The sequence below is a fragment of the Pseudorca crassidens genome, chromosome 15 (genome assembly GCF_039906515.1).
Source record: "Pseudorca crassidens isolate mPseCra1 chromosome 15, mPseCra1.hap1, whole genome shotgun sequence".
Lineage (NCBI taxonomy): Eukaryota > Metazoa > Chordata > Mammalia > Artiodactyla > Delphinidae > Pseudorca > Pseudorca crassidens.
The window spans coordinates 43,949,865-44,232,652 of NC_090310.1; the positions used below are offsets into that span (position 1 = coordinate 43,949,865).

A 282,788-nucleotide genomic window follows, 5' to 3' on the forward strand; every position below is an offset into this window, starting at 1 on the left:
TCACAAAACTGGCTTACTTGTGTGACACATGCAACCTGCTCAACGAACTCAATCTGTCACTTCAGGGGAGAACGACAGCTGTGTTCAAGTCGGCAGATACAGTGGCTGCATTCAAAGACAAACTGGAATTATGGGGGCAACAAGTGAACATTGGGATTTTTGACCTGTTTCAAACATTAGCGGAGATTTGTTTTTGTTTTTTTTCGCGGTACGCGGCCTCTCACTGCTGTGGCCTCTCCCATTGCAGAGCACAGGCTCCGGATGTGCAGGCCCAGCGGCCATGGCTCATGGGTCCAGCCACTCCGTGGCATGTGGGATCTTCCCGGGCCGGGGCATGAACCTGTGTCCCCTGCATCGGCAGGCGGACTCCCAACCACTGCACCACCAGGGAAGCCCTTAGCGGAGATTTTGAAAGAGACTGAGGCAGGGCCTTCTTTCTCCCAGCCAGTGCAGGATCACCTATCTCAGCTTTCAAAAGAGTTTGAGCATTACTTCCCAACCACAAAAGGCCCCCAAACTGGGAAAGAATGGATCCACAACCCATTTGTGAATAAGCCAGGTAAATCGACTTTGTCTGCGCTAGAAGAGGATCAAGTGCTTGAGATCGCAAATGATGGTGCCCTTAAAAGTGTGTTTGAGACAACTCAAATCACCAAATGTTCTGGATTAAAGTCAAGCCGGAATATCCTGAGATGGCCACAAAAGCACTGAAAAGCCTGCTTCCATTTCCAGCATCCTATCTTTGTGAAGCAGGGTTTTCTGCAGTGACAGCAACCAAAACAAGATCACGGAGTAGACTGGACATAAGCAACACACTTTGGGTGTCACTGTCTCCCATCACCCCCAGATGGGACCGTCTAGTTGCAGGAAAACAAGCTCTGGGCTCCCACTGATTCTGCATTATGGTGAGTTGTATAATTATTTCATTATATATTACAATGCAATAATAATAGAAATAAAGTACACAATAAATGTAATGCACTTGAATCATCCCGAAACCGTCACCCACCCCCCCGGTCCGTGGAAAAACTGTCTTCCACGAAACGGGTCCCTGGTGCCAAAAAGGCTGGGGACCACTGCAATAAAGAACGTCTGCCCTCATGGGGCTTTGATTCCACTTGGGGCAAAGGAGGTGAGGAGAAACAGATAACAAACAGAGCAGAATGTATTGAAGGTCCTGTGGAGATAATTGCCATGAAGAAAAATCAGTGTGAGGCTGAGTAAGAGATGAAGCTCTAAGCCATCCTTCTTCCTCCCTCCCCTCCCCCTCCTCCGTCCTCTCTGCAGATTATGACGCAAAGCTTGTGTCCTCACTTCTCCTTTGCTGCCTTTGCTTCCTCTGGAGATAATGAGCCTACGCACATGTCTTTCCATACCTGGTAGAACATTGAGCTCAGCTACTCAGGGGAGCACTGTTGTCTCCCGTTAATTTCCCAAAAATCACTTTCTCTATAAATAACTCGGGCAATTAAATTGTTTAGAAAACCTAAGGGTTTGCTGAGAACAAACATCACATTGTCCACATGTTAACTGGAAGGTTACCAAATGATTCCTGTTTTCCAATCTGATTGTTAAAACCTGATAAGTCAGCTTATTTTTGTTAACAAAATCGCTGGATTCCTCCTGCTACATGATGTTCAAGTGACTTAACAGAGATTGGAAGCAAAAATTGGACATGAGGAGTAGCCAGGTTCACGGTGAGTTTCTATTCACAGACTAATTAGAATGAGCTGTGATGATGTTAGGAAGCGTGGGCTCATCTAGGTGTGCAAACAAGGCCTCCTGGCTCATGGAAGAACTAAGAATAGCGTGGCAGCCCTTCTCATCACACTGAGCTACTGAGACCTTGTATTGTTCTGCCCTCAGGAGAATATTTTTGTTTTGAAGATTTCTAACCTGCTTTTTCTCTGGGGGGTAATCTTAATAGAAACAGATCCCTACATCGGGATCTGTTTTGATTCAACCCCGTTCTGACCCTGTGAAGAGGAAGGACCGAGCCTGAGGCTCCCTCACAGCCTATTGTCCTACCCTACCTGCCTCTCCTCAGGACCCAGATCTAGGGCCGCCCGCTGTCCACACTGCTGGCCATGTGCCTTTCCCCCCTTAACACTTCAAAGTTTCCCCAAATAGTCCTTGTGGAAAATACAATGGCACCAAAGAAGAAAATAAGATTATCACCTCCCTGCCATCTGTGGGCATAAAAAGATTTGTCCCCAAACCTCTGTTCTCTGTGTTGAAAAGCTTGCCTGGAACAAGGTCATGGTGTGGACATGCTTTGGACGGGTCAGCTCCTGAGCAGGCCCTCTATAAATTCTTGGAGATATTAGGAAAAGTATTTAAAATGTGTTAAAAGGGCCAAAAAGTGGGTGGCATGACCTTCTATGACCACACTGGGTGATGTTTAACAAGACTACCCAAGGATTCTTCAATTATCTGGGGGAACGGGGCCGTACTTGACCTGCCGTTTCCTATGATTTGAGGTTAGACACTGTGAAATTACACAGTACCTTAGAGACCAAGTCTAGAACAGATGCATGTAATTTCTGCCCTGTAGGAAAATAATCCCAAATATCACAGTTTTATTGCCCTGTAGGGCATTAACCAGCCATTGTTGGTCCTGAGGCAGTAAGCTTATGTCAGGATGCTGTTTGGGAGGCAGGAGGCTGGAACCCTGATCCCCTACTCCGTTCTGAATTAGCTCCTCCCCCTTACTGACTCCCTCACTGATGAGCTAAATGCAATACTGGGCTTGTATTCCTTCTGCATTGGGGTGAGTCTCATTTTTAACTCTTTTAAGACTGGGCCTTGATGGGAAGGACAAATTACCAAGGTGATGCTATCCTGGGTGTTGACTATGTCGAGCTCCCCTGAGCCTGGCCCTTCTTTTAAGAACTTGCCCTCCCTCTGTTCCTGGCAGGGGCTCGCTGCAAAGAACCACCCCCCAAGGAACTTTGATGAGACGCACAGATGACCTCCCTGCTCACCTCTGACAGGACCGCATACACCACCCACATGCCCAGGTGTGGCCTCGTAAATGATTAGCTGAGTTGCCTGTCGCCTCTGGACCAACTTAGACAAACACCCGCTCACCTGGCTCACCTGAGCTACCCAAACTTTAGTGAAGCTTCTCCTTATCCCCCACCAGGCCCCTGGACTTTGGCCCAATGCAGCCTGAGCTCATCGGAATGCGGACACCCTTCCCAACACCCCTCTTTAAGCCCCCTCCCGAGAACTGTGCTGTCAGGATACCTCCCTGTCAGCCCCCCGCCCTTCCCCACCCATAGGTCCTTGCTGGCCTCGCTGACCCACCCTTTCAAAGAAGATGCCCGCCCCCCCGCCGCCTGCCCTCAGGGCCCCTTGCAGACCTCATGGTCTGACCATCTCCCTGCTGCAATGGCCCCTCCCTTACTGAGCAGAAGGCCCTCCTCGCCTACATCGGGATCTGTTTTGATTCAACCCCGTTCTGACCCTGTGAAGAGGAAGGACCGAGCCTGAGGCTCCCTCACAGCCTATTGTCCTACCCTACCTGCCTCTCCTCAGGACCCAGATCTAGGGCCGCCCGCTGTCCACACTGCTGGCCATGTGCCTGACCCTGAAGGGGACAAGGCACTTCTAACATTCAGTGGTTTTCTCCAGAATCTCGTTACCCAACATGTGTGCACATCTCCAAGGCATTCAAGCAGCTTGAATTGGTGGACACAAGGGTCAGGGGTCAGGGAGCAGAGGCTGCCCTGGGTCGGGGGGACTTCCTTCCACCCCCACCACTGTTGGGGCCTCTCCTCACTGTGTGGGTGTCCTCACAGTAGCTCTCTGTTCAGGTAGAATCTGGGCCACACCTTTGTGTGGTGCTGTCAGTAACGTACAGACTCACTTATGTTCACTACAGGTGAGCAGGGGTCTCTAACGCTCTCTCTTTCCATCATCCCTTTTAGCCCCAGGAAAAGGGGAGAACAGATGCCACTTGGAAGAAGCAGAGTGCATAACTCAGAGCTCCGGAACATCATCGAGAGGGTGTGATGTCACCCCCATGCCGGGCGCCGGGGGTGGAGGGAGCCAGGTCAGCGGCTGCCTCCGTCTCCAGGCCACCGTCCAGCCTGAGGGTGACGCCTGGAGAAGGAAGGCAACTGTGTTGCTCCTTCCAAGCCCTGGGGGCAGCAGACCACCCCAGCCTCAGGGCAGCGCCTGACCACGAAGACCCTGGGGCCAGCCTCAGGCCAGGGCCACAAGGCTGGTCAGATACACCCCATAAATTCCCACATTTCTGGAGAGGAATGCAAGCGGTGCCTGAGGACCAACTCTGGAAGGCGGACCATCTCAGAACAGCCTGGTCAGTCTGCAGAGGCCCCTGGCAGCATCGCAGGGGCTTCCAGGGCGGGTGACGGCCACACGCTTGGCCCACTGTCCTGCTGACTCAGAACAAAGCAGCATGTCTTCATGAACCCAGGGGCCTGGCACGCAAAGAATAGATCGTAGAGACTTACTTCAGCTGTCTCAGAATCCTCTGTGGAACAAAGAGAGAGACGAGGAGGGAAGGAGGGCGAGAGGGGCAGAGAAGATGGGGGGGGGATGGAGGGAGGAAGGAAAGGGAAGGGAGGGGAGGGGAGGGGAGGGGAGGAAAAGACAAGGAGGGAAGAGGTTAGTCCCCTCCACCCCCACCACTCCCTCTCAAGTTCAGGAAACATGATGGAAGGATGCAGGGATGCAGGGTTAGGGTGGCCCGTGCATGTCCCCTTTCCCTGCGCCCACCTGCCGGCCGCTCTGCTCTTCGTGTTCTTGTCCCTGGTTCCGGCAGGAAGGTGAAATGACCCACTTGCCTGAAGTGACTGTTGAGCTAACCCGTCATCAGGGCCACCGTGAGACGGATTTCCTGACAGCACATTCTTGTGCAAGCAGGTCCCTGCTCGACACTTCTCAACAAGGCAAAGACCCTACCGTAGGTGGGAGGTTACATTCCAGCCATACGCTGAGCTTCCCCGGAAAAAGGGCGTGGTAGGGAGGGGGGCTCAGGACTTGCTGGAAGGGGTCATGTGTCCTGATCGTGAGGCTGCTGAACGTAACAGCTTGTTCTGAACCTACTCAGTCTCACCAAACCCTGCTTTCCCTCCCAGGCCAGGCCCTGCAGGGAGCAGGCCGCCCCAGGCTCTGTGCTGGGTGTGTGGGGTGCAAGCCAGACGCCCCGTGACCATGGCCCTGGGGAGGTGCAGCTGAAGTGATGCGCCAGGTCCCCTCCTGGCTGGAACGCTTTGTGAGTTAGTTTCCTATTGCAGTGCTGATGACAACAGAACACAATAGCAGGACCTCTGAGAGTTTGTGCAAGTTAAATGAGATAATGCACAGTGAGTCTTTTGACCAGTGCCGCGGTTGAAATCAATGATGAGTTGTTGCTGGATTAACTGCTTTTTTTTTGAAATACATATTTCTCCAAAGAAAGAAGGGTCGGGGAGGGGTGTACTTCAGAGGCGTATATATAAAGCTGGGGACACCAAACCATCATGAGAGTCTGGTGAGGGGTGTTTGGGGCCATGGCACCTGCCAAGGGGGCAGCGAGAGGAGTGTGGAGGTCGCCCTGGTGTGGGGGAAGGGCACCGCACCGGGCCCGGAAGGTGACTCGGCCTTGAGAGCGGAGCCCTGTCAGTGATGGTTCGCAGAGGTGAGGCCCCAGACCTGCTCACTCCACGCTGCCTGGAGAAACCCCAGCCTCTTCCCAGGAAATCCCCTTTCCATTTCAACTGACTCAAGCCGGTGTCCTCTGCCTGCAGAAGAGAAAGGGGCCTGAGGCAAGCTGCCAGCTGCTCTTGTGTGTTTAGGTGCTGTCCTCTCTGTGCCCAATGGCTGACGTGCAGCAGAGACCCTGGTGGTGGTTCCAGCAGAAGCTTCTACACCCCGAACAAGCTTGGAGACCATCTCCGGGCAACCAGTCTTCACTTGGGAAATCAGGAGGTGGCCCTGCCCTCCCACCAGCTCTAGCGGGCCTGGGTTCTGGGGCTGATGCCAAGTTCTGCCAGCAGTGGACAGAGACCCTATGGGGGATGGAGGACAGGAGCCGGGGCAGGGGGGCCAGAGATGGGGGATGATGGGGCAGAGATCTTGCAGCGTGGACCTCCCTCTAATACCAGCCCCAGAAATTGTATTTAGCTGCTATAATTAAGCAATTAACCACTGGAAAAAAAATATTTGTAATTTTTCCAGATCTTCTTCCTCTCAGCAGAAATCTAGGATGTGTTTTTCTAGTTCCCTTTCCTTGAAACGTGTGTGTTTTGAAGGAAACATAGCCCATATGTTGCTTATTCATGTTTCACACAAAATGCTCTTAGGGAATATTTACTCAAGGTCCAAAACATCTTCCATTTGTTTATGTTTTTAAAGAAATCTTCTGAACTTAAAAACAGGAAGTCCTTGCTGGCGGAGTACATGAACGTAAACTCTGTGGGTTTTGTTGGTCTGGGATTAGGGTCCACGATGGGTCAGAAGAGCTCTCAAACCAGAAGAGCTGTGTTGGCCCCGGGGCCTGGTGCAGAAGCCCAGAGCTGACGAGCAGAGACCAGCTCCACGAACCAGCGGCCAGGCTTGTGGATGGCAGTTCCCAGGGGAGGGCGAGGAAGGGCCAGGCCTTGTGAAAAATCAGCTCTGACCCACAGCCCCAAAAGGCTTTGGCCCCAAATGCCCGTCATCCTCCCCCGGCCTTGAGAGGGAAGGGACAGGGCATCTTGGAAGCAGCTCTGGCAAGTAGGGCAATGTTTCGTTGCAGAAAGAGTTAGAAAACTCTGCCTTGGTGGAGGTGCCCCTCCCCCTGCCAAAGGGAAGAGGAGCCAGGCAGCTGACGGAAGGAGGTGAGATGGAAGCCGGGGACTAGTGCACAGGGCATGGGGCGGGGCCGCCCTGCCGTTCTCCACCCTGTGGTCTCAGTCCTACCACCTCTAAGACGGGAATAAATGCACCCACCTAACAAACTCACACGCATCGGAAACACACATCTACGGTTCCCAGCACGTACCTGGTGACCCATCAGCAGACAGCACAGCAGAGTCTGGTGGGAGGATCTGCCCTGTCGGTGTGACAGTGCTGGTCACACCTGCCCTGACCAGTGTGCCAGGAAGGTTTGGGGCCAGTTTCCAGAGGACACCTGTGCAGGCGCTGGCTCAGGCAATAGAAGCTGAAGCTCCTTCCCATCAGCACTAAGCCTAGACCTGGGGTCCCCAGTGTGGACCGCGTGACCCTAAGAGTGTGCGAGGCAGTCCAGCGAGACCTGGAAGGGACACCAGCGCTTTCTTTACATTAATGTCACCAGAGTGTGAGAAAGAGCACCTCCCAGTACTTAGCGTAAGGACTGATGCTGTGGACAAGTACCGTCACAAACGTCCCCATCCACTGGGAAGCCTGGGCAGCCTCAGTGGGGAGAGGCTGGCCTGCGGCCTCTGCCCGATGTGGTGGTTTTCATGTGCCTGGTGTGCGGATACAGACACGGGAGGATCTCGGCAGTACGTCGACATGAGACGAGGGTGACCTTGTAAAGCTTTACGCCCCTCGGCTGGCGTGGATCTGTGCGCTCGGACAAGCAATTCTAGAGACCAGGTGGGCAATTCTCTTTTACAAAAAGGTGGACACTTCTTTAGCTGCACTGTCCTCTGTGGACAAAGGCTAGTCACTGAGAGCAGCCTGGCAAAGTTTCTGAAAACATAAACCCACTGAAGCTGTCTTTTCAAGGAAAACGTGGTGTTTTCACAGAGGAGGAAAAAGGGACTGCTTTCCACAGAAACTCATCCCACGGAGAGATTGAAAAATGTACCATGTTTTCCATCCTCATGCCATTTTGTTACCAGAAACGTCTACACACGTTGCTTATAAAAACCGCCCTATCTGTACACCGAGAAAACTTGCAAACATAATTTGGCGTCTGTGTCTTCAGCCAGAACAGCCAGGGCAGGGTTCTGTAGAACCAGGTCCCAAAATGCCCTAAACCCAGAAGCTTGAATCACTGCTTCAGAAAGTGTGGTCAGGATTTATACAACTAATAGTGCATGTTCAGTCATTCAATCCTATTAATGTTTCCAATACCATTTAGTTAAAAAAAAGAGAGAGAGAGAGATTGTGTCCACAATAAAAAATAATACCCATTATTTTAAATGTTGTTTATTTCGTCTTTGTTCTATTATCTTTTTATTTTGACGGATATTCTATTACCCAGATAATATACTACTTCAGTGTCATGGGTATAGAACATGTGTGTGTACATATACACACGTAATGTGTTAGTATTTGGGGGGATGAGTTTTTAGATTTGGGGGGATCGCCCTGGTCCAGATGGTCCCACTGAGTAGAGACCCCACAGAGGCGGGTGATACCAGCCCCAGCCCCAAACCCGACGAAGCCCACCTCTGCCCACCAGCCTTCACCTCGCCTGAGAGCTGGCCTTTCTGTTCCTTGTCTGCGCCTGCCTGGCCCCAAAACACTCGGAGCCTGTTTTTAGGCCAATGTAGAAACAGCACCCAAGTGAGATCCTCAGATATGAGCCAAAGCAAACTAGTGCTCGTCCCCAGAAACGTGGCCTGGGAGCGCGACTGCTCTGCATGTCTGCGGAGAAAGCACGCCCTGCTGTCGCCTCCCCTCTGTCTCCCCCACATGCTCTCCTGGCTGGGATAGACATTCCGTGTGCGTGCACACAGGTGCACACGCACACCCGTGCACACACGCACACGCATGCAACGCTTAACAAGTCTGTTGGCCTCTGATGAGCAGATACTCTTCATAATAGTTTTAATTGCCCAGAGAATTGGCAATGGGATGACCGAGTCATAGAAGAAAGGAAGAAAAAAAACTTGAAACCTGAAAGTTTAGACTCCAAATGGAGGGAAGAACGCTTTTAGACATCAGGGGCAGCGAGAAGAGGATAAATACTTCTTGGATGAATAAAATAAAATCAAACGGAAACACAGGTGTACCCCCAGAGCCAGGCCCCAGCAGGCATGTGGTTCAGGCCAGGAAATGACGATCCAGGGAACAGGTGACGGGGAGCAGACGCCTGGCTTCCCGCCCTGCTGGGCACTGCTCTGCCAGCCCCACCAGCCCCAGAGGGCCCGGCCCATGAACACCCCCTCCTCCAGCCCCTCTCACTTCCCCACTTCCTGCTTCCTGGGACCCCCAGGTACACCCTCGGCCCCCATGTCCTGCCATGGCTCTGCTTTCAGGGACCAGATTAGACACAGGACATCCGTCCAGCGGGCACGGCCTCCCGCCAGTGGCACCTGCCGTGTGGTCTGAACGACAAGTGCATTTCTCATTGTTCAGAAAATCAAAAATCATGCTACCTGTGGCTTCACGGTCACTGGCTCTGCATCTCCTGGGAGCGTGTGTGCCAACACTGGGGGACCAGGGTTGCCTCCATGCCACCAGCTCCAGAATGTGCCGGGCGGAAGACCGGTCTGGCCTCGGCAGGAAACGGCCCACCTTGTCCGACAGACGAGCTTCCTGAGCCGGCCCCACAGCCCCCGGGCACCCGCCATGTTTTCCATCCAGGCCAGCTGCTGGCACAGAGCCACTCTCCAATCCTGTGAACTACCTCTGACCAGTCCACCCCAGAGGGGGGAGGCCAGGTGGACGTGCTCTAAGATTCCCGAGCCCCGGGAATCAGCGTGTTTGGAGCCTGGACCCCCTGGGTTTGTTCGGTCCACAGCCCAGACACCCTTCACGGCCCTCCCTCCCCACTGGTCACCTTCGCCCTTGTGCTGAATCGAAAGGAGGCCTCAGCTGTCATCCCGCGGACTCCATCCTCGTCCCCCCTCTGCTGTCCTTTCCCACCTCTCTCTCCGTGACTTGCGACAAGGCCATGAGTCGGCGTCTGTGTCTGCAGATTCTAACTGCAGAATCTCCACCAGAGCTTCCCCGGAGCCCCCCACTCCACGCCCTCCCTCACACTCCATGCCAAGGCCTCTCCCTGGTCCCCCCAGCCCCCTCTGTGCCAGCGCCCAATCCGCCCATTCCTCCTAAAACAGTGACCCGACAGGCTGTTGGCAGGGCCCACACCCTTGTTCTCATAGCACTTTGCTCCTGATGCAAGTAGAGAATTCCCCAGATAGCATGAAGGGATTCTGGGTCCAAGCCTAACATAGACTCCCAAGCCTTCCCTGAGGGAGCAAGGGCAGCCTGGGGGTCCTGGAAGCCTTTGAGAGGGTCGCTTTCCCAGCAGTTATCCACAAGTATGCCTAGCCAAAGGGGAAAGATGGAGGCCCAGCTGGGAGGAAGACGTGGCTATAAACTTGAGACCGGCTTGTTTGTCAGAAGTAAATGAGAGAGAAGTTCGCCAGCCAGGTGGCCAGGGAGGTCTGTGGGGTGGGCACCTGGAATTGTGCAGAGGGGTGCCAGGTCCCTCGGGAAACTTGGCCGAAGCCCTTACGTGGAAAGCCCTGCACATGGTCAAGCCGGGCAGCTCTTGCAGGAGTTGCCCTGGCCGGGGCAACAGCGATTTCCATGAGGGCACAGAGAATGTCTCACTTCCCACCCCAGGACATGGTGTGTAAGTGCTTGTTAATTAATCAATTCACAAGTAAATGAATGACTTCAAGATGGTCATTTAGGTAATTAAAAAAAAAGTGTCTTGTAAAACGCTTTCATCAGAATGTCTGGGAAACATTACTTTTTGGTGCCTCTCGGTGCACCCCCTTCCCACCCAGGTCAGTACCATCCCTCTCCTCTCTTTCTCATTGTAAAGCATCTACAAGAGTATGAGAATGTACATGTATCCGTTAGCTTTTGCCGCATAACAAACTGCCCCAAAGTTTGGAGGCTGTATAAGCTCCCTATTGCTGCCGTAACAAATGACCAGAGATTTAATGGTTAAAATAGCACAAATTTATTCTCTTTCAATTCTGGAAGTCAGAAGTCCAAGATGAGTTGTTATGGGGTTAACATCCAGGCATCACCTGGGGCTGGTTCCTTCTGGGGGCTCCGGGCACAATGCATTCCTCACCTCTTCCAGATTCTACAAGTGCCTGACGTTCCTCGCTGTGGCTGCATCCCTCCAGTTTCCATGTCTGTTGTCATTGTTATCACATCTCCTCCTCTCTGTCTGACCTTCCTCTATCCCTCTTAAAACGGCCCTTCTGATTACATCATGTTCACCTCGATGATCCAGCATGATCTCCCATCTCAAGATCCTTCTCCTTTTGTGGAAGGTAATGTATTCGCAGGTTCCAGGGATTAGGAGGTGGACATCTTTTTTTTGGCCTGGGGTTGGTGGGGGTGGTGGTGAGGTACATGATTCAGAGCCCACAGTGGCTCAGAACAACAGGGTGTGCTCTTCTCACCATCTGGCCAAGTTCACCGGGGCAGTTATCTGATCCCAGCTGAGCCCCCTCCTGTCTGGGTGAGCCGCTGGCTCAGCTAGGGGCTGGCTGGCCCAGAGGGCCTGAGCCTGGACAGCTCATCTCTGCCATAATAGCCTCTCACCCTCCAGAAGGCCAGGGTGGACCTGTTTACATGGCTGGTCAGCATTCAGACAGGGAGTGCGGGAACATGGGAGGCCTCTGGGGGCCTCATCTCAGAACCGGTCCAGCATCACTTCTGCCTGTTCTATCGGCCAAAGCAAGTCAGTTCAGCTTCAAGAGGAAACAAGTGAACTGCAAAGTCAAAGTGCAGAGCTCTAGATACAGGACGGATGCAGGGCTTCAACCCTTTCTGCAGCAGTAGATGTCTAACCGCTGCGGAATCTGTAATTCCCTGCGTACTCATCAAGCACCTACCCTGGGCTCTGCTCACACACAGGCAGGCAGCACCACCCTGGTACCAAACTACCAAACACTCCGTGAGAACTCTCCACTTCTAACTATTACGTGCTCTGAGCGCATTGCACACCCACGCCCCTGCCCACCCAGGCGCGCCCACCTGCCTGCCCTCCCCAGTCCTTCCTCCCAACCAAACCCAGCCCCCATCGAGGCCAGAGCTATGCCAACATCAAGAAGTCCTGTCACGTCCCCGGGGACATCAGCCACCCCCACGGCACCTCATAGCCACAGGTCAGCCTTCCCTCCAAGTCCAAGGAGCCCAGCAGGTGTCAGGCAGCTCGGGGCCCCACTCCGCACAACTGCAGGTGGACGTGCTGCCTGCAACAGCACCACCGTGTGGCAGGAGGGGAAGGGCAGCGCGGTACAGGCCGGTGCCGGCCTTGGCCCCCGGGGGAGGAAGGAACTCTGTCACTCCCCCACTTGTCTCTAAGGCCTTCCCGCCTTTAAGACATTAAGGCAAATAGGACAAGACGGAGGTCGTGATTGAAAGATAAGTGGCAGGACCCTACTTGCTCCCCGTGTGCTGCAGCAGGTCCTCTGGCTGTAGTCTTCTCCACAGCACACTTCTTTTTTGTAATTTTTACTTTGAAATAATTTCAAACTTAAAAAAAAGTTTCAAGAGTAGTACAAGGAACTCCTCTTCACCTTTCACCCAGATTCACCGGTTAATTATATATTGCCCCATTTCCTTAATCATTCTCTCTCTGATACATATAGGGATATATATATATATGAATTTATATTTTTTCTGAGTTTGAGAGTTATTAGGAGAAACTGTCCTCTAATTTACTGCTAATTTCAGTGTGTAGTTCCTAAAAACAAGGACAATTTCTTACGTACCTATAAAGTTACTATCAAAAGCAGAAAAGTTTTCATTGATGCAATTCTATTACCTAAAGCATAATCAATATTTAATTTCCATCAATTGTCCCTATAATACCCTCGAGAGCAATATTTTTTCCAGTCAACTTTTTAAAATCCTTAATGACTAAATACGTAAATTCAGTTAAGAGAATGTGAAATGCAGTTGACTAACAAGTCAAACTCATCCGCAGCTTTCACCCAGCAGCTCAGGTAGCAGAGACCTTGCCGTGTGATATGGTCAGGGATAATGCCAGGTGATTGACCTGCAGGTAAGTCCCACGGAGAAAGACTGTGAACCATTATTTCGGTGTTAAACCTTTCTGCAAGCCTGAAATACCCACCCCCCAAGGGTCTCCCAGGCAGAGGAGGATTCCAGGTAAACTTATGAGAGACACTGTTCCAGATAAACTATACCAGGTAGTGGGGACTACGGGGCCTGAACAAATAGAACTGAGGATGCAGGACAATGGAGAGAAAGCAGAGACGGGGGTGACAGTTGCCGGGCTGTGTTTCCAGGACACCTCGGGGGCTGGACAGCCGGCTTCCCACTCAGTCCAAATCTTACCATTTGCCTTACGATATGAAGTCATTGTTCAGAACAAAAAAGGGGATGAGAGGGTAGGGTCGTGTTTGGCCAGGATGGTGCTGGTACCTAGTCGTGACATTCCATCAATTATCCCGCTGATCATGGAAGAATTCAGAAGGCATCTTAGGTGAGTTCTTCCAGAAGCTGATTCTGGATTAAGGAGTTTATTTGGAAGGTGAGCCCAGGAACTCAGGTAGGGGACTGAGAAATTGATCCAAAGAAGGGAAGGCAGCAAATAAAAGTGGCCCATCAAGCAAGATACCATGTGGGCAACTGCAGTGCAGCCTTTGTGGGGAGACAGTGTAGAGCACGCCCTGCAACGGCCCTGAGACGAGAGAGCTGGGGTATTAACACACCCACCCCTTCCTCCAGCCCTGGGTCGAAAGCCCTCCCGGGCTTTTAATTCCCTGGCACTTCCAGCCTGCCATGGGCAACAAAGCTGCATCAGGTGACCAGAGAAAGTCCTCAGACAAAGAAATGTCCAGACAGGCAGCTGGAGACGATGTGCCCTGACAAGTTAATGGTGAGGAGATTTGGCCAGCAGCAACAGACTCTGTCACAGTGACATTACCACAGGTGACCCGATGCACCATTAAGTCACGAAGTGTAATTAAGTCCCAGCACAGACACTAAGTTGCTAATAATGTGTCAAGTAGAAAAGTACATGAAAAGTTAGGGAAATGAAAAGACAGCACCACCAACATTTATCAGAGAGAGTTCCCTGCAGGAGGTGGGTTCAAAACTGGTATTTTAGGGGGAGTTGGAACTGTCCACCCTGCTCATCAGCGGGTCTCCCGTGTTCTCTGTTAGCCTGGTCAGTCCAGGGTCCCTGAGCCAGTTAGAGAGCTCCGTGGGTTGGAATGCCAGGGGAGCCAGACTTTGCCAACGGGGTCAGTGCGGACACAGAGCAGGATGTGGTGCTTCTGAGCTTGTGGGGCAGTGCTGCCTCCCCCAGCGTCCTCTACACGTGCCCATAAGGCTGACGTCAGAAGGTTTCTTCAAGACGTTGAGCGAAAGATGGCCACCTTGTAAAGTTGTAAAGCCCTGCCAGCCGGATCCCTGGGGAGCAGCCCACAGACAACGTCCAAGGGGTGGCTGCCAGTCTGTGGCCCACCGAGAGAATGCCTGCCCTCCCCGAGGAAGAAAGAGCGTGGCCGAGACCGAAGATTCCCATCCACACGCTGGGAAGGAAGTGACGAGCTCTCCACCATCTTCGCTGTTACTAGTCTTACTATTATTATGATGACCATGACTATGTATGTGGCATGTGTTCCACGCTGCCTGTTGGTTCCTTTTCTTCTCAAAATGTCATCTCATTTATTCCTTAAGACAAATTCTTTGGGTGGGTCCTATTGATACCAACTCAACCAATGCAGAAACTACAGCTTCGGGAACATGGGTTCCCCACTTACAGACACACAGCTGTGACGATTCCAGAATTCCAACCCATCGCCAATCACCCATGGCTGTCTGCCTATGAAATCATCCTCTCATTATGCCATCCTGCCTCCCCCATACCTTATGTGCTCCCCCCCAGGAACGTACATGCTCCCCACCTGAAACACTGCCTGGAATCAGGAAGAAAATTCACCCCCTTCATTTTTCCAGATAAATGTGGGTCAGTTAAGTGATCCTCAGGATAAATTCTGCCAGGAGCCAATAACTAGTCCTGGGAGTGTTTCCTTCAGATCTCTGCTCCCCTCTGGGGAAGCCATTGTCCAAGGTGACTCAGAGGACATTAGCACAACTTGTGAGGAACCACTTTCTTGCCTCAGGTCGCTTTGGGCAAAAGCCAAGTCCCACTTCAATTCATTTTCTTCTAACAACAAACCTTATTTATCCCCTAAACCAGGGACGTTTATTGTGTAGAAAGAGTCCATGTGGGTGAAACCAGGAGCTATGGTGCTGCCGCATCAAGCCTTAATGCACCTGCTTCTGTGGTCAGCCTTGGCCAGGGGGCCAGCAACCTGCGCCAGCGCAGCCCACGCTCAGAGCTGCTGGAAGGATGCCGTCTTATATTTAAGCCCGCTGTGACTGACCTACCTTCCCGTCCTTACCCTCCCTCTCGTTGTTTCCCTATTTTAATGTCTCACCTAGGATCTCCAAGCATCTGTACAGATGATAATGTGATCATTCCTGTATTTTTTTTTTTTTTTTTCCGGTACGCGGGCCTCTCACTGCTGTGGCCTCTCCCGCTGCGGAGCACAGGCTCCAGATGCACAGGCTCAGCGGCCATGGCTCACGGGCCCAGCCGCTCCGCGGCATGTGGGATCTTCCCGGACCGGGGCACGAACCCGTGTCCCCTGCATCGGCAGGCGGACTCTCAACCACTGCACCACCAGGGAAGCCCCATTCCTGTATTTTTAAAAACACTGTTTGCAGCAAGTAAAAACTAAAATGACCTAAACATCCACCAGTTTCAAAATAGATCAACTGCGATATATTCATACAGTGGCCCCCTAGACAGTGGTTAAAGTCAACGTGTTAGCTGGGTATTTTCAACGAGGTTAAATCTTTAAAACCAAATGGTGCTGAGGAGAGAATGTGGAGTTATTGTTTGATGGGGACAGAGTTTTGGGGAAGATGAAAAAGGTCTGGGGATGGACGGTGGAGATGGTCGCACAGCAACGTGAATGTGCTTACTGCCAGAGAACTGCACTCTTAGAAACGCAAAAATGCCTAAATGGTACATTCTGTATATTTTACCACAGCGAAAAAGCACAAATCGTCATCTGTAAATAGTTTGAGGTACTTTTCTGTATGTTTGAAATACTTCATAGCAAATAAGTACATAAATAAACAAATAGAAGTGAGCATAAAAACAGCACTGCTGGGCTTCCCTGGTGGCGCAGTGGTTGAGAGTCCGCCTGCCAATGCAGGGGACGCAGGTTCGTGCCCCGGTCTGGGAAGATCCCACATGCCGCGGAGCGGCTGGGCCCGTGAGCCATGGCCGCTGAGCCTGCGCGTCCGGAGCCTGTGCTCCGCAACGGGAGAGGCCGCAACAGTGAGAGGCCCGCGTACCGAAAACAACAACAACAAAAAACAGCACTGCTGACCCCACTTCACCTTGAAAAGATCCTTTAGGTCAACAAGCATCTTCTAAAGCACATGGGGATGTTTCAGCATTCACGTTCATGTGCATTAGCGCCCCACCCCCGGCTCTTTCCACCAACCTGGTAGGAAGTGGATCCCATGAGTTGGGTCCGTGGGTCACGGCTCAGAGGCAGAAGGTCGGGTTGACCTGGTGTCCGAAGGGAGCATGAGGGTGGATTGGCGGAACTGGAGCCCCCATGCCTGACGCTCCTGGGCCTGGCCAATCCTAGGGGGTGTCCTCATCAGAGCTGGAGGACTCCGGACACCCATCCACGGCCCAGGCTCTTGCCATTCAGGGCCACTCGGTCACCCATTCAGCTCACTGACCACCGTAGGACCGCATGATTTTTCTTGACTCTGAGGTTTTTGTGAAAGTAATGAGAAAAATGCCTAAAATTGGACCCATGATGAACTCAAGATGCACATGGCCAACCTGCTTGTTGGAAAGACCTCCCTGAGTTAAGCTTTTCCCAAATGGTCCCGGGAGCTGTGGGTGAACATTCCCAGAGGCTGGGACAGCAGGGAGGCATTGTCACTGCTGTTGGGCCACCAGACCTGGGATCTCTGACCACAAGCTGCCCACGTCACTCCAGGTGCCTTGTCCCCGCATCCCCAAGCTTCTCTTGGGCGCCGTCCACCCTTGGCTTCCAGACCGGCTATCACGGCAGTAAAAAGGAACAACCAATTAGGTCAGGAGGTCCCTGCTGGTGAAGCAGGCACAGAAGGTGGCCGCGCCCTTGCTGACCCTCGGGCTGACCTGACTTCCTTGCCGGGCAGTCCTGTCGGCCACGGTCGCCTTCTGCAAGGAGCAGCCTTAAGTGGTCAGCCTTCGAGAGCCATTCAGTCTCTGTCACGCTGGTCACCAGCAGTCGAGGCGTGAACACAGACACAGGCAAACACGAGCAGGTGGGCATCTGTGTGCCAAGCGAACGGGGTTTCTGGGCACCGGACTCTGAATTTTCCCATGTCATGCAATGCTGATATCCTCTTGGTTTTTTTCCCAACCACCTAAAAATGTAAAAACTGGGAATTCCCTGGCAGTCCAGTAGTTAGGACTCCGCGCTTCCACTGCCGGGGGTCAAGTACAATCTCTGGCCAGGGAACTAAGATTCCACAAGCTGCATGACATGGCCAAAAAAAAAAAAACAACTAAAAATGTAAAAACTGTAATTAAGCAGGACCCTGTGGGACCTTCCCCGGGACAGCTCCCGCCCCCATGTCTTCTGCCTGCCTCTCATTTGTAGGAAAACTGAAGTCTCCCAGGCCTCCCCTGAGTCATAGAAGAGCAGGCCCAAGCAGTTCATAATCAGGACGATAGAATCACAGGACTCCCAGTTCCTCCCTGAAGGACACAGATAACAGTATCGAGACACATTCCTAAACTGTTTTGCAGATACTATAACCGCCACCAGAGGAAAAAGCTAACTTCATGATGACCAGACTGCAGCCATGACACCAGCTGCCCCATCCTGTGCAGCCCTGAGTTTGTGACCGGCATAATTCTGAGAAGTGGTCTCAAGGAAACGAGAAAAAACCGACCCTGGAACTGAAGATTAACTGGGCTGAAAACAATCAAGATGACACTGACCAGACCACCACACGACCAAGGTGATGATCAAGATGATTGCAGAGCTTGGCGTGCTGTTTTGCACGTAGCCCCCGCCATATACCCCTGAAATGTCCCGGTTTTTCCCTATAAAACCCCTTTCCCTCTAACTGACGAAGGGGAGACAGTTTGGGGGATGCTAGTCCGCCATCTCCCCAGGTTTCCGGCTTCCTGGATAAAACATCCTCCTTTTTCTACCAGCCCTTGTCTCTAGAGCATTGACTTTTGAGCGACAGGCAGCCTGAGTTCGGTTTCGGGTCTGGCCAGTAACAAAACCCCTGGCTGTGCACAGCCAGGTGGAACCACATTTGTGCCAAGGGTCATAGGCTGCTGACCCCTGTTCTAAACGCCCAGAACGGTTCTTGGAGCTGACATCACGATATGCCTCCACGAGGGCTGTGAGTATGAGAGGACCATCCCTGTAGGAGGAAGGGAAGGAAGAGAGGGAAAAGGTGCAGGCTCTCCCCATAGACACCACCCACCCCTCTGTGGTCAGGCTGGTCGTTCGCTGTCCACTCGGCTACAGCGGCTGAAGCTGAAGCATCAGTTCCAACAGCGAGGCCTCTCCTGGCTCCTGTGTGGGGCGCCTCACTGGTCCCCACAAAGGCTGAGGCCGCTGCTGTCATCCCATCGTTTGGAGGAGAAAACTGGGACATGGACGTCAGAAGGAAGCTGCCCAGGACCACACAGACAGCGGGGTGGGCTCAATGTCTGGCCTGGCCATCTGGTCTCAGCCTTGGTGCCCATTGGTCCCACATCCGGGGTTCTTGTTCAGAATGTGTTGGTGCCCCCTCCTTCACCCAGGGTCCCGAGGTCTGTCCTGTTTCTGCTCTTCTAAGTTCCGTACTCCTCCACCCCCTTCTCCACATCCACAGACCCAGTGAAGCCCTTGGAATCCATGCCCAGGCTGTACGGGACTGGAAACCACTGCTGTGGCCTGCTGTCCGAGCAACCACGTGCGCCTACATCCCTGTCCCCTGGTCCCCTTCAGGCTGGGTTGAGCTCCATCTGGGAGACGAGTAGGATGGATGGATGGGGGGCTTGGGGGGCTTAGGGGCCTGGCTGGGGCAGCCATGGGATAGAGGGCTGGGCCGTGGTGCGGGCCCTGGAACGCCCCATTCACCACCTCGGCAGCTGTAGCCCCAGTTCTCACCTGCGATCGCCCCTGCCTTCCAGCCGGGCCCGTTTCTATTCCCATCAATGGAGTCTGAGAATTCCCAGTTCCCCACCTGGTCCCCAAGACTTGGATTCTTGGACCTTTAACTTTTGTCGCTTTGCCAGGAGTGAACTTGTATCTCGTTGTTTTAATTTGCATTGTGCCTCTACCCCCAGCCCAGTGACCTCATCAGCTGTTCTCCCTGCCCCAGGGCCTTTGCACCTGCCATTCCCCCAAGCCTAAGTGCTCGCCCCAGGTGTCCACATGGCGCCTCCCTCTCATCCCCACCCTCCCCTCACACTTCACTTCTGCCCTTGTCCTTATGATAACTGACATGGGAACACAGGGTTTCCCTCCCTGTGGCACCAAGGAAGCCCTCCGGGGCACAGCTTGGCCTCACTTCCCCCTGTAGCGCTGCAATGCTTCTGTGAAAACAAAGCACAGTGCTCTCAGCCGCAGAGCTACAGGTGGAAGACGAGCCTCATGACCAAGAGACCATTACGTTAAATTTATGTAGAATCAGGCCAGTCTGTACCAACAGTGACGATAAACACAGGACATGGGCTCTCACTTGAGGATCAAAGAGAACGCCCAGAATGCATCTTTCTCTTAGAATGCACCTCCATGGAAGCTGGAATTCTGATGTTTTTGAGTCTTTATTATGTTGAACTTGGCATTGACCATTTAGACTGTGTCATTGTTTACAACTTTCAAAAAATAAGATTTTTATGCTCCATGGAATTGTTCGGGGTGAAGCAATAGCCAAGTTACCCGGAGGCATAAACCACCCACGTCTGGGGGGCCAGGAAGGGAGGGGGGCTGAGCCGTCTCTTCACAAAGACAGTCACCCACTTCCCCATCGCTGCCACCTCCCCCCCCCCAATCAGCCCCAAGGCCTCAATTCTCAGCCTAAATATGCCCCGACCCGCTCACATTCCCTGTCCCTCAGTCCCAGCCCGAGCCACTGTCTTGCCAGACTTCTGCAGAATCTCCCACTGGGCTCCCAGGCAGCGCGCCCCTCATCGAGACCAGACCCCACACCTGCCCGTGGTGTCCGGCTCAGGGACGGGCACCGAGATGGCCCCGTGGGAGGGAGGGCGGCAACTGATTTCTCTGAATGCCTGTGGTCACTGCTGGTGTGAGTTGGTGGGGCATCCCCCTTGCCCTCTGGCCCCTCAGTGGTCAGCCTTAGGTCCTGGGGAGACGCCCACAGTCCCCATTCTCCATCCTGCCCTCGATGTGTGCCCACTGCCCCCTGTCCAGCCCCCGCCCAGGTCACAGGTGGCAGAACCAGACTGCAGCAGACCACCAGTCGGCCACGCCGCCTTGTCTTTATGGAGACCCAGCGTCCTCCCCAAATCCTAACAGGCTTTGAATTAATCCAATGAAAGACAGTGGAATTTGTCCAACAATGTATATAAGGAGAACTTCTAAAATAAGTGACATTAACAGTAGCACGTCTGAGACATGGGCCGCGACCCCTACTTTACAGTCCAGAGACAGAGGCCCTTGCCCGTGACCCCGGCACCATGCTGTTATGCCATTGGTTTGGGGGGTCACTGCTCACGAAGAATTGGAGGAAAGGAATCTTTTCGAAAAGATGAATATGAGAATGAGGAATGTTCCCACACTCCGAGGAGAGTGGACGGTGGCGGAGGACCCGCGCAGGGGCTCCCGCGAGAATTACCGGTTATCCAGGGCCCGGGGGGAGGGGGCGGGGCTTGGTACGTGGCCCAGTGGCTGGGGCGGGAGCAGCGGGGGCACTCTTGTGGCTGCCTCGTGGCTTGAGGGGCCAGACGACTTTCCCCGAGGCGTCTAGGCAGGGCGGGTCCTTTCAACCATCACTCGCGCTGGAGCTCCGCCAGGACCCTTCAACCCTGCTCCCCTGCCTGCTGCCCCGCGTTCACCCTGAGTCAGTTTAGCTGTTGTTTGCAAAATCAGTCCCAGGGTCAGGACCTTCAGCTCGGTCTGGAATTTGGGCTCCACCTTTTGGAAGAGGACTACGGAGGTGGCTTTTGGTCCACCCGCAGGACGTTCTGCCTCCATGTTTTGAGAAGGATCTGCTGACTCTGCGATGTCCCTCTCCCGCTGACAGCTGCCGCTGCACGAGCGACACTTGGTGCAATCCGCCACGTTCACCGCGACCCATGTACACCCTTTTCCCCAATTTGCTCCAATGCTCATGAGAAACATTTTCTCTCTACAGTTTGCGTTGCAAAGGGTTTTGTTTCCTCAGTCACCGGAACCACTGGATTCTCAGTGACGGTCAGCGCTTCTCGTGATGCAGAAGGATGCACAGTGACACGAGCCTCGTGTCCCGACCAGACACCTGGAGCGAGGTTCTGGTTTTCAGGAAATCTCCTTGAGCCTGGAAACAAAAGCAGAAATCTTGTCCTACCACCAATATTTCTAACACAGCCCGCCTGCATGGGGACCCTACGGGACTTGGGGGTCTCAAGTCATAATACCTATAATTTAGTCAAGACCCCAAAGCAACGTGTCCTTTTATCAGGGCTTTCGTGGTGGATTTGATCCCTGGGAAATCTGGAGCCCGGTGACCTGTGTTTCCTCCAGTCCCGGCCAGTGAAGCAAGAGCAGATTCCTGGGCCAGTTCCTCCTCAGGGGGCGTGACTGTGACCCCGGCCTGGCGGGCTACGGATGCCCAGGGAAGGTTCAGGTTTCGAGAAAGTGGATGCCACTTGGAACCGCAGCCGAGTCCAGGGCCGTCACTCTGGACTCGGGCCCCAGGTCCCCCTGGAGTAGCCAAAGGTCCTCATACAGCTTTGTCCAGACTCCCAGCAAGGGACCCACTGGTCGTGGAAACTGCTCCTTCTCACTGCAGCCTGTGGGTCACTCAGTGCCTTTTAAACACGGCCGTCCAGCTCTGCTTTGTCCCAGCCCCGTCTGAGAGGCTTCCACACACAGAACCTCCAGGCCCCCCGCAATGACCGCAGGAGGCAGGGGAATGAGTGAGGGGGCGGTGACCTCCTGGCTCAAACTGTCCACAGGGGGCAGCAGGGGTGGTCGTGGTACCCTGTGCACTGCCATGTCCGCCTGGGTCCTGTCAATCTCAGGACGGTCCACCCTGGAGTAATGCGTCTGGCTTGCTCTATTTAAGACCTGCTCAAACCACATGGACAGTCCAAGCAAATGGCAGAATCTGCAGGGGGTCTGGGTAACGCACAGGCACGTGGTCGCCACCCAGCCCCCAGGCTCATGGCAAGGGGGTGAGAGGGGTGCCCTGACCTCAGGGGAGACAGGGCACCTCCAGTCAGGGATGTGGGGTCTGGACATCCCACAGGTCCCCGTAGCCCATGACACTCCCCCTCTTGCCTGGCCCCAGCCCCTCCCAATGGGCCAGCTTGACATCTGCCTAGAAGGCGGCCACTCCCAAGGCTCACGGTGCTCGGAGATCAGCACAGGGTGCTGGTGGTTCGCAGGCAGCGGCCTCTTTTAAAAATATATTACAGAGGAAATCTATGCTTTTGTAGAAAAATCAGGAAATGAAGAGAAGTGAAACCAAAAAGTGTCTCAAATTATCTACGATCCCACTGTGCACCACTAATGTTTTGATGTTTTCTTTCCCATATGTATTATACATATGTCCACGCATAATTTTTGCTCAAAAACAAGTTTATTCTGTAATCTATTTTTCTCACCTAGCAATTTATTGTTTTAAATCAGTACCTGAATACATTACAGAAGACTCAAGCAATGTGAAAATACAGAGAGTCCCTCCCCGTGAGTCCCCTCCCCACGAACCAGCCCCCCCATTCAGCCCCTGCGACCTGAGCTCCTGTCTGGTGACAACACCGCCCTGAACATCTTCCTCCACCTCCAATGTGCACTTATTTCTCTAGAGTGGCACGGAGCAGCGGAATCGCTGAGTCAAAATCCGTGCTTATTCTTTATTTTAATAAATACATCAAATTGTTCTCAAAATAGATGCACGGATTTGCGGATTCACTCTCCCCAAATCAGAACAGCTGTTTTCCCACCTCTGCTAACATTTGAAATCATCACACACATCTTAATGTTTGCCAGCCTGATAGGTGAAAAGTATTATCTCATGGTTGTTTTAGTTTGGATTTCCCTGAATAGTGGTGATGTTTACATTGGCCGGTGAGCTTCCTCTGAATAACCTGGTCATATCCTGGCCTCCACGCTGTTACCCTTTTAAAATGGTTTTAGAACTTCTTTCTATGGTCTGGTATTAAATCTTTATATGATATATATGATACATATATAATATGTATGATGTTTTTCTCCCAGGTTTTTCCTGTGCCTTAAAACTTTGCTTATGATGCCTTTTATCATAGAGAAGATTTTGAAAATTATTTTTATGTAATCCAAACTTTCAACTTTTTATAATAATTTTGTAGATTTTGCCTTATTACTCACCAACTACAGATTGGTTTTTATATTTACTTCTTTCTCAAAAATACATTCTACAAATACTAATGATATTAAAAAGGAATCTAATTATATCCAATTAGTTATATCCAAGTATCATAATTGAATCCAAGTATCATTATTGAATATACCAAAACTCCCCCCTTAATTGGAAAGCTGCTTCCTCATACGGGGTTATCACTGGTACCACTTCGTACCTGTGCTGAAATCACATTCTGTGTGCTGTGTCTTCTCGAGTGTCATTTCCATTTGTTGAGTCCAATGCCTGTCTTCTGTGGCTCTGACTTGTCATCTGTGTATTTGAGAATCCTTCCCAGCTGCTTTGAGGAGGTATGAAGCTTCTGAGGGTCACAGTGGGCCAGACAAGGGAGCACTAAACTCGGATGGTTCCTTCTGTCTTCTTGGGCCTAGAGGGCTTATTTTTGTCACCTGGGACATCCTTCTAGCCCGCTCAAAACTTTCAAAAGGGCCTAGGGTGCCGTGTCTGGCTTGCCCTGGTCACTCCTCGGTCACTAGGTCAATGAATGACCCCGCCTTGGGGGCATCGTGACTGTCCACACAGGGCACCTGACTCGTCTTCACGGTGTGTGCAGGGTGTTAGGACGTTGCAGAGCCATCAGTTTCTCATCACCAATGTTGTATTTGAATTTCTGACAACTTCTATATTTGCTAGTAGAGCGTGCCCAGGGGAATAGCTACTGATCAAAGGGAAGGGACGTGTTATTCACTGGGCAACAGCTATGCGATCGAGGTGCAACTCTGTGAGGATGTGTAGAGAATGGATCCAGTAATGTGATGTGTTTCGAGGACTGAAAGTGAGAGAAACATAATCTGAGATAATAAAAATCCTCACTGAGGCATTGCTCTTTCCTATTCCATCCTGAATTGGTAGTCAGGGGGGATAGTTTTTAGCTGATCTATTTGTTTCTTGCTAAATTCCATTCTCTGCAAAAACAGACACTGTGTCGGCAAAGGAGCCTTGCTTTTTACCATGAATAGATGTCTAACATTTTGCTAAATAAATTCTATTCTGAATGTCCCAAGAAAGGTTGCTCTTTGAAGGTCTCATCCCATAAAACATGTATATGGTGTTTGGATGAGGTGGTTGACCTACTGTAACTGGGAATAAAAGGTAACAGGTCTGGGAACAGAATCAGTACCACGTGAGTCTCAACAGACTAAAAAGATGGGCCAAACCAACTGGACAGTATTTAACAGGAACTTAGCAGTGGATGGGGGAGGGCTTGAAGCAGCAGGAAGCGTACCTTGGAGAAGAGAAAATGCAAGCGGGGGGGGGGGGGGGGGGTTGAGGGCAGCCCTTTCTCTGCATGGTCTCTGAGAGTTTTAGAATCTGTCCCCAGGGGCGACAAGGCCTCATGAAGGGAGGGTCTGAAAATAACCTTATGCCAAGAAGGTAACGTTAATTTCATGTGGGCGACGAGAGAAAGCTGAAAGGAAGGCTGGGATCTGAGAGCAGGTGGCAGGACAAAGGTGCAGGAGGGCTGGGGCTCCGATCTGCACGCTGCCCAGACCCTGCGCGGAGAACAGTGGGCTGGCAGGGAGCGTGGACTGGATGGAAGAGAGAGACATCGGGGAGGGAGGGAGGGAGGGAGAGAGGGAGGGAAGGAAATACCTCCTTTGAGGGGAATCAGTATATTATGAGACATAAGACTAAATCAGCTTTGCCCTAAAGAAAAAGAACCTTTGAAGAAGTGCTCCAACACCCACTGGTTCGAAACCCGTTCCTTACTTTCTCATTCATCCTTCACAAGCCACTAAAATCACAGTCTTATCACCCCAGTTTTTCAACGTGACCCCAGAAACACTTCACAGGCTGCCCAGGTCACACACCCAGCTCCCCCTCCCAGCCCCACCCCCGGAGCTGATTCCAGTGGGGAGACACAGGGAACCTCAACTCAGCAGCCTTCTGTGAATGCTAAGCCCTTGGGGTAAAATAAGCAAACAGGAAAGGGGAGGGGAGAAGGGTGGTGCATTTAAAGTAGGAGGACAGGATAATACTTGCAGATATTTCCCTGGGGGGTGGGGGGCGGTGATGGCCCCCTTCTCCCTGTTGAGGCTGAACTGGACTCTGTGTGGAAAGGGAAGCCTGGTCACTTGACACACCAACACAGTCAGGGGGTGTCACGTGACCCCAAGTTCTCTGATGAGAAGGCACTAAACCTCTGTGGAGTTCTCCCCAGCAAGTAGTCAGGAGGAAACATCAGAGAAGCCAGATTGGGGCGTTCTACGGAGTTCAGAATGGACTCGGGGCCTGGAGCTGGCACGGGTTGCCCTCAGATATTAAATCATGCTGGTGACCTGGCTCCCACCGGGCCTGGGATGGGTTGAGTGGGATCCAGGGACCTGGAGTCCCTCAGGGAACAGGCTCACAGACCTCCCCCTGCCGCCTGTCTGAAGAAGGTGGCGCCCTCGGGAGCAGCGGCTGCGAGGCTGGTCCCAGCTGTGCTCCTCTAAGGCCGCACGCGGGCCCCCCGGGGTGATGCGCAGAGCCTCTGACACCGGGTCCAGGAAGCTCCCTCCCTTCCGAGGAAGGGACGGAAGGCCTCACCCTCCCAGCCTCGCAGGAAAGGCAGCCAGGCAGCAACCACGGCCAAAGGCAGGTGTCGCTGGAAGGAAAGAGTCCATCCGACGTGACCCCACAGGCCTGCGGTCTGCCAGGTCATCTCCAGAGAGTGCTGAGTGTGTGGCTTCGTGTCCCAGGGCTGCCGTGAGAAACCACCACGAATGTATTGATAGATAGGGCCTAAAACAACAGAAATCATTCTCTCAGAGTCCTGAGGCCACACGTCCAAGCCAAGGCCACGCTCCCTCCCACGGCCCCTCCGAGGCTCCAGGGAGGGTCCTTCCTGTCTCTTCCAGCTTCTGCCCCGGTGGTCTTGGGCTGGTGGCATCATCTCTCCAACCTCTGCCCCATCATCCCACAGCCTCCTTCTCTCTGCACGTCTGTCTCTGTGTCTCTTCTTATGAGGACACCAGCCATACTGGATTCAGGGTCAGCCCTACCCCGGGATGACACCCTCATAACTAATTACAGGGCAGTGACTCTGAGATGTGACCTTCTCTTTTAGTCACAGTCACAGAGGTTCCGAGGTTCCAGGGGCGGTGGGGGGTGGGGACATGAATCTGGAGGGATGCTGTCAGCCCAGGAGAGCCTGAAAGCCACATCGGACTGATCCGATGTGAAAGCAGTACACAAGGTCGCACAAGGTCACAAAAGGAGCCACGGCTCTCAGTGGGAGGTGACCGAGGCGTCTCTGCTCAAACTGAAACAGTGAGGACCCTGGGTCCGACCCCCAGCTTCCAACCTCGGTCCGGCCACTTGGCAACTACCGTCTGACTTTGTCAGCTCCCCTTCAATCCCTCTAAACCTTGGTTTCCTCACCTTGAAATGAAGACGCCGTTCGTCATGCTTAGAAAGAGGTGAGCACAGTAAGTGCTCCATCCCTGGTGATGGACTGTCCTCTCCAGGCCCAGCACGGGGAAGGGTTTTGCAGAAAATTCCCAGGAACCTGTACCTTATGCAGGTCATTCTGCATTTGCCATTAGTAACAACAACTTGGGAAAACGAATTTGAGAGTTTAGGCCTGGAAGGCTTATTCCAGACATTTCCAGCCTGCTCCTTCAAACCACTCTCTGTCCATGCGCCCCCCGCCGGTCCCCCATTGTCACTCATCGCTGATGGTACTTGGAAGGCATTGCTGACCCTGGGGGCACAGATTTCGTGGATACAGAAACAGAGGTCTCTTCCACCAGTGAAACATGGCAGCGATGGAGAGGACATGGGCCCAGCCCCTCCTGTTTCCTCCAGACCCGGCCCTCCCTCCTGCCCAGAGCACAATGCCCACCACACCCGCTCCCAGGGGAAGAAGCTTGTTTCCACACTGGGATCCAAGACATGCCTTGCTCCCTTCCCCACGAGGCAAGGTTCCCAGGGTCAGTCCCAGGAAATGCTGGTCACTCCTTCCCAACAAAAAAAGTGAAAAGTCCTGTCACTTACATGGGCAGAAAACGCACCCGGCTACCTAAGTGAACAGCCTTCCCATGGGGACAGCCATCCTTGTGTCCACGTGGCCACCAGCAAGCGCTGCTTCACAGTTTCTAAAATGCTTAGCAGACACCATACTCCCCCCCTTGGTTCTCACAGAGCTCCGTGACCCTAACTAGGCCACATTTTCACCCCTGACCTACAGATGGAAAATCTGAGGCTCGGAGCAGCTGACCAGGGAGGCCCCACTAAGTGTCGGAGCCTGGACTCAGATCCAGCCCTTCATCCGGGCTCGGCACACCTTCAAGTGGCCCATGACACCTAAGGAGCAGTTTCTATGCTGCGGGGTTTGGTCGGACGTGGACATGGCCCTTCCTCCCTGCAGAAATGTCCCCCCAGCACGCTACACTCCCAAGGATCACCTCGCAGGTTCCCATAGCTTTTCTCATTATGTCAGCACATATATTTGCATCTGAGGATCGGGGACAGTGTGGCCCAGTGGTGAGAGATGGGGGATTGGATCGAAAAAGACCCGGACGTGAGTCTGATCTCTGCTGGGTTGCAGTGATGTGGCTCCGGTGGAGGGGCCGGTAGTGACACCTGTCCAGCATCGTGGTGGATGCTGGACACAGAACTGCTGCGGCCCAACGCCATTCCTCTCGGCAAGCAGCAGCCTTGTTACCCATCAAACACCAAATGCCTTTCTTCAGAGGAGAAAAGACCACATCCCTGATGAGACAAAGGTTGGCCTGAATTCAAGGCAACTCTCCATCTGTGAGAAGCCTCGGTGTCTGATGACTGATGAATCCACAATGCCAGCTGACAGAATCCCACCCAGCCAGCCTGTTCCTGACTCCACTGCTCAGTCCAGAGCCCTCGCTGAGGCTGCAGGGATGGAGCTGGGCCAGCCTGGAGTGGATCCCCACCAGCCTGCCCGTCTTTCAGCAGCTCCTCCGTCAGCATAATTGAGTGTCATCAGAGCCTGGGTGTTGTCTTGGCTCCCGTGAAGCCATTATTACTTTAAATACGTGGAAAGTTCAATTGCAAGCACAGCATTTTTGACCGTTTGTGATTTGCACCAGGAAGTGACTCAACTTCCTCAAGGACCCAGGCGGTCACAGCGCAAATGTGCCAACTCATTCAGCCAGGAGTGGGGCAGCGGCCAGCTGCATCACAGCCACATACTCGTGGAACAAGCGCTGCTGATCTGGCTCAGACACGGCCACAGGACAGGGACTTCCAGACCCAGGGATCGCTCGCTCCATCCGAGAGACTGACATGGAGGATGGATGTGGACCCACGCCAAAGGTCCCTACACATCCTGGGGAGAAACCGTAAAGGTTTACACCACGACCAGGGTCACGTGGCATCCCCTGCTCCACCACCATTCCAGAAGCTGGAGCAGAAATCAACACCTCCTCAATTCTGAAAGTAAACAGTTTCCAACCGAGAATTCTATACCTAGCCAATCGATTGAGGATGAGGGTAGAATACAGACATTTTCAAATGTGCACAGCCTCAGTAATTTCCTTCCCTTTTCTCTTTCCCAAAAGCTATTGAAGTTTGTGCTTCACAGCATGGAATCAAAGAAATGGAGCCTGGAATCCAAGAAGCAGAAAGTCCAACACTGGGTGGGTGTCCCAGGAGAAATGTCAGATGAAGGTGCTGGGTGGAGCTTTGCACCAGATCCAGACCTCAGTCTGGGTTGGGGAGCTGGGGGGAAAGGAATTAAAGAGCGTCTAAAATGGATAGGTAATCTGGGATGCATTTAGACAATGGAACATTATTCAGTGGTCAAAAGAAATGAGCTCTCAAGCCACGAAATTCATGGAGGAACCATAAATGCAGATTTCCAACTGAAAGAAGCCAGTCTGAAAAGGCTACTGTGATTGCGACGCTATGGCACTCTGAATGAGGCGGACTCATGGAGACAGAAAAGAGATTGGTGGTTGCCAGGGATTAAGAGGGAGGGAGGGATGAGCAGCAGAGAACAGAGGATTTTTAAGGCAGGTGGTAGGTAGAACAAGCAGTTAAGACAGGTAGCAGGTAGGGCACGTAGTAAACAGAGGGTGATAGATATGGCAGGTGGTAGGTAGGACAAGTAGCAGGTAGAGCAGACAATAGGACAGGTAGCTGATACGGCAGGTAGCAGGTAAGACACGTAATAGACAAAGCAGGTGGCTGGTAGGGCAAGAAGCCCCGCCTACATTTTAAGGCGCTAAGTGACTCGCCAGTCACCCAACCTGGGAGTGATGAGGCCAAGAGGTAAACTCTGCCCTTCTGACCTTTGATCCTGTAGCATCGCGCTCACACGTGTCAAAGGTTTCCCTGCCCACCGCACCCTTACCCCCCACCATTTCTTCCTGTTGGTGAAATCAGAGACACCCTACTTTCTAAAACCCGACGCATTCCTTTGGACTCTGTTTATAGGAAGGAAATTCTACTTTTTCGTTTCCTGTGAGTTTCCTGGGCTGCAGTGGGCTTGGACTGAGCTTTGTTCTATTCCTGTCTGTGTTTCCAGGGTTTATCTCTTCACACAACACGCGTGCCTGCTCATGGGTTAACCACCGCCCAGCTCCAGGCTGCTGACGCGGCTCTGTTCTGGAAAGCTCTCCTCCCCGGCAGCCCCCCAAACCTCAGAGGTTAGGGTGTGTGAGCGAGACAGGCCTGACTCAGCCACCATGGCAGGCGCTCCCTGCAGACGGGGGCTTGGTGGCCGCACCCGACGGCAGGACCGATGGCAGGAACACCCCCAGGGGTATAGTGAGCGTAGCTGCTGCGTCTGCCCTGAATGTGCAGGAACTCACCCACGGCCACTGCCAGACGAGGGGCTCCAATCAGGCCCGCTTCCTCTCCCCCAGTTCCCCTCCTACCTCAAGTGGCCCGTTGCCCACGTTTGGGGAAGAGTTCCTACCCACAGGCTCCGGCCGCCCGAACCCTTTCAAGGCCACTGACTCCGGGACAGAAGGGAGATGTCCTGCCTGTGTAGACGGCATCTGGATGTCCAGGGGTCCTGGAGCCAGGCCTGCCCCCACCCAGAGAGGAGTCTCCCCTTCTGGGCTCACCTCCTGCTTTCCTGGGCAGCAACCACGGCCAGGGGACCGAGTAGTCCTCCGAGATTTGCAGTCACTTTGGAGCCGGGACCCAGACCGGCACAAGTGACGTGTGGAGGAGGCTGGTGTCTTCAGTACTCAACAGCAGGACTGCCCAGCAGCAGCAGCTGTGCACCGGTCGCGGCCTGTTGGTTCCACCCAGGTGTCAATGAGTGTCCAGCCTCACGTCGTCCACGGTCTCGGCTCTGACCTCGCTGACCTTTGGCGGAGGGGACAAGTCACACCAGCAGGCCTCTTGCAGAGCAGCCCTGAGCTGTCCCTGAGCAGGACTGTGGCTTCTCGAAAAGCTGGCCCTGAGACGTGCCTGAGCTGAGGTCGTGCCGTCCAGGGCAAGGGACGACCCAGCACAGAGTGGACACTGGGAAGCCGAAGGGAAAAGCGCAAGGTCCTTGCCTCCCCAGAACTTATATTTCTGGAGGTGGGGGGACCATCTACAAGCAGACAGACAATAAACCACGAAAGCATCAGGGAGAGATGAGTAAGACACTGAACATGTACGTGGGGTTGGTGATGGGGCAGTGCCATTCGGGAGTAGGAGGTGTCTTCCCCACCGGAAGGTCCTTCTGAATCATAACAACTGCACGGCCCCAGAACAGCCCCATCTCAGAGAGAGAACAGTGCTGCCCCGAGGGCCCGCCCCGCCTCACTCACACCCGTCACAGAGCCTGCCTGTGACTGCTCCCCCCAGGCCTGCTATAAAGGTACAAGACACAAAGAGGCCAGACGTGATGGCCTGGAGGGCAGGGTACCCTGCTCAGGGGGACGGGTGAGGTGACGGGTGCTCACTATCTAAGCACTGCTAACCCTGAGCGCTCTGGAAGCGCTCAGGCGCTCCCGGCCCAGCCCCCTGTAGCATACGTGCAGGCACTGGGGCGGGGGGACTCCTGATCGGGCCCCCACGGGGTCCCCAAGCACCGGTCAGCAGCCCGCATGCCTGACACCATGAACAAGGGTCAGAACACCCATGAAGGGGCCACAGTGCGGTTACATTCCAAATCCATTTTACTTAAAATCTGTTCTTAAATGTTTGTAAGAGAAAGAGGCCTGCTAAGAAAATGGCGTGTGTGAAAATAAAGTCAGGGGAAAGTGATTAGGAAAGTAATCCTCCGAGAGGGGCTGGGACGGAGCCCAGGGTCAGGGGCAGAGGTGCCTGAAGCTCTGGGGATGGGGGAGGGGTCGAGGGACCAGCGGGGAGGAGACCAGGTGATGGGCCTTGGGCAGGGGGAGGGCAGGCCTTGTGTGGCGCTAACTGGCCTGCCTTGGGGCCCCTCAGAGGCCGTGTTTGGAGTAAGAAAGCCATGTGTGTTTTCCGCCCTTGCTTTTCTCTTCCTCCTGAGGCAGATTGAGACAACATGTCCCCACTCTCCAGCTGAGGGGTAACTGTGGGGTTGAGAGAGGGTGGGAAGGAGGGCCACCGTGTATTCTGTGCCATTTCCAGGCTGCAGACCTTCTGCCAATACTGTCAAGAGATTTAGGAAAACAAAACACACCAACCGGGAAGCCTGGGATACAGAGCAGGGGTCCCGGGGCTCTGTCCTGAAGCCTGGCCCTGTTCCCGGATGTGTCCCACGCAGTGTGACACCGCTAGGAGAAGGGGCCCCGGAGAGAGTGGGCACCCAGGGGTTCATTCTCGGGTTTGCTTTGATATGACATGCTTCCCTGATATCAGGACTGAGCACCTTTATCAGCAGGAAAACATTTCTGCAACAACAGCAGGGTCGGGTGACATCATGTCTTCATTCCAGAGGCGTGAGGTGCTGGGCGACCCTCCGCCCCCGCCCCCGGTGCCCTGGGACGTTCTTCCAGGCAGAGCAGCCAATCGAAGTCACTGATGGTGGTGCCCAGCTGTCAGCTCTGCCCGGACGTGGCGTCATCACCATGGGAGCATCAGGAAGGGTGTGGAGCAGGCCACCAAGATGAGACACAACTGTCTCACTGGACCAACCTATCCCGGACGGAGAGATGGATTCAACAAGATACGGGGCTACACACTGGGATTCAGGCTTTCTGCTTCTTCTGACCTGTTTCCTCCCTTCACAGATGTCTCATCTCTTAATCCCTAACACGAATCTCTCTCCCCAGCTACCAACTCAGTTTTTAATATATGAAGTGTCAGCAGTAAACCTAATGCGGCAGAGCTTTTCTTTGTGGAAGATTTGATTACAGACTCAATCATCTTACTATTTATACGTCTATTCAAATGTTCTGTGTCTTGGGTTCATGCCTGGTAGGTTTGTGTTTCCAGAGTTTGTCCATCTCATCTAGATTATCCAATTTGTTGATGTACAAATGTTCATAAAACTCTCTTATAATCCTTTCCATGCCTGTAGAATCAGTAGTAATGTCCCCACATTAACTTCGATTTTAGTAATTTGAGTCTTGTCTTTTTCTTAATCAATCCAGGTAAATGTTTGTCAATTTTGCTGACCTTTTCAAAGAACCATCTCTTGGTTTTGTTGATTTTCTCCATTGTTTTTCTTTTCTTTGCTTCATTTCTCTCTACTCTAATTTTTATCAGAACTGAGAGACAATACCTTTCTGTTGTTTGAGTCCCAGTCTGCGGTCTTTTGTTTCCACAGCCTCAGCAGACACACACTGATACATTTACTTCCAAGGAGAGTTACCCGGGCAGGGTAATGGGGAGTCGGGGTGTCGGCAAGGGCAGGGAGCAGCTGGACCCAACAGCGGGGTGTGGATAATGAGCCTCCCGGACCCCACATGAGGGACCCAAGGCTTACAGAGGTTGGAAAGTCCCCAAGGTCACAGATGGTCCAAGGTCACAGGGTGATGAGCAGAGTAATGTCTCAAACCTGCAGGGCAATTGCAGGGCTCGTGCTGAGCTGTGATAGGAACTTCTAAACATCCTCATCCCATCCAAACGTGCTTGCACGTTTCCAGCCGAAATGAAGAAAAAAAAAAAGATGAGACGTTTCATTGAAGCTGGAGGAGGATCTGGAAATCTCCACTGCCCGTCCTCACCACTAGCAGAGATCCGGCGCTCACACATGCGGTCCCTTCTGAGGGCCTGTTGGGATTTTCGACGGACTCTTCTGGCATGACTGATCCAGGGTCCAAGGCCTTAGGGAGTCTGAGTAAGATGCCCAAACTCCTATGGAGGTGAGCCCTCCAGAGGGGAGTAGTATGAGCACCTTAGGGAGGGCGGACAGGACAGAATGGGGAGGAGCCCCGCACACTGGGCGTGGTCCCGCTTCAGCTGACCCGCAGGGACTGCTCTCAGAGTTCCGAGCACTCAGCAACGGCACCGGCAACGGCACCGGATGCAGGGCAGGGCTGGGAACCAGGGAACAAAGTGAACCTGCAGACGGAGGTTCTGAGCAACAGGGCAGTGGGAGCCCAGGTTGAGGGAGGGGAGGGGGAGCCCTGGCTGGGGGAGGGGAGGGGGAACCCGGGCTGGGGGAGGGGAGGCCTCCAGGGGTCCCAGTGCTGCTCAGTCTCTTAGTTTGCACCCTTGTTCCAAAGGAGGAGTTTCTACTCCATCAAAAGACGGTGAATGGGGCCGGCTCCCCACCACTGCACCCAAGCCCCAGGTCAATAGGAGACAGCGACCCCCCAGCCAGGCTCAGCCCCAAAGCCCCAGCCAGAGAAGCCAGGACCGACAAGAGTCCCACCTGGTGTCCCAGAGCTGAGACCCCTGGCGGGACACCTCCGACTCACCCACGAACCCATCTTGCTGCCGACATGCCTCCACCCCGCCCAGTCTGGGGGTCCGTCCCTGGAAAGGCAGCTTGGCATGGAAGAAAGGGACCCACATTAATTATTCACCCCGCCAAGCGGCCTTTCTCTTATGAGCAAAATAGATAATTTCCCTACTTCACAGGGATGTGTGACTAAAGGAGATGGCACAGGTAAAGCACCTAGCCCACGGGAAACATCATGAATTCTAGGCCTTACCATCAATCCCCTGTCCTGGGAGAGAAAGCCCGGCAGGCCAGGCCTGGTACCAGTCACTGATGGACGGAGCCCCACCTGCCTTCCTCCATTCTTCTCCGGATCCCAGCACAACCTGCTGCAAACTGGTCCCCAGGCCCAGACCCCCTGCCGCTGCCTCCCTGCCAGACCCAGACCTCTGCCCTCTCCCCGCTCCCAGGCCCTCTGGCCTCTTCACACCCGACCCTCCTCAGCGAGAACTGATTCGGGTTATCCACCAGGCCTTGACAGCCCTCTGCTTTCTTGGTTCTGCTGCCTCTGATCAGGACCATTTTGTTGCCTTCACAGCCCTGGGCTGTCTCTCAACTTGCAACCAAAGAACAACCATGCTATCTGTGGAAAAGGAAGCTGAATGTCAGGGGCCTGTGGAACTGGGAGGGACGCTGGCCCCAGTAGGGTGGTTTCCATCAGTGTTAGGGGAGGACTAGGTTAAGGCACGAGGCAGAGACAAATGCCCCAGACCCCAGGGCCTCACACAGAGGACACTTACCTCCTGCTTCTCCTCCCACAGCCTTTCGGGTGGCGGTCCAGTGGTTAAGACTCCATGCTTCCACTGCAGGGGGTGCGGGTTCGATCCCTGGTCAGGGAACTAAGATCCTACATGCCACGTGGCACTGTCAACAAATAAAAATAAAATTAAAAAAAAAAGATGGGAGGGTGGAGCAGGCTTCAACAACCTGGGATGACTTGCCTCTACATCCACATGCTGTTACCAGAAGAAAAGGAGAATTGGCTGTCACACGATGAAACATTTGCTTTCCCCCAAATTAACCTTTACATAGAACCCCAAACTGGGTGCTTCTCTGTTTTAAGGGGGAAGGGGGAGAGGCCTCTTGAAAGCCCACCCCTCCACGAAGGACCAGCCTCAGCCTTCTGTCCATGGAGCAGAGGGGGCAACCCGGTGACAGGGTCTACGTCCCACCCCCATTTGGCACATTCAGAAAAGACCAGCAAAGCCAGGGGTTCCTGGCCAACACACAGCTTGCCACTGGCGGGGAACCATCCCAGAGACTTCTTGCTCTCGGACTGACCAGACTGACCGACAGCACTTCTTAAAGGACAACACAGTGGATGAAGTCGCCCCCAGCATGGACTTCAGACAAAATCCTACCCAGTGTAATTGCACAATCCTATTAAACCGTGATGCAGGCGAGGAAAGGGAATATTGCAACACACCCACGTCCGGAGAAGACTTTGCAGTATCTGAGAAAGTTCAGAAATTCATCTGACCTTAGAAAATGTCAGAGGAAGGTGCCTGATAACAAAGGCCAGGGTGTTAAGTAAAGAGACAGGAATTAATCTCCATTCATTAATAGGAATCTAACGTGACCTTTAAATTAAATCGAAGTCGCATCATTGAGGAGCAGAAGTTCAGGCGAAGTTCCCTCCCACCCACGGCGCCAGCCCTCTTCTTTGCCGATGGAGCCTAACTGGCGTCTTCCCTCTGCCTCCGTCCCTCCTCCAGCTAAGGACATGGTGCGTGTCCAGAGGAAGCCACGCATCTGTGCCAACTGGGTCACCCTCCACGGAGCCAGATCGAGACCCGCCCCCATCCTCTCAATGGTCTGCTTCCAGGAAAAGCACCGCGGCCCCCGTGCACCTGTCTCTCCAACCCTGCCCTGCCCCTCCCGGCCCACCTGCTCTGCGCCTGCCCCTTGATCACACCTGTCCTGCCCCCTCCTCCCCGAGGTCTCGAGACCTGGGCTGGCTGGGTTGCCCAGGAGCCTCCAACGTGGTCTCCCAGCCCCGGCCTCAACTTGCACACACAGCTGCTGCCGGGTCCGGTGCCCCCTCTCACTTCTGCAGCCCCGCGGCCCTGCCCACCCTTCCCGTTAGGCACCGCGCCTCAGGTTGTATTTTATGAGCATTCCTTCCACCCCGCTTTGTATCCTGGTAACTCCCTGGGCTCAGGGATTTGTCCTCATAATCCTGCCTCCTACGGAGACGGTTCCTAAATACACACTCACACACATGCGCGTATTATATATACGTGCACGCACATACACACACAGGTGCGTGCACACACCCGCATACACAGGCATGTACCCACATATACGCGCACGCACATACACACACACAGAACCCCACCCCAGCACACCCCCTTGGCCCTCCATGTGGAGAAGCCCCTAGCAATGTGTTTCCAACCAGGAAAGAAGCTGAAAGCTGATGGGAGACTCGGCCAGCAGAGATGAGCCTCACGTCATTGTGAAGTGTCCTCTCCAAGGCTGGGCTGTGCTGTCCAGCATGGTCCCCTGGACACACATTCTACCCGTAGTCGCTACTCCAGCATGAGATGTGCCTTCCTGTAGAGCACACGCCAGGTTTTGGGGACTGTGCTGGAGAAGGGTGTGAAATATCTCATTTTCAGTGACTACGTGTTGAAATGATAATACTCGAGATGTACTGGGTTAAGTAAACTACACTATTAGAATTAATTCCACTTCTTTCTTTTTGCTTTTAAAGTGCCTACTGAAAAGGGTACCATTACATGGGTGGCTCCTATTATCTTCCTACTGAATAGCACCTCCCTGGGAGCTGGAGACAGCAATACAGCCACGACCGGAAGCCCCTTGCTGGACCACAGCCCTGGCCTCGCACTTGCTGCAGGTCTGAAGATGCATCACCCAGAGCGGAGCTGAGTCCTTGTGATGATACCAGCAGCCTGCAAAGCCGAAAATACTGACTTCCAGCTTTGATTGACCAGTTGAGGCTGGTCCTTCGTGGAGGGGGTGGGCTTTCAAGAGGCCTCTCCCCCTTCCCCCTTAAAACAGAGAAGCAAGAAACAGCTGACCTGCTCTACCGTTAGACAGTGGATGAGTGGGCTGTGCTGCTTGAGGGAACATAGCAAAACTTCATCTATCCGCCATCCACGAGGCTGCGACAAATTCAATCTAGTTAACCGAAAACTCTAGAAAATCTGGGTAAAATTTGTTAGAATTGCCCCAGTAATTCAAAAGTACATTTCTCAGAATTTGAAAAATAACGTGCGTGTGTGTACAACTGAATCACTGTGCTCTACACCAGAAACTAACACAACACTGTAAATCAACTATACTTCAATAAAAAACATACATAAAATAAAATAACTTTTTAAAGTACATTTCCCTGAGAAGTCAATTATCAAATACGATAATAATTCAATTATGGACTATCGTTGTTAGAAAGTGTGAGATCCCGGGTGGACTCCGCTTCTAACTTCGGGAGAATTTTATTTCTGGCAGCGTTTTGGTGACTGACAAAGAGCGGGCACTGGCATTTGGTGGCACCTGCTGCAGGCTGGACCCTGAGCCAGGGGCTGGACAGATATTCTTTCTCTTCTTCGAATTCCTGGTTTTTGAAATCAAGTGGCTTCCACTTAGTCTCGGTTTCTACTAATAGGGAGCGTAACTCCTTTGGGTCCTGTTATAGGCTCAGTGAGACCCCAGGACGGGCTGCACCTTGCGTAAGGAAGGCAGCGTGGGTCCTCCTCTCAGGAGAGACCCTGAAACCAGCCACAGGGTCCCCCCATCAAGGAGACCTAGTCACCCCCCGGCCAGAAGGTTCTTTGCTGAGTAGCTCCACGGACTGAGACCTGTCAGGTCTGTGCCCCCTCAGGCTCCTCCCGGGCCGAAGGAGCACTGCAGGAACTTAGAGAAGGTGGGGACGGACCATGGCGAGAGGGAGTGCCACCTGGCCGGCAGGGAGACCAGGGACCCTTGGCCTTACAGGTCACTCGCTTCCAGAAAGTCCTGGGCGAGAGACGGTGCCGCGTGCTAAACACTGCTGCAGGCTAGTGTTGAGCTGAGGAAACTCTCGTTCCTGACTCTGGCCAATAAGTGCTGACATGAAAGTGAGACACGGCCGCCCCCAGTGTCAGGATGGCTGCAAACACCCACCTACCCAACCCCAGGTCCAGCCACCCACTCGACCTCCTGTCTCCCAACTGTGGGAGGGAAAGCCTTGTCATGAAGCCACATCGCGTCTTCTGCACGTTTCTCCCCACCCTGCTCCCTGCCCCACAGAACACTTCCCAACCCACAGGGTTAGCTGTGACCCGCAAAAAAAATAAAAGAAAAGAAAAAAGGAGAAGAAGAAGTCTGTTCTTTGGCAAATGTCTAGGGAGCGTGGGGTGGGAGGGACACTCGTGTGTCCCAGAGGGACGCAGCCTGGGCAGTGTGCCCAAGCGTCCCCTCCGCCCCGTGGACACCTAATGCTGTGTTGGAAGCAAACAAGCTCCTTCTGCCCTGGCCTTCCCGGCCTCATCCCAGCCGCCACCACCGTCCCCGTTCCCCTTCAAAGCTGCTCCCACCCGGAGATGGCATCCTTGCTCCCATGAGATTTCTAATGTCCGATGGTCTCCAGGACCTCAGCCAGAAGGCTGGGGCCTCCAGGGCTGAGCGGATGGAAGGCAGCAGGATGTTCTCCAAACCACCAACAAATGACTTGACTTTCCCAAGAAGAGGAAGCTGACAAGTCCTGGAAAGGCCTCATCCTGGGCAGAATCCCAGCCTTTCCTAGGAAATGGTGAGGAGGGGCCATTCTGGCCGCAGCCAGACAGCTCACGTGGCCCAGCAGCCCTCGTGGAGTTGTTCTACTTCCCTTCAGTTCTGAACAGCCCAAGGGTGGACAAGCTGAGCGGGCACGCGGGCCTCCTCCTGCAGCCCATGGCCATCCTGCCCCTCCCAGAGCCCTTGCCGTGGCTGTGTGCCCACCGCCCTCTCACCCTCCTTGCATCACGGCCCAGGCTCAGGCTCCAGGCCTCTGTGTCCGCCCTCCCACCCCGGACAGCTCCCCCAGCCCCCTCTGCCCGGTGAGCTCTGCACGGCTTCTACCTGCCCTTCGGCGTCTGTGTCCCTGAGTGGCTCACACACGCCTCGCCTACGTCCGTCTTTGTTGTCTGTCCCTCCTCCCTGCCTGCACTCAGATGTTAGCACCCAGCTCCACACCGGCAGACGGGGGCTGGGGACCAGTGTGGAGAGTCATTCCACAAGGCGTTTCCTCCCGGGTTCCTGCAGGAACCCCCCTGCTAAGGGGTTCTGCCCCCGAGGAGCTGAGAGACACTAGGATTTTATGTACACCCCATAACTATGATTGAATGCCGCCCATTTTGTGTGTAAGGCACAGTGTCATGGTCATGTGCTGCAAACACAAAAAAGGAAAGGAAAGGACTTCCTAAACGTGCTCTGGTAGCCGCTTCCAGCAGGCATTTGAAAGGCCCAGTCTTCGTGTGGTTGGTTCACATCTTACGCCCAGAAAGGTGCATGTGAAAAAAAGTCATGTTTCTTTATTTTCGTTTTAACTTTAATTGCATTGATCTTTTCATAGGTGATGCATTTATATGGCAGAACATTCAAAAAGCTACACACAAAAAAAAAAAATTAAAAAAAAAAAAAAAAAAGCTACACAGTGAAAATTCCCCCTGCAGCTCCCCAACACCCAGTTCCCTTCCTTGGAGACCACCTGCTTCCTGTCTGTCCTCCGAGGTATTTCTACTCATCTACAAACTAATACAGAGGCTTTATTTTCTCAAATATTTATAAGTCTGACTTCAGCCCCCACCTCACTTAGCCAGGCACAAAGTCCACTTCGATGGTACTAGGCTCACCGGCCACTCCAGAGTCACAGGAAAACCAGGTGGCTCGGGCTTCCCTGCTGGCGCAGTGGTTAAGAATCTGCCTGCCAATGCAGGGGACACGGGTTCGAGCCCCTGTCCGGGAAGATCCCACATGCCACGGAGCAACTAAGCCCGTGCGCCACAACTACTGAGCCTGCGCTCTACAGCCTGGAAGCCACAACTACTAAGCCCATTAGCCACAACAAGAGAAGCCACCGCAATGAGAAGCCTGATCACCACAACAAAGAGTAGCCCCCGTTCGCCACAACTAAAGAAAACCCCTGCAGCAAGGAAGACCCAACACAGCCAAAAATAAATAAATAAATAAAAATAAAGTTCCCTTTAGAAAAACAAAACAAAACAGGTGGCTCATGCTAGGCCCAGAACACGAACCCGGGGGACCCTCATCGGCACCATAGCCACGTCTCCCGGTCCTGGGACACCACGGCCACCGTTCTTCTCTGAGGCGCTCTTCCCAGCTGGGGAAGTGTGGAGAGTGGGGTGCTACTGATCAGTGCTGTCAGAGTCAGGCTGGGCCGAGGGTGCAAAGTGGGAGGAGGCCCCTCTGCGGCGGTGCCGTTGCCCGGCCTGTGAGCTGTAGCTGTCCCAGCGGGCATGTGGAGGAACTTCATTGCGATTTAACTGCATTTCCCCAATGTCTGAGGAAAGCGAGTACCCATTCACGTGATTGTGGACCCTTCCTGTAGTCTTTGGACAAAATTTTAAAGGACTCTGAAAAGGTTTGGGGCCTAAGCGCTCGTACCCAGGGGTTGTCTCCCAGGCCCTTCTACCTGGCCCTCCCTTTCCCCCCTCATCCCACCCTCCCAGACTCCTTTCCCTTGCTGAGAAGTCTTAGAACCAGCAGACCCCCGGGCCTTGGGGAAGGGGACTAATATCTTGCACCCAATTCCAACGTGCGGGTTTCTTCCCAACGCATCCCAGTGATTCTCTGATGTCAGCTGGGTGCCCTACAATTCAACTCCATTCTGACGCCATCTACCTGGAGACGGCATCAGATCCCACAGAGTAGGTCAGTCCCTCAAGACGCTGCCCACTCCCCACCGTCCGCCCCTGCTTCTACTTCAGGTCCTCACCTGTGCTTCTCACCAACCAGCTATAGATCAGAGGTTCCCACAACCGCCTCCTGTGTTTGATTAATTTGTTAGAGTGGCTCACAGAAGTCAGGGAAGCATTTCACCTACCAGGTGACCAGTTTATTATAAGAGGGTGTAACTCAGGAACAGCCGGTGGACAAGATGCACAGGGCCAGGTGTTGGGAGGGGGTGCCGGGCCTCCGTACCCCCTCCAGGCTCACCACCCTCCCCAAATCTCCACGTGTTCACCAACCCGGAAACTCTCTGAGCCCGTCCTTCTGGGTTTTTTATGGAGGATTCAGTATGTAGTCATGATTGGTTAAGTCATTGGGCATCGGCGATGGATTCAACCTCCAGCCTGTCTTCCCTCCCTGAGGTCAGAGGTCAGGACCCAATCACGTGGTCGGGTCCCCATCCTTAGGTGTTTCCAAAAGTCACCTCATTAACATGGCGAGACGCCTGTATCTTTCTCATCTCTTAGGAAATTCCAGGAGTTTAGGAGCTCTGGGCCAGGAGGAGGATGAAGAGCAAACGTGTATTTCTTATGATAAATCACAGTATCACAGGGACAGAGGTGGTTTCAGCCTTGATTCAAGCATTTCCTCAACAAAGAACATTCTCCCCTACAGGGACTCTGCTGCCAACCACGAGGACCCATTATGGCCACCGTGTCACGTGTGTCACATGAGAACTGCCTATGGCCTTCAGCAGGTACCTTCACTCCTCAGAGGAACCTGGTGAAACAGGATCTGAGAGCCCAAGTGCCCTTCCCAGGGGACCCCGGAGGACAAGGCAAGGTTCCCTGTTTCCAGGACAGGTTAGGGCTGGGCCTGCTCTCAGCCAGCTTCCCTTCCTGATTGTACATCCATCCAGCCCCGAATCCCACCAGCCCCCTGCTCCTTCCTGGGTGCTGCCTTCCGCCTTGGACCCTAACCCAGCCTGGCCCAGCCCTAGCAGCGAGAGCAGTAGAACAGCTTCCCCACTGGGCTCTGCACCCAGGACAGCACCCAGAAGCCACTCTACAAAACAAGAACTCTGTCACTTTCAATCCTTCTCCCAGAGCCTCCCTGCCAGCAAACTGGCAGACTTGGGGCATTGCCTCCATCGCTGGAGCTGGACCTTTGGGCAACGATTCACCCACACAATGAAAGCTGGACCAGATGAGGAGAGGCCAGGCCTGGTCTCCGTGTGCCGCTAAGGGGCCACCCTGGGCAGGAAGGGCCCCACCGGGACGGGGAGGCCCCCTCGATCAAGGCCCAACTGGAGGAGTCAGGGCAGCCACAGGGGTTGTCAGAGCCCCAGAGGAGGAACAGCAAGGAGGGGCCTGGAGGGGTCCGGTTTCCGGCCCCTGCACATCTTTTCGGATGGGTCATGCAGCCAGGAGACGGGCCCCAACCTGGGTGCCCATCCCTGAGGCTGTCCTGGGACGCTTGGCTTGAATCCTCCAGCAGCTATGCCCCTGAGTCTGATTGCCTCCATGCGGGGTCACCAAGGTTCTACCCGCTCCCTTCCCACCACCCCTCAGAGAAACTCCCCAGCAAGGAATCAGAGGGGGCAAGCCTGGGGCAGCTGTTGGCCTGGTGGACGAGGAAGCTAGGAGTGATGGCAGCTAGAGGAAAGGCTCTTTGTTCTGGGAGAGCTGGAGCTGGGCTGCGCCTGGGCGGGTGCCCACACACAGGCCTCAGCCCGGCCCTTCCACCCTGGGCTGCAGGGCACTGGAGACAGAAGGAAGGGGGGCCCCTGAGCCGTGCAGAGAGGATCCAAGTGTTGGGGCACCAGTGCAGAGGGAGCTCTCTTGGGGGAGAGGGACATGGTGGTGACGGGGCTCAGAGGCCAGCCAGGCTCCGAGGAAATAATGATTTCTTCCTTCAGAAGCAGGTAGCTTTTGGAAGCATATACTGGAAAAAAAAAAAAAATCTGTGATGAAACCCACTTTTTAAGTCCCTGAGAGGTGAGGTGTGTTTGTTTGTTTGCTTTTTGCGGTACGCGGGCCTCTCACTGCTGTGGCCTCTCCCGTTGCGGAGCACAGGCTCCGGACGCGCAGGCTCAGCGGCCATGGCTTACGGGCCCAGCCGCTCCGCGGCATGTGGGATCTTACCGGACCGGGGCACGAACCCGTGTCCCCTGCCTCGGCAGGCGGACTCTCAACCACTGCACCACCAGGGAAGCCCAAAGATGAGGTGTGTTTAAGCTAACAGAGACCTGCAATGAGCCCCCAGTCAGATGTGGAGGGCGTGACCTCTGGACCACCTGTGCCCCGGGAGTCATGGAGTGCTGGGGATCGGAGCTTCCCCTGGCAGGTAGCATCTGAACAGGAACTTTCCAGAGTTCCACTCTCTTCCGTGGAAAAGACCCCAGTGTCTGTCCAATGCGCCCCTCCAAATGACGCCTGAGTCCCTGGGGACCACTGGGAGGGTGGGGGAAGGAGCCCTCCATTGTGCTTTACTCTGAGGGAAGCTGTGTAAACCTTATTTCTCTGAATCAAAAATACCTGTCCGATTATGATTTCAAGTGGTTTCTGTCACTTTCTCTGACACATTTCCATAGCAAGAAGCCTGTCTTGGATGCCAGCTGCCTCTCATTCTAATCTTGCAAAATGTGCATAGCGTACCTAAAGCATGCCTAAAACGTACTGAAATACATTGCTGCCGTCTGTAGGTCCAGCAGCCCAGAGTCCGGGGAGGGGAACCAGACCCCACCTCTCAGCGGAAAGAGCAGCAGAGCGTCCAGCCGTCTCTAATCAGCCACACGAGCTTTGCATGTTCTGTGCGTCTGTGCTGTGTCGTAAGTGTTGCTGTTGGCAGAAAACTACAGAAAGACAGCGAGGTCAGAGGAGACGGGAGGAATCCACTCCCACCACGAGGACAGGCTCTCCACACTTGGGACCTAAAAGGGGCCGGCCCCCAGGGGCACAGAGGGACAGTTATTTTAAGGGAAAGGTCCAGGGACATGAACTATGCTTGAAGAAACTTGATGAGCTAAGATGTAGCCTCATGGAAACACTGCTAAACAGGAATGGGCCACGGAAGTGGTGGAAGAGCCAGAAACCCCTACAGTCTGGCCGCGTCCAGGGACCCTCACTAACAAGAGCTGCACCACCTCCAGGCGTGTCCAGGGATTCCGGTGTCTTGCTCAGTCCGTGTGTTTTGCACACTCTTCCCTTCATGAAAGACAACAGCGAGGTGGGCGCTCACCCACCTGCTCTGCCTGAACCGGCCCACCCTCGTGGGGGCAGGGCTGCCACACTGGATCCTGCCTGTCTCAGAGCCAAGGTGCTGGTGTGACAATCAGCTGGCCAGAGCCTTCCCGGTGAGCTAAGACCACCATGACCCTGGGGCTCATCTTCCAACAGATGTTAAGGCCCTTCCTCCCAAGATTAGGGCTGGGGAGTCAGCACGCTCCAGGGAGCTGACCCACCTGGGCAGCAGAACCATGTTTGGACAAAACGCCTGAAGGGCCTCTGATTCCTCACCCTACAGATGCTACCTTAAAAGAGCAAAATAGCACAAAGCATGTGGTGGATGATGGAGAGCTTGAAGGGAGAGGGAAGGGTGAGAGTTTTCCCCACAGGAAGTGGCAGCTAAGACCTCAGGGTCCCTGCAGAGACCATCTCCCAGGGGCCACGTCTGCAGTCCGACAGGGTGAGGAGAAGCCGTGTTTACGGCTCTGCTGAGAAGCAGGTTTGCAGAACTGCGGGGAGCTCAAGGCGAGGCAGGGAAAGGGGTCCATGTCCCCAGGCCTCCCGCCTTTCATGGGTGTCAGAGCCACGTTGCACAGGTCCCCTCAGTCCCATCTCCTCTGCAGACAAGTTGCTCCCCAATCTTGGCATCTGCTTCCTGAGCTGACGCACGACCCATGTTCACCTTGAGCATCTCTAACTGCGGAAGCTCACAAGGAAGCCTGCTCTGCTTTGACGTGATGAAAAGAGCTCGCTTATCATCTGATTGCCGTGCTGGCAGAAAGCGGACTTCCTCATGGACGGTTCAGATGGAACCTTTAGTGGAGGGAGACGCATGTAGGGATAGGAAACAAACTAGGGCTGATGAGGCACCTGAGGCTCCCCCAACAAACCTGAAGCTCTTTACACCCTAAGCCTGAAGGGGGGGCTGTGTTCCTGCAGCCCCATGGGACTGGAGCCACAAGGGTGCAGCCACTATGCAGCGTGGTACCAGGCAGGGAGGGGGCATGGGCTGCAGTCTGCTGGGCACTGGGCAGGACGGGGATGGACAGGAGGGGCGGGCACCAAACTGCCGCGTCCCTTCCTTAGTGCCCACTTGTGGGTTCCCGGGCGTCTCCCTTGCTGCTGTTCTCATTCTGTATCCGACCCATGATTCCCCCAGTAGCTCCTCTCACGTTTCAGCCTAATACTCACTTTCACACTTTCCCCGCCGGCTCTGGGTTCACGCTCCAGGCCTCGTGATGACGCACAGGGGTCTCCACCTAACACACCCCACTCCTCGCCGGGGCCCCTCGTGCCATCAGCTGAAGCCAGACGGAGGGCGTGGCACCGACGGGGACCCTGAACTCATCTCCCTACACACACACTGTATCTTGAGTGGAAACCCTGGGCCGCCTGAAAACGTTTACCAAACCACAGAACCCTGTGGACTCTTGTTGACAGCCACTGATTTCAGAAGTCAGGGACCACCCGAGCCCGCCTCCTTCTACCGACTGTTTGTGGTTAAAACTAGTTTTCCAGCTGACCGTGGCCCTCCCCACGCCAAGCCTGCAGATCCCTGGTGACCACTGCACATCCACTCAATGCCTTGAAACCAGAGCCAGAGTCCAAGGAACTTTCACCATCACTGCGAAATATATTAAAAATATGAAAAATATCTGAAACATACAAAAGTCCCAATTTACTCAACAAATCCCGAGGGAGTCGGTTGCCTCGCTATTGTATTTTATGCGGGGCAGCCATGTGACCCCTCAGGCCTGGGTTTTTATCGTCAGTAGCAGCTTCACTGATGCACTGATCCAAACGCGGTGCCCTATTTCTGTCACATAAAAGCCAAGGAGCCGTGATACAGGATAGAAAAAGGGACCTCCTTTATCAGCACGATGTCCCAGACTGTGTGACTTCCACGGGAGAAGCTGGACTTAAAAGTACGGCAAGCTTTTTATTCTGAAAACTGTACAACCACTGCATTACAGAAAGTGTTGCAAAAGGACAAAAGGCTTTGCTTTTTAGTGGCATCCTCCGACAGGGCTTCTCCAGACATGCATTTGCTACAGAAGGAAAGAACACCCCAAATCAGCCATCTAACCCCACCCTGAGAGTGACATGGGTTTTCCAGGAGCCGAGGACCAGTGAGTGAAAACCCAAGTGTCCCCACCCCAGGCAACACATACCCCAACCTCCCATGGACCCTGCAGAGCTGCATGCCCGCTCTCTCTCTCTCTCTCTCTCTCTCTCTCTCTCTCGTTCTCACTCTCACTCTTTCTGTGTCTCTGTCTCTCTACCTCTTTCTGTCTCTCTTTCTCTCCTTCTCAATCTCTCTCCCCACCCCCAGGCTCACCCGTGGGAACGGCTGGCCATGCGGTGAGGCAGCCCAGGCCACACGGGGGCACCATGGGGCCCCTGCTGAGACCCAACAGCCCCTGGGGGCTTGTGGGTGGGAGACTTCAGGTGACTCCAGTCTCTGGCCCTCACATCTCCCAGCTGAGGTCTCGTCCTGTAGCAAATATAAGCCGTCCTGCTGTGTCGAGTCTGAATTCCTGACTCGGGGATACCGTGGCAGACGGTAAAGGGTCGTTGCTGTTTCAAAGCCCAGGTTTGGGGTGATGTGTTATATGGTAATGGACAACTTCCTGGGCAGAGGGCAGTCGGTCAGCAAGCATCTCAGAGCTCCAGCCCCACCCACCGCCCCTCCAGCCTCCTCCCCATGTCCCCTCACTGCCCCGCCCTACCCTGCCCCCTCTGCCAGAAGGCCCCGCTTCCCAGGCCCAGCGCTGTCCCCCTCAGTCTGCAGGTCCGTGTGCAGCTGGTTATGTCGTTTCCAGACTCGGTGTCCCTGCAGCCGTGGTCCCACAGCCGGATGTGGTCCAGCATCCCAATTAGAGACAACATCTCGGATGGGAGGCCTGAGGGGGCCTCTGCCTCTGCACCCATCTCCCCGGGGGTAATTATGATGACAAGGAAGTGACTTCTAGAAAGAAGTCTCCCCCTGGGATGCTTTCCATGCCACAACTTCAGCTGCATCTGAGTCCAGTTCGGGGGCCCCAGCCTGGACGGCCACCCCCTCCTCCAGCTTAGTTGCTCCATCAGTTGGAGCTTCAGCCAGACGCCAGGTGCCCTTCAGCCTCCTCGCCTGGAACACTCTTTCTTACCCCTTGAAATTCCCACTACGGCCAATCTAGTCTACTTCTGTGAATGGGAATAACCCTGTTAACCATGAGAACTCAGGGCCGATTTCTCCCCCGACCTCCAGTTTTCACTGTCTGACTGCCTCGGGACCACCCACGTGGGTGCCCCGTGGACCTCACGCCCCAACCGGGCTCAGATGGGGCTCCCGCTTCCTCCAAAGCAGAGACTCTGAGACCTCCTTATCCTGGCCCATCAGGAAGTCCTGTCCGTATGATCCCCAAATGCACCTCACCCATGGCCCCTTGTCCCCGTGTTCACTGCCACGGCCTCCCCCAGACACTGTGACCTCTTTCCTCAGCTACTTCAAACGTCTCCACGTCGGGTCACCTGCCTTGGGTCAAGCTCTGAGCTCCAGCCTGAGAAACAGGAGTGACCAAGACACCCCCCTGCTCTCCAGGAACTTTCCTGTACATGGAGTTGGCATTGCCCGCAGGGTTGGCGAGGGCAACGAGGGTGGAGGCGGAGGGGAGGGCTTCAGAAAACTCCATCTGGGGTGGAGGTTCATGACGTCAGGGTTGGGCGGATGGGGAATAGGGTTAAGTGGACCACCCGAGTCCTCTCGGCTCCAGGACTGGCATCTGCAGGAACCCTCGCCTCTGTCAGGGTCTCTCACCTTCTCTCTGCAGAGCACTCAGCGGAGACTCAGTCTTATTTGTTATGTCCCCTCTTCACAAGAACTTGGGGGGCACTTTCCTTCAGCACGGTCCCCCAAGCATCTGTGAGGAGGAACCCAGCCAGGACCCAGGGCAGGTGTGAGGGCACGAAGGTGAGGATGCCGTCACCTCGCGGGTCCAAGAACCGAGCAGCCCTGGAGGCTAGGGCCTCCTTCACGCAGAGTTTAGCGGGAACGCCAGGTGGTTGTTGGGTGAGTTTCTTTTCCACCTTTGTCCTTCCTCCTAAACTCCAGCCTATGGTACCTTCACAGGGAACACACTCCCAGGAGATGGAGAGGACATTCGGGGAGCGTGGCCCCCAAATCACAATAACCTTCGCATCATCATCACGTTTAGCAGATGTTCCTAACCTCTTGAAAAACGATTCTAATGATTGTGATAACTGTAGAATACGCAGTGGAGTCTTTTCTTAAATAATTACTAAATATACAAAGCAGCGCCCAGATGTCATGATAGGTCACCCTTAAATACTTGGCATGAAGACATGTCAACAACTGATTCCGGTAAGAAATAAATTCTTCGTTGTCATCCTTGATTCAGAAAGAACATGTGAAAGGAACTGGATTTTTAGTCCAAAACTTTTAAGTTTAAAAGTTTTGCGTACCGCAAAAAGAAAAAAAAAAAAAAATAACAGTGCTTTGCTATTTCTCCCAACGCGTGGGCTTACCTGCGAGGCTCCATCCAGCTGACACTGGACTGGTCGGCACGTGGTGCTGGCCGTCGGCCGGGGCAACTCAGCCTCCTCGACATGACCTCTCTGGACCAGGCGTCCTCCCACCCTGGAGGCCTCAGGGCTCCAGGAGAGCAACAGCCAGAGCTGTCAGGGTCCTTGAGGCTCCAGAACTTACCCAGTGTCCCGTCCTCCACGTTCTACTGGTCCAAGCAGATCACAGCGACCCAGATTGAGGGGACAGAGAAACAGGCCCCTACCTTGGGGCAGGGGGAGCAGGGCCACATCCCAAAGGCGCGTGGACGCAAGGCGGCAACTCACCGAGATTCACTGGGCCCTCATTGTAACCACCTCTCTCGTGTCAAGCAGAGCACAGAGCACGTGTGGCGCTCTGCTGGAGGTTTATAGGAAGGCAGATGTGCCCAGAGAGGGTTCCAGTGCCCAGGGGATGGACCGCTACACCTTGGAGGAGAGCCTGGCCCAATGTCAAAGCCACCCCTTTGCCCCGCGTCTCACAGGCGTGTTAGCGGCTCCTTCAAACTCCTGAGCAAAGGGCCAGAGGGGCACCTCCTGTGGCTTCGCCCAAGACTCCATAGCTCAGAAGTGCGCTTGCAAACGCATTGGTCCAGGAGACTCGGCGCAGCCAGGGGGTGTCAGCCCCCTGCCCAGTGAACGGGTCTATGAGAAAGCGTGCTTTCCTGGCCTGGCTCTGGGGTGAAGGTCAGATCATTCCCTGCTATTCGGGGGGAGAATGGGGCCGCCCCAGGCGCCTGCGGACCCAGGCTGATCCGCTCAAACACGCTGTTCTTGGCGCACCAAAAACTCCTACCTCTGCAGATCGTTCTCTGGAGTGAGCGTTTTCACGCCCTGGTTCCAGGCTCGGTCCACGGGGGAAATTACTCAAGACTCTTGAGCAAACTTGCAGAAGAGCCAGAGGTCTGACCAGCACAGACTCGCCCCTCCTGACAGCTCGTGCCACCTGGCGAGGACGTGAGACGCAGCACCCATAGCCGCCTCTGAGCCCCAACCAGACAGTTCTACAGGATCGGGGACCTCGCCCCGCGTCCCAGGCAGGCTCGCCAAAGCCCACAGCACCCTGCGAGTCACAGACGGACTCCTCATTCACCACGGTTCCCCGGCCGCACCTCCGCGCCGCCAGCCCCAGGTCCCACGCCAGCCGAGCCCGCTGCTGCGTGTCCGCACATCCAACCCCGCGCACCCCCGCCCCCTCCAGGGCCCTCCCTGCCACTGGAAACAGTCAGGGGTCTGGTTTGCAAGCAACAGAATCTGAAGCCGGACAAATTAGGCAAAAGGGGAAATTTTGTGGAAGGCTACCAGAGCTCAAGGAACAGATGGGAAGCGGAGAACGGTGGCCTCACGTGCTACTCTCAGGACCACCGGGTGGCTGAGAGGCTCAGGGAAGCTTCCCAGTTAACGATCCCAGAACCGAGAACTGGAGATGAACCCGAGTGGCCTGCCCACTAGCCCTGCCCACTAGCGCCCGCAAACTGGACTTTGTAACAAGAGAAAACCGGCCTGCAGGCCTAAAAGTGACTTCGGTGGCCTAGTTTGCTCTCATTGGGGGGTAGGGTGGACGGGGGTGCAGGGAAGAGCTCTCTTTGGGGTCAAGAGGTGGGGATTTTTGTCCGGATGCCCGGGAATGACACTGGGCCCCAGTTCCCTCCATGTAAGGGAGCAGCTCTTCCTGACGACTCTGAAGGTCCTGTCTTACGTCCTATTTGGCTGCAGAGAATCCAGGCTCTCCGAGCTCTGATGCCACCTTTGTAGGATCACGGCCAGGTTTTGCAGAGCAGTCGTCATGGCAGCTCCTTTTTCCTGAGCATTTACAAAGCCCGACTCCTGCCTAATGATCTCGACACTGAGGCTCTGAGTCCCCCAGCGATCACGAGCCAGCAGGCCCAGACTCCCTTAACCTGTCCCCAAAGTCTCTGGGCTTCAAAGCTCTCAGGGTACCAAAGTACCAATGTGCCAGCAGACAGCCCCACATGGCCCACAGGCCGTGGGGCACAGGATCTGCCCACTATGCCCCTCGTCCCCTCTGGGGCTATTCCTGGTCTCCTTCTGCTGTTCACAAACCACGTGCCACTCGGGAAGAGCCCTGGCCAGCACCCGCAGTCCACCCCAGGCCTCCCACACTATTTGGATGCCAGAGCAGCCCTGGGCGCCCGTGCTGTCAGGGGCCCCTCTCTCCAACCATATCCCACATGTGGTCACTTGGCCCCCGAAGCAGCTGGGCCTTTGCCCACAGTCCGTACAGTTTCCTCCCTTGAGGAGCATCCCTGACCTCTGGCTTTGCTCAAGCCCATCCACGGCGCTGAGTTCAGATGCCATGCCCTTCTCTCTCAGGGCCCCAGGCCCAATCCAATCCCCTCTTCCTCCACTGGTAGAAAAACCAAAGCCCCAGGCAGAATGGTTACGTGATCTGCTGGGTCCAGTGCAGGCTGAAAACCCGGGGTCCCCTGCTCAGAAGTTGTTAAGATTCCAAGACACAACCGCAAAGCATGGAACCAAGCTCGGGGCCCTTCTGAGCACAGGGCCCTATGTGACGGCCCAGGTCACACACCAGGAAGCTGACCGTAGCCCCAGCACCTGGATGGGCGTCCACTGGCGGCGAAAAGGCCACCCAGGCAGCATCAGGTGCCACCCAGATGGGGAAACCAAGGCCCTACCTGTCTGTGCACCTGCCTGCTTTCTTCCACTCACCCCTCAAAAGTGCTCAGGAAGTAGACTTGACAGTTGAAGGAGGGAGGAGTCAACAGACAAAGAATTAGAACTGGGGCTGGGCTTCTCCAGCTCCTTCTGCATTTCCACTCTTCCCAAGGCAAAGCCGCAGTGCGGGCGTTGTTTTCCCCAAGGAAAATGTTCCATGCTTATCATATAACGAGGTTGGAGGCACGCTCCTCTCCTAGCCTTACCAGGAGCTCGGGCCCCACCCTCTCGACTGACCTTCCCCAAATACTTTGCGAGTGTCCTCGGGTCCCCAGACCTCGCTGTGCTCGCTGGATGCCGGACAGGCCTGGGGCAGGTCTGGAGCAGAGCAGGCTGTCGGGGGCCAGGCCCTGCCTGCAAATGATGACCTAGAGCAAACCTGCATGTCTGTCCCTGCACCCCACCTGAACGGGGTCTCTGGACGGCCCGTGACGTCCCTACAGTGTTTCTGCTTGTGTTCCGAGCCCAGCGTGAAAACCCGCTCACATCACCTGCCCGAGCCTCCCTGGGAAGCCGCGAAAGCCCATCGCACGGGCTCCTGGCAGGGGCCACTCACAGTGGGCTTGTTCTGCAAACTGCTTGTATCTGAACTCACTCCACTCCCATCCTCTCCTCTCCTTCGACTGCCCCATTCCTCTAAACGCACGACTCGTAAGCTAACAACGAGGGGGAGGATGGAACCAAAGGAGGTGCTTTATATTTTATATAAATTATAAATTTATTTAAATGTAAATAATATTCATATATTATTCAACCATAAAAAAAGAAGGATATCCTGCCGTTTTCCACAACATGGCTGAACCCTGAGAGCATTACGCTGTCGGGCAAAGACCAATACCATATAATTCCACTTATATATGGGATTTCAAAAAGCCAAACTCACCTCTGTGGGAATAGAATCTAAAAAAGAGTGGATGTGTGTATATGGATAACTGATTCACTTTGCTGTACAGCAGAAACTAACACAACATTGTAAAGCAACTCTACTCCAATAAACATTAATTAAAAAATAAAGAAAATAAAAGAATTCAAAGACTTTTTAAAGAAAAATAAATAAATAAAAAGCCAAACTCACTGAAACAGAGTGAATGATGATGAACCAGAGGTTGGAGGTGGGGCAGGGATGGGGAGATGCTGGTCTAGGGCACCAGTTTCCAGTTATAAGTTGGATAAGTTCTGGGGATCTAATGTACAGCGTGGCGACTGTGGTTAATACTGTGCTGTGCCCTTGAAAGTTGCTAAGAGAGTAGCTCTTAAGTGGTGTCAGCCATCCCTCCACAGTGGGAGAAATAGATTTCTGTTGTTTAAGTCCATCCAGTCCACGGTACTTTGTTACAGCGGCCAAGCTGACTGGTACCTCACCCTCCCAGCCTGCGTTTCCTCCTCTATGACATGGAAATAATCGTGAAACCTCCCTCATAGAATTGTTGTGGAGCTTTCTGGATAAAGCCGTACACAGATGGAAGTAGTTATTCTTTGGGACAGTAAAAACAGCTTCTCACTCAGAACCTTGAAAAACAGTTTTCGGTAAGGAGCATCGGTTTGCCTCCCCGCTCTACCCCTCCCACCTCCCCCACACAAAATCTCTGCAATTTGGGAGCTGCTGCCAGTCATGACCCTGACAGTGAGTGATGGTAAGTTTGCAATCCTTCTGCACAGCTCTTTAAAGTAAAGCATCATCTGATCTGACTTCCAAATTGCAAGGTTCGTTCCTAAGCAACGAGCACAGGTTTCAAGAAAAACTGACGAGAACAGAGAGAATCCCGGGCTGTGGGAAGATCTCTGGCACAGGGCTTGTGCCGGTGACAGTAAGCTGTGGCCCAGTGTGCCGGCCACTGTCTACCATCAGGCCCTCTCCCTTGGGGACACCTTTTCCTCCTTCTCCCGGAGGCAGCGGACCCCAGCCCTGGTGGACCATTTGCTTGATCTCACCTCATGGGACCGGCTCTGCAGCTCCAGGAGCGCACAGGGCATCCGCTTTTCCAAAGGCTCCCAACACTTCTTCCCCGTAAAGAAAAACCCAAAGCCCCTCAGCACACCCACTGCCAAGCCACAAGAGATAGTCTTGGGCTTTGCCACATTTTCCCGGGTTTGATCTGGGAAAAACAGAGCTGCTTTGTCCTCGCAGCCCTGGAGCAGCTGAGCTGAGCAGACGTGCGTGCAGAAGCTCTTTCCAAAGTCTGGACCACACTCTCGTGGCCATTGCTTGAATAGCAGCTCAGAATCCAAGGGCAGGAAAGTTCAGACAGCGTCAAAGGTGGGGAAACCACGCACGTAGTCAGGTCTGAGCTAACTGCCAGAGGAATGGAAAGTAATGCCCGATTTAAGATGCTAAAATCACGAGGACCCCAGGGCTGGGCTGCGGGGTTACTTCCATCAGCAGAATCTAGGAAGCCTCTGCTTCAAGGGGCTTTTCTCCCAGCCTTCACCCTGCAGCACCTCGGAGCTCCATCCCTGGGCACTGTCCTCTGGTTCTCCCTGTGGTCCTGGACCAGCACTGGCGGCTCCAGCGAGCCCTGGGACTTAGTTAGAAATGCAACCCCAGGCCTCACTCGTCCTCCTGGGCAGAAACCGAGGCAAAGGCTCCAGCCTCTGTGAGTTAACAAGCCCTCCAGAGGGTCCTGATGCTTGTGGTCTGTTAGGTATGTTTGGGTTTATTTCTGTTTATTGCCGTTGCTGCAACATACCTGGTAGCCAAGGTACTGACCCGGCAAGGTGCCCGGAGGACCCCCTGGAGACTCCCCAGGACATCTTACGTTGAGACAGTCTTGTCTTCTCTCTCACTGCTGAGCCTGGGTTCCCCCAGCAGTGACCCCAACAATCATTCCCGTGTGAGTGGGGCAATGGGGAGGTGGCCACAGGACGCACGTGCTGGGCGTGGGAATGCTGAGGGCAGCCTGGCTCCAAGGGCAACTGGGGACGGTGTGGGCATCCTCAGAGATGTCCCTGCTGGGGCTCAGGAGCTGGGCTATCTATCCTCCAGCCTCCATCTGTCACTGTTGAGGGCAGCTCTGGGGTGTTGACCCCCGGGGTGTCCTGCTCCGCCCTGGGTGAGGCCGGAGTCTGTGGCCAGAGGACCCTCATCCAGGAAGGAGAGCATGGAGACCCCTACTGTCGGCCCTACGCAGCTTCCCCAGGCTGCCGGGGGGAGGAAAGTTCTAAGACTCTGGTTCCTTATTCATTTCCTCGGCATTGGTCCCGTCTTCCCTGGACACCTCGGCCTCTCCAGGTGGAGCGCTGCCTCTCTAGACACACGTCTCCACGGACTCTGGGCCATGCTGTGGGTGTGGGTGTGAAGTGGGGCCCCAGGGGACAGGCAGTTTTATGAGGCCACCTCTCCCTGAGGACCTCACGCTGACGGTCAGCTCACTGAATGCAGGCACCAGGAAACACTCTGCTCTTCCCAGGGTGGTCAGCTCGGAGCAGCCATGGCTTAAGGAGGGACACAGCGCACTCGGCTGGGTGTCTGGGGGCGGTAACACTGGCACCAGTCACCTCACAGGTCCACCCCGTGCCCACAAGGGGTGGCCTGTGAAGGACACTGGGCATGGGGTCCCCACCCCTTACAACGCCTGCCTTAGGCCATGGTACCAGGAAATGACGCCCTCCCCTCAGCCCTTGACCCTCAGGAGTTGGGTGCAGACACCTCAGCTCTATCCCCCTCTCTGGCCTCCAGGTGGGATTGTTACCTGAAAAACTGGGTCCACCTCTTGGTGGGTATCAGGCCAAAAGACACAACCAAGCCAAAGAGCGGGAGATAGGGGGATGTATTACTTGCAGGAAGTAAAGAGAACATGGAAGATCTTTCCCAAAGGAGTGTCTTCCCAGCAGCAAGACTGGGGAAGTGTTAAGCTAAGGGTATATGCATGTTCATGAAGGGGCTTGGGCAGGAGACCTTAGCATAGAATTAGGGCAAAGGTGGAAAGACTCCAAGCTTTAGTTGATTGAGGTCACAAGGGTCAGAAAAGGTCAACATTATCATCCCTGAGGTTCACTGAAGTGGGGGTCTTCACAACTGGCGTCCGACAGTTCAACACAATTCTAACTACCTGGAGATGGTGTCGGATCCCCCAGGCTGAGGGCTCAGTCCCACAAGATCCCCCCACTTCAGATGCCAGGTCCAGGTCACAAGTCCAGGTCGTCACCTGGGCTTCTAGCCAACTGGCTGGAGATCAGATGTTCCCATGACCCCCTCCTCAGGTTAGATTCACTGGAGCGGCTCACAGAATTCAGGGAAGCACTTTACTTACTAGATCACGAGTTTGTTATAAAAGGTTGTAACTCAGGAACAGTGAGATGGAAGAGATGCACAGGGCAGGGTGTGGAGAAAGGGCGTGGAGCTTCTATGCCCCCTCCAGGCTCATCACCCTCCCAGCCTCCTCCTTCTGGGTGTTCTGCAACCCAGAAGGTCTCAGAACCCCGTCCTTTTGGGTTGTTTTTCTTTTTAAAAATTAATTTATTTTTACACAGTAGCTTCTTGTTAGTTATCTATTTTATACATATTAGTGTATATATGTCAATCCCAATCTCCCAATTCATCCCACCACCACCACCCCGCCTTTCCCCCCTTGGTGTCCATACGTTTGTTCTCTACATCTGTGTCTCTATTTCTGCCTTGCAAACCGGTTCATCTGTACCATTTTTCTAGGTTCCACGTACATGCGTTACCTTTTGGGTTTTTATGGAGGCTTCATTACACAGGTACAATTGGTTAATCTTTGGTCATTGGTGATTGAACTCAACCTCCAAGCCCCTCACCTCCTCAGAGATCCAGGCATGGGTCTGAAAGTTCTACCCTTTAATCCTCTCATCACCAGGTGGGTTCTTCTGCAAACCAGCCCCACCCTTAGGTGTGGTCCCCAAAGTCACCTCATTAACACAACAAAAGACAACTTTATTGCTCTTATCACTGAGGAAATTCCAAGGGTTTTCGGAGTTCTATGCCAGGAAGGGGATGAAGACCAAATCTGTACCTTTTATTGTAAATCACAGTATCACACCCGCCCTGTCTCAATGGCCCGCTTCCCCAGCGGTGCTCCCACACCTCCCAAATCTACAATTCGCACTGGATCCCTGCTCTGGATCTGCGCCACACCAGCAATTCATACGCAACATTCAGGGATGCTGCCGAGAAGCAGAGAAATCAGATGGCCCTGAGAGTTCCGTCAGCGAGGCACCGACTGGAGCAGACAGGGGCCACGTCACCCTTAAGAGAAACGAGGCTCGGGCCAGCCCGGCTATGATCTATCAGCCAAGTGGGAAACACTGAAGCAGGGTGGGAAAGCTCACAGGGCAAATGTGGGTGGTGCTGCTGGAAGGAGCTGTGCTCACGGGACTCTGTCTGGTCCCCCTGGTGACACTTTCCCTGCTGGGAACGCAGACCCTTGGGATCATATCGTCCACTGCCTCTCCTTGTTCTGGTCACTGCTCCAGAGCCGGCGCACCCCACCCACACCGTCCACATTGCTGTGGCTCCCACCTCCCCTGCTCCCACGAGAACGTGCTAGTCTCAAAGCGGGGAGGGGTGTTCCAGCCCCCGGGACCCTGGCTCTGGCTGCAGATGAACAAACCTCCCTCTCAGGGCTTGATTTTAGAGATGAGGAGGGAGCCGTGCGAGCAGTTCCTCGAGGCCGTGTCCCAGTGGAAGACCTGGTGGGGTCTTCAGGGTCCCTTTAACAGCAAGTGGCCCACCCAGGTCATACAGGTGTAAGTTAAAAAGGGAGATCCTGGGCTGGAGGCTCTCCTGGGGCCTCAGGACAGGGCCTCAGAGGGGCTCCGAGGGTGCTGCACAACTGACCACGGGAGCCTCGGTGCATAACCAGGCGACGCCCAGTTATTTGCTCTGGAATCTGAGATCCATCGGGGCAGGGCTTGGCAGGGAGGCCCATTTCTGCCCTGAGCCACACCAGCACTGGCAGCCCGACCAGGACTGGAGGGTCTATTTCCAAGGGAGCCCCCTGCCCCGCTGCTGGCTACTGGGGAAGCTCAGCTGCTTCCTCTCTGGGGTGTGTGTACGTGCGTGTGTGAGTGTGTGTGTGTGTGTGAGTGTGTAGGTGTGTGCACACGTACCTCACTCCAGCTGCCCTTCTCCGTCCCTCCCTCTCTCTTGCTCACATCTCTCCTCTGGGCTCCGGCCACAGCTCAGCTTCTAAGCTAACGAGCCTCCATTCTCCCTGCCTTCCCAGAATCTCCCTAAAAGTCTCGTCCCAAGTGACCTTCCAGACATGCAGCCCCAGCTCACCCTGGTCCAGCAGCAGCTCAGATGATTCCTTTAGGGCAGGGGAAAAAACAACACATGATTGTTTTGGAGGCAACGTGTTGGAGGGACAACTGCCCAGCCATCACCGTAGACCCCCGGAGATCAGCTCCAAGTCACACAGCCTCTCGCAGCAAACAAACGTCATCAGATGCTGCACCAGAGAACTACGCTGACAACTCGGAAAGCTCGGCCCTGTGTTTACAGACCCAAAGATCCCAGCCTGTCTTCAGAGCTGCCAGCAGCTCAGCGTGTCTGACCAGCGGTGTCCTTCCTCCCTGGAGAGACTCCACGAGGCAAATGGGCCATTGGTTCCACAGCTGCTCAAACCAGGCTCATCTTCCAGAAGGCGCCCATGTGGTTTGGTGACAAATCCTACCAATTTGTCAGTACACTTGTCCCAAGTTTAAAAGCCAGGTGTTGGAAGGATTGTTGGCAAATAAGGAAGCTGCTGTCGATGCAAAATGTCAAAATACACCACCGTTTCCTGGATGCTTGCTTTGTGCTCGGCCCTGGGCTAAGGGCTGACCACAGCCTCCTCCATTAGCTCCTCACATCAACCGGAGGAAATGATGGCATTACTATCCCTCTTCTACAGGTGAGGCACTGAGCCTCAGGTAGGTTAACTCACTTGCACAATCACTCTGCTAGTACACTAATTAACTTACAAATACGTTTGTTTATGCCCAATTTTTAATAGTATTAAAAAATAAAGGGAATTTACTGGCTCTTAAAATTAGAAAGTCTAAACTTCAGAGTTGATTTGGTTCCCAACAGTCATCAAACTCTTGATTTCTCCCCATCTCTCCGGTCTGCCTCATGGTACAAGGGCGCCCCCCTCAGCGTGGCAAGATGGCTGCAGCAGCACACATCACATGTCCAGGAGAAAGACAAACATCATCTTTTCCAAAATCCCCTGGCAAACTCCTCTAGGCTCAGTGGCCCTAACCAGGCATCCCACCACTCCAGAATTGTGCCCTTGGAGCCAGCGGTGTCTCTAACCTCCCAAACTCCAGAACCATAGGGGGAGTAAAAAACAGGTTTGCTTCCAAGAGCAATGGATTAAATGTTAGAGAGGAGTCATCACAACTAGAATGTTGTGGAGCAATGAATTGAACCCAGCCCTGTCTGTTCATTCAAACAGTACTTATCGCGCCCTTGCTGTGGGTCAGGCACAATTTAGATGCTGGAGACACAAATCTGAAAGCTTCCTGCCCTCCCATCCTCCCGCTGCTGGCTCTGCTGCCTCTCAGGCTTAAAGCCTTGTGTTTTCACCAGAACTTAGCGCTGGATTAATGTCCTCCTAACCAGCTTTTCTAGGACTGAAGTGGCTCTGTGACTCCAGGCTGTCATCTAATTTCTGTCTCTCGGCCTCCTCGTCTATAAAATCAGGAATAATGATACATCCCCCGAAGCTATGAGAACGAAATGACAAGGGCTGACATGGGAAACATAAGGAAACTTAAAAGCAGTGCGACATCCAACCCAGTGGACATGCAGGTCAACTCTCATTTTCATTCTACAGATTCGGAGTTTTGTACATTAAACTCCAATTTCACTGGCTCGGGCTTTGTAAAGTGTGAATACGTCTCCAAAGATGCGAGTTCAATTCACCTTTCTACTTAGCCTGCAACTTATTTGTTTATAATCCACACTTTTCATTGGGGGCGGAGGGGTCGCCTATATGGAAGAGCCCACCCAGTTTCTAAACTTGTCCTGAACACTGAGAGCAAGCTTTCCCTTAGGAAAGCAGACAAAGATACGCCCTAGCGTAGCCTAGTTGGGGTGAACGCACACACCCTGAAAACGCGGCGGCATCAATAAACTTCTCATGCCCGGCAGCTTTCGCGCAGCCGCGAGACAGCCCCGCCCCGAGAGTCGGGGACGGGACTTGCGAAGCTTCGTCCAATCAGAGGCCCCACCTAACGTCGGGCCGGAGTCTGTGATCCAGGTTGACCAATGAAGACTCGAGCGTGGATTTGCCGTGGTCTTCTGGGAAAGCGTCTCTCCTGGAAGCCGCCTCGCCTCTGCCACACATGGGCGGGGCTAGCCTGCGGTCCGCCGTCCCACTGGCTGGCACAGCTGCCCGTCACGGGGCGGGGGCGGAGGCCGGGCATTCGCGTCTGCGCGGGCTGAGGGGCCGCGCGCGGGAACCTGCGGAGGCGCCGACCGGACCAGGCGGTTGCTGGGAGGAAGGGGTTCGTTGGAGGCGGCTCTTCCTGGGCCGCTTCGGGCGAGCAGCCGAGGAGCGCGGAGCCTCGGCGGGCCCGACCCAAAAGTCCGTTGTGCCGCGGTCCGCGTGACCGGAGCCGCCCACGCCGACCCGGGTCGTTTCGCCCACGCCTACTCGGCTGACTGAGGCCCACGCTGTCCGGTGCTGACTAGGGCCGCCGCCCCGCTGTCACTCCCGCGCAGGTAGGTGCCCCACGCAGGTCGGTGCCCCCCACTCAGGTAGGTGACCCCCACCCAGCGCAGGTAGGTGCCCTTCGGGCAGGTAGGTAACCCCGTGCAGGTGAGTGACCCCTGCTCAAGTAGGTGACCCCCGCGCATATGGCTGACCCCCGCTTAGGTAGGTGACCCCCGCAGGTAGGTGCCCCCGACTCGGTTAAGTGATCCCCTCCCAGCGCAGGTAGGTGATCTCTGCTCAGGTAGGTGACCCCGTGCAGGTAAGTGCCCCCTGCTTAAGTAGGTGACCCCCGCGTAGGTCGGTACCCCCCAGCGCAGGTAGGTGGCCCCCGCGTGGTGGGGATGCCGGCTGGTCCCGCAGTGGGTCTTGGGCCGGTCGCAACCCCGCAGGAACGACCTCCCTCCCTGCGGACGCCCGGGCGGGCAGCCGGTTGAGCTGCGTTCGGGAGGCGGAGGCCCGAGGTGCTGGGGAATCGCGTGGACGCCGGTTGATGGGGAGTCCAGCGAGGGAGACGGGCCCACAGCGGGAAATGACAAACTGGCTATCCCGGAACCTTGAGCCCCAGACTGGACCCCAGAAGGGCAGGAGCCAGTGAGAGGACCGCGTCGTACCGGCAACAAGTTCTTGTAGTGACAAATCAGGGGTGTGACCTCCATCCACACGTAAGTTTTCTTTTCTCATTAGCGAAGTTGTTATAGTAACACCCTCATCCGTTCTCAGTGACCATTAAAGGACGTGGCGTACGAATGTAAAACACTAGGAAATAGGAGCTTGGCGTGAGTGTTTGGGAGGCTGGACTTGAGGTCCCCGAGGGGGTGACAGGACCCCGCATCAGCGCTCGGCACCCAACGCTGCTTTCTAGGTGGGAGCTCCCGCCCAGCCTGGCTAGTTCTCTCCTGGAGGCTCAGGCCTACACCTTCCTCCTCCCTTAAGAGTGCCTGACTCCTTCCCAACCCTGCCTGGGATCTTTTATCTCTTTCATAAGATGATTTTTTTTTTAAGGTTGTTGAAATTTAAAAAAATATTCAGTATTTAAGTTTGTAAATCTAAACCCATCCACTATTTTAGTAATGTTGTCCTCTGTTGGATTTTTGTTTAGTGAAATATTTTAATCGTGCAAAAAAGAATACAGCTATAATAGTTGTACCATACCCTGAAAAAAGGTAATAATAATTTTTCTTTGTGCTTTTGGACCTTTCTTTAAGGAAATGTGACATTTCGCCTACAGTTGAAATTCTAACTTGCTGCCACCACCCCGCACCCCGTAGAATTTCTTCCACCTGGCCTGTCTTTCCTCGGCTCACGGGGCTCCCCTGTGCTCCCAGGAGCTTGGCACCAGCTTAGCTTCTCAGAGCCCGTCATGAGGACTGTGGCCACCATGTTGGTCCCGTCCTGTCCTCATGGCATTTGCTCTCTTACCCTCTTAGGAAACCTGCCTCCTCCTTCACAGACCCTGTGGGTGAGCTGAGGGCCACTGTTCCCTTCCCCAGGGTGCAGCGTCTTTACCCGCTTCTCTAATTTTTTTTTGGCTGCACCACGCGGCATGTGGGATTTTAGTTCCCCGACCAGGGATTGAACCCGTGCCCCCTGCATTGGAAGCTTGGAACCCTTACCACTGGACCGCCAGGAAAGTCCCTTTACCCGCTTCTCTAGGGCAGTCACAGCTGTTCCATGCTTCCAGAAAAAAGCGGCCTTCCACTATCAGTTGTACTACAGCTTATAAAACGAAACCGTTAAAATTCATAGTAATAGCTACCACTGCGGACCATGTGGGTCTCAGGCTTTTTAACTAAGCACGTGGTGTACACGGCTTCTTTTCATCCAACACTGCAGTTATGCACAGCTGGGGATGGTCCCGTTTAAAGTGAGTGAACTGAGGCCTAGTCAGACCAGCTGTCAGCACCAGTGTGCGCCTAGAATCATCTCTCCACCATGTGTAGCTGTTCTGCCACCACCAGAGGAGGAGGATATTCATTTGTCCGGCAGGATGGGCAATGGCATTCACACAGGGTCTCTTTCACCTTCCTGCCCCACAGCCCGGCTCCCCCAGGTACAGGAAGCACCTGGGTGGAGGCCTTCCTCAGCGGGGCCAGAGATGGCGTCCGTGGACTTCAAGACCTATGTGGACCAGGCCTGCCGTGCCGCTGAGGAGTTCGTGAACGTGTACTACACCACCATGGACAAGAGGCGGCGGCTGCTGTCCCGCCTGTACATGGGCACGGCCACCTTGGTGTGGAACGGCAACGCCGTTTCGGGACAAGAGTCCTTGAGTGAGTTTTTTGAGATGCTGCCTTCCAGTGAGTTCCAAATCAACGTGGTAGACTGCCAGCCCGTTCACGATGAAGCCACCCCGAGCCAGACCACGGTCCTCGTGGTGATCTGTGGGACAGTGAAGTTTGAGGGCAACAAACAGCGGGACTTCAACCAGAACTTCATCCTGACAGCCCAGGCCTCGCCCAGCAACACGGTGTGGAAGATTGCCAGTGACTGCTTCCGGTTCCAGGACTGGGCCTGCTAGTGGCGTGGGGAGACACCCCCAGACTGAACCCTGCGCTCCCTCGAGTCCCAGGGGCGCTTTTCTCGGCGTACACTTGTTTGTCATAGCTGCCTTTTCAAAGTAGTAAAATTCTCTATTTTTCTACTTGCCCGGTAGAGACCCGGTCTCTGGAAATTCTGACGAATAAAATGATGATATGAACGTTGCTTCTTTTCCCCTCGCCTGATGTGTTTGGTAGGTTTTGGGGGAGGGGGAGCAAGAGAAGGAGGGTTAAAGGCAACAAGCTCAGCAGAAGGCACTGCAGAGGCTGAGGCCCAGGGCCGAGCACCTGCCCCAGGCACAGGTGTGCACACAGGTGTACGGGAGCCGGGCTCACAGCCTGCGCACACAGGAATCCGTTGGGACACTTTGAAAAATCACCAGGCTGCGCATCCCGGACCAAATACTTGTGAATATCTGAGGGTGGGGCTGGCGTTGGCATTTTACAAAAACAACCTAGCTGTCCATTAAGACACTTTAGAGCACATTAGAATCCCCTAAAGAGGTGCTGGGCCCTCCCTTAGCACCTGCGCTGGGAGTCACATGGATGAGAACAGGTGAGATACCTGGAGTTAGCTAATAATTGCTTGTAAGTGAAGCAGCTACACTGACTACTCCCTTACAAAGAGGAGGAGGAGAACTGCTTTTAAGAGGAAGAAGTACTGAGGTGGGGCTGGGGGGCATCAGAATTGGATGCTGGTTTTATTGACCCTGAGGACCAACCCTAACTGCATTTCTCCAAAGTAAAGAAAGAGAAGAAAACTAGAAGTTTCCATCATCCTTTGATTAATAGATGAGATCTTGTGGACACATGGCTTCCCTGGGTAAATCTGTGACAAAAGGTTGGGCTAGGGGTGTGGGTTAGGATTAGGAATGGGGGAATTTGATGTGTAGGCTGCACAGATAGCAGGGACCTCTACCCTGGGGCTGTGGCGTCCGCTGGGGATGGCTGGGCAAGGTGGACATTGCTGCTGTGTCGAGAAGGATCTCACTCCCCTCTGATAGAGCAAAGGGCCCTGACCCTGGGGATTGGACGGAGAGCTGGTGGGACAGGAACAGGGCAGGAGGCAGGACAGAGGCTGCTGTACGGGGGGCAGCTTGTACTTAAGGGCAAGCCCTGGTCAGTTTCCCTGGCTGAGATGCAGGCCTGAGCCCGGAGCCCTGCCTGGGGATTGTCTCAGGCGCTGGGTGATTGGGCCCCTGGGAGAGGCTAAGAGGAAGGTGGACATGGTCCTCAGGGTTCATAGAGTTGCTAGGGGAGCAAGAACCCCCCCAGAGCAGGAGGTCCATCCTCCAAGGCCAGATCTCAGCAGTGTTGGGGGCCTCAGAAAACCCACTCAAGTGCCCCAGGAGAGAAAAGATCCCAGGTTCAGTGACAGCCAACTCCTCTTACAGAATGCTCCCTTCCAAAGGCTAATGACTGAGAAACTCAGGGGTGATGGAGGTGGGCATGGGGCCAGAGGGGCTCCAGCCCGGCTGAGGGGGTCCAGGCGCAGAGCCTTCTAACAATTGAGGCTTCGGGGTATTTAGGTTAATGCAGGACTGTCTTATCTACAAGTGAGCACGTGTCATCAGGGTGTCCCCACCGAAGGGCATGAACTGCCCTCTGACCCCATCCCACTGAGAGCTCGGTCAGACATCACTTACTCTGTGGGTGGACCGAGCACCCTGGTTTGCCCAGGACTGGCGCTTCCCAGATGAGGCCGTCAATGCTATGATCAAGAAAGTCCCAGGAAAACCGGAACTAGCTGGTTACCCTACCCTCAGCCCAATTTCTGCCACAGACTAGTAAACTCTAAACAGTATGGTGGCTTCTAGAAATAGGCGAGGAGCGGAGTGGGGTGGGCCCATTAGTGCTGGGAGCAGGAGGGCATCAGGCTGTCCCACTGGGCCTGGTGAGCGGACATGTCCCCCAGCCACTTGAAGTGTGGCTCGTGTGACTGGGGCACTGGGTTTATACTTTATTCTAGTTAATTTCAACTTGAATAGCCATGGTGCTTGGTCCCTACTGTACTGGTGCAGGGATAAAGAGGAATGCTGGTCCGGAGACAGGTGGCTGGGAACTGGAAATGAGTGTGGCCGGGGCCTAGGCATAGGCCCAGGCGACAGAGGGGACACATGCCCCTTCTTAGCCGGAATGGGCCTCAGAACTGACCAGGTTGACATGAAGCACAGATCCCCGCTGCCATCTCCTAAGGAGAGAATTTTGTCCTGCCCATCAGGAGGCGAGGCCAGAAAGACCTTGTTCCTCGATTTCCCAAGCACATCAGTGTTACTGAACTCAGCTCCAGATGCTCAATGCTTGAAAATCAATACTCGAGAGGGAAGTGTTGGTAGAAATGGAAATTTTTTTTTTTTTGCAGTACGCGGGCCTCTCACTGTTGTGGCCTCGCCTGTTGCGGAGCACAGGCTCCGGACGCACAGGCTCAGCAGCCATGGCTCACGGGCCCAGCCGCTCCGTGGCATGTGGGATCCTCCCGGACCGGGGCACGAACCCGTGTACCCTGCATCGGCAGGCGGACTCTCAACCACTGCACCACCAGGGAAGCCCCGGAAAATGTTGTTTTGATCAGAAAGATGGCAATCTGGAGAGAAGGCAGACTCGTGTCCTGGAAATCCACCTCTAAAGATGCTGCTCCGCCATGAAAGGTTGTTTTTTTTTTAAATTCTTCTTTTTAAATTAATTTATTTTTTATTTATTTTTTTGGCTGTGTTGGGTCTTCGTTGCTGTGCGTGGGCTTTCTCTAGTTGCAGCGAGCGGGGGCTACTCTTCGATGCGGTGCACAGGCTTCTCATCACAGTGGCTTCTCTTTTTGTGGAGCACGGGCTCTAGGTGCATGGGCTTCAGTAGTTGTGGCACGTGGGCTCAGTAGTTGTATCACGCCAGCTCTAGAGCGCAGGCTCAGTAGTTGTGGCACATGGGCTTAGTTGCTCTGCGGCATGTGGGATCTTCCTGGACCAGGGATCAAACCCGTGTCCCTTGTATTGGCAGGCGGATTCTTAACCACTGCACCACCAGGGAAGTCCCTGCCATGAAAGTTTTAAAGAGAAAAGGGGACGTAATGTCAGTTAATCATGGAGCCAGGGTATCAGACTCGTAGCCATCTCCCACAGTGTGCAGGCTTGTCAACTCCTCATGATCTTTATTTTTTATTTTAAAAAATTTTTTGGCCGCACCATGCAGCTGGCAGGATCTTAGCTCCTCGACCAGGGATGTAACCCAGGCCCCGGCAGTGAAAGTGCCAAGTCCTAACCACTGGAGCACCAGGGGATTCCCAGCGTGATCTTTTCTTTAGATGCTGTCTTGTTCACAGTTTATTTATGCCATTACTGAGGGGAAGTTAGGGAATAGATCTGTACACCTGTTAATTCTTCTTCATTTTTATTTCTTTGATCTACGGAAAGAACCAACAGGTTAGGCAAGGTACTGTGTGATCAGAATTCGATAGGTGTGCTAGGGCAGGAGATGAGTAGAACATAGGGGCGCCTAGTTTAAGGTTAGTGACAATATAGCTTTGCTAAAGTGACAAGACAAAAGGGTGCCCCTTCGGAGAGCTCTTTCCTGCCAAAAGCTGCTTACATCAGCATCTCACCTGCTTCCTCCTTGAAATGAGGCACAAGATGGGCTTGAAACTTCTCCGGGAAAACCACCCTAAAGTAAATATAGATGCAACTTGGATCCAGACATGAAGACACTCCCTGCCTGTCCTCTGCCACCGTCCTGCTTGCGGCCTTGCAATTACTGTTGAGTTGTGGCCTCCCGGTTCGGAGAGGTAGGTGTGACAGGGGATGGGTCAGTCGGCTTATTTACCGTGACTTGTATGAAGTGTGAACATTGCCTTCTAACTAAGGCCAGGTGGGAGGGGAAAGGACAAGGCTTTAACCTGAATCTCCTGCTTTAGCCTGAAGATGAGCTATTTCACGGTCTCTCTAAGGAATGGTGTGCACGTATGTGTGTGTGCACGCCTGCTGCAGCTCTTCTTGCACTCCTCTCCTGCAGACCCAGCCAAGGCAACTAGGCCCTCCCCTCCCCCCAGGTGTCCCCTCCCTCAAACACTCCCCCAGCCAACCCCAAACACACAAGCCTGTTGTGGTTTTATTCAGAATTTCAGAACCAGGGCCTTCTATAGCAAAGATCGTTAAAAGCTAGCATTCAGGCCTGCACTTCAGCACAGCAGGGGCTCGCAGTCCCTCAGAAGGGGGCTTGAAAAGAAGAGGCAGACCTGTCCGTGATACGAATATGAAACAATCTGAGTTTCTTTGGTAGTCAGAAAACGAAGTTCAAACACTTTGTGGAATATTGACAACAGTTGTCACAGGCAGCGAGAACAACATCCCAAGAACTGCTCAAGGTACTTCGCACCATTTTCAACCTCATTTTACAGATGAGGAAACTGCTTTGTGTTTTTTTTGTTTTGTTTTGTTTTTTTAAAGATTCCATATAGGCTTGCTCTGTTTGCACGGACCTTCTGGAAGGATTGGCAAAAACGTAAGGACAGCTGCCCTTAGGGATTGGGTTCTAGGGTTTTAACGTGGAGACAAGGCATTTGCTGCCGCATGTCCTTGGACTTCATTTTTTATACAGTGCGCCCATCTTGTTTTTTAAATTAAAAGCTCACTTAAGAATCAGGACTCTGTTTTCGCTGCCAGAAGTAAGGGGTATTCAAGTTGTGGGCTCCTCGAGGAGTGGCCTTTTCCCCCACAGAGTGGCCAACCTGTGCCTGACCTGACCAGTGAAGTCTCCAAGTAGATGCTGCTTTGAAACATCCTGAGTTCTCGCAAAAATGGATGTTTTAAAACATTTAAAAATCACCACCTAGGCTTGTGAGAAGTTAGTGTAAAGTCCGGATATTTTGCCCAAATTGAAGGCAGGTGAAGACGTGCCCAAACTCAGACTCTTGATGGAGCCCCAGCTGCCCTAATACGCTTGGCCTGACCCACCGGAACCCGACCTCGCAGTGCACCGCACAGCCGAGACCGCGCAAGAAAACCTCGCCCGCCCTGCCGCCGCGACGCCGCCCAGAGGGTTGGAGGGAAGGCCGGGCTGACCCACCCAAATCGTGCGACCACCAGCCCGAGGCCTGGACGTAAGAGCCGCCTCCGTGCATCCGCCGGCCACTAAGGCGCGCTTCCGCGCGCACGCAAGGCGGCTGACATCATCATCAAGCGACGGCCCAGGACCAATCGGAAGATTGACTGTGACAATCTGAGATTATGACAGCCAGTGGGCGGTGAGTGCCTCGGAATCTGAGGCCCCAGCCCCGCCCCTCCAAAGCGTCGGGTGGGCGGGGCACAGCTTCTCCGCCCCTCCCTGGGCAGTTTAGAATTTGATGTGGCGAGTTCCTTCCGGTCTGGTTCTATAGATTTGCTTTTAAATCAGATCATTTCCTGGGTAAAATAGCGTACCTTCTTTATTCATTATAATATAGTGAGCATTGCATCAAACAATTCAACATTTTTCCAGCTTTAAGTATAATTGACAAATTGTCCATCTTTAAAGTGTACATGATGATTTGATAAACATATACATTGTGGAATGATTACAAGTTCCATTAAACATTTTTTAAAATGTGCATGGATATATTATAAATTATTCAGTTGTCTCCTTTTGGGCGAGTAGATGGTTTCCAAATTTTCACTAACATAATTACCTGAAAGTTGTTCACTCCACTTCCTCAGGATGGCTACAGGGCATTACTTGGAGATAAACATCTATTCCAACTGCTCCTGAGACTGCATTTCCCATGCAAACTTCTGCAACATCACAGGTTATGTTTAACTTCGGGTCAATTTGTTGTATTCATTGGTTTATCATTGCTTTTTATAGTATTCTCTTGTCTCTGCCATGTGTACACGTATGTGAGTTGTCTTTGTTCTTTGTTAGTTTTGCATTGGGCTGTTGGTGTTTTTTTCCTTGTTTTCCAAAGCTTCTTTGAATAGCCTGATGTACTTCCTACTTCGGAACCTGATCAGGTAGCATTTCTAAAGGGAACTGAAGATAAAACTTAAAATAATCATATCCAGTTTCTTCACTTGGTCAATCACTAAAGCTATTATGACCCTAAATAAAGAAGTCCTTTCAGCACTGAACGCTAACTAACTTGGGCAGAACACAGAATCCTGGCTGCTCTTTTCCACATATGCTGCTTCTACGTCTACTTGGACTTCTAGCACATTCTAAATACTTCGTGTGCTCTTTTAAACACTTAGGATCCTTGTTAGTGACAAAGTAAGACTGCAGTGGTGTTACGTTTTATATGAAATTGTCCTATAAAAAGCGGCGCATCACCTATTTTGACATTCTGTGTTGAAGCAAAGTTGATTTCAAAGCATTTGTGGCCAGATTAAGTTTATCCAAATGTGATGCTCATGATAAGAGGATATATGTTTTTTTTGTTTTGTTTTTGCGGTACACGGGCCTCTCACCGTTGTGGCTTCTCCCGTTGAGGAGCACAGGCTCTGGACGCGCAGGCTCAGTGGCCATGGCTCACGGGCCCAGCCGCTCCGCGGCATGTGGGATCTTCCCAGACTGGGGCATGAACCCGTGTCCCCTGCATCAGCAGGCGGACTCTCAACCACTGCGCCACCAGGGAAGCCCATAGATCCCTGGGCTTTTGTGAGAAGTCCTCCCATGTCCCCCCAGCATCTTAGAAACCACAACTTCTCGGTGTTCACTTTTGCACTCATGCAAACCAGACATGGAATTTCTAGGATGCTATTTAATCACACCCTCTCTAGTTCCCTTTTGACGTTTACCTGATCTGACAGGAGACAGCTCTATTTTGCTGTAGCTGGGGAGGCACGTGGTCTGCGCAGAGCTGAGCTGTGGAGGTTGTACCCTGGCTCTGTCTTGCTCTCTGTGTGATCTTGGGTAAGTTGGCTAACCTCCCTGTGCCTCAGTCTCCTCATCTGTATAATGGGGGTAATAATACTACCCCCCACACACACACACAGAGTTTTGTGAGAAGTGACTAATACTAGTAACTGGGGGTGGGTAGTAGTGACCCACCTTCTGTAACCATCAAGCACATTCTGTTCTTATTATCCTGAGACTTGGGACCAGTTTGGGGGAAGTTGCAGGGAGGAGATCCTTTTGCAGGAGGAAGTCGGGGCCCCACGTGCGGGAGGGCAGGAGAGTCGTAGGCTGGAGAAAGACTAAATTCAGTGTGTGCACCTGGGGCTGAGCCCAGCCTCCAGGAACTGAGATGGCTTCTGGAAATCCTCCTGAGATGGGGAGTGACAGCAGGATCCACTTCTGGGTGCACCTGGAGGTAGGAAGAGCCCATAGGTGTGTGAGGAGGGCAGGGCTGTTCTGGAACCAGCAGAGTCCTGCCGTGTTTTTTAGCTGCAGCAGAAAGTAGAGATTGTATGCGTTTGTACAAACCAGAAGCTAGAAAGTAGGGCGGGAAAGATGGCAGAACTGCTTTGTCCTGTTTGGGCTCCACTGTGAATAGCGGCCGACCCACTTCCCCAAGGTCTGGCTTGTGTGCTGACTACACCCAGGGAGGTCAAGTGGGCACAGTGCCAGGTATCACCATAGGTGGCAGGGAGGGCGGGTGGCATGTGCCCTGCATCGAGGAGGAGCCAGGCCCAGGCAAGCTGAGCACCATCTTCTGCCACGCGGCCTCCAGGCTTCCTGGCCCCGGGCTCCTTCTACCAGTGACACTGGGTCCATCAGGGCAAGGCCTCCCACTCTGTGGAAGCGCTTATAGCCCTAAACACAGACGCTGAAGGATGGTAAGTACAGTTATTTTCAAATGCTCCCTTTCCTTCCCCCCTGACAGCATTGAAAAGAGGCTGCTGTCCGAGACCTTCTTGCCTGGACCCTCTCACCCCGGCCCTGCTCCCCGTGTCCACACTGTATTCCAGCCGCTTCAGGCAGATGCTTTACAGGCTATGACTGAGACAGTAAGAGAGGAGTTGTTCTAGATCAGGGATCCCTAACCCCTGGGCCGTGGACCACTACCGGTCCACGGCCTGTTAGGAACCTGGCCGCACAGCAAGAGGTGAGCGGCGGGCAAAGCTTCATATGCAGCTCCCCATCGCTCACGTTACTGCCTGAACCGTCACCCCACCACCACCAAAAAAACCTGTCTTCCACGAAACCGGTCCCTGGTGCCAAAAGGGTTGGGGACCGCTGTTCCAGATGACTGCGCAGAGGATCTGTCTCATTTCTGGACGTTGTCTACACTGCATAACCTGAACCAGAAGACACCGGATGAGAGATCGGCCCAGGGTCCGCTGGGCGTTTGGGAGAAATGAGGACAAACGGAGGCTCGGAGTAGCGACGTGAAGCCTCTGGGACGCGAGGGCCCGTACCCTGGGGTCGCCGGCGAACGGCCGACGGCTTACACACACCCGGGAGCGGCGGCCGGAGCCCGAGGCTCGGAGGCTCTCGGAGCACAGACGGCCTCCGGTTCCGCTCCTGACTGCCTGCCCGCCTGCCGCGTGCCCAGAACGAACACAGCCGCCGACTCTGCAAGGCGCCGCTGGGTATCCAACAACCGCTTCTTGCGGCACGTGGAGGCGCCGAGCCCTCTCCCCGAGCCGCGCCCTCTCCTGCAACCTCCTCCCGCAACCTCCTCCGCCGCCCCGCCCCTCCACCTCCCTGCCCTCTCTCTCCGCCCCGCTCCTCCAGGGGCTCCACCCAATCCGGCGACCCGCCCACCTGCTGTACTGCCCATGGGCTGGAGCCGGGGCGGGACCCACGAGAGACGGTGTGCGTGCCCCGCAGATCACGTGACTTTCGGGGTGGGCCGGCCCTGCCCCCTCCGCGTAACGAGAAGCGCAGAGCCGCCGGCACAGTGCTCTGCGCAGGCGCAGACCGTGGTTCGCGGTGGGTGACGCAATCCTGCGCAGCCGGCCAGGCGTACGACGGCAGCGTGTGTCGGATCACGTAACTTCCCCGAATGGCCTCCGCAGTGGGACGTGCATGCGCAGGTCCTCCCCTACCCGCGAGGGACGGGGCCAGGCCCACCGCGGCCAATCGGCGTCGCCTTCGCCGGCGCCGCGCCCCGCCTCCCCATCCGTCGGGCAGACTGTCCGTTCCGGGGCCTAGTCCTCGGAAGCTCGGCGGCGGCGGCGGCGGCCGGGCGGTGTGTGCGCGGCCCGCGAGGAAGGGGGCGCTAGGCCTGGGTTCCGAGTCGGGCTCAGGGGCCACGCGCGGGCCGGGAGGCCGCCGGGGAGTCGGGGCTGGCCTAGCTGTCGGCGGGCGAGGGCAGAAGCAGCCACCTGCGGCCATTGCCCCGCCGACCGGCGGGCGCTGAGGAGCTGGACCGGGCAGGTGAGGCCGGCCTCAGGGACCCGGCCGAGCCTGGAGGCGGGCGGCAGATGCGGGAGCTAAAGGCGGGTGCGCCGGGGGGAGCGTCCGCGCCGGGTCCGGGAGGACGGATCCCCGGGCGGTCCGGGCTTGGCGGCGGGAAGGTGGTGCGCGGGGAGGCCCGAGTCCGGCCCGGCCGCCCTGTGACCTTGTCAGGGCCTCCCCCGTGACGCCTGCTCGAGGGTCGCCGGGACGGCCGGCGCGGCTGCAGCCCTCATGACGGCCTGTCAGCCTCCAGCACGGGAGCCACTGCGGCTCGGAGGTGTTGAGGGCCCTGCTCAGCGTAGCGCAGCTGTGCCCCCGGCGCAGTGCCCCGCATCGCTTCGCTGCAGTGACGGTGACTCCAGTAGGAGGGACTTAACGAGGTTGGAGAATGACTGTGAATTGTGGGCTACTTTCCATGAAATTTTCTTCATATAAAGTAGTTTAGTTGGTTGTTTTCAAAGGTAGACAAGGTTTGCTCTCATCCGTGGCCGCCATGTATTATATTTTGTTTTATTTGGTTTCCTGATCAAAGTAGTAGACGTTATTTATTGTTGCTATAAATTCTGTTAGTTTGGGGGTCTGGGTCTGTATGTAAATTACAAAATGACCTAGAGAAGCCAATTACTGCTTTAATGTATTTCATTAGTCATCACTTTATCTTTAGGGCAGTCTTAGTCTGTTTTCATGCAAATATTTCATGAAGGTGCATCAGGGCTTCAGAAAAATGCTAAGAAGTGATGCGTGACTTGAATCTGTACATGAGAAAAGTTAGGTTTAGATCGTTAATCAGCTTATATCCTCTAAAGAACTGATATAATCCTCATAATTTTTAATCCTTCTACTTCAGAGGTTGCTCATGCATGAATAATTCTTGGTTTGTTTTCAGAGCTGTTCCTGGGAAGAAGAAACATGGAGAGTGGTGCAGTTCTGCTGGAATCCAAGTCCTCCCCGCTTAACCTTCTGCATGAAATGCACCAGCTCCGGCTGCTGGGTCACCTGTGCGACGTGACTGTCAGCGTGGAGTACCAGGGCGTCCGGGAGGAATTCATGGCCCACAAGGCGGTGCTGGCAGCCACCAGCAAGTTTTTTAAGGAGGTGTTTCTTAACGAGAAGACTGCGGACGGCTCGAGGACTAACGTCTACTTAGACGAAGTGCAGGTGGCTGACTTCGCTTCTTTTCTTGAGTTTGTCTACACTGCAAAGGTCCAGGTGGAGGAAGATCGGGTGCAGCGAATGCTGGAAATGGCAGAAAAGCTGAAATGTTTGGACTTATCTGAAACTTGTTTCCAGTTGAAGAAACAGATGTTAGAGTCGGTACTTTTGGAGTTGCAGAATTTCTCGGAGTCTCAGGAGGCAGAAGGGAGCAGTGGCTCCCAGGTCTCTGCTGCTGTCTCCCCTGATGCTCGGGCAGGTGTGGCTGCGGACAGCCCTCTGGCCAACGGCGTCGCGGGTTCCTTGGATCCCCCAGCAGCAAGAATCGGCAACAGCCTGTTGCCAGATCTGCCCTCGAGAAAGTCCAGGGAGAAGCCAGACAAGAGAAAAGAGATCGCTAAGTCCCCCTACCCCAAGCTCAGAAGGGCTAGCGGGAGGCTGGCTGGGAGGAAGGTGTTCGTGGAAATCCCTAAAAAGAAGTACACTCGACGACTCCGAGAGCAGCAGAAGAGTGCCGAGCAGGACGCTGGGGACCGTGGGGGCCCCCGTGAGCCCAGCCCAGACGCCGGGGGAACGGTGAAGGAGCTGGTCACAGTCACGAAAGACGAGGAGGACGGCGGGGCTGGGGCCGAGGCGGAAGCAGTGCTGCCGAAGGCGGGGCAGGGGCAGGGGGAGGAGGACGAGGACGAGGATGAGGACGAGGAGGGGGAGGAGGGCGCGGGGAGGCGGAGGAGCAGCTTCCGGTGCACGCGCTGCGAGAAGGCCTTTCTGTACGAGAAGAGCTTCCTGAAGCACGTGCGGCACCACCACGGCGTGGCCACCGAGGTGGTACACCGCTGCGACACCTGCGGCCAGACCTTTGCCAACCGCTGCAACCTGAAGGGCCACCAGCGCCACGTGCACAGCAGCGAGCGCCACTTCCCGTGCGAGTTGTGCGGCAAGAAGTTCAAGAGGAAGAAGGACGTGAAGCGGCACGTGGTGCAGGTGCACGAGGGCGGCGGCGAGCGGCACCAGTGCCAGCAGTGCGGCAAGGGCCTGAGCTCCAAAACGGCGCTGCGGCTGCACGAGCGCACGCACACGGGCCACAAGCCCTACGGCTGCACCGAGTGCCCGGCCACCTTCTCGCAGCCCTCGGCCCTCAAGACCCACCTGAGGTAGGCACGGGCCGCCTCGAACCCCAGAACGCACGTGGAGACGTGGGGGGCGTGCAGGAGGCAGCCGGTGTGGCTGCCTCGCGGGATGGGTCACTTTTCAGTTCGCTCCCTCTCAAAGTCGGGGGCTGTGTTGAGCCTCTGGGTTCTCTCTCGAGGCAGAGATGCGGGCATGGCGCTCCCTGGGCACGGGCCCGGCTGATGGGGACCCGCGCTTCCCGCTCAGGCGCGGGGGCCTCTCCCGCTCCTGGTGCTGAGGCCTCCTGCCACCCTTGCCAAGTGGGGCCAACGACCCCGTCCCCCTTCCTGACCCTTCATTTGGGACTCAGTCCTGTGACCAGCTGGGTGGCTAGTCCCACTGAAGACCTCAGGAGGGCGACACTTCTTTGGGCTTGGAGAGAGCCTGTCGCCAATCTAAGCTCCAGGATTAGGACGGACAGGGACTCCAGTTACTGATTTTTGAAGTGTAGGTGGGTGACATTCAGTTTTTAAATAAATTCCCTTGCAGTGCTCAGTACTTATGCTTGAAATCCAGACAAAGCAGTTTTCTACTCTCCCCTAGATCTGCCATCATCCTGGGCCAGTCCAGGGGTGGGAGCTGGGTGTTTCTTGTCCTTTTATTGTCATTTATAGCCCGGCTCAGGAAAGGCTCAGTAAACATGGTGACAGCCACTCCATCCTCGCCCTGAAGTGCAGTGCTTACGCATGCACCCCAGGGACCGGCTGGCTTCGTGTGTTGATAACAGTTCTTTCTAGACTGTTACGTCAAACTAGGAAAGGATGGTAAACATTTTGATCACGGGGTACTTTTGTCAGCCATGGTTCCTAAGGTGTCTGTGGGTGACTGTTCTCAATGAGGGAGCTTTATAAATACCACACGGTGCTGTTTGGTGTTGCAAACAGCCTGCAGAGGCACAGCCTGTGCCTGCACCTGGGGGCAGCACGCGGGGGGACTCGGCGTCTGGCGGGGATGTGGCGGTCTTGACTCGGGCAGAGACTGATTTGGGGGTGAGAGTCCTGGGCCTCGCCGCCTTTCAGTCCTTCGCATTCGGGCTCCTGGAGCAAAGCGTCTCCCCAGGTGAGGGAGGAGATGGTAATGCAGAGTGAGCTTTGACACATCCTGAGTTACCCTCTGAATGTTGTGCTTTCAGAATTCACACAGGGGAAAAACCTTTTGTCTGTGATGAATGTGGTGCAAGATTCACTCAGAACCACATGCTGATTTATCATAAAAGGTGTCACACAGGTAAATACTCCATCGTGATTGAATGTCCTTCCTGGCTGTAGGAGGAAAACTGCAGTTTTCTTCATTTAGAAGTTGGCATCTGCCAAGTGGTTTAGGTTAAAGCCCTGACACGCTCTTCCGTCTGGTGAGTGAGCATAAGTAAATGAGTAAAATCCGCCCGCTGCCTCCAGGGCTGTGTGCTTGTGGCCATGACCTGAAAGAAATTGCTCAGAGTATGGGAAAAGCTGTATGCTGTTATCCCGCTTCTTGCCATCTCTAGGAACAGAGCATTAGAAGAAACCTGACTGTCCAACCCCAGGGAAGTGGTTCAGTAAATGGGTAAATCCACCCTGTCCCGTCCCAGGCCTTTCTGACTAAGGTCTCTGAATATTACGAAAAACACCTGTGTTTGGCTGTTGACTTGAAAAATGCACAACTGAGCATACAGTGAATCCCAGCTTTATTGAAAACCTGCAGAAATAAAAGTAGTTACATGCTGTGTTAAGGTGGGGGAATCATGAGGTTTTCAGAACTTCTGTGGTACGATTTCATCAGGTGAGGGAGAACATTTAAGCTCTTTATTCTGATTTTGTGCAGTGCTCCTGGGGTTCAGAGCCCTGGGGCGTGTGGAGTCTAGCTGTCGGGTACTGGGCTTATCACGCTAACCCAGTTCTGCTCCCATTTAAAAATGTTTACTTCTTTGACTGTCCTATGAGCCTCAAGTTCAAATGGTGAGATAGATGAGCCACTTAATGACATGAATTAATAGACTAAAATGAGCAGAATTGGTGTCTGATGGAAGACTGGGGTCGGGGGAGGTCAGGCCACCCCGAAGGATTAAGTTAGAATCGGTCATTTGATGAACATGCTAACATATTTGGATTTTATTAAAGCCAGTAGTTTTGTTTTGATGTTTGAGAAATTGGGGCACGCCTGACAGAGAAGTCTGGTTTGTGGGCCCTCAGGGCCCCAACTGCACAGCGTGAAGGGTGGACGCCCTCCTTGCCCTGACCCCACCCCCGGCGGCTGGGAGCTGCTCCAGGACAGCCCCGTGTGTCCACCGCACACTCCTCTCCCTTCAAGAGGGGCTTCTGTTCTGATAGAGACCCACAGAAGCCCTGTGAAAAAGTCCAGCTGTTCCACCAGACCAGTTGGCGAACTGTTTTCTTGTTTGGGATGACTGAATTTCCAAAACGTGAGCTGGCTGAATGCGCTCTTTAATTCTCATCTACTGGGATCTTTCCTGAGATTTCCAGGGACATTTTACACCAGCTCTCAGCAGGTAGCAAGCACTGGACACAAAGAGGTATTTTATGACAGTTTTAACTAGAAAAGAACGCGCTGCCTGCCAGGGCACTTGGGAGGGTGGACCCCATACTCCGCGTGTTCTAGCGCCCGTGTCTCTTCTAACTTCGTGTCTCATGTCTTCGTGTAGGTGAGAGGCCTTTCATGTGTGAAACGTGTGGCAAGAGTTTCGCTTCCAAGGAGTATTTAAAACATCACAACAGGATCCACACTGGGTCCAAACCCTTTAAATGTGAAGTTTGTTTCAGGACTTTTGCTCAGCGGAATTCGCTTTACCAGCATATCAAAGTCCACACAGGTATGGCCGGAATGTTGCCAGAGAAGGGAGGTCAGTGTGGCAAGAAAATATCCCGAAGGTTTTAGATTTTCTGGAAAATTATTTGGAATTTGGCTTTAAGTCGTGCGTCCTAATAGCATTTAAACATTTTTTGAGTGTCTAGTTTCTGGCTCTGACAAACTGGAAAGGTGTGAATGTGTGAACATGGATGTGGACGTGTGAACCCTTGAACACCTTGAGATTAGAATTAGGGGTGATGATCTGCACGTGCTGGTGAACACTCACACCCGCGCAGGGTCACTTACGACTGGAAAGCTGTGGGTGAGGCCACGGACCCCTGGGGCTCCTGCACGGTCGGCTGCTCGTGCCCGTGTCGCCCTCCCCCTGGCAGCTCGGGATGCCGGGCGGCCCAGAGCAGCCGGTAGCTCTCGTGTCCTCCGTCCCTTCCCTCCCAGGGGAGCGGCCCTACTGTTGTGACCAGTGTGGCAAGCAGTTCACGCAGCTCAACGCGCTCCAGCGCCACCATCGGATCCACACGGGGGAGAAGCCATTCATGTGCAATGCGTGCGGGCGGACGTTCACCGACAAGTCCACGCTCCGGCGGCACACCTCGGTGAGCGGCGGGCTGGCCCCCAGGCAGCTGCGGACAGCAGGGCCACCCGCCCCCTTCCCTGAGGCCCTCAGTCTGTAAGGGCGTCCCAGGGGAAGGCGGGGCAGCCAAGGCGGGGGTGAAGCAGGGCCCGGGGCATGCTGAGTTCTTTCTGGCAGGGACCACGGTGGCAGACACGTGTCTGACGGTTGGAGAAGGCTGTTGTACTTGGTAACGAGTGGCTGTGAATTGGGGGCTCTGCAGATCCTGGTTAGGGACACAGTGGGTGACCTTTCTGTTCTGCGTTTGGTCCGCAGATCCATGATAAGACAACTCCATGGAAGTCTTTCCTCGTCATCGTGGACAGCTCTCCCAAGGATGGCGATGGGCATAAGACTGAGCAGCCCGATGAAGAGTACACGCCATCCAAACTCTCTGATAAATTGCTGTCTTTCGCAGAAAATGGCCATTTTCACAACCTGGCCACTGTGCAGGGCAGCATGCCTGCCGTGCACGATGACAGTCCTGCGGACCCGGCCTGTAAGTCGGACGGCCCTGTGGGGTCCCAGGACACGCTGCTGGCCACCACCATCAACGAGCTTAGCGAGCTGACGCCGCAAACGGACGCGGGCCCACACAGCTCCACTCTCTGACTCACACGGACTAGAGCACGGGGTCACCTGCCCCGCGGTCCCAGCCTTGCACCTGCACGCATAAGGGCTGGACGCGAGCGTTCGTCAGGGGTCAAGAAGAACTGTGGGCAAAGAAGTGGGCAAGGATGGCTTCCGCAGTTTCTTGAATTTCTGCTAACTTGCACGTCTCTATCAAACCGTTTCTCATGCTTTCCCTTAGAAATCCTGATCTGCATGGTCTCAGCCACACTTTATCAGCAAACAAGGCAGTTAACATAACCTCACCTAATTCTGGTGGAATTATCCTAATGCTTGATGACCTTGACATTCCTGAGGCTGGGGTTACTGCTCAGCTTCTTCGTGGAAGTTTATTTCTGATACTTTAAAGCTATTTTTCTACCAACCTGAAGTAAAACTGGGACCATATATTTATTTTCAGCTGTTTCTTTCCTGTTGAAGCCAGTCAGGTGCTCTGGGACACTGGAATGGGGCTAAAGAGACAGATGACTGCACTTGTCCCCCTCTGCCCCGTTTGTAGGCACTGAACACTTGTGAAGTAGCTGCTCACGGCACACGTGCAACTAGGAAGTCTGTCATAAAATGGCCTGAGATGTGGCTACAGGTTTCATTTCTAAAAATCCAATTTTAAAAAGCTGTCCTACCAAAGACTAGCCGAAAACAGCATAGTAGTTTTTGCAAAGAGGTGTGAAAAATTAAGCCAGGGGCTTGAGAACACTTGAAACATAGTGTAGTTATTTTATCCACGAGTAGCACTGAGGTGGTGGTAGCCAATCTAAGAACACAGAATACTAGTAGTTTTGCTAGGTTCTTTTGACAATTTCTGTTATTTTCAGAAACCCAGCATTTCTCATTAACATGTCAAGACGCTGACACAGGCAAGTCACTGGCGCACATGTTCCCCCGGGAGCATGAGTGAATTTGGCAAAAGGGACCAAAAGCCTCCGTACACTCCTCTTTGATTAGCCTTAAGAGTGGACCATGGAACCGCCAACCTTGTTTTAAATGCACCTCTGTCTCATGCTGGCCTTTGGTAATTCCGCTGGCCTTACCCAGGCTGGTTCTTGATCCAGTGGTGAGGGCGGGTCGCCGTGCGCACAGTGCTTTGACTCACACGTGACCCAGGTAAAAAGAGAAGGGGAATTGTCACTAGTTGCTCTTTTTCTTACATTTAATTTATTACACTGCTGTTTCCTCGTTTTCTAAGAGGAAGGGTACTTTATGCAAGTCCGGGAAGAAGACACAGCTGCACGAAATGCCAGAAAAAGACCGAGGACACTTTCTTCCCCATGAGACGGTGACGTCAACACCGAAGGTGTCGAAGGCGTCCCAGGTGCTGACACGGGCTGCAGGTGGCAGTACTGATTCCACCTCCAGCTGTGACAGCGTGACCCACTTGTGTTCACAGAACAAAACAGTGACTCTCACACACAATTTACTCGAAAGGAGAATGAACCTGCCCGGCTAAGGAACTGTTTCTTGGGGTAAAGTCATCTTAATGAGAAGAAATTTAAATAATAGATTATTTTGTTACCTATCGGAATAATTTTTGTCTTGAATTTGTTTCTTTAGAAATTCTACAGAAAACTTTAATGTGTTAATAAATGTTTTGTAAAAATAGTTTCACAAGTCTAAGTTTATTTCCATTATTAGAATTTAGGTTCTACAGAAATAAGATTCCTGATTCATACAGGTAGCTTAATTCCCTGGTTCTTGGAGTCTCTCCACCTCCGTGCACTGCACGTGTGTTCCTGACACAGGACAGGCCTGGCCCCGCATGCGCTCGGCCTCGGTAGCTGGTGCCAGGCGGCGGGGAGGGGCCCAGCCTCATTGCAGCCACGGTGACTCTGTGCCTCAGAGGCTCCTCCATCTACGGTCACTTCTCTGCTTCCCGAGAGGGGACAAGAGGGCTGCCGCCCCAAACCCTGCCGAAGATGCATCTCACCTCGGGGATTTGTGGGGTGTCTTCGTTTCTCCCCATCCAGGTGCTCTGTTGCCACGTGACTGTCAGCCCCAGACGATTAGGTCAGGCCACACCAAGGCGGCGATTTCACGCCTTCCAACCATCGTGTGGGAGACGCTCTCAGCCCAGACTCCAAAGCTCCCCTGCCTCTGCTTTTAACCAAAATTTGTTGTACAGTTTGAAAACAAAATTGGCCAAGTGGTGGGGTAAAACCTTTATTAAAGGTGATCTTCACAGAAATGTGGTTTTGCCAAAGGTGATCATCTAAACTGACCAATTTGAGTGCAAGTTATCATTTAATTCTTACCTGTTGTGTATCTTGCCAGAGCAGGGACATTTTTTGAGACCAAGCAAGTGCCTGTCCCCTTAACTGAACTTGATGGTGTTCCTGTCACTCTAAGTAACATTATTTCAGGCGAAAGTCCATTTGTCCACAGGCACCAAGACGGGCAGATGGATGCGGGCACAGGGCCGCCTGGCACATCCGTCACCCCCCAGCTGAGCCCCGGGAACTGCCCACTTCCCTCCACCAGTTTGCACGGGCCTCTGGGACCCTCACCGAGGCTGGCAAAACCCACCACGGGAGCTTCTGTTAGGAAACAGAAGAGACATTTGAATGAGAAAGTAACCCTGAATATCAACAACCTGGCAGAATTCCTAGATGGGACGGCCTGTTCGACCATTCATTTTGAATTTGCCTCAAATGATCTTTGAGGGACCTGAACAAGGCCCGCTGACAGCACCAAGTCAACGTAGCTCCACCAAGGGAGATGGGGCTTCGGGCCCCTGGCCTCCCGCTCTGAGGTCTCCTAGGGGCCACTCCTCCTTCAAGCCTGCCAGTGAGATCCCTGACCAGGCAGCAGGAGGGATGGGAACGGGGAGCCTGCAGAGCCCGGACGGCTGCTGCCCACTGCCCTGAACCCCGGGGGACACCTTCCAGGACAGGAAGCCACTCCCGACCTGTGCAAACCAACCAGGAAACTCACCATACCGTTCACAACTTCGACTTTATTTACTGTACAGGTTCACATGAAACACACAGGCTCTTTGCGAAGGTGGATTTATCATCACAGGATGAGTTCTCATAATACAACCTCCCCGACAGCGCAGGGGAGGAGAGGCCGCGCCAGGCTGGGGCCCCGGGAGGCAGGCTGCGTGCCACAGGCCCTGAGAAAGCCACGGGGGTTGCCTCTGGGCATCTTAACTGCACAGTATCAGAGGAAACAATAAAGGTTTACAGGGACATCATCACACATGGTCACGACTGCAAGAATACTGTTTTCAAATCATTAAATAAAAAAGGAATTCACATAAGCTATAAAAACGTTGCCACAAAAAGCAAAGCTTTCCTGTAAGAAATTTTAACTCATTCTGACAATGCACTAAACACGATCTGCTAAAACACAAGGCCTGTAACATAAATAGTCATTATACTTTGTTCACAAATAACGATCTGTAAGTCCTGGAAACCTGACCCGGGCTCTGAGTCACAGCACTGCCCACTTTGACGGAACACTTCAAGGGAGAAAGTCTGGATACTGTTAATGGGACTTTTTTCTGCTCATTTTCCTGTTACGTTCTGGCAGGTCTGCTCTAGCCATTACAATTATATTTTACTCTTTTTCACGTGAAATATTAAAAACAAAAACATCTTAACCCAGGCACTGATCCCAGTGTTCATTTCAACACAAGCAACTCTAACTGATGTGACAAAACGCTGCCAATACTATTTCTCAAAACCACAGGTCTTCTGTCAGGGGTGCAGGATGAAAAGCTAATAAATTGCCTTAAAAGACATCATTTGCTTTTTACTTTACATGGTCAGACCAGGTTCCTTTAACAAGTGGGAACAAAGCTTCCAGACTAACGACAGAGCGCACACGCTGGCGGCGAGGGTTACAGCCGCTCAGGTGGCACAGATCTGCAGCCGGAGGACACAGGCCCCACACTCTTCTCACCCAAGTGCTTCTGGCCGGTTGGCACTGGATTAGGTAGAGCAACAAAACCCCACTTTTCTCTCCAAGCGTTTTTCCATAGTTCCAACAGGAAGCGGAGAAGCACCAAGCGGCTCCATCCCAAATGTACCGTAGCTGACAGCCAGCTTTCTTTTAAGAGTCCCAGACCTCTGAAGGAAGGAAGGAATCCTCATCGGATGCCAGGGCCCAAGGTCAGAGCGCCTGCGTCTCCTGGTCTGTTCCTGCTGCCCTCAGCCAACACTGTGACATGACTGCCCTGCCTCTCCACCAGCCAGCCCAGCCTGCACAAGTGACCCCGCAACTACGGCCACCGAATCCTCACGGCTGCCCACAGGGCTTGCTCCATGACCGGGTCCCAGCTGGCCCTTCTTAGCCTCCTTTCCTGCCACTTTCTGCTTCATCCCAGACGGACCTGTTACCCATCCCCAAGCCTTCCTCCCCGCTCAGCCCTCAGCCTAGGCACACCCTCTATTTCTGCCCAACAGCAGCTACCAATCCCAGTCGAGGACCGTCCAAAAATGCAAACACCATTCAAATACCAGCTAACGTTGACAGGGCACAGGAAATTCCACTTATCTGTCAACACTGTCATTACCTGGCAATTAACACACATCAAACATAAATCATTTATGCCTAAAAATATGGACACAGGAGATTCAGGAAACAAGACCACGTCTAAAGTACGATGTCAGCACATAACAATGTGCAGGGATCAAGTTCACAGGAAAACAGAGCACATATATAAGCCAAAATAATAGGACAGAACTCAAACACACAAGCTAGAACAACTCCATCAGCTAAGCGCAGGTCCCCTCAGAAGCTAGTTGGGGATCTTTTCCTGACTCAGCACAGCAAACCTCTGTACCGTACTCAGCCTACCAAGCCCATCACATCCAATTAATGGATAAAATGAACATGACACACAATTAAAAATTAAAATTAATGACACACAAGCTCCGACTGAGGTAACCTCCCAGCCCTGGTGAGCACGTATGTGAGAGGGCACACGAGGCGCCCTCTCAGCGTGGAGAAGTGTGTGAACACAGAAGTAAAGGGATGTGCCCGTTCAAACACCTTCCTGTGAAGATGAAGCAAGGGTCCCGCCCCAACTAAAAGTGGACGCCATCTGCAGGAAAGGAAAATGCCCAAGTCTTCTAGATCTTATATGTGTGTGCACTTGTATGTAAGATCAGGCCCACCTCCACACGCGTCCACACACATAACCAGGCAGTGCCAGGAAGCTCCCTCTTTTCCCACTGTAAGCAGCTGGCAGGCCCGGCTGATCTGAATTCTCACACGCACATTACCTACGGAACGATATAGAAAGCAAAGAAACTGGTCACTAGCACCATCAAAAGAATCACAAGACAACAAAAAGGATAAATAATTTCTCACGAGGAAAGTCATAAACGCGCTCCTAACAACGATCCTACACTAAACACACACGTTTAGAGAATCCATCCAGGTGCAAGTTCACGGAGAACATGCAAAGCGTCTATTAGAACTGGGCTGGGTACTCAAATCCAGGAAAAAGGACATAAAAATATGTGGCAAAATTAAACAGGAGCTCTGCATGTATCAAAATAACAGGAGTAAGTTTCGGAAGCAGTTCTCGGAAAACTCTGGGGACTGACGAGCGGGAAACAGCCTGTCACACTCGCAATACACACAGGAGCCGCCCATCCATCCACTGCACGGTGACACACATGGCGGCTTAAACACACACACATCATCAGGCTCATGTGCAACAAAATGAAGCCACTGAATGGGCATCCCATAAGGATCACTGGCCCTAACACGAAACTAAAGAGGACTCGGCGGCATGCCACAGAGACACAGCGCTTCACTTGAGGTCTCCATCTCCTTCCCCGTCCCCCTGGATGGACTTCTTGATGCGCAGCAGCATGGTGGTGAGCCACTGGTCCAGGCGGGATATCGAGTCAAATTCCTTCACCTGGTTTAAGGGAAGAGGAACAGGAATCATTCCATGGAAATACAATCAAACACAGAACTACACTGCCCCACACTGCTTAAACATTAACTTTCTTCATTTAAAATCATTCGTTCAAGCTTGCAACTTTCTTCATTAAAAACTTTTTTTATATTGCTCTTATGCTAACATGCAATGGCAAAACTCCATAACCGCCTACTGGACGAAGAGCACATTTAGCGTGACAAAGGACATGAGACCCTGCCTAAGAACAAGGGGACATGGAAAAGTAATGTGGCTCCAGTATCCACTGAACACAAACAAACGCATTTGCAGCAAGGGAACATGTGGAAGCAGAATTCCTTTAACTCATTTCCACAAGTTATCGAAGAATGGACTTTCATAGGATGAAGAGGGTTTGGCAGCAAAAGTTAAAGGGGAAACCTCGCCTTCCCACTATTGCTTCAAAGCCAGGATGGATGACTTAATGAAGGACACTAAGAAATTCACTTGATTATGAACGTAAGATGGAAAAAGATGGGAAAACAGGAAATTGATGAATGTAAAAATAATTTTCCCATTTACTTCAGGCCAAGGATATAGCAAACTCTCATTGCTTTGTTTTCATGTTTTAAATTTAAGTGATTCGATTTCACTGATTTTACTTGACACTTATTTATATATCAGATTATTTTCCATAGAAAACATCCAAACAAGTCATAACATTATGTGATGTATATTTGCCTCACAGCTAAATTCAGCACAGCTCATAGAACTGTCTGATTGTGAAGGCTGGTGGGATCGAAAAACATGCCTTTTGGAAAACACAATGTAGGTATAGTGCAATAATGTCCAAATAAATGTTCAGCATTTATACGATGAAAAGGAGTTGTTTCTGTAACGTAAACTTTCAGAGAACATGCTAAATCCCAAAAGTGAACGTACTGCTTCCGTGTAAGCTTCACTGTTCTGCTCTTCATGAGCTTCTAGAAGTTTCTGGAAACATAAATACAGAAAAATTAGTTTGGTAGGCTAAAAAGTTCCGTCTATGAATGGATACTATAAATACAAAATAGCCTGCATATCACACTAACTGATGTTGCCAAATGGCTTACAAAACTGGGGAAAATTCCAAATACAAGTCAAGAGTTACCCCGAGCCAGGGATCCAGCCTTGCGCTAACGTGCCTGACCCGCCAGGTTAAGAGCAGTGTGCGCCTGACCCTAACGGCACCTGAGGCCTAGTGTGCAAGAGCAGGAAGGCACGGGGCTGCTCAGTGAGCGGATTCACAGGATGAAAACGCCACTGTATCCCAGCCCCACCTACTTACTTTCAATAACTTGCATTCTCTCGAATCAGTGAACGCCGGAAACATTTCCTCGTATTTCTCCAGAGCAAGCTGGGAAAGAAAACCACTCGTTAACACCTGAGTCACTGAACCAGGAAACGAAGCTTTGACATTCTACTAACTTCAGTACGATTTATTTACATCCTACTTAATTATCAGACTCAACATCAAAATCAACCTGTGTTGATCAAACCTGTTGATTGTGAATTTCAATTTCAGTTAAGAATAAACTTCTAAACCAGTTTTTCCGAATGAGGTCGCTGTGGGGAAGACCACGTGAGCCAGATCCAATGTTCGGACCTCCCAGAGCAGGCGTCTATTTTCACGCACTGGAGGAGGCTCTGCCCGGAGTCCGGGGCCCTAACCCCGACCCCGAGGACACCAAGGCGGCCCTGTCCCTGCCTCCACCTCCAGCTCTCTCTTGGCTTTTCTCCCAACCCTCACCCCAACTCCATTTCTGAGTTTAAAAAAACGACACGATTCTGCTTTTACTGTCTCCCCTCAGCCCCTAATTTCTTTAAACCAAAACTACTGAAGGAAGTGTGGCCCCCAGGGGGCGTTCACTTAAGAGAAGAGCCTCAGCAGCTGTCACTCCAGCTGCGGTAGTACAGCCAGGACAGGGTCAGAGTATCACCCTCCATGTTGCTTTTCATGTACGCAGCACAGTCTTCCTCTGAGCTGGTATCACGGACAACGGCTGAGCACCTGTGCTTAGGGGTGAAGCGCATCAGAACCCACACCACAGGGCCCCTCACCTTGGCATTCAGCTCATCCACTATGAAGTGACAGAGGGCAGCTTTAAAGAAGTAATCCTTTGCACTGTACTTCAACAAAGGGTTATCCATGGTGTTGGCCCCAATCTAGGCAGAGAAAGTGGGGTCAGAGTGAAAAGGTTTGCCCTCCTACACTAGGCATGCTGACCCTCATCTACCCTTTAGCAAGTACTCTGCATCTTACGTTAGTTAAGCTATGAAATCCATTCTTTTAACCCAAAGCCATGTACCAGAAATGTTACTAGACAAAAAGACAATATTTAAGACATAAAGTGATGACCTGTTAAAAACGACTCAGCAGAATTCCACATCCAGGAGGATGGAACAGACATGCTGTCCTCTGTCCCTCCTGCTAAGTACAACTAAAAGCCCTGGATCTTTTATATGAAACTAACATAGGGAGACTGAAAGGTGGAGAGAAGAGCAGACAAGCCAGGGACACAGGGCAAACACGGCAGGGAGTTCCCTGGTTTTTCTTTTTCTTGCATAAATCCCTGACTTGGAACAGAAAAAGCCAGCAACCCATAAATGCCGGTGGGTGCAGCGAAAGAAAGAGAGAGAATAGATGAAAGCCTGCTTTCTCCAGCCAGAGGACCAGGAGAGGGGCAGCTAGCAAGACAGAAAATGTTTAGATGACACCTGCTTTGATCCACGCCACTCACAGCAGCAAAAGCCAAAGAGGAAGACAAGACGCCCATCCTCCTGGGAGAGCCCCACTCTCCTGCCAAGGAGGCCAGAGCAGGAGCCAGCCTGCGCCCCCATCACAAAGGCACTGGAGACCACGTGGGGACTGCGTCACCTCCTCCCAGTGAGAAAGAGGCCCCGTCATCTCCCAGCGGGCATGGATTCACCTTTACCTGATGGTAACCAGGCGGTCAGGTGGGGAGCTTGAACCCTACCTCCACCTGGCAGGAGCGAGGCCACACCCCTTCAGCGCCAAAGAAAACCAGCTGAGAGTGGAGGTTTAAACAAGACCCTGTCTTATAACACAATGTACAAATATCCAGTTTTTAATTAAAACTCACTTGCAATACCAAGAAAAGGGAACATCTCAAGTTGAATGAAAAAAAGACAACTAATCAGAGTGAAGTAAGTTAGAAAGAGAAAAACAAATATCGTATATTAACGCATATATGTGGAACCTAGAAAAATGGTACAGATGAACCGGTTTTCAGGGCAGAAATTGAGACACAGATGTAGAGAACAAACGTATGGACACCAAGGGGGGAATGCGGCGGGGTGGTGGTGGTGGTGTGATGAATTGGGAGATTGGGATTGACAGGTATACACTGACGTGGATAAAATGGATGACTAATAAGAACCTGCTGTATAAAAAAATAAAATTAAATTAAAAAAAAGACAACTAATAAACAACAGCTCTCACATAGCAGAGATGTGAGACTTATCTAACAGATTTTAAAGGGGCCTTTCTAAAATGCTTCCACAAGCCATTAGAAAATTGCTTGAGACCAGAGGAAAACCAAAGCATCAATGAAGAAAAATTCTCAGTAAGAAACCCCAGAAGAGGGCTTCCCTGGTGGCGCAGTGGTTGAGAGTCCGCCTGCCGATGCAGGGGACACGGGTTCGTGCCCCGGTCCGGGAAGATTCCGCATGCCGCGGAGCGGCTGGGCCCGTGAGCCATGGCCGCTGAGCCTGCACTTCCGAAGCCTGTGCTCCGCAACGGGAGAGGCCACAACAGTGAGAGGCCCGCGTACCGCAAAAAAAAAAAAAAAAAAAAAAAGAAACCCCAGAAGATACAAAGAAGAAATGAGTGGAAACTTCAGAACTGAAATACACAATAACTGACATAAAAAGTGGATGGGTTCAACAGCAGATCCCATGGAACACAGGAAGGACTCAGTGAACTGATGGTAGAACATTAGAAATTACTCAGTCTGAACATCAGAGAGCAGACAGACCCAGAAAAGAGGAGCAGAGCATCGGGACATATAGGATGATAAAACAAGGCATAACATCTGGGCTGTCTGAGCCACAGAAGGGGAGAGAAAGAGGGAGTGGCTAAAAAAGCACTTGAAGAAATAACGGCTGAAAAGTTCCTAAATTTGGCAAGAAACAAACATAAACCTACAGATTCCAGAAGTTTACTGAAATCCAAACAGCATAAAAGCAAAGATACCCATGCTAAGCCACATAAACTTCTGAAAACTGAAGACAAAGGAAAAACTTTTTGAAAGTAGCAGAAAGAAACACCACCTCACCTACAGGGAAAACAGCTTGAATGAGAGCAAACTTCTCATTAGAAACCACGCTGGTTGTAAGGGCACATTTTTCAAGCACTGAAAAGAAAAGAGCTGTCAACCCAGAATTGTATACCCAGGGAAGATATGCTTTAGGAATGAAGGGGAAATCAAAACATTCCGAGATGAAGGAACACCAAGAGAATGTTTAGCCAGCAGACCTACCCTAAAAGAATAGCAAAAGGTTGTTCTCTAAGTAGAACAAAATACAGGAAGGAATCCTGGAACATCAGGAAGAAAGAACACATTAAGCAAAATATGGGAAAATACAATGGGCTTTTCTCCTCCTCCTGAGTTTTCTAAATTAAGTTGGATGATTGAAGTAAAAATTGTAACAGTGACTGATGTGTTTCTAAAAGTGTGTAGAGGAAATATTAAAGACAGTTATATATTGAATGGGGGAGGATAAAGGAACAGAAAGTAAGGTAAGATTTCTGTATTTCACTGGAACTGAAAAAATGATGACATCATTAGCCTGTGATACTTTATGTAAATATAATACCTATAGCAATCACTACAAAAGCTATTTAAAGAGATACACCCAAAAACACTACAGGTAATCAAAAACCCCCTGGAAGGTAGGAAAAAGGAAACAGAAAAACAGAAAACAGAGGATAAACAGAAAACAAAACAATAAAATGGCAGACTTCAGTTCTAATACGTCAATAATTACATTAAATGTGAATGGTCTAAACATACCAATTAAAAGACAGAAACTGGCAGAGTAGATTAAAAATATGACCTAACTCTGTGCTGTTTACAACAAACACACTTCAATTATAACAATATAGGCAGGCTGAAAGAAAAAGGATGCATAAAGATATATCATGTAAACATTAATCAAAAGAAAGCAGGAGAGGCTATATTAGTATCAGATAGACTTCAGAGCAAAGAAAATTACCAGAGACAGAGGGGGACACTATATAATGATAAAAGGGTCAGCCCAACAAGAAGACACAGCAATCCTAAATATGTATGCACCAAAGAGAGCTGCAAAATATTGTGAAGCAAAGACTGACAGTAATGAGAGATAATCAAATCCACAGTGATAGTTAGAGACTGTAACACTCCACTCTCAACAACAGAAGTAGAAAATCAGCAAGTATACAGAAGAACTCAACAACGCCATTAACCAAGAGGAGCTAATCAACATTTATAGAACATACCACCCAGCAACAGCAGAACCACAGAATATATGCCAAGACCATATTCTGGGCCATAAAACAAACTTCTAAGAATTGAAATCACACAGAGTGTATTTTCCAGCCGCAACAGAATCAAACTAGAAATCAACAACAGAAAGATAACAGGAACACCTCCAAACACTTGGGAATTAAACAAAACACTGATAAATAATCCATGAAAATCAATAAATAAAATAAATAAAACAATGTAACAGAACTGTGAGACACAGTCAAAGCAGCACTTAGAGGGAAATTGAGAGCACTAAACATGCCCACACGATAAAGAGGAAAATCAATTAGCTAAGCTTCTACCCTCAGTACCCTAAAAAAGAAGAGCAAAATAAATCTGAAGAAAATAGGATAGAAATCAGGATAACAATAGGAATCAATGAAACTGAAAACAGAACACAGAGCAAAATCACTGAATTCTACCAAATGTCTAAAGAATTAACACCAATCCTTTACAAACTCTTCCAGAAAAAGAAGAGGAGGGAACACTTTCTAACTCATTCTGAGGCCAGTATTACCTGGCTACCAAAGCCAGACAGAGACATTACAAGAGAAAATTAAAGGTCAATATCCCTTATGAATACAGATGCAAAATCCTGAACAAAACACTAGCAAACTAATTCTAGCAACTTACAAAAAGGATTACACTCCATAACTATGTAGTAAAGGATTAATTCTGTCCAAAGTGCCTTTGCCCATGATTCCTGGTAGATAATCTCTAAGCCCCTGGAATGTCCTGCCTGAAAGAGTGTTTTTGTTTACCCAGGGGTCTTAGACCATGTAGTTTAGCTCAACCTGTGGAGGGACTGCAGAATAAGGCCAACCATGTTCAGGTGAGTTTCCTCCCCGGTGGCAATACCCTACACATGCTTTCACACATCACTGTTGGGAGAAGTCAGTGCTGTCTGCACAGTTCCACAGTCCCAGTCTGGGCAGGACAACAGGAAGCTCACACTCAGGGCTCTCCTGACCTCCTCTCTGTGCCTCTTCCTCTGGCTGATCTGGGTCAGCATCCTTCTGCTATAATAAACCATCACTGTGATACAGCAGCTTCCATTGAGTTTTGTGAGTCCTTCCAGAGAATTATCAAACCTGAAGGTGCTCTTGGAGACCCTGAAACTTTTCAACAACCAAGCAGGTTCTATCCCAAGGATGGAAGGTTGGGCCAACAGATAAAAATCAACCAATGAAAGACACCATGTTAACAGAACAAAGGACAAAAACCACATGATCATCTCAAAAGATGCAGAAAAAGCACCTGACAAAAACAAATACGCTTTGATGATAAAAACAACCAACTGGGAGGAGAAGAGAACTTCCTCAAACTGATAAAAGGCATCTGCAAAAACCCACAGCTGACATACACTCAATGGTGGAAGACTGAATGTGTTCCTTCTAAGACAGAAACAAAACAAGGACGTCTGCTCTTACTACTTCTACTGATCATCGTTCTGGAGGATCAAGCCAGAGCAAATGACAGGAAAATGAAGTAAAAGGCACACAGATCAGAGAAGTAAAACTATCGCTACTTGCAGAGGACATGATTTTGTATAAAGAAAATCTTAAGGAATCCATAAAAACTCATTAGAGCTAGTAAACAAGTTCAGCAAAGTTGCAGTATATAAAATTAGCAATTAAAATCAGAAAAGAAAATTGAGAAAACAATTTCATTTACATAGCATCAAAAAGAATAAAATACTTAGAGTACATTTAACCAAAGAAATGCCAGTCTTGCACACTACAAAACTCTAAAACATTGTTGAACAAAATTAAAGATGATCTAAATAAATGCAAAAGCACCCTGAGTTCACAGATTGTAAGACTTAATGTCAAAATGACAATACTTTCATCAAAATCTCAGCTGACTTTTTAGCAGAGATTGACAAGCTGATCCTAAAATTCATGTGGAAATGCAAGGGACCCCAAATAGCCAAAACAATCTTGAAAAAGAAGGACCAAGTTGAGGACTCACATTTCCTGATTTTAAAACTTACCACACAAAGCCACAGTAATCAAAACAGTGTGGTACTGGCATAAAGACAGAAAACCAGTAGAATAGAATAGAGAGCACAGAAATAAACCCTCACTTATATGGCCACATGACTTTCAACAAGGGTGCCAAGACCCTTCAATGGCAAAAGGAGAGTGTATTCAACAAACAGTCCTGGGAAAACTGGACATGCAAATGCAAAAGAATGAAGTTGGACCTTTTACCTTCACCACATACAAAAATTAACTCAAAATGGATGAAAAACATAAACCTAAGAACTAAAACTATAAAACTCTTAAAAAGAAACATGGGGAAATGCTTCAGGACATTGGGTTTGGTAATGATTTCTTGGATCTGACATGAAAAACACAGGCAACAAAAGAAAAAGACAAATTGGACTTCATCAGGACTTAAAACTTTATGCATCAAGCGTCACTAATAACAGAGTAAAAAGACAACCCACAGAATGGGAGAAAGTATTTGCAAATCACATATCTAATAAGAAATTAATATCCAGAATATATGAAGAACTTCTAAAACTCAACAGAAAAAAACAACCCAATTCAAAAAGGGACAAAGAGGGACTTCCCTGGTGGCACAGTAGTTAAGAATCCGTCTGCCGATGCAGGGGACACGGGTTCGAGCCCTGGTCCAGAAGATCCCACATGCCGTGGAGCAGCTGAGCCCGTGCGCCACAACTACTGAAGCCTGCGTGCCTAGAGCCCGTGCTCCGCTACAAGAGAAGCCACCGCAATGAGAAGCCCGTGCACCACAACGAAGAGCAGCCCCTGCTCGCTGCAACTAGAGAAAGCCTGAGTGCAGCAATGAAGACCCAATGCAGCCAAAAATAAATAAATAAAAAAAATTATATATAAAAAAAAGGACAAAGAAACTCAATAAATATTTCTACAATGAAGGTATACAAATGACCAATAAGCACATGAAAAGATTCCCAACATCACTAATCACTAGGGAAATGGATATCGAAAACACAATGGGATATCACTTCACACATTAGGGTAGCTATTGTTACAACAGAAAACAAGTGAAGCATGGAGAGCTGGACCATGTGCACTGACAGAGGGAATGTAAGATGGGGCAATTTGGCAGTTCCCTCAGATAGTTAGAAAGGGACTTGACGCGTGACCCAACAATCCCAATTCTCGATATATAAACTAGAGAACCGCAAACATGCCCCCCAAACCTGAACACAAATATTCTTAGCTGCATTATTCATGATACCCCCAAATGCAAACAGCCCAGATGTCCATTAATTGATAAACGGTTAAACAAACTGTGGAGTATTACAGTCACCCCTCGGTATCCAGTTTGGAGTCACCCCTCCAAGCTGTGGAGTATTACAGTCACCCCGTGGTATCCAAGGGGAACTGGTTCCAGGACCACTGAGATACCAGTGTCCATGGATGCTCAACTCCCACAGTCGGCCCCCCATATCCGAGGTTCCACGTCCACGGACTCACACACCACGGGACTGGGAGGAGGGGAGGATGGGATTTCTTTGTGCGATGATGGAAATATTCTAGAACTAGGCAGTGGTGCTGATCACACAACTTTGTGCATATACGCAAACTCACCGATGCGCACTCTTTAAGAGGCTGAATTACATGATACGTGAATTAGATCTCAATAAAAATCATTACTAAATCAAAAGTTGAATTTAAAAAGAAGATTCAGAATGCCTTCTGCCGGAAGCTGCGCAGACAGCAGCCTCACCTGCTCGAAGATCTCGATGGCCTTCTGGTACTGCTCCAGCTGGGCGGCGTACGCGGCCACTTTCAGCAGACATTTGTTAGCCGAGCTGAAACCGAGAACCAGAGCAGAGAGAAAACACTCCCAAAGAGAAATGACAAGACAGCTCAGTGCACCTTCACGTGGTATGATGCAAGGGGCTCCCAGAGCAGAGTGAAGGTCTGTCTTTTATTACATGTAACAAAACCCATTGAATTATATCAAGAAAAATAATACTTGCCTGTTGGATTCTTCCCCTTTGTAATAATCAGCTGACTGTTCGTAATGGGCGATAGCCTGCAAACACACACACATTTTATTCAAACTATTTGTTTGAAGAGTTGCATTCAAAAACTACATTTGCACAGATATTTTTCCTATAAATAAACCTTTTCCAGCAGCAAATCTTTCACAACCCGGCCTGCTTTATTTTGGGAACAGAAGAAAGCACGCGCTTCCAGCAGATGGCTTGCTGTCCATCAAAATCTCTTCTTCCCTACCTCCCACCCAACAAACGCCCTGCCACCCCGTCTCCCCAGGCCTGCTGCAGTTAGGGGCAGCCAGGTGACCTGTCCTTCCCAATGGGATGTAAGCAGACACGCTGTGGGCCACCTCCAGATGTGACCCACACATCTGACTCTGCAGCCTTCTCCAGGCCTGTCCCCTTCCCGTGAGCTGGAAGGCAAGGGCCACGTCTAGTGATGCTGGAAGCCGCAAACTGAAGATGGCAGCCCTTCTGTCGGCCTGGTTCCCAAGTGACGTCCCCACGACCGCCAAACCCCAAGCAGTGACAGTGGACTGTTATTTCAGAGACGTGTGACGCCCTATTCCATTCAGATCTGTGGCCTGCTGCAGCAGCACAGACGTCCCTCACGGATGCCTAAGGGTCATCCAGAGTAAAGGTGTTGCCTTCCACCTAAGACGGGGGGAGCCGCGAACAATCAAGTGGAGAGGTGCTGGAGAACACTGGGCCCTGAAGGCAGAGACCGGACTCTAGGACTGCGCTCACCAGCAGAGTCTTAAGGCAAACGCAACAGCTGAGAGTCAAGCTCAAGAGTCCACTTTGTAGGTGAAACAGCCTTAAACAGCCTTCAGATGGGATCATCCTTTCAGAACCTACGCCCTGAGAACCTGCCATAGACACTTACCCTACACTGTAACAGACAACACGAAATCAGGTTCTCAGTTCTCCAGGGGCTGAGACGGACACGAGCCAGAGCTCCTCTGGGTCACCGAATATTACTGATTATTATTATATTAATGTTTTACTTGGAAGTCAAAGGAGTATCGTGAGTTTATGGAACTTCACGTTTCCTTGTTCACCAGCTAAAATCTGAGTGAACCAGGGAACACATCGCGGCCACGTTAACAGGGAAGAAACATAATGAATCAGACATAAGATGCCTCAGTGTAACTGATTTTTCAAAGCAACATCACGCGCCACCAACACAACCTGGAGAGTCCCGCCAGGGAGGCGAGGGTGAGGACGCTTCTAGACACAGGAGCCCAACGTGAGGCAGCAAGACGAGCTGAGCCCCACGCGTGTGCTGAGTGATGTGGTTCTTACGACGCACCGTGACACGCCCCACGTAAGCGCCAGGAGGTGCTGCCCACGGGCACCCTGCAGAACGGCAGGAACACCGCGGGCGACAGGCTGCAGAAGCTCCTGTGCGTGACAAACTGTCAACTTCGTTCAAGAAGAAGGAAAACAAGAGTTCGCCACAGGTCGTTTATCCACCCTGAATCTTCTGGAGACGCATGTCGTAAAGAGGCTGCCCAAGACCACCCCGGAAGACAGAGGACTGACCACCGAGGACAGGAGCGGACGCAGCGGCCTCGGCGGGAGAAACGCTCTGCCCAGCGGCGCTCATCCCCGCAAGGTGGTTCAGCTCAGTACAGATGTGGAGCCACCCCAGCCACCGGACTCGTCTCCTCCTGCTCTGCCACCGACTCTGCGCCTGGGGCTCATCACCTCCTCCTGGGTCTGCAGAAAAGCTCCCCACAGAGACGGGGAGTACGGCCCTGATGTAGTCAAGGTCTAAGGGCAGCCTCAGAAAAGCATGGCACAGTATGACAAAAACGGCTCAAAGCCAAGTCCATGAAACGAGCCAGAGAGTTCTGAGCTGTGTGACCACAAGGGGCGTCAGCATGAAGTCAAAGGGCGACGTTAACAAGGCCTGTCTGACTGCAGTACCGAGAGGGCCTTCCCGCCCGAGACTCCGTCTGCTCTGGCGGGTGCAGTGTGACAGTGAGGGCATCCTCTGCTCACTCATCAGAGCCTGGGCTCTCGGACACACCAGTAAACCACAGGAAGGTTCGGGCTGACGTGGGGCACCCACTCCAGTGGAGGGAGCCGGCAACACAGGGACGGTGAGCAGGCCATCAGAGTGCCTGTAAGGGGGCCACTGAGGTGGGAGGGCGTCTGGGTGTGTCCCCGCGAGGGCTGAGGTCCCAGTTTTAACTAGGTGGCTGTGATACTTCTCATCACAGTTACAAATGAGCAAAGCTCTGAAGGACAACTGACGTGTGGGAGAAGAGCTCAGGGCAAAGGGACAAGCAGCGCAAAGACCCTGAGGCAGAGAACACCTGTGCGAGGGTCAGCAGAGGTCAGGGTGGCTGCTGCAGGGGGAGCAGGAGAGCAAGGGGGGACGAGGAAGAGGGGAGCCTGAAAGGTGCTGGGTGAGGGGCCAATCCGTGGGGCGCAGGAGGCCACCTGCAAGGTTGGAAACAGTGGAGAAACAACCTGATCTCCTGCGAACGAGGATGGCGAGTTGCCAGCATACACGGGACACTTCAAGCTGCGACGCTGCGTGAGCACAGACAGGAGCACGGGAACGGGCACAGTGAGAGCGGACGAGGACCCAGCCCCAAAGGGAGAGAGGAGGAACCTGCCAAGGGTGGGGGGCAGAGAACCAAGCGGGAGCCGTGCTCCAGAAGCCAAGGGAAGAGGTGAAACAGGAGAGGAAGAGAGACAAGAGTGACAACGGTCCAGCGCGAGCAGCAGGCACGGGGTGAAGGGTGACCTCTGAGAGCTCAGCGTCCGCCCCAGACAGTGCAAGCCGTCGCTCCCTGACTCGCGCCTGCTTCCCATGGCGCTCGGTTTTACATCAACGCCGTCCCCAGTTGGAGGGAGGCAGCCTGGGGAGCTGGCAGGGCTCTCCCTCCTGCCCCAGCCCGAGGTCTCCACATGACCCTGTCTGCGCGCGCATCCCTCTGCCCTCATGAGCCCACTGCAGGGGTGCCTGGGGTCTCTGCCCGCCGCCTCCCCCGTCCACACACCTTCTCGATGTCCACCAGCTCCGTCTCGTAGATCTCCGCGATGGTGATGTGGTGCTTGGCCGCGATCGTGAACCTTCCCTGGGGAGGAAACAAAGCAGTCACATCCCGGTTAACTGTGAGCTATCTCGAGGGTTCCACCCCACGGCCGCTCAAGCAAGGCATGTCTTACCATGTCTGTGTAAATGTCGATGGCTGCATTTAAGCAGTTGATAGCCTCTGAAGCGAAGGCATTCAAGAAAGACAATGAAAAATCCATTCAGTCAGAGGGTTCGCTGAGCCTGTCTTCCTGGCTGCTTCTACACGGCTAAGGGGCCCCGCTGGGGCGGGGCGGGGGCAGGGTGGTTGGCAAAAAGCAAACACACGTCCAGCCCCTTGCGGAACCTGTCCACGGAAGTGTCATCAACACCTGCCAATCTATCCACTAAAACCTTAAGTGCAGTGCACTCCTCACTGGTATCACGTGTATGTATTAATTTTGAAAGACAGTACTTTTTGTACAGTGTTAAAAGACGCTAACTTTCGGTGTACTAACAAATACCAACAGGAAGAAAAAATCTAATAAACGAGAGTGCTAATGACGCTCATTTTCTGAAACAGTGAGCCAACAGCTTCCCACCACACGGTGGCGTTTACAACGCTGGCAAGCGGTTGGCGGCTCCAAGTTTACTGCTTTTGCTCTAAAGAGGCAGCAGAGCAAAAAGGCCTGACCGAAGGATCAGAAAGATAAGTAGATTAGTGAAAATAAAAGCAATTTCCCCCTAAGCTGCATAAGAAATGTGGATTGTTATGCCGTTAAAAATACAGAAAAATAGAAAAGCTACCCACAAAACCCGCTCAAACCCCCGGCTAGGAATTTGATGCCCTTTTCCTCCCTGTGTTTTCTGGATGCATTTCTATGAGCACTGACGTATTGTGAATTTCAGATTTCGGCTCTCCACGGTTCCTCAGCTGCCGTGAGAACATTTCCCAGGTCAGTGAGACACCCTGACGCCAGGGGTTCAGTGCCTGCAACACACTCTGAAATACTGATGTGAGGTGATTCTACTGTGCACTTAGGCTGTGCCCAGTTTCTCCCCTTTGGAAACTAAACTGTGGCTAATCCTTATACCACAGCCCTTGAAATAGCTTGTTTCAGTGTGATACATTCACAAGAGCTGGGATTTCTGTGTTAAAACGGGCTGCTGAAACAAGGAGGGAGGTTCCACAGCCACCAGTGCACGTGTGGAGGGAGGAGATGAGGCCTTCAATCGCTAAGTGTGCGCTCCTCTAACTCAAAAATAAAGAACGTCTGCAAAACTTCACCTCTTCAAATACCCAAGATCATTCTTTCCTCAAAACCTAAAGTGTTTGAAAAACACTTTTTAAAGAAGTCACATGAATGCTGTGTGAATAAGCTGTTTTCAACTATAGGATTTTACGACCTCCCATTAACTGGATCTCCACACACACTATTCGGGAGCGAGGGAACACTCGTTTCCTTTAGTGAGTGATGTACACACTCACACAATTAAGGTAAGACTTAGATAAAATTAACGCTAATTTCCAAAAAACTGTCCATAACGCACCTCCACAATGGAGTTCAAGAAAATGGTGTTGAGCACTAAGCTGGATAAATTTAATAGATTTCGCCTCATAAAAGCTTCAGCTGATTGCAGTTAAAAATCCCCAAATCTCCACCGTCCTGAAGCATGAGCATCTCGCTCTAGCAGCACAACCTGCGTGAGGTCCAGGGGGCACGGGACAGAGCGCGGCTCACCTTGGGGGTCTGCCTTCTTGTAGGCGTTCCCAGCATCCACAAAGCTGGTGGCGGAGTCGTGTTTGCTCTGCAGCTGCATATGGAGCTTGGCTGCCTGACAAAACGCATTTCCTGCAGCTGAAGAAGATAAATGACTCAGTTAGCACAGAGGAGCAAGCACCCTGCAGAGCGGCCCTGCTCCAGGAGCCCGGCCCACGCCCACCTGGGGAAGGCCCCATCCCTGACAGCAGCACACGTGCCTGTGACCCAGTGCACCTTGGGTGGTCACGAAGACGCCCAGGACCCAGGGGGACAGCAACAAGGGCTCCTCTCAGCCCCAGGCCTCCTTCCACACTGACCGCCTGGCGGCGGGTGTTCAGCTCTGTCCCCGGCACAGGCCCCGCACCAACAGGGTGTCTCCGCGGAGGCATGAGGCCAGGAGGGCCCGCAGGCGAGGATAAGCACCGCCCATCTCTCTGCGTCCACTGGCTCACCTGGCATCACCGGAGAAACAGCGACAAAGGCTCCCAGAGCAGGCTCTCAAGGAATGAAGATGAGGCCCACAATTTCTAAAGTCAAAGCTCTTTCCTAAGTTTATGACAAAGTCTGACAGAGACCCATGGGGTTGAACTGTGCATGTCCCACTTGGTGTGGAACTGGCACACTTCCCTGTAGTCACACGGGTGCTGTCCGGGGGCACAGCGTGAGAGGTTCATGCACTCAGCTCTTCCAGAAAAGGTTCTGGATCAGGAAATGTGGCTTCTGGTGGGGCTGAAACGGAGGAATGAAGGAGGAAGGACCGGGCTGGGGCGGAAGAGGTCAGGCCCGCCCAGGAGGCTGTGAAGGTCAGCATGGGACCTGGACGAGGATGAACCCACTTCACCACTAGGTCCTCAAGCGCAGGGGAGAACCAGGACTGGGGGCGGCTGATGCGGGTCTGGAGTCGGAAGTCAGGACCAGCAGGGATGGAGGAAGAGCTCGCCCCATTAGGAAAGGCACGACCAAGAGTATCACAAAACCTCCTGGTACTTAAAAAAAATTTTCAGTCATAAACGTTTCAAAGACATTCAGAAAAGTATAAAAAACAGTGACAGACGCCTAAGAACCCTGATGGTATTAAACATTTACTTTAAATTTCTTTTCAGAAACAGAACAGTCAATTCCACTGAAGCTTCAGTGGCTCTCCGTGTCCCAACCACACTCCCAGAGGAAACTACGTAATTCCCACTGTGGTTTCTGGACCTCCACCCAAGGGAGAAGAGGCAGCACAAACCCCTGAGCCAGCCTGCCCAGATTCAAGTCTTGCTCTGTGCAAGACAAAAGAGCACCCAGGCACTTCTGAAAATATTTACCCACCAGCATGGCCTGGGCCCTGCCAGTCCAAGCAGACACTGGCCTGCGGCTGCAGCTGGGACTGCAGAAGCCTGCCCGCCAGGCCTTGACCCCTACCTTGGTGGACCGTGAACCCAGAGGCCCAGAGGAGGGGCCAAGCCACTGCCAGGGTGGTGGGCAGGCACCCAGGTCCTACGGGCAGCTGTGAACTTCCCGGTGGCAGTTCAGGAACGTAGCGGCCGAAGAGTGGTTCTGATGGGCTCAGCCTCAGAAGCGTGTAGCCATCACTTGGACCTTCCAGGCAAAACGCTCACAACAGCCTGGCCCCAGGCACTTGCACGCATGTTGGCCATTGTCATTATCACACGTAAATGTCCTTAGAGAACACCTGTGCTTTGCTGTGTTTAAGTGTCATCGTTTCTTTTACAACCGAATCCTCCCCCTCTCACCAATAATTTAGTTTTTGACAGTTTGTGCTGGCCGTCCCAGAACCAATCGTGGTCCATCCTTCCCTGGCTGAGGATAACAGCACGGCATCCAGGCTCTGCCGTGTTGGCTCCACTTCCCCGGATGATCTTTTTTCTTTTAATAAATTGATTGATTGATTGATTTTTTTGGCTGCGTTGGGTCTTTGCTGCTGCGTGCGGGCTTTTCTCTAGTTGCGGTGAGCAGGGGCTACTCTTCGTTGAGGTGCGCGGGCTTCTCATTGTGGTGGCTTCTCTTTGTTGTGGAGCACGGGCTCTAGGCATGTAAGCTTCAGTAGCTGTGGCACGCAGGCTCAGGAGTTGTGGCGCACGGGCTTAGCTGCTCCGTGGCATGTGGGATCTTCCTGGACCAGGGCTCGAATCTGTGTCCCCTGCACTGGCAGGAGCATTCTTAACCACTGCGCCACCAGGGAAGTCCTCCCCAGACAATATTAAGAGCTTTGATTGTACAATTTCACACTCCCACCTTCCAAAACTAGGTGCTGGCTCACTTTTTCAGTCTGAGCACTCACTCCAAACACCGCTAAAAATGCCAGCTCCATCTCTCCAAACTTGGAAGTGGTTTAATACATGCTCCTTCAAAGACAAAGTTACACACTTTCTCAGGCCCAATTTCCTCAACTGTAAACATCTAATACCTGCCAGGATGACCTCTCAAAATTGGAGTAGCAGATGAATTACTTTATAAAAGAACTTCTAAAACTATAAACAAATGCAGTGGTGCCATGATCACCAACCACTAGGACATGGAAGTCATTTCAAAGAACCTGATTTTTTTTCAGTTTCTTATTTCATTTTTTAACCATTTTTTAAATTGAAGTAGAGCTGATTTACAATGCTGTGTTAGTTTCAGGTGTACAGCAAAGTGTTTCAGTTATATATATATATCTATTCATTTCCAGATTCTTTTCCATTATACGTTATTACGAAAGATTGAGTATAGTTTCCTGTGCTATACAATAGGTCCTTGTTGTTTATCTATTTTATGTATAGTGGTGTGTATCTGTTAATCCCAAATTCAAAGAATCTAATACTTATTAATTCACTACACAAATATGCTGAGTATCTATTGTGTTGCACATACTGGTCCAGGGCCTGTAGGTAGAGCAGAGATAAAGGCCAGAAACACCTTGGCTTTCTAAGGTTTATGTTCTAGCGAGGAACAGCACATAATAAAAGCACAGACAATACAAATGAACAAATGTACTTCATTTATTTTTGCTAGATGGTGGTAAGGGCATCGGAGAAAAGGGAACGGGGTTTCCCAGAAGAGAGGACTGCTATCTTTAAAAGCGACGGCCAGGAAAGACCTAAGACGACGATGACATTTGTAGAAGGACCTGGAAAAAACAGGGACTGGCCACGCCCTACTGTAGGGAAGAGAGTGCCAGAGGGACGGCACAGCACAGGCAGAGCCTCAGAGGAAAGAGCCAGGGAAGGAGTGGGTGGGCAGGAGAAGTGTCCAGAGTCGGGAGGGGATGGGAGATTGAGTAGATCCTGAAGGGCACCGTGAAGGACTGTAGTTCTGATTTGAAATAACATGACCTGACTTAAGATTTAATGGGATTACTTTGTTTTCTTCATTAAAACACACTAGGAAAGTAAAGAAGCAGGGAGGTAACAGTCCAGGCAAGAGATCACTGGGGTCAGGGTGGGGAGAGCACACACGTCCCCCTCGGTTACATAACCGGTAATGTCCTGCTGAAAGGCATTTCCAAAGTTTAGAACATCTGGTCACCAAATAAAGGGTCTTTTTAGATAAGATCACTTTTTACGTATGATTACAGGACCTGAACCAAACAAAAGATGTGAATGCTAATACTCTTTTCTCCTCCATTTTAAAATACATTATAATTCAGGTATAAATGCACTTCGGAAATAGAACATACCTTTTTAACCTACAACTAAACCTATAAAAATAATTTTACAGCCAGAAAAGACCTTTTAGGGTCATCCAGTTCAACAGCATTTTCTTCACTGAAATGATTTTAAAGTGTCAGCCTTAGAAGCAAGGGGGGAAATCGTCACACTGCACACCTCACGCTTACATGATGCGATGTGTCACTGACATCTCGATCAAGCTGGGAAAGCACACGGGGAGACACACTTAGAGAGGGCAAGACCCTGCCTCAGGTCATCCGCAGGTGCGAGGGGCCTGGAGACCCACATCCTGCCCTGTCAAAGGCTGTCTCCACCTGCACTACAGAAAAGCCCCAGCACAGAACTTCTTTCTCCAGGGGTAGAGGATAAATTTGTTTCTCAAATCAGTGTTAGAAAAAGCCATCCCCTCTCAGAACAACGAAAAGAATTCTGATTTTATTTTGTGTAATTTCCCCCAGTAGAAAACATTATGTTAGAAACTGACGAGTCTGTCAGGGTTTATAGAAATAACACCTCCCACTGCTGCATTCTCAGTGGATTACAACCAGTTATCAGAGTAAGGAATGGTTAGAAATTCTCCACCAAGGTTTAGGTAAACAAACACAGACTCTCCTGTTTATCCTACTTGTTTTCAATAAGTTTTACTACAACTTTCATTCCTTGCGGTACTGAATTTATTTAAGCACATTAATAAGAAGCAAAGATTACTATTCTTAAATCCAAGTAACTTTAAGTCTTTTTAATCACCACATGCCCACTGTATGAAATGGTTTACAGACACTAAAACAGACACGGCCTCTATGCTTAAACTTCAGCCAGGATTTCAAGCTTTGTTCCCTTGGATCAAGGCCCCCCCTCTCCCGGTCCACAGCCGGCAGTTTTTCTAAGGGGAAGGCAGACAGTCATTTCCTCCTTCAAAGTGATTTTAAAGTTATTTGCCTAAAAAGCAAACAAACAAAAACTTTATACATACCACTCCAATTCTTAGCCATCTTGAACATATTTGCAGCTCTGGTATACATTTCACAAGCTTCTTCTATTCTTGTGTTTCCTCTGAGAAAAATTAAAAAATGAGGTTAAGTTTTACTATAACAACCATCCACATCCCTAATCCTCCCCTCCTCCCTCAAACAATAAACATTTAATGAGCACTTACTATATGCCAGACCAGCTTTAGAGAACCTTAACAGCTGTTCAAAGGAGTTACTCTAATTATCCCTGCTGTCCAGATGAGGAAACTGAAGCATAAGAAAGTAGCCACACAGCAAGGATGCCACAGAACTGAGACTCAAATACAGATGTGGCAGGACTCAGGGCTTACACCCTCAACCAGAGTCTTTTCCATGCTTGAAAACTGAAGTTTTACTCATTCTGAGAAATGAGAAGTATATTTTTCAAAGGAAATTAGGATAAAGACATCTTGACACTTTTAACATCCAAGAGTTCAGCACTATGTTTATTCAGACTTAAAAGTAAAAACAAAACCCAGGGCTTCCCTGGTGGCCCAGTGGTTAAGAATCCGCCTGCCGATGCAGGGGACACAGGCTCGAGCCCTGGTCCGGGAAGATCCCACATGCCGCAGAACAACTAAGCCCGTGCGCCACAACTACTGAGCCTGCGCTCTAGAGCCCATGCTCCACAACAAGAGAAGCCACCGCAATGAGAAGCCTGTGCACCACAACAAAGAGTAGCCCCCGCTCGCCGCAACTAGAGAAAGCCAGCACATGGCAACGAAGACTCAACGCAGCCAAAAATATGAATGAATGAATGAATGATACTCAACATCATTAGCCATGAGAGAAATGCAAATCAAACCACAAACGAGCTATCGCTTCACTCCCACTAGGCTGGCTAGAATCAAAAGACAGATCTAACAAATGTCAGGGAGGATGTACGGAAACTGGAACCCTCACATACTCCGGTGCAGGCGGCAAATTGTATAAAAAGCCACTTTGGATAACAGTTTGGCAGCTGCTCAAAGGGTTAAACATAGTTACTATGTGACCTAGAAATCCTACTCCCAGGTACATACCCAAGGGAAATGAAAACATCAGTCCACACAAAAACCTGTACACAAATGTTCACAGCAGCGTTACTCATGACAGACAAAAATGGACACAACCCAAACGTCCATCAAATGATAAAGGAGGTACACACACAATGGAGGAGATCAGACAATAAAAAGGAATGAAGTACTGATCATACTACAACGTAGACGAGCCTTCAAAAAACATAATGTGCAGTGAAGAGCCAGTCCCAGAGGAGCACACCATTCACATGAAAGGTCTACAACAGGCCGGTCTACAAAGACAGAAAGCAGACTGGTGGTTGCCTAGAGCTGGAAGTGCTAGAGAAAAATGAGGGGGGAGGGTACAGAGTTTCTTTCTGGGGTGATGAAAATGTTCTAAAACTGCTTGTTGTGATAGTTGCAAAACTTGGTGAATATGCTTAAAACTACTCAACTGGACACTTTAAACAGGTGAATTGTATGGTATGTGAATTATATCTCAATAAAGCTGCTCCTCTCCCCTCTTAAAAAAACCCCTTTGGAAGCTATGTCACACAACCAATGATAGGATGGCAACAAACCACACCAAAAATGAAGCGTCAGAATAGGCAAAGCCTTCTCTCACTCACACCTTCATGTTTCTTTTTCTCTACTTCAGAGCTACATTTAAAAGAAAAAAAGAGAAAAAAAAAAAAGCTAATTATCCCAATGGAAAATTCCCAACTTGAGAAAGCTTTCAAACTTAGCCACAGCTCCTTGGAGCTAACAAAGGCTTGCCACTTTCTGTGTCTTATTTTTCTAACATGTACCAGGAATCTTGAATTGTAATTATAGTGCAATCATTCTTTTTTTTTTTAATTTATTTTTGGCTGCGTTGGGTCTTCATTGCTACTCGCAGGCTTTCTCTAGTTGTGGCGAGCAGGGGCTACTCTTCGTTGTGGTGCGCGGGCTTCTCATTGCGGTGGCTTCTCTTGTTGCAGAGCACGGGCTCTAGGCGCGTGGGCTGCAGTAGTTGTGGCACATGGGATCAGTAGTTGTGGCTCACGGGCTCACGGGCACAGGCTCAGTAGTTGTGGTGCACGGGCTTAGTTGCTCCGCAGCACGCGGGATCTTCCCGGAACAGGGCTCGAACCCGTGTGCCCTGCACTGGCAGGCGGATTCTTAACCACTATGCCACCAGGGAAGTCCAGTGCAATTGTTCTTATTAAAGGTTTCCAAATAAAACTAGCTTAATTAAAATATACTTTATCCTATTATTTTCAGAAGCAGGTTCAGCTAGGAATAATAGACCACCCACATTATGCTAGGTTTTATGCTGCATATTTCCACATGCCTTACGTCATCTTCATTATTACAACGACCACAAAAGATCTCCATGTTACAGAAGAGAAAACTGTACCTGGAGGTCAATGGCTTGCCCAAGGTCATCCAGCCAACGTCAGTGGTGGAGCTGACACCTGATAACAGGTTCAGTGATGTTTATAAAAATAATGAATGAACCCTGCCTCACCTCTCCTAAAACAGAATCACCAGAAAATTTCTCATGTTAAAAGCACCAGAGAACTCATGTGTCATAAACAGACATAACTTAAAGAATTCATGAAAAAAATATACTTTTAAGTCACTCCAAATGCCTACCATGTTCTACACCCATGAACGCTGATTTTTATAAGTTTTAAGGACAAACATTCAGAATTCACATTCAAATAATTCAACTGATCATTACCCAGAGCCCCCATAAGTGAGGTAGATCCTCAAAAACAGAAACAAGTTGCATTGAGGGAGTCTACATTATAAAGTGATATAGCACAGTACATGGCACCGACCTGCCAGAAATCACTAAGAAAACAAAGTCCTTACCCAGCAGGAGGTCAGAATGCCAAGAAGAGTATTCAACTTCAGTGCTGGAGAAGTCTGAGAGTGTCTAACATCCCCACCCCAGGTTCCAAGGAGATGGGGTGAGAGTCACACGCCTCCCCCAGCCCCCAGGAGCAGCAGGGCTGGGCCCGAGCCTGCCTGCAAGCCCCTGCCTCTCGTAACTACCTTCCCTGGCCCCCACCTGGTCTCATTTTAATGTTTAGGGGGAAAAAAAATCAGCCTGGGAAAAATCACAGCCCATTATTCCAAAGAGCTCCGATGACATCTACACGCAGACCAGCCTATTAATCCTCCACTCATCCGAAGTCTTGCATTTTCCTCATGGTGAGTGACAGCTATCTGGGAGCAGCGGGAAACTGCAACTGAGCACGTGCGCAGGTGGGGGCCAGAGACACCAAATCAAGAGCCGTGGGGACCAATGACACACACCAAGAGATATGCCCCAGAGAAGTGGGGCAACTGCTGAGGCGGAAAGAACGCTGCTCTTAACCCTCGAGACCTGGCGCAGAAGTGTCCTACCGCATGACAATCACAGAGCTGTGATGATGCCAAAGCAGGACTAGAGACAGAATTCAGCTTCATCATCAGAACACCCCGAAGGGCTGTCAAACCGTGTGGAGGACTGAACACAGGGATCACTCTGAGTTTCCCAGTGCTGGGAGGGGCTCCTCCTGCTCGTTCACCAGTGACACCACTCCAGCCACCAGGCCGACGCCGGGACAGGGTCCAGCACAGCGCCTGGCTCACAGGCCTCAATCACGAGGCTGAAGACCCAGCGTCTGCATGGAAGAAACAGCCCACATCACAGATTTGCAAGTTCTCCCACGTGTCCCTCAAAACAAGCAGATACAGAAAGCATCCTGAAAAGAAGTGAAAAATTCAAAGTCTGTTTAAAATACCTCTATCATTAAAGGAAACAGTTTCTCTATTCACAACACTTCTGACACCAAACGTGGGTTTTCTATGCTAAGCAACTCTCCAATTCCCTGCTGCCACCAGCGGGATGTCCTGAAGTGCGGGTTGAGCACCCGCACTTCAGGTGCCCGTTGCAAGTGCTGGGTCCCCCGTTCTTCTGACTGACCGGCTACAAATCAGTAGTTCCCACAACCTCCGCCTCAAATTCGATAATTTGCTGGAAGGATTCACAGAACTCAGAGAAACACGTTCCTATCACTGGTTTCTTATCAAGGACACAGCTGAGAAACAGCAAAACGGGAGAGAGGCACAAGGCAGGCGTGTCAGGAGGGCACCCGGAGCCCCCTCTCTCCGGGAGCCCCCCCTCCCGGGGAGCCCCCTTCCTGGGAGCATCCTCTCCCTGGGAGCAGCACTTCCATGTGTCTCCAACCCGGAAGCTCTCTGAGCCCCACCGTGTAGGGTTTTCACAAGGCTCATGGCAGAGGGACTGACTACCCTGGTGACTGACTCAATCCCCTCGGGGGTGGGACTGAAAGTTCCAGCCCTCTAATCACTGGCTGCTTCCTCTGACAACCAGCCCCTATCCTGAAGCCATCAGGACCCACCTTGAGTCACCTCATTAGCATAACCCAGGTAGGGTTGAAAGGGGCTTATTATGAATAACAAGACGCCCCTCCACCCTCACCACTCAGGGTCTTACAAGCCTTTACCAGCTCCGTGCCAGGAACGCAGGGTGGAGAACAAATATATATATTTCATATATCACAACATCACAGCCATATACAACTATTTATTCTACTTTTTACCCTCCAACAAGCAATTTACTTTCATCTGATACTTTATATCTGTAATCTCCATAGATTCTAAAACTTGGGAGTTTTCCTAGATAAACTTAACCCTTTCAGGGTTATTTTAGTTCTGGGTTTAATATGTCTGTAAACAGTCCAGCTTCCTCCACCTGATGACGAAGCAGAGCGCCTGCCGCAGGTGGAATGCAGAGGCCCCAGGGAGATACTTTTCTTAGTGCTCATCTGAATTCCTACACCAAATGCCTGTAACTGCCTGACTGAAGTCCTCTGCTTTTTCACAAACCTGTAACAGGAGGAGTAGTGCAAGCACGCAGGCTTTGGAGTCGGACTGCCTACCAACAAATGCAGGCATCTATCTGCTCCCCTCCCTCCCCACCCCCCAAGAGCAGACACAGCTCCACGCCCCAGAGCACCGCCCCCAGAGCAGCTGGCAGGAGACAAGCAGGGGCCTCATACTTGACAGGTGGCCTCAGTGCTTTGCCCTGGACCCTGGGATTCCATCTTCTGAGAACATCTCACTTTATTTCCATTTATGTAAGAAAAAATAATCACAGATTCTCAGACACAGGAAACAATCTGAGACATTTAAAGACTGTCTGACAAAAGTATCTGCATTTAAGCATAACTTGCTGAAATAAAGTTACAAGAACAGGTGCAGCAAAGAAAGCTACTTGGACTTTATTTGTAATAGTCCCAATGCCTTGACTTGACATGGGGAGTCACCTCTCTTGAAGAGGAGAGATATGTATAGATTGGACCTTTTAGTAAAACAAACCAAGATTCTTAAATATTACAAGGAAGCCAAAAATAGGAATTACTGGATAAACTCAGAAATGACACACACAACATGACTTGCCAAGAGAAGTTTTTATATTTAATTTCAATCTTTATAAAAATTCAAGTTTTAAACTGAACTCAATCTTTCAGACTTGCGATTCCCATAGGACAACGATGGCTGCCTAAATACAAGCGCGTCCTCACATCCTCGAGAACCACACAGATCAACAAGGAGCAGATACAACCACCCGTAATACACTCACGGCAAAACCAGCAGACAGAATTCAACAAGACTTCATTAAATAAAGACCCTGAACTAGCAGAGACAGGGACACAGCCCCTGCTAGAAATCAGGAGGGGACGCCTGGACACAAGATGGGGTGCGGCAGGGTCCCAGCAACAGCAGCTCACAGACAAGACCCCAGCAAGGAGGGGCCGCAGAGTGGGGTCAAGGAGGCAGGTATGAGACCTGGAGCACCTGGGGGGCTGGAAGGGTGGCCTGGCTAGAGGCGGCAGACTCCAGAAGACGTGCTTCTGCGGGAGGGAGGGGGAGAGGAGGCTTGGCAGTGAAGGGAAAGAAAGCGGAGGTGGAAATAAACTCAGGGTCTTAGGAAACGGGAGGAGGCAGAACTGGAGTGGCAGCAAGCCCCAGCCCACCCCCATGACCCTAGTCATCAAAGAAGCCGCACTAACTACTGCTAGAAGGCGGAGCGCTCAAGAGGAACCAGGCTTCCCATTTTGATCCTTCCCCAAGTTAGGGATACGCAGCAGACCCTCTCTTGTGATGGGTCTGGCAGGGACACCAGCTGCGCTCGCAGTCAGCCATGTGATCACCGACACACTCACAACCATTCTGGACCCAGATGCCCGCTCTGCTTTTCACTTGCAGTACCTATTCAATGAATAGCAAGAGACATTCAACACTATTATAAAATAGGCTTTGTGCTAAATTGTTCTGCCCAACTGTAGGCTAATGGAAGTGTTCTGAGCATGTTTAAGGAAGGCCAGGCCAAGCTATCATGTTCGGTAGGTTAGGGGTATGAAATACATTTTCAACTTACGAGGGGTTTATCAGGACATAACCCCACTGTAAGCGGAGCAAGAATAACTGAACCTCTCCGATACACACACACCCTGGATAAAGGGGTAAGCAGAACACCCTCTCTGAGTGGCACATAGGTAGGTAATGGATTTTTTCCAGGGCAGACAAAATACTAGATGCCTAAGTAAGAAAACCGAGCGAAGGGTATTAAAAAAGATTCATGGCATAAAGGTAGCCAGTAAAATAAAATTACGAAATTTCCTAAATAAAAAGCAAAGAAAAGAGATCACATGAAGAAAAACTGCAAATAAAACACAATACGGTTGACCCTTGAACAGTGCGGGGTGTTGGTGCGCTGACCCTGGCGCAGCCAGCCCTGCAAACACGCAGTCCCCCGCCCGCACCCTCGCGTTCCACAGATCGGGCAGCACCGCAGTACCTACTACTGAAAAAAACCTGCGCCTAAGTGGACCCACGCAGTTCCAACCCATGTTGTTCAAGGGTTAGCTGTACATAACAAATATAACAAAATGACAGAATTAAAAATCAACCATATGCTAGTCATACCAATAATGTAAATGTGCTGAAGATGTTTAGATTTGCTCACAAATCTAAACAAACAAAGCCCAACTCTGTGCTCAATGTGACAGACACAACTAAAATAAAGCTATTCTGAAAGCCTCAAGGTAAAGAGCTGGTCGGGAGTTTGCCAAATATGTCAACCTGCGTTTGCTAGATTTGTTGCAACAAGAAATATCCCCAAGTCTTCCCAAAGCTTCTCTCTCTCTCTCTCACTCTACCTTGTGCTGGTTGTGACTCTGCTGGCTCTTTCTCCATGGGTCTTCTCTCTGATCTGGAATGCGGCCCCCATCGGGTGTACTCCTCTCATGACGGAAGCACAGATGACCCCTGCAGCTTCTGCTCTCACTTCCTACCTCAAAGTCAGTCCCAGCCACCTTGCCTCGCACTGCGCCTGGAATCAACGGGGAGGGGAGGTGCCCTCTCCCTGCGGCGAGGCAGCACAGGCCACATGGCAACAGGCATCAGGTATAATCCTCTTACCTAACACAGCTCTAAAACAGGCAAATGCAAGTAACAAGAAAGCAGGGATTGCTGGCATCAGACAAGGTAGAATTTGGGCTCAAAAGTATCAAATGAAATAAAGAAATTCACTTCATAATGCTGAAGATACAATTCAAATGAAATTATATTAATTGTGAATATCTATGTACCAAAACCCGGCAGCCACCTTTCTACAGCAGAAATTACAGGAATCCTAAATGCCAAAATAATCTTGAGAAGGAAGAACAAAACTGGAGGGCTCATACTTCCTGATTTCAAAACTTACTACAAAGCTACAGTAATCAAAACAATGTGATACAGGCATACAAAAAGACATACAGACCAACGAACTAGAATAGAGAACGCATGAATAAATCTTTGCATATATGGGCAAATGATTTTTGACAAGGGTGCCAAAATATTCAACAGGGAAAAGACAGTCTTTACAACAAACGGTGCTGGGAAAACCGGATACTGACTTGCAAAAGAATAAAGTTGGGCCCTTACCTATCACCTTATACAAAAATTAACTCAAAATGGATCAAGGACCTAAATGTGATACTTAAAAAAAAAAATCTTAGAAGAAAACAGCAAAAGCTTCATGACACTGGATTTGTCAATGATATCTTGGATATGACACTAAAGGCACAGGTTAGAAAAGAAAAATAGACAAATTGCATTTCATGAAAATTAAAAAAAATTTATGCATCACAGACACTATTCACGGAGTAAAAAGGCACCATACAGAATGGGAGAAAATACCTGCAAATCACATACCTGATAAGGGATTAATATCCAGAATATAAAGAGAACTCCTAAAACTCAACAATAACAGAAAAAACAAACCAATTCAAAAATGTGCAAAGGACTTGAATAGACATTTCTCCAAAGAAGATATATGAATGGCCAATAGGCATATGAAAAGATGCTCAACATCACTAATCATTAGGGAAATGCAAATCAAAGCCACAATGAGATATCATCTCACACCTGTTAGAATGGCCATTATTTAAAAAAAAACAAACAAACAGAAAATAACAAATGCTGGCAAGCATGTTCAGAAATTAGAACCTGTGTGCACTGTTGGTGGGAATGTAAAATGGTACAGATACTGTGGAAAAACAGTATAGCAGTTCCTCAAAAAATTAAAAGTAGAATTACCATATAATCCAGCAATTTCATTTGGGGGTATATACCCAAGAGAACGAAAAGCAGGGTCTTGAAGAGATATTTGTACAATCATGTTCATAGCAGCATTATTCACAATAGCTAAAATGTGGAGGCAAACCTAGTGTCCATTAATGAATGAATGGATTAGCAAAATGTGGTATATACATACGATAGATTATTCAGCCTTATAAAGGAAAGAAATTCTGAAATATGCTACAATATGGATGAATCTTGAGGACATTATGCTAGGTGAAATAAGCCAATCACAAAAACACAAATACTGTATGATTCCACTTATATGAAGTACTCAGCATAGCTGAAATCATGAAGAAAGTATACGGTGGTTTCCAGGGGCTGGGGGAGCAGAGAATGGGTAGTTATTAATGGGTATAGAGTTTCAGTTTTACAAGATGACAAGAGTTATGGGATGGTGGTGGTGGCTGCACAACAATATGAATGTACTTTAATACTACTGAACTCTACACTTAAAAATGGTTAAGATGGTGAATGTTATGTGTATTTTACAATAAAGAAAAGAATTTAAAAAATTACAATAGATCCAAGAAGACAGAAATACACTCATAAAAGGAGATATTAATATAACCTTTTAGTCCAAAACAGGTCAAGTGGACAAAAAATATAGACATGAAAGACCTAGACAACATAATCAGTAACCAGATCTCAGGGATCTCTAGCAAGTCACACACTCTGAAAAGAGAAAACCCACTTCTTCTTAAGGGCACATGGACCACTAATGAACACCAATCACATATTAGGTGGCAAAGAAAACCTCAGTATGTTCTCTGATCATAATGAAATAAAGCTAGAAATTAATAAGATATAAAAAAGGCCCTTCTACCTGGTACAAAACCCTCAAAGAACTCCTGGGTCAAAGATGAAACAAATTAAAATAAAAACACTATATATCAGTATCTATGGGATGCAATTAAAACAGTAATACAGTTATAAAGGAAAATTCATCCATGAATATTTGGATCCATATAAATAAAATAGAAATAATGAATTAAATACCACCCCTCACCCCCCAAAAAAGCCAAGGGAAAAAAACAAAAGAAAGTAATAAAGGCGAAAGAGAAATTAATAAGGTAGAAAACAGGAAACTAGTAAAACTCATAAGTCAAAATATCAGTTGTTTAAAGAAAAAGAATCAAGACAAAACGGGGACAAGCCCTAACACATAAGTAAGAAGTAAAAAGAGGGAAATAACTGCTGCAATAACATTTTAAAAGTCATAAAAGACTACTTTGCACAACTCTGCAAATAAATTTTAAAACTTAGATGAAATGAATAATTTCCTTGTAAAATACAATTTACCAAAACTGACCTCAGCAGAGATAGAAAGTTTAAACATTATAAATTCCAGAGGGAAAAAAGAGAAAGTTATCAAAGAAATACCCACCAAAAAGCCCAAGATGATTTCACTGTAAGAGGATTCTGTTTAAAAATCCAAAGACCAGAGCATGGGAAAAAAGAAAAACTTACAAATTCTTTTTATGAGAGTACCTGTGACATGCGTGCCTGTGACATCAATACTTCAATCTGAGAAAGACTATACACAAAAGAATTGTAAATAAAAGAATTTGAAGTAAAATCTTTAAAAACAGAATCCCATAGTAAAAATAATACATTGCAATCCAGAGGGGTTATTCAAGGGATGCAAGCAGAGTTCAATATGAGGCTATCCATTAGTTAATATACGAATAACTAAGAAAAAAAGTCACGCTTACCTGACAGCTATTGAAAAGGCCCTCATTCAATCCCTAATGAAAACACCCATTAAAACCGAATTGGGGGGCTTCCCTGGTGGCACAGAGGTTGAGAATCTGCCTGCTAATGCAGGGGACACGGGTTTGAGCCCTGGTCTGGGAGGATCCCACATGCCGCGGAGCAGCTAGGCCCGTGAGCCACAACTACTGAGCCTGCGCGTCTGGAGCCTGTGCTCGGCAACAAGAAAGGCCGCGATAGTGAGAGGCCCGCGCACCGCGATGAAGAGTGGCCCCCGCTTGCCACAACTAGGGAAAGCCCTCACACAGAAACGAAGACCCAACACAGCAAAAAAATAAATAAATAAAAAGGCTGTGCTGAACTGTATGGAGGAGTTCGGGCTTTCTGAGCGTTGGCTGTCCTGGACTCCTTGTATGGCGCCTCACAATAAACGCTGCCCTTTCGGTCCTAAGCTAATGAAAAAAGAAAAAAAAACGAATTGGAAGATACTTCCTTACGGTGAAAAACATATTTTAACCCAAGAAAGAACTGATCTATTACTTTGTTAGATTTTAATTAAATTACCATTACTTACGATAAGCTCTATTCAAATACAGACGTGATTAACACTCTGAGATTCTATTTTCAAAGTCTCCTTACTGTGCACTCACAAGCATCACTAACTGAAAATTCTTAAGGTACGGAAGTTTTACCCATTTTATCATCTAATCAAATGAATGTAAAGTGAAAGCATAAAAACAGATTATAGAATCGCCTTTAACTAGGATGATCCTCCGTCCTGGTTGTGGGGACACTCCTAGGTTATACCCGTTTTCTTGGCAACTCAAAAATATCCCAGTTTGGACATGATACTCACGGCCACTCTATAACTCACAGAAATAGGGAAATATCTGAAAAATTTTTAAAGCAGAATTATAAATTTAAATGTTACTTACATATAAAAGATAATATTTGGAGATTGAGAATTAACTAAAATCAAGAGGTGAAGGAGAAAATGCACTGCCACATAAGCTATGTGGCAGGGTCGACAAGTATTATCTAAAATTAATCAATCTGGTAGTAGAAGTATTCTAAAATTACTTAGACTTATGGCAATAACCATCAAAAGAATCAAAAAGAAAGTTAAATGGTTACTTCTGCTGAATAAGATTTAGGAGAGTGAGGACTCAGGGAAAATTTTACTTTTCAACTGAAACCCTTCTGTACTCCTTGCATTTCCCTACCATATATGGATTTATTACAAACACATATTTAAGAAAACAGAAGAAAGTGACATGAATTCCCCTGCTCTTTGTTACCTTTGCTCTTGAAACTAGACAAAAGTGTACAAGAAAACAAATCAACATCTGTATCCGCATTCACCATAGTCCACGCGCGCCTGCCATAGCCACGTGCTGCGGGAGGTGCTGGGCCAAAGCCACCAACTAAGGCAGACGCCCCAGGACCTTACATCCTAGAGCCACAGGCCACCACAGTCCTCCCTACTTCTTGTAAAGGACTCTGCACCTCGCAGGGCTCACAAGAATGAGAAAATATATGGTGAACACTGCAAAAATGCAGACAGAAAAAGGCCAATATTGTGAGAGTTTATCACTTGATATACAAACTGTAACTTGACACTGACACTCAAATTAGGAAACCAAATGATTATAAGTAGCAGTAATATAGCTCCGTGCAGCTTAATAAGCATTCTGACACCTCATTCAATCCTTACAACTCTGACAAGTAAATTCTTTCCCTCTGCCCATTCATTCAAAAGCCGAAAAAACAGAAGCTGCGAATATTATTTACTTGGCCAGGGTCACCAAGCTAGTAAACTAGAATCTATATTTGGTCTTCTTACATATAATAGTATGTATTATTATGCTTCATACATAATATACCTTATATAATATATAATTATTCAATATATAGGTTATTCTATTTTTTCTTTTTTGGGGGCTGTGTTGGGGCTTTGTTGCTGCGCGCAGGCTTTCTCTAATTGCGGCGAGCGGGGGCTACTCTTCGTTGCATGTGTGGGCTTCTCATTGTGGTGGTTTCTCTTGTTGCAGAGCATGGGCTCTAGGTGCATGGGCTTCAGTAGCTGTGGCGTGCGGGCTCAGTAGTTGTGGCTTGAGGGCCCTAGAGCACAGCACAGGCTCAGTAGTTGTGGCACATGGGCTTAGTTGCTCAGCAGCATGTGGGATCTTCCCAGACCAGGGCTCGAACCCATGTCCCCTGCATTGGCAGGTGGATTCTTCACCACTGTGCCACCAGGGAAGTCCTCTATTTCTTATTACATAGGAAATAAAGAGTAAATATACATATATATTTCTTATACTATACTACCTGTCTCTGAGTAAATCTGAGCTTAATGTTTTTAAAAGTTTAATCTGCATTTGAATATCTACTGCAACTGAGGCAGACCTAAATACTTTATAAATGCTTTCACATGCCCCCACCATATTTTGGCAAAATTTAAACACAATCTTTGACAAAATAAAGCTAAGTGAAGAATACTGATAATGGCCTATAATGCTTAAGAAATATTCCCAATTTTTACAACTAGCTAAGAAATTATAAACTTATAGTTATTTCAAGATAACCCTACAGGGCCTTTCAATAAATTTACTTCAACACTGCCAGATTTACAGCTCCTTATAAGCTTCGAGACTGGGGAACATTCAAGAGCACGAGAAGGAAGCATTAACCATCCAGAACATCTTCCCACGGTCTGTCTTAAGCCACTTTCTCCATGTGCGCTGGGCAGTGTACCCAGTGTGGTCTCCTATAACAAGAGAAATGCAAAGCTATCTTGCTGTCAGACCCAGGTCAGCTAACCATCATACCAGTAGTTAAGATGCTAAATTAAAATTTGAAATTAACTACAAAGTTCAATAGCTCATCTCTGGAAACAAATGAAATCGAAACACAACTCTTTCGGTGGTAATTTTGCTATACTAAGCTCGGTCAGCAAAAGAATAAGTTTTAATTTCATTCCACAACTACAAAAACACATCACTGTTTAACTGGCGGCCAAACAGAAAGACAGACCACCACGACAGTGGCTTCTTGTGATGGCTGCATCCCTCAGCAGCTCCCTTCCTGCAGGGGGACGCGGGGAAGGAACACTGACATCTTGCAGACGAGCCTAGGCTTGTGCCTTACACACAGAAGAACGCATGACTGACTTTTTCTCGGGAATACACAGTGCATATTTTCATCTAATTTTACTGAAAGCAACAAAGAAGGAAGAGCTACAGAACAGCAGTGAGTATTGCCACAAAACTAGCGTGGGTGGTGGATCAGCACTGAGTGAAGGGGACCAACTTCTAACAGGTTTTAACCTGCAGCTGGGTTAATGAGTCCGTGGTGTGAAACATCTGCAGTAAAGTACACTGAGCACCTTGTGATGGCTGCCACAGCCCCAAACAGCATCACGTGCCCCCTTTAAAGCACTGTTAGCTCTTAAACAGATGGGCTCGGTGATACTGGTGATACTCATGCACGTATGTTTTGTTAATTAAGGAGCCTGACATGAAGATAGATTACACTGTGGTTTAAATAAAGGAAAACAAGTAGATGGGAAAATTCTCAGGCTAAGGGAGTGGGGGTAGGGTGGAGTAACATATATCCCAGCTTATAAGGGTGATGACAGGGGCAAGTGATGCTAGATGTAACATCAGATTCTGAACAACTGAAACTGATACAGAATCTGTCTTCCCACTGTCACTGAGAGAGAAACTAGGCCTGGTTTTTGGCTTCGAAGAATTATGTAATGCTATTAAACCTCACAGAACTCTGAGTACCCTCTTCCCCAAATTTTTCTGGAGCCAAGTATTACTAAAAACACAGTCTTCCATAGTATAGATAACCCTTACATGGTGCAAAGCTCTTTCAAATACTTTATTTCATTAAAAGACCAATGATACAGTCCAAAAGGTCTCTGGCTCCGAAATCCTGGCAAAGTCACTTGATCTGTCTGGCTGCTTCCTTGATAAATAACTGGGCCTGAAAATTTTGATGAAGATACTAATTAATATTTCATAATCCCCATCTTCAATGACTAAATGTTTTACAAGCATATACTCACAAAACCCTCACTCACTATGAGATATACTTCTCTTACCCTCATTTCATAGCCGAGGAAACTGAGGCACAGAGGGGCTAAGGAACTTGCCCGAGGTCCCAAAGCGAGGATAATAAACTGACCTGCTGGATCCAGGTCAGACCTAGGATGCAATGACTTTCAAGCAAACTGAGTGTGAATGGTGAGGATGAAGTCTTCCTACACAGCCTGCCAATGAAACAGGTGATCAAAGGCCAAGGAGAAAAAAAGACAAGAGGCCTTTTTAAAATCCCTTAAGGATTACTGATTCAAGATCTGGCATACTTTCATGAAAACAATAACGCAACACCTCTTCACAGAAAGGAGCACGCCCCTGAGAAGCACCAAGTGCTCTCCGGCTTTTTTCCTCTGCCGATTACAGATTCCCTTCCAGGGAAGCACATCTGGACTTGAAATGCTGGGCCTTTACGATCACCTCCCAGTGTGAGGTGCTATGACATTAAATTTTATATAAATAAACTGTAATTGTTTTGTGAACAACCAGAGAAAGAAGCTATTGTTTGGTGTTAGCATCGAGTATTAGGCAGTGCTCCTTATGTCTTGCCATAACTTTCAAAGGGGAACAAATTTATAATTCACTGCTACAATGCAGACCACACATCACATGAGAAATTTAGAAACCAGCCGGGATAAATGCCCCGAGAGATTTTTGAGGACAGGAACGCTTACCTTTCTGCATCTTTGCACCCTGCACTACGTGCACTGCATGAAACCTGCATATGAGCATTTCCTGGAGATTATCAACAACGGTAAAGTATTACCAAAAGAACGAAGGTGGCAAGACTAGCAGATTCCAAACCGATTTTGTACAGAAATAAAACTGCGTCTACTAATGCAACAGTTAAATACGGACCCCCGGTCCTTCTCAGAATAAAAACATGCTCTGGGTGCTGGCCGAGGACCTTTCACTTCCAAAAGGAAAAAGAGTAAACCACCACGAACTTTCTGCCTCTCTCATCCTAAACAGCTGAATCATTCACATATTCAACCGCCCAGAATTCTTCCAAGGACTGTCAATGCAGGCTCTGCTTCTTGGGAAATCCGAATTTAAGACCTTCCCTAGGAGAGCACAGAAGAATTATAGGAAATGAACGGGATTCCCAAATGACGCAGACTTAGAGGAGTTGCGTTATCCCTAATCCAACAGGAGGCCCTGGATATCACATCAATCTCCAGTGAAGGAAAGACACCAGTTTGAGAAAACATACTCATTCCTCCCACGGATATTTATTAAACCCGTACTTGGCGCAAGGCGCACGGGCACCGGGTGGTGGAATGCGGCTGCCGCGGCCCCACCGCCAGCCTGACGCCCCCAAAAGACCGCGGGCCAGGCGCTGGGGCTGGGGGTCCGGGACCCGGCGCCTCACGCCCACACGGGTCTCCCGAGCTGCGTGGGTTCACTCGTGGCGAAATAACAAACCGGTGTGGCCGCCGCGGCGAGGGTCACGCACACCCGCGCGGCCCGTGGGACACCGCACCCGCGCTGGGGGGGGAGGCCCTCCGGGGGTCATAGGGAATCCCTGGAGGGCGCATGGGGGCCCCTGGAGCGCCGTGGGGTTCCAGGGGGTGCGTTGGGAGGGCTACATGGGTTCCAGGGTATCCCTGGAGGGCAGGTGGGGGACTCCGGGGGTCCTAGGAGGTCCCTGGAGCGTGGGGGGGGGGGGCCAGGGGCGTTCTGGGGATTTCAGGGGGCGCCAAGGGGCCCTAGGGGAATCTCTGGAGGGCGTGTGAGGGTTGAGGGCCCCTGGGGCGTTCTGGGGGCCCCCAAGGAAAGTGGGGGGGCCGCCGGCCAGGGACGGAGACCCCCGATCAGGGCACGCGCGGTCCGGCGCTCACCCAAAGAGCCCTCGGAGGAAGGAGTGGGAGGCCTTGACTCGCTTCTCGGCCTCCGCCATCAGTTGCACCGCCTCTCGCTCCTTCCCCGCGTTGTCCATGTCGCCAGCCGAGACCGCCGCCACAACCTCCTCTACGAGTCGGACGCGCCTCCCGCGCCTCCCGCGCCTCTCGCAGCAGCGGGCCGCGCAGCCTGTCGGGAGTTGCAGTCCAGGCCGCGCCCGGACCGTCCTCTAGCAGCTGCGTGGCGCGGAGGCGCAGCGTGCAACCTGTCGGGAGTTGTAGTCCAGGCCGCACTGTGCGGCGGGAGCGAGCGAGGCGTCCACTACCATACCCAGAAGGCCGCAGAGTCCGCGGGCGTCGGGGGCCTCGAGGCGGGGGTCCTGACCCTCTGTAGGGCCCTCTGCGAAGGGGAACGTTAATCTTTTAAGGATGTGGGGAACGGAAAGGAGCCCGTGTCTTCCAGAGAAGACCGCCTCAAACTCAAGCATCACGTTGGATCAGGAGTCTGCCCAGCACGACCGTGGCCGGGGGATGGACGGGGACGCGGGGACAACGGGGTGGATGAGGACACGGCGGGTGGCAGGCTGGAAAGCTTCACTGCACGCGAATTCCGCGAGCGTGTAAGGCGGCCAGGGACGCAGCTGCAATAACCTTGCGATGCCCCGCCCACCCACCCTCCCTCCAGCTCCAGCAGGAGGAGGAACCACGTTTATCTTCAGAGCAAGGCATTTAAGAGGGAAACCGTTGCCCCAATATAAATTCAGAGTTGGGGCTTCCCTGGTGGCGCAGTGGTTAAGAATCTGCCAACCAATGCAGGGGACACGGGTTCAAGCCCTGGTCTGGGAAGATCCCACATGCTGTGGAGCATCTAAACCTGTGGACCACAAGTGCTGAGCCTGTGCTCTCGAGCCCGCGAGCCACAACTACGGGAGCCCCCGCGCCTAGAGCCCATGCTCCGCAACAAGAGAAGCCACCGCAATGAGAAGCCCGTGCACCACAAGGAAGAGTAGGCCCCACTAGCCGCAACTAGAGAAAGCCCGCGCGGCGCAAAGAAGACCCAACGCAGCCAAAAATAAATAAATAAATTTATTTTTTAAAAAATTCAGAGTTGTTTTTCAGTCTCTGCATATTGTAACTTTCTGTCGGTCCTCCTCCTTGGTTAAAGAAGACTTGCATATATGGGATATGTGCATAGTCCTCTGTTTTTACTGACTGAATTCTTTTCAATGGATGTGAGCCATTGAGCTCTCTTATTCTTTACATAATGCTGGCCACAGTGTGGAGTGGGTCTCCTGGGACACAGTTCTGCCTGCCAGGAACTTATAATCTCCTAGGAGAAGTATCCGTAGATAGACGCTACCCTGTGCCAACAATTTCCAGGCCTGTCCTGGAAGGACAGGGGGAGTTATTTTTTAATGCAAAGTCTAGGCCATTTACATTTGGTAATGCTAAAGCAGAGGTGGTGAAGCAAATATGAAAATCGCTGCGAAATGAGAACTTGTGACAGTTTCAAACTATTAATAAATACACTGTGGGCACTGGCACACAAAATACATCTAAGCAAATGAAGCCTGAACTGAGAGAGCAAGGTAAGAAGGGCGAAACTCCTAGAAAGAAAGGTCACTAAAGCGTATGTCACAGAGTCCCTACAGTGCAGCCACTCTAGAGACGGAAGGAAGCCTCAGATCCTCAGGCAGAGTTTATTAACTTTTACTACATGCGTTATTCTAATTTCAAAAAGCTAATCTGGAGCAGTATTGGTGAAGAAGGAAGCAGGAAACTAGAGGAAGTAAATGCAGGAGTAAAGAGAAAAACTGCAAAAAGTGGACACGAGCAGGCGAGGAGCAGAGCAGTCTGTGGGGATTTGGTGGAGGGTCCAACTCGAAAACTCCAAGTGCAGCGTGAGTGTGTTGATTAAAGCAGTTCCCAAAGGATGTTCAAGAAATACTGATCCCTGAGCTCCTCGCTCTTTGTTTTGGCATTTCATGGAGCTGGAGTCTAGGAAGTGTGCGTTTAAGGAAGAACACCACTATTCTGAAGCATGCAATTCTAGATTCTCAAATCTGTAGTCAGCGGAGAAGGAGGCAGGATGGACTGCCTTCTCTAAACCAGAACTTGCAGTGATGGGTGGCAGGGGGACATCTGGACAGTTTTGATGTTTCTGGGTATTTCGCTCAGTCTCTTCTCTCTCACGGGCACTCCCAGCCTTCCCCGCCAGACCACACCCCTGTGGGAAAAAAGGTCAAACCTTCATTGTTGTGTCAAGTGCATGTTTTCTTCTCCTGGTGGCTGGGTGAGGGGAGGTGGCAGGGCAGAGGGACAGACCTCTCAGAATAAGCACTGACCAGAGGGATGGAGGAGGGATCCTCAAAGCAGGAGGGAGGAGCTGTAGTGGACCAGGGAGGGGGCGAGGCCCTGGAGTAGATCCAAAGGAGCCGTGGCCCACACCTGTGCCAGCCAGGATGGTGGCCACTTAAATTTAGATCAGATAATATGAAATGGAAATGTGAATTTCACCCCTCAGTCACGCCGCATTTCAACCGCTGAGTAGCCACATGTAGCTAGTGGCTGCCGTTTTATCACTGTACAGAGTTCTAGTGGACAGCACTGGCCTGTGCATACCTTGCGTTTTAGCAGCTCCGTACACTTTGAAGAAAAGAGGAAGACGGCTTCAGAGCTTCTGAGAAGATGGAGCTGGGAAAGAGGAGCTTCACCCCGAACGAGACGGAACCAGGCAGAAGCTGCAGGCCTATGTCTGTGAGCAGGTCAGGTGACGGACACACAGGAGTAGATGGAATGTCGTGTCCACCCACCCACCTGAGAGGTGGTCTGCAAAGGCAGACACAGGCCCTGTGACAGCTGCAGCTCTAGGAAAGGCGGGTCAGGACGCGACCCACGTGGGAATCTAGGTGTGGTGTCTGCATGTGCTCGCAGAGGGGCTGCAGCATGGGGGTCCCGTGTGGAGCCGGCACCTGCGGGGGCAGCGGGCGCCCTTGCGGCCTGCCTCAGGGTGCCTCTGACTGCTCAGTGGCCAGGCGGCAGCTGCCAGGTACAGCTCACCTAGTGTCACCCTCTGGTTCCAAAGTCAGTAGGAAGCTTCTGACGGTGACTAGCACTTAATCTTCCTGTCCCTGCTGCTCCCGACGCCAACACCTGCAATTCTCCCGAAGGTTCTCTCTGGCCTTCCAGCCTGCTCTGATTGGATGCTGCGGGAGGCAAGGGGGAGGTAATTAACCTCATGAACAGGGGAATTCACGCCCCTTTGCCTCCTGGGAGCAGCCCTCAATCAATGACTGTTAGAAGTTGGAGGATAAATACCCCTCTGGTCGGACAGCTGAGGAATGTTCTACACTCTCCCCCGAGGTGCTCAGTGGGAATGAGCCCCCGTTGCCAAAAGGAGAAGGTAGCTTGTTCGGTGCCCTGCATTGGCTTCCTTCCCCACCCTGTCCCCACACCCCTACTGGCGCTGCCTAGTGGTGTCACCTCCCCACAAACTGCTCTCACTAGAATCCTTGTCTCGAGGTCTGCTTCTGGGAGGACACCAGCCTGGACAGGGAGAGTGTGCGCTGAGGACCAGTAGGTGCGTTCCGGCCCCCATGCTCATTGCAAGTTCATCAGCCGAGCTTCTCACTGTGGGTCACTGCAGACGCAGGGCTCTGGTTCCCACTTCCAACGTGGTATAAAACCACAACAGCCACTTGTCACTGGCATCCCCCATGGTCGAGGCGCTGCCTGGGATGCCTGGCGTCTCACTCAGGGTCTCTCAGTGAGGGTGTAGCTGGAGCTGGGGTTGACTCTTCCCACTCTCCTGGTGCCGGGGGTGGGAAGACTCATGTGGCCCCTCGCAGGCTCTCTCTGGACTCACGTGGCGGCCAAAGAACCAAAGGTGCTGGGAGCCAGCACCCAGGCAGCAGCCCCGTCACCTTTAACCTAGTCTCCAAAGTTTCCAGGCATCACTTACGTTTCCCGGAAGGAAATCACTCACCTGTGTTCAAGGGGAGGGTCTCAAAGGCTTTGCAGACATGTTAAAACCTCCACAGTTAGGTTCCAGGGAGCCAGTCCCCACCCTGGTCCACTCTGGTTGTGCTGACAAAGCTGGGAACCAGGAGCCCCCAAGCTGGGAGCCACCCTTTCCTCCAAGGGCCCTGGAGCCCTGAGAGGCTCTGCCCCGTCTTCAGCTGCCTCCTCCAAGGACATCTCGGCCTCGCTTCCATCTGCAGCATGAGTGGCTCAGAGGCAGCCAGTCAAAGCCAGGCCCCATCCACTGCTCCCCTTTAGAAAGAGGGAAAAGGGAAGCCATTCCAGAAGGTCCTTCATCCAAAAGCATCAAAGTAACGAATTCAGGACAAGGAATAGTCTCCATTCTTGTTGATGAGGTTGGGCTTCTGTACTTTTTGCAGCATTAAGGATAGAATTTAATTACTTTATTTCCAGTGGTTCTTTTCATTTTCCTCAAGGACTTGCAAAACGCAAGAGCAATTGAATGGGGAGCTTCAGAGGAATCATTGGATCTGTGTTTTTTATTACAATTGTTTTTACTTTTCGAAACAACATTTGGGTATGTGTATGTTTGAGACATTTCACACCGTGTCAAAATTTCTAGAAATATTCCCAAAGGCAGCTTTGTTAATATTATTTAACATTTCCTTAAGAAATTATTTTATAAAATTTAGAACAAAGCATTGGAAAAGGTAAAATTAATTTAATACACAGTATCTGTTATAGGAAACATAGAAAATCTTAAGGTAAAATAAATACTCATGAAAAAACAGTATTGTTGTTAATGTTATTCTTCTAACTAATCTATATGAAACTCTAAAACGTGTTTTGAAATTAACTTGACACATTTAAATATGGCAAATAGGCATAAAAACAAAGATGACACAATTTTTATTCATATGATATGTTCAAATACCTCTCTTTTCTCTCGGCTTCTTTTCAAAGTTATGGTTCTGAGCTACAGGGAAAAACTAGTTTATTTCCTGGACTGTTCTGATATCCTTTCACATTATTTTTTAAATGGAATTTGTTTATTTTAATATTTATTTATTTATTTATTTGGCTGCACTGAGTCTTAGTTCCCTGACCAGGGATTGAACCCGTGACCCCTGCGTTGGGAGTGCAGTCTTAACCACTGGACCACCAGGGAAGTCCCTCCTTTCACATTATCATTTAATGCTACAATAAAGGAAATTTTAGGAAAAAAATTTTCACCCATATTTCTACCTACCTGAGACTTCCTTTTCCACAAATATGTTTTCCTATCAAATCTTTATCTTTTACACTGCTGTATTTAAAATGGATGACCAACAAGGACCTACCGTATAGCACAGGGACCTCTGTTCGATATTATGTAACAACCTAAATGGGAAAATATATAACTAAGTTACTTTGCTGTACCCCTGAAACTATCATGACATTATTACTCAACTATAATATAAGAGTTAAAATACAATAAAATAAATATTTAAAATCTTTATCTTTTAAACCTACAAATATGCAGGAATTATTAGGGTGTATATTTGTTTTTTGTTTAGGAAAGAAGCATTTTCTACGTTGCTACAAGTCTTTGTGATTGATTGCTCATGGGTGATAGTTCACTGCACTGAATTTAACATATCCGTTCCCCATTGTGGCATATTTGGGTTTTGTCACATTTGGCTATTACCAAAATGCTCAGGGCCGTCCCAAAATGCAAGAAGGCTTTTCCCAGCAGCGGTCACATGGACTCAGCTTCTCTAGGGTGTAGTGCTGACCGCTCTTCACACTCCGCCCCTCTGTACTGGTGACATTGGGAAACACTGGTGATGTTCGTTGTCCACGGATTCTGTGCCTGCAACTGTGCCTATTCCCTAACATTTATTTGTAACCAAAATCAACACCCAGGGCACTTTTGCGGTCATTTGCAGACGTGTGCAGAGCAGGAGATATTGGCGTGCTCGATGCACACGAGGGTGAGTCCACACGCTGGTCTCATGTTGTAAATGACTGTCCTTCTCGTAGTCTATTTAGTGCCACGTTTTTCACATTGTGTACTTTCTGTTGGCGATTTTGCTATTTAAACCGGCCCCGAGCATGGGGCTGAAGTGCTATCTAGCGTCCTCAGGGGAGAAGGCGGGCCATGCCCTCCAGAGGAAACACATCTGTTGGATAAGCTTTGTTGAGGCACGAGTTACAGGGCTGTTGGCTGTGAGTCCCTGTTAATGAGTCCACGAGATGTCAAATAAAATGATATATTTCATATACAAGATGGTGACATACTGATGGCTGACCAGACACTCACGGGAAGCAAACCTATGTTACCCTGGGATGGCGATGGTTCGGTCTTTGTTAATTTAGGGATTTGTGCTGACTTTACAGAACGGAACTACCTCGAATGATGAGAATCGACTACATTAGGAGGGTATCTGGTAAAGACAATGAAATGAAGTCAGATCAGGGAATCTCTCTTTCCCACTCCTTAAAAGAAATGGATAAAGTAAAAATCTAGCAACTCTTCCTGAGAATTAAGACAGAGAAATCTCCCTGTGTCAGATCACATTGCCCCCAGCTCCACTCACCACCCATCTATGAGATGTCTGTCCTGTGGTGCTGACCTGTACGGACTCCATCAATGGGGCCCTGACCTCTGACTTCCTGTTGTGTCTGGCCAAAAAGGTGCCCAGCCTGTGGTAGAGGGCAGAAGGTAAGGGACATCCCCTGACCAGGTGGCCAGCTGAGGCTCCCCTCATCCCGTATGCCCTGGGCTCCCTTGCCCCTGCAGCATTGTAGATAACCCCATAAATAAGCCCTCCTATTGCTAGTGTATCCTATTTACTACTGGGACCCTGACAGACACACTCCCCAGCTCACTGTCTGAAGACGGTGAAACCTTGAAACCCAGACCGGAAAAGGTCAGTGTGAGAAAGGACAATTTTAGGCCAGTCTCACTTAGGAACATGAACACAAAAATTTTAAACAAACATTAGCAAACACACCATGCAAAAAAAATCTTGATGGTTATGGACATAAATGTGAAATGCTAAACTTTAAAACTTTAAGAAGTTTTAAGGGAAAATACAGGAAAGAAGCTTTATGACCTTGATTTCCTAGATAGACATCAAAACTGCAAACCGTAAGAGAAAAAATCGATACATTCACTCCCGTAAGATTAAAGATTTATTTTCACCAACTTTGACTCCAACGAAAAGACAAAACCACAACCCAGAAAAAGATATCTGCAGCACATTTGCCCTCAGATAATTATTATTAAGGGTAAAGAAATTCTACAAATCAATGGAAGACCAACAACCGAATAGAAAACATGGGCAAAGGACTTGAAGGACTGAAGGTTGCAGCAAAGTCTGGGTCCTCTTCAGCTTTTGCTGCTCATTGCCTGAGGAGGACAGTGGTTTGTTCATAGAAAACCAGAAAGGCAGCAGGGAAGCAGCCAGAGGCCTGCGGGGCCTGGGTGCCCTTTCTTTGCTTTCAGGACGGGGCCTGATGGCTGTTTAAGTGGAGTAGCCTGTTAGGAACTGGTAAACCAACATTGCAGGATTATGGACACCGTCTGCAGAAAAGCAATGTGACAAAGGACAACGGCGTGTGACAAACCCGCCACCCTCGGTCCCCACGTAGAAGTCCCATGGAGACAGAATGCCAGCCCCTGTGACCTTCTGAGTCCCATGGTTTCTCAGGCGTCCTAGTCTGGAAAAAGCAGATGTCCGCTGGGCCTTTGGAGGCGGTGTGAGCTCCGAGCCATCTGGAGCTCTGCCCCGTCACGGCTGGCTTTCTGCTGCTGGCCTGCTCCCCGGGACCAGCAGGGCTCTCTAGCCAGGGTCAGCCACGTCCTTCTGCTACAGCGCAGGGATCAGGGCTGCCGCTGGCGGCCGGCAGTGTCCCCCTGCAGCCTCCGCCGGGAGCGTGCGGGGCAGCCACCCCTCCATCCCGGGGCTGCTCCTTGCTGGGCTCTCTTTGAAGGGTTTCTGGTGGCAGGGTGAGCCTCAAATAGATTGGCATCTTGCCTGGGTTACATCCAGGTCAGCAGCCAGGCCGGATCAGGACTATTTAGGGGAAAAGGAGGAGCTTATCAAACACAAACACAAACAAAACAAAACGGAAAGACAGTGGAGAGAAGAGCCCAGAGGAAGCCAGCCTGCTGTTTGCAAGGGCTCAGTTGTTCCCGCAGATAGAGAAGAGGCTTGGGAGCAGACGCAGGTCCCTAAGAGAGCGTGACACTGTGACCCGTGTCCCAGGCCCAGGCCGGCAGTGGCAGAGGGATGGAGGGAGGGAATGGCCAGGAGCCCAGGGCCAGTCCACCTGCCTCACCTCCTCCTTCTTATTAAAACAGCTGAAGCCCTGCCCCAGGCACTTCTGTACCTTTTATCATTTAACTTTCACAGTCAGCTTCCTATGACACCGATTTTCCAGGCCCGGAAAGAGACTCAGGAGGTAAAGCAATGGCCGAGCCACAGTGGCGAGGCTGCCCCACCTCGGCCCCTGCTGGGCAGCGGCCCCCTTCACAGCAGCCCAGGACACACAGTGAGACCAGACTGACCACTGACCAGCCCGGATGTCTGGACCCAGCCTGGCTGGGCAGGGGATGCTCTACCTGGCTACCTGTCCTGGAGCATGCCGGGCACCCTAGGGCATGGGTTCCCACCTGCTACATGACCTCCAGGTCCCCCCACACTTTGGGGAGCAATGCCACCCCACTTCAGATGTCTAGTCAGAGTGTAACATGACGAGCAGAGGTTTTGACCAGGGTGATCTGTGCAGGCCCTGGGAACTTCATGGGACGAGGGCAGCAGGGGTGGGGGACACAGCAATGACCAAGGTAGGACCAGGGAGTGGGTTAAAAGCCATAGCCAGGAAACTCCTGTCTCCAGACCTCAGCCTCACAAGCAGAGCCTTTCTGCTGAGTGCTAAGGCTGTTTCATTTCCTGCTTATTTGCCCCTGGGAGCAGCTGATAAAGAAATCCCAAGCCTGGTTGGCAACAGCAAAACCAGGAAGTTGTGCAGCTCACAGAGGGGCCCCCCTTGGATCCCTGCTACCTGACCCACACACAACCAGCCAAGGGCTCACCTGAGATGAATCCCATCCTCTTGCCCCCGTGACTGGTGCAGCCATGGCTCTGCTACCAGGTTCAGCCTGTGAGTCAGGAGGTCAGGTTTGTTGGACTCTGGGGAAAGATGCTTCCTCTTTCTTAAGAACCAACTGTTGTCTTCCTCTGGGTGGCGTGGCAGCAGACGAGAAGGTAGCCTGGGTCCAGGCAGGTGGAAGGGGTCAAGGTGCAGACCTCACTCTTCTCATCCTTGCCCCCGCAAGGCTCTGCAGGGGCAGCCCTTTTCCACTCAGTGGCCCGGGTACCAGTCAGGAAAAGGGGTGGTGGCAGGAGGGGGACTCCAGTCTGTGTCTGTTCCACAGGGAGCTCTGTGCTTATTCCTGCACACCCTTCATCCATCTATCCATCCACCTGTCCACTCACTCACTCATCCATCCATCCATCCATTCATCCATCCATCCCTCCATCCACCCAACTGTCCGTCCATCCTTCTATCCATCCATCTGTCCATTCATCCACCTGTCCTTCCATCCACCTGTCCACTTACTCATTCATGCATTTGTCCATGCATCCGTCCATCCATCTGTTCATCCATCCATCTGTCCCTCCATCCACCTCTCCACCCACCCACTCATCCATCCATCCAAACTGCTCTTTTGAGGTATAATTGACATACAATGAACTCACATATTTAAACTCACACTTTGATGAGCTTTGACATACGAATCTCCCATGAGATCGTCTGTACAATCCATAAAAATGAACACATCTACCCCCCAAAGGTTCCTCACGCCCCTTTGCGTTCCCTCCTTCCCACCCCTCGTTCCATGGACATACACAGGCCCCATATTTGCTATGGTTCCATGCTATAACTAGGCCATATTTTCCCCTTCTTCTATTGACAAGAACAGGGTTCCCATTTTTCACTTTTCATGAACATAACCAACAAGTGTACCCTTATTCCATGGAAATAGTCAGGCTCCCTATTTTCCTCTTACCCCTTGGCTGTAACCAGGCAGCATATTTTCCTATTATTCCATGGAAATAAATACGTCCTGTATTTTCCCCTTGTTCTGTGGACATGATTGGGCCAGATACGGAGCCAGGGCCTCTAGCGCCCTGTTAGTTATTTCATGGACATAACCAAGTTCCCTATTGTGGGATAATAGAAAATATACATACTGGTGTCTGCCCCTGGTTCCTGGCACAGGGCTCCTTGAACCCCGTAACTTCCTGGGTGACGGGGGTGTCTTCTGTTCTAATGATGTGACTCTGGGTGGCTTCTGGATGGAAGCTGGTCACCAGAAAGATCAGGCCATGACTGGAAGCTTGGGATTTTTAGCCCTACCTCTGCTTTCTTTTGAGAAGGGAGAAGGACTGAGGAGTTCGATCATGCCTACATGATGAAGCTGCCATGAAATCCTGAAAGTATGGGATACAGAGACTATCGGGCTTGGTGCACACAAGGAGGTGCTGGGAGAGTGGAGCCTGGGTGGGGCGTGGAAGCTCCGTGCCCCTCTGCACACACCTGCCCCACGTGTCTCTTGCATCTGGATGGTGTCTGTATCCTTTAACATATCCTTTTATAATAAACTGGTAAACCTACGTAAATGGTTCCCTGAGCTCTGTAAGCCTCACTAGCAAATTAATCGAACCCGACGAGGGGGTCATGGTGACCTCCGATCTCCAGCCGGTCAGTCAGAAGCACAGGTGACGACCTGGACTTGCGGTTGTCCTAGAAGTGTGGGGCGGGAGGCATCTTGCAGGCCTGAACGCTTACCCTGTGGGGTCTGATGCCGTCTCCAGGTAGATGGTGTCGGAATGGAGTTGAATTGTAGGACATCCAGCCAGTGTCACAGGGAGTTGCTTATTGTGGGGAAAACACCCACCTATTTGGGAACCAGAAGTGTCAGAAGGTGTGTTTAGTGGGAGTAATAAAGGATATTCATGGGAAACAAAGACATAGTAGGGGAGAAATGGGTTTTTCCTACACAGGTGGAAAGCTGAGTTTTTCCTTTATACCGTTTTTCCCCTTTCCCGTAGAAACGTCCAGAGACCCTCCTTTTCCTAATCCCATGGGTATGCCCAGGTTCCCTGTTTGCCCTGTTGATGGATGTGATCGGGCCACTTCCTCTGACTTCATGGACTTGCCCAGGCCGTGGGTTCCCCCGTATTCCCCGGACATAGCCGTGTCTTCTCTTTTCTTCTCACTGCTGGACACCAAGGGCTCCACTGTCCCATGACTCCACGAAGCAATCAGGCCTCATACTCTCCCTTTCTATGGATTTTATCAGTCTCAATATTTTTCTCTTAATTTGTGGACAGAGGCCCCTATTCCCACCGTGTTTCATGGACATGACAGGCCCACGGTTTCCCCTTATTTTATGGACATTAAGTTGTTGCCTTCCCCCGCAGCGTGTTCTAGCTATTTCCCCTTATTCCATGATCTTAACCAAGCCCCTGTTTCCCCTTCTACCGTGGACATGACCAAGGCCCCAGTCTCCCCCTCAACTATGGAAACAATCCGTCCTCTGTATTTTCCCTCTGATTCATGGACGTGGCACTGCTGCCGGATTCATCTTTGCCCCATGGATGTCATCCAGCCGCTATTCTTCCCTTTCCACGGACGGGACCAGGATGCCATTTCCCCCTTAGTCCGTGATCATGCCCTGCTGCCTCCCTGCTCCTGGGGAGAACCGTAGCCCTGCTTTTTCCTCATTCCACAGGCATGACCGGGACTCCTACTTCTCCCTTAGGTATAGAACTGATGGGGCGTCCTATTTCCTCCCATTTCCTCCTGTTTCCTCGGATGTGTTCATTCCCCTTCTCCCTTTCCTGGGACGTGACCAGGGCCCCTGTCCTTCCCTTGTTCCATGGATATAAGCAGCCTCCGGTTTTCCCCTAGTCATAGTGTGATAGGCTAAATAACGTCCCTCCACAAGATATTCACATCCTAACCCCAGGAACCTGTGAACATAATCTTAAATGGTAAAGAAGGACTTTGCAGAAGTGATGAAGTTCCAGATCTTGAGGTGGGCAGACATCCTGGATTCTCCAGTCAGGCTCTGAGTGTCTCCCCTCTATCCTCATTAAGAGGGAGGCAGACAGGAGCAGGGAGGCCACGTGACCACAGGGGCAGAGATTGGTGTGATGAGGCCACGAGCCAAGGACGCTGGCAGCCCCCAGAAGCTGGAGGAGCCAGGGAACAGATCCTCCCCTGGAGTCTCTGGGAGAGGACGGGCCCCGCCAGCACCTTGATTCTGGTCCAGTGAAAATGACTTCAGACTTCTGGCCTCCAGAACTGCAAGAGAATACACTTCTATAGTTTTTTTGATGTTGTTGTTGTTTCTATTTTTTTTGCGGTACCCGGGCCTCTAACTGCCGCGGCTTCTCCCGTTGCGGAGCACAGGCTCCGGACGCGCAGGCCCAGCGGCCATGGCTCACGGGCCCAGCCGCTCTGCGGCATGTGGGATCCTCCCGGACCGGGGCACGAACCCGCATCCCCTGCATCAGCAGGCGGACCCCCAACCACTGCGCCACCAGGGAAGCCCAATAATTTTAAGGCATCAAGTTGGTGGCGCTGTGTTATAGTAGGCACAGAAACGAATACACATGACCCTGTGCTCTCAATTTTCTTCTTATACCACGGGCGCTTCAGTGGGTAGAAGTGTGTTACCCCCCAAATATATGGCCATGTCCTGACCCCTAGTACCTGTGAACGGGAACGGACCTGGATACAGAGTCTTTACAGAGCTAATGAAGTGAAGGATGTTAAGATGAGATTATATAAGACTGATGTTCTTTTTTTTATATATATATTATTTATTTATTTATTTATGGCTGCATTGGGTCTTCATTGCTGTGCGGGCTTTCTCTAGTTGTGGCGAGCGGGGGCTACTCTTCGTTGTGGTGCATGAGCTTCTCATTGCAGTGGCTTCTCTCATTGCAGAGCACAGGCTCCAGGCGCATGGGCTTCAGTAGTTGTGGCAGGCAGGCTCAGTCGTTGTGGCTCACGGGCTCTAGAGCGCGGGCTCCGTAGTTGTGGCACGCAGGCTTGGTTGCTCCGTGGCAGGTGGGATCTTTCCGGACCAGGGCTCGAACCTGTGTCCCCTGCATTGGCAGGTGGATTCTTAACCACTGTGCCACCAGGGAAGCCCCAAGACTGATGTTCTTATAGGAGAAAGATGAGACAGATTTGAGACCAAGATGAGACAGATTTGAGACGTTTCTACGGGAAAGGGGAAAAACGGTATAAAGGAAAAACTCAGCTTTCCACCTGTGTAGGAAAAACCCATTTCTCCCCTACTATGTCTTTGTTTCCCACACCAAGATGGTAAGAGCTAGTGCTGGGGTGCAGGCACAGTGGGATCCAGCAGGCTGAACTCTGTGGCGAGTGGGTGGCAGAGATCCAGTGTCTAGAGGAAGTACGGAATAGTGGATGGCCGGGCTGGACGGCTGGAACCCACTGTAGGTAATGTGGAATGTATCCTGTTCAGTGTCCCTGATTCCTTGCATCCCAGTTCAAACATTACCTTCTCCATGGCCTTGCCCGAGTCCCACAAATGGGCCTTCTCTGTCTGATACACCAGCTCTTCTTGCCTGTGGGGTCTGTTCTGGGGGCTTTTGTCCTCACTGGGTGTGAAGGTAACGAGAGGGTCTTGCCAGCCTTGGTGGGTGTTTAGAAAGCACACTTGCCTCAATCACTGAAGAACCCAAGGGGCAAGAAAGGTGAACGAGCTGACGGCAGGTTGGGCAGCTGCGCGGGAAGACTTCCCCGGCTGGTCCTCTGGTCAAGTCATGGGCAGGACCTGAAGGAAGGGGTTGGGGCCTCAGTCTCTGTTTTATGGCAGGCGGGCATCTCCTGGGGAAGCCTGCGTGGCGACGGCTGCGGGGAGAGAGGGTGAGTGGACGAGGCTGGCACCTTTCTACCTGGAAGGCCCAGTGGAGAGGAGGCTTCTGAGGCCACAGAGATGGGAGCTGGACCCTGGGGGAACCCTCTGCTGCTGCTGGCGGCCCTGGCCCTGGTGGCCAGGCTGGGTCAATTGCAACAGTGGAGCGGCTTCCAGGAGTCCACGAGCCCAAAGAACGTGAACTCCACCGTCGCCTTCTTCATGGAGACGTACAACAACAACAGCGATGACTCCTACCTGTTCCGCATGGACCAGCTGCTCCGAAGCCAGGTGCAGGTGAGAGCGGGTGAGCAGGGCCTCGTGGGCACAGGTGTGCCTCCCAGAGAAGACCAGGGGGCACCTTCCTGGAGCAGGGTCGTTCAGACCCAGAGCCGCCTGAGCACCGAGGTTACTCTCATTTGAACAGAAATGTCCCCGAGCTCCTCAGCTGCTCTTCCGAGGGAAGAATCGCTTTCATTCAGAAATTTGCCAGAAGGACAGCAAAGGAGGATGGTCTCGTCTCCTTTATTATTCCTCTCATTTGGCAAAACTTAAGTGTTCTCTGTATGTTCCCCTCAGCGATAGTTTTTCCACGTCCAGGGTTGTAAACTCTGAGTCTCGATGTTCTAGCCGTGTCCTTCAGGAAGCTGGAATGACACAGAGGACCTCTAGCAGGGTCCTATAGGAACCTGGAGGTACACGTCATCTCTCATTTTGTTTTACATATAAAGTTTCTCTGAAATACATCAATTGAAGGATAACAGAGGAAAGAAAAGTTGTTGAAAAAACACTTTTGTTGGTCCAACCTGCCCTCAAGGTTAGATAGTAAACTATATGAGTTAGGAAAGAGGCAATAATGCATCTTTGTTCAATTAACTGGATTTGGAAAAAAAACTGACTAGGAGAAAAGGGTTCTGGCCAGAGAGAGGGACGACAGGAACACAGAAACCAGCCACGGTGGGGCAGGGTAGGCGGGCAGTGCTAGTGTGACACTAAGGGGTCTCACAGGGCGTGGACAGCAGCCTGTCTGCCTGAGTCACACACTCTTGCTGCAAGACGGCGGCTCGTGGCGCCAAGGACATTGAGGTGACATGGCCACAAGGTGGCGGTCATCCACCAAATTCTGCCCAAGTTGGCATTTTCTCCCCCATCAGTCTTTGGGGTGAAGCTGGAACCCAAGGAGGCCAGTCATGTGGAGTTGGTCCGTTTTCACTAACAGTTAACAGAAATCATTGTTTATAAGCAAACTTTTGATGTCATACAGCTGGATCAGAGGACAGAGCGAGTGCACCCCTGGGTAGCTGGGTGACGATCGCCTGCTGCCACGTGATTGTGTCCGTCTGTACTTCACAGAGGGCAGGGAGGGGATGCGGTGGCCGTCTCTGCTGGGCTCCTGGTCCCCCTTCTGGGTTTGACACCCAGCTCCTCCTGATCGTGGAGTCTTGGTCAAGCACCATCCATACTCTCCAGGCCTCAGTTTCCTGACCTGCAAAGTGGGCAGAATAAGAGTGAAGCGGCACCTGTGAGAACATTTGTATCATCATGATTATTCCTATTATTATTTAACTAACGAGGCTAAGACTGAATAAGAAAACACTGTGCACTCTGAAATGTTAGTTAACTTTGCCACCAGTGTTTTAATTTCTTCACGCATGCGGGGTGTGCTGAGGGTCAGTGTGAAACCTCTGGGCACCAGGCCTGCAAGCTGGATACAGCCGTCCTTCGATGGAGAGCCAGAAGCCCTGCATCCTGAGGTCCTTCCAGTGGCTGCTGGGACCAGGGCGGTGGTCCTGCCCCAGGCCCCTTCCCCTGCTGCTCTGCCCTGAGGTTTTCTGGGGGGCTGTCCTCCCGGGGGCCACCCCAGAGAGTGCCCAGCCTTCTCACTGGTTTGACCACTGACTTTGGGACAAGGCAGCGGGGAGGGAGGAAGAGGACAGAGGCAGAGCCCAGGGAACTAATGAGGCTCCATCCATGCATTTTGAGGACCCTTCTGCAGACTAGGGGGTACGATGGGGCCAAGCTGCCTCCCTGGTCCCAAGGATGCAAGGGAGACAGGTGAGAAGCCACCTGTGGCTGCAGCAGTGGAGCCGGTGCAGAGCAGGGACCGGGCTCTGCACATGCTGGGCGCTGACCGGGGACCACTGAGCATCCTCCAGCAAGGAGAGGAGGAGGGAATGGGGACAGAGGCTCCTGGGACTTCACTCTACAACCCAGCTCCTCCTGGGGAGCATCAGCAATGCTTGGAGTCAAAACTAACAGCCCTTTGGGACTTCCCTGGTTGTCGGTAGGTAAGACTCTGCACTCCCAATGCAGGGGTCCCAGGTTCAATCCCTGGTCAGGGAACTAGATCCCGTGTGCATACCGCAACTGAGTCCACATGACACAACTAAAGATCCCATCTGCCACAACTAAGACCTGGCGCAGCCAAAATAAATATTTCAAAAACAAACAAACAAATCTAATAGCCTTTGCTTCTTGGTACCTGACGACAGGTGTGGAATACCTAGTCACCGTGAAAATTAGCCGGACCAAGTGCAAGAGGAACAGCACGAACAACTCCTGGTGCCCCATTCAGAGCAAGAAGAAGCTGCAGAAGGTGTGTGCCGGCAGCTGTCTGAGAAGGCGCTCCGGTCAAGGGGGGAATAAACGTTTTACAAGGAAACATGGACAGGATGTCGGAAGCTGGCAGCCGTGTGGCTGGGACAGAGTGAGGACGCAGCCCCAGGGCTGCCTGATGCCACCGGTGGTGCCTGGGGCTGGGAGAGGGGGAAGGGAAGCCCTCTGACTGGGTGTCTCCCCACCCTGCACTGGCACAGCCCTGGCACCAGGCCTCACGGCTGCTGGACACCTCACCAACCTGACACACTCCCAGACCCTTAGATGGAAGCGGCTTTACCTTCCTCAGGGACCTTGTTCTGTCTGGGCTGCACCGCTGGGTCCATGTGGGTTGTCCAGTCACCTCCTTGCCTTCCAACCTATGTCCTCCTTCTGGTCCCTCCTAGCAGCACCTCCTGCAAGCTGGCAGGTGCAGGAGGACTGGGCGGGGGGGCCCAGGGTGACATTCCTGTGCCGGCTTGGCTGACCCTCTCACCCCCAGCATGTGCCAGTGAGTAGATCTGGCCTTGCCCACGTGTCAGCCTGGGTCCAGACTCGCCAGGCAGGGGCTGGTGGTGGAGGCAGGAATTTTTGTTGCCTTCAAAAAAAATATTTCCCTGAAAGCTGATTGTCCGTTTTCTTTCTCCTTCCACAGAGTTTCATTTGTGATTTTCTGGTATATACTGTGCCCTGGATGAACCATTACCAGCTGTGGAACAACTCCTGTCTGGATGCCTAGGTGCATATGTGCAAAGGTCCTTGAAGAAACGTTGGACGGTCATGCTGTGTGCTTTGCACTGTAGAATCTGAAAGGCCCTTGAATCCCTCATCAGGATCTCGGAACACGCTCACACGTGCATGCACACTCACAGCCACCCAAACCTCACACGTGTGCACTCACACACTCATGCCCATAGTCAATGGTCTTTAGGCGGCCGATGTGGTTGGAGCAGAAGGTTGTTAGTCCTTTGGGGGAAGCTCATCACTTAGTTTCTACCTCCAGCCCACATCTCTGAGGCTTTTCACGAGTCAGGTACATCTTGACTCTGGCCTGAGCTTGGAGAGCCCAGGTTCTGTCCCACGCACGTACAACTCTGTGACTGACACCTGTCTTTGTGAGTGTGTCAGGGGTCCCCACGCCCACCCTCTGGCTCAGGAACTCACTAGGAGGATTCCCAGGACCTGGCAGGTGTACAGTCATACTCAGGGCTGTGAATTTTACAGTGAAGGATACAGGACCAAATTAGCCAAGGGAAGAGGCTCGTGGGGAGAAGTCCCTGAAACCAGGGTCCCCTCCGGGGGCAGCCACACAGGACATGCCTCATTCCTCCAGGAATTAGACAAAGTGTGTGCCGGGGAAACTCCCCAGGGACACAGTGCCCCAGGATTTCACTGGAGCTGCTCACATAGGCAGCCTCTGCCCTGCATGTACCGAAATTTCAGATTTCTGGAAAGAAAGCAGGTGCCAGCATAAATCCCATTGTTTGTATAAACATTGCAGACCTAGTGAGGCCCTCTTATCACTTAGGGCAAGTTTTATATCGGGAATGGTTTACCGTCCTAGTTCCCAGACTCCAGCCAAGGCCGCCTTTGCAAGCAGGCCTTTCCGAGGACCCTGTGTCTTGGGCTGGCCGTGGGATGGTCTTCCTGACAGAGCTCTCCAGCCGCTCACGGGCTCACTGCTGGTGGAGTGGGGCCCACGGTGTCTTCCGTCATGTGACTCACAGTCAAGCAGAGAAGGTGTGGCCTGGACCACACCCAGGGAGTGGCTGTGGGCTGAGATGCGCCCCCAGACCAGCTGGCCTCCTCCCCAGGGAGCAGTCCCACCATCAGTCACACTGGCAACTCGAGAGAGTGTTTCCTGAGGGGGAAGAGTAAACACACAAACCAGAAACTCACATTTGCCAGAGGGGCCTGAGGCAGAGCAGAGGATGGAGGTGAAGGGTTAAAGGTGGTAAAATTCTTGTGCAAAAACGAGGGAAGCTGGAAGCATCTGGTTTTGCAAATCTGACGTCACTGGGGGCTGCCCGGGGGCCTGGTGCTGCCTGCTGCCCTCACTACCTCACTTGACAACCCTATAAAGGGGCAGCTTATCTCCACGTCACAGGCCAGGAGCCTCCAAAGGAAACTCTGTCCAGATCCTAACATCCCAGCCGAGGCTGGCCTGTTGGCTGAACTTCTAGAAATGGAATGTAAAGGAAGGTAAACTTTCTCTCAAACTGGTAGAATACTGACACCAGTAGACCAAATTATATATACATAATGTAATATCTAGGCAACCACTAAAAAGGCTATGCAGAGATACACTCAAAAACAGTATAGATCCGTGCAAGGGGAATTCTTAAAAAAGTGTTCAAGAAACTCACAGGAAGAATAAAGAAAACACAAATAAAAAGCAGAGGGCTTCCCTGATGGCACAGTGGTTGAGAGTCCGCCTGCCGATGCAGGGGACACGGGTTCGTGCCCCGGTCCGGGAGGATCCCACGTGCCGCTGAGCGGCTGGGCCTGTGAGCCGTGGCCACTGAGCCTGCGCGTCTGGAGCCTGTGCTCCGCAACGGGAGAGGCCACAACAGTGAGAGGCCCACGTACCGCAAAAAAAAAAAAAAAAAAAAGCAGAGAGAACGGAGAACAGATAGTAAAATAGACGTAAGCCCTGACATGTTAATAATGTCATGCATGGTATGTACAAACCACATGTAAATTGTCTAAACAAGCCACTTAAAAGACAGATAGTGATAGAGTGGATTAAAAAAGTGACCCAACTGTCTGCTGTCTACAAGAAACTTACTTTAGATATAACAATACAGGTAGGTTGGAAGTAAAAAAGTGAAGGTTATATTATGCGAACATTAATTGAAAGCAGGAGAGCCTATATTAATATCAGATGAAGTTGACCTCAGGGCAAAGACTATCACCAGGGATAGAGGCGAACATTACGATACATCTACTCTGAAGAAGTTTGACAGTTTCTTTAAAAAAAAAATCCTAAAATATACTTTAGCGTACAAGTCAGCAATTGCATTCCTGGGCATTTAACCTAGAGAAACGAAAACTTAGGTCCACACGTGAACCTTCCAGGCTTGTACGTAGAAGCTTCATTTGTAATAGCCCCAAACTTGAAAACAACTAACACACCTACAATGGGTAAATAGGTAACTGTGGTACTAAGGATGCTGTGGAATGCCACTAAGCAATTAAGAGGCACACACTACTGATGCATGAAACAACTTGGATAGATCCCAAGGGCATTGTGACCAGTCTCCAAAGGGCACACACCGTATGATTCTATTTACACAACATGTTTGAATTGCCACAGTAATAAAGATGGAGAAGTGAGTGGTTGCTGGGAGTTTGAGATGGTGAAGGAAAGGTGTGACTACAGAGGGCTTAGTGCAGAATGTCTTCGTGGTGGCGGACACACAAATCAACACATATGACAAAATGACACACATATACACTGTACGGCGTCAGTTTCCTGCTTGTGATATTTTTCTGTAATTACAAAAGATGTAACCATGGCGGGAAGCTAGATGAAGGGTACAAGAGCCCGCTCTGTACGCTTTGCAACTTCCTGTGAATCTGCATTTCAAAATAAAAAAAAAGTTTCAAAAACCCACTGGGCTGAGAAATCCAAAATCAATGAGCACAAATGTCCTACCTTTCCTTTATTCTCCCCTCCCACCCTCACCTCCAGACATAGCAACCAAAGTGCCGGAAGAGAGCTGCATGGCTGGTTAATATTAAATTATACTGCTGGTGCCCGTATTCTTACGAATCCCTGTCTGTTTGAATATCTGCTTTGTGTTAGGCATTGTGTTAAGCAACTTACAAGCATTATCATCATTAATTTTTGCAACTCTTCCAAGAAATAGGTACTGTCATTCTCGTTTAAAGATGAAGAAATTGTAGGTTAGCATTTTCCCAGACAGTTGGCGGAGGGAACTCTCACCTGGGTCCCACCTGAAATGGGGTCCTGAGGACTCCGGAACTTTCATAGGGAGAGTAGAAGTTGAAAAACATTGTTCTTTCAAAGCTCCAGCCTTCTCCAGCTGGTGGGGACGTGGGTGGCCGCTGTCAGCTCACGATTCACCTGTCCCTTTGGTGTTCTGCCCGTGTCCTCTCACATCTCATCCTTCTGTGCACACCAGCTCCAGATTCCAGCACCTGTGCCCTGTCACCTCTGGCTGTTTGCTCTGCCCTCGAGCCACCCCAGGCCAGAGGTTCCAGGGAATTAATGCCCCACAGGAGCTGTCCTGCAGCCAGTAACTGGGGATAAATGTCCCAGCTCCCTCTCTCTGCCGGTCGATGGATGCTGTGTGTGCCGGTGTGTTCTCCAGAGTCCCTGGGATTCCCCTGCGATATTAAACCCCAAGGCTTTTGCCCGAACTCTTGCGGATGGGCTCGTCCTTTCCCTACTTGATGTGAACGAGGGCAGATGTGACCCAGTGAACTGCTAGCACCGTCTTGAGACCACATGGAGGAAGTCGAGGGGAGAGCTGAGCCTGATGACATTATTTGAAACACTGAATCAAGCTGGTGGGTGAAGGATGCTTATTCCTCACTGCTAATGTGACATCCATGAAAAGGACACCACTTTAATGCAGCATTCCTGGTTTCACTCTGCCCTCGATCATTCCCCTCCTGCAGGAATTCATCAGATGGGTCTGTTTGGGAAGAATAAACAGGGCGTTATACCCATGTCCTCCTCCTCTCACAGGCGCCCACGTTTTCCGTGCCAATTCTGGGAGAGGAATCTCTCTGGGAAGAGACCAGCTCTGGTCCAATGTTGCTGATGCTGGAGGTGTGAGTCTAATTCTGGAGTCTGGTATCAGAAAGTGCACGTGCCTGCAAAAATAAGGCACATCTCCCAACCTAGTTCTTACCAGCAACAAAGGCCCTCCTATTTTCAATTACTTGCATTATTTCTCCTTGTTTCCCCTTGCTTCACACTTCAGGCAAGGAAGATTCACTGGGTCCCTCAGAGATGTCATCACAGACATTCTTGCCAATATCTCTTAGCTGTTCATTTAAGTAATTAGAGCATCCTCCCTCGTTCTCCTTCTCCCTTTTCTCATCTCCTTATTTTAAAATCTAAAGAATCCTACCTGATATAAGGATGAGTCTGAAGGTCTGCTATCCTGCAGGTAGAGGCTATAAGACCAAAAATTATACATGTCACCTCATCTGGACCCCCAAACTGCCCTAGCCCAGAAGACCTTCAGATCATATTATTATGAGTTGAAGAATTTTGGGGAAAAAAGGAGTGGAAACATAAACATTCAAAGCATTAAGAGCATAGGCTGACCAACATTTATTTTCTATGTTGAGAACTCGTGTTTAATGCAGGGTTCTTTTTCACACAGTGACTCCGTGTGGGCTGCACTCTGGGACACCTAGCCATCCGTGCAGTTTCGGGCCAGAACTTTATACTTTTCAAACCAGGGAATAACAAATACTGAGAAGAAGCAATCGATTTTCTGAAAAAGACAAGAAAACAAAATATAAAAAAGATCAACATGGAAAGAGGAAGGTGTAAGACAAGCAGATGGGGAAAATGACCCAGCTTCACCTGCCTCCAGTCCACAGGCGGGCCCATCTTTATTTTGATTTCAATGACTTGAGAGTGTTACTGCTGAAACCACCCCACAAAACATCCTTCTGCTTGTGGTTAGAATTGGAGACTGGAAATCAAGTGTCCACCCGCCCACATCACCATGGTAACGACTGATGTTTCCTCTTCTTTTCTGCTCATGTGCTGTTCATACAGTGAACACACTTACCCTCACTTGGCTCCCTTTCTCTTTCCCTCCACCCACTCTCCCACCTCATCCCTCCTGCTTCCTTTCGCCTTCCTTCCACCCAACCCATCCCCTCTCCATCCCTCCTGCTGTCCTTCCTTCCTTCCTTCATCCATCCGTCCGCCCATCATCACATCCTCTCCTCCCCCTTCCCTGTTCTATCTCAAGATCCCCTTTCTTCTCCACCTCCCTCTTCTCCCACAAGGAAAGATCAATCAATGTATTTTGCATATTATTATCATTTCGTAGTGCGATTTTGCTTTCCTGCTCTCCGCTGGGAAGCCAGGGTGGGGATGAGGTGATGTGGGAGGCATAAAAGTTGACATTTCTCCTAAAGTAAAATTCAGAATATTAACCCCACAACTTAATCTCTCACAGTGATGAGACTCTCTAAGTTTACCTTATCGTCAACTAGTCTTTTCATAGATTTCATGATCTTCTCCAGGGAAGAAGAAAAACGTCTAACTTGCTAGGTTTTGAAGACTTCTCCATGGAGGGGGGGGCCCGTGGATGGACATGTGTTTGTCTTGAGAAACCTAGGCCATTAGAACTAGGGTGACCATGGAATCTATGAACCAAACCGGGACATGTTGTAGACAACTGGGGATGCTGTTAACAGTGACACTAAGAAGCTGGGCACAATCAGGACTGTTGTAGGCAAGGTGGGTCATGTGATCACCGTCATGTTAGTTCCTTTGGGTAAAGAGCAGAGATTTGCAGGGCCTGTAGGACTTGGGACCTTCAAGGCCCCTGAGCACGTGGGCCCACCTGACGCGTGTGCGTGTGATGGTCCACCACTTGCAGTGATGACGGCCCAGCCGGCTTCCCCGATGTGACAACACTGGGTGGGGACAAAGCCACTGTTGGGAGGTGGGCCTGCATCGGGCCACTTGCCTGCAGGCTTGTCCCCTCTCTGACCTACCCCACAACCAGTTGAATTATTTCTGAACGCATTTTCCCACCTCTTTCTCCTCCTCTTTGCCTAAACACTGCTGGATGAAAGAAACAGAGGCTGCAGCCCAGCGACCGTGTCTTACGTCAGCCTGAGGTTCAGATATTCAGTGGGTGCACCAACAAGGTCCCCCGGCTGCTAAAATATTATCATAATCAGCTACTTCTCTCGGGCCCAGAGTGTCCCCCCACTCCCCCACAGCTCAGCCACCTTGGCTTCTCCCTCTGGACCCCCCAACTGCTTCATCATTCTTCCAACGACAAAGGAGCAGAGCACTGAGAAATAAGCTCTTTCTGGGTGGCGTGACCAGTACCTTGTAGAGCTCGCCTTCCTGGAAGGAGCAGTTGTTCTCCTCCATCTTGAGGCAGATGGTCCGCCGCATCTCCAGGTTTATGCGATACTCCATGTGGTCAGTCACCTGTCGGAGGTAAGGACAGGGGGATAAAGGACCTCCTCTCCTTTGTCTGTAGCTTCTGGGGCTGGGGACTCCTAGTGTGGCGCCCCAGGTCGAGGGTCTGCACTGGACAGACCCGTGGGCTCCCCTCACCCCCTGTCTGCCTCCCGTGCCCCTTTCTGCCATTTGAGCAGAATTCCCCAGAAGCCACTCCATGGGCAAAGTCGCCCTTGGGTGACCCACGTGATGCTCACGGTTAGTAAAGGGCAGAGAGCAGCAGCCTAGACTCTGAGGGCCAGCCCGGCTCAGCTGTGGGTCCTGGCGCTGCCGCCCCACGTGGAAACAGCCCCCGACGTGCACACATGTGGTGCGCCTGGCACCCTGGAGACCCCTCACGCGGGGCCACAGGCGGCTCGGGCCCTCAGGCCGGGGTGTGTAGCCCTGGTCCTGGGTATCAGTTAAGCAGCTCCACTTCATCCACTCCAGGGGATTTCTGCTTCTCTTAAAACCTCCACTTTGGACTAAACGAGGCTGAGTTCACTTGCGTGGCCACCCCGAGCCTGCGGTGGCCTGGCGCGATGGGAGGGGGACACTAACCCTCTTCAGGACCTTGAGGACACGCACAATCCGGAAGTTGTACGGGTCCTCGCTCTTCTTGTTGAAGTCCTTGGTCACGAAGTCCAGGGTGGTCACCACGACAGGATCTGACGCGGGCACCTCGCTGACACTTAGGAAGGTTTTCCTCCTTGTTTGGTAGGTGAGGGCCACGAGGGCCCCCATGATGGCCAGCAGCAGCCTGGGGCCCTGCTGGGTTCTGGCCATCGTGGCTCACCCTGCCAAGGCTGCTCTGCACAGACGGATTTAAGGCAGCCGGGGGACGCCCATGCGTGTCCTCCCTCGTTATCCGTAGCCGAGGCTGCGGGGAGATCAGGGCAGACTCGTGTTCTCCTCACAGGCCTCCGCATCTCACAGGCACACACACACCGAACTCCCCTCTCTCTATGAGGGGCTGCTGTCTCAGCAGCACAGACCCTCCTGCTGCCCCAGCATCTCTGGGTGGGAGCCAGGCCGGGGGTTTCTGTCTGCTGAGCTTGGCCCAGCCAGGCCGTGGGAGGCCTGAGCGGCAGGCAGGAAGCGATAAGCACTTGGGGGCGCTGGATCCCAGGGCGGTGGAGCGAGACGGAGCCCTGAACACCTCGTCCTCCTGTCCCTGTGATCTTCCTCAGACTTTCCTCTGGTCGTCCCCTCCCCACTCCCCGGGCTGGCTGGGATGCAAGCTCGCCCACAAGCCCAAACCTTGGCATCTTCCTCCTGCTAATATTTCTTAACCCTGGGAGGTAACTGGGCCTCCCTGGAGAAGCTGATACTCCCCAGAAAACGGAGGGTGTGCCCCGTATGGGAAGCTTGCGGGTGTGGCCACAACGCAGCTCTGTGTTCATGTCCTGCTGTCCCTGTGGATGCATCAGCCATGCTATCCGTCCCTGCGACCCTCTGTGGCACTCGTACAACACACGCACCCTTGGTCCAGTACCAAGGGGCCAGGGTCTTCAGATGCCCAGAGCTTAGAAGGCACTTGGAGCTGCCCTTCTCCATTCTGGAGGCCTGCCTGGAGAGGGAGAGACGGTTTCTATCATTCTCCTCTGCCCTCTGTCTGCCCTGCCTCCCGTCTCACCACCCAGGGGTCCTGGACCTTCCTGGTCTGGATGAGGCAAGGAAGGGGAGGGACTGGGAAGCTCCAGCTGCGGGGCTCCTGCCCCGGCGGGATTCTGGAGCTGACTGCCAAGCAGGTCCCTTCCCTGTTCTCCCCAGCCTCCATAGCAGTGACCTCTGCTCTCCTGGCACCTGGCTAGTGTCCTGTGGCTGTGGTGACAAGTGACCACCAACAGTGGCTTAAGACGACACACACTTATTATCTCACAGTTCTGGAGATTGCAGGTCCTAAAATTACGGTGTGCACAGGGCTGAACTGCTTCCAGAGGTGTTAGGGAAGAACATTTTCTTTGCCTCTTCCAGCTTCCAGAGGCATTGCTCAGCCTGGGCCCCCTTCCTCCATCCTCCCAAACAAAAATATGAACATTCCCTATAGGATGTAAGTAAGATATAGTCTCATAACACAATTTTCAAATGTCCCGGATACAATCCAAGATTATTCAGCATATGAAGAACCAAGAAAATTTCTCTCTGTTAAAGAATTCCTGGGCTTCCCTGGTGGCGCAGTGGTTGAGAGTCCGCCTGCCGATGCAGGGGACACGGGTTCGTGCCCCGGTCCGGGAGGATCCCATATGCCACGGAGCGGCTGGGCCCGTGAGCCATGGCCGCTGAGCCTGCGCGTCCGGAGCCTGTGCTCCACAGCGGGAGAGGCCACAACAGTGAGAGGCCCGCGTACCGCAAAAAAAAAAAAAAAAAAAAAAGAATTATCTTAGCGCTTCTTTTATAGCAGGTCTGCTGGCAATGAAATACTTTAACCTTTCCTCATCTGGTAACATCTTTATACCACCATTATATTTTCCCTAAATATAGAATTCAGGTTTGGCCGTTCTTGTCTTTCAGAATTCAAAATCGTATTCTACTTCCTTCTAGCCTCTGTGTTCCTGGTGAGAAATCTGCAGTCCTTCAAATCTTTGTTCTTCTGTAAATTATGTCTTTTCTCTAATGGCTCTCAGATTTTTTTCCTTTGTCTTTAGTTTTCAGTAGTTTGAGTATGATGTGCTCTGATGTGGATTTCTTGGAATTTACTTGTTTCGGGGTTCTCCGAGCTTCTTAAATCTGTGTTTTCGACAAATTTGGAAAAGTCTCAGCCATTATCTCTTCCCCTTCTTCTCCGTCTTCTCCTTCCTCCTTCTCCCCTCCCTCTCCCCCCTTCTCTTCCTCTTCTTCCTCCTTCTTCTTCCGGCACAACACTTTCTCCTCTCCCTCTGGGAGTCCAATGACATGAAAGACTTTCTGATATTGTCCCATAGGCTTCCGAAGCTCTAGTCATGCTTTTTAATGTTTTCTTCCTCCTTAGTGTTCATAGCGGATAATTTCTATTGATCTATCTTCAAGTTCACAGGTCCTTTTCTCTGACATCTTCAGTCTGCTCTTGAGTTCATCCAATGAGATTTTTATTTTGGTTTTTGTATTTTTGCAGGATATCGGTAAAATATCCATCTGGTTTGTACAGATATCTTCTATTTCTTACGAATAGTTCCTACCTTTCCAATCTTTGAAGAGTGTTTACCCTTACTAGGAACCTTTTGATAACAGCTGCTTTAAAGTCTTTGTCAGATATTTGCAACATCTGAGTTATCTCAGCATCAGCATCTGTTGATTGTCTTTTTCCGGGACAGCTGAGATTTTCCTGATTCTTCATATGCTAAGTAATCTTGGGTTGTATCCTGGGTGTTTTGAAAACTGTGTTATGAGACTCTGTATCTTATTTATGTTCTTTGGGGAATGTTGGTATTTTTGTTTCCGCAAGTGATTCAACCAGCTGCATTCAGGGTGCAAATTCTGCTCAGCCTTCTGGGGGCTGTGATTTCACCGTCAGGTCAGCTCTGTGTCAACCCTCTGCAGGGCTCTTTGGGTCTGTGCACGTGTGTCTTCCAGAAGCTAGGCTGGCTGGGTGGTGGTCTGTCCCTTCCTTCAGTTCACATCTTTCGTGTGCCGTTAGGGTTATACCCACACTTGTGCTGTTCAGGGTTCACTTTCCTGAGCTCCTATGATCCCTCTGGTCCTTTCTGGTTCCCCGGATCTTCCTCACGTCGCTCAGCTTTGCAGGCCCACATCTAAACCCAATTCTGGGGCCACAGCGCAGGAGGACAGAGATGGGAAAAAGCAGTGGAGGTTTACCCCACCCTCTTAGAACCACAGCTGCTCTGATCAAAGAGGGAGGCTGCGCCCCCACCAATGTTTATGTGGCTGCAGTATCTGCCGTCCCTGTTCTGCTGTCAGGGCTACTGCCATGGATCGCGCAGGGGCTGGGGCAGGAGAGGACTAAGGAGAGAAAAGACAGGACTTCTCCCACTGTCCCTGTGCTTGCGAGCTCCCCATCTTGCTCCTAGAGGGCTTCTCCCAGAGCTGTCTGTCGGCTCAGCCCCAGCTACACACACGGGGATGGGCACGCCTGCTCCGCCCCCGGTAATAATGGGGCATCAGGAGGTATGTGCCAGCCCTCCCCAGAGCACTTCCAGAAAGCCCCCATTCTCCCCTCACAGGGGCTGGAGCAAGGACCTGAGTCTGGACCAGAGCAGCCCTCCTGGCCCAGGGCATTGCCAGGAGGGGGACAGGGCCTCCCCCAGGGGACAGAGCAGCAGAGGGCCCCGACGTGCCTCCCAGCAGAACCGGGCCTCCTACCATGTTCCCTGTGCTTTGCCTGAGGCTTCTCTGGCTGCGGGCATGTGTGCCCACGGGTGGGCACAGGCCAAAGCGGCAGGCGGTGGGAGCAGCCTCTATACAAGACAGACAGGAGCTGGAGACTCGATACCCCCCTCAGGTGGGCCCCTTCGAGGCACACACTCTGTATTGTCTCCCAGGAGCCCTAGAGGAACAGAGCCAGTGTCACCTGCTCGCCAGTAGCCCCGCACTGGCTTCCCTCCACCGCTCTCACTGTGCGCCCTGAGCGCCACCAGCACCACAGGGCCTCCACCTGCCTGAGGAAGGCGGGCCTGAAGCTCTGCTTAGGGCCCCCTCTGATGGCCTGGGGACTTCAGCCAGAAACGCTCCCACGGAGCTCTGCTCCCCTCCCCGTGGAGGTGGCGCTGGTCTGTGTTTAAGTCACCTCCAGCTGCAACAACATGGGATTCCGTGTCAGAAGCAGCAAGGTGTGTTCCCGTTGCTAGATCAGGGGTGGTGGTCCCAGGACTGCCCAGGCACACCCTCCGTTGCAGTTGGTGTCCCCCAGGGCAGCGACAACCCCATCCTGCTGGGCTCGCCTCCCCTCTTCTGACCCATAACCACATACTGAGGGGATCGCTGTGTCTCAGTCCTGCTGTGTTTTCGAAAGTAGGTTTCATTTTTAAAAGAATCTCAAACCCCCCAAAATCCTTAAGAGAGTTATTTAGGGGGAGGGGAAATGAACCCTCTGGAAGAAAAGTTATGTTGAGGGAATGATGCCCAGCAGAAGGGTAGGTATGTTGCTAAGTCCAAGTGAATAGCAAATGTGTAAGGCAACAATCATATTGTTCTATGGACTTTCAAATATGACAATAACACACAAGGCAGAAGTGGGGTTAAGAGCAATAGTGTTCCCGCCATCCTTGAAATGATAAAGGTACTAATTTACAGTAGATTCAACTAAGTCAGTGGTGCTCATTACAATTGCTTGAGTTACCACTGAGAGAAGAGAAATAAGGGCAAATAAAGCCATTGGGAGGAAGAAATGGAACAATGAAAAGACCACGAATAATGCAAGAGAACACAAGAAAGTAGAAAAGAAGGAACAGAGACAACCAATATGAAGAGAAAACACACAGTAATATGGTAGATTTGAACCTGAATATACTGATAATGATCAGTAATAGGAGTTATCGCAAATGGGATTAAATCACCCAAATAAAAGAATGTTAGACTGATTTAAAAACCTACATGCTGTTTACAAAGACACATTTTTTTTTTTTTTTTTTTTTCGGTACACGGGCCTGTCACTGCTGTGGCCTCTCCCGTTGTGGAGCACAGGCTCTGGACGCGCAGCGGCCATGCCTCACGGGCCCAGTCGCTCCGCGGCATGTGGAATCTTCCCAGACCGGGGCACGAACCCGTGTCCCCTGCATTGGCAGGCAGACTCTCAACCACTGCGCCACCAGGGAAGCCCCACAAAGACACATCTTAATTATTAAGGTACCATCTTCGAGTAAAAAGATGGATAAAGATACATAATGGAAGTGCTAATGAGAACATTGCGGATGTGGCTACTCTGATGTCAGACAAAGCTGATTCTAGAGCAACAGCATCACTGGGATGCAAAGGTGTGACTGATGAGGATAAAATGGCCTAACAGTTCTGTTTGTACAATCACTTAGTGACAGAGTCTCAAATATATACAGCAAGAATTATGAGAAAAGAAGACCAGACAAATCTACAATCATAATCACAGTGAGAGACTTTAACGCATCTCTCAGAAACGGACAGAACAACAGACCAAAACCCAAACCCAAACCAAAGAAAACTCAATAAAAGAAAGCAAAGTAAAGAAGTCAATATGTGGAAGGTTTGGTCACGTGGGCGACCTGAGTTATGTCAATACCTAACTCTGCACCTGAAAAATGCAGAACATACAGTCTTTTCAAGAACCTGTGGGGACTTCCCTGGTGGTCCAGTGGCTAAGACTTCGCCTTCCAATGCGGGGAGTGTGGGTTCAATCCCTGGTCAGGGAGCTAAGATCCCATGGGCCTTGCCGCCAAAAAAACAAAACCTAAAACAGAAGCGGTATTGTAATAAATACACTGGAGACTTTAAAAATGGTCTACATCAAAAAAAAAAAAAAAGAAAGAAACTGTGGAATATTGGCCATAAAACAAATCTCAACAAATTTCAGAGAAGAGACATAATAGAAAGAACATTCTCTGATGTTGTAGTTTATCTTATGACAGGGCCGAAAGCAAGCTCATCACAGGAGATGAATTGTGCCGAAGCACAGCAGTAGAGGGCTGCCGCTTGCTCAGGCAATACAGCGCCGTCTGTCCTGCTGTGGTAGCTTTTATTGAAGCATTATCTATGTTTACATTTTAAGACTTGTTTTCTTAACATTCCAGAAATGCCAAAGCAGCAACATATGCTTTTATTGATTATACACGCAACAGTGGGCTTTCTTGAAGACATGCCGTGCTTCATCCTTGAGCGCAAAAGCAGCACAAGGACATTGCCTTGTGTTTCCATTATTCTGATTATACTGAAGCAGCACAAGGACATTTCCTTGTGTTCCCACCGTTCTGATTATACTGAGGACGTCTCATGGATCAGTGCCCAAAGCACTCAATGCTTATTCGCACACCCCCGGTTTGCCGGGGGGGCTCAAAGCAATCAGGACTGTTTGCAGTTCTGGCTTATTCGCCAGCCCCTAGTTTGCTGGGGGGGGGGGGGGCTCATGGGTCACGTCTCCTTTCCATGTCCTCAGTTATTCCACTACACTCTGACTGTAGTGGACTTGAGCTGGAAGTCGATAAGAGAAAAGACAATTAGGAAATCAACTATGGTTAGTAATTCCTAACAGGGCAGTGATGAGGACAACTCCTCCTAGACACCTCCACAGCTGGCTGCACACCCCGTACTCCCCTGTGCCCAGCTGGTGGTGTTGGCTCCAGCCAAGGTCATAGGCAGGCTTGGCTTCCTGGAGCTCCCAGGAAATCACAGGACTCTGGCAGTCCCTGCCTGCTCAGTCCCCAGGGCAAGCAGCGGGGATGCAGGGCCCTGTGGAGTGGGACCCTGTCAGGATGAAGCTCTGAAAACAAGGGGGACAGAGCCTGCTCCGTGCGTGTCCCTGCATCCAGGCTTTCTGTGATGAGACAGGGGTGTAACCCCCTGCTCTGCCTCTTTAGTGCCGGCAGGAGGGACAGGCAGGGGATGCAGAGGAGGAGGTGGGCACAGGCATATTCAAAGCGGGAGGCCAGAGCGCAGGGCTGCATGGGCTGTTGGCTGCGGAGGGCCGCCCGCCCACCCTGCCCCCGATCACCTGTCTTTCGTGCTGACTCTGGACAGCATGTTCCCAAAGGCAGCTCTGCTTCTGGGGCTCACTGTTGTGGGCATTCACGTCTGGATCATTCAAAAGGAACTTGTAGACATTAGTAAGGACAACAATTATTTTGCGATGTCTGTGGAGTTCGCCGTGGCTTGGTTCAACAGTGACCATGAGGAAGAGCATGCCGACAGGCTGCTGGAGGTCAGGCAGCCCAGCAAAATGTGAGTGGCAGTCGTGGGCCCAGGCTGCCGGATGGCCAGCCCCGAGCCGGCCCAGGTCAGCGGGGCTCTGATGTGAGGGTCCACCGCTGCACACACTCCTGAAGGGACTGGAAGCTGGCCCCCTCCCTGCACAGACGGCCCTGGCTTCCCTCAAGGGCTCTCATTTCCTGACCGGCTGGCCCTCTTCTGGGCTGCGTCGCAGCCCTGGACCTGGGGAGGCTGAGGGCCCCTCAAGCATCACTGCAGACTCAGCTGCCCCCAACCCTCGCCAGGCCCTAAGCCCGTCTTCGCCCAGGGTCCAGCGGCAGTGCAAGGGGCTGGGCATGTGTGTGTGTGTGTGTGTGTGTGTGTGTCTGTGTGTGTGTGTGTGTGTGTGTGTGTGTGCGGCTGGTGGCATCAGCTGCAGGCATTCCTGAGCCCCTAAGGAAGCCAGCTTTCTAGACAATTCCAGGTCAGGGCCGTGCTCCTCCCTATGGAAGTTTCTGGCTACATTCCTCTCCGTGTTGGAGTTCTTCCGAGTTTTCACGACCTCTCTGTAGGGGATGAAACCCTGTCTTGTGTTAACCTCTTAGAGAAGCTGATGAACACACAGAGCAGCACCCGGTTCACAAACATCCACCTGGATGAAGGTTTACAAGGTGAGCCCTTTGGTGCCGCAGCTGCCCCAGGAGAGACAGAGCATCCAGCCCCCAGCCCCCTGTCCTGGTCTGGATGCTGCCCCCGAGGGACAGGGCAGCTCTGAGGGCGGCTCGGTGGACAAGCACCCCCATCCGCCTCCCTAGAAGGAGCCGTGCGATGCCCTCCGTGTGTCTGGCGGATGCGACCGAGAGCTGGGGCTCGCGTCAGGTGTGCTGTGCGTGTGCTCTCAGCGCCGGGACCCTACCTCCCGTGACCACCCCCCTCCCCCACCGCCATGTACTGGTGATGTGGCTCCCGGGTAGCGCCATCAGGAGGGCGGCAGGGAAGGGTACAGGGCTGCCGGAGCTGCACTCAGGGACATCTTTTCTACTGGATTCTTTGCCTTTCTGTTTTCTAATTTCTCCTTGACAGAACCGGACAATGATATATTTAATGGACCTGGAGCTGGGCCGCACAATTTGTAAAAAACACGACGAAGACATTGACCACTGACCCTTGCAAGAAGGCCCAGAAGAGAAAAAGGTTTGAGAGTAAGATCAACCCAAAGCATCACCAATCTGAGAAGGAGACATCATATCACGGGGGGTATTAAGAAAACACATAGTTCCATGCATCTCCTTTATTCCCTACGCTGAACACCTCACTACTGACCCTTCTGGTCACCAAATGGGTGGGGTTTTCCCCCACCAAACAATTCTCGGGGACACCAGTTACCTACCTGGAGGTGGCATCACGTCTCACAGGTTAAGGGCTCAGGCCCACGAGACACCCCGACCCATTCAAATGCCAGTCGCAGGGAGTAGGTCCCCAGGCTGCCCACAGCTTCTGTCCAATTGACCACAGATCGGAGGTTCCCATCTCCCCCTCTTCAGGTTTGATGAATTTGCTAGAGTGGCTCACAGAACTCAGGGCAATACTTACGTTTCCCATCTTATTAAAAGATATGGTAAAGGATACAGATGAACAGCCAGATGCGGAGATACACAAGGTGAGGTGGAGGAGGGTTCTGAGCACAGGCGCTTCTGAGGATCGAGGGGTATCACCCCTCCCCCCAACATCTGGATGTGCTCACCCACAGGGCTGCTCTGAACGCCACACCATCAGGATTCTAGGGAGGCTTGTAGGCAAGACTATCCCGAGCCCCATCATTGGTCATCATTGGACTTTCTGCTGACCAGCCCCCAGCCAGGGGCCCACCCAGAGTCACCGAAATAGAACAAAACATGCTCCTGGTGTTCTTATCACTTAGAAATTTACAAGGGATCCAGGTGCTCTGTGCCAGGAACACAGGCAGAGACCAATATACATATTTTCTTTATCTCACAGCATGCCGAAGGGAGGGTGCATAGGGAAGTCCTCAGGGATGACCCTGGGGCAGAATGACAGGCCCTGGCTCCTCCCCGCCAGGTCCCAGGGCTCCCCCTGTACAGAGATGCTCCCAGCACAGCACCAAGCTGGGCCCTGTGCTCACAGCCCGGCTGGCCCCCCAGAGAACCCCACAGACCCCCATGGGCCCTTCCCTCTTGGATGGAGCCTCGCCGGGCCCCAGCCTCCAGCTTCCTGAGAACTCGGGTCCAGGAGGACGCTGTTCTCCCTGTGGGCCTCTTTCCTTTGCTCCGATTCTTCCGGACAGGAGGACACTTTAGTTTGCTGGTCGCCCCACCACTCCCTCTTGTCTACTGGGCGGCAAGGAGGAGTCCCGGTCAGTCAGACCGTTTGTCATCACCCTATGAACTGACATCTGGTCCGTTGAACTGAAACCTTGGGGATGGGCCTCAGTCAGGGTGATGCCCTCAGTGGGGCTGGGGTCTCCCCGGACCCCAGCCTTGGGGTAGCCTCTCCTTGGGGTGGGTTTGCAGCTGCAGCTGATGGCGGGGTGGGCACCATCTGGGCCATCTCCTGGGCAGTCTGCTGGCTCCCCCAAGAGCTCACGGGGCAGAGACCCTTCAGGCAGCGTCACGTGCCCTGGGTGGGGGGGACCCTGAAGGGCAGGTGATGGCCCCACCAGGCACCCTCTCAGGAGCGCCTGCCTTGATGGTGGAGACTAGAGCTCTGGAGCCCAGCCCCAGGCCACTGTTTGATTCTGCTTTTCTTTCCCCTTTAGTTCTTAATGCACCTTGAGGTCCTGCTAAGTCCTTCCTGCTAAGCGCTCTCATTGTTACATTGTTCTGATTTGATGTCTTACATAAAATTACTTTTTTCAGGTGAGCTGCACTTTCATTGTGGACTTACGCCCATGGTTTACCCAGTTCACCCTCCTGAACAGCACCTGCCAGCAGAAATGGGGGGAGGAGCTCCCGGCTCCCACAGCAGCTCCTTTCCTCCTGAAGAATGAGAGTCTGCAGTCCTAGGTCTGCGTGGCACCAGAGCAATTAAAGGCATCTCAGAGCACATCCTGGGTCCCTGTCAGTTCTGCATTCTCCCTGTTGGTTTATTTCCATGGACGTTGCTGCCAGTGACAAGCGATGGAGAATTTACCATTGTTCTCACCTTGGCTGTGGGCGCAGGGTGCTGAGTCAATCCAATTCCTCAGCTCATGGGAGGGTGCCCTTCCTGGTTCTTGCAGGGTCCTCATGGTTGGTGTGTGTACTCAGTCGTTCATTCTTTCATATATTCTCCATTTGTCCATCACCTGTCCATGCATCCATCCATCCATCCTTCCATCATCCATCCATCCATCCGTCCATCCATGCATCTATTCTTCCATTCCTTTGTTCACCATCCTCCAATCTCTCCAGGCCCCCATCCATTCCACTCAAAAGGAATCCAGACAGTTTTGCCAGATGACAGTCACCTGTGTCTCTTCTGTGTCCATCTCTGAGGCCAGATTCACAGTGAGTGGCCCTTCTGCGGTGGTGGTGTTGGGTTGATGCCCAGGCACAGGGGTGGGAGGTGGGTGACAAGGATGACAGAAGGCTCTGTCCTCTGTGGATCGCCATTGGGGCGTCTGCCCTGGAGCTGCCTGACCGATGAGAAATCTTCTCAGGGCGTCTGGGGTCAGCTCAGAAGATGGCAGCTCCAGTCACACCTCCCCTCATGCTCTCTGACCCCTGCACCCCCCATCGGCACCCAGCCTGGCCTCCATGGCCGTCAACACTGATCACCAGCCCTGCGACAGGCCCTAAGGTGACAGAGCCCCCCATGAGCACCTCTCTCTTCCCGGGGCCTGGGGGGGGCAGCCCTGGAGGGGCCGAGGGATAGGGGGCCTGGGGCTCTAAGTGGGACAGAGAGGCCATGGGACGCTGTCTGGAGGAGGACTTCAGAGGGAGGGGCTGAGGGGTCTTCCCTCCACCTTTTGAGTTCGGGGATCTGATTTGTGTGTCCTGTGGTTGGCAGGCTGTCCCTTTCCTGACTGACCTATTGCCGTGATGTGGCCATAAGCACTGGTGAAACAGGCGTCCCCCTCCCTGCCCCCCAGCTCCGGGCAGCTCCATGAGCACAGCTGGCCTGAGCCAGCTTTGGTCTTTTAGTACCTGTGTCTGGGATTTCTGACATCTCCCCACAATCTGATAGGTGCAAGTACAAACTGACAAGGGTGGCTGTGTGGTCAGCCAAGCTTCCTTTGAGGGCACTTGGGTTCAGAAGGGTGGAGCCATTATTCCTGGGCCCCATGCCGGCCAAGGCCAGACAGAACCCCCTGAGCAACAGTGGCCACCTTCACCTCAGCTCCTGTTTCCCGTCGGAAGGTCTGTGTCCTGCTCTTTTCAATTCTTCTGTGGTCTGACCTCAGATGCATTTTAACTACACCGGGGGGGGGGGGGCTTTGCACATGTCCCTCAGCATTCAGACCCAGTCATGGGGTGATTTTAAACCCACTACGAGCCTCCCGTGGGGCACCAGGGTACGAATGCAGGTACCAGAGGCTGAGTGCAGCCCCAGTGCTGTCCTACAACCTGTCCCCATGGTGATGGCCCAGGCCCCGCATCCTTTCTGGGATCATCATTAACATACAGGAGTCCGTCTCCCCCATGTCCAGTGTGGAGCATCCTCACGTCCACAGGCAGCACATCCCACTTTGCCGGCCCGCTCGCTCCCACGGCCTGGTGTGCACCCCAGGCAGGGCACATCAGTAACACGGTTCCCGTGAGAAGAGCCTGACACGGCCACATGGCAGAGGCCACAGCGTCACAGATGGCAGATCTGTGTGAGAATGCACATTGGCTGGGGCAAGGCAGGGCCTGACCTTCCCCAGCCCTGGAAGCCCTCCTGCCCGTGGCTGCCGCTCACATCCATTCCAGCAGAGCCCCTGCCTTGGCTGGCTTACCCCTTGTCCCCTGCCCACTGCCAAGCATGGCCAGGCCTCCTGTCATGTAGGTCAGCAGGTGCCAGTGGTGGTGGAGAGGATGGTGCCCCGGGCCCCATGCTGTCCCTCACTGGACCTTCCCGTTGTGCCCTGAGGTCATCGGCTGCAGCGAAGGTCAGAGGTAGATCTGGTTTCCTCCTCGGCTCCGGGGACTCAGGACCCACCAGCATTCCTAAGTGCCCGTGACTCTGCCAGCCCAGGGAGGCAGTGCCATGAGGGCAAAGCCTAGTGGGCTTGAGACCCTCACCAAGGCCCTACCGAAGCTGGGCTGGGGACGCCCTGGAGATGAGGGGGAACAGAGCCTGCATGTCCTTGGGCTCAAGGTTTACGTGATGAGGGGTGGAAATTGGGACACTCCCCCGCCACTGCCTCCCGTCGGGTGATGACGGGAGGGACAGAGAGGAGGAGCTGGGCAGAGGGCCTGGCCAGCAGCACAGGGCTGTGCAGGGCAGGGCGGCGCTGGCTGGGGAGCTGGGGAGGGCGGCCCACAGTACTGCTGGCCTCCAGGCCAATGCCGGACAGCATGTTCCTGAAGCTGTCTCTGCTCCTGGGGCTTCTTGCTCTGGGGCCTCATGTCTGCAGCTGGAAGTTTGAGGACATCAGTAAGAGTACGCAAAACTTCCGCTTGTGTGTGGAGTTTGCTGTGTTTCACTTCAATGAACACGAGCCAGATGAGTACGCTTACAAGCTGCTTTGGGTGGGGCGGAGCCAGCGTAAGGTGAGGGGGATAGGAGTGGGGGATGGGGGTGGGAGATGGGGGATGGGGGTGGGGTGGGAGTGGGGGATGGGGTGGGAGATGGGGGATGCGGCTGGGAGTGGGGGAATGGTGGATGGGGGTGGGAGTGGGGGATGGGGGTGGGAGATGGGAGTGGGGGATGGGGGTGGGAGATGGGGGATGGGGGTGGGAGATGGGGAATGGGGCTGGGAGTGGGGGATGGGGGTGGGAGATGGGAGTGGGGGATGGGGGTGGGAGATGGGGGATGGGGCTGGGAGTGGGGGAATGGTGGATGGGGGTGGGAGTGGGGGTGGGGGTGGGGAGTGGGGGCCAGAGGGTGAGGGAGGCTCCCTGTCTGCGGCTCCACCTTCTTCCTGAAGCTGGACCCGGGGTCAGGGGAAGGGTCCATCCGCTGTCTGCAGGAAAAGGTAAGGGATGTTTCATTTGGTCAAGGATATTTAAAAACACAAGGTACCAAAATAGAAGGGCTCCAAGTTTCTGATGTGTTAGCTTAGCGCTTGGAACAGGGAGAGAAGGAGAGGGAGGCAGAGGGCAGGTGAGGAGGGAGACAGACGGAGCGGAGGCAGCGCCCCGACATCAAAGCCCAAGAAGGGCCGGCAGCGCAGAGCGGAGCCGATCGCAGGCCTCAGCTGCCAGGATCACTGCCTGGATGCTGGGCTGAGGCCCCTCGTGAAGTGAGCCGGCCTTGACCACGTGGCCGCCGTGGGTCAGGCCTGGCCGGAGGCAGCAGAGGCAGACAGGGCGTGACCTCGCGGGGCTGTTACCCTGGTGGTGAGAAGCACACAGGCCCTAAGTTTTCAGGTGAGATAGTGGAAGACCTGGACAAGAGCGGTCAGTGTAGGACCACAGGGCTGAGGGGGGGCGGGGTGAGGGGGTGGGGAAGCGCTCTTCATGTCGGGCACTCCTGGAAGGACCCGGCCAAGTGCAGGTTTGGGGACAAGAAGGGCGGGCAGCCCCGGAGAGGGTCCTGGACCAGGGTGAGCTGCCAGTGCCCGGCGGGGCCAGCCTGAGGGCTGTGGGCCAGTGTCTCAGGGAAGGAGGTTCAGAGAGGTGGGCGTGCAGGGTGGGTGTGTGCCAGGGCTGGGTCAGGATGTTATCCTCAGAGGAGCAGGGACTCATGGAAGGAGGTCGCTCAGCTTTGTCCAGCATCTCTCTGGACCCCGTGGGGGTAGTGGGTTCCACAGCTTGGGGGCAAGTTGAGACCAGGGTGCAGGAGCTGGGCCCTGGATGACAGGAGGCAGAGGAAAACCGGCTTCTGAGTCGGCTTGGAGGTTGACATGGCAGGTAGTGGGGCGGGGATCAGGCACAGACCCCAGGTCTTTGTCCTGAGCAGGTGGGCAGAGAGCAGAGGGAGGGGCGGGGGAGACAGGAAGATGGCCGAGCCGAGTCCGTCACAGTCAGTGTTCCCGAGGCAGTTCTGGGATAGAAGGTCATGGGTTACAGAGCATCAGGGTGGGGAAGAGGGGGCACCTGATGGGAGTGTGGGTGCCCTTAGCACCTGGCTGTGCAGCGCTTTCCCACCGATGCCCATACCTCCCCCGCCCCAGATACTTTGTCTGGATTAGTTGTTGTCCAGCAGTCTTGAGCCCAGACCCATTACTGGCCCCAGATGGTTAGCCCCAAGGTGGCCCGGGTCAGCAGGGCTCTGATGTGAAGGTCCCCCGCTGCACACACTCCTCATGGGACTGGAGGCTGGCCCCCTCCCTGCGCAGATGGCCCTGGCTTCCCTCAAGGGCCCTCATTTCCTGACCGGCTGGCCCTTCGCTGGGCTGCGCCCAGCCCTGGACCTGTGGACGCTGAGGGCCCCTCGAGCATCACTGTGGACTGAGCTGCCACCCCCCACCCCCCACTGCCCTAAGCCTAACCTCGCCCAGGGTCCAGCGGCAGTGCAAGGGGCTGGGCGTGTGTGTGTGTGTGTGTGTGTGTGTGTGTGTGGCTGGTGGCATCAGCTGCAGGCATTCCTGAGCCCCTAAGGAAGCCAGCTTTCTAGACAATTCCAGGTCAGGGCCATGCTCCTCCCTATGGAAGTTTCTGGCTACATTCCTCTCCGTGTTGGAGTTCTTCCGAGTTTTCACGACCTCTCTGTAGGGGATGAAATCCTATCTGTGTTAACCCCGAGGGACAGGGCAGCTCTGAGGGTGGCTCGGTGGACAAGCACCCCCATCCGCCTCCCGAGAAGGAGCCGTGCGATGCCCTCCGTGTGTCTGGAGGATTGAGAGCTGGGTTTCATGTCAGGTGTGCTGTGCGTGTGCTCTCAGCGCTGGGGCCCTACCTCCCGTGACCACCGCCATGTACTCATGACACGGCTCCTGGGTACCAGCTATCAGGAGGGTGGCAGGGAAGAATCCAGGGCTGGAGCTGCACTGAGGGACATCTTTTTGTAGGAAGAGCAGAGAATTAAAATGAAAAAGTAAAATAATACATAAATTAAAAATAAGAAAAATGCACCTAGGTTTGTCCCAATTTATACACATGTGCACATTCATACCTGTTTGCCCATTTTCTACTTGGTTGTCTGTGTTTTTCTCATTACTGCAAAGTAAGTATTTCACAGAAGTTTCTACAATCTCTCCTTGACAGAAGTATAGTTGGATATATTTAATGGACCTGGAGCTGGGCCGCACAATTTGTAAAAAACACGACGAAGACATTGACAACTGCCCCTTGCAAGAAGGCCCAGAACAGAAAAAGGTTTGAGGATAAAATCAACAAAAAGCATCACAAATCTTCAGAGAATGAAAAATAATGTCAAGAAGTGTCTATGAGAGGAGCCTTGGAAGGCCTCAGGGATGACCCTGGGGCAGAATGACAGGCCCTGGCTCCTCCCCGCCAGGTCCCAGGGCTCCCCCTGTACAGAGATGCTCCCAGCACAGCACCAAGCTGGGCCCTGTGCTCACAGCCCGGCTGGCCCCCCAGAGAACCCCACAGACCCCCGTGGGCCCTTCCCTCTTGGATGGAGCCTCGCTGGGCCCCAGCCTCCAGCTTCCTGAGAACTCGGGTCCAGGAGGACGCTGTTCTCCCTGTGGGCCTCTTTCCTTTGCTCTGATTCCTCTGGACAGGAGGACAGTTTAGTTTGCTGGTTGCCCCACCCCTCCCTCTTGTCTCCTGGGCGGCAAGGAGGAGTCCCGGTCAGTCAGACTGCTTGTCATCACCCTATGAACTGACATCTGGTCCGTTGAACTGAAACCTTGGGGATGGGCCTCAGTCAGGGTGATGCCCTCAGTGGGGCTGGGGTCTCCCCGGACCCCAGCCTTGGGGTAGCCTCTCCTTGGGGTGGGTTTGCAGCTGCAGCTGATGGCGGGGTGGGCACCATCTGGGCCATCTCCTGGGCAGTCTGCTGGCTCCCCCAAGAGCTCACGGGGCAGAGACCCTTCAGGCAGCGTCACGTGCCCAGGGTCGGGGGGGACCCTGAAGGGCAGGTGATGGCCCCACCAGGCACCCTCTCAGGAGCGCCTGCCTTGATGGTGGAGACTAGAGCTCTGGAGCCCAGCCCCAGGCCACTGTTTGATTCTGCTTTTCTTTCCCCTTTAGTTCTTAATGCACCTTGAGGTCCTGCTAAGTCCTTCCTGCTAAGCGCTCTCATTGTTACATTGTTCTGATTTGATGTCTTACATAAAATTACTTTTTTCAGGTGAGCTGCACTTTCATTGTGGACTTACGCCCATGGTTTACCCAGTTCACCCTCCTGAACAGCACCTGCCAGCAGAAATGGGGGGAGGAGCTCCCGGCTCCCACAGCAGCTCCTTTCCTCCTGAAGAATGAGAGTCTGCAGTCCTAGGTCTGCGTGGCACCAGAGCAATTAAAGGCATCTCAGAGCACATCCTGGGTCCCTGTCAGTTTTGCATTCTCCCTGTTGGTTTATTTCCATGGACGTTGCTGCCAGTGACAAGCGATGGAGAATTTACCATTGTTCTCACCTTGGCTGTGGGCGCAGGGTGCTGAGTCAATCCAATTCCTCAGCTCATGGGAGGGTGCCCTTCCTGGTTCTTGCAGGGGCCTCATGGTTGGTGTGTGTACTCAGTCGTTCATTCTTTCATATATTCTCCATTTGTCCATCATCTGTCCATCCATGCATCCATCCATGTATCTAGGCATCCATCCATCTTTCCATCATGCATACAACCATACATCAATCCATTTATCCCTCCTTTCATCCATCCATCCAAACATGCATGCATCCATCCATCCATCCATCCATGCATCTACTCTTCCATTCCTTTGTTCATCATCCTCCAATCTCTCCAGGCCCCCATCCATTCCACTCAAAAGGAATCCAGACAGTTTTGCCAGATGACAGTCACCTGTGTCCCTTCTGTGTCCATCTCTGAGGCCAGATTCACAGTGAGTGGCCCTTCTGCGGTGGTGGTGTTGGGTTGATGCCCAGGCACAGGGGTGGGAGGTGGGTGACAAGGATGACAGAAGGCTCTGTCCTCTGTGGATCGCCATTGGGGCGTCTGCCCTGGAGCTGCCTGACCGATGAGAAATCTTCTCAGGGCGTCTGGGGTCAGCTCAGAAGATGGCAGCTCCAGTCACACCTCCTCTCATGCTCCCTGACCCCTGCGCCCCCCATCGGCACCCAGCCTGGCCTCCATGGCCGTCAACACTGATCACTAGCCCTGGGACAGGCCTTGAGTTGACAGATCCCCCCATGAGCACCTCTCTCTTCCCGGGTCCTGGTGGGGGCAGCCCTGGTGGGGCCGAGGGATGGGGACCTGTGGCTCTAAGTGGGACAGAGAGGCCATGGGACGCTGTCTGGAGGAGGACTTCAGAGGGAGGGGCTGAGGGGTCTTCCCTATGCCTTTTCAGTTCAGGGATCTGATTTGTGTGTCCAGGGTAGATAGTCTATCCTTTCCTGGCCAGTTGGTTCCCTTGACGTGGTCATCAGTGCTGATGGGACAGCATTTCCCAGGACCACTGAGGACAGCTCCACTGGGCAGGCCACAAAGACAGCGGCCTGGGTCAGCTTTGGCTCCTTGTCCAGCCTGTGCGTAGAGTCTGTAACATCGTCACGCCCTGCTAGGGGCGTGTACACACTGACGGGGTGAGTCTTAGGGTCAGCAAAGCCAGCCTGTTGCCCACCCTTGCCTTAGAGCTGTTAGTTCTGAGGGTCGTTGCTCTGGGCCACACACGCTGGCCCAGGAACAACAGCCCTGCCCTGAGGGCCAGCGGGCTCTGCTCACAGGTCAGCATCTTCAGCCCAACCCCCATTCCCCTGGGGAAGGCCTGCCATCTGCTCTGTTTCATTATAAGTCAGTTGTTTTCTACTTTGGAAACCCCAGTGGCTTCATTTCACTCATCATCTAGAGACCCACTCCCCCCATCTCTGCTACCTGATGTCAGAAACACACAAAGTCCCCAGGTGGTTGGCACTTGTGCCCAAGATTGGGAAATGCTTTCTAAGGAAGCCCAGTATTTCGAGGTGTGTGAATCGCAGTGAGGATAGTTTGTTTGTGGCCTATATCTTGCCTCTGGCTCCCGCTGTCTGGGAATATGTGGTTAAAACCACGGCCCATTCACCGAGCTGAGGCTCAGGGTCCTGGGCCGTGTGAGGGTCTTGGTGGGGCTGGTGAATTTCATGCCTGCCACTGTTGTCATTGGCGAACCCATGTTAGCAGGTTGGGGATGACGCCCCACTCCCTAAGGTCAGTCACAACCAGGGGTGGCCTGTCCTGTGTCACCGTGTCCTGGAGGAACCCCTCCATATTTAGCCTAGTCACTAGTCTTCCCAAATCAGTAGGGAGTGAAAATACACACAGTAGAAGCACACAATAGAAAAATGGACACTGGTTTAGAAATTCTTGATGTCCACAAAACCCAGAATGTTTTCAGGGATTACCTGGTTTGGAGAAGCAGGGCCCATTGGGACACACATGCTGAGACCCCTCCTTAATCCAAGTCTCAGCACTGGGGAATGCGTGCAGAGGCAGCAGGAAAGGATGAGAAGGTAAGGGAGAGAAAAGTCGGGTGATTTAAGGATAGAAGTTGAAGTGCAAACATCTGTAGAACTGCAAACCTAGGAACACCAAAGGAAGAGAAAAGGAAAAAGATAGAAATATTTGAAGAAATAATGGAGATACATTTTCCAAAATTAAAGGAAGACAAAATGCAAAGATTTTGTGTCCATTAGCTCTTGCTCCATAAGAAGCAGCCTCAGAATATCGACGACACATAGCAGTGAGCGTTACTTCTTCCTGACGGGCACGCAGGGTAGGGGGAGTATTATGTTCAGAGCTGCCCAGAATGAAACTTCTCTAGGTAATATCAACGTGCTGATGGTGTGTGTGTGTGTTTGCACATGCTTGTGAAGTTCAAAGGCTTATGAGAGTGTTAGGGGCATAATATTTGGTTCTTCCACAAAATCAACAACAGTAACCACATATTTCTACAAAATAGCCAAACCCTAGAAGTATCGCTTCAGTGTGGTGAATTTTGGTGCACCGATCAGCTCTTGGCACAGAAGTGCTGCACTAAAAACCCCCTTTGACCTCAACAGTGCGTCACAGCAAGAGTCCATTATCAAGTCGTGGGTCTGAGGCTGACCCAGAGGCGTGGCTGTGTGGCTTCCCTTCAGATCAGCACAGCTGGGCTCACCCTGGAGTGGGGACAGGTCTGTTCCACCTGTTCTGGGGCCCCAACTAGGTGTTTCCAAATAGCTAGACCTTTAATAGTTCCCAGATCAGGTTGCCGGACGCTAGGAGCTCCCACACCACGTGTTCTCAGGCTAGGTGCCCCCAGGACACCCCTCACCTTGAGTGACCACCCGAGAGTAGGAGGAATCTTCACACCTCGTCCTGACGCTGTCAACTCCGCCTCTGCGGCACAGCTGGAAACCAGCCATGTGCCAGGCCCACCGCGGTGGGAGGCTGGGAAATCAGGGCAAAGTGTGCAGATGGGCTGGTCTTAACCAGGGAGGGCTTGAGGACCACAGGGATGCTTCCGTGTGCAACGGTTGGTACCATGACCTTGAGCGGACAGCCCAGGTCCCAGGGCTTCACGTGCCATGATGGATACTCATCGTTTCCCAAAGTAGAAAACCCAGCAGAACTGGACATTTCGGGGTTGCGGACACTGGTGATGAAGCTCTGAGTAAAGGCAGGGAGGAGAAGTACAGCATCCAGAGTGGGGTCACAGGGCGGCTGAGGAGTACGTGTCAGAGACTGAGAACATTCCAGCTCTCGGCTTGGGTGAAGGATTCACGGGTGTCCACTGCGTCATACAGCTATGCGTGGACCCATGCCAGGAGTGCCACAAACCGAGACAGATGATGTTTAAGCTGACTTTGGGCAACTAGGCTTCATAAGAAAAAAAAAAGGCGAGCAAACAAAAACCTCAAATGCACCCTAGAGTCAGACAAAAGTCCAGCAGGTGCTTTGAACTTGGTAGTTCATGGGGAAAGGGCTGAGGGGCAGCTGGTGGGGTTACTCCATCAGCCCAGCCTTGGAGGACATGGGGGTAGGGGACTCCATGCACTGATGACCCTCGAAGCGGGCTTTGCATCTGCCAGGTTGGGTCTTGGGGTTTGCCCTCCATGACACCCCGGCCTGAGGGGCCCAGTAGGGCCTCGGGTGCCTGCCAGCCTGCACGGGCTCCCCTCCCGAGGGCCTTCCCTCACCCCTATGTCCCTGGGTTGTGGGAACCACTGAGCGTAGTAGGCCTGTCTGCTTTACATTCTCGGCCATGACAGCACTGGGACCAGGTGCCCCGATCCCAGGAGGCACGTGGAGGCCCAAGGAAGAGGCCACTGTGGGCTCTGGAGCTTCATCTGCCCCCAAAGCGGGGTCTCCCCTGGGTCAGACCCTGCGCTATGGTGCCTGAGGCCCCCTGATCCCAGGGGCAGAGGGGCATGTGTGGCCAAATCCCTAGAGGTGACAAGTTGTCAGCCCTCAGGCCCGGTTCCTCTTCGATCTTCTGCCATGAGCACAGGAACTGCCCTTCGCTCTAACCCTGATTTTTGTTTACACACCATCATACCTTTGCTAAGGTTATTTTCCTTTTTTCCTAATGATTGAAGTAATGCTTGAAACAATATAAAGAAAAGTCAGAAATGAATGTTTTTTTCATCAAAGCAAAAGCATTTCTCACTCAGTCCACAAATACTGACATGTCCTCTCTGTGTTCAGCCTGGCTCCAGGCTCTGGGGGCGTCATGATGCGTGACAGGAAGGATTCCCTACCCTTAGAAAGTCCGTTTTATTTCTCGTGGGGAAAGACAGGCAATAAAGATATTCACCAGTATTTAGTGTTTTGCATCTTGCGCATCACTTCTTTTAATAAGCATTTTCCAACATGGCTGAGAGTTCTTTAGTTTTTAAGTCAACGTCATAGGCTTCTTTTATTCATATCATAGTGCATTTGTATATTTACTAAAGGTGGGAACCTCTTAAACTTCCCTGGTGCTTTTAATATGCAGCAAAATTCAAAAATCATGAATACATTAGAGTTGACCTCAGAACAACACGGACTTGAACTGGGCGGGTCCACTTATAAATGGATTGTTTTCAATAAATACATATATGGACTGTAAATGAATTTCCTCTTTTTCATGATTTTCTTAATAACATTTTCTTTTCTCTGGCTTACTTTACTGCAAGAATACACTATATGATACATCGAATATGAAAAACATGTGTCAATCACCTGTTTAGATTATTGGTAAGGCTTCTGGTCAAACGTAGGCTATTAGCATTTAAGTTTCGGGGGAGTCAAATGTTACACGTGGATTTTCGACTGCACTGGGGTGCGGCGCCCCTCACCCTGCGTTGTTCAAGAGTCAACTGTACTAGTAAGTGACCGGCAATCGGCCGTTTATACTAAATATAAATTCATGTGAAGTTTTTGCATCAATTCTCTCTCTGCCTTTTATTATACAGAAATACTTGCATAATTTTTCAAAGATATTGGAAAAGTGTTGTCCACTACAGCACTGTTTGTAGCAGCTGAAAATAAGAAACAACCAAACCTCCGACAGTTTAAGTACAATGTGGAGGAAGGGTTCCCACCCAGCAATGGTTCCAGCAGCCAGATGTATGCAGTGGTTTCCCATACATAGCCCAGTGTCAGGAGCCCATCAACCTTAACATCCTGGGACCAATGCCCACCTCTCTGTCCCTCCAGGAACGTCCAAGAGCCCAGGGGTGCCCACGCCCCCTCCCACTAAGGTGCACGCCTGAGCCGCAGGGTGGGCTGTGGCCACTGCTCCCCGGAGGACGGGACAGCAGAGGGCAGTGCTGGGGCTCCAGAGGAGGGAGTCAGAGGCCAGGCACTTAGGAAGCCAGGATCACGGTGTGGGTGGGCCCTCTGCCCCGAGGGCAGAAGCAGGAGGGGCGTGCCTGCTGTGTGAGCTGCCAGGACCACGGGCCAGTGGCCAGCAGGGGAGAGGTACCCGCACCGAGATACGGTCACTGGTGTGGGATTACATCACAACGTGGGACCTCCCTGCAGGGCATGGACTCAGAAGGTGACCACACACCAGGGCTCAGGAACGAGGAGGCCCCAGAGCAGGGCTTAGATGCAGCTGAAAGTGCTGGGTTTGTGGGAGAACCCCGGGCTGGGGCACCCAACTCCGCAGGAGGGGGAGCAGACTGGAAACAGGGCCAGGGCAGGAGACCTCAGGGCAGCCACACCCTTCACAGCCACATCTTACAGGCCTGGGGCCACAGAGCCACCCAGGAGGAGAAGAGTAGGGTGCTGGTGGGGCGGGGGCACTCCTGAACTGGCTTCTCGTGGGCAGGGTTCCTTGGAAGACAGGGGGAGCCCCACCAGGTGACCCTGACAGTTCTGTCTTCATCCAGCTGGGCTGATGTTCTCAGGGTAAGATCTCTGGACCTGTAGTGGCATCCGCGGTCACCCCACCCTACCCACAGCTCCAGCCCTGGGAGGACGAGGACGTTCACTTGTGCCCCCGGAAGGAGGGACCATGACCAGACTCTGGGGGTCCTGGTGGATAGCACATTCCTATCCAAGAACACAGGCAAGGTGTTGAGGGAATCGAGGACCATCAGCACCTCAAGTGGCAACGTGAAGCAGCATCTGTGGTTCGCTGTGCAGGATACAATAAGGAGAGCAAGGAGAAACCCTCTTCCAGGTGGTCAAGGTGCTGCAGGTCTGGCTGCAGGTAAGGGTGCTTCCTCCCAATTTGCATATTGGTTCCCATCAGCACAGACTGAAGCCAGGCTGAGAGAGAGGGTGTGTAAACATCACTGGAACCCAGCGGTTCTGGACACTCGAGCGCCGGACTCCACGCCCAGCGTCTTTTCTCCACGTGCTGCGACCTCTGTCCGAGGGGCCCCAACCTGTGAACTCAGTTAATTCCCAAACTGCAAATCACACGTCTGTGATCCGTGTTTGCTAAGGCTGGGAGACAAGTTGAGCGCCATGAATATTTTGTAATAATGCAGCCCCAGGCAACATTCAATCTATCCACATCGCATGGAATGTGGATTGATATCGAATAGATAGGCTCATATAGTGCCTCCTCCCAGATTCCTTCATTCTGACAGTCCTACATTTCTTTAGTGGCAGTGGAGACATTCTGTCCACAGAACCCCTCCTCGCTGGGAGACCTTGCTCGCTTGATTCCCATGTGGGTGATGCTCCACACGGCCCCGCCTGCCGAGTCCAAGAAGAAGCCCTCGGCATTGAAATTCCGCTGACTTCCAGCCTCAGTCGGGTGGTTGGGGCATAATTGCACAGGAGGCTTACAGGGATGAGTTGTAAAGAGAGTCAGCAGGCAGGCCATTGAGAAAGACTTACCCCGGGTGTTGGACTCCACACTGCCTGCCTTGGCAGGAGAGGGGCCAGTCTACACGTGACCCCGCCTCCCGGCACAAGGAAGCCATCAACACGGTGTTCCCAGCGCACGAGGCTGATGGCTGCATGCTCCGTCAGGGGCAACCCTGCCGCCCTTTGAAGTTAAGGCTCTGGGTCCTGTAACTTCCACACCCCCTTCACAGTTCTCCCCTTTGGCACCCATGCGTCATGGGCATGCAGCCCTTCCGTGCCAGCCGCTCTAGGTGGGGCTGAGATGGATACAGGTGATCACAGCCTTTAGGGAGTCAGGCGGTCAATTAGAAGACAAACCGCTAAGCCAGACCTGAGAGCTGGGATGCTGTCTGTGGCATGGTGCTCGGGGCCAGGCGTCCGTGGGCTTCCTTAGACAGCTGGTGAGTCCCCTCCTGCACTGGCCGTACCCTCACCAATTAAGTGAGGATCCCTGTGTGGGACCTGGGTCCCCTACACAATCATGGTTGAGCACCACCTCCCCAGGGACAGATGAAAGTGCAGCCCGAGGGCAGATGGGCTACAGGGGAAGGAGGCTGGTGGGCAGTGGTTTTTGGGGGGGGTCCCCAGAAGCAGACCCTAGTGTTAGTGTTCCAGTGAAGTGGTTTATTTGAGAGGCCATCCAGGAAGCAGCAGGCAGCCTGGAGAGGATTGAGAGGGGGCAGGGAAGGGACCAGTGCAGGGGAGCCACTAAGCAGGTGATCACCAAGGGCATCTGGGCTCAGGGTCCCTGGGGCCTTGGGGAGAGGGGGCAGCACTGCAGAGCTGGGCCACCTGCAGGAGAGGAGCTGGGTTCCTCATCCACAAACTCTCAGGCTAAGAGCTGCTCCAGGAGCCCTTGGCTTCTGCTGGCAACAGAGAGCCCCGGGAAGTGGCAGTGTGGGTCGGTGCCTGGGGCCCCACCCATAACATCTGCTGCAGGAGGGGAGTGGGGAGGGTTTAGGGGTGTGGGGGAGGGGAAGAAGGAGCGTGGCCCATTTCAGCAACCCTAAGGAGCCAGTGTGAGCAGCCAGACAGGTGGGCAGTGACCAGGCCAAGCCAGGCCTCGTAGGCTGTGGGCAAGACTTTCAGGCCTCCTTAGGAGGATGAAAAGCCAGAGAAACATTAGGTCATGCAGTTCTTGGGATCCATGCGATCGGATACGGGCTTTGAATCTGTCACTCTGGTTAACCCACCTCCAGAAAGGGATGTGAGTTCTCAGGTTCCCGTTTCCCTGGAATCAGCACACAGCCATCCTCTTCCTTCCTGTGGCCAGATGACCAGAGAGTCCGGGACCTCTGGGAGGTAGGAGGAGTGGGGACGGCTGTTACGGGTGCGCGTTCTAGTGCCCGACGCCCCCGTCTCGGCCGCCAGCTGGCTAACCAGCTTCTCCCATTACAGTCCGGTCACCCTTGTTAGTTCTTTGGAAAGAAACTAAGAGGTCATATGACCTCGTTAAAGGCTGGAGTTGGCAGTGAGGGAAGGCCTGGCAGAAAAGCATGAGTCCAGGTGAACCTGGACCCAAGCTGCAGACACACCTTTCATTTCCTGCTGTCATTTTTTTTTTTTTTTTTTGCAGTACACGGGCCTCTCACTGTTGTGGCCTCTCCCGTTGCGGAGCGCAGTCTCCGGATGCGCAGGCTCAGCGGCCACGGCTCTCGGGCCCAGCCGCTCCGAGGCATGTGGGATCTTCCCGGACCGGGGCACGAACCCGCATCCCCTGCATCGGCAGGCGGACTCTCAACCACTGCGCCACCAGGGAAGCCCTGTCATCTTTTTTTGACCTCACTGTTCATCAGAATCACCTGGAGGTTTGTTCAAACACAGACTGCGGGGCCCACCCCTGGAGTTTCTGATTCAGTAGGTCGAGGTCCTGCATTTCCATCAAGTTCCCTGGTGATGTTGATGCTGCCGGTCTAGGGGCCCCACCTGCGAAGCCTGGAACGCCACTGCGGAAGGACGGCCCTTATTCCTTCTGTGACTCCAAGAGCTGGTAGGAGAAGGATTTTCCGGATGGCGGGCTTGGCCATCTCTAAATCCTGCTGTGATCTTTTAAAACCAGATGGGAGCAGATTTACACGGACATATGAGCAGCCTTTACCTCACTCAACTGTTAGCAAATCCTGTCCATCACAGATGTTCTGCTTCCTAAACACTTAGAGAACAGGAAGACAAACCCCCGGCCACATGGGCCCCTGGGGTGGTGGGAGGGGCCTTGGGTGGGGAAGTCCCAAAGGGCAGGTGATTTCAGATGACAGAATCTGAGGGGGTTATGTGTGGGAAGGGACTCAGGGAGGGGGTCCTATGTGGTCGAGGGGCCTGTTCCCATGGGGCACACGTGAACTGGTAATATCCCGGGCCCAGGAGAGCCCAGGTTCTGGAAGTAGAAGGTGTTGCCTTCAAGAAGGCCCCAGGCTGGACGGCGCCTTCCCTAGGGCATCCAGCTCCAGGTGGTGGTATCAGCGTGTGGTGGGCGTTATAGGCCATCCCCTAAAGATATGTTTGGAGAGGGGGAGAGGGGAGGAGGAGCTAGGGAGAGAGAATGAGAGTGAGAGCAATTTGTTAAGGGTTAGCTGAAACTTAAAAAGTAGAAAAAGCTTTTTCGAACAAAGTTGCATGATTGCTAATCCGTAGGTCACAGATCGTCTGGAATACTTTATTGATGCTGACATAGCCCAGCTGCAGAGAGCTTCCAGACGGTCATGAAAACTGCACGGTTAAGGAAAACTTCAAACTGGAAAAGGTAGGTGACAAACCAACCATCTGCGATGGTCTTGGCTGCTCTGAGCCCCAGGCAGAACTTGGGGTACACAGACCCTCTCCTTGAGGTCGGCATCAGTCCCAGTGTTTCGCCCCAGGAGTGGTCAGCCCTGTGGCCTTCAGAGCAGAGGGTGCAGGGCAGCAGGATGTGGAGGACCCCTTGTCCTAGGGACAGGATGCTGTCAAGGTCACTCTTATTGCAAGGACTCCATCCCTCCAGGCTCCTGGTGCAGGGAAACTCGCTAACACACATTCACTGGGAGTCTGCCCTCTTGGACCCTGATGCACCACCCGGCTGTTGCCAGCCGCACAGTCGTTCATCCTCGTGAAGGCATGAAAGGGAGTCCGTTCACTCAGCCACTCATCAAAGGTTACTTGGCACTTGGCGCTATTCTGGGTGCTGGAGATCAAGCAGTGACCAGACCAAGTGGTGTCCCCACCCTCCCAGGCTCAGCCACGGTTTCCACAAATGTCAGGGAAGAGCCCCAGGCTCTCAGCAGAGGGCTGACGTAGCCTGGGGGCTTTTGGCCTCAAGTCTGTATTTCTGACTCAGCGTGGGAGTGCCTGGGGCTCATCCAAGGGCTTCCTCTGAGGTTGGTGAAGGCCCCGGGCTCCCTGAAGGTGGGCTCCTTCCTTCACCCCCGTGGTCCTTCACGTGAACCACGTCAGAATCACCTGGCGGCCTTGACACACCTGGATGGCGCGGTTTCCCCCTGAAGAATCTGATTCAGTAGGTCTGGAGAGGAATCCAAGAACTGGCAATCCTCACGAGCTCCCCAGGCTGGGGTCTGGGGCTGCTGCTCTGGCCTTGGGACCATGCTCAGAACCGCTGCTTCAGGCAGCCACTGCAAGGGCCCATTGACAGGAGCCTAAAACAGCCTCTGTGAGCTCACCGTGAACAATTTCCATCATTTCCAGCACAATAGAGGCCCTTCAAGGACAAACAGTCAAGCAGGGAGCGTGTCTGATGCCATCTTATCTTTTATGTTAGTTTTATTTATCTTTTCCTGGTAGTACAAGTATGGTTGGTTGAAGTTTATATTTTCTACTGGGAGCATTGTGGATAAGGGAAAGTTGTTGCTTTTTACCTGTTTGTAGAAAATATTAAAGAGAATTAAGGAAACTTGTCTTCGTTAATTCAGGAAGCTCTTTTATTCTCTGTAAGGTTTCCATGGCCCATCTCTGTTTTAAAGCACACGTTTTAAAGCCCACATTTATCGATAATGAAAACTTTGTTCCTTTCTTTCCAAGTGTTTGGAATAATGCTGAAGAGGAGTAATGCTGGGCATTCTCTCTTATTCCTGGGGGAATTAATGGGATTCGCTTCGGTATTTATACCTTATTACTAAATATTGTATCAAGTATTGATTTCTGAAGCTCCTCCAACTCTCTCTTTACCAAGAGTTAGTTTTTTTTGTGTGTGTGTATGTTTTGCTTTTTTTTTTTTTTTTGCGGTACACAGGCCTCTCTCACTGTTGTGGCCTCTCCCGTTGCGGAGCACAGGCTCCGGACGCGCAGGCTCAGCGGCCATGGCTCACGGGCCCAGCCGCTCTGCGGCATGTGGGACCTTCCCGGACCGGGGCACGAACCCGTGTCCCCTGCATCGGCAGGCGGACTCTCAACCACTGCGCCACCAGGGAAGCCCCAAGAGTTAGTTTTTAAATTAAGAATGTTTTCTTCTATCAATTATTCTTTCAGTATCTACCAAGTGTATTGAATAATTTTTTCTTTTTGACCCATTACTATAATAAATTCAAATAATATTGAGTCATCCTTACGTGTCTGGAATATGGAGCACGTGTCTTTTTGGTTTTCTATAAATATAACTTTCTTTGAATGACGTGGTTAGTTCTCATCCACACTGACTGAAGGTGGTGACAGATACACAGGTCACCAGTGTGCAGGCTTGTTGGGTGAATCTGCATCTTCAGCAAGGTTTCTGGACGATTTCTGCACAAGGACACGGCAGGGGACTATCCTTATTCCTCTGACACGATTAGCTTTGTTGAACCTGCTGTGGACATGCATACCTGGCATCCCCGTCTCTTTTATGGCATATTTCTGGGTCTCTCTGAGTGCGGAGTGTGATTCCTGAAGGCCAATTGTGGACGTGCTTGTGCATGTGTGGGGGGGGTGTTCTCCAGTCACCACCTCGTTGATGGCAGGACAGCCCCTTCTTCTTGCCTCCTCCCTTCGTGGAGACACTCCGTGGGGCCCAGGCTGGAAGGGAGCAGTGGCATGGGCGGTGTCCGCACTTGTCTCTTAGAATACAGAGGGATCGATGCGCCACTTTTCATTTAGGAATTTTGCTTTTATATATTAAACAGTCAAACTTCCCTAGAGAATGGCTTGGAGCGTGTGGTGCACACACGCACACACGGGCACACACACGTTCCATGGCCTGACCCCAAACCTACTGAATCAGAATGTCCGGGTACTGACATCCACACACTTCATGTCACAGGAATGCTGAAAAGCACTGCATTAGGGACGGTAACTGTTTACTATGCAGCTGCTTTTAATTTGCTGGTATTTTTTTAAGGCTATTTAGTAGGTAAGTTTGGGTTATAATTTATTTCTCAGCTATATTTTGGTTTCAGGATTTCTGTGGTCTGGTGTAATGAGAATGGGGGCTGTCCATTTTTTCCTGTGATCTAGATCAGTTTAAAGACCAAAAGAGCTTTGGGTTCTCAAGGCTTGATGTAATTTGCCTATAAAAACATTCTGACTTGGTATTTTGTTGGTTTGTGGGCAATGAGGCCCCCATAATACTCCTTTGCATGTGTCCAGAACTCAGTGGAGACCTAACGCCATTCTCTCTGACACCGTTTGCCTCTTAGCTCCTGAAATGCCCCAGTGTTTCCAGCCAATTATTGAAGATGCCCTTTGCTGTTTTTCCAGGATTGCTACCGCCCTGTTCATGTGTCTCTCCATCTCTCCCCTCACTCATCCGTCTATCACCCACACATAGAATATTTCATTTGTCATTTCAATGGTTTTCTAAAAATTTATTTATTTATTTTTGGCTGCGTTGGATCTTCATTGCTGTGCACGGGCTCTCTCTAGTTGCAGCGAGCAGGGGTTACTCTTCCGTTGCGGTGCGCAGGCTTCTCATTGCATGGCTTCTCTTGTTGTGGAGCTCGGGCTCTAGGCGCACGGGCTTCGATAGCGTGGCACGCAGGTACAGTAGTTGTGGTGCACGGGTTTAGTTGCTCCGTGGCATGTGGGATCTTCCCGGACCAGGGCTTGAACCCGTGTCCCCTGCACTGGCAGGTGGATTCTTAGCTACTGGGCCACCAGGGAAGCCCTCAATGACATTTTGAAAGGGAGAGAAGGGGTCTTTGGAATAAAAGATATGTTAGGTCCTAGAACCCTCTAAATTGCTCTTATCCTGACATTGTTGTTAGAACAAAAGGCATTGTTTGATTATTAAGATTACTTACATTAGTTTATACCTGGCATAGAATTGCATACAATCTACACTGTAGAAAACATTAAAGAGAATTCAAAATAAAATCAAGGTTACATCTGATCTCCCACCAGAATATGATGATGATTAATATTTGCTGTCTATCCATGGGAGGGACGGGGACAGATACCCCTCCAGGTACCTGCTGGTGGCTACAAAGGTCTGCAGCCTCCAGCCAGCAGATTCTTGGGGGCATTCCTTGATGGGTGACGACCCGTCTTCCCACATATTCCTAAGCTGACATGTAGTATCCTAAGCTGACACCTGGCAACAGAGCCATTTTTTTTCTCTTCCTCTTGGTACACTGCTGACTTTGCTGTGGTGGTGGTCTTTTTCAGAGACAAATTTCTGAATTTGTCTTTTTCAGAGCCAAATGTGCACATTTCTGGTGGGCGCACTCCCGTGGCACAGCGATTTCACCGTGATGAAGAAGTGTGTGGATGCCTAGGGGCTCTGGAGCTCCTACCACCATCCCTTCCTTTGTGTGTGAAACAGCAATGGCCTGTGAGCCGTTACCAGCACGCTTTCCTCATACATGTCCCCCTGCTTGCTGTTCTGCTTTCTAGATTCAGGTTAGGTGGTAACGAAAGATGGGCAGGACCAAGTCCTCCTTCCTGGCCTCACGGGAGGCCACTTGCCTTTAGCAGGCATGATGGCCCACCCCCAGGAATAAGGAACATTTGTCACTGAGCACAGAGGGTAGAGTGCGGTCTGATTCCATTTCCCACCACACCCCTGGGAAGGAATCTCCTTTTGATCTGGTAATTCCCCCCGCGCCCTGCCCCACAGAGGGCTGAACGCAGTGGGTACTCACAGGTTCCTTCTGGAAGCCTCCTTTGGCCAGGCTTGGCAGGGGGCAGGCCCTCTCCCCACAGCGTTTTACGGTCTCTGCGGGCAGATCCTGGCTACCTGGGTACCAGTCCCAGCTAACAGCCTCCCTTCTTGGGCATGAGCGTGTCTGAGCACGAGGAAACGAGTCTCTAGTCCTGGCTGAGTCATGGAGCCCCCCCGGCCAGGGGAGTGAGGCCAGGAGCAGGGTCGGCTGTGGGACAACCTCCCGGACACCAGCATGTCTGAGCCGTAGGCTGCTCCACCTCGAGGGCAGGGGTACAGCCACAGGCCAGCACAGAAGATGGAGTTCTTGTCCCAACGCTGCCACCTTCCAGTTCAAAGCCCTCACGGTGTAACTGGGCCCTCAGTTTGCTAGCCTTCATCTTGGAGGACAGAATGCCTGCTGGCTCGGTAGGACCAGGCGATGTGCTGGGTCAGCTGCATGTACGTCCGTTACAGCGGGGGAGGCTGACGGTTCTGCTATCCACATGCCGACACATTTGCAGGTTTCTGCTGAGGTCAGGCTGGCTAGCGGCCTTAGGGACAGTTGGCAGCAGAGACCTGAGCCCTGGCCTCTGTTGCCTCCTCCCACTTTTCACTGTCAGCCTTGTCCCACCAAAGAGTTAAAAGGCATTAGTTCTACAGTCACTTTTGTTCTTCGGCTGACACAGAGTTTAATTGTTGCAACATCAAAGTAGGCCAGGGCCAAAACAGAGACTGCAAGGCTCTTGCCCAAAGAACAGAGGGTCCTTGGAATAGAGGATGGGGAGGTCTTGGGTCTGCGAGTCCCCAGCTCTTATCTGGACATTAGGCGTGCCGGCAGCGTTTACCCATCCCCCCGTGAGGACAGGAACGTGAACCTGGGGGCCTTTCTCAGGAAAAGAATTGCCAACGGCAATGAGCTGGTCTCCGGCTCTACATGGTCTGCCACCACGGACACTGCAGGGACAGGCCCCCGAGCTGTCAGACTTGATGGGCTCGACCCGAGGTGTGCACATGCCCAGTGCCCAGCTTGCTCTGCTTCCAGAACCCTGACTGCGCCTCCTGGCCGGGAACCTCAAGGCCTCAAGGCCAGCCCCCTGCGCACACGCAGAGAAGCCCCTTCTGCCGTCACTCTCTCACCCTCACCTTGCCCGTGGAAAAAGCAAGAATGTGGGACTATGACCATTGCCAAGATGGAACCGGCTGTGTGGTGGACCTAGCTTCACCTTGCTCAGCGTCACAGCAAACTTCACGCATGAGAGAGGCCCAGAGCCAGGCCGCAGATCAGGGGATTGCTCCAAAGTGCTGGGGACTGGACCGTGGCCTTCCTCTTGACGAAAGGGGATTTGTGATGCAATGAGGGTGATTTCTGCAGGATCTTTCCCCATTCAGCCACCCCTGGAGCAAGACTTAAGGGCATTGCTAGAAGAAGAACTGCCGAATGAGATGAACCAGGCAGGAATTATGTTACACAGCCGGGCTGAGTGCGGGTGAGGACGGGCATAGGACTGGAGCCAGGTGTCTGGCCCTCGGGGGTGCCTCTTGTGAGTCCAGGTGGGCTGGGCGCCGTCCTAGCTTCTGCTGCCATCGCTCAGCACCTGCCTTGGCAAGCAGCCAGCTAATGTGGATGTGGAGAAAGGTGATGGGGCCTTTTCCCTTCCAGGCTCTTTGCTTTCGAGGGTGTTGGCCTGAACGTAACAGGGCTCCCTCATGGCGGAGTTGGGGCCTCAGCTGCACAGCCTTTCATGGGGGCCTCTCCCAGGGAGAGCTCTCGGCCTCCCCGCCTCCGGCAGACCCTCAATCCTGCAGGTGCGGAATGACTTTAGGTGGACAGTGGAGAGCTCTGGGGGGGTGGTTCAGAGTGGAGGGACGGAGGCCTGCAGAAAGGGGAAATAAATCACCAAACAACTTATTTCAGTAACGCTATCTGGCCCTGCAGCCCGAATGGCTCCAGAATTGCTGCCGAGGAGGGTTCACCTGTATCGATCCGGGTAGGAGTCCAAGGCTTGTCTTGATCTGCTTCCCACGGTTTATACAAGAACGACAAAGACGCAATGGTCCACGTGAAGAAGTGGAGAAGGTGCTGCTGGCCAGAACTGTGGAGCGACAGGGGCCAAGGCCCTCGGCTGACCCCTCAGCACCCCCAAGCTTCTGACTGGGACCCGTGTCAGTGTGAACCCCCTCCCTCCCCAAGCACAGCCTCTGATACAGGTTGCGAAGCTCCCTCCACGCCAAGTACCCACGGGAAGTCCCCCCCCCCCCCAAACCCTGCCCAGGATGTCGAAACTGATCTGTGCTGACAAAGTTGGTGAAGATGTCATTTTGTAAACAGTTGTGTTTTTCCTCTGTCCAACCCAAGCCTGCTCTCTCCAGCTGAAGGTCCAGGATAGGGGCAGTCTACAAAGACAGAAAAATTTAGGTAATAACTACTCTACTCCAGCCAAGAAAAAACTGTGTCCCCATGCCCTTTTGTGCATGTAGGCAAATACTTCTGTGGGACAAACTCCTGCGTGTGGATGTGTTGAGGACCATGTAACTTTGAAATGTTTAGCAGAGATTGCTAAATCACCCTGAGCAAAGACATTGGATTCTTACTCCACCAATGCTGACGAAGGCGCCTTATCAACCAGACACTGTCATTGTTTTTTAACTTTTTTCCAAAGTGTAGGAGAATGGTGACACTTCATGGTTGGGTTCATTTGAATTTCTGTTGTTAAGGAAGCTAAGCATATTTTCACACATGTATTAAAGACATTTATATTTCTTTTTCTGTGACTTCTGTGTTGATTACTTTTCTCCAAGTTTCCTACTGGATTTTTGTCTTTTTAAAAATTACTTGCAAGAGCTCTTTGATATTATGGAAATTAAAATGTTCTGCCTCACATTTGTCAAAGTCTAACCACTTGTCTCCCTTCATACCCACTAGGCTGGCAATCATCGCAAACAGAGAGTGTGGGACTTCCCTGGTGGTCCAGTGGTAAAGAATCTGCCTTCCAAGGCAGGGGACGTGGGTTCAATCCCTGGTCAGGGAACTAAGATCCCACATGCCACAGGGCAGCTAAGTCCACGCACCACAACTACTGAGCCCGAGCGCCTCAACTAGAGAGCCCACCTGCCGCAAACTACAGAGTCCACGTGCTCTGGAGCCAGCGGGCTGCAACTGGAGAGAAAACCTGCACGCCACAACTAGAGAGAAGTCCATGTGCTGCAATGAAGATCCCACCCATCCGTCGCAGCAAAAGATCCCACATGCTGCAACTAAGCCCAATGCAGCCAAAATGTAAATAAATAAATAGAGAGATAGTAACCAGTGCGGGCAAGGATGTAGAGGAATGGAACCCTCATACACCGCTGATGGGAAGGTAAAACGGTGCAGCCCCTTTGGGAAACCATCTAGCAGTTCCTCAAAAAGTTAAATACAGAGTTCAGGTAACCCAGTAATTCCACTCTGACCTGTGTACCAAGAGAAATAAAAGCATATGTCCACACAAAAGCCCAAATATGAAAGTTTGTAGCAGCGTTAGTCATAATAGCCAAAAAGTAGTCAAAACCCCCATGTCCACTAATTGGTGAATGGATAGATGAAACACAGGACACACATGCATGAAGGAAAGTTATTCAGTGATAAAAAGAAATGAAGTAGCAATTCATGCTGTAACGTGGGTGAACCTTGAAAACATACTAAGAGAAAGCCATACACCACAAGACATATACAGTATGATTCCATTTATAGGAAATGTCCAGAATAGGTACATCTATAGAGAAAGCAGATTCGAGGTTGCTTAGGATTGGAAGGAGGCAGGGAGATTGGGAGGGTATTGGTTCAGCCTTGCTGGGAAAACTGATTGTGGTTTTGGATATAAAACTGTGAAGATACTAAAAGCCATTGAACCGCACATTTAAATGGTTGAATTGTATGGTATGAGAATTATATTTCAGTAAAGTTGTGTCAAAACCACCCTGCCCCTGCAGTGCGCCCCATGTGTCCCACCTGCCCTCTGGCCGCACCCCTTAAGGCAGCCGGGGTAAGAAGCACCAGCCAGCCCCTCCTAGAACCCCAGTTCCCACCATCAGGGGCAGAATGAGATGCTTCATTCGGGGTGATAGCTTCTGGAACAGTCAGTATCTGCCATTGCCGATGACCCCAAAGCAGCTGGGGTGAGCCGGCTGCGGGGGATGGAGGGGAGCGGGGCCGTGCCCAGAGGGCCCAGAGGCTGTCTCCCCTCCGTACTCCGTCAGTCAGTGGAGGCCTGAGGACCAGCCCAGGACTCAGCCCCGTGGGTCCACAGCCATCGCAGCGTCAGCACCCTGCTCCGCCCTTGAAGTTTTCCCGGACCAGCTGGGTGGACCCCAGCCTACTCCCAGGGAGAGATGTGGGCTGTCTCTACTTCTGTTGAGAGAGGCCTCAGCCCAGGCCACAGTTTTCAAACGATTCATGGGGCCAAGAGGGGAAATGGACTCGCTTCTGGACATATTATATGCTCATATCTTTGGCTCCCTTTGAGCCGAGACAAGTGAGGAAATTGTCTTTTTCTTTCGGATCTTAAAAGCAGCCGCATAGCACAGGGAGATCAGCTCGGTGCTTTGTGACCACATAGAGGGGTGGGATAGGGAGGGTGGGAGGGAGGGAGACGCAAGAGGGAAGAGATATGGGGACACATGTATATGTATAACTGATTCACTTTGTTATAAAGCAGAAACTAACACACCATTGTAAAGCAATTATACTCCAATAAAGATGTTAAAAAAATTAAAATTAAAAAAAAGAGCTTTTCCCATAAAAGGGAACTTAACCCTTTGCCAAATATCTTCCAAATAACATATCGTGTTCCCATTTACCTGTCGACTTTGGGGGGCGAGAGCATGTGTGAGTGTGTGCTGTACAAAGTGTGTGGCCAGATCGATGCTTCTTCTCCATCTGGCTTCTGTGTTTTCTACAAGCTCAGAAATGGCTCCTGACTTCCAGCCCAGGACTCTGTCTCACATTTGACCCTCCAGCCGGTGACTCTCAGGTCTCACAGGCCCCGTCTGGAGTTTACTTACGGATCTCAGGTAGGAGCCTCCTTGGGCTGATGTGTATTTTTAATATCCTGGAAAGAAAAGTAGTGATTTCCCAACTTCTGAGTTCTTGGGACTCCCCTCTCTGTGGCTGAGCCAGGCCCCAAAAGCAGAGTGGGATGGAGTCCCGACCGTCCGGGCAGCCTGCCCGGGACAAGGCTGGAGATGGGGAGGAATGGCTGGCGGGCCAAGGGGGATCTGCCCTCTGTTCATCCCACAGAGGCTCATCACGCCTGAGTCTGCTGCCAGCCTTCGGCTTCGTGTCCTCGGCACCACCCCTGGCCTCCCGACCTGAGGGCCTCTGGCCCCAGGTCCCCTGAGCCTGGCTGTCTGGTGTCTCTAAGATGCCAAAGAGGGGCCACATGACAAGACACTGATGGAAAGAGCCCTGGAGGTGACTTCACTTCCAGCTGCCCATCCAAAGCACAGAAATTTAGAAAGTCAGGAGCCAAGGGACAGGAGCTGGGACTCAGCACTTGGGGCAGATGCTGGGGGCTCCTGGTGAGCCTGTGGGCTTCTGAGGGCAGAGGGTCCCCTGACAGAGGGGCTGGTCACCTGGGCAGCATCAGTGGGGCAGGGCTTACGTCACAAAGGGGCCAGAGGTGACCACTGGCAGGGAGGACAGCTGAGGGCAGACGTACCCTAACACCAGCAGACACCCTGAGCAGGCACATGGCTGTGAACTGAGCGTGCCAGAGACAAGCGGGCCGCAGGCAGGAGCCACCGAGCTCGGGTCCTGAGGAAGGAGAGAGACCGCCTGCGGCCGGCGGCCAGCTCAGGGCTCGGCCGCAGCATCGTGGAAAGGAGCTTGGTGCTCAGGTGGGTCCCAGGTTTAGCCGTGCTGGATGGGAGACGGCCCAGGGCAACCGTCCCGTGTGTCTGGGCAACTGCTCCAGAGGCCACGGAGCGGGTCTGAACCGCTCCAATCCCATGCGTGTCACATCAATGCTGCCATCGCACGGAGGCTGGGCAGGAGCGGGTAGGTTACCACGGGCCAGGCCGGCGGGCGGAGGGGACCCGATGTCCTCACGCATCAGCCTCCCCACAGGCCCGTCTCTGGGAGGCACACGGGAAGGTCTCCTCTCGCGGCCTGGGTTTGGTTGGCGATTCCTGGCAGAGGGCACGTGGGTCAGAGCGGTGTCCTGGGTGGGCAACCGAGCGAAGACCCCAGGAGTGTTCAGTGCTGGGTGTCTGTATCTAGAGCCTGACGGACACCAGGCATCTCTTGGTTTGGCCATCACGTCCTCTGCTCAGCTTGGACACTCTGTCCCCACTTCTCTGCGGCGAACACAACCCACCGACCCTGCTTTGTCTCGAGGGGCCGCTCCTTGTCTGCACCTGACACATTAACCACTGCCTCTGCCCTGTGAGCCAAATCCTGGTGACCTTCTGTGGCAGAAGGGGTTCCTCTAAAGCAACTGCACTTTACAAGCCGTGATCCCTCCTACGCGGGGGTGAGACTGAGGCAGGGCAGCCCTGGTCTGAAGCAGACACGCAGCCCCGTGGCCGTTTCCTCCTGTGTAAAGGGTTTCGCAGCCCCACGGGGCTCTGATGATGAAAGGCCACCCAGCACGTGCAGTGCCTACCACAGGGCCCAACCCAGCCAGCAGGGACAGGTGTGTGTGTGTGTACACGTGTGTGTGCATCCCTCCCACACGTGAGTGCACAGAGGTGTGTGTCCTTCCAGAAAGGAAGCATCCAAGATGGGAAAATGGACTGAATTGCACATTTCGCAGGCAGCCTCTTTTTTAGGCAGGCGATGTTAACCGCTGTTTTCCCCTCTCCGCCTGCAGCAGAGCTAGGAGGGGCCGGGTGCAGAGGCAGCAGGGCCCGGCCAGCCTTGCGAGGACAGGAGGGGCTCGGCCGCGCCCCTGGGCTGAGGTACCATGGCCAGGCTCCGCCCCGGCCTGCTGCTCCTGATGGCCACGGTGGCCCTCGCGTCCAGAGGTGTCCAGGCCTGGGGTTCATCGAAGGTGGTGAGGAAATTCCAAGACGTCTCCGAATCCTACGTATACGTGGAGCAGGCACTGTGGTTCGCCATGAAGGAGTACAACGAGGCCAGCAAGGACGAGTACACCTTCAAGGTGTTGCAGATTCTGAAGTCCCAGGAGCAGGTTGGTGGCTTTCACTCCCCGTTCTCTGTCCCCACACTCACATTTGTGGCAGGGCTGTCGTCCGTGGAGAGCGGCTGAGAGACACCTGAGCCAAAATTTATGAACTTTATTTTAGGGGTTTTTGGAAGAAAGTTAATGAAACTTCCTCCTTTATCATTCTGGGGTAAAACATAATATATCCATTCAAATAACTTAAACTTAGTTATAGTCACATCAGAAAACACAGGTAAGAGTCCAGAAGGGCTCCTGAAGGGGTCAAGTTTGGGACAGTTTGAGCTGATATCATCAACCTAAGCAGCTACAGGGATGGATTATAACACATTTAACAAGTGAACAAACTCCACATCCAGCTTTCACTGTAAAAAGGAACCAGGGCAGAAGGGAAGGCTCTTTTTTTACAGAAAAATGCCTACTTAGAGATGTGAAAGAATATGAAACTAGAAAATCGCCTTTTGCAACCACCATGGTGATAAGTAACTCAGGCCGAAGATCAGCAATGAATCCTCCACCTGGTGTGGGGGGAGGGGGGAGGGGAGGAGGAGGGAGGGGGGTGGACCGCTATGGGGTTGCTTGTTAATTAATTACAACCAGGACACATGGGACAAATTGACACCGTGTACCTCTGTTGTGACATCACTGCAAGGACACAGCGTTGCCTATATACGGTGTTCCTGCTCCAAAGGCCTGAGGGTGATCTCGAGGGACAATTAGACGAGTCCGTATTATGCGGCATTCTCTAAGACCGGTTAAAAATATCAGTGCTGGGCTTCCCTGGTGGTGGCACAGTGGTTGAGAGTCCGCCTGCCGATGCAGGGGACACGGGTTCGTGCCCCGGTCTGGGAGGATCCCACATGCCGCGGAGCGGCTGGGCCCGTGAGCCATGGCCGCTGAGCCTGTGTGTCCAGAGCCTGTGCTCCGCAACGGGAGAGGCCACAACAGTGAGAGGCCCGCGTACCGGAAAAAAAAAAAAAAAAAAAAAATCAGCGCTGTGAAAGATGGGGAAGAAGAAGGAAATGGTTCTCATTAAAGGAGGCTTAAGAAACATGACGTTAAATGCGAGATGTGATCCTGTATTGTCTCTTGGATTTAAAATTATACTGTGAAGGATGTTCTTAGGGCAGTTGGAGGGTTTTGAACATGGACCATGTCTAAGATGAGTGCATTGAACCAGCGCTGTGTTTCCTGAGAAAGAGGGTTGCCCTGAGGTTTATGCAGGAGCCCGAGATGGGAGGTGGAGGGGTGAGCAATGAGAGGGGTCGGCAGAGGGTGAGGGGGCCCCACTGGGCCCGGGTTACATGTGACGCCGGCCTGACCTACACCTCTGCCCCTCTTCCTCCTCCACTCGCCCCATCTGCCCTCTAACCTGCGCTGCCCACCCTCCAGCCACCGTCAACCTGCCTCCGTTTCCTGTTTTCTTATGTGGGCAGAAGTTTCACTCAGCGTCTGGATCCCCTAAGAGGCCGGGACCCCTGGCTCCTGGCCACCTGCACAGGCTGAGGGCCCCGGGCTCCTGCTGGTTCTCCGTGTGGCCCCAGTTGTGTGGTTTGTGTTTTCAGGCAACGACACCTGGTCCAGGATGTGCATCCCCAGTGGGTGGCTGAAGTAAGACCTCATGGATGTCAATGCCCCAGGGGGCTCAGATGTGGTACCTGTTCTTAGTGAAGTTCCCGTCTTTCCCAGGATGAGTCCACTTTCTTGGATGTTTTCATCTGTGCTCTCCATTTACAGAAATAGGTATAGATGGTTCTGCTTTAAAGGCAGGTATTTAATAATAAAATAAACCAAAGACCCACATAGCTCAAGACTAACGAATCATTTCATAGTGTTTGCTACTTCTTTTCATGAATGTACATTTTGTGTGTGTGTGGTTTTCTTTTTTTGTTTTTATTTTAACCAAATAGCACCAATTATTAAAAAGGGCATTATTTCTACACTATACCACAGTGTCACCCCTGCCAAGCATGAGGTAGTTCTACAGATGTAGGACTCTTTTCTATTCTATTTTTTTTTTAATTTTTGAATTTTATTTTATTTATTATTTTATACAGCAGGTTCTTATTAGTCATTAATTTTATACACATCAGTGTATACATGTCAATCCCAATCTCCCAATTCATCACACCACCAGTCCCACCCCCCTGCCGCTTTCCCCCCTTGGTGTCCATATGTTTGTTCTCTACATCTGTGTCTCAATTTCTTCCCTGCAAACCAGTTCATCTGTACCATTTTTCTAGGTTCCACATATATGTGTTAGTATACAATATTTGTTTTTCTCTTTCTGACTTACTTCACTCTGTATGACAGTCTCTAGATCCATCCACATCTCTACCCAATTTCGTTCCTTTTTATGGCCAAGTAATATTCCATTGTGTATATGTACCACATCTTCTTTATCCATTCATCTGTCAGTGGGCATTTAGGTTGCTTCCATGACCTGGCTATTGTAAATACTGCTGCAATGAACATTGGGGTGCATGTGTCTGTTTTTTTGTTTTTTTGTTTTTGTGGTACGGGGGCCTCTCACTGTTGTGGCCTCTCCCATTGCAGAGCACAGGCTCCGGACGCGCAGGCTCAGCGGCCATGGCTCACAGGCCCAGCCACTCCATGGCATGTGGGATCTTCCCAGACCAGGGCATGAACCTGTGTCCCCTGCATCAGCAGGCGGACTCTCAACCACTGTGCCACCAGGGAAGCCCAACATGTGTTTTTTTGAATTATGGTTTTCTCTGGGTATATGCCCAGAAGTGGGATTGCTGGGTCATAGGGTAATTCTATTTTTAGTTTTTTAAGGAACCTCCATACTGTTCTCCATAGTGACTGTATCAATTTACATTCCCACCAATGGTGCAAGAAGGTTCCCTTTTCTCCACACCCTCTCCAGCGTTTGTTATTTGTAGATTTTCTGATGATGCCCATTCTAACTGGTGTGAGGTGATAACCTCATTGTAGTTTTGATTTGCATTTCTCTAATAATTAGTGATGTTGAACAACTTTTCATGTGCATCTTGACCATCTGTATGTCTTCTTTGGAGAAATGTCTATTTAGCCTTTCTGCCCATTTTTGGATTGGGTTGTTTTGTTAATATTGAGCTGCATGAGCTGTTTATATATTTTGGAGATTAATCCTTTGTCTATTGATTCGTTTGCAAATATTTTTTCCCATTCTGAGGACTGTCTTTTCGTCTTGCTTATGGTTTCCTTTGCTGTGCAAAAGATTTTAAGTTTCATTAGGTCCCATTTGTTTATTTTTGTTTTTATTTCCGTTACTCTAGGAGGTGGATCAAAAAAGATCTTGCCGTGATTTATGTCAAAGAGTGTTCTTCCTATGTCTTCTTCTAAGAGTTTTATAGTGTCCAGTCTTACATTTAGGTCTCTAATCCATTTTGAGTTTATTTTTGTGTATGGTGTTAGGGAGTGTTCTAATTTCATTTCTTACATGTAGCTGTCCAGTTTTCCCAGCACCACTTATTGAAGAGGCTGTCCTTTCTCCATTGTATATCCTTGCCTCCTTTGTCATAGATTAGTCGACCATAGGTGTGTGGCTTTATCTCTGGGCTTTCTATCTTGTTCCGTTGATCTATATTTCTGTTTTAGTGCCAGTACCATATTGTCTTGATTACTGCAGCTTTGTAGTATAGTCTGAAGTCAGGGAGTCTGATTCCTCCAGCTCCGTTTTTTTCCCTCAAGACTGCTTTTGTTATTCGGGATCTTTTGTGTCTCCATACAAATTTTAAGACTTTTTGTTCAGTTCTGTAAAAGAATGCCATTGGTAATTTGATAGGGATGGCATTGAATCTGTAGACTGCTTTGGGTAGTATAGTCATTTTCACAATATTGATTCTTCCAATCCAAGAACATGGTATATCTCTCCATCTGTTGGTATCATCTTTAATTTCTTTCATCAGTGTCTTATAGTTTTCTGCATACAGGCCTTTTGTCTCCCTAGGTAGGTTTATTCCTAGATATTTTATACTTTTTGTTGCAATGGTAAATGGGAGTGTTTCCTTAATTTCTCTTTCAGATTTTTCATCATTAGTGTATAGGAATGCAAGAGATTTCTGTGCATTAATTTTGTATGCTGCAACTTTACCAAATTCATTGATTAGCTCTAGCAGTTTTCTGGTGGCATCTTTAGGATTCTCTATGTATAGTATCGTGTCATCTGCAAACAGTGACAGTTTTACTTCTTCTTTTCCAAATTGTATTCCTTTTATTTCTTTTTCTTCTCTGATTGCCATGGCTAGGACTTCCAAGCCTATGTTGAATAATAGTGGTGAGAGTGGACATCTTTCTCTTGTTCCTGATCTTAGATGAAATGCTTTCAGTTTTTCACCATTGAGGATGATGGGGTTCTGCTGCCGATTTCACACACGGTGAAGACTGGTAGGAAAGACCGCCAATGGCAGCCTGGAGCCATGTTTACTTTGTGCTAGATCCAGTGGCTTTCTGCATGCGCACTCAGGTTTTCAAGTTCACATAGGAGGAAACAGGCACAGAGAGGTTTAGTAACTTGCCCAGGGTCACACAGCTACTAAGTAGAAGAGCCAAGATTTAAACCCAGGCTGCCTGCTCTTAATCCACACATGCTACTGCCTCTGAGTGATGCTGGATGGGATGAAGGTGATGGGACATTGCAGCCAGCCAGGAGGGGACGGTGTCACAGGAGGCTAGGAGAGTCAGAGAGGCCTGGCCATGAAAGGAGGGAGGGGCTGCCTCTGAAGCTGGATCCCCATCTGCCTCCCTTTCCTGGGCAACTGGGGATCAAGACGGGGCTGGTGGTCGGTCAGTGGTTGTTGAGTGTGATTTGGGAAAATCTGTTTTCTTGATAATTTTTACTTGGAAATATAACTCAAAGCTAAAGCACTCCTTCTCAACTGAGCATGGGTTTTGCTCCACAGGGCATTTTGGGCAATGCCCAGAGATGTTTCTGGTCATCACAACTGAAGGGGCTGCTACTGAGGTTGGGGGGGTGGAGGCCAGGGATGTGGGTCACCACCCTCTGGGCACAGCATGGCTCCCCATGGCCAAGAAGGACCCAGCTCCAAATGCCAACAGCGCTGAGGCAGAGAAACTTAATATCCAGTCATGAAAAATGTGCTAGGGGTACATTTGGAAGTAGTTGAAGTAAAAAGTGAAAGTGACCACTGATTTCTTGCATCCCCCATGGACTCGTCAATCCTGGGGGCACCCCACAAGTGTCCTTTCAGACACTTAGATGCAAAACTGAAAAATTTTAAGTATACTTTATATTCATGAAACTGTACTTAGAATTCTGCCTACATCCATTTTGTTTAATGCCCAGGTGACTTTTCTAGAACTTCCAAAATGTTTACTGCATTTTCCAAATTATCTCTTATTTTTCTGTGCTCAGTTATGGTGTTTAACTAACTTGGTCATTCTCATTCACATGTTGATTCCCTGACGTCTTGTAAACTTTGTTTTCCTGTTCGTTCTTTAATCGTGAGAGTGGACATTTGCCATTGTTCATCTGCATTTCCCTGTGAGACCCTTCTTGAGTACAGCGCTGACTGGAGCTCTGCATGGGGAGGGGAGGGGAGGGGAGATGCCCAGAAAGTCAGGGATTTGGGAAGGTATATGACGTGGAATAAGGCAAGGATGACTAAAAATACCAAAACTTTAAAGGGAATCGATACACTCTCAGTGGATTTCGATGAAAATGCTGTTTATTTCTAGAGCTCCAATGAGCAAACCATTAGTTTTCCCAGGAAAAATGGTCTTTAGGGAATAGTTTACTTACTTTATTTTGGTGACAGTTGTCATTACTTTAAAATTAAATACCATAATGAGAGTGACTGAGAAACACACACAGAGAGAGAGAGAGAGAGAGAGAGAGAGAGAGCAAGGTAAGAACCACCTCCACGTTACCCCAAAACTCTGGCCAAAAAAAAAAAAAAAACTGTAGGAGGGAAGGAGGTGAGAAGACATCTTTTGCCCTAAGCAGTCAATGACATGTTTGTTTATCAGAAATGACAATTGATACCACATATTCTTTTATGATCTCTAACTTTAAATTACTCATGGACAGGTCACAGATAGTTTGGATTACCTTCTTGAAGTCAAAATTGCCCGGACAATGTGCAAGAAAGCTTCAGGGGGAAATGAAAACTGCTTAGTACAACGGGATCCCAAAATGCAGAAGGTAGGTGCTAAGATAGAGTTCAACAGCCTTGGATCATCTTGCTCAAAATCACCTGTTACCCTCCAAGGATTCCTCCCAGTATCTGCCCTTGCATGGATCATGGAACTCCTAGAGATTCCCCATTTCTGACCTCCTATAGATTCGAGCTTATCTGTTTTCTTTATTTATTGAGACTTAGAAAGGAAGAAAGGGTAACTACCTGAGCTCCGTGGAAAATAAATTTTAAAACCTGATACTGTTTTAAATAGTAAAAGGCCCTATTCACTTAAGGTAGAAAGTTTAGAAATTTTCCAAAGTATTAAGTAGCTTAAAATCAACTACAGAAGAAAAAAACAATCAACTAAAAATACCTTTATGGAAAGTTTACTGCTGTCAACTTAGTTTTATACATCCTAGTTTCTTCTATATTTTACATTTGTATTTTTGTGTAGTGGGGATCACACTGTACACTGTTCCACAATTTAGATTTTTATTTAATAATAAAATCTAAGGATTTCCAAAACCGTAAAATTATTTGAGGGCATTATGTAATGAAACTATTTGACTTCGTTTAATGGTGTTTCCACATATTATTTAGTCACCCCCTGAGAATTTATTATTTAAGTTTTTCTAATTTTTAGCTATTATGAACAGTGCCATAATGAATATTCTTCTTTATTTCTGTTTGTGTGTATATCTGATTGTTGTTGCCTTGTGGGCAGAGTTCCAAGAAGTTGAATTCCTTGTCCAATATTTTTTCACCTCTTAAAGATTTTTAATATGTTAATACAGTGCTAAAGTATCCTCTATGGTTGATTTTAATAATTGGGTTTTCAATCCCTTTATTTTGCGATTGTTTCCTGTTACCCTGGCGATCACAAGTTAAGCAATTAGTTAACCCTCTGGTAAGCGTACTGCCTGCCCTCCCAGCCCTCCCTGCCCTCCCTGCCATTGCCAGGAACCAGCTCCACCCATCCTGATGCCCCTCCAGCCTGGACACCCCGCTGACCTGGCCTCAGTTCCTCCGTGGTCTGTCTGGGTTACTGGTCACTTGGTCCTATTTCCCCCTCAACTTGACCCCTCAGTCTGTGTATCTTATGCAACTTCACTTCTACTGGGTGTTGCCATAAAGAGCTATTTGTACTTTATATTTTTCTTCTAACTGAATAAAGATTTTAGGTGAGAGGAGGGACACAGTGACCTCATCCACCCCAGGAGCCTGGAGCCCCGCTCCCTCTGCAGGCCCTGTGTCTCCTCCCAGCTCCCCAGCTGCAAGCTTTCCCTGGTGGAATCTGGCCAGACTCTGACACCGCTTTCCAAGGCATGCAGGACCCTGGCTATTCTTGTGGTGCTGTATACCCTGGGAAGGACCCACTGGGCCCTCCACGCCGCGTGGGGTCTCCATGGGCCGCAGGAAGTTGGCGTGTCTGGAGAAGGGCCAGAGCTGGACACTAGGGTTTCTTGAGGATAATTGGTCCTGGGCGCCAACTCTTGCCCACATGGAGCAAACGAAGCCACAACCGTGATGGCTTCAGCTCTCAGGGAGGTGAACCGATGGGGGTCCATCCCAGTCATGAGGCTGGCTGCTCTGCCATTGGGCGAACAGCTTGGGGATCTGTAGAGGCGTGGCTGGCTCAGGCGGCCTTTTGTCCCTCTTGAAGCCAAATCCTGGTACCTGGAAATAGGAACTTCTGGGGCTTTTTGACTTTTGCTTTTTGCAATTGTTCTTACAAGCTGGTTATTGTTTTTGTCTCTTTTAGATGTTTCATTGCACCTTTATTGTGGCATCCAAACCCTGGAACTTTGAACTCAATATGCTGAAGAAAGAATGTCAGCCTGTCTAATGGTCTTCTAGCACATTCTGCCGCTCTCATGAGCATTTAAAGAAGCAAAGACACTCCCAAAACATTTAAATAACACATCTGACCTATCGACTTCATTTTGTAGCCTTCTTGCTTTTTTGTGCATTCTTCAGGCGTGGAGGCTGAGAATGTGGTTCCGGGCTGTGTAGTGTCTTCTGCTCGGTCAACTCATTTACCAGCAGGAGCAGTCTGCTCCCAATGAATGGAAGAGAACACGAACCTGTTTCCGTATTTCACCAAACTCGGCACACGTTACTTTTCGCTGACAGCTCTTTGTGTGGAACTAATAGGAAGACCCACCCCTCCACCGCTTCAGGCTGGTAGGTAGTTTCTGCAAGGCTCTGAAGATGCGTTGAGAATGTCCATCCATGGATTTCCACAGAAATCTCCCTGCCCAGGGCTCTGGAAAACACAGCAAAATGGCTTTAGAAACAGTTTTCATCCCCCGATCCAACCCGGGAGCTAGCGGTATCATTTGGAGATTAGTGTTTTACTTTGGGTTTTGAATTGAGGCAGAAAAATGCAAGAGTGGTGGTACACGGAGAGGAGGCTGCCTTTGTGCACGTGTGTGTGTGTGTGTGCATGCGTGTGTGCGCTCGCACAGGGTGAGAGGTATAATCCAATGCCGCCTGACTGATCACCCCGCCCTTGGTGCTTAAGCAGCGTATTTATGTCTCCGTGGTGTCTGTGCACCAGGGGTCTGGGGTAGCTTGGCTGATGTCAGCTAGCCCGAGGTCACACTCAGGCTCTGACGGCACTGCCCTCGTCTGAAGGTGAGTTTGGCCCCGGAGAACCCACTCTCCAGGCGGCTTGCCCTCCCGGCTGCTGGCTGGCGTTGGCTGTCGGCAGGTGGTCTCTGCTATCCTCGGTGCGGGCCTCTCCACTTGGCCTCTCTGCGCTGGGTAAGGGAGATCGGTTCCTCTGGACAGAGTGTCCAAGAGACGGGGAGGGAAGCCACAGCGCCCTCGGTGACCCAGCTTCAGATGTGACACACCATCAACTCTTTGTGTTGTTGGTCACCTAGATCAGCTCTGGTTCAGTGTGGGAGGGGAGGCTTAAAGGTGTGATGACCAGGAGATACGGTTCGGCAGAGGCCGTGGAAGAGGCAGGCTCTCGCTGTGTGTGTATGTCTGTGTGTGTGTGTATGTGTAGGGCTGGGCTGAGATGGTGAAGCGGGTCAACATGACAAGAAGGAAGTACGTTCCAAAACGTAGGTGTGGAAACTACAGCACTGGTGTGCAGGTGAGGGCCAGCCAGCCAGGTAAGTGTCAACAACCACACAGGAGCAGGTCGGAGCCCACCTGGCTGACAGGTGAACCCTCCCTGGGACTCCTCCTCTGGCAGGACTTGCCTGCGGTGAGCATCTGTGAGGGGTGGGCTGGACAGCAGGGTGCCTGGCGCTCCTGAGAGGAGCCCTCGGCCAATGCAGGACTTGGGGGAGAAATACCTCAGTTCTTTTTTTATAAATTACATTGTAATTGACCTACAACACTGTGAGTTCCAACTGCACAACAATAGTCCTCTATTGTACAAAGTGATCCCGAAGATAAGTCTAGTTACTATCTGTCCCCCTATTGATACAAAGTTATTACAATGTTATTGACTGCCCCCATGCTGGACCTTCCATCCTGTACCTCATTTATAACTAGACTTTTGTACCTCTTAATCTCCCTCGCCCTTTTCATTCACCCCTCTCCCCCCAGCATAGATCATCAAGAATTTGGGGGGGGAGAAAAGAGAAAGAGTCACAACTGCACCTTCCAGCAGGTCATGTTGCTTCCCGGGCTGACCACCGCCACGAGGAAACTAGGGTCCAAATCCCACGGCTGTTCTAGCTCCCTGGGAGTCTGGGGACCAGGGCTGGGGGAGGTGCAGACGGGGGGAGCGGGCTGAGGAGTACTCAGGGAAGGGACGGCCAGCTGCTGGGTGTGACCCTGCGTCCATAACCAGACAGCCCCGCCCCTTCCTGTCCACCGGAGAGGCCCCGGGCAACTGCAAAGTCCTCGCAAAGTCTCCACCTGCTTATTCCTTTGTGTTGAGTCCTTATTTATTGAGCCCCAGGGCTGTGCCTGGACCCTGACACGTGGGAAAGCTGAGGAAAGTGTCCGAATGTGCCCCTGGCAGATGGGAAAGTGGGCACAGAGCAGAACACTTGGAGGCAAGGCATTTGGTCACTGATGCTGCATTTCCTTTCATGGCCCTCTCGATGCCCAGCTGCAAGCCTTGGTGACCCAGAGCCTGTGGCCGACAGGTCAGCAGCTGGGAGGGCAGAGTCCCCACTAGTCTCTCGTTTCAGGAGAGGGGGGTGCCTGCCTTAGCTGTGGGCTGCGCTTGGAGCCCAGCAATCCTGCCTCTGCCTCCGGCGAGGTGTTGCCCAGGGATGGACAACAGGGCCAGAAACCCACTTCTCTGATTCTTCAGTGCACAGATTCCAGTGGGAGGAAGGGGTCCAGCACACACCATTCCAGGCAGAGGTGCTCAGGGTCAGGGAGGAGGTTCCTCCCACCAGGACAGGTCCCTCAGTCCACACCTGCGCTCACCAAGCTAAGCAGTGCAGGTGTCCTACCTTCTGGACTAGTGAGGGATAGTGGTGTTGGGACAAACCCAGGCCCTGCAGCTCCCCTCCAGGGGCAGATGCACTGGCAAAGCCCCACGCGTGTGGGCTGACAGGCAGCACACCATCCCTGGCAGAAGCCGGGTTTGACGCCCCTCCCAGGGTCCCTCCACAGCCCCAGGAAAGGGGTGAGCTCATGAAGGGCCGGGCAGCTTCCCCACATTGGGGTGACCTCAGAGGAGACCCTTTCCCAGGAGTTGCTTAAGGAGAATTGTGGCGTCGATTCCTTGGAAACATGATGGGAAGCACAGTGCGTAAAGGATCCTTTAAGCTTCCTTTGGCGGAAACAGCCGGGAGTCAGGAAAGGCCTCAGAGGGAGAAGGAGGAGGGGTGGGGGAGGGTCTTGGAGAGCAACTTGCCTGGTCCAGGCCCAGGTGGCAGGGGGACAAGAGCACAGCTCTGCCTATGCTGAGCAACGCCCACCAACAGCGCGGATGCCCGTGTCTGGGCTCCCCTTGGCTCTGCCGGAGTCAGGGCCTGGGAAGCCAGCCAGGTGTGTGTGGAGGACACATCCTGAAGAAGTCCTCACACCACACAAAGGGTCCCCTCTCCAGGAGACCCTGCGACACACACTTGAGAACAGGTTTTGATTCAGGAGGTGATCGCGGGCAGCACAAGGAGAGGAGGCAAGGAGGGAGAAGGTCCACGTGGCTGCTACCAAGAGTCCCAGGGCAACCATGGGCTTCTGCACAGCCACCTCTGAATGGCCGCCCTGGGGCAGGGATGCTGAGCCTGGAGACACTGCTCAGACGCACCTGTGCTCCTACCTTGTGGCACCTGCGGCTGGCTCAGGTGTCCACGGAGGAGAGACCCAGCCCCTGGGCTCAGCCGGCTGCCCTGCTGGCAGGACAGCCTCAGCTGCCCAGCACCCAACCTCTGGAACCAGGTGGCACAAAGCTGCTTGCAGTGCTGACGTTTAATGACCAATTCTACAGGAGGAAATGACAGGGAGGAATGTCCACATTGCCCGGATGTGACACCCAGACACCTGCTCATACAGAGGACAGAACCAGAGCTGCTCAGCCACTGAAGGGCCACGGCAGGGTGTGGTCTCATTCAGCAGAGCCCTCCGAGCAGGTGTTGTTCAGGAGTTGAAACTTCGTTCTCCAGGGTTCAGTGTCGATTGTAAAGAAGCAGGTGATGGTCTACGGGACAAAGCACAGGGACAGAGAGTGGCGGGAGGGGCCTTGGGAAGCGTGTAGCTCCAGCTGTAAAGCCAGCATCCCCCCCAACCTTGCCTTCCTGGGGTGGGCAGCTGGGGGCGCAGGCTCTGGCCCTCAGTCCTGGATGTTCCCGACCTGGGACTCTCTCCTAACCCCAGAGGCACCTGGGTCATTCTCCCCTCTCCAGCTCTGTGGTCTCCAGGGACCCGTCCCCCAGGATGTCCCAGTGTGACCCATGACCCCAGCGTCCCAGCAGGGCCTCTGATCCAACTCGGGTTTGTCCTGGGGTGGGGTTTACCCGCCTTATCACCAGGGCAGGGCCTGGGAGGGAGGGCAGTGGGGCTCCTCAGCTTCCACCCCTCGGGCTCTGGGTCAGTGGCAGGGGGACCCGAGAGGGGGGCTACTCAGCCCAGGTGATGTTGTTGCCGCCCCCCTCCGCACTTCTCCTGAAGGCAGGGAAGGGAGGTGGGTGAACACCAGGGAGGGCACATTCCCGTCTCTGGCCCAGGTGACCCGGTCCCAAGTGGTCAGGAGCAACCTGACCCCAGTGTGACCTGGGGTGCAGCGGCTAGACAGGCCAGGGGCGTACAAGTGACCAGGGCTGGCCTGCCTGGCTGGGCTCCGTCCTGCAAATGCCCCTCCGTGTCCCTTGGAACGACATTGTCATCACTCCCCACACCCCCTGCCCCGAGGCAGCGTCCACAGCCTTGTAACCTGAGGGCTGCTGTTGCTTGTCTTACATTGTTCACGTCTGGACTTGCTTGAAACGGACAGTTGTCAATGTCTTCGTCAAATTTCCCACACCTGGTTCGGCCGAGCTGCAGCTCCGTGGAGAACACGATGCCATTTGCCTGCGTTTGTACAGACCTTGAAGTGGACCCATTCCCTGCACCACCACCCCCCACACACACATTCACACACACACACACACACACGAGAATACAAGCACACAGGCGCACTCACAGGATTGGGACGATGGCTCTATGAAACACCACCCCTCTCACAAAGTGCACTCTGAAGGTTTCTGTCCTCTTCTCCACTCCCTGGTCCTTCAGCCTTACAGTGTCTTCTGGCTCCATCCGGCCTTTATTTCCAACACCCAGAGTCAGTCTTGGACTCCAGGCCAAAGACCATAGACAGAGGCCCAGCTGGAGGGTGCAGGGCAGCAGGACCAGCCAGGACCAGCTCCAGTGTCCACGGAGTTAAGCCCAGCAGCGTGGAGGGCCCTCTGCCTTCCTTCTATCACTCAACCCAGAGGTGCAGAGGGAGTGACGCCCCAGCGCCCCACCACACACAAGCATTCAGACAAAGCACACACACACAACCACACACGCGCACACAACCACACACGCGCACACAGCCACACACAGGACCAGAAGTGCCCCTCCTCCGGAGTGTTCTCGGTGTTCGTGTCTGCAGCCCACGTGAAAATCACACCCCTGGTTGCATTCTGCAGAGACTGCATTGCTAGGGGAACATTTTAGGGTTAAGAATGCCATCTGGGAAGAGTGTAAATCACACTCAGTCCACGTAGGTGGGGACCCAGAGGGAGCCCAGAACACGTGGAGTCAGAGGAGAGGCTGTGAGCTCCCAGAGGCTCCTCAGGACCAGCGGGGCCTGTGACTCCCGAGCCGCTCTCCCCCTCCCTCTGTGGGCGTCTCTGTGTATCTCTCTCTCTCTGTTTTTCCTAAACTAACCTATTTTAATGTTATTTCCATGAAATCTTGTCTAAATCTCTCTAATCCAGTATCTTCTGTCTGGCTCTTTATTTTTACTAAATGGTTTCATCCCCTCTTACTCCATATTTGGTCATTCTTCATTAAACAAGGTCAGAAATGATGAAAACTGAAAACACACCTTACATGTGAGTAGACTGACAGTTTAAAAAATTCCCAAGTTATTTTTTTTATAAAAGCTGAAACTAACCAAATAGAGTTTATCCCTCTATATTATGGGTTTCAAATGGTGATAGAGATCCCTTGATGACAACCCCCTCCTGACCCTCATTAGCAGCAGGTGTGGGCCCGTGCAGGAGGGGGGAGGATGTGGTACCTACCGGCTCCTTCCACGACCTCAGGATTCGCACCACCTTGTAGGCATTGCTGTCCTGGCTCCTCTGGTTGAACACATGTACGGCGTACTCCACGGTGGCAGGGAAGTAAAGCTCCAAGGTTGCTTGGTCTTCACCATTCCCTTCCCCTTGGGGTTACCAGCCGTGAGTCACCACGAGCTGGGGACCTAAGAGAAGCAGGAGCAGGGCCCAGGGCTGAGCCCACCTGCACGTCCACTGCTGACGCAGCATGGCTGTGGGCGTTCGGACACCCAGGCTTCGCCCTTCCCTGCACTGGCTCCCACCCAGCCTCCCTGGGCATTGGGCCAGTTCATCTGCTCCGGGACATACTCCTGGCCTTGGTCCTCCCCTCTGGCATCACACCCTGTCCCTTCCCTCTTGTGACCCTGCCTCCTCCATCCTAAGCTGATAAAATTGCCTCCTGTTGAGGAAAGAGAAGCGAGACCCAGGCAGGGTGGGTGGAGAAGGACCAGCCGTGGAGGAGGGACCCCTGCAGCTGAAGCCCAGACATACACCCCCCTCGGCACCTCAGTGGGAGGGGAGGCTGAGTTGTGTGTCCCAGTTTCGGACGCTGAATCAAGGACACAATTGCAAAGGGGTGAATTGGAAGGGGGTCTCTGGACGCAGCAGTAGGTGCGGGTCAGCGAGAAGAGGAGGGACAGAGCCAAAGAGGATGAGTGGCCCAGAGCCAGCTTGTGGGTGACAGAAGGCGGCCTGCCCAGAGGGGAAGTGTATTCACGCTAAGAAAGCAGCAGAGGGCCAAGGTCTGGACAAGTGCAGGTGTGTCCTTGTCCCCCGTGGCCCCCAGCCCCCTCGAGTTCTGGAACACAGGCGCCCCAGCCCCTGGGCGGGTGCTGGGGGAGAAGACTTGCAGGTCCTAGAAGCAGGAGCTTCCCGCCAAATCCCTGCGTCTCCCATGACACAATCACTCCGCCCCGGCATCTCAGCCTGGGGCCTGGCTAGCTGATGGACACGCCCTCCCTCCAGCGGTGTGACCGGAGGGTGGCCACTGACACACCCTGGGCCCGGGTGCCCCCTTGTCGGGGGCTGTCACCGGAGGAGGCAGAGTGAGTGAGGGGGAAGCAGAGAGAGGGGAGGAAGTCAAGGCGCTCAGGAGGCTGAGCTGAGCCCGCAGGAGATGCCAGTGTCTCGGCGCCTCGCGGCCACAGCTCAGCAGGCACACGACTCCTGTGTGCTGGGTTTGCGTCCGAGGAAGAGACCGTCACAGCCTCCAGCTGGGGCACAAACCAGCTCTGGGACGATGACACAGCACACTCTTTCCAGACAAGACTTTGCCTCTGTGCCCCCAAAACAGGCCTTTATCCTCTGTCCACAGCTACTGGAGCACTTCCGAGGGGCCCAGCATCCCCCGGAGGCCTGTGGATGCCCCCACCCTGGGCCTTGCCCTCCTCCAGGATCCTGACCCAGCAGGTCTGTTCAGGCCCGGAGAATGTGCCTCTTAGTCGGTTCCCAGGGGACGGTGCTGTCCCTGCCTCTGGTCCACACGTTGAGTAGCACAGTTCAGGGTCCCCGGGAGTGGCCACAGCAGAGTCACAATGGGAAGTCACTCACTTGTGTGGGCTGGGGGCTTGAGAATGGTTTCTGGTGGCCACACTGGATCAGAGAAGGAGTAAGGATACCACGCCTGGGGACAGAGAAAAAGGTGGGTTTCTAGAAGCCCGGCATCAGTGAGTAGATGGTGCCTATGGGGGGAGAGAAGGGGCTTTGACCCTGACTTTCTGTCCCCCCACCCCACCCCCGCCCGACTTGCTTAGAGCTGCTGTCTTCCCGGGAGCAGGGGCTCTGAACCCTGCCCAGGCCTCCCCTCCTCGGGGTGCCCAGGTGCCCGAGACCAGCTCACATCTCATCCTCCCCCCACTTCTCCCTGAGATCTTGGCCTGGCCCTCGGCAGTGAAAGCTCAGAGCCCTAACCACTGGACTGCCTGAGAATTCCCTGTGATTTTTTTTTTTTTCCAAGCAGGTTCCATGGTCACCGTTCCCTGGTGTCCAAGCACAGGACTCAGTCCTGGCTGGAAGATGTCGTTTTGCCATTTGGTGTTTGCAACAAAGAAGCAAGGCAATATGATCAGGTGTGAGAAGCAACCAGACGTGCAGGAAAACCCGAGAGAGGTTGTGTCTCTGGACCACCATTCAACCTCGAAGCAGAAGGATGTTGCATTCATGTGGATGGACCAGGAGGAAATTTTAGTGACGGAAGCCAGACAGAGGACAAAACACTGCTTGATTCCACTTTCATGAGGACTCCAAAGTACTCAAAGCAGAAAGTGGAATGCTGGCTCCCAGGGCTGGAAGGAGGCAACTGGAGGGGATGTTGGTCAGAGGATATAAATCTTACTTACAAGATGGACAATTTCTGGATGTGTACTCTACGACATAGGGCCTGGAGCTGACACTGCCGTGGACTTGCACCTGGGCTGACAGGTCAGATGTTGAATAAGTGCTCTCAACACCGGAAAAGAAAAACATTAAACAAAAACGTGAAGGTGATCCGTGTATAGCCTGGACAGCGGGAGCTTTCTCACGTGGATCCCAACCTCCAAACTCTTAAGTGTACACATTGGATGTGTGCAGCTTTTGTCTGTCAGTCATATTTTCCATAAAGTGATGTAACCAAAAAAATCCACAACAGGTTGTCCATTTTCTCAGATGGCTGTAAGTTCACTAAAGCTGCAAAGGAAACGGAAGTGACGTGGCTTTTTTTGCCGGAGAGTGAATATCCAGGTGTAGGAGTGAGATGAGGTTTTCAGCAATTGTAGGAACGTCTCAGTGGATTTTCGGGGGGAACAGGCTGTGGAGACGTGAGTGAGTCCTGACACACACCTGGATGGATAGCAAGTATCTCGACAGAGGCCAGCAATGCCCACAGTGGCCACTCACACTTTGTCACCAGAGGAGCCTGAAAAACACGGGTCTGTCTTGTGCATGTCCTGAGGGCAAACAGACCTGTGCATTCAAAGCGGGTGTCCACACACACTCTCATACGAGGGACGGTGTGGACCCCTGTGCACAGCATCTCTCCTCTCAGTGCAGCCCAGGAGAGGACGGCATGGCCACAGCCAGCCCGGGACACAGCACGTGGACACGACTGGCCCTTACAAATGTGTACAGAGCCCCCGAGTCCTTGGTGGTCTGGTGGTCTCCCTTCCCAGACTGAGAGCTACGGACACATCCAGACAAGAGCCCAGGGAAGAAGGGTGAATGTGGGCCTTAGGCTGGGAGGCCCTGAGACGTGGGCACAGACAGAGCCGGGGCCCAGGAAACCCAGAAGGTGTGCAGTCCCTGCTGGGGGCCCTCTGCCTGGCCCTGCCTCTACCTGGAATTGGGCTACCTTTGCTCTCAAGACTCCTACTCATCCCTCAGGGCCCAGGCCAAGTGTCACCTCTTTTCCAAAGCTGTCCTGACTCCCATCGGAAGAACTCTGTCTCCTTGGACTGGATCATGGGCACCGGTTGGCCTGTCTCCCAGGGGAGGCAGGGCTTCTGTCATGTCCACGTTCGTGCTGATGGTACCAAGCACCCCCTGGGCGTCTCACAGGGAGTTCTCCAGAAGTACTCACTGAAATGGGCCTGATTCCGTGAAGCCCAGCTCTGTGTGCCAGAAGCATCCCTTTCAAGGATCAGAGAGTCTGGGCCATGGCCAGGACCAACCACCAGCCCTTCTCTGGGGAGCAGGGGTGAGCAGTCGGTCATCTCTACACGGGACACACGATGATCCTTCCGGACAAACGCCCCCAAACTCACAGCTCAAAGCCGTCCTTCCGGGGGATCTGGTGCCCTGAACTCACTGCCCAGACTGACCGGCCCCTCCTGTCTGTGCCTCCTTGCCCAGGATCACATGCTTGGCTTCCAGACCACCTCCTGCTTAACACTCCCCTCGGGACCCCACCCAAATAGCCCAAGATTCCCCAGGCACCCCAGGAACTGGGAAACAAGGATGTGCCTAGGGTCCACGTGGTCAGAGGAAGAACTGGGCAGAGAGAACCCCAGGACCGAGCTGCGTGACCACCGTCTGCCAGAGAAATTGAGACAGGCTGGGACCTGGGACCCTTTGCTGCAGTTCTGCGATGCTTGCACCTGGACACACCTGTCCTCCAGCAACAAAATACAAAGAAATGGCATGGGACTAAAAATAACTGCATGCATGCAGTTAGGGCAAATTCTGGACAAAAGAGACCAAAAAATCCAACTGCCACTTTTGAAGAGCCTGGAGCACAAGCAGGGTACTGCGCATGCCCCCTGCCCACCCCACCACCTAAGGGGTGGGCAGACCACCTAAGCCACACCTCCAGCCCAACCCCTGGACACACCCCTACCCTCATCCCATGTAAGGAACAAGCTCGCCCCACCTCCCCGAGCGAGCGCGCAGGAGAACCTGTTGTTTGTTCTCCCTCCTCCTTGCTGCAGCAGGGGCCCCAATAAAGCCTTGCCTGAATTTCTTGTCTGGACTCTGATCAATTTCTATTGATTGGGGAAGGCCAAGAACACTGACTGGTATTAGATTTATGGTGCCCAACATGGGGCACTTGTCCCCTTCTGGGGCGAGGATCTGGACACCTCCAGGACCAGTGAATTCAGCTTCCCCATGGGTGACACGTGGCCACCTGAACCTCTTGTTTCAGCGTCACCACGTTTGGTAAGTCTGCCTTCCTGGCTCCTGGGGGCCTCAGTACCCTCATTTTCAGGCAATGCTTTCCGCCTCCCCTTTGTCCCTTTCCCTCTCCTGAAATCTCTCTGCTTCTCTCTCTGTCCTATCCTTCTGAGAGACTGGACGTCAGGCAGCTACAGCATCACTCCTCTCAGATTGTGAGACCTGCTCCCTCTGGCTGGCAGCGGCTCACCTTGACGGGTGACAGGTAGAGGTGGGAGAGGCTCGCCTCACACCGTGCAGACCTTTGTCCAGCGGGCTCTTCCTGATGGGAGATTTATGAGCGTGGTAGATGTTCAAACTTCATATCGTGGAGTGGCTGGAAGTCCTATCACCCCAGTATTCTCACCTTTATTTTCCTGCTGTCTCTTTCTCTTTTTCAGTCTTTTTTGTCCCTCCTCCCTTTACCTCTCCCTTGGTCCTTATACCTTCACTCCCATCCCCTTTATCCTGAAAACTTCTTGTGTCTTTAGGTTTTTGTCACTGGTATCTCTGTTTTATGTCGTTTTGTTATCGACCAGGGCTCTTGGTCTCCTTAATCAATAGAAATTGATCAGAGGGCAGACAAGAAACTCAGGCAAGGCTTTGCTGGGGCCCCTGCTGCAGCAGTGGGGAGGGAGAGCAAACAACAGGTTTCCTTGCTTGCCACTCCCCAAGGGGGCGAGGGTCAAGCTTGTTCCATAAATGAGCCTTGATTGGAGAGACTATATATCCCCGTTTTGCCAGAAAATTTAGGACCCTAACAGTATTTTGATATGAATCTTGTTTGGTTTCACTCCTTAATAAATCATCAACATATTGTAACAGAGTTCCCTTCTCAAGGCTCAGTTCCCTCAGTTCCCTTGCTAACGCACTTCCAAAAAGATAGGGGCTGTTCCGAAAACCCTGCGGAAGCAACGTCCATGTATATTGGGCAGCCTCCAGGGGGTCAGAGTCCCTCCCCTCAAAGGCAAAAAGGTAATGAGAGTCTGGATGTAGGGGAATACAGGAAAATGCATCCTTGAGGTCCAACACAGAGAAATACCGAGCACTCCCTGGCACCTGGGCGAGGAGGGTCTATGGGTTTGGCACCAGTGAATGAACAGGAATGATGGCCTCATTCACTGCTCATAAGTCTTGCACAAACCGACGCTCCCCGCTCTGCTCCCCGTTAGGCTTCTGTACTAGGAGGATCAGATGCTGCAAGGGGATTGCAGTTTTAGGAATGAGTTCATGTTTTAGGAATTTGCTGAGCAGCAGTTCATGTTTTAGGAATTCATGTTTTAGTAATTTGCTGAGCAGCAGTTAGATTCCCCTCAGGGCCTTGGGCTTTAAAGGATATTACCTCTTCCAGGGGTGTTTTCCCCCAGGCCTTAAGCTTATTTTTACGGGGGGAACACGTTTTGCCCTTCCTGGCACCGAGGTAGCCCAAGCTGCAGGATCTACCTGTTCTCTGATTTCTTGGGGAATATTTTGATACCCAGCAGGTGGGTCATCTGGGGCTACTAACACATGCATTCTCTGTTTGAATTCTTTACTTCCTTGGACCTCACCCTGTCCTAAGAATACACCAGCTCCCAACTTATTGAGCAAATCTCTCTTGAGGAGAGCGACAGGGTATTCTGACATATACAAAAAGGAGTGAGTAATATCAATGGAGCCGATTCCACAGGCGAGCGGAGATATAAATCGCCTTACCTGTGGCCGTCCATCAACGCCCGTCACAGTACAGTCACGGTGGCAGAGGGGGCCAGCTGCCCAAGTCAGCACAGAGCAGGCGGCTCCAGTGTCTACAAGAAGTTCGGTTCTCCTAACTGCCACGTGGAGGGTGAGCTGAAGTGTCGCTGGCGTAACGAGGATGGATCCGGTGGGATCTGGAGCTGGGCGGGCACTCAGGCCCCTTCAGCTGGTGTGCGGGAATCTCTCATCCGGGAGATTCACAAGGACCTGGGGCAGGTCGGGGTTGCCCCTTGGGCCTCCCACAGGAGGGCGCTCAGGACATTTCCCCTTCCAGTGCCCCCCTTTTCCGACAGAAGGCACACTGGCTCGGGCCCCTCGAGGTGGTGGGCGAATCAGAGCAGCCAAAAGCTCCCTTTTCTTCATCAGCCTCTTATCCTTATTGGATAAAGATTATCCTTATCCTCGGTGAGGTCTCAGTTGTTACCGACCTTGAAGGTCTCCTCTACCAAGGCTGACAACGGGGTTTGGGGCCCAGCCTCAAGCTTTTGTAATTTTCTCCCGATATCAGGAGTAGCCCGGGTGACAACATGCACGGCCAATAGCGTCCTCCCTTCTGTGGCCTCGGGTCTGTATTGGTGTATCCCTGAATGCCTGTCACCAGCTCAAGAAGACTGCCGGCTTTTCACCTTTTTCCTGTGTAACTTCTCAGACCTTATCGTCATGTACAGGCTTCACCACACACCTTTTCATGCCTTCTGAGAGACAAGTAATATAATGTCTCATCCTGGCCTGGCCTACACGATCTTCATAGGCCCAGTGTGGGCCATGTTCCTGGATTGCATCCCCGCCCACCTGATACATTTAGTGATGTGGATGGGTGGCCAGTAGGCCATCTGTGTGTCCCCTGGCCTTTCTCAGTATATGCTCCTTTTCATCTGGGGTGCAACAGTGGGCCAGAATGACCATGATGTCCTGCCAGGTGAGAGAGAATGTCAATCCCAGCCTGATAAATTCATCCCTAAACTTGTCAGGGTTCTCTGAGAACCTGCCAAACTTCTCCTTACAGATTGCTAAGTCTCCCTTCGAGAAGGGGACATGCACTCTAGTAATCCCTCCATTTCCGTCAGCTACTTCCCGAAGGGGGTAAATGCCTTGTGGGGCAGAGGTGGAGGCTAACTTTGAACCTATTCCTAGGAAAACCATATTCTCATAAGAGAGAGAGAGAAACTAAATCTTGCATCAGCCTACTGTAAATAAAATCCATTTACCTAATTAAATTTAATCCAACCTTAGAAAACCCTGACCACATACAAAATTCTTTCGCAATGTTCCTCTTCTGCAAACCTTCAGCAAATTTCTGTAGCCATACTTCGTCCCTTATTCTTTTCCCATTCAGAAATAGGCAGCTCTAGGACAAAATCACCCTTTTTCCTTTAACAGAATGTGTTTCCATTCCTCATACCTTCTTTTCTGAAAACACACATCCTACTTTCCTTAAGCAACTATGAACTGTCTTTTTCATTAGCATTCCATAAATTGGTAGAGAACATCTCAAGGTGGCAACTCACAGCTTAACTTCTCTCTCACAAGAAGACAAGAGTAGGTAAATTTAGACCTGTTTAGCAATCAATGTTCCAATATTTTATCTCATTTGAAATGACCTGGATATTCGATTAATTCCTATCATTTAATTTAATTTAGTTTTAAATTTACCAAAATTTGGAGAGATGGTTTTGTTTTAGATTGACATTTCCAAAACATAATTATTCCTAGACTTTACCAAAAAGCTCTTATCCCAGTTACATTACTTAAAATTTCAATCATATCAGGTTATTTTCCCTGTTGACAGATTTTGTAACAGGAAAGATATGCACTTACTGACTTCCAGTAACCCTAGATACAATGAAAGTATTGTACTTAATGCTGATGACTCTAAAGATGGGTCTGTATTAATTAAATCCACGAGCTTAAGCTAAACAAGTTAATTTCTACGGAACCAGAGATCTCATAGTTTTCCTGCTTGAATTTAAAATGGCCCCCTTTTTTTTCCCCTCAGTCTGGGGGACTACAGATGAATCAGGTGGTTCCTGAGAGCCCAGGTAGAACAGCTACACTGCAAAAGCAGAGAGAGATGCAAGCCCTTCCAGCTCAGGTAGAAAGAATAGTTACATTGCAAAGGAACAGGAGAGAGGTGTAAGACCCCTGAGCCCAGGTAGAATAGTTACGTTGCAAGAACAGAGGAGGGAAAGTGCAAGCTCCTATCTTTTCTTTTTGTTCTTTAAAATCCCACTAAGTAACCCAAGGCTGGAGTCTCAGGCAATGTGGGCTGTTCGTATTTCAAGGCTTAAATGTTCCACTGCCCACAATGTTGGCAGAGACTTGCAGGAGCAGCTGGACAGACAGAACTACATCACAAACAAAGATGCCAATCACAAAACTTAAAGACACAAACAAGAAGTTTTTAGGATGAAAGAGATGGGAATGCAGGTATGAGGACCAAGGGAGAGGTAAAGGGAGGAGGGACAGAAAAGACTGAAAAAAGAGAAAGAGACAGAAAGAGAGAGATTGCCATTTCAACCCGCCCCTCTGTGGGTCTGTATTCAGACACCAACCTGCACGCTTCCGGAAGGGCCAGTGAAGGAGGGAGGACCCTGTTCAATGCCCACTGGGGTGATCAAACCCGGAAACCAGCCAGTTGTACCTCGTCTGTGGGACAGCAAGCCACAGGTGGGACTCTCAACCCCGCATACACCAGTATATAGAAATCAGCCTGTTCCCAATGGGGCTTCTCTTGGCGGCAGGAAAGTACAGGTGAGAACATTGGGATGATAGGACTTCCAGCCACTCTGCCATATGAGGTTTGAACCTCTATCACTCTCATAAATCTGCCGTCAGGGAGAGCCCACTGGAGCAAAGTCTGCACAGTGTGAGGCGAGCCTCTCCCACCTCTGCCTGTCACCCATCAAGGTGAGCTGCTGCCGGTCAGAGGGAGCAGGTCTCGCAACCTGAGACGAGTGATACTATAGCTGCTTGACGTCCACTCTCTTGGAAGGATGGGACATAGAGAGACAAGTAGAGAGATTTCAGAAGAGGGAAAAGGAAAAGGGGGAGGGGAGGGAAAGCATTGCCTGAATGGGGCTACTGAGGCCCCCAGGGGCCAGGAAGTCAGACTTGCCAAAGGCAGTGATGCTGAAACAAGAGGTTCAGGTGGCCACGTGTCACCCACGGGGAAGCAATGTTCGCTGGTCCTGGAGGTGCCCAGATCAACTCCCAGAAGTGGACAAGTGCCCCACATTGGGCGCCACAGACTACATTACTGCCCAGGGTTCATGTCCCTAATCAGTAGAAACTGATCAGAGGCCAGACAAGAAGTTCAGGCAAGACTTTATTAGGGCCCCTGCTGCAGCAAGGAGGAGGGAGAACAAACAACAGGTCCTCCTGCTCGCTCGCTCCCGGAAGGGGGGCGAGCTTGTTCCTTACATGGGGTGAGGGTACGGTTGTGTCCAGGGGTGGGGCTGGAGGCATGGCTTAGGTGATCTGCCCACCCCTTAGGTGGTGGTGTGTGCAGGGGGCATGCACAGTACCCTGTTTGTTCTCTTCAAACGTGGCAGTTGGGTTTTTGGTCTCTTTGTATCGTTGTCCAGAATTTGCCCCAACTGCGCATGCACATAGTTACTTTTAGTCCCATGCCGTTTCTTTGTATTTTGTTGCTGGAGGACAGGTGTGTCCAGGTGCAAGCACTGCAGCACTGCAGCAAAGGGTCCCAGGTCCAAGCCTGTCTCAGTTTTGTCTGTCCAGCTGCTCCTGCAAGTCTCTGCCAAAATTGTGGGCACAGTGGAGCATTTAAGCCTTGAAATACAAACGCAGCCCACATTGCCTGAGACTCCAGCCTTGGGTTACTTAGCAGGATTTTAGAGAACAAAAAGAAAAGAAAGGAGCTTGCATTTTCCCTCCTCTGCTCTTGCAACGTAACTGTTCTACCTGGACTCAAGAGACTTGCATCTCTCTCCTCTGCCTTTGCAATGTAACTATTCTTCCTGCCTGAGCTGGAGGGGCTCGCATCTCTCTCTGTTCTTGCAATGTAACTATTCTGCCTGGGCTCTCAGAAATTACCAGACTCATCTGTAGTCCCCCAGACTGAGGGGAAAAAAAAGGGGGCCATTTTAAATTCAAGCAGGAAAACTATGAGATCTCTGGTTCTGTAGAAATTAACTTGTCTAGCTTAAGCTTGTGGATTTAATTAATACAGACCCATCTTTAGAGTCATCAGCATTAAGTACAATACTTTCATTGTATCTAGGGTTACTGGAAGTCCATAAGTACGTATTGTTCCTGTTATAAAATCTGTCAACAGGGAAATAAACTGATATGATTAAATTTTTAAGTAAATGTAACTGGGATGAGAGCTTTTTGGTAAACTCTATAGAAATAATTATGTCTTGGAAGCTTCCATCTAAAACAGTCTCTCCAAATCTTGGTAAACTGAAACTAAATTAAGTTAAATGATAAGAATTCATTGAGTATTTGGGCCATTTCAAATAAGGTAAAATATTGGAACATTACTTGCTAAACAGGTATAAATTTGCCTACTTTTGTCTTCTTGTGAGAGAGAAACTAAAGCTGTTTTGTGCCACCTTGAGATGTTCTCTACCGATCTATAGCATGCTAATGAAAAAGACAGTTCATAGTTGCTTAAGGAAAGTAGGATATGTGTTTTCAGAAAAGAAAGTATGAGGAATGGAAACACATTTTGTTAAAGGAAAAAGCGTGATTTTTGTCCTAAAGCTGGTTATTTCTAGATGGAAAGAATAAGGGATGAAGTATGGCTACAGAAACTTGGAGAAGGTTTGCAGAAGAGGAACATTGAGAGAAGAATTTTGTTTGTGGTCAGGGTTTTCTAAGGTTGGATTAAATTTAATTAGGTAAATGGATTTTATTAAGAGTAGGCTGGTGCAAGACTGGACTTGGTCTCTCTCTCATAAGAGAACAAAGCTTTCCTGGAATGCTGCTTTTGATACCAGGTTTTGTGAGTCTCTGTGCCTCTAAGTGATCTGTATTTATTTTTGAAATCTTTCTTTTCACCTTAGCTCAAGGAATGATTGTTTCACAGAGACTTCTGATTCTATCTGACCAGGTGTTTTAAAACTTTTTGAGATTTTTGACAGACTTCCCAAATATCAAATTCTAACTAACATTCCTTTGACCTCCAACTAACTTTGGGGTGCTTCAAAGGGCCCCTGGAGCCCTTTGAGACAGATCCTAAAGAGAGATCCTGGGACTTCCCTGGTGGTCCAGTGGGTAAGACTCCGCGCTCCCAATGCAGGGGACCCAGGTTCGACCCCTGGTTGGGGAACTAGATCCTGCATGCATGCCACAACTAAGAGTTTGCATGCCACGACTAAGAAGTCCACATGCTGCAACTAACAGTCAGCATGCTGCAACTAAGAAGTCCGCATGCCACAACAAAGACCCTGCATGCCACAACTAAGACCCAGTGCAGCCAAAATAAATAAATAAGTAAATATTTTAAAATAGAGAGAGAGAGATCCTAAACTAATTGGGTCCGTTTTGTATGTTAAATTACATGGGAAACATTGTCCAAACTCGCTGCTGCCTGTGTCAGATGGAATCATCAGGCTCTCCCCAATTTTATCACAGCTGCTAAACAGATAGGGGAAAGGGTTTTGGGTTCTTCTGCTGTCTAGTCTCGCACCTTACTCTATGTCCAAAAAAATCCCCTGTGGGAATACTCCCACCTCTAGGCCCTCAGGTCCTGACACCCTGTGGCATTTTCCATTGTACCCAACTCCAGTTCCTCTAGGAGTTCCTTTTTGCACCTCTAGGACCTCCATACACTGTTACAGACTACCTACTGGGCTGGTCCAAGCAGCCCACAGCCTAGGCTTTATAGATGCTCAATCTCGAGGAATACACCCCAACATAGGGAAAATTGTTATAGGACATAAGCTTTATAGACAACAGATCCCCCTCAAGGAGAGCCCTGGAAACGCACTGGCATTGGTCCAAATGTCCCCTATTGGGGACCCCTCGCACGAGGGACTGGGTCGACCAGAGAGACGTCTGGTTAGGAATTGATGGGAGAGTAGAGGATGCTCAACATCCTATTAGGTAAGAAGGGAATTCAGAGGACACTCTGATACCCTTCCAACGGAAGCCTCCTAGTAAATGTCTCTGGGATGCTGGACTTTATCTCCAGGAGCGCTCTCGGTTGCAGTTTACTCAACATGGGAGGATCCTCTTCTAAGCCAGAAGAGACACCTCTGGAATGTATCCTTAAAAATTGGAAATTAAAAAAAATAGACAGGATGGAAAGGGAAAAACTTAAATTCTACTGTAACACTGCCTGGCCTTTATACAAGTTGGGGGGAATGGAAAAAAATGGCCTGAAAATGGGTCTCTAAGTTACAATACCATCTTGCAATTGGATCTTTACTGTCACAAGATGAGAAAATGAACTGAGGTTCCCTATGTTCAAGGGTATGTTCATGGTCCTTTACCAAAATCCCGCTCTAAGAAGCAGCTCGTGTAATCAAAAGCCTGGGGAATCAGAAAGCACTCTTACCATTTTAGATGATCCCCTTCTAACCTTTCCCAATTCTCAGGGAGGAAACCAAGTTTCCCTGCTTCTCCAGAGCCACCTACTTCTTCAGATCCTTCTGACTAATCCCATGCTCCGCCTCCCTATGTCCCTTTATACCCTCCACTACCCCAGGAGGGAGAGACTGGTCCCTCCAGGGTAACTCGTAGTGAAACTTCCTGTCACCCAGGATCAGGAAAATGTGCCCTCTTAGGGAAATGGCAAAGGGACAGAGTACACGTGTCCTTCTCCTCAACTGACTTAGCCCAATGCAAACAGAGACTGTGCCGATTTTCTGAAGATGACAGTAAGTTTGCTGAAGGGTTTCAGCCCTAACTCTGGCCTTTAACTTGGAAGGGTGTCCAAACTGTTCTATCTACTTGCTGTACCCCTGAGGAAAAACAGAGAATTTGGGCAGCAGCCCAAAGGCACAGTGACCAGCTTGCCAGGGACCAACAGGAACACTTTGTTATGGGTGGAGATGCAGTCCCAAATCAGGAGCCCCATTGGAATTATAATTCCCAGGAGGAAACAGAAGCTAGGAACCGCATGATCCAATGTGTATTAGAAGGGATGAGAAAGTGTATCAAAAAGTCAGTTAATTATGAAAAGGTTAAAGGAGTGACCCAAGAAGAAAAAGAAAATTCAGCCCTCTTTCAGGGACGGCTTGTGAAGCCTTTTAGAAAATTTGCTAACATTGATCCATCTACTCCTAAGGGTCAATCTCTGCTGGGAAAACATTTTATCAGCCAGTCCACCCCTGATATTAGGCAGAAACTCCAAAAGTTACAATTAGGCCCACAAACCCCATGCCCCAACTCCTAGAGGTGGCCTTTGAGGTATTTAATAAACGAGATCAAGCAGAGGAGGAAGAGAGAAGCTGATGTAAAGACAGGCAGGCCAGTGCTCAAGCTAAACTGATGGCCATAGCTTTCAGCCGTGTCTTACAACCGCAGGACAACCCAAGGGGGCCAAGGAAGTTTAACCATCTGCCTGGAGGTAAAACCAGCAAGGGGGAATGCTTCAAATGTAAGTCAACCAGCCACCGGGCCCAAAAGTGCCAGAAAGAACCTCCTGGTCCATCCCTAGTCTGCAAAAGAATAGGTCATCAGAAGTGGGACTGTCCCCAGTCCCAAAGGGGAAGGGGGGCTCCCACTCCCGAGATGGCCATGATAGACGCCTGAGGTGGCCCAGGGATTCTGGCGGCTCCCCCTCAGTGAGATGTCCATCTTTATCGAGGAGCCCCAGGTGGTCCTTGACATGGCAGGTAAGGAAATCAATTTTTTAATTGATGCGGGCGCCACTTACTCTGTCCTGATCTCTCATTCTGGGCCTCTTCAAAAGCTCTACTGTGACTGGTGCCAACGGAAAGCCTTGCACCTGTTACTTCACTGGGCCTCTCACTTGCCAATTTGAACAGCATTTGATCTCACTTGGCTTTTTAGTTGTGCCTGAGTGTCCTACCCCACCATTGGAACAGACCTTCTGGGCTCCCTTAGAGCCATACTCTGGTTAGGAGGCCCCGAGCAGCCCCTTTTCTTGAGTCTGACTGAGACAAACCAGCTGGAAGAACAAGGGCCTAGTCCCAGCCATATCCCACATGCAGTAAACCCTGTAAGTTTAGGACAAAGGAATCCCTGGGAAGGCTATAAATGCCCAACCTGTAAAAATTAGACTTAAGCCAGAAGACACTTATCCTAACAAGAGACAATATCCCATAAAGCTGGAAGCAAAAAGGTTTGCAACCCCTCGTAGATAGATTCTTAACACATGGCCTCCTGATGAGCTGTCAGCCTCCATGCAATACCCCTATTCTGCCAATTGTAAAGCCAAGTGGGGAATATTGAAGGGTGCAAGACCTTAGAGCAGTAAATGAGGCAGTGGTCCCTATACACTCCCTTGTGGCCGATCCTTTTAATATACTAGTCCCGATTCCTGGAGTTGCCGCATGGTTTACAGTGTTTGACCTCAAGGATGCCTTCTTTTGCATCCCAGTTCATCCCTCATCACAGTCTCTGTTTGCCTTTGAGTGGACTAACCTCCACTCAGGCCAAATGCAACAATATACCTGGACAGTATTGCCTCAGGGGCTTCAGGACAGCCCATACCTGTTCTCCTAGGCCCTAGGAAAAGAACCAAGGGAAATAACACCTAAAAGAAGGGGCCATTCTGTAGTATGTAGGTGACATAGGAACAGGTAGTCCCACCATGGAGGCCTCAGAGCAGAATATCATTGAAGTTATTCATTTCCTTGTGGCCCCGGGGCTACAAAATCTGCCAGAAAAAAGCACAAATCTCAAAACAACAAGTTAAATATCTGGGACATATTATAAACCCTGGAAGTAGGCAGTTAGCTCCAGATAGAAAAGAAGCTTAGAAAAGAAGCTATATTATGCCTAAGCGCCCCAAAGACAAAAAGAATCTTCTGAGTTAGGCATGGCAGGATTTTGCAGAATTTGGATTCCAGGATTCAGACTGATGGCTAAGCCTCTATATGAAGCCACTAAAGGCCCAGATACAGAACCATTACTTTGGACTGGGGAACGAGGAAAAGCTTCTAATAATATCAAACAGGCCCTCACCAGAGCTCCTGTTCTGGGCGTCCCTAATTTAAAAAAAAAAAAAAAAAAAATTTATCTTGTACGTAGCTGAAAAACAGGGGACAGCTCTGGGGGGTCCTTGTCTAGCAAAAGCTAGAAGTTCCTCGGCTTCTATAGGTTATTTTTCCAAACAACTAGATTCTGTGAGCTGAGGTTGGCCTGGCTGCCTCTGGGCGGTAGCTGCCATTGCTTTATTCGTGGAAGAAGCTAGTAAGCTTACCTTTGGACAGACTCCGGAAGTCCAGACCCCTCATCAAGTACAAGGGACTCTGGAGATTAAAGGCCACCACTGGCTAACTGGAGGCCACCTAACTAAGTACCAGGCTTTACTCCTTGACTCCCCAGAGGTAACCCTCAAAACTTGTGACACCCTCAACCCAGCTATACTAATGCCTGCGGAAAGCCCAGAGCTAACACATTCTTGCCTTGAAATCTTTGACCAGGTTTATGCCTGTAGGTTTGATCTAACAGACCAGGACATAGAAAACCTTGAGGAAGAATGGTTTACTGATGGCAATAGTTGCATTAACGATGGAGTCAGGAGGGCAGGGTGTGCCCTTGTGAGTGCGTATAGTGTTACAGAAGCAAAACCTTTGCCACCTACCACTTCAGCCCATAAGGCTGAGCTAATAGCCCTAACTCGAGGCTTAAACTTAGGGGAAAAACATTATAAATATATATACAGACTCAAAATATGCCTTCCTTGTTTTACATGCCCACGCAGCTATCTGGAAAGAAAGAGGACTTTTAAACGCAAAAAATTCCCCTGTAGAAGATGGGGCTAAGATTTACATCTCACAGAAGCGGCTCAAAGAAACCAAAACTAGTCGCAGTCATTCACCTCCATGGGCATCAAAAGGAAAATTCTCAGATTACCCAAGGGAACCACAGGGCAGATCGGGAGGCAAAGAAAGCAGCCCTGATGCCCATACCATGTAGCAAAGAACATTGAGAAAATTCGACAAAAAGCCACCTGGCTTCAGCAGACAATTAACCACCAATCCTCGCTCTTCAATATGGGTGGGGAAGTTAAAAACGGGTTCTCTAGTTTGTTCTCTTGGATCCCACAAGGTTTAAAAACCTTCTGGCAGGAGATTTTCCTTTTCTTATAACCTTTTCCTTTCAGTCGTACTATTTATGCTGTATTTCGTCTAGTGCTCAGTTGTCTTCCCTACTGTTGTAAACCTGTGACTCAGACTTTACAGTCCAAGAAGGAGACCTGGGACCAACAGGTCCAGACCTTCCGTTCTAAAAATAGAGAAACATGTTAAACATTAACCCTGAGATTAACAAAAACATACACCCAAGCAGAATGGCTTCTTGGCAGGGGTGACATCTCCTCTGTCTGGTCAACAGTTAAGGAAGCCCTCCCGGAGTTAACCGGGTTCCTTCCCTTTCTAGGCCCTTTAATGGCGGCTGTCGTTCTTCTCCTTTATGGCCCTTATTTAACCTTTCGTTTGAGTTGTGTCTTCTAGGCTGCAGCAGTTTGAAGTAAGGCTCATGATGGCTCGAGGAGTTCAGCCCATTGCAGTGGAAAGTGGCTCAGGTCCCTACAGGTCCTTGGAAGAGTCAGCAAGGGACTTCTACACCTCTGGGTAGGCTAGGGTCTGCGGCCCCTGCCCAGCACGAAGAAGTTTCAGAAGAAGAAGCCGTTAGCCCCTTACCCCTTAAGAATAAGGGTGTAGAGTCTCTCAGGAGAGAATGAGACAGGCTGGGTCCCGGGACCCTTTGCTGCAGTGCTGCAGTGCTTGCACCTGGACACACCTGTCCTCCAGCAACAAAATACAAAGAAACTGTATGGGACTAAAAATAACTGCATGCTTGTGAACTTGGGACAAATTCTGGACAAAAGATGCAGAGACCAAAAAACCCAACTGCCACTTTTGAAGAGCCTGGAGCACAAGCAGGGTACTGCGCGTGCCCCCAGCACACACCACCACCTAAGGGGTGGGCATACCACCCGGGCCACACCTCCTCCAGCCCGACCCCTGGACACACCCGTACCCTCACGCCATATAAGGAACAAGCTCGCCCCCGCTCAGGGAGCAGGCAAGCAAGGGAACCTGTTTGTCTTCACTCCCCCCTGCTGCAGCGGGGGCCCCAACAAAGCCAGCCTGAATGTCTTGTCTGGCCTCTGATCACTTTCTATTGATTTGGGAAGGCCAAGAGCCCTTGACGGTATCAGGATGAGCTGGAGCAGGGCCAGGACAGCCCCTCTGCAGGGGCCCAGCCCCACCCTGCCCTGCTTAGCGCAGGTATCACGTGACTGAGTTTTGTTCACTTAAGGAATGCCATTTAGACTTCCAGCAAATTTAAACTGAAAAGGAAGAGCTACAACAGCATCTGAAAATGACAAAAAGAAAGAAAAATACAAATGTTACCACAAAGGATGGTGGTGGAGGCCCTGGGGCTGACACCTCTGAGCTGGGGCCTCATTTACACTTCTTCCTACTCGCCGCCCGGGGACACATTTCTGATTCAAGTCAGCTTCTGTTTCCATGACCACAGATTTCGAATCACCCGGCACCCGCCTGGAGGCTGGTTATGAGATGAACAAGGTAATGTGTGGATGACACCGCAGAGACCCTGGCAGAGCCAGGCGCTGACAAGCTATTCTGTGCCGCCCATGCTTCTCCCTGGTCATGGGACAAGAGTCCCTTGGGAGCCAGGCATGGTCCTGACCACCCTCATCACCAGCTGTGAGCACTGGGGTTCTGGGCTGTGCGACGGGGTATAAGGTTGTCAATGCACGTTCGTGTGCCCTACGCACAGTGAGGCCAAACAAACCGAAATGTCAGAATTTGGAGCAGAGAAAGGTTTACTGCAGGGCCAGGCAAGGAGACCAGGTGGCTCACGCCCTAAAAAGCCTCGAGCTCCCCGGAAGGGTTTCAGCAAAGCACTTTTAAAAGCCGGGTGAGGGAGGGGGCTTGCAGGTCTGTGATCAGCTTGTGCGCAGTTCTCTGATTGGCTGATGGTGAGGTAGCAGGGCGGTGTCACAGGGGTTAACATGATCAGTCCTTAGGCTCCAGGAGGCCTAGGGCTATGTGCTCTTGGTCATCAAGCAGTGAACATCTTCCATTTGTTGCGGGACAGGGGGTTACATCTGCAAAACAACTCGGGAAATGTGCATCAAATACTATTATCTAGGAGGGCTTTGCAGGCTCCATCACTGCCTGTCAGGTCCCTGGGATGGGGTGGACGCAGGTTAGGGGTGTTGCTACTTGGCCTTGGTCTGATTCACGCTGGGATCAGAGCTCAAGAAAACTCATCCTGGAGAATCGAGTAGGATGGTTGCCTCTTTGAAAGGCTTTGACAGCCAAACTCGCCCTCCCAGCTTCCAATTCCACGTGTTGGGGAGCTCGGGGGATACAGTCCCTGTGTTCTGACCCCGCAGCAGGTACTCAGCTTTCCCAGCCCCTCCCCTCTTCCTGCACGTGGCTTGGGGTCAGGTTCCCATGAGGGGCGTGGGCAGCTGTGCTGTGTGGCCTCTCAGCCCCGCTGAACTGGGGCTCCCGGAACCCCACCGTCCCCGCTCCACGCCCAAGTCAGCAGCCCTGGGCTCTTGTTCTATCCTGGGATGAAATCAGGGAGAAGATCCGTGTGATCGTCCGCCAGCCAAGCGCCTCCCTTTCTCCCTCGTGGCCGGAACCCCTCTGCCTGGGCCTTTGGGGCTGTCCCCCCCGGGCCACTTTCTCACGCTGTGTGGAAACCTGCAGACTTTTCATTTTGACAGCTCTGGGCAGTGTTTACCGCTGCTCTTTTCAAAACAGTCTCTTTAGACGCTGCCAATCTGACAAGTGTGTCTTTTTTGCCTTCACGGCTACCCTGGTGGAGACGCCAGCTGCTTTTCCTTGAAACGAGTCCATTCAGAGTCGGTTTGGGGTCTCCTGCGGCAGTTCCGTCAACTCGGCCAAATTTCCACTTCTTTAATTCGTGTTGTTCGGGGATCAACCACAGATGCCCAGCACTGGCACTTTGGAAACATCACACAGGAAAGTCAGTGCAGAGATAACATTCCCTTTGGGGGAACAGAAAACTGATCCCATCCATTTTCCACCTTCTTTACATTTTCAGGCCGGTCAGCTGTTCTCAACTAAGTGAACCTCTTTCTTAAGCCTCCCACCACCCACGTGAACACAGGCTAAAGAATTAGACTTGGCTCTACCTGTCCAGCATCCATGCACAGTGGTTCAAGTCAAAAGGTGACCTCTAGCAGTAGTGAAACGCGAGCAGCGAGCATCAGATACCAGAGGTGGGGCAATGCTTGCGTGTATCCGCTGCCCCTGTCACATCAGAGATCAGACAGGTAGCCTGATACTGGCCGGTTCAGGGCAGTGATGTAAACCTGTGACCAGACCAGCCACAGGGAGGCCCTGGGAAAACTGGGACACAGTGACCTGCTCCTGGGGCCTAGACAGTGGCAGGGAGCGTGAAGGGGTTGCTCGTGTGTTGACGTTAATTTGAAAAAAGAAAAGAATGGTTCTCAGCTTTTTGCATCCCTGGGAATGCAAAGAAGCTGTGAGACCCCACAGAGTGATGTGAGTATGGGGACGGGGCAGGGGGACGGAGCCAGCAATAGCCAGGGCTCACTTGGGGAGTGATCTGTGGTACTTGCCTTTAGACTTTCAGTCTGAACGGTCTAAGATAAGCACGGGAGAGAGCTCAAATCCCTTGCAGTCCAATCCTAGGGTGGTTGCCTTGCCCTCAGGCTTCCCACCGACCCCGTCTCTGTGCCCCGCCCTCTTTTCTCTGTGCCCCGCCCTCTTTCCCCAACATCCCTCCTCATAGTTTGCACCTCATGAGATTGCAAGATTGCTTGGGAAAAACTAAATTCACAGCCGTGTTGACTTATTCTGGCACTAAAAAGCGCAACCAACCAAACAAAAAACCACAAGCAACCAGAGGACTCCTTAATGAAAGGGCAGAAGACCATCAAAAACTTTCCTGGGCTTCCCTGGTGGCGCAGTGGTTGAGAGTCCGCTTGCCGATGCAGGGGACACGGGTTCGTGCCCTGGTCCGGGAAGATCCCACATGCCGCGGAGCGGCTGGGCCCATGAGCCATGGCCGCTGAGCTTTCTCGTCCGGAGCCTGTGCTCCGCAAACGGGAGAGGCCACAACAGTGAGAGGCCCACATACCACAAAAAAAAAAAACAAAGAAAAATAAAACAACTTTCCTGATCCTTGCTGAAGGGCAAGGGGAGGAGTGAGAAATCTGATTCAGTTGGTCTCTGACAATTCCTTCAGGGAAGCAGTGGTTCTCAACTTTAGCCTGCTTCAGAATCCCCTCAGGACTGGTGAGTTAGTTACCCATTGCTGTGCAACAAATTAGCAACTTCAAACAGTGAGCATTGATTGTCTCACAGTTTCTGTGCCCCAGGAATCCAGGTGCAGCCAAACTGGTTGCCTCCAGCCCAAGGTACCATGAGGTTACAACAGGCCGTCAGCATAGATGTGTCTCAGATGGAGGCTTGACTGCTTTGGCTGGTGGGGGGCTGATTCCAAGCCCCTCCATGTGGCTGCTGGCATGTCTTGGTTCCTCGTCTGTGAGTCTCTCCAGGGGCTGCCTGAGTGTCCCGTGGTCACAGTGAGCCATCGAGTGCCCGAGGCAGAAGCCACAGTCTACAGATGTTATGGAAAGATTGGTCAGTGATGCCTCATCACTTCTGCTGTGGTCCTTTCATTAAAAACTAGTCACTGAGTCCAGCCCATACTCAGGGGAAAGGGATTACACAAGGGCATGAATCCCAGGAGACAGAGATCAGGGGGACCAGCCAGGGGGCTGCCTGCCACAGTTTCTTTTTTTTTTTTTTTTGCGGTATGCGGGCCTCTCACTGTTGTGGCCTCTCCCGTTGCAGAGCACAGGCTCCGGATGCGCAGGCTCAGTGGCCATGGCTCACGGGCCCAGCCGTTCCGTGGCATGTGGGATCTTCCCAGACCAGGGCACGAACCCGCGTCCCCTGCATCGGCAGGCGGACTCTCAACCACTGCGCCACCAGGGAAGCCCTGCCACAGTTTCTTAACATGGATTATTGGGCTCCACCCCAGACTCTGACTCAGCAGGGCTGGGCTGGAGCCCAGGAATGTTTATTCCTAACAGATTCCCGGCTGGCGTTGCTACTGCTACTGGTGCAAGGACTACATGTTGGGAATTGCTGCTTTAAAACCCCTACACCCAATCAGAGTGAGAAATGGGCTCTAGTTGCTCAGGAAACTGGACTTCACCCAGGCACCAAGACCAGGAGCCTCAATGGCTGAGATCCTGGCTGAGCCTGAACCAAATAAAAATTTGGGGAGGATCCTTGGTGAACTTTAACTTAAGAATTTGGGTCTCTAACTCACACAAGAACAAGGGCATTCTAGTTGGGGTTTTAAACCCTTTGGACTCTAATTTCTTAGGACTTCATCTTGCAAGAGGAGTTAATCTTGAATATGATTTTTCCTGGGAATGAGATAATGGGGGTCAGGTGGGCTGGAAATGTCTATGTTGACTGGTCATTAGAGTACAGTTGTTTGACTGTACTCATTTAATTTTGTGGAGGCTTGGAAGTGTGGCCGGAAATTATTTGGGATGGGAAAGAGAACAGGCAGAAAACATTTGGTTTGGGTCAATTGTAGCTTTGGGATGAATTTTCTAAAAACAACTTTATTCAAGCATAATTCACAAACCACACAATTCAGCCATTTAATGTGTACAGTTTAGTGGTTCTTAGTATAGTCACAGAATTGTGCAACTATCTCCACAATCTAATTTTAGAACATTTTCATTATTCCCCCAACGCCGCGCCCTACCTGTAACAGTCACTTCCCACCCCTCTGCCACCCCCAACCCTGGGCAACCACTAGTCTACATTCTGTCTCCATAAATTTGCCTCTTTTGGCCGTTTAACATAAACAGAATTATACAATATGTGGTCTTTTTTTTGCTGAGTTTTTTCAAATAGCATAATGTTTTCAGGGTTCATCCATGTGGTAGCATGGATCAGTACATCCTTCTTTTTATTGCCCAACATGTTCTGTTGTGTAGATATATTACATTTTGTTTACTCGTTCATCAATTGACAGACATTTGGGGGTTTTATTTCTATTTTTTGAAACTGTGAATAATGCTGCTATAAGAATTCATGTATAAGTTTTTTATGGTCACGTTTTCATTTATATCAGTATCAACAGAGAAGTAGAATTGCTGGGTGATGTGGTAACTCTACATTTAACCTTTTGCAGTTGCACCATTTTAATCCCCACCAGCAATATGTGAGGATTCTAATTTGTTATTGTTTGTCTTTCTTCTTATAACCATGTAGTGGGTATGAAGTGGTCTCTCAGTTTGATTTTGATTTGCTTTTCCCTAGTGGCTAACGATGAGCATTTTTCATGTGCTTATTGGCCATTTGCATGTCTTCTTTGGAGACATGTCTGTTCAGATCCTCTGGGATCTTTAAATTGAGTTATTTGTTTTAGTAAAAATTTCATTGTGTTATTTTTTAATTTTTAAAATTGGGGTTTATTTGTTTATTTAACAATGGGTTAGTTGTCTTCTTATTGAGTTGTAAGAGTTCCTTATGAATTCTGGATACACGTTCCATATCAGATAGATGATTTCCAAATGTTTTCTTCCATTCTTTGGGTTGTCTTTCCTATTTCTTGACAAGATTGTCAAATGACAAAATTAAAACAATTTAGGAACAAGTTTGATGCCCTTTATTCAGGGGAAAATAATCCATGGGTTGGGGGAATACAGTGGCACATTCTTCTCAAGGGATTTTGGTCAAGAGCGAGTTTATAGAGCGTCGGAAGCAGCAACGTGGAGACAGGGCATGATTGGCGAGGGCTGCATATCTGATCTTGTTTAGAAAGATCAAGGAACAAGGAAATAAACGTGGAGCCAGAGTTGGCTTGGAATTTGCGGATTGGCTGACTGGATATTCTGCGTTTCTGGTCAAGTGAAGCACTTACAAGAACCCTGAAGTTCAGTTTGCTGATGTGGCATCTTCAGCAGGAACAGCCCTGTCTTGGGCCTAGATATTTATTTCCACAGTCCCCCCCCCCCCCCCGCCACCGGTCATCCTCTTGGCCACTCCAGAGGTTTGATCAAAACCACTGGCCTGGGCTTCCCTGGTGGCGCAGTGGTTGAGAGTCCGCCTGCCGATGCAGGGGACGCAGTTTCGTGCCCCGGTCCGGGAAGATCCCACATGCCGAGGAGCGGCTGGACCCGTGAGCCATGGCTGCTGAGCCTGCACGTCCGGAGCCTGTGCTCCGCAACGGGAGAGGCCACAACAGGGAGACGCCAGCGTACCACAAAAAAAACAAAACAAAAAAAACCCCACTGGCCTTAGTGTGACTCAGTTACCATTGCCTCCTTGGGTCTCAGTGTGGTGCTCACAGGAGAGGATGTCAAGCTCGTATTCTTGGAGCCGGTTATGTCCCCTGTTCTCTTTCGTCTTTTAGTCCGCAAGAGACCAACTATCGCCTGGTCAATGGCTGCCCACATGCATTTAAAACTTCCAAGAGAACACAGTGAATTAGGGAGACAAAAATTATTATTAGAAACAAAACAATGCCCATGGTTTGGAGAGCATGCCTGAGCCGGAGTCTCCACGACCCAAACCAGCTAGAATCAAATAAGTCAAGAAATGATCCACAGAAAGGGGATACAGACCTTCTCAACCTACAGCGGGCTTACAGCCTGATAAACTCATCGTAAATTGAAATATCATAAGTCAAAACTGCATCTAATACGCCTAACCTACCAAACATCGGAGTTTAGCCTAGCCCACCTTAAATGTGCTCAGAATACTCACATTAGCCTGCAGTTGGGCAAAACCATCTAACACAAAGCCTATTTTATAATGAAGTGTTGACTCTCTCATGTAATGTATTGAATACGGTACTGAAAGTGAAAAACAGAGTGGTTGTCTGGGTCCAGAATGGTTGTGTGTCGGTTGTTCACCTTTGTGTCCACGGGGCTGACGGGGAGCTGTGGCCACTGCCCAGAGTCACGAGAGAGGATCAGAACCTGTTTGAACATTAAAAAAAATAAATACAACATATTTAGAAATAAATAAATACAACATATTTGGAAACCAAATTTAGAAAAGAATAAAGAGGATGGCTCTTACTCAATGGATATGAAAACATTGTATTAAAATGGAGTAGTTGGCACAGAAAAATGAACCAGCTAGATTCAGCACTGAGATACAGAAAGTGACCCCCTATGCTGTGGGAACGAAAAACCTCATCTTTTGAAGCAGTTCTTGGAAAATTCACAGGAAAAAAAAAGGCTAATCACCTCATTTGAAAAAATGACATTAGACTCTTGTAAGACACCACCTAAAACTAAAGTCTGTTGACATTCTGACTGGAGACCTGAGATGCATTAATGTGACAAACTTCAGTGGCTTCATGTGTTGTGCACTGTTCTAGGTGTTTACAGACATGAACACACGGGATTCCCGCGACCCCACGAGGAAGGAGCTCTACTGCCCCTCCCTCCACCCCAGAATGACACCTGAGGCTCAACACAGCGGGAGCTGGAGGCCATGTGGCCAGTGGGACATTCACCCAGCCTCCCTGGGCATCACCCCTTCTGTGCCTGTGTGCTCTCCACACGCACCTGCCCTGGACCCACCGCCATGTGACACATCCCTTGAACACTAGGTGCGGTATAACAACCATTTTCTCTTGCTTGGGGCTGTCTCGTGACTGCAATCAGGTGACAACCAGGGCTGGATGTCCAGGTGGGCTGGACATCCATGGTGGCCCACTCACCTGGCGGCCGGTGATGCCGGCTTTGGCTGGGAGCTCCTCTGGGGCCGTCCGGTGGGCACCCCGGGGACCTCTCCCCATGGCTTCCCCCAAGGCAAGTGTCTGAGGGAGCTGGGGGAAGGAAGCTTTCTCTGCAGCTTGAAGGTCACAGGGCCACTTCTTCTGCAGTTTTCGGTTGAAGGAGTCACAAGCCCACCTAGAGTGAAGAGGCAGCTTACGGACCCCACCTCTCAATGCAAGGAGTGTCAACGTTTTAAACCACTATAAAATGTAGTTAGATCAATGAGCTTCATCCAGAGCCACGCCCTGTGCTAAATCTACTTATATGAATAGTTTCACTTCAATTATACACAAAGAGAAAACCAACAGCCCCCCGGTGGCGTCACATGTGCTAAACCCAGGATACAAAACCTAGATTTAACACCTCACCTAAGTGCAGTCTTGACCTTCCCCAGAAATGTCATCTGAACAGCATGGGATTTTCTGCTCAGCACGATGAGGTCACCTGTCACGTGGGGCCTCCCCATCCCCGGAGGAAGAAGAGGCAGCCTGCACGGTAAAACCCATGCCTTTCCTGCTCCCCTTCCTCCCAAAGATGTCTAGGCCCAAAATAACCCTTTTCTTTGGCTGACTTCCTCACCCACCCTCCTTTCTATAGCAACTTGCATGCTCTAGGGCTCCTCTGCGTGCCCTTCAGGTTGCTCTATGCGATGCTGCCACATTCATGAGCCATTGGATAAAGCCAAGACCTTCAAACTCACTCAGTTGAATTCTGCTTTTTAACCACACTTATATTTACGTTTAAAATAAACAAGCATAAAAGTACAACTGTGCAGGGCTTCCCTGGTGGCGCAGTGGTTGAGAGTCCGCCTGCCGATGCAGGGGACGCGGGTTCATGCCCCAGTCCGGGAGGATCCCACATGCCGCGGAGCGGCTGGGCCCGTGAGCCATGGCCGCTGGGCCTGCGCGTCCGGAGCCTGTGCTCCGCAACGGGAGAGGCCACAACAGTGAGAGGCCCGCGTACCGCAAAAAGAAAAAAAAAAACAAAGTACAACTGTGCAGATGAAAGTTTCAGGGTCTGTGCTTCCTACCTAGACACACCGGTCTGGGTGACCTCCTGGTCAGTGAGGCCTCCCAATCACACTGTCCCACCCCCTGTCCCACCTGGGGTGGCACCAGCCTGAACCCTGCAGTGTGGGCTGCGGAAGCGGGGGCTAGGTGGTGGGAGAAGCAGGTGAGCCAAGAAGAGCACACCCCGACGCCGCTGCCCAGACTTCCACGACGAACAGGGCATTGGAAGCGTCACAAAGGGATGACTTTATGGGAAATCGGCCTAGCTGCTGGCTGCTTGTGGAAAGGCAAGATGTTCCACCCAGGAGGAGAGTCTCTGCAGGGAGGCCTTTGCCCCAGGCCACCACTTCTGTGTCCACAAGTCCCAGGATCCCCTGCAGGGCCCAGCCCCAGGCCCAAACCTGGCCAGTGCCAGGCCTGCAGACAGCGCCTCACTCCTTGAATCCCAAAGCCCTTCTGTTAAGTCAAGTCTGGGGTGAGAAGGCTCTGCTGTGCGCTCGGTGAAGACAGAGATGGGGGGCGGCGGGGCGGGGGGGAAGCCCTCGGGGCCCAGTGAGTCAGGGGGCGGCAGGTGGAAGGGGACGGTCCCCACCCTCTTCCTGGTGTCCCGGTTCTAGCTCTGCAGGTGCAGCTGTGGCACCTGAGGTGCCAGCCTTGGAGTCATCTAGGTGAGCTCCCTTTGTCCCTTCGCCTTCTGTGGTCACTGCAACACGACAGGAGGGCTGGGCAACGCTGACATGAGGTGGTGGGCATCTGGGAACAGAGGAAGCGTCACCCTCGGTAGTGAACGGTCAACGTGAGGACAGTGCAGGGAGCGGTGTTGTTCCCAGCTTGGGGCACTAAATATCCACTCTGCTGCAGAACGATGGTGACACTAAGAGGTGACATTGCCTATTAATTATACAGTCCTTAGGGAAAGAAGAAGGCCCACTATGTGTCTCAAGTTCTACACCCCTTACGTGGAGTTCTGCGCTAAGACCCGTTTTATCTAGGAGCCCAGAGAACAGAAGGAGGGGTGTAAATCGGCAAAATCCTTGTGGATTCCACGGCTCCCGAAATGTATCAGAGAAGGCCTGCTCTCACGCTATTGAATTCCCAATTCCGACCTTGTTTGACCTTGATTCTGACCCGTATTCCCTCACTCCATCAGTTACACATACTTTTGGTCTTTGTTTTTTCGTAGGTACCCGAAGTTGTTTGTGGAAAGAGGTAGACGTTAAATCATTATTTTGCTTCTAGGGAACGTGACCAGTGAGAGTCATCCCAGGAGTCTGATCAGCTCAGCACACGTGCAGCCCCTCGGAGGGTGACTCAGGTCTCAGGCTCCATCACCTCCCCAGCCTCCTGTCCAGCCCCAGCACACAGTCTGACTCATTTGCAGACACAGCAGCTGAGTCTCTGGGGTCAGCAGCTTAGGTCCCCCCTCCTCTCCCTTGTCCGATTATCAGGAGTACGAGAGCTGAAGGCCCAGCTCGCCTGCCACGCCCGCTCCCCGCCCCTCCCCATTGCCTGCCCTCAGAGCCAGCGAGACGGGGTGCCTTCATAAAGTAACTGCCTAGATCCTTCCCGCTGCACCGCCCGAGACAGTGAGCAACTCGAGGAGTAGCTGCTGTTACTTTTTTATTGAGTAAAATAGCAGAGCGAGGGCATTTGGTTCACTTGGAAAGCAATTAGAAGAAAGAAATGAGTTAGAGCCCCTTAGCCGTTCCAAAAATGCCCAAGGAGCCTTCTCTGTGTGTCTGCTGGGACGGCACACGGAGGGCTCATCCACCAGGCGGGTCACCCATCGGAGGGAGGTGTGAGCGCTCTGGGGGGGTGTGAGTGAGAGGCAGTCAGCGGCCTGCCTGATGCCCAGTCCCCGATTCATCCTGGCAGCTGAAATTAATCAGGGACATGGTGTTCAACCAGGGGACGACGTAAACGTAGAAGTTGCAAAGCTTTTGCTGCGAAAGGGAAGAGAGGGATGGTTGGTCAGGGTTACAGTTAAAGAGGAAAGTGCACTGGCCCCAGCCCCCACCCCCAGCAGGCTGGCACTGAGACAGGACCAGAGGGGAGGACCCAGGGGCTGGGACCCAGGTCCAGGAAAGCCCCTGCAGAAGTGGGGCCTGGGAGGGGTGACAAAGGAGTGCAGCCCTCCCTGGGGCCGAGACCCCTGAGAACCAGCCAAGCCCCTGGGAGAGTCTGGCCTTTGGTGAGCAGGTGGCATGGTGGGCCGGTTACAGGCCTCCAATTCCCTCTAATCTGCCCGGGGATGGGGGCGCGAGGCTGGGATTAAAGGGCCCTTTCTCCCTTCCCAGCAAACACCCGCAGCTGGGTCCTCCATCCCGCAGGCAACAATCCCCAAAGCAGACGGTGCCCCAATTCCCCAGCTAAAACCCCATAAAGCCAGAGCAGTCACGTGCACACACATACCCTTCCCCTCACAGCCCCGGCAGGCACCCGCGATGCGCCCCCATGGGCACCCCAACCCCTGCTCCCATCAGGCACGAACCTTTTTCAGTTGTGGCTGGTCATGGAAGGGACAGTTGTCCAAGTTGTCCTGGGACTTTGTACACGTGGTTCGGCCAATCTCCACGTCCAAGAAGTAGTTCATCCCGGACACAACCTGGACACGGAGAGAGCACACACCCTTACCAACACCTGCCGGCTGCACACACGTGGTTACCTTCTTCCCACCGCTCCCCGCGTTCACAGGCTGCCAGAGCCACACCCAGGAAGCACAGCCGCCTCCTGACGGCCGCTGTGCCCCAGGCCCTCCCCGGAACTTGTTTACCAGCTGCTCCAACAAGGCATCTCCCACAGGGACACAGAGGGGGAAGCCAGGGACCAACGCTCTAACTGGGTCCAGGAACAGAAGGCACAGCTCCGAGGAGCCAGCCTGGGTACAGGCAAGCAACTGGCCAGCGCCCAGGACCAGGGAGGGGACTGAGCGCAAGATGGTGGCCCTGTGTCAAGAGTCCACACTGCATCCGCAGGAAAGCTGCTGCCTGGTGATTACACGTACGCTGAACTCCAGTCCCCAGGGCGGAGCCCACAGCATCCCATTCCCTGCATGTAGCCCAGGTTTATTTATTCCCTCCCAGAACAGAAGAAAATGAGAGCTTCACGTTCGCGGACGTTTAGGCCAATAAAAGACCGCCTGGAATGCCTTCCTCTTAGGTGTCGTTTTTGACGGGAATATTTCTCAAGTGTGTCATATATTGCGTGCCTTTTACACTTGAGATTACAGAATAGACGTGAACTCTGGCTTCACACAGGCATCCCAGACATGCTTCGTTAGAACCTGGAGAAACACGGAATGAGGGGCCAGGGACCAGGCTCCGGACCCCACCTGGTAGACCCATGATCCCTCTGCTGTCAGCTTCCCCATGTGGCCAGTGAGCTAGTGTCACACTGGAGAGGAGCAGGCTGGAGGGGACCTGGTGAATGGAGAGAGCAGGTCCTATCCAAAGGGGACAGGAGCAGCCCACTGCTGCAGGAGGAGAAATGGGTCTGGTCTTGACCCATCTTCTGAAGTTTCAAGAGAAGGCGGCAGGGAGCCCTATGGCTGGCATGCAGGACCACACTCTCGGTGCTGTGTGGCTGCGTCCTGCTCTCCAATGGGATGCAGGCCGGATGGTCTAAATTCTAGCCTTCCTTCAAGGACCAGCGCGAGGCCCTGTAGCCCGTCCTAACTCTCCCTCCTGCCTGCTTCTCAACTCTGACAGTGGGCTCCTTATCTGGCCAGAACCCAGGCAGGCTGACAGAGGCAGAGGTCAGGCTGTCAGCGACCGCGTGCCCATCTCAGGGTGGGAGTGAGATGTCACAGCCCAGAGGCTGCTCCCATGCATGTGACCTGCAGGCGGAAGCGACGGTCCAGGAAGCTTTGTATTCTTACACCAGACCCCCTGCTCTGGGACACACTGGACACCACGGGCCAACTCACGGACTTGTCTGTTTGCTGATGACCTCCGGGTGCCCTGGAGGATGTTCAGAGTGTCTGTCCCCAATGCCACTACACGACCACATGGTGGCCAGGTACGTTTAGTGGCATCTGCTGACAGGAGGCTCAGAGGGGAGCATGCCTCTTCTGTGTGACCAGAGGCTCTCTCATCTCGAGGAAACATCAGGCCAGCCCAAACCCACTGACAGTCTGAGCCACAACTGGCTGGACCCTTCAGAAACAACGCCAAGGTCATGAGACAACCCAGGGGCAGCTCCAGAGTAAAAGGGGCTGCAGGACAGTGGCTGCATCGTGTGGCCTGGGAGTGTCCTTGGCTATAAAGGACACAGTGGGACGATCAGGGGCATCTGAATAAGGCCTGTGTATTAAAGAGTCCTGCTTTTCAAAACTGTATTGTGGTTATGGAAGAAAATAACCTTGTTTTTAGGAAATATACACAAAAGTGTTTACCTTCAAAGGGTTCAGAAAAATAAATGCATATATACATCCCTACACACGTGTACGTGGGGTGAGGTGGATTAAGCAACTATGTCAACTTTTAACGTTTGAAGAATCTGGGTGAAGAATCTACAGTGATTGTATGTGCTCTTTTTGCTACTGCTTCTTAAGTCTGAAATTATGTCAAAATAAAAAGTTAAAAGGAAAAAGTGCTTAAGGGCATTCAGTGGCAGAGCCAGGAGGACAGACAGGTGTGGGTCTGTTTTTACCTCGCCTGGGGTCATTTAGTTGACAACTCGCGCCAAGCCCCCGGGTCCCAGGAGGCTGGGCCCTGACCCCAGCGCCGACCGACAGGGCCGGCCGGTCTCGCGAAGGGCTGCGAGCGCCGGAAAAGGTCGGGGGCTGAGCGGGGGTGAGAAGTCCGTCCGCGTCCTTTGCGATCCCCCGGGGCCTCAAGGGGCTGGGAGCTGCCCTCCCGAGAGCTGGGAGGGCTGGGGGGGCGGGGCTGGTGAGCGCGCAGGCCACGCCCTCTCGGGGGCCGGCCTCCCGCATTCAGGGCTGCCCGGCCCCGGCGCCCCTGCCTTGTAGCTTGGCCCGGCGCCCCCAGCCCCTGCACCCGGGGCTCCGCGCCCCCTCCCCGGCCCCCGCATCCCGGCCCTGTGCCCCCTCCCAGACTGGACGCACCTGCTTGAAGGCGCGCACTACGCGCACCGCGCGGCTCTGATAGGCGTCGTTGCTTTGCTTGTTGTACTCTGTGATGGCAAAGGACACCACCTCCTGTACGCCCTTCTCGTTGACGTCCGCCTCCATCAGGCCGCCCACCAGGCCTTTCTTTCTGGCGCCCTGCCCTGCCGCAGGGCTCACGGCCAGGGCCAGGGCCAGGGCGAGGGCCAAGACGGCCAGCAGAAGCAGCGGGGTGCGCGGGGATCCGGCCATGATCTCTCGGAGGCGGACGGAGCTGCAGCCGAAGAGCGATCCGGTGACAGGAGCACAGCCCAGCCAGCCACCGAGTCTTTATCCCTGGGCTGCCCCGGATGCCCCGCCCCCGCCCGCCTGGCTTCTCCTCTTCCGCCCCTCCCCACCGCCCGCCCCTGTCCTCCGCCCGCCCCTGTCCTCCGCCCTAGTCCCGCCCCTCCCCCAATCCTGCCCCTCCTCTCGCTTCTCTACCCGCCCGACCCGGCTCACTCTTTCCCAGTCCCGGTCCTCCTCTCCGAGTCCCGTTTTCCCACTCCCGCGCTCCTCAGCCCGGCTCACCCCGATCTCGCAGAAGGTGTCACCTCCTTGAGGCCGGCGATGCTTGTAACCCCGAGCTCTGCCTCCTGGTCTGAAAGGGGGAAGGGGCGTCTCTCGGCCCCCCCTCGGCTGTCCGCGTCTAGGAGTCCCCAGCGCACAAGACTGCAGCCTTCCGAGGCAGACGAAGGAAGATCTCGTGTGTGCCCCGTCCTGGGGGAACTTCTTTGCCAAACATAAATGAATTAACCTTTATTTGAGAAAAGCGCATCGGGTTCTCTTTCTCACAGCTCATTTATTTATTCAGCTGGCACACCTTTCTGGGGCTTCTCCCTGGCCAGAGGGTCTGGGGCCTGTGGATGGAGTGTGGACGGGGGACCCGGGGGCCAGGGACTCCAGGTGGTAGAGCCCCTACCTGATGGAGACATAAGACAAACGCTTGCATAACTACATTAGCTAGGAGACACATTAAAAAGAGCAAAAAGTGGGCTTCCCTGGTGGCGCAGTGGTTGAGAGTCCACCTGCCGATGCAGGGGACGCGGGTTCGTGCCCCGGTCCGGGAGGATCCCACATGCCGCGGAGTGGCTGGGCCCGTGAGCCATGGCCGCTGAGCCTGTGCTCCGCAACGGAAGAGGCCACAACAGTGAGAGGCCCACGTAACACAAAAAAAAAAAAAAAGAGCAAAAAGAAACAAGCATATAAAAACAATACTTTTTGTTTAACCCAATATATCCAAAATACTATTTCAGCAGATGCTGTGAATGACATATCTTACAATCTTCTGTGTGTGTACATTTTATCCTTAGAGCAGGCGTCAGTGTGGACTGACCTCATCTCCAAGCGTGGCTGTGGCATTGCCCAGCCCGGCGTTAGGGGGTGTAGGGGGGAGGGTAGTGATCAGTAATTAAGATCAGGGAGCTACAGGGGCTTTGTTGGAAGCGAAGTGAAGGGTGAAATAGAGATGGACCCCAGTCAGGGATGCCTCTGAGGCGACACACATTTAGGCTGAAACCTACCTAAAGGGCAGGAAGTCCTGCAGACACAAAGGAAGAGAGCATCAGGCAGAGGGAGCAGCCAGTGCAAAGGCCCTGTGGTGGGGCTCGGCCGGCCTGCTCTAGGGACAGGAAGCAAAGCGGCTGGTGTTTAAGCAGGGAAGGGGTATGACCTGGAATCTCACCCTGGCAGCTGTATGCGCCCTACTGTGGGTGGGGGATGCAGGTGGAGGGGTGAGGATGAACCTTACCTGGCCAGCGGGGGAGGGGCAGCTGCTTGTCCCCTCAGGGAGGTGCATGCTTGGCTCTGGTCTTCTGTCTACTGCTTGGAAACCTTTCTTGATTTTTAAAAATCAACTTGAATGAGGTATGATGCCCATACAATGAATGCCTTATTTTATGTGTCCAGACTGAGGGATTTTAGCACGTGCATACACCAGTAGTACCGCCCCACCAAGCTCTAGAACATTTCCTCCTGCCTCTCTGTGGTCCATCCTGCGCATGCTCCTGGCTCTGGGTGATGCACACATCTGTCTCTGTGGACTAGGGCTTTGCCTCTCCTTGAACTTTCTGCAAATGGCCTCATGCAGTGTGTGCATCCGGGTTTCGAGCATCATTTTTGAGCCTCCTCTATTGTTGGGTTAACCTAATTATTGGTTCTGTTTCTCCCCGGGCTGAGAGGACGTGGTCAGCTGGGTACTGTGTGGGCTACCAGACCCTCCAGCCCAGGACCATGCAGGTCTGGGCCTGAGCATGGCCCTGGGAGTGGAGGGGAAGGCTATTCTCTTACCTGCACCCTGTGTGCCTGAAGGTGGCCCAGTGACCGATGACCTATGGAGATGGTGGCAGAAACATCAGGAGGCCTCTGGGCCCTTGGAGCAAACACAGAGGAACTCTCCCGGGAGTGGTCAAGGCAACAAGGCATCATCCTAGAGCCGCTGTGGCCTTGGGGCTGGAGCAGCAGGGAGCCGGCATGGAACCCTGAAAGATATCAGTTACGAATATTCACGTTCAGTGTTTCTGAGACCCTGTTGCCTGAGGCCCAGTTATAACTGTAGGGGCAAGAAATGTTTCCTTGTATGCTTCTAGGTTCTTTGGCTGGTCTAATAATTAAATCGCCATAAGACAGATTAACAGGAGAAGAATAAATTTAACTGTATACATTTAGGAGCCCCACGAAGATGCGCCACAAAGGCAGTCAGGTAGTTGAAGCTCGTAAGCCGCCCTGATCTAAGGAATGGGGGCCTGGGGCTTCGAACGGAGCCGATGGGACCCACAGGAAGATGAGACGAGGAGATGCTGAGGGTCAGATGTCAGCCCTACCACACAGATGGCTCTTGCAGATAAAAACATGTCTCTGGTAGCGTCTCTCTGTCCGGTATCTAAATTTCTTGAGGCGGTTAGGAGGAGGTAAAAGTTTTCCTGAGGCTGCTGCGTCTTGACTGCCTTCAGCTCCAAATACTCCACGTGCCAAAGCGGCACACTGAGGGGTGGCATCTTCTGCGCTCTCCTCCCCCCCGGTCTCTCCCTGCTCTGACTCAGGAGCCTCTAGAAAAGTCACGGCACCCACTAGGTGCAGCAGGGATGCCTTTGCAGTGCGATGAGGGAGGAGAGGTGCTTTCTCAGTGAACTAGAAGAGAGGGGAGCTCCACAGAGCAGGGCAGAGTGGACTGCCCCGGCCAGCACTTCTGAGCGGCATGACTGTCTCTTAAGGGCAGGGACTGATCCCCACTGGGGTTTCCCACCACACGGGGCAGCTGGGGCTGCAGCCTCAGAAGGAGTGCTGTGCAGAGACGGGCGGGGTCCTCCCGTCCATCATCACGGAGGAGGTGCGGGGCAGCAGAGAATGGGAGCACGGTGGTGGGTTTGAGCCTGTTGGGGTGGCCTGAACGGTGACACGTGCGTCTGGAGGCTGATTACACTGGCGGTAGGCGTCTTGGTACAGCGACATCTCCAATCCTAGCACAGGGTGCCCACGGGAGCCACCGGAGCAGCCTGCAGGACAGTCTGGTAAGGAGGGGAAGGCCAGGATGAGGCTGGGCCTCTGCTCCAGCTGTGTGGATGACCTCGGCAAACGTCACAAGTCTGGTGAGGCCGGCCGTTTTGTTAACTGTAGGGTCTGGGGGTCGGAAACACAGAGATGGCCAGGCTTCAGTGGGATGTGTAAGCACGGTGAAAAATGACAGAGCAGCCCAAGCCCTGGTTTCTGGGGCCTGCAGCTCCTGGGATAAGCTAGCAGGAACCCAGAGAGAAACAGTGAACTCAAGGTGAGGCACGGGGTTCCGGCACCCACCCACCGAGTGCAGCATGGAGGGGACACGTCCGCCCAGGAGTTGAGTGTGTTTCCCTTCTGCCGGGTGAAGAGCAAACCAACCATGTTTCCACAAGGCTGCGTGTGTGTCTGCTGATCTCGTGATCTGAATTAGCAGAGTGAGAATTTAAGGTGAGGGAGTGACAGTTCTCTGAAATCAATAAACAATATTAAGTGGATATTAAGTAATACTTCAATAAATAAATGACCAAGCACATAAAACATCCCCCGAAGTGGTAAGTGGTCACATCAAGTGGCCAAGAGTTGAGATTCTGAACACTAGGGCTTTGAGCAATTAAAACTTTGTGTCCACAATGGTAGCTTAGACCAAGCAAGTCATGGGTTTTTGTGACATCTTAACACGGAAAGATTAGGGACCTCTCTCATGGGAGGCACAGGGTTCTCTGGGGTTGAGCCCTGAGGTCCCTTACACACACCTTCCCCCTGTGCCCCTTTCCCACCCCCACTTGGGGAGACACGGAGATGCTTCCACACCGTGTGCCTGTGTGGGCAAAGCATTTAGGGCTCTGCTAGGGATTGATGCCATGGCAATGGTACACCGCGATGCTCAAGGTAAAGGCTGTTGGCAGCCCCCATAGAAGGGGCCAGAGTGAGCGCAGTGGCCTATAGCTGTTTTGCACTTAACGGGGGAGCAGAGAATCCTCTGGAAGCTTGTGCTCAGGTCCACGTGGAAAGGGCCCTCCTCGCCTTGTGTTGTCAATTACCATTTATCCTCTCAAGCGGCACATTTACCAGAGCAGCTCCCACGTACGGGGGAAGCAGCACAGCCCGGGGTGTCGGGGGAGGGAAAGGGTGTCTGGGGACCAGGGCGGGCGCCTGTGCGTCGTCTCCCATGCCCCCTGTCTCTCTGGGCCTCAGTCCAGCCACGAGGAAAGCAGCGTGGCTCTGAGCTGGGTTTAGCAATCCCCTTGGCACTTCTGGACGGTCAGCGTTTCCTTTCCAGATCCTCGGTGTGGTCACTGCTTGACTTCCCTCCGGGTGTTTGTGCAGCCTCGTTCCTTTAGCCATCTGCAGTGGGGCGGCCTGTGAAAGCTGGCACTCCCTGCCCCCTCCAAGGTGTCCTCTGTCCCCCTTCCTGCCAGGCTCAGAGGACAAGTGTTGGAATAATATTTCTTTCACACTAGAAGCCAGGCAGGCCGTGCTCTGCCCAACCCCAGGTTTTGCCTGGAACGTGGTGAAAATACTCTTGCCAAGTCTGGGCCTATGAGACTGGGGAGAACCAAAAAAGGGAGAGGAAAGAGAGGCAGAAGCGGGGTGGGTGCAGGGAAGGAGGGGGGTACATTTCCCCTAACATTTTATTATGGAAATTTTCAAACATGCAACCAAGTTAGAAGGATTTCATCGAAAACACCCATATACTCACCACCCAAATTCTACCGCTGATACTGCACCTTACTTTATCACATTGTCTGTCCACCTGTCCTTCTTTCTCTTCAGCCATCAATCTATCTTTTTTTTAAAATTTATTTATTTTATTCATTTATTTTTGGCTGCATTGGGTCTTCATTGCTGCACATGGGCTTCTCATTGCGGTGGCTTCTCTTGTTGTGGAACACGGGCTCTAGGTACACGAGTTTCAGTAGTTGTGGCACGTGGGCTCAGTGGTTGTGGCTCACAAGCTCTAGAGCTCAGGCTCAGTAGTTGTGGTGCATGGGCTTAGTTGCTCCGTGGCATGTGGGATCTTCTCGGACCAGGGCTCGAACCTGTGTCCCCTGCATTGGCAGGTGGATTTTTAACCACTGTGCCACCAGGGAAGTCCCCATTCACTTGATTTTGACAGATGCATGTAACCCAAACTCCTATCAGCTACAGAATGTGACCATCACCCCAGCAAGTCCCCTCACCCCCCTTCCCAGGCACTTTGGGTCCCCACCCCCAGAGACAATGCTTCACTGATTTTTAAAACAATATATAGATTAGTTTTGTCTATTCTGGAAGTTCATTGAATGGAATTCTACAGTATGGGGCTTTTTCCACTCAGCCTGATGTTTCTGAGATCATCCCTGCTGTTTAAGTTGTATGTTTATAAGACAGCCTTTGACTGCCATGGGAGCCCCTCCAGAGGAGTCTCAGGAGTGTCTCGGGCCCCGGATGCAGGCGCAGCTATGGTGACAAGGGCAGCAAGACTCGGTCACTCAGAATGTTTGCTGCAGCTTCTCTTTTCAACCTGAAACAACTTCCTTCCCTTCCTCGCCCCATCCCCAAAGCTAGTTTTACTTTTTGAAAATGTAGAGGAAAACCTGATTTTAAAAGACAAAGAGCAGATGTTCCCAATGCTTCCCTGTATTTGAAAATAAAAGTTCTTGTTTTTTTTTTAATCAAATTAGTACAATATGTTTGTTATAAAAAAAAACTGTAAAGGAGATAAGTTACATGTGTATATGTGACTGTGTGTGTACCTCTGTGGACATGTGTGCAGGAGGTCATGTGATGACTAATTCCTGCCATGTTTTTCACTGTCATTATGTCGTGAATGTTTTTCGTGAAGTTAATCGTCTTTGAAAACTCTGTTCTGCTCCCTATTCAACTAGTTATTCCATAGTTTAATTTTTTCTCTAATGCTAGACATTTAGATTGTTTCCATTTTTTTCCTGGGATGAGTAATACTGTGATACACACTACTATAGGAATAAAGTCTTGGTGTGTATTTTTTTTTTTTTTTTTTTTTTTGCGTTATGCGGGCCTCTCACTGTTGTGGCCTCTCCCATTGCGGAGCACAGGCTCCGGACGTGCAGCCTCAGCAGCCATGGCTCACGGGCCCAGCCACTCCGCGGCACGTGGGATCTTCCCGGACCGGGGCACGAACCCGTGTCCCCTGCATCGGCAGGCAGACTCTCAACCGCTGCGCCACCAGGGAAGCTCCTTGGTGTGTATTTCGGAATGTTTTCTTCCTGGAATTGGAATGACTGGGTCAGAAGCTACAAAGATTTTTTTGGATGCAGATTGCCAAATAATTCTCCAGAAAGCTGTGCCTGACTCAGTCAGGTCCAAGGAGCAAAAAGAAAGCGGTGGTGGTCAAGTAGTGTCAGAAGCAGCATTTTGTGCTTTATTTTGTTTGGGAATATTTACAAGTACAGGTGACCTCAATGCCACTTTGCTGGACCCGAGACCCTCAGTGGTGCCACGCGATGGGCAGCTCTGTGCCGGGACTGCAGCCTTCCTAGCTGGATCACATCGTGGTGGTTCCGCCTTGGACTTACCCTCCGTGAAAAATGTTATCAATTCCGTGCCTGTGCTATTTATTCACTCATCAACTTCGAGAACATCCATGGAACACAGGATGTCAGAGACTGACTTTAAAGATGGAAAAGCTCGGCTCCTGCCCTCCAGACATCCTGGTCTGATGAGAAAGGCATGTAACACGTATTTCAACACCGCATGATGCAAACTGTCACAGGTGCGGGAATGCCCAGAGGCCCGTGCTCCGGGTTCTGCCTGAGTCTCTCACCAGGCACCTGGCCATGGCTGCAGAAATAGCGTGTGGTCTTGATTCGCTGTGAACTCCAAGAAACCTGGAGCGTGGCCTATCTTTGCTGGTCTGGGGGTGAAGAATTCCCTGGTCCAGCCTCCCCGCCAGGCTCAGCTGGAGCCCTGCGCCTCCAGCACCTCTGAGAGTGCCTTCCCTCGAGGTGCACCCACTCACGGCTGTAATATCCTCCATGCCCACGACTCCCACTCTGTGTCTCCAGCACAGAACTGCCACCTTACCCCCTTGATGGTGTGATTTACACAGGGATCCCCGCTTTCCAAAGTTTCCTTTACGCCACCTCGCTTCTACGGAAGACCTGTTTTCGCTAAAGGAAGGAAATCTGAAGAGGATTTTCACTTTTACAACAAAAGGCAAGATGTGAAAATTGCGTTCAGCATCTGTTTCCATTGAGCCTTTATAGGGGTAACTTGCACCCCAGGAGTGGGAGCGGCCCTGCCAGCTCCTTCCCTGGAACCACACTCAGTATCTCAGCATCGGCCACCAGAGCCGTGAGCTGTGTCTGTGAGCATCTGGGCTTTACCTCCGTTTATTTTGTGCGTCTGTCAGCAAGATGTGTCCTAATATAGTAGCTTCTTCACTCTATGATGTTTCATCTATGAAAGGTCTCCTAGGAACGCTCTATTTTTGGATATTGGGGGAAAGCTATAATAAGAAATATATATTTAGTCTCCATCCCTTTTTCTGGCACAGTGCTCCTAAAACTCTTGCAGTTTCCTAAGGGATGAGGGCCATAAAGGTGTCTTTCGTTATGTAACGAGATGCCTTTTGGACCACAACCCAAGGCTGGGAGCTTGTTTCCAGGAGGTCTAATCATGTGATTAGAGGATGGGAATTTTCGGTCTTGCCCGCCCCCTCCCCTGGGGTTGGGGGAGAGGGGCTGGAGGCTGAATCAATCTTGCAACTGGCTTCTGAACTGGGTGGGTGGGTCAGTGGTGGGACTGAGCCCTCATCCTGTGGTGTCTGACGTCATCTCCACATAGACAGTGTCAGGATTGAGTTGAATTGTAGGACACTCAGCTGGTGTCAGAGCATTGCTAGCTGTGGGGAGAGCTCACACCTCTGAACTGGTGACCGGAATCAGTAATTGGTACCAGAATCCTACCTCCAAATTCATCTGATTGCCTTTCTACTTGGTGGCCAAATACCGCCCCCCTCTAATGTTGCCCATCCCTAAGCTGGTGCCCACAGAGTTCCCCACTCCAGTCGGGGCTGTGACTTCAGGGTCAGCGCCTCAGTGATACCTTCCCCGACCTCACATTTTAAAATTGTGAGTCCCCTTCTCCACATCCCCAGCCCCTTTCCCTGGTTTATTTTTCCCATCGCACCTTCTGAATGTGTGGATACATAATTTCTTTCTTTTCTATCTCTACCCACAGAATGTAAGCCTGGTATTTCTTTCTTTCTTTTTTAAATAAATTTATTTATTTATTTATTTTTGGCTGTGTTGGGTCTTTGTTGCTGCGCTCAGGCTTTTTCTAGTTGCGGTGAGCAGGGGCTACTCTTCGTTGCGGTGCGCGGGCTTCTCATTGCGGTGGCTTCTCTTGTTGCGGAGCACGGGCTCTAGGCACGCGGGCTTCAGTTAGTTGTGGCTCGCGGGCTCTAGAGGGCAGGCTCAGTAGTTGTGGCTCACTGGCTTAGTTGCTCCGCGGCATGTGGGATCTTCCCGGATCAGGGCTCGAACCCATGTCCCCTGCATAGGCAGGCGGATTCTTAACCACTGCACCACCAGGGAAGTCCCAAGCTTGGTACTTCTGTCTGTTTTGTTCACTGCCATTCCCCTTGCCTGGCCCATGACCATAATAATATGGGTAAGTATTACCTGAATTAATGAATGAACTGGATGAACATTCTTAAACTGGTTTTTGTTGTTTTTGCGAAAATGTCACCATTTCCTCCCATTATAGCTTAAGTCGTATGGAACTGGAGTTAATTCTTTCAGTAAGACAGGGAAGGGACAACCCTCCAAGGACTTGGAAAAAGAGAAGTGCAATTGAAAACAGTCAAAAAAAAGAAAGAAAGAAAGAAAGAAAACAGTCCATGGTACCAGTTGTTTTTCATGTCTCAGGAATTTGGGGAAATGAAATCTACTGAGAGGTCAGTGTTCTGTGGCTGAGACACACAGCAGGCAGCTGCCAGTTATCCAGGGAGGTCAGATCTGGACACGCTCGTTTGGAAACGGCTGGCGCTTAAAGCGTAATTCCATCCTCCTGTGGTTCTTACTTGCCCTCCAGCGTAGCGTGTTTTCTGTACCTGAGGTGCTTGAGGAGCCTAAACCTGCTTCTCGCTGAGCTGTTCTTGGTCACCCTACAGTCGGAGGTCGGAGGCTACAGGCAGATGAGAACTGGCAGAGACAGTGACGTGAAGAGGAACCAGGGGGTGTCCCCCCCCACGCCCGCCTGGCTCCCAGGGTCAGGCGGCAGCCACTGATTATGTCCAGCTTATCCAAGAGGAGGGCGTCTTTACAAAGAGGAATGAGTGTTAGCCGGAGTCCCCTGCCAGACGTGACTGCTGTGAGCGTCACCAGGGGTTCCAACCTCCCTGGGCCACAACGGTGCGGCACCAGCTCGTTCACAACAATGGCAACTGTGGTCATGTGCCTGCGTGTGAAACACTCAGGTCATCCTGCAAGTTGGAAAAGAAACAAAGAGAAAACAGGGCTATTTGGGAAGGCTGGGATATGGGCCAAAAAAAAAAAAAAAAATGGCAGTATAAAGGTAAAGCACAGAGTTTTACTTTGGGAGGAGATTGTATCCTCACATGTTCATCCAGTGCGTTCCTATGGTTCAGGTTAGCTTGTGGAAGGTGAGAGAAAAATAAAATAACTAAGCAAAATGAAAGAGTTTATTTTGCCTTCTGCTATTCCTTCGCTTCCTTTCTTTAGGTGGATCTGAGTTTCTGGCCTGCACTGCCTTCCCTCTTCCTGAAGAACAAGTTTCGAGAAGCACCGTGGCCGAGGCCTGGCGCCCTTCCTGAAGAACAAGTTTCGAGAAGCACCGTGGCCGAGGCCTGGCGCCCTGTCTGGGAGGGCGTGTGCTGATTTCCTCAGGGGTTAAAGGGAGGAAGGTCCGGTCCTTGTGTGGCTGTGAGGGACGTGGGGACAGAATTGTGCAGCCAGACCAGTAGGGCGGGCCTTCGGACCCTCGGGTCTGAGAAAGGAACTCCCAGCTCAGCACGTGAGACTTTTTATTTAGAAAGATTTCAAAATTATGGAAAAATTGTAAAAGTAGATGGTGGGTTTTCTGTGTGACCTGGCGTTGTTGTGAAGGTATTTTTTAGATGTGGTTAGAGTCCTAGTAGGTTCGCTTGAGGGAGGGCAGGGTGTCCTGGATGACCCAGTGGGCTTCACGCAGCAGGTCTGAGGCAGGAGATAATGGGCCCCAGGCTGAGCAGCTGGAGTTTCTCTCCTGTGGACAGAAACTCCATAACAGCAGGATAATAGAGGAGGCTGGGCCCCGCCCAGATAAAAGATAAGAGACCACATATTTCTCATCCTTGAAGTCAAGGAGACCTTCCCGACTATAAAGGTCCTTGAAGGTCAAAAAGGGAGAGTGTGTCACTGATGTCAACCTACCCATAGGCCTCTTCACTGGCATCCAACTTGGCTAAGAGAGGCGCCTGCACACATGGCAGGATCCTGAGATAAACCAAATATGGACTGAGAACCAGGCAAAGCAAGATGATTGGCCAAAGGAAACCCAGAAGAAATGCCCCATATAAGTGATTTAAACTACCACGAGGGCACGACTCTCTCTCTGAGTCCGCCTGTGTGTCTATCCACACATACTGTATACTCTTTTTCCTCCTAATAAACACTTTACTGGTTTCACTTCTTTCTGTCTTTGTGGGAATTCTTTTCTGCAAAGCCAAAGGGCCAGGGCCTTGTCACTGGCCACTGGTCTAGTGGCTAGGATTCAGTGCTCTCACTGCCTCGGCCTGACCCCAGTCTCTGGCCGGGAACTGAAACCCTGCTTCAAGCCGCTGCAGGCCGATGCCACCTGAGATCAGGCCCAAAGGCCTGAGGCCTGCCTGTCCCGGGGGCCACAGCTCCAGCCCTGCGTCCCCGAGCAGCCTCCCTCCCTGTGGCCTTGTTGCCTGTCTGCAGGCCAGTGCCTCACCCTGAACCTCTGCACGTGCATTTCCTTCTGGTTCTGCTTCTCTGCCTGGGCCCTGACTGACACACTCATATATACCAGTTGTTAGCGTTTGCTTGATCTACTCCCATACGTACCCACACATAAACACACACGTATAAAATTAAAAGTTGAAGTTTGCCCAAGTTGGCAAATGCCCTTAGTTCAAAGACAACTCTAAGGATACCATTTAACTTTCAGAGATCTCATCTCCCCTTTGATTTTGGACCTTAGTTTCTTGTTATCTTGCCAAATCTTTGAGGCTTTTAAAAAATTTTTTGAGTCAGTGACATTGGTTTTTTCTAGTGGGAGGTTGGTCTGATCCCCGTCCTGCCTTATTCCAGGAAATGGAGTCCTCTGACCTTCCCAGGCTTGGTTGAACTGCACACTTAGAAACTAAAACCCAACGTGATTGTCTAAGCAAGTTAACACGTGGAAAAGCAAGTATATATTTTTCAAGTCTTCTATACTTTGGGCAAAGAATCACTGCAAGTTTCCCTCAGACTACAAAATTTGAATTGCATAAAACTACAAAAATTGAATTGCATAAAAAATATCTGAAATTTTCTAAGAAATGTTTTAAAACATTTAATTTTCTAATCACTACTAAACTATTTTAAAATTGCAACACTTTATCCAGAAACTACTGCTCCAGCGAACTCCACCCAAGAATACAAAAATAAGGTAGAATGAGTCTATGCAGGCCAATTATTATTATTAATTTTAAAAAATTTTATTGGAGTATAGTGACATTTTTAGATTTGTAGCTAGTCTTTGTAGGATTCTTTTTTAGATTCTTTTGTAGATTCTTTTCCCATATAGCCCATTACAGAGTACTGAGCAGAGTTCCCTGTGCTATACAGTAGGTCCTTATTAGTTATCAATTTTATATATGGTAGTGTGTATGTGTCAATCCCAGTCTCCCAATTTATCCCTCCCACCCTTCCCCTTCGGTAACCATAAGTCTGTTTTCTACATCTGTGACTCTATTTCCGTTTTGTAGACAAGTTCATGTGTACCCTTTTTTCAGATTCCACATATAAGTGATATCATTTATCACATATCATAAGTGTCTTTCTCTGACTTACTTCACTCCGTATGACAGTCTCTACGTCCATCCATGTTGTGTGCAGGCCAGTTAGATGGCAAGAGGTTCATCACTTTATTCACCAGATTATTCAGAGTGGATGAACTCTTACTTTATACACAATTCAAAGAAACCTTATTCTTTGGTTTTCTAGCTCATAATACCTTAGAAACAATATCTTGAAAGAAAATATGCATTTTGAAAGGCAGCCTTGTTATAAGAGCCTGGAAAGTACAATTATAAGTCCACATGTATATATTATAATCGTAATTACTTGCTGACGCTTTGGAGAGTAAGTTACAGTATTATGGCCTTTTATGCCTAAATACTTCTCCTTGAAAAAGAAGTATCTCTAAGAAAATGACTTAAAAAAATATATAATCACAACATAATGACCAAATTCAGGCAATTTAGCACCCAGGTCCAGCCGGGTCCTGCCCGCTGCTGACCACCCAAATCCCCCTCCACCCCCCGCCTTAGGCCTCCTCCTTCCCTTCCTCCCTGCCCACCCCACCCCGTTCTCTGTCATCTGTGATCTCCATGTCCTGCAGCAGTGGGATGAGCTGCCCCCTGAACCCACCCTGTGGCCCATGGGTTCCCCTGGGGTCAGGACAAAGGAGGTGGCACCCGGCTCGCCTGAGGGGACATCCCTGAGAGCCGGGTCTCTGGGAAGGGTCCCTCAGGGTCCAGCCACAGGTCCTCCCCTGTCACACAGCAGGGCCCCAGGGGTGCTATTTGGGGTCAGGCACCGCCCCCCCCACCCCCAGAGCTTCTGGGTAACTGCCAGGCGTCCATAGTTTTCAGTCTCCTTGGGTGATTGCAGTCTGAGCACTGGGCGGCCAGGCCAGGCCGAAGGTCAGACAGGTGCTCCCAGAGCCAGGAGTTAGTCCTCCCTCAGTCTCAGAATAACACCAAGTGTTTAGCAGTCAAGGATGCGAGGGACGTCTGGCTTTGTTTCTCTTAGACGCCTGTCCAGTGGACAGAGGTTTCGCTTGGGAGGCCACCAAGCCCTCGGGCCGCAGTGGGTGACCCGGGGTCCTGCTGGAGCAGGATGGAGCTGAAGTCACTGCTTGGACCCACGTACCACACCAAGCTTGACCAAAGTTTCCAGAACAGGCAATCCTTGCTGATGTGTTGACTGCATACACCCACATCCTGCCATGCATTTTTATTTTCACAAAAAGCGCTGCTCACTGAATCTTGGCTGCAAGTCCACTTCCCAGAGGTGTGGCCGTGGGACCTGGGCTGGGCCCAGCAGATTCTGACACCGGGGCAAACGCTGTGTTGGGTGGCTGCTGTCTCCACCGAGAAGCCAAGTGCTCAGCTAATATTACTCGTCATTTACTGTAACAGGGAAGAACAAATCTGACTCCATATTGGATCTGTTTCTTTCACTTTAATCTTTGTTTTCTACTGCTTTTGCTGTAAGTTAATGACTAAAGGGATGCTGCCTATAGCTTAAAGTATACATAATGGCCCGTCTCCTGGTACCTCACCTCCCACGCCTGAATATTAAGCTAAAATACCTTTGTTTAGCTCCCAGGAAACCTCCTGACCAGGCCCACATGTGAATGGTTGCAGGAAGGAAGAGATTAAGGCATCCTCTCTGGAGTCTGGCCGGACCAGGTAATATTTGCAAGGCCATAAGTTTATGGTCATTTTAACTTACCTCCTCACCTGCCCCTTTCTTTGTTCTATAAAAGGAACTAGCATCCAGACCGCAGCAAGGTGGTTCTCTGGGACACTTGTCTACCCTCTGCTCAGTCTGCTGGCTTCTGAATGATGTCGCTATTCCTTCCCCAGCAACTCGGATCTCGATTGATTGCCCCGTCGTGCAGTGAGCAGTACGAGCCTGGACTAGGTACCGTTACGAGTCGGAGCCCACATTCTGGTCCTCCGGGTGTGCTGACCCCAATTCCCTCTTCTGGGTAACGATCCAGAGGTCGTATGGTGATTTGAGGCCAAGGATCTGTGGCCGAAAGGGCCATCCTACGCATATGCAGGTTTCTTCCTAAAATTCCCACTACGGTGCTCAGGAAATGTTAACTCCCTGTCACCCCGAGGCTGTGAGAATGGTGATGGTAAGTGGGGATGACCTCGAGTGGGCAAGGGTGGGAAAGGGGGAGGCGGCAGGAACAGAGGACGAGGCAGGGAAATGAAGGTGGTCCCGGGTCCTTCCTTATGTGCTTCCTCACTTCCTTTCAGCCAATCCGAGAGGCATCACCTCTGATCTGTAGATATTGAAATCCACAAAGAGTTGGTGGTCAGCACATCTTCACACTCACACAGTCAGAAACGGGGTGGGGACCAAGTGTGTTTCTTCTCCATGGATGTGGAACTGGGCTGGGTGTGAGACAACAGGGTGTGGAAAGTGATGGATTGGGCCCAACAGGGACCAGAAGGGAGTGGCAGGGCGAGGCCGGCACCCCACAGGCACACAGTCCCAGGGTGGGAGGTGGGAGGGAACGCCCAGGTTTCTCTGCCGTCCTGGGCACAGACTCCTGAACACCACAGGGCTGCTGGCTATTGGTGGGCACCGGGGCGGTCTCCTGGTCCTTATGTGTAAGCAAGGCTTACACTTGCTTCTTAGTGAGACTCAGCAACCCAGCCCCGAAGATCTGCAGACCTAAATACCCCAGCCACACGCGGGGTTTTGGTGGTGGTGCTTCCGGAAGGAAGTAGTGAGTGCAGAGAACATGTTTATTAAGGATAAATCGCTGGTGGGCATGCAGAGCTGAAGGGGGTGGTTAAAACAAAGAAGGGATTGATGGGAGAAAAGGCTCTTTTCTGGCTCACTTGTGGGTCCTTTGGGTGCGAGGCTGACCTCCTAAGCAGTGTGAATTCTCAGCATTTGGTCCAGCATTCCTCATTAGCTGGCCTGGATAAATGCGAGCTTTGTCCCTCCCAGAATCTGAATTTCTCCTTGTGAGAATGGAGTGGGTACAATGAAAGACTGTACCGTCAGCCAGCGCTCTGCACGCACACCGAGGGGCAGCCATCTCAGGCTGGCCGCACTCTCCTGCACGGGGCAGGAGCAGTGTCTGGACCACGCTGGAAAGGGCCTTCCTGTGTTGGGGAAGCTGGAATCCAGCTAAGCACCGCCTCGGCTACAGTGGTGTCAGGACACAGGGCTTTGTGTCGCCACCGTTTCATGTGGACTCACCGTGTGCACACGTTTGCCCAACGGCTCTGCCCTCTCTCTGCCAGGGGTCCAGAGGCGTGAGGCGGGGGCTCCCACTGAGGAGGGGGTTTCCTTAGCTCCCTCCCTTCCTGCCACAGACAGCGACCTGCTTCCCACCTCCTCTTTCACTTCCTCTCGGAGGGTCTGGTATAAAAGGCCAAATCTCTCCACTGTACAGGAGGAACTCAGTCCTTCTCCATCCCCCTTTCACTTCCCGCTCTGAGCTAAGCTCCCTACCAAGGGCTGACCTGAGGCTGCTCCCCTCCCCCTTTGTTTACCAGGTGGATGAATGGAGGGGGAGGGCAGCTGCATGGGGTCTGCAACTCACCAGAAAGACCTCGGAGGAAGTGGGGGAGTTTGCCCGGAGTTGGGTGGGCACTGCTCTGACTTCAGGGCTGTTCTCCCGTGTGTGCCTCCGGGGAGAGGAGAGGAGGCGATGCTGTGAGGCCCTAATATTCACCATCTCCCAGGTGGAAACTCGGCTTGAACATCACAAGGTGACAGACGTCCAGATGTCCTAGCTCAGAGACTACCTGCCGCGCAGGATGTGGAACTGAGACAGGGAGCCCAGGGGGAAAGCAGTCCTGGACTGAGTCCCCCTGCCAACAACTGGACAGCAACCTTGGCAACAAGATGGGCAGAGCAGGTGGGCCGCAGAACAGGTGGACCACAGCCCGGGCAGACCATCCCTGTCTGGGGCTGTAGACCAGGGCTTCCCCAGCTTGCATGTGCATGTGAAGCGCAGATTCTGACCTGGCTGTTCTGGGATGGACCTGAGACGCTGCGTTTCTGTCCTGCTCCAGGGCGATGCTGATGCCACAGATGTGGGTGCCGGGAGCCTCAGGCTGGGAGTGCAGACCCGGGGCTGAGCTGCAAGTGTGGTCCTGGGGGTGTCCAGTCAGCCCTTGGCCTCCGTCCTTGCTTCCTGTTGGATGATTTACCAGCTCCCTTGTTTGTCTAACCTGGCACTGGGGGTCGAGGTGCGCAGGACCACGTGGCTGGAGGCGAACATGCCGTGTCCAGCATTGAGCCCGTGTCCCTCACAAGCAGCCGCGAGGTCGGTTCAGCTGCTGCTCGGCACAAAGTGCGCGTGCATACATTTCATGTTACGTCATAAAAGCCGTGACTTTAATTACTTATGACTCTGAAGTCTGCTGTCACTTTAACTCCAGCAACCCTGATTCTCTCTCAGAAACACTTGGAGGAAAAAACCCTTTCAGCACGGCCTGTGAAACTTGTGCTCACTGATGCTGTTGAAGCGATCTTAATGACTTAGCTCCCCAGTCAAATCTAAGATTTTAGGTTTCTGTACTGGACATTGGCCGCTTTCATGTTTCATTGTGGGGGGCTTCCCTTCTGGGGCACCCGCCTGTGTGTGTCCTGGCGTGGAGTCAGAACTGCAGCCTCGTCTACACCAGCTGAGAAAGCCAGACCCCTCTCCCGCCTCCTGGACCGTGGGACACGGACGCCAGTCAGACGCTCCCATTCTGGATTTTAAATTGGGAGTAGGAATACAGAGAGACAGGAACACTGTACAAGGAAGCGTCCACGTCCTCCACGGCAGTGCCGGTGGCCGGCACGCTGCCCTTTGGGCCACGGCACTGATGGCAGAGTCCACAGCCGAGCAGTGGTGGGAGCTCAGCCCTGAGCGGTGTGGCCATGGCCGTGATCAGGCCACCCAACACCCCTCGGTCTGTGCTCATGTCTGAACCGGGCTCGCCAAGCCTCCCCACTTTTGGGTACCACCTCATTTCCTTTCAGATGAGCCCTTTTCTCTGAAGCTGCTTAGCCTTGGTTTCAGTTCCTGGCAGGGCGCTGTGCTCCTTGCCTCTAGAAGATCCCATTATTGGTATAAAAGACGACACTGATGAGTTTCCTCATTTTAGCCACCACCAGCTGCTGATTCTGGACCTTCTGGGATTTCCCATACTTCTCAGTAAAATGACAGTGTAGCCATTTTCAGCTAAATTAGAACACAGCTTCGTGTCATTGGTTGTGATTTGTGAGTGTGTATGAAGTAATTTAATAATTATCTCCTCCAGCTACTAAGGGCTGATGTTCTGGAGGCGTGCAGCTTTCAGGACATGGTTCCATCTGCCTGGGACCCAGCTGCACTAAGTCCAAGACAGTGGCAGTGGAGGGACCGGCACCAGCGTCCTCGAGCTGTAGCCCCAGTGTCCTTTCACCCTTGGGTTGCTTTCTAACACCAACTAGGAGAAGATAAAACTCCCCAAGTTAGCCACTGGGCGTTCAGAATTCTACTGGCCGACAGTGTCGGGGAATTTACATCAAATTATTACGATGTTCCCTGATGTGCGACCAGCCACCCTCCAGTGGAACTTAATTAGCAATGACGTCCTCAAAGAGCTGCCATGAAAATGCCCAGGGATTTATTTCACAGCTAACAAACAAAAGGGGAGAAGGAATCACTGTACATCTTCGATTTCCAGCTGCTCACATTGGTACAAGGGTGGCAGTGACAGTACAAGCAACCTGGGCAAAACGGGAAGGTCAGGTTGAAGGCTTGCCTTCTCTTTGCTCCCTCTGGTTCCTCTGAGGACAAGGGGAAATCCTCTTCTTTTGACATTTCAAGCATGGAATCCAAGACAAACCCCCTTGAATCAGAACTGTGGAATCAAAAAAGTCATGCTATTTCTCCAAACACAAAGGTGAACGGCTAACCTCCATTAAGAGTGAAAATGAAGGTTAAGAGGCTTTACACCTTTAAAGCCAGAATTCATCCCCGAATTCCTCCTTTGCTTGATGAGGGCATTGAAGGAAATGCTGACTGGACACCAAGTGAAAGTTACATGAACGCACACACAAGAGCACACACACACACACACACACACACACACACACACACACAGCTGGTGGGGCTAGGCTTTCTCGGTGTGGAGTGTGCCCCATCCGGGAGCTGAGCAACGTTATGTGGCCTCTTCCATGTGGCCCGTCCACTTTGCCTCCCTGGCATCTGGCCTCCCACCTGGGTTGCAAGGAATCGTGAACCTGAGGCTTGGGCAATCCTGGCACCTTCTGTTAGCTCCAGAAGAAACTGAACAAGATAGGGGCTTAGGAAAATTACGGAAGCCTTGAGGTTTGTCCCTGATGAGAGCTGGGTGGGCAAGGGCTGCACGGGGTCTCTGTAATTCAGGGCTGGCTGTAGCCGACTATCTCTAAGTTCTAACCCAAACCCTGAACTTGACCCTTCGTGAGGCCTGGTTTGACCCCAAGGCGTGGTTCAGCCCCTCCTAACTCAGGTGAGTGAGGAAGACAGCTCCAGGGGTAGAAGCAGAGGTAGTTCGAAAAGCCAGGCCTTCAGATTCGGCTGGGATGCGGGAGTGCATCAGGTATTGAAACCATGGGAAGATGAGCCCCTCACGTCGACTCCTGACCCACCCACCTCCTCCCTCATCCCAGCAAGCTCTTGTTGCCGAGGGGGCTGGTCCAGGAACCTCGGCAATCGGGGGTCTAGAGGAAGGAGTTCAGGCGGGGCCGGGCCTGGGCGTGTTCTGTGACCTGTGACGTGCTTACGCATCGTGGGGTTTGAAACGGGGACTTTACACTCTGCTTGTCACAGTCCTGCTGTCGAGTCTCGCTCTTCAGTCTCGCGGCAAAAGTAACATTTGATTCCGGGTTTCATTTCTCTGAACTCACCTTCTTTTCCTTTTCCTTCTCTCTCCTGAATGCTCAGCTCACCTGCGGAGGAGTGATAGTAGGGCCATTTCGGGGGGGGGGGGGTGGTGCTGGAGGGCCAGTGATGCCCGTGGTTACACAGATGGCATGGACGGAGGAGCCAGAACTTGGCTTAGCACCGGGAGATGAGCGGAACCCTGGGCTTCCTCTCCTGAGATGAGCACAGTGCACGGTGTTTAGGGAACAAGGTACTATGGTCTGGCGGCTTGCGTCTCTGAGCTCAAGGCGAAGGTCATGGGTGGGCGGATCCGTCGGAATGTTTGAAGCTCCCGCCCACGTTGTCAGTGACGTACCTGCAGGTTAAGGGGTCGCAAGGTCCTGTAACGTCACGGCCGGTCCAGGTGGTCATTCTTGTTGCCTTTGGGGTGCTGTCCAGCATCATATCCACACTCCCTCCTCAGGCCTTGCCTGGGACCTTGTGTCGATGCTCAGGACACGCGGTCCCCAGCCCCACACTTGAAGTCTCCACGTGGAGCCAAGGACACCTCGTGTAGCAGAGCTGCCCCCCAGCGCCCCTCCAGGCTGGTGGGCCCATCCCCTCCTCCTGCGGATGCTGCTTCAGACAGGTGTCCTTGCCTTAGGTCCTGGTGACGGGCCCCCTGCCCTTGGAGCCTGGACCCTGTGCCTCCAGGGGGACAACGCTGTGGTACCACTCAGGCTCCAGGGACCCTGGGGTCACCCTGAGGCTGGAGCTCACCTGAAACCCGCCTCTGCTCATGGCTTCCTCTGCCTTTCCTGCCTGCCCCTCACTCTGCGAGTTTCCCCTGGAAACACCCCTTCAGGAAACCCGTGTCCTAGAATCCCATCCCAGACGACGCCTCTAGATACCCGGATCCAAGACCACCATAAACAAGGTGGGGGTGGAAGAGGTGCGCCCACAGTTCTGCCCCAGGAGGGCAGACCACGTGGGCCTCGGCGAAGACGGTGTAGCCGAATTCCTCAGTCACCAGGGTTGCCGGGAGCACGCGGGGCTAAGAGCTGTGTCCCAGCTGCTGTCTGTCATTTACTCCGTGACATTAAGAAAACAAATACCAAGAATAAATGAAGAAAATATGTGTTGGAACTCTCGTTACGTTGGGAAAGAGGAAACTGGTAACAAATGCTAAATCCACAAATGCTTTTTAAGCCTTTGGTTACGGTGCACCTGCTAACATTACATCATGTAAAGCAAGTCACACAGTCACACAGCCCAGCCCGCAGTGAAGTGGTGGAGAGCTACAGGCCACCATGCACCGGGGAGGGTGTGTGTGAATATTTTTAAACAATAATCTACTGTGCCCCAGTACTGTAGTGCCCTGCCTCCTGGGGGTGTCGGGAGAATTGGGTGGGATAAGATTTGTAAAGTGCTTAGAACTGTGCCTGGCATTCCTTTCTTCCTTCCTTCCTTCCTTCCTTCCTTCCTTCCTTCCTTCCTTTCTTTCTTTCTTCCTTCCTTCCTTCCTTCCTTCCTTCCTTCCTTCCTTCCTTCCTTCCTTCCTTCCCTTTCTCTTTCTCCTTCTTTCTATTACCTATCTATCATCTATCTATCCGTCTGTCTATCAGCCTGCCTACCTACCTGTCTATAATGTTTCCACTTTATTCTTCATCTTTCTACAACCAGTAAAAAAAAAAAAGAAATGGAAGACTTGCAAAATTCTCTTAAATATCTTTTAAGTGTGTCACTCACCTCTACTGCCATAGCTATAAGGAAGCCCATGGGTTGTCCTGAGTGAATCACCCCAACTAGACTCCAGGCTTCCTCTCCTGTGCCTTCCAACCCACTGCAGCAGAGCAGGTTGCGGTTCTTTGCTTAAAGCCCTCGATGGCTCCTAACCACCCTCTAATTAGTCCATGATGTGACATATAACACTGTGGCCTTGCTCCCTGCAGGCTGCTGGGCAATGGCCTGGCCTGGCCTTTGGGGAGAGAGTCTGGACCATACTCCACAGGATGTCATGCTGTGATCCTGTGTGTGCCCGTCCTGGATCTCTTTTGGGTCCTTTGGGAGGCAGATTCCCGGTGGTTCGGCTTGATGGGTTCTGAATACACTAGTGCTTTGGAAAGAGGATGAAAGCTAGAGGGAGGAGACGGATGGGCCATGACATAGGCTGGACTCAGAAGGGAAGAGTTGGGTCCATGTGCAGCGTGGCCATCATGGGCACCAGAAGAAAGCTCACAGACTGTGGGCCGAGGAGGTTCGCCTTCTTTGGACCCAGCGTGGGTGGGGCAAGTCTTTGCTGCGGGGAATGTTTAGGACTTTCTGAGTGTCGGTTACCTGTCGCTGATTAAGGAGGCTTCCCACAGCTTAGCTGCCTAAAACAGCGTGAGGCTTTCCTCATGCTTCTGCAGTTGTGCGGCGGCCCTTCTCCCGACCCCTCCTGGGTTCATTGGTGAGACTGCTCACTGGAGGGTAGAATGGAAGGTGGGCCCGTCTCTCATCCTCAGGGAGGACAGACAGTTTGTCTCTGCATCAGGAACGTTGTAAGAGCACAAGCTCCAGTGAACAGGCCTGGCTCCAGCCCTAGGAGCACATGTACACTGATGTCTCATTGGCCAAAGAAGGTCACATGGCCAAGCCCAGAGTCAGGGTGGGAGGGGCTCCACGGGTGTGGGCGCCCCCAGGCCTGATGCCTTGGTGGCCATTAACACACCAACCTGCCACCCTATGTGAAATCCAGAGAAGGAGTCGTAACTCAGAGCCTTCCGGTTGCAGTTTTAAAGACTGTTATTTGGGTGAAACAAGGTTTCCCCCAATAGGGGGACAGAGAGAATTAGGTATCCTTGACCACGGTGTCGAGGTACAGAGGAAGGAAACGGAGGCCAGGAGGCAGGGCGCTAAGTGTAGCCTGTCTGCACACTCACTCGTCACGTGATCTGGTCAAACCACTCCTGCCCCAATGGATTAGAAAGTCCAGCAGAGTCGGGCTGAAACAACCTGGGAACCTCACCAATCCTGTTTGCTTCTTTTCTGCACCAGGCTATAAACCTGAAAATGGATTCCACCTTCCTAAAGTATCCTGTGTTTTCTTTTTTTTAAAAAAAAAATATTTATTTATTCTTTTATTGGGCTACGCGGCAAGTGGGGTACAGTTCCCTGACCAGGGCTCGAACCTGGGCCCCCTGCACTGGGAACACGGAGTCTTAGCCACTGGACCACCAGGAAGTCCTTCTTTTTCTTTTTTGTAAAATTATTATTGCAGTATAGTTGCTTTACAATGCTGTGTTAGTTTCTGCTGTACAGCAAAGTGAATCAGCTATACGTGTACATATGTCCCCGCGTTTTTGGATTTCCTTCCCATGTAGGTCACCACAGAGCACTGGGTTCCCTGTGCTATACAGTAGATTCTCATTAGTTATCATTTTATACATAGTAGTGTATATATGTCAGTCCCAATCTCCCAATTCATCCCACCACCCCGCTCCGTGTTTTCTTATCTAAAAAAATAACCGTTCAATGATTCTTTGCATGCCCTTTGCGTTGTCTAGAGGGAGGTGCTGCAGAGCTCTGGGCAGAGGGTGTGGATGTATAATTTTATCTCACACGACATTGGAAAAACACCTCTCCCTAGAACGGGTGTGCTGGTGTTCCCATGAAGCTGCGACCTCACGTCGACAGTGGCTGAACTTCTGTTAACAGGCTGCTTTTCTCCATCTCCTCTTCACGACCACGGAATGTCTGGGAAGCCACGGCTCCTAAGCGGGGTCCTCTGAGGTAGCATCCTCCCTTCCCAGGGCCCCAGCTTCCTTCTCTACAAAAATGGAGAGATTAAAGGGCATAGTCTAGGAAAGTCCGTGCCAGCCCTAAGTTTTGTGATTCATTGATGACCAAGTTTTTCACCGCGCTTCCTGCCCCACCTCCAACCAACTCTGGGCCATGAAGCTACTGTGCTCTAGAAATCAGCCACATCTTGGGTGGGTGTGGGTGTGGATCCTGTGGTGAAAACCCAGGAGGAGACAGAAGAACAGGGATGGGAAACAGCAAGGGTCCCATCCCCTGGCAGAGGGAGGTGCAGGATGGGGTCTGGCAGAAGCAGGAGACCCTTCCCTTCTCAGCCCTCTGCCCCGAACCACCTCCACCGTCACAGCCCCCCACCCCCCAGGCCCCAGCCCCGGGCGCCAAGGAGACCATCACGGGTATGGAAGCTGGTGGGACTTATCCTTAATCCTTAGCTGGCCTCAACCGTCATAAGGAGATGGCTTAGTGAAGTAAGTCAGAAAGAGAAAAACAAATACCGTATGCTAACACATATATATGGAATCTAAGAAAAAAAAAAAAGAGGTCATGAAGAATTTAGGGGTAAGATGGGAATAAAGACCCCGACCTACTAGAGAATGGACTTGGAGATATGGGGAGGGGGAAAGGTAAGCTGTGACAAAGTGGGAGAGTGGCATGGATATATATATACACTACCAAACGTAAAATAGATAGCTAGTGGGAAGCAGCCGCATAGCACAGGGAGATCAGCTCGGTGCTCTGTGACCACCTAGAGGGGTAGGATACGGAGGGTGGGAGGGAGGGAGATGCAAGAGGGAAGAGACATGGGAACATATGTATATGTACAACTGATTCACTTTGTTATAAAGCAGAAACTAACACACCATTGTAAAGCAATAAAGATGTTAAAAAAAAAAAGGCACTGATTACAGAACCATGGCGAGGAGGGAGTCTGAGGGGGACTGGGGGCTTCAGAGAGGGGCGTCAGGGAGGGTGGACCACCAGGGCTCTGAGAGAGGGAGGGTGTCTGGGGGGCACAAAGGAGGCAAGAGGCTCACAGAGGGGGCAACCCCCACACACAGTGAAGAGGATGATGTGCTGAGATGCCAGGAAGAAGACCCTCCTTCGAGGGCAGCACTTCAGCCACAGGCTCAGGGCTGCGGTCACCTTCCCTGTAAGTCCCACTGACTCATGAGTTTGCAGAGTCTGAGGCTCTGGCCGCATCCACCGCTTGACCATGGTGACCACCAGAGGGGAGCCTTCGTCCGCAGATGATCTGTCCTTCCCCGCCTTCTCCTTATTGCAGCTTCACCATGGGCTGAACACTCTGAGGGTGCCCCCAGGGTGACTGAGGATCCGACCTGGGAGACAGTTTTGCAGGCTGAACCCTCTGAATGCTGCCTGGGCTTGGGCGGGGGCGGTGCGGGGGGCGGGGGTTCGGGCGATGGGACTGAGCAGAGCAAACGCCAGTAGGTGGCAGCAGCCTCCCATCATCCTGCAGCGAGGCCCGCGCCACACGTCCCCAGGCAGGGGAGCCGCCCAGGACTGACCATCAGGGAGACAGGGATCTTCAGGGAGCAGCTGACAGTCAGTGAGCTGTCCTTCAAGTTCGGGTCCACTTGTTCCAGCAGCCGGAGGTGACCGTTCTCACTCAAGTCCTACAGCCTTTCTGAGTCCACTAGTGCGTTTCCCATCCTCCTCCTGGGCCTTTCCTACCTGTATGTATATTTCTGCCTCATCATCCTACTTGTATGTATATTTCTGCCTCATCAGGCCATGAGCTCCTGGAGAGCAGGCGCTGAGTCTCCTTCCCTGTGTGATTTGCCTCAGACATCGCTGAAATAATCACAAACAGGAACTGGCTGCTACTGTTAGCACCACCACCACCAGCCAACCGTGAACACCACACTCGGTCATTCCTTATAGCCTCACAATAACCATTTCGTAGGTACTGTTACTATCCCCATTTCACAGATGAGGAAACTGAGGCACAGAGAGGTGAGGAAAGTATCTCAAGGTCACACAGCTTGTCAGTGACAGAACCAGGATTTTAGCCCACGTAGTCTGGATCCAGGTCCATGCCGGTGCCATGAAGTGAGCTGTCTGCAGTCTCTAAGTCCTTTGGGTATTTGAGAGACTCTGTGCTGGGCCATAGTTAAGCTGCTTTTGAGCTGAAGCTCAGTAGATGGGGCCCTTTGCAACTCCAGGGTCATTGTGCCTCACCGTGAACTTGGCACCAATCCGCACCGGTATGTCTGGGCCCAGACCCTCCTTCTGCTCCGAACTCCCTTCCCCTTCGGCTGCCTCACTGACTTCCGCTCGCCTTTCGTGATTCAGCAGTTTTCCTTTGTCCATGAAGGTGACGGTCCAGGTTCGGCTGCTCAGAAGCAGATGAGAAATTGCAGGTGGTTTCTAGGGGCGCAACCCCGGGAAACACTTTTGGGGGGTGGGGAAGCAGCAAGGAAGGGAAGGGTGTGTGGACTGTCGGGCTCCTGCCAGGGAACTTCTGGGGGACGGTGGGCCTCAGGCGGTGCTGAGTGGTCCCGCCGGGGCGTTAGTTCTCTAGCGCTCTCCTGGGCACCAGCGGAGGCAAACCGTCAAGGATGCTGGCAGCTGGGAGGTGAGCAGGTAGGTCCTGATGTAGAAGGACCACGGGTGTGTGGCACCCATCCTCCCCCAGCCCTCTGTGTGGGTTTGGCGCCCTCCCTCTGCTGACCAGCACCCATCTTTCCTCATCTGTTCACCCATCCAGCACCTGCCTTCTGTCGAAACTGAAGGCTCTTCTCCTTGATCGATTTCTCCAGCACCTGATCAAGTGTCTGACACAGACCTGTTATGCCAGGCCTGAAAAACTCAGAAGCTCAGAAACTTTAATTTATGGAGGAATGTGCTTGCGTAATTAAAAGAGAGAAATAGGTTACAGAAGCTGCAGGAACAAAAAGCAAACTGCTTCATGCCATTTAGAAAATCACCCAGAAAAATTAAAATGTATAACAGGGAAATGGAGGCAAAGGGGAAGGTAATCAGCAGCCTGGAGGCCCAGAAGGAAGATCAGGTAAAAGTGAATATGAATCACAGGTGGTGAGACACCCGTTCTCTTCTGAATACGCAAGGATTCAGGCAAGAGTTGCAACAGAGTGAAAGGCTGGTCCCCTTGCTGCGTCACACGTGGCACTCAGGGAAGGCAGCCCTCTCGGCCTCCTGGTGAACCTGGCAGCTGAGTTGGATGGACAGTGTGAGTGGTCATCCGGGTGTTCTGTCCACGTGGTCCTCAATTGTCACAAAGATGAGGAAAAACATGCTTTTCTTTATACTTTAAGGAATTTTTTAGCATCCTAAATTGCATCAGACCCCAATCACGTTTTTTTTTTGTTTGTTTGTTTTTTAAATAGAATACGATGTTGGGAGTTCCCTGATGGTTCAGTGGTTAAGAATCCGCCTTCCAATGCAGGGGACGCGGATTCAATCCCTGGTCAGGGAACTAAGATCCCGCATGCCTCAACTAAGACCCGACGTGGCCCAATAACTAAATATTAAAAAAAAGAATACCATGCAAACTTTATTAATTAGAAAGAGAATGTCTGTGTCAACGTTATTAAGGTGAAGATAATGAAACAGAATACAGGAGGTGATGCAATTTTAGTCTACAGACATCAACCTATTGTTCCATCAGTCTATTGACCTGTTTACCGTCTACCTATATTTAGTGTGTGCAGAGAAAAGCGACCACCACGTAACACATGTCCTTGAAGGAAATACGCTAAGGTGTTAATGGTGGTTATCTAGATGTGAGAAGTAGAGTCATAGGGGTCTGTGAAGAGACAGAAACTTAAGGGGACTTTCATTGTCTACTTGCTATAGTTAAGTGCAATTTGAGTACAGTATTTTATGATTTAGCAAGCATTTCTTTTCTGTTTTGTATTTTTAAATTTTTAATTAATTATTTATTTATTTTAAATTAATTTTGATTGGAGTTGCTTTACAATGTTGTATTAGTTTCTGCTGTACAGCAAATGGAATCAGCTATACGCATACATACATCCCCTCTTTTTTGGATTTCCTTCCCATTTAGGTCACCACAGAGCACTGAGTAGAGTTCACCCAATCATGTGGTTTTGACCTCAAAGTCGACCAGGGAAGGGGGATGGATGATCAGGGCAAAGTGGCTCTGGGGTCCTGCCCTGCCTGCCGGCCAGCATCGAGCTGCCTGTGAGGCTGCGGACACCCCCAGAGGCGTTTAGGTGGGCATCACACTGGCCATTAGGGCTGCCCTCTGAACTCTCCTGCATCTTCTCATGAGAACCAGAGGGCTGCCCCTTCCCATGTGGCAGGTGTAGTCATCGGACTGGCTTTGGCCAACAGAGCAGAAGAGGAGATGATGTGTGTCGCCCAGTGGCACTTTAGGGAGTGGTGCTCGCGGCCTCTGTGCCCAGGGCCCAGGGTGAGCACGGCGTGGAGCAGAGCCCACCTCGGGCTCTCAGTGCCTCTTGGAACAAGCAGGACACACAGCCAGGTGTGGTGTTGCTGTTGTAGCCGAAGTTCAGCTTCCTTGTTTCTGCAGCAGATCCCAGACCATCTTGACTGCTGCAGCATCAGGGGACCAAGAAACCCCTGACCGGATGCCGGGTGAGGCACGCGCCCACCCCAGGGGCTGTGAGCTCTGCTCTGATAGCTGTATTAACTGAGACCAGGGGAGGAGGAAGGAGAACGCAAAGAAGAGGCAAAGAGGCAAAGGAGAGGCATGGGATTCTCATAAGCCTCTTCCTTGAAGTGTCCTCCTGTTTTGTTCGCTACAAAAAAAGAAAAGGGGCTCTCCCCACTCATTAGGTAAGGACAGCCCATGCTAATTTATATTGTGATATAACTGGCCAGGTACATTCAGTTGTAGAATAAAAAGCATTTCCAGAGCATGGACGTTTTGTCATATTTGCATGAAATAGCCAGCGAAAATCTGTTAGGAGTCTCTTTCTGAAGGATCCTTTCGGCTGCAAACGGAAATACAATTTCTTATCGCTCTTTGAAATGTCAGCCATCTCCCTGTAATGGTTGTAATGGCCGCATGTGTCTGGTTTAGAGCGCCTCCAAACTCAGGATGACCTATAACATGCGGAAGAACAATTTCTGCCCCGTGATGGTGAGTTGGGGAAGTGAGCTTTTCGTAAAGACAGAGGGTCTCATGGAGGCCCACCCCAACTCCGCCCACATTCATCATCAGGACTGCCAGGTGCTTCCAGAAGAGATACCTGTGTCAGCTCTGAGGGTTTGTCACACACACCGGTGATGACATCTTTATAAACCCCAGTGACATGTTTCAGAGGCTGAGTCTCCTGCAAGGAGAAGGGGACGTTGGTCCCACGTACTGGCACCAGCAGGCTGGCTACATTCACACGGCTCCATGGGTTCTTGGGTGTCTAATGCTCTTCTGAGGATGAACCCCACCCCCTTCTATGACAGCGACAAACTGAATTTTGATGTTTCCGTGGTGACAACACTCGGGGAAGTGGCTGGTGGAGCTGAGCGGGAAGGGAGGTCTTTGAGCCTGACGACTGGTGCCTGTCCCTCTTCTCCGCCACTGCTCACGGTACTTTCTCCTCTATACATCTTTAAGTTGTTTGTTTCTCTGCTTAAACTCTGTGTATGGCCACCACCTACGACCTCACTAGTGTGGATTTTGGCCTCGCTGTCACCACGCACTGCCTGCCTCCAGCCCAAAACTTCCCACAAAGGAAGGTCCCAAGACACTGCTCTCCCAGCCTGCTTCCTGGTCCTGTGCTCCATCCTCATTACTTCCCTTGGCCAGTGATCACAGCACAGGTGGAATCACCTACAGGCAGGCCATCCCTCTGGGGCTGGCACATGGGTGCCCCCTGAGGTACCCCACACCATGGCAGCCCAGAGCCTCATGACGATTACCGTGTCTTCAACCTCCCCAGAGCTGTGCCTGGAACATTGCAGGTAGGATTTCTCTATAAAGGGTATGAACTGACTGCCAGGACATGGGACAAAAACAGGATTGTGTCCAGTGTTTATGTTGTATCATTACTACATTGTTTAAATCCTATAATTTAATATAATGTATAACAGGTAATTTCTAAATATTCTTAGGTATTTCTGTTTATTCTTCCAAATGACTTTTAGCGTCTTAAAAGTAATTGAATAATACATTCATCAAATGGAACTCGAATCTATAGATAAGTTTGAAACAAATTAACATCTTTATCATATTTATCCTTCTCGTACAAAAAATAATAAAGCTCTAGTTAGGTCTTTTTATCTTTCTTCTCCGTAAATTTTTCTTATTCTTCATAAAGAACTTGTTTGTGTCTTAAAGATTTTTTTATTATGGTAAAAAATATGCATAACATAAAATTTGCCATTTTTAAGTATACGGTTCAATGGTATTAAGTACATTCATATTGTTGTACAACCGTCACCACATCCACTTCCAGAAATTTTTCATCTCCCCAAACTGAAACTCTATGCACATTAAACACTATCCCACCCACCCCCGCCTCAGAGTCCCTGGCCACCACCCTCCTACCTTCTGTCTCTGTGAACGTGACTGCTCCAACAACCTCGTGGAAGTGGACCATACAGTGTTTCTCCTCTTGTGCCTGCCTTACTGCCACTTAGAATAATGTACTCAAGGATCATCCATGCTGTAGCCTATATCAGAATTTCCATCCTTTTGTGGTTTGTTTTTTTAGTATTATTGATATGACTTCAATTTTCTTAAATTTATTGAGACTTGTTTTGTGTCACAACATGTGGTCTATCCTTGAGAATGTTCCATGTGTGCTTGAGAAGAATGTGTATTCTGCTGCATTTGGATGGAATGTTTTGTATAAATCTTTTAAGTTAATCTGATCTAATGTTTCATTTAAGGCTGCTGATTCTTTTTTTTTTTTTCCATGCCATAAGACCTGAGGGATCTTAGTTACCCGACCAGGGATCGAACCCAGGGCCCCTGCAGTGGAAGCGAGGAGTCCTAACCACTGGACCATGAGGGAATTCCCAAGAGTTTCCATCCTTTTTAAGGTCAGGTGGTATTCCACGTATGCATAAGCACACGCATGCCCCTTCATTTGTTGCGGACGCATGGGTTGCCTCCACCTGTTGGCAGCTGTGACCGTTGATGTACAAAGTGCAGGTGCTTTTTAAGAATATTGCTGAGAATTTTGTAGCTGCTAGAAGTGGGATTCTCTTCCTTTGTAAATTCTAATTGGTTTTTGCTAGTATCTAGGAAAGCTATTGATGTCTGGATTTTTGCCATGGATTCAGCCATGTTGCTGAACACCTATATTGCTTCTCATAACATTTAAGTGGGTTCTTCTGAGATTTCTAGACAGAAGAGAAAACTCTACCAACAAGGATCCTCTTGTCTTTTCCCTTCCCGCATTCTTAGCTAACTGGGTTCCATCTACACAGCCATTGGCAGTAGGCCATGTCTTACCTGACTTTTCATTCCCAACATTCAGACCACACAAGGCACCTAAGAGTTGGTTAGTGAGCCCTCAGGAGTGACTCTCATATTGGGACATGTGAAACACTGCGTGCGAAGTCAATTTTATTTCCTCTGCCATGTGCATATTGTAATTACCTGAGCTGAGCCTCAGAGAGACCTCATCACCTGCTCGCCCAGCAGTCCCTGAGCCGCACAACCTTCTTCACCAGCCTTCCTTCTCTGCGTTGCTGGGAGCGCAGCACCTCGTCACTCACAGCTGAACCTTCTGTGGGCTTGGATCTGGGTTGAAGAAAGCTGCTTTGCACCAGGCCGTGCCCCTTCCCTGGGATCGTCCATCTCAAAGAATGGTCTACACGACCGGGGGATGGGGGACAAAGGCCTGACTCTTCTGTCTGAATGTGCAATAGCTCCGGGGACCATCCCAGCTCCAGAGCTCTGCCTGGGGCTGGCTGAGGCCTCTGCAGAGCTGCAGCCCAGCCCAGCTTCTCCCACTGCCCAGTCCCACGCCCTGCACCCCTGCATCCCTGCATCCGGAGCAAACTCTTCTTTCAGCCTCCTGCATGGGACTCTCCCTCTCAGAGTATCTCCAGGGAACCCTAATTAAGAGAGTGGTGGAGTTGGGACCCAAACCATGGCTCATAACCCTGTTGACCACAGGTCTGTGAACGCTGGAGGACAGGCCAGCTCTTGTCCAGGGTGACCCAGTGTCCTCAGATCTGAGACTTGCTCCAGGGAAAATGCCTTATCCAGGAAGCTGCCTCCTTGCAAAGGTCTCTTCTCAGCCTGGATGTTTCCCCTCCTGTGTCCTCAGGGAGATAGTGACCGAAGCTTCCATCTGTACTGGGCTCTGTGAACATTCTCGCTGACCCATTCTCCTGTGATCCACACAACGTGGGAGGCTGGGCAGGTCACATGAACCTCTTCTACTTGTGAGGAAATAAGTGGGAGGTGGGTTGAGGACAGGAAGCCAGGTCCTGTGATTTTCAGTTAATCCCCCATCCCCACCCTTACTGCACAATAAGCCTCTGTGGGGTCCCCAGCCTTGGGACGGTAACTTAGGGGGTGTCACCTCCGTCTCCCATAGGAGCATCCTGTCTGCTGTTGAGACACAAGAGTCCTGAGAAACACTGGCCTCCCCTGAGGACATGGGTCGCTGCCCAACAGGCCGCGGGGATAGGCAGCCACAGTTGGGCAGAGGGAGTGTCACCGTCAGAGGCCCAGGCCGCTGCTCCCTCTTCTCTCTTTCCTGGGCCTCTGTTACTGGGGACTTTGCTCATGACATGGCCCTAGGCGTCCTGTCCACACTGAAGCTTCCAAAAGCCATGGAGTTAAGAGGTGATCATGGGAGGCCGTGGGGGAGGGGAGGGGAGGGGAAGAGAGGAGAGGGGGACCCCCCAGGGTGTCTCTCACCTCATCCAGAGCAGATTCTTTCCTAGAAGAGCCCACAGACCCTTACACATCATTGGCTGGAACAGGGTCTTGGCCCGAGGCTGAGAAACGCTAGGCTCCATCGTCTGGTGCTTTTAGTCTTTGCACAAGGAGCAGGCAGGACAAGGGGGTGGGGAACAGTGTCTTCATAGGAGACTCCACAGAGGGCTTCTGGAAATTCCACTGGACTCTGAGGGCTCTGGATGTTGTGTGTGGATGTGTGTGTAAACACACGTGATCCTGGAGACCACGGTTCCTCACGGGATCAGTGACCACAAACAGTTCCTCCCCCAGGTAGCGGCTCCGAATGCAAGATGCAGGCCTTGACGCTGAGACTGAGCGAAGACCGTCCCCTGGAGATGCAGCAGCTTCAGCTGAGCTAGCAGCAAGTGTCTTCCTCCTGCCAGTCAATGGGGGTAAGACTACAGGACGGAGGGAAGGAGCCAGTACAGGGAGCCCCACGGGAGGCCCCTGCCCCCCCGCTCAGCCTGTGGCCACCACACACCCCTTGCCTAGCCGGGCACGGGTGGGGCCAGAGAGGATGCACCCGGGCACGGTCAGTGCCTCAAAACCGGGGAGACGCACTGACCGCTAAAAGGTGCCGCAATTCAGGGAGCACGTGGAAACACGCCGAGATGAAAGTCAACTCGTGGATTAATTCCTAGTGAGCTTAATACAAGATTAGCATATGCAGGCTCACTAACCAGGCCAAACAGACATTTAGCTGTAGCATTTGGTAGTTTCTATGATCTAGGCGTCTAAAGAATAAGACAAAGAATAACCTACAATCTCATTGCCCAGACACCCAAGGCTGACACATGCTCATTGCTGTAGTATTCAAACAGGACCAATAGGTGGAAAATTTAAAAAAATCGAAAGCTTACAACCCATTCCCCTACCCGTTCCACTTCTCATCAAAGACGCACACTGTTCAGAATCACTTCTGCTTCCTTCCAGGAAAAGGCGGATGATGGTCTGCTCCCTGCCCCCATGCTCTCAGAGGGATATGTGTGTGTGTGCGTGTGTGTGTGGTACACACACATAAGCCTAATTCTGTCTCCAGAAAGAGCCTTCTATTAACACACTGTGCGCTCCCTCCTTTCAATAAAATAATATATATAAAATTCTTCCCATTTTAACACGTGTAGTGCTGTCTGCCTCTTCTTGGCGGCCGTGTACCCTCCCATCACATGCGAGCACCAGGGTTTATCTCACATGGCCCCAGTGCTGACCTCATGTTACAATCCCCGTACAACCCCGCAGCCTTCACGCACACGTTCTGTTGACTGTTGGCAATAAGCCCTACGATGTGGGGGGTGGTCTGTGAGTCAGGAACAGCCTTCCCCCTGGGCAGCCACAGCCTCTCCACATCCTGGCCCTGAGACCTTTACTTCGGTGTGGTTTCCTCCTGCCCTAGCCTCTTCCTCAGGTCACATCCTGCCTCTGCGGCTGGTGGACGTGCATCCTCCCCGGGTCCCCGCTGCCCACCTCCCTGCCCGCCCCTCCCCTGCAAAACGGAAGTCTGTTCACACCGCAATCAGAAAAGGCTTGTCTGGAGTGAATGGTGCTCACGTGCAGGGCTCCTCACAGACCCTGAGCAGCAGGGCACCCCCGCCTGTTCTGTGCAATTAAAACAGTGAGACTTTACACCCGTGGTCAGCTGAGAATATTGTCTTCTTCACCCGGCATCTCCGTCACATTCTCCTCCTCCAGGTGGTCACAGGCATTTTGGTAACTGGTTATGAGTTGAGTTGGGGATGCACTGGTCACTCCCGTGTACAGTGACGTTGTCTCCCCCGTCCCAGCGTCAGGAGCACCTCCATCCACCTGGGGTTGGACTCAGGGTAGCAGGGTCTTGATCAGCACCTCACATGGGAAATGTGTGACCAGTGGAAAGGAAACGAGGTTTGAAATACATGAAACCAGAAGGTGGTCTGTGGAAAATTCTTCCCATCATAAAATATGTAAGATTATGAGTGGAGGATTTGGTCCTTTCTGATACCTAGTCTAAAATGGAAGCTTTCTCCTATTGGAAATTTACTCACTAATGCGGTATATGCAATAACCCATGCACGTTGCATTTGTTTTTGTTTTGGGTTGTAATTAATGAGATCAAACAGAATTTCTCAGCTTTCCTCATGTGTAGGCACAAGACAGTGTAGGGTAACTACCCATCGCAAGGACATGTCATAGATCCAATGTGTAGGGGTCTTGGTGAAGTCTGGCAGTTCCAGACAAGGTAGAAGTAAAATTGTGACCTGGGCAGTAAGATATCCTGGAGAAATCATAGTTCCGGTACAAAATCCTTATGCAAATTCAACGAGCTAATCAGGGTAGTATAGAATTATACGACTACACAATTTTGAAGCTCGACAGCGTAGTGACAATTTAAAAATCCTGTGTTTGGTGAACATTGTCAATACAGAGTCTTTCAGATTTACCAACCTTAAATCAAGAAAATAGAGGAATTACTAAAATCGTAGAGCTCATCTATGACAGAAAACTGACAAAACTTGCCCGTATTTGACAATAATTTGAAAAATTTGCTATTTGAATGCTATTCCCAACTATGAGTTTTGAAGCAGAAAGAAAATGTTATATGCCATCAATTGGAAAAGAGATCAGCATGGTTAGTAGAGAGACTGGTTTATCTTTCCATTATGTTTATAGGAAATGGTGTTATGAAATCAATGTCCTATGTCAAGGCAATCCAATTGTCATTCATTAGCTGAGGATGAAAATACGAACAGAAATTATGACAGAGCTGTGTCAGGAAGTAAAAATAGTGTGTGACAAAGTAAAAATAACATGGATCAAGGAAGAAAAAATCTTCTGTTCCATCCACAGGACGGATGAATGGATGAGGACAAAGCCAGCGACAAGCTCACCAGGAAAAAATTCTCCCGTCCTCATCTTTGAAAGGTCAGAGCTCGTCTTTTTTGATGAACCACTGCTTTCTCACTCAGTGAGCGACCTGTTCTCTAGATTCAGGGACTATCAGAGACTTTGCTCATCAGGAGAAGAAACAGTCCTCAGTGCCCAGAGGACCAAGGTCACTTCAACCCAGAGAAGCACGCTGCACGCAGAGACGCAGAGAAGACTTGGACAAGGGGTTCTGGAAAGAACGTCCCAGATCTGACTGCGCGTCGTGGTTGCTAAGCAGATGGCCCTGGTCCACTTTGCAGTGACTCCGGTACCCGTGACCCCGCTTCACTCCGAGCCCATCAAAGTACGGCTTCAAAACCCCTTCCCCAAAGCCTGCAATAACTCTCTTCCTCTGCTTGGTGAGTTGCCCGGTTCCCTGGCTGCAGTGAGCCAGTAATGATGACTCCTGGCTCCAGATTTGTTTTTGGAGAGCTGACTGCACTATGACATATGTTATTTTTCTGGATTTTGTGATGTTAGGATATTAAAGCATTTTAGAATTTGTAGTATGCCATGATTTGTTTTTTCCTTCTAAATAAAATACCTTTTGTGCTTAGCTTGGCATTGGTAATACTGTAGCGTTCTTCATAAAGACGGCCCACTGAACTGTCCAGGCCTCGGGCCAGCAGCACCCAGCCCGTCTTGGGCCTCACGCCCCATGTCCTCCCACCTTCCCCCCCACACCCAGGTACAATGGCATCTGCTGTGTCCAGTCCTCCAGCAGGCTCACGCCTCCCCTGCCAGGAATGTGTCTCCACTGACCTGAGGGCGTTTCTAACCTCCTGAATTTTAATCTTTTACCACTGACTTGTGACATTATTTTTGCTAAAGGCATTCTCAGAAGAGGCATAATATTTCAAAAGGTCAACCTGATGGGCTCCTCCCTTACATTATTCCAAAGACCTGGTAGGGCCAGGAGACAGCTCAGTGCCTGTGGCATGACCACAAGACGGACGCTGCCCACCCTCTGGCCTTTTGTCCCAAACACAGCCCGTGTGGCACCGAGTGCTGCCTCCCCAACCTCCCCCCGCCTCGAGACCCCCGTACCCGCGGTCTCGTTTGCCTGGTTCGATCTTCCTCTCCGGACACGATTGCCTCTCTGGGACCCTGGGGCAGCTAAGAAACCCCAGCACATGGCCAGTTTTTGTCAAGCAAATTCCAACCCTGCACAGAATAGGGACAGAGGCTGACATGTTTTCCATTCCATAGCCGGGAAGACCTGATGCCAGTTCTAATGGGTAACATTTTAGCATCAAGTTTCTTAAGGCCATTATTAGTTATTAACTTCCAGGCAGCCAGTGAGGTACTGGGGAATCAGACTCAATTCTAAGAGAAGCAGCAATGGGCACTGGGCACTCTGAAAAGGCTTAGACTTTACGATGTCTTCTCCAGAAGGGAAAATCCATACTATTAAGTTGAGATTCATTCTGTGTCCCTGCTGGTGGTGATATGATTGTGGATAATAACAGAAACATCGTCAGCGACCGTGCCTTCCCATCACGGCTTACGCGTCAGGGGATTTGTGAGGCTGGAGGGGTGGGAGTGAGGCCCTGGACCCTGAACACTGGTGTCACACATGTGCCCTTGGGTAGCTGAGTCGTCCTTCTTGAGTCTTGGGTTCTGTGTCCATGGAACAGGTACAGTGGTGCCGCCCGCCCCACGGAGAAGAGTGGACGAGGTGATGGACAGGGGGCTGGTGTTATGATCATTCGTATTCGGGTTTTGCTCGCAGAAGTCAAGCACTTTATCTCACGTGACTTTGGGGTTCGAGAGGATTAGAGAGCGTTAGGACATGAAGATGACCTTTCAGTCTGAGCAAGCCCTCTCTCTTCCTGGCCTCACGCAGAGTTGGGCGATGGTCTCCCCCATTGGCTTCCGCTCTAGTGTCATTTTCCACTCCTGCCGGGAATTCAGGGCTCTACGGTTGACATCCTGAGCCATCGTGGGATTAATTAACTGAGAATAGTTAATAATTAATTAATTAATCGAGATCACCAGGACAGGGTAACCAAGTTCCCGGAAGGGGTGAAGATGTCATGGAAGAAGCGAGGGTCAGGTCCAGGTAAAGGTCGGAGTCACGGGCGTGAGGGTCTCCCTGAGCTGGGGGTCCTGGTGGAGGCATTGCCTTTGATGCTCTTTTCTTTCCCAACAAAGGGTCAAGTTCAGATGTTTGAGTTTTCAATTTCCAACCTGTAGGATCTGATTAAAAATTGACTCCATCACAGATATCAGGGCTGAGCAACGGCTTCAATCCAGGGTCACCCTGACCTGAAAATCAACATCTGATTTGTTCAAGGGAGGGATGTTTGACTTTAACCTTTTTTTTTCTCTTCTCCCAGAGAAACGAACAGACTTCAAAGGGGCTTCGACCCACCTGAACGACACGTACTCACAGTCTCTGTCAGGCCATCGAGTTCAAGGGTTGTGACCGGGGGTGTGCATTTCTCCCTCTTGTTAGGGTTTGTGCACAACTTTGTAAACACCGTTACCTCTCCTGTGATGGTGTGTCAGCAAGAGAAGAATCAGTGCTTGGTACAAACCTTCAGAATCCATTCTGGAGACGCTGAGGAAAGTATCAACTGTTGTGCTTCTTTAGATGAAGTATGAGGCTTTTTACTTTAAACTGTTTCACTTAATGAATGATTCTAGTTCGAGTCAATAAAAGTGAGGACATAAATTAAATGATAATGGAGTCTAAAAATCACTCCACTGTTTTTCACACGTTGGACAAGTAGAGTGACTGAGAATCAGAAATTGTCTTTAATTTGGTTCTTCATCCCACTGAGAGAGTGACTCCTCCAGGGACGCACCCAAGAAGCTGCCTAAATGGGTCAGAATGTTTAGGGTTCAGAGGTCTAAGTAAGTCTTACGATGTCGTGATTACTCTTTGGGTTTTGATCTTCTGGGTCAGTCCTAAATGAGGAGACCATTTCTTCCATTTAGGATCGTGGGCCTATAGTTAGGTGGTCCCCGTCAGGCAAATCCTGACTTCTGCTTTTTGGATGTATGGACCCACGGGTGGACTGGTATAAGGAGTGTGTGGGGATGACCTCACAAACGGGGTCGATTTTGTTTTTTATATATGTGTGCATAACTATTACGATAATAATAATGTGAGTACAGCTCTCTCCTTATAAGCTTTGCAATACATACTTTTAGAATAATTTTAAGAAGTGTAAACATACCCCATAGCCCCTTTATCTTTCCAGACTTCAATTGCCAGTGGTCACTGCCTATCTGATTCTTGCTTTTATGATTCTGTGTCTAATTCTCCCAAGGTGTTTGTATGTATAAATATCATCATACGCAGCCTTCTTCAAAGTGTGCTCTGCAGACACCCTGCAGGAGACCGCAAGGGGGCTACTTAACATACAGGTTCCCGGACCCCATCCAGACATGCTGAATCTTAACCCCAGGGGCGAGAGTATGTGTGTGTGTGTTTGTGTGTGTGTGTGGTTGTACGGGATGTGTGTGTGTGTGGTTGTGTGTGTTGTGTATGTGTGTTGTTGTATGGGGGGGGTGTGTTTGTGACCTGATCAACCCCTGCCCTATTGTTGCTGTTGTTAATATCTGACCCTTTCAATCACTTGCCAAGAGATGCTGCTGCCATTGGATTTTACTGGGAAAAAAAGCAACAGAAAAGGAAGGTAAACACACCACAACGAGCTTTCCATGTGGGACTGTAGGACTCCTCTCCTCCCATCAGTAAAACACATCTTCTGATCACCCCACCCACTCCCCCTCTCTTGGTGGTGGACGCCCCAAATCATGGATGCCCGTCTGCTGCGCTGTAGGAGGCCAACAGCAGGGTTTACTATGTTCTTCTCATTAGGACATTTCTCTTTTTTTCCCCCAAAACAACTCATATTTACCGAGCACCTGTAATATGTCGAGTTCCACACCTGGCTTTCATGTAGTTCATTTTCCACTTGAACAACTTAAAATGCATATTTGAATAAAGCAGAAGGCTGCATCGTGTTTACTCAGAAAAACAGAGCGTTTTCCTGTCCAATCAGTTACACACGGGCCATGAAACATCGAGTCAAAAACTGCAGCCTCAGTAAAATGGATGGTTTTCCTGGACTGTGGGAATTAAAACAAAATTGCATTAGCAAGTATGCATTGCTCATGGCTCATGCAGCAAAATTCTCCTGAGAATTCATCCAGATCGTATCAATAGTTGCTCCTTTTTATTACTGAGTAGGAAACCACGGAGTGGAGGTACCACAGTCTGTGTAAACACTCAGTAGTTGAATGACTGACATCGGGTTGTTTCCAGTTTGGGGTATTGTGAATAAAGGGAGGCTGCTATCAACATTCCCGTCCAGATTTTTCTGCGAACATAAACTTTCATCTTTCTGGGATAAAAGAGTGTAATTGTTGGATCTCATGTAAGTTGTATGTTTGGTTTCATAAGGACGTGCCAAGCTGTTTTCTGGAGTGGCTCTATCAACTTACATTTCCAGCAGCAATGCCTCAGGGACCAAGTTTTTATGCATCCTTGTCAGCACTTGATACTGTCACTATTTTTTTTTTAATTTTTTGGCTGCGTTGGGTCTTCACTGCTGCCAGTGGGATATCTCCAGTTGCAGTGAATGGGGACTACTCTTCACTGCAGTTCGCAGGCTTCTCTTTGCAGTGGCTTCTCTCGTTGTGGAGCACGGGCTCTAGGCGCGCGGGCTTCAGTAGTTGTGGCATGTGGGCTCAGTAGTTGTGGCTCGTGGGCTCTAGAGCACAGGCTCAGTAGTTGTGGTGCACGTGCTTAGTTGCTCCGCGGCATGTAGGATCTTCCCAGACCAGGACTCTAACCCGTGTCTCCTGCATTGGTAGGCGGATTCTTAACTACTGCGCCACCAGGGAAGTCCTGTCACTATTTTTTATTTTAGCTGTTCTGATAGGTGTGTTGTAATATCTCATTGAGGTTTTAACTGGCCTTTTCCTATGATTAATAATGTTGAACATATTTCATGAGCTTTTCTGCCATCTATATATCCTCTTTTGAAAAGTCTCTTTCCTCCACTGAGTTGCTTGTGCACCTTTGAAAGAAATCAGTTGGATGTATTTGGTGGGTCTCTTTCTGGGTTCTCTACCATGTTCCACTGATCCATGAGTCAATCCCTCAGCCAATACCTGCCTTTAATACCTATAAATTAGGCCTTAATATTGCATAGAGCGATTTCTCTCACTTTACTATTTCTGTCAAGATCATCTTAGTTATTCTAAGGGACTGTGCTATTCTATATAAATTTTAAAATAAGCTTATTTGAGTCTATGAAAAACCTTACTGGAACAAGAAAAGCCAAAAAAAATCTTTGAAAAAGAAAGGGAAAATTGGAGGGCTAACACTTCCCAGTTTTGAAACTTACTACAAAACTACAGAATCAAGACAGGGTGGTCCTGAGAGAAGGGTAGACATTTAGGTCAATTGTCTAGAATTGAGTCCATTCACCCACCCATCCATCCATACATTCATCTATCCATTCATCCATTCATCCACCCATCCATCCAACCATCAATCCAACCATCCATCCATCCATTCATCCACCCATCCATTCATCAGTCCATCCACCCATCCACCCATCCATCCATCAGTTCATCCACCCACCCATCCATTCATCCATCCACACATCCATTCACCCAACAACCATAGTGTGTATCTACTGTAGCTGTGAGCTCTGCTGGGGGTGGTCCTGTGGGAGGTGGATGAGTAGATGCACAATACAACACAACACAACAGGTAGAGGGTGCACAGGTAGAGAGGTAAGAGAAAGCTTTTCAAGACAGGTATCACCTAAACCTCACTCAGGGACATTTGGCAATATCTGGAGACATATTTGTTGTCATGACTGAAGAGGTGTGATAGGCAGCCGGTGGGTGGAGGCCTTATCCTACAATGCACACAACAGTCCATGACAGAGAATGATCTGGCCCCACATGTCCAAAGCTCTGAGGCTCTGAGTGACAGATGAGCAGTTAATCAGACGGAGAAGAGGCGGAGAAGGCATGGGGAGCAGTGTGTTCAGCACGTGTGTCCACATGGCAGGAGCCTCTGGGAGCTGGGATAGAGAGATGAGGTCCCTGAGTTCCAAGATTCTCAACTGTCCTGAAGGCAACTGGGAGATAAGAATGATTCTAAGTAGGGGAGGGTGTGACCAGGCTACGTTTTCGGAATAGGAGCTGTTTGGCAGGGGCAGCAGGGTGGTTCGGCAGTGGGTGGAGGGGCCAGTGCTAGGAGTCCTGCAGGGGCAGGGAGCTCACAGAGGACTTCTCCTGCACTGTGGCCCGGCAAGCCCGACACACATATTTACTCTTCTCATCTCTGAATATTCGGCATAATGCATGTCTCTTTTGAGATATCTCATTAATTCCTTTTCATTATCATATTTTTCAAAAAATTGACCAGATAAAATAACAAAGACCTTAGTTGAGAAAGTGTGCCTGGTGGTATTTGTGGGGCTGAGGCTGGACTCTTCCTGACATCAGAAACGTTTCTAGAATCACATTGTAGCCAGAGATCAAGTTCTCAGTAGGGCCTGAGAACCTGGGAGCAGCTGGAATCTGGCTCCAAACCTCCCCTGGACAACAGAATTCTAGGTGCGCCCATTTTTCTGGCATTGGCTCTGACTAACCAAATGAAAAATTTAATGGAACCCAAAGAAAAATCAATTTCCCCTTTTAATTTTAATTGGAACTTTCAGCTGGCATGAGCACTGAGAAATGAACTTCATTCCCTGTTTGTAATGTTACAGGGAAAATTAATGTAATTAAAAAGTAACCACTGTTCATTGTTCTGAAATGTCCCTCCTGAATTATTAACACAAGCAATACTGCCCTCTGATAGCCACGTTAGGGCATTGGTACCCTCCTGTAGGGGTTCCCAGTTCTTGCCTCTCCTTTGCAGCCATTCTTCTTTAGAATATTTACCCAGATTGACCTCATATATCTATAGCAGGGGCTGTTGGGAATTAATTCTTTGTGGCTGCTGTCAACCTGGCATTAAATGGGACTCTTCCCTACCTCAACCAAGAGTCAGCTCATTTCTACTTTTGAGAATTAAAGAAAAAAGCTAATGTTTTCATCACAGGATTGAGTCTGAACCCCAGCATGGAAGACACATTTCTATCCAAGCTAACACTCTCTTCCCAGATGCTTTTTCATGCTGTTGTAAAACTGAGCAAGGCTTCATAAAGGAACATGGATCCAGCTTGTAAATGAGGTTGCTAGGGGAGTGAAATTATAAATAATAGAAAAAGTTAATCTTTCCCAGGTTTAAAAAATAATAAATCTCTGTAATTAAGGTGTTTCCATTCTTCCTTCCCAAGTTCAAATTGGATTTTGTATATAGAAAGATATCACTTGGGCATACATAAAAATGTATCAGAACTGGCTATGTGAGAATCATTTAAAGTGATATTAAGAAGCACGGCAGACTTATATACAGGCGTAAATGCATAGTGAAGTTCTCTATGGAAACTCCAGAGTGTGTGGCTTGTAATTTATAGCATGTGTCTTATTTTATTTGGACTGTAATAATTTGAACCCTCCTTTCCAAAAAGTAAGCAATTCCAGCCAGGGGATCTGGGTCATCATCTTCGTTTCTCCTGTAACAAACAATATAATGCAAAATAGAAGAATTCTATTTCATGACTTGAGTTGATAGTATTGAGTCATGAAGCCCATTTATAGCTGACAAACCTGGCCCAAAAAAGTCCCTTTGAAGAAATGAGAGATAAGTAGAATGGTCACTGACCTCCTGGGTCTGGAAAGACCGGGAATATTGTTGTTATCCCATAATAGCAGTGAGCATATGTGTGTGCTCCTTGGGCAAGAATCAGAGGAAAACCCCACAGCCTTGGCATCGGAGATTTGTTTATGATTCTGCAGTCTGGGCTGGGCCAGCTGGGCAGTTCTCCTGGTCTTGCCACTGGTCAAGCTGACAGACTTGCTGGGGGCTGGGCTCAGCTGGGATGCTGGGATGACCTCTGTCTTTCTCCACTAGTGTCAAGGTGATGGCCTCTCCATGTGGTCTCTCCACCCAGGTACCCAGGCGTCTTATGACCACATGGCTCTTATGTGGTATTATGAGTCTTATGGCTCAGGCCTCCCCACAGCATAAGCTGTCTTCTTGAAACTTAAGCCTAGAAGTGGTACAACGTCACTTCCTCTGATTTTATTGATTATAAGGCTTCACAGGGTCAGCTCCAACCCAAGCAGAGAGAACCACACTAGGGTGTGAGCCTCAGGGCATGGTCCCTCGGGAGATGCCTGTCTAGCCTACAACCACAGCCATTCTGGGGGATGGGAAGGTCACTTATTCTCCAACAGAGTGTGGCCAGTGGAAGTCTGTCAATCTCTCCAGAAAGGAGCCCTAGGTGTGCCCTTGGGGCCCTCCTGAACCTTTATGACCAAGGAGAAGAGGGGAAGTTGAGGTCGGGATGGACTCTATGCAGCCCCTCTAGTTGGATGAAGACTGTGTCTGCCCTTGGGAGAAGGGAAGCTTGTTTTCCACATCCCGACATGGGGGTAACCATCTGCCAACTTGTTTCCTGCGCATCTCGGAGGACAGGGAGTGATGTGTTTTCCCTTGCTGGGGAGCATCCCTGCTCCAGAGGCTCCAAAAGCCTGATGGGTCTGGATGACCAGGGGACACACTAGAATAAGTAGAAAAATATTTCAGCTCACCCAGGACATTCGAGGCTGTGAGAGAGGAAGCCCAAAGTGAATAACTTATAATACTCGTCTCCTATTGAACTGGTGGAAGAACAACAAGAAAATTTAATAGAAAACAGTAATGAGAAGCTTTAGGAGATGTAGTCAGGGCACAAAATTACTTTTAGGAACTAAAAGTAGGCGAAACAATTGAGTTTTCAATTAAAATGTGTAACAGATGAAGAGAGAGAGAGATGATTATGGCTGACAATTGAATTACAGACCTGGAGATTGAGCAGATGAGAGAGGCTGCAGCACAGTGAATACACACACACACACACACACACACACACACACACTCAGGGTACGGAAGCTACAGGGGAAAAGATAAAAGACGTGGAGGACAATTTCAAGATACCCAATATGTGAGCAATAGAGTCCAGAACAAAGCCACAACCAACCAACCAAAAGGAATGGGTGTAAGGAAAGTAATACAGAAAGATTTACAGTAAGCCATGAGCATATCTACGAAACAGAAACAGATTGCAGACACAGAGAGCAGACTTGTGGTTGCCAAGGAAGCGGGGGAGTGGGGGAGGGAAGGATTGGGAAGTTGGGATTAGCAGATGCAAACTAGTATATATAGGATGGATAAACAACAAGGTCCTACTATAGAGCACAGAGAACTATATTCAATATCCTGAGATAAACCATAATGGAAAAGAATATGAAAAAGAATATATCAGTATGTATGTATGACTGAATCACCTTGCTGTACAGCAGAAATCAACAACATCGTAAATCAACTATACTTCAATAAAATTTTAAAAAATAGAGTGAGCCATGAGAAGCTTAAGAGCATTCTTTGCTAGCCCACGGGTGGTGGCTGAGGAGCTGGTCTTCTCTTTCGTGTACATGGAGGAGTCTTCTGTGCCGTGGCTGCCGTGGGTTCCTCTGAGCTGCTGACCACTGGTAAGTTTTCAACAGGTATGCTGCTGGAGCTCAGGGCACTGACTGGTGGAGCTGGCGTTCCTCCTGGGAGACTCTTCCTCCCTGTTAGTCCTCCCACACTGAACACCCTCCCCTCCTACACTCAAGATACTTAAGTTCTACACTGATCACCCAGGTGGATCTCATGGGCAAAGCAAATGTGAAACAATAGTAACTTCATTGGACTTATTCCTACCCTAGAAGTCATGGGTCACAAGGGGATGTGCCACTGTCCCATGACCTGCCAGGTAACAGGTGACAGGTGTCAGCTTCATGCCCCGTATCGATTTTGACACAGGACAACTCCAAACCATTTACGCAGTGATGCACTGTGGTCCATGTTTGATCCCCAGTGTGGGCTTTCCCAGCTGTGACGTTCTGCCCCCACTCCCTGCCCAGCTGGGTGGTTCTCAAGGTGTCCCCATGATAGGTGTCTGCAGGTCTCACTTTCATGTCCCTGTCATCTCTAGGAGAGAATGTGCTGGGGCAGAACACAGTCACTGTAGTCAGGCATAGAAGTGAGAGCACCTGCTTGGAGTTTTTGAGTGTGTAGCTTACACAGTATGAAAATTTGAAGTACCTAGAAAATACAAAGGATCCGAACTCTGGTAGTTCAGCTACAAGGCCGTTGGGTGCTGGGCCCCTTCAAAGTTGTACCTCCAAGATTCTAAGGCGGAACTGGGAGCAAGTATTTAAAAGAAAATAAGCAGTGTATATATTGTGGAGACTACTCCTGTGAGAGCCGTGGAAGGAGCGACCTCTCCTTCCTTCTGGAGGCCTGATATCTGGGCTTTCAGTTCAGAGATGTGGAGAAGAATTTGTAGTGAAGTCCAGGGAACTCCAGGAAATAGTGGCTATTCTCTATTACCTAGAGAGATTCTCACTTCAAGAGTGCTGATGTTCTTTATGACATCAAAATAGTTTTTTAGCTGAACTAGAAACAATCCAGAATCTTCATTAGGTCGTTAGGATAGGTTGAACAAATGAATGTGAGTCCTTGCCTACATGCATCCTCACCATTGAATCATGACCTTATAAAGTCTCCTGTCTGGAGATGGAGTCTGTTTCTCTCACTGCTGAATCTGGGTTGGCCATGTGACCTGCTTTGGCCAATGAGATCTTAGCAAATGTGATGTAAGCTAAGGCTTGAAAAGTACCTATTCATCACTCTTCTGGTCCCCTGAGGCTCCTGTGTACCAAGCCCAGGCCAGCCTCTTGAATGGTGGGAGACACACGCCCAGCCCTCCAGCCCACAGCCAGGCAGCTCGCAAACATGTACGGGAGCGGTCCCAGACCACTGAGCAAACTATCAATCCTCCAGCTGAGATAAATAGAACTACCCAGGTAAGTTTAGCCAAAATTGCAAATCTGCAGTCATGTGCTAGATAAATACTTGTGATAAGTGACCAAAACTTGGAGGGCTAGGTACGTGTCTCACACTGTTCAAGGGGCTAGCCTAGGCTTGTCATGTAGCAATGGATAACTGATACAGGGCGGCAGGTACATACAGCAGACGTCACCTTGGAAGACCCCATCCTCAACATCTGTGCTGTATGTGGGCGGGGTGGTGTTCACACAGCCCTGGTCTCTCCATGGAAGGGGTGACAAGTCATGTTGTAAGGAAAGCGTGGGGAACGAGAGACATCTATGAGGCACCGTTGGAGAGTCCAGTCAGCTAAAGGCTTCCAGAAGTGATGATGGAGCACAGGGAGCCTGACAGGCCAGTAGCATTTGGGCTTTTCCACCTTGCAGAGCACCTGCGAACTTGCCTTAAAGCTAAAGCTAAGGAGCTGGCAGAATCCTCTCCCGCTCTCTGTGGGGATTGTGTGGGAGCTCCGCCCACAAGGCGGGGTCAGCCGGGATGGGCTCAGATGCCAGAGGGCTGGGTTCTCCTGGGCAAGACCAGCAGAGCAGGGATGTGGTCGGAGTCCTGCTTCCTCAGTCAGGTGCTAAACTACAGCATCCAGGTTCTCTCCACCTGAGCAAAAAGGGTTCATACCCTAATCTGTCGTGATAACACATCTCCTGCATGAGGATGGGGCGGTCCCAGGGAGCTGCCTTCCTCAGGCTCAGCTGGAGTCTGAGCCGCTGCTCCAGTACTAAGATGCAGGAGTGGATCCAGTGCCTTATCCTAGTGCCCTCCCCACATGGGATCACCGGGGCGTAGTAACCACGTGCTATATGTCCCGTCCCAGGGCTCCTGAAGGGCTGTGCTGGGGAGCACTGGGGTGTGGGCAGGAGGCAGGACCCTCTGCTGTCCACCTCTCACCACAATGCCGACAGCCCACCCTGAGCTGTGAGCCTCCCTTCTTCCCGAGATCGTGGAGGGATGTTGTGAATTGCTTCCTTTGGTTTAACATAGTTTGGGGAAGTCATCCATTTTCAGATTGTGAGCGTTGGAAGTAGGTAAGCCATGTTGCCCTCCAGCCACAAACTTCTAGAGCCCCTGTCTTCACAAAACCTGTGTATGCACAGAATTTAAAATAAATCCAGAAATGAATGTCATCTTCATTACCATTGCCTTTGGGTCCCATCAAACAGAATTTCCTTGAACGGAGTTTTATTGAGGTCACCGCTTACTCCTCTGTCACTGCTCTAGGCATAGCAGAAAGCCATTCAGTCCCTTCTCACTTGGGGAACAGAGGGCCAGGCTTTCTGGGCTTGATTGTGGGCTTCCTCTCTGAACCTTCCTCCATGGGCTTTGCTGTGGGCTTGGGAAGAAGATGTTCTATGTTCCCAATAGGCTGCAACTCCCAGGGTCAGGGGCAAGCGAAGCGAAGCGTAGAGACCTTCTCATGCTTTATATGTGCTGTTTTGCAGACTCCTCTAAATACACAAAGATGCTTGCTGGTGTGACAGGAAAGACCCCAAGGAGCCCTCATTTACCAAAGGCCCCTTAGCTCTCGTCGGCAGCACTCCCAAATCCTCCCACCTCCCGCCTACCGTGCTCCCTGCTTCTCCCACAGAGGCACCACCAGCCGGGGCCCATCACTGAGTATCACGATGATACTACAATGCAGACTGGCTGTCCCGCTAATACCTTTAGCATAGGAGACCTCAGAATGCCCTTTCATGGCGTGGCTCAGGTATTTCCTGTAGGTTATTGCTTTTTCACTCAGATCATCTTGGAGAAAAATAGGTTTCATTTATATTCTAAGCTCATGCAAAGGGCAGCCAAGCTTGCTGTTTCAGGAGTCTGATTTATTTTACAGAAATTAGCATAACCACTAAAATCAAATCCATTCCCTGCCCAAGCGTGACAGCTAAAGTGGCCCATTTCCACGGGGATAGTCGGGAAAGCGCCTCATTCTCCAGGCATCTGTCTTGTTTGAAGTCTTTTGTTATGTGCATGAAGCAACCCCTCTGGCTGGTCCTCTTCCTGCATTCCTGAACCGGCTGTTAACGTTTTCTTATGTAACATGGCATCTTCTTCTGATTTAGACAGTGGTTCTTTTGTTTATTGCGGTAAAATGTACAACATACCATTTATCATTGTAACAACTTCTAAGCGTATAGTACAGTGGCATTAAGTCCATTCACACTGTAGTGCGACTACCAGCGACCATCGCAGGAATTTTTTTTTCTTTTTGATAGATCTTTATTGGAGTATAATTGCTTCACAACACCCGTGTTAGTTTCTGTTGCACAACAAAGCGAATCAGCCATATGCGTACACATGTCCCCACAGCCCCTCCCTCTTGAGCCTCCCTCCTACCCTCCCTATTCCACCTCTGTAGGTCATGACATAGGAATTATTTTTATCTTCCGAAACTGTGCTCTCCATCCGTGAAACAGTACAACTCCTTTACTCCCTCAGAGGCAGTAATCACCAGGCATTATCCCCGTCTTGCTGTTCTTCCGCTCTGACACTGAGCAGGACACAAGTAGCCAAAGGATAAACCTTTGTAGCAGATGCTCTCAAAGGCCCACCCACACTCCTGGAAGTCCTCAAACCCTCCTGCTAGCCACGCTCTGCGCACCTGCGGCTCCGCGGAGAGCTTGCTCCCCACGCTGCCGGGACAGTCAGAGTTCCAGAGCTCACACCCCAGCATCCTTCAGCCAGGAGGGGCAGCAGGGCCGGTGGAGAACAAAATCCTTTCCTTCACCCTTTTAGGCAAGTCTGAGGCAAGTGACACTTCATCTCTGGGACCCCCAGGATTGCACGTGAGCTGCCCAAGATGGTCACCTTCTCTATGTCAGTTTCCCACATGTCATCAGGGTCCCCCAGGAAGCAGACACTGAGAAGGAGTTAGGACTTTCTGCAGTTTCTTGGGGGCAAAGCCTGTGAAAAGGAATAAGGGGGAAGAAGAAGGTTGGGTGGGGAAAGGACTCCGCCATGCAGACCCCACACCTCTGATGGGAAAGGGGTCAGGACCGGCTGTGGCACAGCCTGAGGTACCTCGGCAACCCTGTGAGATGCTCTCTTTGAGGTCAGATCCCCCTGGACGGGCACCGTGGCCCCACCCCACCCGCTGTGTGGTCACTGAGGTCATTGGCTGGGGCTGCTGGGAAGGGTGTGTCGATGTCCAAGCAGAGCAGGTCCTGAGGGGCTGCAGCTGGAGGCTGTGGCACCACCATCCTCTCAAGTCCTGTCCCGAGGGCATTCCGGGCACAGCTCCGCACACGCCACTCCCCGTGCTTGCTCCCTCATCATCGCCCAGACCAACGCCTTGCTCTCAGATCCTTTCCTTGTGGTCTGCCTCTGGTGGACGAGATGGAAACAATTTATTTTTAAGCTAAGATGTACTGAGTAGGTTCTGTGTGCCCACTGTGCAAAGTCACGTCCCTACAAGGCAGACACCATTAAGATGCCCATTACATGGATGGGGAGCTGAGCCTTACAGAGGCCAAGCGTCCTGCCCAAAGTTACGCATCTGATAAGAGAGGACCTGAGATTTCCATCCGTCTGCAATGCTTTCTTTCCCACAATGGTTAGTGTTCCTGGGAGTTAATTCTGTTTCCACCCAAGGTGACATTCTTTGCCGGGAGTGTCCTGGCTGCACGCTGGTCAAATAGTTAGAAGAGACAGAGCTGATGGAGACCTTTCAGCAGCCATTGAACCACGGCAGGAGTTGTCTTCCCAGATGCAACGTCGCTCTCGCGGGACACGTGGAGCCCTGGGCATCGGTCATGAGCAGGTGTCGCAAGCAGCCAGGCCACGTTCTGCCCGGGGCTCTAGGCCCTCTCATTATACGTCACGTTCTTGCAAGGAGAGTTTCAGGAGGGCTGCCTGAGGAGTGGGACCACTTGAAAACTGAGAGGGACTTTGCTGCAGACGAATTCCCATGCCTGTTGTCTGCAGAAGGCCAAGCAACCGGCATCAAGACCTGCACGGGCAACGGGGTAGTCGGAGCTGTGCACTTGGCCAACACAGGATTTCCGTCTCGTAAGGCTGGCCCAGGAGGCACCTTTTCTACTGCATTTCCCTTTTATAGTCCCCGAATAAACAGATCAAACAAAAGGCATCTGCACGTTTGCAGGATTTGAGATAGGCGTCCCCCTATCAGAAAGAGATTGCATGGAAAAAAATCAGTTAAGGGCGAGGTTTCCAGTTTATATAAATGCTCAGATTATCCCACAGGTTATTAAAACTGAACAACAAGCCAAACACTGCAAAGCTGTTCACCTGCACACACCCTGGGTGCTTGGAAATGGAGACTAGCTTCTTTAATTGCTGCAGCATAAAGTAAATATCTGTTTCTCAGAGGACCTGACTTTAAAGATATTTTGAAATTAAGTGACTCCAAAACCCACATGGGCGTCATGGCAGCAGCTATGAAACGAGGTGACTTCCTGCGTCATTGGGAGCAGTGCAGGGAAGGTTGACATAATGAGGGGATTGGCTTTCCCTTCACTTTCTTCCTTATCCTTCAGATTTCATTGAGGCAATTAAGTCCTGATTGTTCCTCCACTGCTCGATGCTCTGAGACGCGAATTGCAAGCAGTGAGCCTGAAAATTGAGTGCAAACCCCCAGTCACTTAGATAATGACCCCAACAGAAGACTCATCAGGGGCGTCCCTGGTGGCGCAGTGGTTGAGAGTCCACCTGCCGATGCAGGGGACACGGGTTCGTGCCCCGGTCCAGGAAGATCCCACATGCTTCTGAGCGGCTGGGCCCGTGAGCCATGGCCGCTAAGCCTGTGTGTCCGGAGCCTGTGCTCTGCAGCGGGAGAGGCCACAATTGTGAGAGGCCCGCATACTGCAAAAAAAAAAAAAAAATCTCCGCACACCTGTCTCAGCGCCTCAGCGCCTCAGCTCAGGTTATACCCTAGCAAAGGGGCCCAGCTCGCTTCCTCATCCCCTGGGAAAGCAAAGGGGCAGAGGAAATGGGGCGTGAAGACTGGTTCTCTGAGGGAGAAGCTGTGCTGAGTGACAAGAGACAAGGGGACAAACCGAGAGACACAGGGGCAGAAAAGGAGGGGGAGAGGGGAGAGGGAGGGGGAGGGGGAGGGGAGGGGAGGGGGAGGGGAGGGGGAGAGGGGGAGGGGGAGGGGGAGGGGAGGGGGAGGGGGAGGGGAGGGGGAGGGGGAGGGGGAGGTGGGAGGGGAGGGGGAGAGGGAGGGGGAGGGGAGGGGGAGGGGGAGGTGGGAGGGGAGGGGAGGGGAGGTGGGAGGGGAGGGGAGGGGAGGGGGAGGGGGAGGGGAAGCGGAGGGGAGGGGAGGGGGAGGGGGAGGGGGAGGGGAGGGGGAGGGGAGGGGGAGGGGGAGGGGAGGGGAGGGGAGGGGAGGGGAGGGGGAGGGGGAGGGGAGGGGAGGGGAGGGGGAGAGGGAGGGGAGGAGAGGGAGGGGAGGGGGAGGGGGAGGGGCGGGGGCGGGGGCGGGGGAGGGGCGGGGGAGGGGCGGGGGAGGGGAGGGGGAGGGGAGGGGGAGGGGAGGGGGAGGGGGAGGGGAGGGGAGGGGGAGGAGGGACACAGCCTCTGCTCTGCTGCACTGCCCATGAGAGGCCCACTTCCCATCTCTCTCCACTAGGTTTACTGTTAAGTTGACATCAAACTAAGAGTATTTTTCTAAGTTTGCTCTCTGAAAAATTCCATAATTATGGTAACAATGATGACTTGACTTTGTATAGTGCTTCATTTTCTCTGACGTACTTGTGATGGTATCTTACAGTTTTGGGGTACAGAAAGAGCCACACTATGGGCCCCCAGGAAGCTGGGTGATGTGAGAAATGAAGGGTCGAGTCCACCCTAATACGAGCAGGAGAACACCTCCAGGTAACTCTCTTTGGGGCCAGGAGGTACCTGGTGACGAGTGGTGCATAATAAATTGCTCCAAACTCAGCAGCTTAGAACGCCACTAACCCTGCTCCCAGGGCTGTGGGTCAGGTGCTCAGGAAGCACTGGGCTACGCCATTCTGGTTGGGTTGCGCGTGCTGTTGCGATCACCTCGGCTGGATCTGCAGTCCTCTGAGGGCTCCGCTGGGCTCATCCCTAAAGTGGATGCCCCTCGTGGCCTCTCCTGCAAGGGAGACTCAGGGCAGTTTGACTTGTTACGGGGCTTCTGGCGCCCCCCAGTGAGGGCATCCCAAGAGAACAGGTGTGAGCTGCGTGCCCTTCCTTCTGTGCATTCTGTTCATGACAGATTCAAGGGGGAACCCCAGAGCCCACTTCCCAATAGCAGGAGCACCAATCATGTGGGGCCGTGTTTTATAATCACTAAGGAGACTTTCCCAGTGAAGTGACTGAAGGGAGACGACCCCAGCCGAGCCCCATCCCAGGACCAGGATCCCAGGCGCTTCTCAGTCCTACAAATGCTTCCTGGATCTCAAGGAGTAGAATGCACAGGATGCCCCAACATGGGGCCGGTGCACTGAGTTATTAAGTAGGTTAACATACAAACACCCTCCCCGCATGGACTATCAACTTACCTTCTGTTGAGTGGCAGGAAGAGGCCAGGGATGGTGAACGGAGGAGGGGAAGGGATTCTGAGTCTGCACATGTGGAAGTGAGCGCTAGACACAGAGAAAGTCACCATGGCCTCTTCTTTGTCTTACATGACTCAGGGAGGAAACGCTCGTCTTGGACAGAAGCTGGTCCATGCCAAGAACCAGGCACAGATGGTGGTCCAGGCACAGCCCTCCACCCCTGCCTTAGCGCCGTTGGTGAGCACCAGGCAGCCACAGTTTGACGTGTGCATCCTCTGGAGAACCAGCTGCATGTTTCACATGTTCTTCTTCATCAAGGAAACCACTGGGCATGTGTGTGCCTGGTGTGATGGAGCACTAGGAATAAACAGACAAATAAGACATAGCTCCTGCCTTCAAGGGACTCACAGGCCGGCAAATGAAGCCAAAACTACAAACTTGCAAGCGTGCTGAGAATTGCAGATGTTTCCTCGATTAACATTTCAGAAAAGGCCTCTTGGAGAAGGTGCGATTTGAGCTTAATCCTATAAAGTAAGCATGCATCTCTGCGTGCATGCCTGGTGTGCTGAGATGGGGGTGGGGAGCAGTTGGTAAAAAGGCAACTCCCAGCCAAGGGTTCAGTCTGAGCAGCCAAAGCGAAAGGAAAAGGTGAGGTTCTTCCAAGTTCTGCTACATCTGCTGTTCCAGGCGGGTCCTCCCCCAACACAAGCAAGTGAGGCAGGTGGGAGGCAGGTGCAGCTGTCCAGGGTCCCAGCGCATCCTTCCCTGACTCTGCCTCACCTCCACTCTCTCCCTCAAGGCCACCGTGACTCAGGAAGCCCCAAGGTTGTGATGAATCCTCTAACTATTAGTTTCCTATCGACTCTCAGGCTGCCTTCCCTCCAGTCCAGTTTTACCCTTGGGGGCACAGAGGGAAGAGTAATTACTGTCCCCCAAATCACCCCTCCTGTGCTCACCAGCTGTTATCACATTCATCCCAGTCTGAGCCTCTTTAGCTCAAATCTACTTCTACTTTCAAATAAAGGACATAACGCTGCCTCCAAACACATCTAGATTCATACCTGTCTCTTCATCTGGAGGATCAGACTCCTTTCATGGTGTAAATTAATTCCAGTCAATGAACTGTGTTTTGTCTCCTCTTGTGTCTATTTACATAATTGAGGGTAGCAAGTTCTGGTTTTGAATTTGACTTGGCTTCTGGGAGCTCTGACCGGCTTGACAGCGGCTTGGAAATTGCTCTGGCTCGAGTTGTGGCAGGTAAACACTCAGCCACAACCTTGGCGATGCTGCTGTAATTGATTATTTTTAGTACATGAGTGGTCTGTGAAAATGGTTTTAATGATCATGAGACACTTAGAATACATCCTTCAGCCGCAGGGACTCTGGTCTGCACCAAAGTAAAGCAAAATAACTTCATTATTAACCCAACAGTGGAGTCGGCTCTTGACTCCAAACGGGCAGCAGTATAGTGGCTCTTGCTGTCACTGATCATTTTGGGAATCCGTCATATGAGCAGAGACTGTTATTTCCTACAAGGATTCAGACAGGTGGTGGTTGTCACCTTCCTTCCAGGATCCAAGAGGTCAACATGCCTACTATTAGCTAGAAAGTGATTAGAGGTCAAGGAAATTTGGAATTATTGCCACGGAAGGAACCCACATGGTGCCAACAGCAGCATGATTATATCGTGTGTGGGATCGGCGAGCTCAGGTGTTGAGAAATGTGAATAGAGTAGAAATACAACTATTTTTATATAAGAGCTAATTTACATTTTGTAATTTTTTTAGGTTGAGATACATTTTTCATAAAGTTTTAATATCTACCAAAGTAATACACATACAGCAAAGAAAAATAGGAAGGTACATGAGTGCACAGGGAGAGGCACAAGTCCCTGCACGCCTCAATTCCCTCCCCAACACTTCAACTCTTCCCATTATGAGTTCTGGAGGTTACCAACCAAACACTCATAGCCTATTCTGTGAGGCTTTTTTTTCTTTTTTTAAATTAATTTTTTTTTTTTTGGTCCGTGTTGGGTCTTCATGGCTGCACACAGGCTTTCTCCAGTTGTGGCGAGCGGGAGCTACTCTTCATTGCGGTGCACGGACTTCTCATTGTGGTGGCTTCTTTTGCTGTGGAGCACAGGCTCTAGGTGTGTGGACATCAGTAGTTGTGGCACTCAGGCTCAGTAGTTGTAGCTCGCAGGCTCTAGAGCACAGACTCAGTAGTTGTGGCACATGGGCTTATTTGCTCCATGGCATGTGGGATCTTCCCGGACCAGGGATCAAAGCCATGTCCCCTGCATTGGCAGGCAGATTCTTAACCACTGTGCCACCAGGGAAGTCCCTCATAGCCTCTTCTGTTGTTTCATTCATCTTAAAATAATTTTCAGACAGTTTCTAGTAATCCTTTGATTTAAATTTTAAAATTTAGGTCACTGAACCACCTCCATCTCTTCTCTCTGGCTTCTTCCCAATTTCAGACAGTGCTTCTGTCAGTTACAGTGTAAATATAAGTCATGTAATTAAGTGCACATGTTTAAAATCAGATTTGTATTTCTTGTCATCTCCATTTCTACACTCACTCTCCAACCACTGTTAACTGGACCTTTGTTAGGGGAGATAACATTTATTTTATATTCTGTACCATAATTACGTTTTGTGCACATTGTGGGTTGACTTAAGTGTTCACAACCAATACATTTCCTTAACAAAACTATGATAAAGTAAATGTTATTTATCCAGAGCCAAGTCATGTGGTTGAGTTGTATTCTTTTCTCCAAGCCCAGTATTATGACTTTGGGCTCAAAGAGCAGAATATTTCTAGGGTGAAAGGCAAGTTACATCCCTCCACTGCTCATCAGACCTCATCTTAGTTGTATTCCCATTTAAACCATGCATTTCTAGAAGGCTTTTTGCTTTTCCTGGAGTTTCTATGTGCCTTTGTTTCCTGAATCTCAATCAGAATCCTCATTTCCCCAAACGTGGGAGTCCCTGTCCTGACACACATCCAGAGGTCCTGACATACGTCCAAGGACATGATGTAGGGGCTTTCAGGGCCACAGGAAAGGCAG

General features: G+C 51.3%; 9 protein-coding genes and 1 long non-coding RNA gene across 20 annotated transcripts; 5 read left to right on the plus strand and 5 right to left on the minus strand.

The window, feature by feature from the left end:
- Window positions 1-60,062: 60,062 nt before the first annotated feature.
- On the plus strand, window positions 60,063-63,056 carry NXT1 (nuclear transport factor 2 like export factor 1). 4 transcript variants are annotated; one of them, XM_067707393.1, is made up of 3 exons: window positions 60,063-60,311; window positions 60,343-60,361; window positions 62,390-63,056. In XM_067707393.1, exon 3 carries the CDS (start codon window positions 62,449-62,451, stop codon window positions 62,869-62,871), a length of 423 nt encoding a protein of 140 aa, XP_067563494.1. In that variant the 5' UTR covers window positions 60,063-60,311; window positions 60,343-60,361; window positions 62,390-62,448; the 3' UTR covers window positions 62,872-63,056. The 4 variants fall into 4 exon arrangements, with proteins under 4 accessions (XP_067563494.1, XP_067563491.1, XP_067563493.1 ...); XM_067707390.1 differs by having other exon boundaries at window positions 60,063-60,361; window positions 60,743-63,056; XM_067707392.1 differs by having other exon boundaries at window positions 60,063-60,361.
- A 5,226-nt stretch (window positions 63,057-68,282) lies between these two features.
- On the minus strand, window positions 68,283-71,733 carry LOC137207483 (uncharacterized). Of its 4 annotated transcripts, XR_010935113.1 has the most exons (4): window positions 71,209-71,469; window positions 70,980-71,088; window positions 69,899-70,154; window positions 68,283-68,881 (listed from the first exon to the last, which is right to left on the minus strand). It is a non-coding gene; the product is annotated as an uncharacterized lncRNA (long non-coding RNA). The 4 variants fall into 4 exon arrangements; XR_010935112.1 differs by lacking the exons at window positions 68,283-68,881; window positions 71,209-71,469 and adding an exon at window positions 71,558-71,733 and having other exon boundaries at window positions 69,594-70,154; XR_010935111.1 differs by lacking the exon at window positions 68,283-68,881 and having other exon boundaries at window positions 69,594-70,154; window positions 71,248-71,469.
- A 169-nt stretch (window positions 71,734-71,902) lies between these two features.
- On the plus strand, window positions 71,903-80,162 carry GZF1 (GDNF inducible zinc finger protein 1). Of its 2 annotated transcripts, none has more exons than XM_067707394.1 (6): window positions 71,903-72,172; window positions 73,080-74,499; window positions 75,648-75,742; window positions 77,157-77,324; window positions 77,759-77,916; window positions 78,210-80,162. In XM_067707394.1, exons 2-6 carry the CDS (start codon window positions 73,103-73,105, stop codon window positions 78,543-78,545), a joined length of 2,154 nt encoding a protein of 717 aa, XP_067563495.1. In that variant the 5' UTR covers window positions 71,903-72,172; window positions 73,080-73,102; the 3' UTR covers window positions 78,546-80,162. The 2 variants fall into 2 exon arrangements, with proteins under 2 accessions (XP_067563495.1, XP_067563496.1); XM_067707395.1 differs by lacking the exon at window positions 71,903-72,172 and adding an exon at window positions 72,226-72,573.
- Window positions 80,163-81,493: 1,331 nt separating this feature from the next.
- Window positions 81,494-119,974, minus strand: NAPB (NSF attachment protein beta). 3 transcript variants are annotated; one of them, XM_067707397.1, is made up of 12 exons: window positions 119,786-119,924; window positions 105,842-105,957; window positions 103,408-103,487; window positions 98,758-98,874; window positions 97,171-97,217; window positions 97,002-97,079; window positions 93,964-94,019; window positions 93,708-93,792; window positions 86,515-86,619; window positions 85,742-85,810; window positions 85,357-85,407; window positions 81,494-84,435 (listed from the first exon to the last, which is right to left on the minus strand). In XM_067707397.1, exons 2-12 carry the CDS (start codon window positions 105,868-105,870, stop codon window positions 84,325-84,327), a joined length of 828 nt encoding a protein of 275 aa, XP_067563498.1. In that variant the 5' UTR covers window positions 105,871-105,957; window positions 119,786-119,924; the 3' UTR covers window positions 81,494-84,324. The 3 variants fall into 3 exon arrangements, with proteins under 3 accessions (XP_067563498.1, XP_067563497.1, XP_067563499.1); XM_067707396.1 differs by lacking the exon at window positions 105,842-105,957 and having other exon boundaries at window positions 119,786-119,974; XM_067707398.1 differs by lacking the exons at window positions 97,171-97,217; window positions 105,842-105,957 and having other exon boundaries at window positions 119,786-119,845.
- Window positions 119,975-133,799: 13,825 nt separating this feature from the next.
- Window positions 133,800-137,052, plus strand: CSTL1 (cystatin like 1). The gene is made up of 3 exons (XM_067705150.1): window positions 133,800-134,025; window positions 136,211-136,314; window positions 136,969-137,052. The coding sequence occupies exons 1-3, from the start codon at window positions 133,800-133,802 to the stop codon at window positions 137,050-137,052; spliced, it is 414 nt and encodes a 137-aa protein (XP_067561251.1).
- Window positions 137,053-141,654: 4,602 nt separating this feature from the next.
- Window positions 141,655-144,279, minus strand: CST11 (cystatin 11). Of its 2 annotated transcripts, XM_067705151.1 has the most exons (3): window positions 144,055-144,279; window positions 143,377-143,481; window positions 141,707-141,790 (listed from the first exon to the last, which is right to left on the minus strand). In XM_067705151.1, exons 1-3 carry the CDS (start codon window positions 144,277-144,279, stop codon window positions 141,707-141,709), a joined length of 414 nt encoding a protein of 137 aa, XP_067561252.1. The 2 variants fall into 2 exon arrangements, 1 of the variants encoding a protein (XP_067561252.1); XR_010934641.1 differs by lacking the exons at window positions 143,377-143,481; window positions 144,055-144,279 and adding an exon at window positions 141,883-141,948 and having other exon boundaries at window positions 141,655-141,790.
- Window positions 144,280-156,761: 12,482 nt separating this feature from the next.
- Window positions 156,762-160,820, plus strand: LOC137206404 (probable cystatin-15). The gene is made up of 3 exons (XM_067705152.1): window positions 156,762-156,992; window positions 159,591-159,701; window positions 160,642-160,820. The coding sequence occupies exons 1-3, from the start codon at window positions 156,786-156,788 to the stop codon at window positions 160,786-160,788; spliced, it is 465 nt and encodes a 154-aa protein (XP_067561253.1). The 5' UTR covers window positions 156,762-156,785; the 3' UTR covers window positions 160,789-160,820.
- A 20,933-nt stretch (window positions 160,821-181,753) lies between these two features.
- On the plus strand, window positions 181,754-190,098 carry CST8 (cystatin 8). The gene is made up of 3 exons (XM_067705153.1): window positions 181,754-181,981; window positions 188,028-188,141; window positions 189,881-190,098. Exons 1-3 carry the CDS (start codon window positions 181,754-181,756, stop codon window positions 189,962-189,964), a joined length of 426 nt encoding a protein of 141 aa, XP_067561254.1. The 3' UTR covers window positions 189,965-190,098.
- Window positions 190,099-193,497: 3,399 nt separating this feature from the next.
- LOC137206406 (cystatin-9-like) lies at window positions 193,498-196,147 on the minus strand. The gene is given in 3 exon segments (XM_067705154.1): window positions 193,498-193,741; window positions 194,500-194,610; window positions 195,816-196,147. Coding segments are annotated over 3 exon segments (450 nt in total). The 5' UTR covers window positions 196,062-196,147; the 3' UTR covers window positions 193,498-193,648.
- A 27,641-nt stretch (window positions 196,148-223,788) lies between these two features.
- Window positions 223,789-227,601, minus strand: LOC137207484 (cystatin-C-like). Its single transcript, XM_067707399.1, has 3 exons — window positions 227,251-227,601; window positions 224,677-224,790; window positions 223,789-224,128 (listed from the first exon to the last, which is right to left on the minus strand). The coding sequence occupies exons 1-3, from the start codon at window positions 227,500-227,502 to the stop codon at window positions 224,018-224,020; spliced, it is 477 nt and encodes a 158-aa protein (XP_067563500.1). The 5' UTR covers window positions 227,503-227,601; the 3' UTR covers window positions 223,789-224,017.
- Between the last annotated feature and the right edge of the window lie 55,187 nt (window positions 227,602-282,788).

Bases quoted from the DNA above. Each gene is read 5' to 3' on its own strand.
- CST8 (XM_067705153.1), top strand. From the start codon at position 181,754: ATGGCCAGGCTCCGCCCCGGCCTGCTGCTCCTGATGGCCACGGTGGCC. The intron at 181,982-188,027 runs GTTGGTGGCTTT...ACTCATGGACAG, and splicing joins TTCTGAAGTCCCAGGAGCAG to GTCACAGATAGTTTGGATTA. The intron at 188,142-189,880 runs GTAGGTGCTAAG...TGTCTCTTTTAG, and splicing joins GGGATCCCAAAATGCAGAAG to ATGTTTCATTGCACCTTTAT.
- GZF1 (XM_067707394.1), top strand. From the start codon at position 73,103: ATGGAGAGTGGTGCAGTTCTGCTGGAATCCAAGTCCTCCCCGCTTAAC. The intron at 74,500-75,647 runs GTAGGCACGGGC...TTGTGCTTTCAG, and splicing joins GCCCTCAAGACCCACCTGAG to AATTCACACAGGGGAAAAAC. The intron at 77,325-77,758 runs GTATGGCCGGAA...CTTCCCTCCCAG, and splicing joins GCATATCAAAGTCCACACAG to GGGAGCGGCCCTACTGTTGT.
- CST11 (XM_067705151.1), bottom strand. From the start codon at position 144,279: ATGGCCAGAACCCAGCAGGGCCCCAGGCTGCTGCTGGCCATCATGGGG. The intron at 143,482-144,054 runs GTTAGTGTCCCC...TACCTCCGACAG, and splicing joins TCCTCAAGGTCCTGAAGAGG to GTGACTGACCACATGGAGTA. The intron at 141,791-143,376 runs GTACTGGTCACG...TGTCTTTTTCAG, and splicing joins AGGAAGGCGAGCTCTACAAG to AAAATCGATTGCTTCTTCTC.
- LOC137207484 (XM_067707399.1), bottom strand. From the start codon at position 227,502: ATGGCCGGATCCCCGCGCACCCCGCTGCTTCTGCTGGCCGTCTTGGCC. The intron at 224,791-227,250 runs GTGCGTCCAGTC...CTCCGTGTCCAG, and splicing joins TAGTGCGCGCCTTCAAGCAG to GTTGTGTCCGGGATGAACTA. The intron at 224,129-224,676 runs GTTCGTGCCTGA...TCCCTTTCGCAG, and splicing joins ACCAGCCACAACTGAAAAAG to CAAAAGCTTTGCAACTTCTA.
- CSTL1 (XM_067705150.1), top strand. From the start codon at position 133,800: ATGGGAGCTGGACCCTGGGGGAACCCTCTGCTGCTGCTGGCGGCCCTG. The intron at 134,026-136,210 runs GTGAGCAGGGCC...ACCTGACGACAG, and splicing joins CCAGGTGCAGGTGAGAGCGG to GTGTGGAATACCTAGTCACC. The intron at 136,315-136,968 runs GTGTGTGCCGGC...CTCCTTCCACAG, and splicing joins GCAAGAAGAAGCTGCAGAAG to AGTTTCATTTGTGATTTTCT.
- NXT1 (XM_067707390.1), top strand. From the start codon at position 62,203: ATGGTCCCGTTTAAAGTGAGTGAACTGAGGCCTAGTCAGACCAGCTGT.
- LOC137206404 (XM_067705152.1), top strand. From the start codon at position 156,786: ATGCCGGACAGCATGTTCCTGAAGCTGTCTCTGCTCCTGGGGCTTCTT. The intron at 156,993-159,590 runs GTGAGGGGGATA...TCTCCTTGACAG, and splicing joins TGGGGCGGAGCCAGCGTAAG to AAGTATAGTTGGATATATTT. The intron at 159,702-160,641 runs GTTTGAGGATAA...TACTTTTTTCAG, and splicing joins AAGGCCCAGAACAGAAAAAG to GTGAGCTGCACTTTCATTGT.
- NAPB (XM_067707396.1), bottom strand. From the start codon at position 119,883: ATGGACAACGCGGGGAAGGAGCGAGAGGCGGTGCAACTGATGGCGGAG. The intron at 98,875-103,407 runs GTATGTATAAAG...TATCTTCTTCAG, and splicing joins GATGGCTAAGAATTGGAGTG to CTGCAGGAAATGCGTTTTGT. The intron at 85,811-86,514 runs GTGAGGGGCCCT...TTTCTTTCCCAG, and splicing joins TGGATGAGCTGAATGCCAAG to CTTGCTCTGGAGAAATACGA.